The sequence below is a fragment of the Phyllostomus hastatus genome, unplaced genomic scaffold (genome assembly GCF_019186645.2).
Source record: "Phyllostomus hastatus isolate PE091 unplaced genomic scaffold, TTU_PhHast_1.1 phas_scaffold_78, whole genome shotgun sequence".
In the NCBI taxonomy this organism is placed as follows: Eukaryota; Metazoa; Chordata; class Mammalia; order Chiroptera; family Phyllostomidae; genus Phyllostomus; species Phyllostomus hastatus.
In genome coordinates, this window is record NW_025334041.1 from 98635099 (window position 1) to 98923456 (window position 288358).

General features: G+C 40.9%; 3 protein-coding genes across 6 annotated transcripts in view; 1 reads left to right on the plus strand and 2 right to left on the minus strand.

Annotated features, from left to right (window-relative positions):
• Nucleotides 1–22108: 22108 nt before the first annotated feature.
• On the plus strand, nt 22109–102201 carry RTN4 (reticulon 4). Of its 4 annotated transcripts, XM_045828178.1 has the most exons (9): nt 22109–22875; nt 46311–46367; nt 47040–49451; nt 85688–85895; nt 90870–91008; nt 99957–100026; nt 100509–100555; nt 100751–100809; nt 101198–102201. In XM_045828178.1, exons 1-9 carry the CDS (start codon nt 22329–22331, stop codon nt 101238–101240), a joined length of 3582 nt encoding a protein of 1193 aa, XP_045684134.1. In that variant the 5' UTR covers nt 22109–22328; the 3' UTR covers nt 101241–102201. The 4 variants fall into 4 exon arrangements, with proteins under 4 accessions (XP_045684134.1, XP_045684135.1, XP_045684136.1 ...); XM_045828179.1 differs by lacking the exon at nt 47040–49451 and having other exon boundaries at nt 22135–22875; XM_045828180.1 differs by lacking the exons at nt 46311–46367; nt 47040–49451 and having other exon boundaries at nt 22135–22875.
• A 210-nt stretch (nt 102202–102411) lies between these two features.
• EML6 (EMAP like 6) lies at nt 102412–199039 on the minus strand. The gene is made up of 33 exons (XM_045827295.1): nt 198787–199039; nt 196655–196867; nt 190847–191014; nt 189790–189896; nt 185917–186035; nt 183728–183914; nt 183152–183257; nt 176025–176118; nt 173455–173555; nt 171968–172170; nt 169102–169213; nt 168733–168860; nt 164567–164708; nt 161685–161837; nt 161386–161517; nt 154459–154547; nt 149799–149975; nt 142362–142563; nt 142136–142262; nt 124094–124172; nt 121538–121667; nt 119819–119917; nt 118643–118816; nt 114967–115175; nt 114067–114224; nt 113300–113414; nt 111176–111364; nt 109811–109983; nt 109221–109383; nt 107307–107410; nt 106491–106644; nt 105977–106077; nt 102412–104290 (listed from the first exon to the last, which is right to left on the minus strand). The coding sequence occupies exons 1-33, from the start codon at nt 199037–199039 to the stop codon at nt 104266–104268; spliced, it is 4686 nt and encodes a 1561-aa protein (XP_045683251.1). The 3' UTR covers nt 102412–104265.
• Nucleotides 199040–202061: 3022 nt separating this feature from the next.
• LOC123811340 (echinoderm microtubule-associated protein-like 6) overlaps nt 202062–288358 on the minus strand; it is a 126890-nt gene continuing 40593 nt past the window's right edge. The window contains exons 3-9 of the mRNA XM_045827296.1: nt 246059–246218; nt 242992–243090; nt 240304–240372; nt 235914–236099; nt 234217–234352; nt 204730–204931; nt 202062–202218 (exon numbers count right to left, since the gene is read on the minus strand). Coding sequence (XP_045683252.1) covers nt 202062–202218; nt 204730–204931; nt 234217–234352; nt 235914–236099; nt 240304–240372; nt 242992–243090; nt 246059–246218 — 1009 coding nt within the window. The remainder of the gene's footprint in view (nt 202219–204729; nt 204932–234216; nt 234353–235913; nt 236100–240303; nt 240373–242991; nt 243091–246058; nt 246219–288358) is intronic.

The window sequence follows — 288358 nt, forward strand, 5'->3', positions numbered from 1 at the left end:
ATATATAATCAAATTATAGTGGATTTGAGTTATGCTTTTTATGTAAACCTGAAAATTATTTCAAATTCTGAATTAGGAATATCTAAATGAATGTTTTTATATAACATCTTCATATCTGTTTATTGTATTAGAATGAATTATATAAAACTCAGTAATTGTCTCATTTTTTGAATTATAAAAATGACAGTTTTGTATGGCTCAACCCAATGCATTTTAAAAACACAGAAAAAACTAATGGAGCCCTTTAAATTAGGTTAACAATTTTATAAAATTGTGAGAAAGTATAAAGTGAAAACAGCCAGAGTATGTAAAAAGTACAAACACTTAGTCCCACTGCCCATTGGTATGACATTGGTTAATAAAATTATATAGGCTTCAAATGTACAATTCTATGATACATCATCTGCATATTGCATTGTGTACCCACCACCCAAAGTCACACCTTCTGTCACCATATATTTGACCCACTTCACCCTTTACTACCCCTACCCCCTTCCTTCTGGTAACCACCATACTGTCATACTGTTGTCTGTGTCTGCAGTTTTTGTTTGTTGTTTTGCTGCTTTCAGGTTTATATCCCACACATTAGTGGAATTATGTCATTCTTCACATTTTCTGTCTAACTTATTTCACTTAGCACAATATTCTCAGGATCCATCCGTGTTGTCCCAAATGGCAGAGTAGCACCCATTGTGTATATGTACCACATCTTCTTTATCCAATCATCTATCAAAGGACTGCAGATTTCTGTGTTTTGCTTAATGTGTTTGGATATCATTCCATTTGATTCATGTAGTTCTATTCTTTTAAAAAGTTCTATTAGTCTATTGGAAAATGTACTGTAAAATTTAGTACTAAATGAAAAAAATTATTGAGGGACAATATGCATAAAATGTACTAACTTTATTGTTCATTTTCTATATGTGCATACGCGTGTGCATGCACACTAATTTCTACTCAACACAAGGGCATGTGTACCTGCGTATAAACAGGATAGAACATTTCCAGCAGCCCAGAAGGCTCCTCCACCAAGTTACATCCCAGCCAGTAACACTTCCCAACCTAGTAACCATTCCTCTGATTATTATCATCATAGATTAGTTTTGCCTGTTCTTAAGCTTCATATAAACGGGAATCGTACTATAAGTTTTTGATGTGTGTGTGTGGGGGGGGTTGTTTGGTTTCTTTGGCTCAACATCATTTCCTGAGATTGATCCATACTATTGTGTGTTACAGCAATTTATTCTTTTTAAATGCTGCATAGTATTCCATTACATGAATTTATCCATTCTAATGTCGATGGACATTTGGTTCTTTACTTTACAATTTTTAGATACTACCCATAAAGCTTTCATGAACATTCTTTACATGCTTTGGTAGACATATCCATTTATTTTCCTTGGTATATTCTTACCCAATTTCATTTTGGTTTAAATGTGTGACTATGCCAATAAAGGCAGCCCTGAATGGAAGAAGTGAACACACTCACCACAATAGCAAATAGTGGTAGAAGGCAGATGGGGAAAATACAAAAAGAATATGTAAGATTTAAGAAAACCTTTATGTTGTAGGAATGTGAAGAAAATGTATCAATACAAATATATGTGCTAGTAAAATGCTGCATGTGTGAGCTGGATGTATGATGGTAGATTCTGTTATTAAGGACCTCTGCCAATAGAATGCTAGATAAAGAAGACATTCTATAAGAGTAGAATATACTAGCTAAACTTATCTCTGTGATTTCACTTGCATTCTTTCAGTCATACTTACTGGCATTTTTTGAGTACACTATTTAAAAACCCATGTAATATAATATATGTATTCTAAATGGAAAAACTAAAGTTGGTAATCTATAATATTAATCAAATTTGATACCAAATAACCATCGTATAAGTAACTCTACTTAAAGAACAAAAATTATATCAGGGAATAATTTATATATTTCGTTAAGCATGTAATTTACAATGAGAAAAGTTCATTTAACTGAAATTTTTCATTATAATTAATTTGACTTCTGGTTAACTAAAGATAAACCAGAAAACTCTTTTCTTTTCTCACTGATGAACATTTCTTAAATAAATCATTGTACTCACATTCAGATGACCCATAGACATATAAAAATGCTCAATGTCACTAATAATCAGAGAGATGCAAATTAAACCCAAAATATCACCTCACACCTGCCAGTGTGGCTACCATCCATAAATCAACAAAGAAGTGTTGGTGATGATGTGGAGAAAAGGGAACCTTAGTGCCCTGCTGGTGGGATTGCTGACTGGTGCAGCCACTGTGGAGAACAGTATGGAGTTTCCTCAAAAAATTAAAAATGGAACTGCCTTTTGACTCACTGATTCCACTTCTGGAACTATAGCCTAAGAATCTTGAAACACCAGCTCAAAAAAATATATGCACCCCTATGATCATAGCAGCATTATTTACAATAGCCCAGACCTAGCAACAGCCTAAATGCCCATCAGTAGATGACTAGATACAAAATCTGCAGTACACTTACACAATGGAATACTACACAGCAGTAAAAAAGAGAGCTTTTTACCTTTCATGACAGCATAGATGGACCTGGAGACTATTATGCTAAGTGCAATAAGCCAGTTAGTGAAAGACAAATACCACATGACCTCGCTTATATGTGGAATCTAATGAACAAAATAAACAGACAAGCCAAATAGAGTCAGAGGCATAGAAATATGGAACAGACTGATGGCTGTCAGAGGGGGGAGGGGAGGGAGGACTGCATGAAAGAAGGTGAAGGGATTAGCCAAAGAACATACATACCTGACCCATGGACATGGATAATGGTGTGGGTATTCCCTGATGGAGTGCAGGAGCGCTGGATGGAGGGGCACAAAGGAGAAAAAACTGGGAAAACTATAGTAGCATAAGCAAAATAAAATTAAAAATAAATTATTGTACTTTCTTTGTCTTCATATTTTGGTATAGGAATACAATTTATTCTTTGGTGCTTCAAGTATCTTTGTGTCGTCTTTTTAATTATTAGTGATTGCTATGAGAGTGCCATAGATGGCCTAAATCTGGGATGACTGTGGAAGTTTCTTTGAAAAATAAATTTTTGCTGTCATGAGTTTTCTTTCCATTTGAGAGTTCTAATGAATGGTTTATTTTTCATCAGTATTTTACCTAATTCAGATATTTTAAATCACATATTAATTAATATTTCATGCAGCATGTCATATAAAATTTGAAACTACTCTATCACTTTATTTTACCAAAATGACACTCAATAGTAACTATTAGCAATTTATTTATTTATTTTTTTGGTTTACATTTTTTCCTATACCTAATTTTTAAAAAAATTTATTGTTGATACTATTACAGAGGTCCCCATTCTCCCCCACCCTTTTGCCCACCTCCACCCAGTCCCTTCACCCCCTTCCCTCTGGCCTTCACCACATTGCTGTTTGTGTCTATGGTTTCTGCATATGTTCTTCTGCTAATATCTTCATCTTTTGGTTTAAGTTTTAAACAAACTACAGTAGAGCATGTTCTTAACATTTAGAACATTCTAACATTATCACCTGTTTCTAAACATAGACATGGTTCTGTTCATTCTTTGCTTGAAACCATTATTATTGATAAATTTAATATTACTAGAAGGAAGTTTATTAGTATGGTTTCTTTCTTTTGATTAAATACTGAGTGACCAACTCATATTTTTAAAATGAAGTATCAAGTGTGGTAATTTATGGATGGGGGATTTTTTGAAACACTAGAAACCATGCATTGCTCTCATGCTCTAGGTGTATATGTCAAAGTACCTACTGGACGCCGTCACTTCAACATCCTGAACTCAACGTGTCTGAAAGGAAATCCCGACTCCCCACCTGTTTCTGTCCTGCTGCTCTCCTCTCCCCACTCCCCATCCCTTCCTCTCCCCGCTCTCCTCACTTCAGTAAAAAGCATATCCACCCACCCAGTTGCTTAAGCCAGAATTCCAAGCTTTGCTACGGATTCCTCCCTCTTCCTACATCCCATCCATCAGCAAGTTCTGTCATTTCTCTCTCATAACCATCTCTCATTTGTCCCCTTCCTCAGTGCAATCACAGTAGCCCAAGCCATCGATTTATCTTGGCCAGACCTCCACAGCTGCCTTCTTTCTGGTGACTTTTGAAAAAATATTCAACTCATTACCATGGCCCGCTAACACAGAATGATGTGGCATCTGCTAGCCTGCTCCACTCCATCTGGTGCTAGCTAGTAAGCTTTAGCTGCATGGCCTTCTTTTAATTCCTTGAACATGTCAGATTGAGAAATTGGGACATTCCATAGGAAAACTGTCCCTGTCTCTGTCTCCATAGTCAAGGTAAATCTGGTGTCAGAACCTATGTTTTCTGACTCCTTGTTCCAAGTTCTTGACATATTACTTTATCTTCTGAAAACAAAAGCTTAAACCAATATTACAATCTGGACTCTATAATGTACCAAGGACAACTAACTGAGCTACCATATAATTGATTGCAGTGCACCCTGATTATAGAGATGATTCCTAACACTTCCTGTCATTTCTGTGACTTTCCCAATTTTTCTTTTTTTAAGTATATTTTATTAATTATGCTATTACAGTTGTCCCATTTTTCGCCTTCCCATTTTTCTTAGCAACTGGGAAACACCACTCTATTTTCCCTCTTCACTGCACTCCAGCCCCAGCAGACCCACGGTGATCAGAGAGAAAGAAAACCTCCAACTCTCATGAATCATGCTTCACACAATAAGACGTTTTGGATTCTACTACGAGAACTTTATTTAAAATTTCATCTACACAGCAGAAGCTGTGAAAAGTGTAGACAAGGCTGTAAGTGGCTGGTAGCTGGCATGTATACCATAGAAATTCCTAATGAGTATGAAAGGATCTGTGGTTTTCGGGAATATATTTAACATTATCACCACCTACGTGTTCAGTTAAAAGCTGTTCGCGGCTGAGGAGAAACCCTTGGCTCCCTCCTACGTCCCATCTCATCTTAGTTCTGGTGGGGGCTGTGGGCAGCTTCATTAAGAATGTTTGCATCCTTTATTTGGAATGAACATTCCAATACTGCAACACCTGTAGAATCTATGAAATAAAAGATTAATTTAGTAATATTTAATAAATAATCAATAATAATGCAATCACTTAAAAATATTTTCTATGAATTTTTCCTCCCCTTCATCCCCTGCATATCACTAATCAGTCCCTGAAGGCTCTCCATATTGAAGCCCCTCAAATATATCCTTTATTTCTATTCTACAACCCTTGTTTAAGTTCTCTTTACTAGTTCTGCTACAAAAACCAGATGAAATACTCTTACTACCCACCCTCTCTTCACTTTCTCCAAATGATTCTTAAGTGTTTTCAATGAATCAAGTTTTAGTTTTACTGAATCAAGTTCTCTTCCTGCTCAAAAACATTCAATAACTTACAAAGTCTTAACTGCTCTGACCTTTAAGGTCCTCTAGAATATGGTCTCATCCCACCTAGGTGACCTTATCTTGCTCTCCCAATGATAATAACAGCAATGACAATCGCCACCAATCGAGTGCTCAGGCCTCAGCCGCTGTGCAGTCCCCGTAGGACTTGCTAACAGACTCTTGCTCCAGCTAGATCTGTGTCCTAATGGTTCCCACACATGCTTTGCTCTTTTCTATACTATATCTAAGCTCCATTTTTAATTTGCATTTTTAGTTTTTGAATTTTTATGAGTTTATTTGAGCCAAACTGATGACATATGCCAGGGAACAAGATATTAAATTCTCTATTTTATCTTCTATGTCTCTAAATCCTATTAATAACTTCAGACAGGTTATTATTTCCCAGCTCCTCCAAAAATCCACTTAAATTATTCAAACCCATTATCTCTTCCATATCTACTTTTAACGTTCCTTTTCTATGCTACACACACTAACATGTAATGCCACTGCATGGCTACCTAGTCATTTCAGGTATGCGAATTTACCTCCAGTTGAGTTGTTATATATTGGCATCTGTAGATGAGCTTCAGAGGGTGCACAGACCACTTAAAATGATGTGTTTTGCATTTGTGCATGTTTTGTAGGTCAAGAGTGGTCATAGCATCCCAAAGGGGTCCATAAGGAGAGTTGAGCTAGTTTCTGGATACCGAGCCATACTTGTAAATCTAGCCTCCTGCCATAAACATAAAAATAAATATCTTATTCTGATTCAGAATAAGAATCAGAATAAAAACTTCTAACTAAGGTGCATGCACTGGAGTTTTAAAATTCTTATCTGTTGTTTTACTCCTTATTAAATGAGGTGTCCTGGATTTTGATGTAGAAAATGTAATCACTATGTACAGAACTTATTTCAACAATATTTTAAAAAATATCTTTTGAATAGGTAATACAGTTACATGATTTGAAGGTCAGAACTACATGAAAAGGTTAACCAAATAAATCTCACTCCCATCTGCCTTTTGTAGGTAACTATCAGCAAAAAACATTTTTTAAATACCATAATTAATACAATAATGACTGTATCTTCATTAGTGAAGACTCTTTTGGTTGCAAGTGACAGAAATTTATTTCTGACCAATGTAAGCAAAAAAAAAGTTTTGGGTTTGTTTATGTATGTATATATGTATGTATGTATGTATTTAAAGAATAGAGTATCTCAAGAAAGGCCAAGATTGCAGCCAGGTTTCAGGGAGGACTGGAAATGAGACTTGGAAATCCATCAAGAACACAAGCTGCTAATTTTTGCCTGACTTACTGTTTCTTGGCTTTAATCTTGTCCCTGCCCAACTCTCTTCTTCTCTCCTTCTCTCTCCTTCCCTCCCTCCCTCTGTGCAGGCTGACTTTTTTGTTTTGGTGTGCAAAAGGCCAAACACAGCTTTCTCTTACTCCAGACTATACTCACCCTCCGTTCAAGTAACCAGCTCAGTTTCTTAGCTCTCAGTGACAATTGTTACACAGAGAGAGACAGGGAGATTGAGGCTCTTAAACTTTTGACTTGGCTAGGGTCATGCATTCATCCTTGGATGATCAGCTCTGGACAGAGGTGCAAAGGAACAATACAAACATGGATTCCAGGAATTCAGTCCTGTCTAGGGAAGGTCTTAAAGCAAAGGGGTGTGGACCAGCCTAATATTCCCCACAGTGCCTACTAAAATGGTCTGGCTGACCAGAGTCAACTAGCTTTTAATTTGCATGGGCGTAAACCTGCCTTTGGCCCAGATAGATACCCAGTGCTGATGCTCTCTTTTACTATTGGCAGGAAATGACTCAGAAGAGCCACAGTTTTTCTTGAGTAGCATACTCTCTTGGGACGTGGAAAACTATTTATCCCTATTTTTTTTTAAAGTTTTTAAAAGTTCTCTTGGTCAATTCATGCTGGCTGCTATATGCTGTTCTCACACTAGCTGAAACTTATAGTCTCATCACCTCTGGTTATCTCCTGGTTATTGCCTGGTCAGAAACCAGGACCACGGCCTGATCACCAAGAATAACAGAGCAGAGTGTTATATCCTCCTTTCTTCCAACTCTGTTTTTAAGAAGGTGGGGGTGAATGGGGCTAACTAGGAAAAACAAGTATGCTTAAATAATATCTAATTTTAACACATGAAGAATACAGGATTTGCCCTGACTGGTGTGGCTCAGTTGGTTGAGTGTCATCCCACAAAGCAAAAGGTCGCCAGTTCAATCCTGGGTCCAGTCACATGCATGTTGACCTGACCATGGGTTGTGGGTTTGTCTCCAGTCTGGGGCACCTGCGAGAGGCAGCAGATTGATGTTTCTCTCCCTCTCTTTTTTCCTCTCTTCCCTTCTCTCTGAAAATAAATACATAAAATCTTTAAAAAAGAAAGAATTCGGCTCTAATGTATCTGCATGTCACAATGGTGCCACATGATCTTCATGAATGTTATATCTTAACAATTATTTTTATTTGTGTGCCAAACATAGTGTTAGTAGAAGCTATTTGAGAAAAGCAAAAGGGATATTGGGATATTGTCTCTTTGGGTGGATTTTCCAGACAGAACAAATAGCCTTCCTGCCTTCCTTCCTTCCTTCCTTCCTTCCTTCCTTCCTTCCTCCTTTTCTTCCTTCCTTTTTTGCTTATATAGCAGTACTTTCTCAGAACTCCCCAGGACTTATTGTCTGGGATTCTTACCTCACTGCATAAAATATCCTCTATAATGTTCATGAGTGAAAAATTTACCTGCATAGTACAGTTTCTGTATGCCAGGCACTCTTGTATCTTATGATTGTTCAACTAATCCTCGAAACTACCCCACAAAGTGACCACTATTATTATCCCCATTTGCGAGATGAGGAATGAGGAGCAGCGAAGATAATTGCTCAAAATCACACACCCAGAAAGTGGTGGTGTTGGGATTTAAACCTAAGGAGTTTGACTCTAGAATCCATACTTTTAACCCCAATCTGCACTCTCTCACAGTGAAATTATTCTTTAAAACAATTATAAAATTAATATGTTTTCGAATATATACTGCTGGCATACCGAGCAGGATTGACAGATCTACTGGTGCAGCTCATTTGTGAGGCTGCGGAGCTAAGTGGCATGGTTGTCATCTGCCTGTCCAGTCATTTCCTTAGGGCTTACCTTTGGTAAATGCCACCTTTTCCACAAGCTTTGTATTTGGAAGCTATTTGTGAATTAAAAAATTATTTAAGAGATTAGAGCTCCAAATCAACATAATATTTTATCTTCCAAGTTTTTACCAGTAGTGGTACCACTCCTTAGAACAATCCCGTCCTCCTAGGCAGTCACCCATGCTGGAGTGACAGCAGAACTCTGCTGGGAGGTGGCAAAAGAGATGGAAGTAAAATTAATCACTAAGCTTGGGTGAGATTTGAGAATAGAATAGAAGGTGGGTTGTTGCTTTGGAGAGGTTATGATCTAAATACGGGGAGTGATTATGAAATGTTTGTAGAGCTTGGAAGAATTGGTACGACCCTGTAAATCACAGGCAGCAATGCCATGCTCGCATCTTAATGTACAAGTTAAGCCCCTGCAGTGCTCATGACTCCCTAAAAATTTTCTCAGGGACATTTCCAATAAAATCATGTATGTATATACACAGTGTGATTGGCAGCATTAGGGTGCACTTGAGATTAGTGATGATGAATACAAAGCTAGACAGGTCAGCATAGTCGTGTGCTTTTCTCTAGCCACATTTGGCTGTGATGGTGCAAGGGGAGAGAGAACAGAGTTGCATTGAACTGGGGTTGTGGTTTCGCCAAGCTAGAGAGGAGAAGGGAGTTGAGGGCGTTTGTACTATTCTTAATTATTTCTTCTGTATAAATTTTAGAAGCACCTTGTCAACTTTCATGTAAAAATCTTGTGATTGTGATCTGAACTCCCTTAACCATACTTATCAGTTTGGGACTACACCTCCTTTATGATACTGAGTCTTCAATCTCTTTGTATCTTTAAGTCACTACAGTACCTTTCAATGAAGTTTTAAGTGTTTTTCCAAAAATGAAATCACATGTACTAAATCTAGTATCAATGGACATGAAAAAAATGTCTGTAACATCCTTGTTCAGTATTTTTATACTTAGAGTTGCCATATGAAAATTTTCTATTTGGATTTCATCATAAGATGATGAAATAAATTATTACTGCTATCAAAATCTTATTTTGAAACTCAGATGGTTTAGTAATAAATGCTGTAACTTGGCTGCCTATTTAGAAATAGTTCTTTTGTAGCTGTTTTCCTTTGGGTTTTTATCCTTTGAGAAGGCTGTCATGCATCTTTCAAAGATAATGTGTTATTTCTCCCTTGGAAAAATATGTCTTTTTTTCTTTTCAGCTTAGTTCTTTTATACTACAAAAAAATTAGAAATGCAATGTCTTAGATTGTATAAATGTTATAAGGCATATATTATTATAATAAATTACTCAAGTTCACACCCTCATATTTGATGATTTTTCAGATTTTTAGAAATCTACTAATTTGACTAAAATAAGGATTCTCTCTCCATGTGTGTGCCTGCATAACATTTGGTGATACATTTGTATTAATTTCCTACAGCTGCCATAACAAAATACCACAAACTGGATAGTTTACAACCACAGAAATTTATTCTCTCGCACATTTGGAGCCTAGAAATGGGAAGTCAAGGTGTTGACAGGGCCATGCTCCCTCCGAAGCCTCTGGGATCCTTCCGTGCCTCTTCCAGCTTCTGGAAGCCCTAGGTGTGCCTGGGCGGGTGGCAGTGTCACCCCAGTGCCTGCCTCTGTCTTCACATGGCTTTCCTCCCTACATGTGTCTCCATCTTCTACTCTTAGGTGGACACCAGCCATAATGGATTAAGGTCCACCCTCTTCCAGTATAACCTCATCTTCACTAACTACACCCACAAGTGACCCTACTTCCAAGTAAAGTCATTGTGAAGGACACAATGTTAGAACTCCAACATACCTGCTTGGGGGATTCAATTCAAATGATAATAATACCTAATTACCTACCAATAGATCTCATGGAAGCTTTTTAGAAACGTAGGTACATTCATTTTTAAATGCAACTTTGCCATCTGAAATAGAGAAAGGAAACACATGTAGTTAATATACTATGAAAATCTGTGGCAGTAAAATTTTGCATGTCAACCAGGCCTTTATGGGAACTCTTTTTTGTTTTTTTCCTCAACAAAAGCTCTTTAGGTAATATTTTTTAATATCTTTGATTAAGCTATTTGGCTGAATCACTGACTTTAATATAGTTTTCTTGAAGCCCCAAGAAAACTGTATTTATTTATATATATTTATATACTTCCAAGTCTATTCAGCTTTCTACAGTTTTCACATTTGCTTTGCTCCAATGAATCTTGCCACCTGTATAAAGCCTTCCAAATGCTGTAATAAGTCTGCTGGCTTTAATCTTTAATTCAGATCTCTGTCACAACTGTCCTGTTAAATACAATTTTTTGAACTTCTTATCCCAGTATCTGATGTTGGCAATAAAGAGAACTTAAAAGTTAAAAATAAATGACAATAAAAAATCTTGAAGGTAGATCAGAGTGAGGCCAATCACTTAGCTGAACCTCTTGATGACAGATGAGGTTGTGGGGCCCCGGGGTTCCTGAGAGTCAGTGCACCGGGGCACGGCAGAACTGGGTCTCGGCTTGCTCTGCTGAATCACATTATCTCTTCTTCCTCATTTTATTCAGACCTTTACAAAAGGTGAAGAATGGCTGGCGTAGAATCATACATTTCGAGCGGTATGTGAATTGTATCTCAATAAAGCTGTTTCTAAAAAAAGATAGGTGCCTGAGTTTCAGAGGTACGGCAGTGGAAGGATAATATGTTCAAGAAACATTCATTCAGTTTCTTTTTTAAAAGTTACACAGTACATAGTCACCTGAAAATGGTAAGTAGCCCAAATTCTACGATCTAAATAATAACTTAGGCCTGACTCAATTTTATTTACAGCACTATTAATTTCATAGAAGTAGAGGATAATTTAAGAAACAAAATTGCTTAAGAAATAGTCTTAAAATATTTCTTGACACTCAAAAACTCTGAACAAGTTTACAAGGTTAAGTTAAAATGTAAACTCTTAAATAATGCTCTGTCATGCAGCAGTAAGTACCATATTGCAAGTTCACCTTTCTAGAGGACAAGTTAGATTAATAGGAAACAGTGTTTTTTTCCAGTCTTTCTTTCTGGATCTCTTATTAGTGTTTCATAGGCCTCCCAAATTGATCTAATTTTCTTATCTTTCGCTTTCTATATTTTTATCTGTCTTTAAGAAGAAATCAGCTTTTCTGAGACATAATTTTTATTCAGTGAAGCTCACTCATTTTAATCGTACAGCTCAGCGAGTTACAACAATACATGTAGTCCTGTAACCATCAACACTTTCACTCCGAGGAACCCTCATCCCCCCCTGCAGTCTCCCAGCCTCCCCCGGGGTTGGCAGTGTTGCCCCTTTTACAAGGCCACACAGAATCACATGTAGGCTTTGTGTCTTGCTTCTTTCACTGAATGTAATCCTTTTGAGTTTCTTCCATGCTGTGTATATTGTTGGCTCCTTTTTATTGCTACGTGGGATTCCAAGGCCATGGTATGTTCATCCATTCATGAGTTGATGGATACTTAGGTTGTTTCCAGTTTTCATTTCTCTTGGGTACATGCCTAGGAATGAAATTGCTTGGTCATTGCTTGGTTTAGGTATGCCAATCTTAATAAAAAATTACCAAATGATTTTCCAGAGTGGTCATATCATCTTACACTTGCAACAACATTTATTATATATCCTTGCCAAGGTGTTATTCTAAATTTTCTTCAGGATATTTTATAGTTTTGGCTGTTAAGTTTAGGCCCATGATTCATTTTGAGTTAATTTTTTTAATAAGTTGTGATAAGGATTGAAGTTCTTTTTTGCACATGGATGGCCGATTGTTCAGCACAATTTGTTGAAAGGACTATCTTGTCCCTTTTGAAACACTTTGCACCTTCTTCAAAAACTAATGGACTGTGTAATACGTATGTGTGTGTGCATATGTCTATTAGCCTATTTCTGAACCTTTTGTGGTTTCACTGACCTTTATGCCAATATTACACTGTCTTAATCATCATCGCTGTATCATAAATCTTGAAATCAAGTTGAAGTCCTAGTTTTCCTAATTTTTCTCAGCAATATTTGCAAGTGCAGTGGTCTTGGGCATATTTTGTTAAGTCCATACTTGAGTATTTCATATTTTCTGATGCTATTGTAAGTTGTATTACATTTTAAGAAGAAAAACACTTCTCATTTCCACTTGTTTGTTGCTAATGTATCTTTCTGGCTTTTTTTTTCTATTTCCTGGGAGGTTTTTCAAATCTGTCTTTCAATATGTCTATGGACTTTTAAAAACTTTAATTCAGAATTTTTAGTGTGATAAAAAATACACACAACAAAATTTACCATTTTAGCCATTTTTAAGTACACAGTTCAGTGCACTTGAGTACATTCTCATTGTTTTGTGACCATCACCACTGTGCATGTCCACAATGTCTTCATCATCCCATACTGGAACTCTGCGCTCCTTAAATACTAATTCCCCATTCCCACCTCCTCCTGGCCCCCGCTTCTCACTATTCCATTTTCTGTCTCTATGCATTTGACTGTTCTAGGGATCTCATGTAAGTGGAATCACACAATATTTGTCTTTTGTGTCTGATTTATTTCACAGCATAATGTCTTCAGTTTAACCATGTTGTAACATGTATCAGAATTGCATTCCTTTTTTTTAATTTAGAGAGAGAGCAAGGGTGAGGGAAAGAGGTAGGGAGAGGGAAGGAGAGAGGGGTGAACATCAACTGGTTGCTCCCTCTGCCCCACACTTTATGTACCCCACCCAGGAATCTAACCCGAAACCTAGGCATTTAACCTGATGGTGGATCAAACCCGCAACCTTTTGGTATATGAGATGATGCTCTAACCAACTGAGCCACTCAATCAGAACTGCATCATTTTTAAAGGCTGAATAATACTGCACTGTATGTATAGAACACATTTTGTTTTTTCATTCATCCACTGATAGACATTTGGGTTGTTTCTTCCTTTTGACGGTTGTGAATAATGCTGCTATGAACATAAAATTAGTTTTAATTTATAAACTCTTTTATGTTCTCTGATAATTTCATTTTTATTTTTTTGTTTTGTAGAACGTTATTTTCTATCTCCCTCTAAATATTGTAGTTTCTTTGATGTTTTCTCCTTTTCTCTGTATGTCTCTGTTTCCTCGAGTTTCTTTTTCTGTTTTCATTTTTAGCTTTCATTCAGGGCTTTTGTCAAATGTCTAGTGGTTCTTATATTTTGTCTTATGCTTAAGAGTAAAGTATTTCATAAATGGATTGGAAGCTCTGTGGGGTGAAGGGACCAGGAGGGACCCATAGGTCTTCTCACTGGGTTGGTCCAAATGCCAATGTTCTGGAGAATTTTCACTGGCACCACCCATTTGTTTTTCCACAAATGGACCCTCCAACTTCCTGCCCAGGGGAGATGAGGGGCTGGGACGGCAGGGGTGTGAGGAGCAGTGACAGTGGGGCCACAGGGGTTTGTTCTGGCCTTGCCGCCGGCTTTCTGGGAGCAAGCTGGGACGTGAGGGCGGAGGGTTCACTGTTACTTAGTCCATTGTCTTCCGTCCTGGCACCTCCACAGGCGGAGCCTCTCAAGTGTTTTGTGACACAAAATGACTTTCTTCTATTTGCCATTGTCCCTGGAGAGGTATGTAGGTTGTAACTTCATACGGTCTTCTAAGCCAGTCACATGGCTCCTCTGTATGCTTTTTGTCTTCCAAAAATATGTTGAAATATTTTATCCACTGTTGTCCCTTCATTTCTTCTTTTTGGCCTTGTTGGCTAATACTCTGTTTACTGCTTTCCTGACATTTTACTAAGGTTTTGGGATGGAGAGGAAATGAACACATAATATACCAAATTTAACTCAAAAGAGTAAATAGCATTTATCATTGACAAAAGGTTTACAACATTTCTTTTACCACTGAGCAGGAGAAATTTGCACTCAGGACAATAAGTAAGACCTACAAAATGGGAATGCGAGATCACAGTAATTTGGTAGTAACAAGAGGAAAATGAGTTTTAAAAAAGACAATGGCAGCGCAATATTCTATAGTGTTTCTGATAGTGAATGTGCTTTTGGTTCTCTTGAAAGTATGGAACAAGTTGAAGATGAACTTGTTGATCTGTTGATTTTTTAAAAAATCCTATACCTGATAGATACAGAGGTAGTATATAAAAGAATCATTCTAGTTAACTTTGTTATTTAATGGAGCTTGTTTAATCTCTTACTGCTTTTCTTCCAGCTTTTTCCTGCTCTTTAGCATCTCCATTAACAGGTGGTTAGTCACAGGAAAAGGCAAAGTTCACTAGGCAATCCTGCTTGTCATTGGCTAAGAGGCTGGAGCTCCCAGCTTAATGAGAGTTTAAGGATTGTCTGTGGCTTAAGTTATTGGTGCCGTCCCTTTACTATAGATTACTTAGGCTAAATATAACTATACTGAGCACTTGCTGGAGTACTATTTTGAGTTCTGAGTTCACTATCTAAGGTGGATGGAAAAGAGAAAATGAGCACTTATTTAACAACTAAAGAACTGGACCTATGAAGAAAAACTAGAGGAAGTTATTTTGTTTTGGTTTTGCTTTATATTGAAAAGTAAGGGTTAGATGAAAATAACATTATTCTAGTATATCCAGAGATGTTTCACGCTGATGTTTCCCGGGGCTCCAAGCTAGGCCTTTTCCCTCCCATGGGTTGCCACAGTACCCATCAACCAACTTGTCCATCCCGTCCCCCAACCTCACCAATTCCCTCTGAACTTTACCCTTGAAACCTAACCAACAGGTTTAGGTACCTGCTCTCCAGACTAGATCTAAGCTCCTGCCCTAGCTTTCTACCTGCCTTGCTATTTCTACTCCAGTATTCTTCAGGCAATTCAAGTTCAATGTACCTAAAAACTTAGGTCATTATAGTCTCCCCAGCATTACTCACCAATTTTGTGCTCCTGTCCAGAAATTTCTTCATTATGGCAACACTAGTTTACCTTGTCACCTAAGCTTAAATCTTAGAATAAACTTTTCTTTCTTCTTTTCCTTCAACTCCTCTATCCTATTAGACACCAAATTCTATGAATTCAACTTAAAAGTTTTTCAAGTTTATTTTCTCCTATTTCCTATTCTACTAGTTTAGGTTCTTATCATCTTTTGCCTGAACTACAAGCAGTAATTATGTTTCACTTAAACCACAATAACTATAATAAAGTTATTGGATACAGATTACCCATGATACTGTAATTGCATTTTACACATTCTTAATTTTCCTTACTCTATGCCCTTAATTCTCTGTCAATGTATTTTGTAAATTAGCAATCAGGTCATCTCACCATCCTGCTTAAAGACCTTTAATAATTCTTTTTTTAAAAGATTTTATTTATTTACTTTTAGAGAGGGAAGAGAGGGAGAAAGAGAGAGAGGGAAACATCAGTGTATGGTTGCTGGGGGCCATGGCCTGCAACCCAGGCATGTGCCCTGACTGGGAATCGAACCTGCAATGCCTGGTTTAATAATTCTTTTTTTAATGGAATAATGCCTGTACTCTTTAGCATGGCATTTGAGACCCCTCACAGTCTATTTTTCTGGTTTTTATCCTCAGTCACTTGCTACCTCTCTAGCTACCCCAGATGTCTCTATGCCTTGAATCTGTGTTGATGGTTCACTCCTCCCTGCCTCTATAGATGCTATCCCTCCTTCCTTAAATGGATTTCCTTCTTTCTCTAACTTAAAAGATTAAGTATTCAATCAACTTAAGAAGATTTCCCCAAATCCTACTAGAATATGTCTATTGTATATACACATAATATGTATCCATGTAATACATATGTACATGCACACATATACAACATATATGAATATATACACATATGTATACACACCTGTGTATTCTTATGTAAACTAGACTATATGTTCATTGATGTAGGAAGTGTTTTATTTACTCTTTAGCATCAGAGCCTAGATGCTTCATAAATTTTGGTTGAATAAATTAATGTTTATTCTAAAGATAGTGACCACCTGGTTTCTATTTCCATTTATGATGAAAAAAATTGTATCCTTAAATCTTTAAGTATTAGGGCGAGTGGGTTATATACCAGAAGGAGTTATTTACAACTCAGATAATTTTATGAGCTCTTTTCTGTGGTTCTTTTTTCTTGTGAGGATAGACTTTCTATTTGTCTAAGATGATTTAAGAATTACTTTGGTTGGATTTGTACTGCTAGATCCAAATGAATTTTCTACTGGATCAAAAATAGTTTCTCTGATAGATCAAAATAAGTTTCATCAGAGAAATGACACATATTGAAGCAGACCCAGGAAATGCGGCATTAATGCAGGGGGCCTGGGCAGGTTAAAGGAGAAGGATCAGGTTCAATTTTAATTATGACTTTCACTTGCCTATTATGTGATTTCTGTTTGACACTTAAAATTTTAATTTCAGGTCTAACACTGTCAAGGCATAACTAGCATAGCTGAAGATGTTGATTTTATAATATCCATATTTCAATTCTTATTAGAGAATGAACTTAGAATAAGTCAAGATTTTAACCAGAAGTAGGAACTGCAGCATTTCACAAAAAGCTTCATTTCATGAAATCTAAAATCCTAGCAAAATGGTAGGGACAGTGACGGTAGCAAGCTGTTAATTTTCCCTTAAGATGCTGAAATGATGTTTCAGTCTTTTTTCAATATAAAGATTAAATGTAACTCAGTGGTTCTCTTTCACACAAGCATTTTCAGTAGGCAAAAAGGCTATATGATACATAGCTCTTGAAACACATTTGCTAGGAACTGCCTCTCATATTTCTCCTATGGTTGCTGAACCCACTCCTGGGTCTGTACCCTTCAATATATAGACTAGAGTATACTCATCCTATGCCTTTAACTCTTTCAGGGGGCATACATGATACAAGGACAATTAGCCTGTTCTGTGTATAACAGATGTGGTGTCAATTCAGCATTCTGCAATAAGCTATAATACTATAGAGTCGGAAAGGGCTATTCCCCTAAGCAGTAAGTCTCCCTTTACTGAAAATGCTCATGCACATTTGTGCCTGATTTGTTCGGTGCTGCATTCCCATGTCTTGAACAGTGCTAGGTGCAGAATAAGTAGCCAATAAATATTTCATGTACGAATGAATAAAACACAAAACAGACACACAAAACAGATGATGTTTCAATTAGCTTTTGCAGTGTAATGAATCATCCCAAAGGTAGTAGTTTAAAACAACAGTGATGCATTATCTTTCATGATTCTGTGGATTGGCTGGGCAGTCTCAGATGGTCTCACATTCCTGGGACATCAGCTCTATGGGCTGCCAGGTGTCTCTCCACGTGTCTATCATCTTGGGCCTTAGCACTCCAACAGCATGCGTGTGGAAGCTGTAATGTCTCTGCTGGTTAGGCTTGAAACTCATTTCCAGGGCATTCTCTTGGTCAAGAAATGTCACAAGCCCTGTTTAGTCAAGAGGTAGGAAATTGATCCAACTTTTTAATGGAAGTTGTTGCAAAGAGCAGAGCTTGTGGCCATTTTTAATCTACCACAAACAACCAAGTTTAAAAAAAAAAACAAACACTTCTGTAGGAATATGACTGAACCTGCAAATTCAGGCACATGCCCTCACCAGGAATCAAACTGGCAACCTTTCGCTTTGTGGGAAGACACCTAACAAACTGAGCCACCACACAAGTCAGGGCTGCAGGGAATTCTTATAATGGGAGGGAGATTGGTCAGGCTGACCTCCCAGAGTCCTCCCAACTCTGAAATTCTATGATTCTACCAGGCTGAGTGGATCTCTTACAGGGTTCTAAAAGAGAACAATTATTACCCATGGTATCTAGAAACTAATCTGCTACATCTGGTAAGAAAATTGCCAAGACAATTCATTGAATAATTATTCTCTAACTATTATTATGATCTAGAATTTATGTTTCTCTTTTTAACATTTCAAATACCCACCAGAATTTTCTTATTAGTGAGAGGGATATTTATACCTAGTTACACTAATTTGTAACTTACTCTACTTTTAATTCTGGTATAATAGCAACATTTTCCTTTCCTTATGTTTTTTGTTGGCCATTCTATGAACATTGGATAAATTCTTTGATCTTTTTTTTTACACTCTGTCTTTTTTTTAAAAAAAGATTTTATTTATTTATTTTTAGAGACAGAGTAAGGGAGGGAGAGAGAGAGGGTAAGGGAAGGAGAAGGAGAGGGAGAGAAACATTGGTGTGTGAGAGAAAGAGCAATGGTGTTTGCCTCTTGCATACGCCCGGTACTGGAAACCCAGGCCTGTGCCCTGACTGAGAATTGAACTGGCAACCCCTTGCTTTGCAGAACAATGTACACACCGGTCAGGAACTCTTTACTCTTATTCATCCATCAAACACTTAATTTTTTAGATATCACTGAGATCAATAATAGAAAATTCTTATATATTTTTTCTGCATCAGAGGAGAGTGCTTATATTACTGCCTCAATATTTACTGCTACTTACTGCTAAAGTTGCAGATCTGCCATTTTCTGTAATTTTTCTTTTATGACACTTTTAATAAAGATATTTCCTTGTGGCTATTTTAGTAATAGCCCATACACAGAAATATGAATGCAGAAATATCATATAAGCAACTTGCAAATAACATGAAAACCCTGTGTTCTATTAAGAAGCTTCAGCACAATCATAGTTAGAAAACCAGTCTGGGGAAGACTGAACTGCTGATAGCTAAACTGTGACAATAGAAAAAGTTCACACTATAACATCTTGCTAGTATATTTTTGTTTGTGTATGCACTTACACTTGAAAATCATGCATGTGTTTGACAATTTTTGACAAGTATTTGACAAATACTTGAAATACATGATTTATCATTTCAAGTATTTGAAAGTTTGGCATTTCAAAGTTATCATTGTAGTAATCTGTCTTATTTAAATTGTTTAGTTTGGCATTAATTCTCCTGCCTCTAAATTCTACACTGATACTTCTCTCTTGCTATACTCTTCCCAGCCCTTCAAACAAATCACAAACAAAAACTGACAGCAAGTCACAACCATTTTGTATAAATAAAGCAAATTCATCTTTGTGGGACTGATAAGCCAGTTGTTGACTGTATTGTTGATGATTAACCCGATCAGGTTATATTATCAGGAAATCTTATTGTACCTTTCCCTTTAAAAAATCAATAAACTTGATTTCTTGGTTTTGCATTTACAGAAAAATCAAACTGAACAGTTCTCATCTACTTCCATGCCATCCCCACATCCACAGTTTTCCCTATTACTAATATCTTTCATTCATGTAACACATTGATGTGTTACAACCTGTGAATCAAATTGATATGGCATCTGCTAAAGCCCACAGTTTACATTAGGGTTCATTCCTTGTGTTGTACAGTTCTGTGCGCTTTGTCAAATGCATAATGCCAAGTACCCTTCCTTCATCACTGTATCACACAGAATAATTTCACTGCCCTAAAAATCTCCTGTGTTCCACCTATTCATGCTTCTTCCCTCCCCCAGCCCCAGCCTTTCCTTTTTAACACTCTAATTAACTGTAGGGTAATATTAATTAGTTGGAGCTAAGAATTTGCTTAAATAACCTGTGATTCCCCATGGCAGTTTCTTAATCATTAATTTAGACTAGCACTATCCCACAAAAATACAGGGTCTGGCAGAAGTAATGCCTGCTTGAGTGTGGTTGGTAGAGTAATAACATGGGCCTAATAATTTATAGTTTTAATTTGAACATTTCAGCTAAAATGCCATATGGTGTGCTTGAGTATGATATTGTTATGATACAGAATTACATGTTTATGGTTTTGTAATAAAAGATTTTGTCATAAAAAAGGGGCATTATTTGTACTGGACCCTGTATAATGTGAGTCATATATGTATTTAAAATTTCCTAGAAGCTGAATTAAAAAAACTAAAAAGAGCACTGCCTGGTATGGCTCAATGGATTGAGTGCCAGCCTGTGAACCAAAGGGTCACCGGTTCAATTCCCAGTCAGGGTGTATACCTTGGTTGTGGGCCTGGTCCCCAGTTGGAGGCGTGTGAGAGGCAACCACATATCAATATTTTTCTCCCTCTCTTTCTCCCTCCCTTTCCTTCTGTCTAAAAATAAATAAATAAATATTAATAAAATTTTTTAAAAAGTAAAATGAAATTAGTTTAATAATAATCCCAATGTATACAGAATATTATCAATTCCAATATGTAACCAATATAAAAATTGAGATAATTTTTTGATACTAACAGCAAATCTAATATGCATTTTAAACTTAAAGCACACCTCATTTCAGACTAGTCACATTTCAAATGCTCAACAGCCACAAGTAGCCAGTGACTAAGATTGGACAGTGCAAGCCTAGACTGTGAGCAACTTGAAAGCAGGTTATCCTCTCCCGTCCAGGGCCTCCAGATTAGGCCTGCAGTAAAGACCTTTGGAAGGTATATGAGAAAGACAAAAAAGCTCTCTAAACCTCTGGGTGTCGATACTTGTGTGTCCTGCAACCACTACCTTTAAACTCTCCAGTTTTGGAAAAAGTGGAATGAGAATCATGCTCATTCTGGCATATCAAAGAAATACTGGGCTTCCTGAGTTCCAGAAAGCCTGAATCATCTGAAAGTTGACTCATGAGCCTAAGGTGACTGAAATGTAATAGGAATCAAATTTGCCTTCCAAGGCATCGTTCCGTTTCCATTTTCTGTCACCCCCCTTCCTCTCCCTTTGGGTGACTCATCCTCCCACCTTGTGAGAGTCCAGCATCCTGCAGATCTCAAAATTCTCCTGGAAGGAAATGAGCGGACTTTAAAAGGGTCCTGCCCGGGTCCCCAGATGGTCCAGCCCAGTTCTGTTTTGCCTACCTCATGCAGGGTGTGCAATTTAGACTGGGGTGACCTTAACCCTGTCAGAAAATTATTTTTTTCTTTTGGGGTGGTGATGGTAGTAGTGATGAGGTGTCCTGGGAATTTAAGCTTGAAAAAATATATAATCTTTTATTTCAAAATCTTAGAACGTTACGTATGTTGCAACCCTTAGGGCCTACTTTACAGTCCCAGTTAGTTAGTACCTTTGTCCACTCTGGGTTTTTTCCTTTCCTGGGAGGAAAGTTTCCACTCCTAGTCCCCAGGATAACAACGCCCTTCCGGTACCGCGCCATAAACGCCTCCTGCCCCTCAGTATAGGCAGTTGGCTCTCTTAGCAAAAGCTGAACTCTATCGACAGCCAGACCTCCAGCTGTGATCAAGGCCCAGACCCCAGCCCTTATCCTCAACTACCCACGGTAGAGCGTGGGATTGCCAGTTCCAAACTCCGCCCACCGAACCCAACCCAGCTAGTAAGAGAGAGAAAGTGTAAAGAACCCCACCCACTTTCCTACCTTTTCTTTTCCATTGGGCCGGTTCGTTGTCCTTCGTCTCTGACCCATAGCCAATTGGCTCCCTCCCTCCCGCACTGCTGCCTGCTCCCGCACTGCTCCCTGCCTGCTGGGGGCGGGGTGGCGGGGCGTGAATCACGCCAAACTGGGCGGAGAGTCTCCTGGCCTCTCTCCTTCGCTCGTTTGGGCGGCGGCGGCAACTGGGGACGGGGCGGGTGGCGCATCACGGGTGCGGAGGCAGGAGCAGCAGTCTCATTGTTCCAGGAGCCGTCGCCTCTGCAGGTCCCTCGGCTTGTTCTGCCCTGCCCCTTTCGGTCCTCCCCACCCCCCACAACTGCCCGTGGCTCTAAGGAAAAGCGTTCCGGGCGGCAGCGGTAGCTGCAGCATCATCTCCGACCTGCCAGCCATGGAAGACATGGACCAGTCGTCTCTGGTCTCTTCGTCCTCGGACAACCCGCCCCGGCCTCAGCCCACGTTCAAGTACCAGTTCGTACGCGAGCCCGAAGAGGAGGAGGAAGAGGAGGAGGAAGAGGAGGAAGAAGATGAGGACGAGGACCTGGAGGAGCTAGAGGTCCTGGAGAGGAAGCCCGCCGCCGGGCTGTCCGCGGCCCCAGTGCCCACAGCCCCCGCCGCGCCCCTGCTGGACTTCGGCAATGACTTTGTGCCCCCGGCGCCCCGGGGACCCCTGCCAGCCTCTCCCCCGGCCGTCCCGGAGAGGCAGCCGTCTTGGGACACGAGCCCCGCGTCGTCCGCGCCATCCATACCCTCTGCTGCCGCAGTCTTGTCCTCCAAGCTCTCCGAGGACGACGAGCCTCCGGTCCGGCCTCCCCCTCCTCCCCCGACCAACGTGAGCCCCCAAGCCGAGCCCGCGTGGACCCCGCCAGCCCCGGCCCCCGCCGCACCCCCCTCCACTCCGGCCGCGCCCAAGCGCAGGGGCTCCTTAGGCTCAGTGGGTGAGTGCCTATCTCTTCTGCCTCGTGCAGTCGCTCGCGCCCCTCCCTCTTTTGTGTGCAGCCCCAGCTGCTCCGGCGGAGCCCCCCTTTCTGCCCCGAGGAGGCTTTGTCTGCGGACCTTGGGGTGAAGGCGCCCTCCCCCACCCTGATGGGAACCACGGGGAGCTGGGTGGGGAGGTGGTGGAAGCCCGGGCTTGTTTTTTGTCTGTCGGGGTATCGGGGAACACGTGCACCCGCCCGCTCCCAGGTTCTTCCCTCTTGTCTCCATTCCACTGCGTCCCTGAAGTTAGGCACCCACCCACCCCTAGTAGGATCTGGGCGTGTATCGAGGAACTCGGGTTGTAGATTCATTGGGCGGGCTTGGTTCTGGTGTGAAGATGGAAAGGCCTTGGCGCCTTAATCTTTTGTCTACCCGTCTGGGTTGCTCTTAGGGAAAAGGCGCAGTTTCGCTGGTAGTCTACTTGCCTACATTTAGCCCTGGCCCTCATCCTCACCCCCTCCCTGGTCTGCGTGGCCCTCAAGCATATCTCTTCCCCTCCTCTTGCCCTGGTGTGGAGCTGGCCCACTGGAAAACGTCCACACTGACCTAACTGCAGTGAAGGGAGAGCGCCTCCAGTGGTGTGGCGCGTGGAGAATTGGGAAGGAGAGAGTTCTGGCGACGTCCTGACACCGCCCAGCTTATCCGCACCAGCTAAACCGAGCCGGGGAAATGGGATCTGGGCATTGTGTTCCGAGGGAGCGCCGTTTTGCCAGGGCCTCAGCTACAGAGCAAGAGGAATTGCTGTTAATGTGGACAGGTTTAGGCTATTAATGCATAATAATTGAGGCAAAATGATTGATATTCTTAAAGAAGAGAAACCTGTGGATTCCTTTCCGGGAATAGGCTAACTATACTTGAGGCAGACTTACCATGAGACTTAATGAAATATTTTGAGACAGGTTTTCATATATTGAGTAAAGTATTTCTTGAAAGTTAAGTTGTAGATCGACTGAGACAATCTGCATAATCTGTAAATAGTCTTCATTCACGAGTAACTGATGGTACATGATTAGTTTTTAAGAACATCTTCGGAAATTATTTTAGATGATAAAAAATTCAGAGTTTAACTTATTAGGCAAATTATTAACTTATTAGACAAATTATTAACTTACTAACAAGTAGCTTCTTACTTTTGGGACAGAAAGTGTCCTGGTAACAGTGTCCCTTTCTCTATAAAAGTTCAAGAATCAGGTAGTGATTCGGAGCCTTGTAAAATTTTAGAAATGGTTTGTTTTCTAGAAAATCAGTCTGAAGTCACAGTTTTTTTCCATTCACTCCTGCTTGACAATGAGAAAGGAATTGTGATGTTTCATTTTAACATTGACATCCCCCAAAGCATGACTCAAAACACTATTTACTACACTAAATATATTAGAAGATGAGGATGTCTCAATCTTCCCTTTTCTCTGAATCAAAATCACATTTGAGAGAAACTAAGTTGAGGTAGAAAAATACAAAGTAATAAGAAATTTGCAGAAGGAAAATTTAATGATTAACAGAAAGCATACTAATTTGTCATCTTACATGCCTGAATGGGAACAAAGAGAAGAGTTTTTTCTTTGAACATTAGAGGTTCAAGATGACAGCATTCTTTTGGAATTTTGACTTTTGGAATGGTAGTGTAGAAGACAAAGAAGAGACAGTATTGTATTGTCTTCCTAGGGACTCTGTGTGGTTCCCTATTTCTGTACTGATACCTATCTGGAAACTTCAGTTCCTTTAATTTGATTATGGTCATGGACGTGTAAACCATTTAAATGAGTCTGGATTTCTTTTAATTGTTCATTCAGCTGATTATTGCTTATCTGCCAAGAGATAGGCACTGCTGGGTCATGAGGGTATAGCAGTAAGATACATGTGCTCCCCATAGGGGTAGTTGTAAGTACTGGGTTGGCCAAAAAATCTGTCTGTTTTTTTCCATAAATGACACATTTTTTTATTTTCAATAACTTTATCCAATAACTTTATTGATTTGGATATTTTGAGTATGTTGGCTATCTTTCACGTGGTATAACATTGATTGTTCTCAGTAATGTCTTGATTGGATCTTTATCAACCTCACTTGGTCCACCCTACTGTAGAGCATTGCCCAGCAAGAAATCTCCAGAACGAAACTTCTCAAACCACTTTTGACCAGTTCAATGAGTCATAGCACCTTCTCCACACACTGCACAAATCTCTTTTTGTGTTTCAGTTGTGTTTTTACTTTTCTTGAAGTAATAAAGCATAATATGCAGAAAGTGTTGCATATTTTCTTCCATCTTCAATATTAAAATTGCTACACAAAAACTCACCAGTTTTGGTATTTTTTAAATGTGTGCTGATATGACAGCTCTCACAATATAATCTAGCAAAATTGTTTCAAATGAAGTAAAAGACAAGTACTACTGGAGCCATCTTACAGAAAAAACAAATGAACTTTTTGGCCAGTCCAACACTTAAGTGAGGAACTCAGAATAGTGGTATTATGACGAAAATAAACAGGATAATGGTGTGGAAAATGACTGGGATGTGTGGGGTCCTTTATAAGGCCTTTCTGAGGAGGTAAGATTTGAATTGCAATAAAAAAATTTCCAAGCAACTCTTAGGAGGCAAAAGCCCTGAGGTAGGAATGAACTTTGTCTGTTTGAGAATCTAGTTAGAAGCACTAGTGAGAAAAACGAGGAAGGGGAGAGAGGTAGGCTTCACTTAGATCTCTAACAGTCCAGGGTAAAAAAGATTGGCTTTAAAAAAATGTTGTTTATGTTAGAAATATGTTCCTTAAATAACTGATTTTGAAGCAAAAATAAAGTTTTGAAGATTTAGAGGAATTGAGAGGGCTGATGGCAGAGTGTAAAGGTGAGGTGAGAAATGTGTGGAGCTTGGTTAGAAACAGACCAGCCTGATTGGAAGAGGGTTGATCCGTGACACTCGTATATTTAACGTTGTCGTCCACACTCGTTTTGAGTAAACTCTGATTTGCTGTTGTGCTCAGAGCATCCTCCTGGTAAGGCAGTAACTGGAGTGAGACCAAAGCCTCTCACTTGGTGACCATTTTTCACTCTGAGAAGAGTTGGCTTCAGGTTGTGGAGGTGGTTGGTTGACCTAGGCTTTGAGGAAATATGAGGGAAACTGAGTAGAAATTAGGTTGAGAGAAATGCAAACATCATTAACAGTTGCACTGAACTGCTCTCTGGCCGTATGCTAAAGCAGTATTAATCAAGATTGAAATGTGTGCTAGATCTGCATTCTGAAGGGTGTTGAATGTCCAATTAAGGAATTAGGGTTTTATCATCCTGCCTTTATTCGCTACAGTTGCTCTTGCTTTTGAAATTTATATTAGGAAACCAAAAGTGTTTTTATTCTTGTTTTCAAAATGTAGTTAATATATTATTTTTCAACCCTCTTCCAATTTACTATGTTAGGCATTGGGAAGCCATAGAAGATTATTGAACTGAGGCATGGATGACATCATGAAAACTGTTAAAAAGAGGGAATTGGTGACCATATTCTAGATAGGTTGGAAAGAAAACACTCTTTAGAAAGCTTTAGCAATAGTTCTGAGACAGATGAGTAGAGCCTGAACTACTTCATCACTAGTTCAGTGACAATGGAATAGAAGGGAAGCATGATTTTCTTGGGTTGTGAATTAGTATTTTTATCATTAGGTTACAAAGGGGCTTTATGAAAGAAGAATTGATAGGGCTTTGAGGCCGTGAATGTAAATGCAAAGAAAAGAATGTTGGTGCTTATTAAATCAATTTTAGAGACTGTCCAAAGTTGTTAATTGCAGTGGAAATTTGTATAGAGTTGGATATTGCAGTAAGTATAGGGTATTTTACGTCTTGGAGATGAAAAACTATTAGTCTTCATAAAGTCATGTATTATATGATCATTTATATTGGTATAGAAGCACATATTAGAAATATTAAAAGGTTTTGAGTGATAATATATTTTATAAGCTGCTTCTAAAGAAAGAGATGTCATGCTCTATTCCCCATCTTCCTTCCATTTTATCTAACATGATAACAAGGAATAGAACTGATGAATTTAGAGATTCTGAATAATTTCTTTTGTTAAGCCATTTTTTATTTTCTAACTAGGAACAAGTGGCACACTCCTTATGGATAAGATAAATTATTGCATATATTTCAGATTGGTTCCTAAGCAGCACAGTATCAAACTTACATGCCTTTTAGTATCTAGCAAACTCTTTTAAATCCCTTTTAAAATGATGTAATAAATATATGGAGTCTTTGGTAAATATATAATTACAGGTTATGTGGAAAAGTATTTAGGAAATATGCTGTATAAATAAACTTTTGCTTATATTAAGTGAAAGGTTTGCTATATTATATAAAACATTTCTAAAAAGGCTCATGTTATCTATTGTCCAAAAATTAGGTCTGTTTTATGTGTAGTCATTCATAATATACCTAAAAACAATTTACTTGAAAACCTACTGATGCAAGGCCCCAATTTATTTTTTAAAATGTTTATTTACTTTTAGACAGAGGGGAAGGGAGGGAGAAAGAGGGAGAGAAACATGAATGTGTGATTGCCTCTTATGTGCCCCCTACTGGGGGCCTGGCCCACAATCCAGGCATTTGTCCTGACTGGGTATCAAACCTGCAGTCCTTTGGTTTGCAGACAAGCGCTCAGTCCACTGGACCACACCAGCCAGGGCTCAAGGTCCCAATTTAAATGATACCTTTTAAAGGTATTTTGCTAGCCCAAGATACAAGTACCAACCAAATGGATATATTTCTTGACTTTTCTTTGCAACCTCCGATTAAGGAGAAGTGTTGCAGATACACTGTTCTTATAGTGCATTCTCTGAGACTTTTTGTCCTTATTTCCAGACATGATCCTAGAAGGTCCCCCTGAAGGTGATGATAGCACCAGGAGTGGGAACTGTAAGGGCAGAATCATAGTTCATCAGCAGTGTTTAAATGGGTTAATGTGACCTTCGTGGACATAGGCATGCAAGATGGTGAGACCCAGCTTTATTGAAGCTAAGGTCTTCTCAGGATTGATGGACTCATCATTCTTTTAAACTATAGAGGGGGAGTTGATAATGTCTCATTCTCATTTAAGCTGATGGGTTTTGGTTTCTTGGTGTGGTTATTGTTAATTTTTAAATTGCTTTCCTCATGTGTTCCTGTAACATTCTGTTTTTTACCTCATATATTGGTAATGGTATGTTTACTTATCTGTAGTCTCTACCAGACTGTATACTCCTTGAGTAAAGGGGCTCTATTATGTTTTTCCTTGAGGAAAAGGACTATATGATATTATATCTGCATTGCTGAGCAGAGATATGATATAGGCACTCAGATATTTGTTGAATAAATATAAAATTATAGATGACTGTGGATCTTCATATTCTGTTTAGTTCCAGAATTACTACAATATTTTCTGACAATAAAAATCCTAAGTCTTGCCCTGGCTGGTGTGGCTCAGTGGGTTGAGTGCCAGCCTGTGAATTGAAGGGTCGCTGGTTCGATTCCCAGTCAGGGCACATGCCTGGATTGTGGTCCAGGTGTCCAGTTGGTGGCGTGTGAGAGGCAACCTATCAGTGTATCTCTTGCATGTTGCTCTCTCTCTCCTTCCTTTCCCCTTTCTCTTAAAAGTATATAAATAAAATCTTTAAAGACTCCCCGTAGTAATAAAACTCTTCTTTAAAAAAATCCTAAGTCTTATGAATTAAAGCATGTATTTATTTAGATATATAAGATGAATATTATATATTTTTAGTCAGCCTTTTATTGATGATTAATTAGATTGTTTCTCAGCCTTTTTTTTGTTATAAATAATGTTGCAGTGAATACTCTTATATAAACAACTTTGGGAATATGTGCTCTTCTCTATTTGTTGTAATATAAATTCATCCAAGTAGAATTGCTGGTTCAAAGGGTATGTGAATTTAAAATGTTGATAGATGATGCCAAATTGTACTATAAAGAGTTGTTACAACCTGTGTTCCTACCAATAATATGTTACAGTACCTTTTCCCTTTTGCATTTGCCAATACAGTAGATCGATAAACCAGTAAATGGTTTAGCAACTTCTTAAAAAACTTATATTTCCCAGTATTTTTCTAATGGTCTTAGGTGCCATATTTTTTAGGTGCCAGTGCATTTTTCTGATCATACATAGCCTTGACGATTGACAGCTACTGCTACTCCCTCTCCCCTGCCCCCTCTGCTGTTCTTATAGATGCAGGAGCACTTGCTCAATTATAAGGAAATAGCCTTTGTCATGCATATGTCTTAAAAAAATTTTTCCCATGTATTTTTCTGGTATTTTTCTGATTTTATTTTGGCATTTAATTCTTTCTCCTGTAGTTAATTTTGTCTTAGAGAAGTAGTGATATAATTTTTTAAATGTGATTTCCCATTTGTTTCAACACTGTTTTCTTTACTACATATTTTGAAATGCCACTTTTGTTACATACTTGTATGGGTGAAATATTTTCTTCATTTTTTTTTGTTTTAATTGCTGTAACTTTTATTTATTTTAATTAATCTTTAAAATTTTTTTCAATTCCAGTTGGCATTCAGTATTATATTATTTCAGGTATATGGCATAGTGGTTAGACATTTATATAACTTATGAGGTGATCCCCCTAATAAGTTTAGTTCCTCTCTGATGACCATACATAGACTATAACTTTCAAGTAAAATACTAGCTAATAGGGCTTTTCTGCAATTATTTTCTTTGCCTTGTGCATGTATAAATTTCTATCTGATCTTTAAAGTTTATCTAGTCTCCTGTCCCTCTGTTGGAAGTAGAATGGGTTACATTACATTTAGGGATTAAATTAGGGAAGAATTATATATTTTTAGTATTGATAGTATGTTTTTTTCTACCAAGACATTGTTTTTATTAACATGTACTTAAAATAACTAATGTATAATTATGTGAAATGTGGGCTTTAAAACATAAATATTAAGTATTCTAGGCTGCTTAGTAGGAAACACTTGAAATACTGGGTTTTTGTTCCCCTCTTTTCAAGTGATTAGAGACTTAAAGATAAGTCCTCCTGCTTTTTCCTTTCTAAAATATTTTTGTTGCAAGATGAGAAGTAACATTCTTTATAGTACTGTAGTAGGGGCTGTAGTTGCTAAATACTGGATTAACTTTTTAGCTCTCCCTGAATCTTTTACTTAGGTGGACCTCCAGTTTTATTAAAAAACAGTATTTCTTTAGTGTCTTGTTCTTATTGATGAAATTATTATTTATAGCTAAGGAAGGCTTACAAAGTTTTGTTGTTTGTACAGATTTGGTGGCTGTCTGATTCCTTGGAAGTTCAATATTAATTAAGAAAAAGTTAACATAGTCTTCTTTGTTGTTGTGTTTTGTTTTTTAATACCAGGCTCAGGGCTGAGTATGGGGACAGACAGATGAGCAGGGATGGTACTTAGGAGAGGTGCGGGTAGTGGACCGAGGGCAAAACACAGGTCCCTAGTTGTAAAGACTTTCTGCTGTCTTAAAATCAGAGGAGTCTTGTGCTTGTACTGTAAGAACAATCACCTATTTACCGACCTGTCAGCCGCTTTTGTGAAAAGAGAAAAAAAAACTTTACTTGGGTTCCAGGCCTGCCTGCACATTTTTACTCTTTAACTTTACAGATTGACTTGTGAAGTTGACTAACTGAAAGGTGCCATTATTAAATTTATTAAATTTATTTATCTGTTGCATTTTGACAGCCTTGGGTGAAGCCGACCTAAAACATGAAAAAAAAAATTTAAGCTACTGCAGTTACTGTAGAGAAAAAAGGGAATTTACTTTCTGAAAATTCTGTTTCTTCTTTGTTCTAAGGAGGTTATTAAACATAGTTAAACCTATCATATAAATCCCTTTTATAAATAGCCTTTGGAACTTCTCAGTCTCAACTAATCAACATTATTAAAATTATACAAAGTTTTATTATACCAAGTTCTAATATTTTAATTTCGTTTAAAAATCAATTTTTATACAAAACAACTTGATAAAAACTTCGTTAGATGCTTTTTTTTTGCATAGGTGCATTATGAAAATTAGAAGATCAAGTGTTTCGTTGTTATGTGTTATAGGTCATCTATGGTCTACACACCATAGGTCTTCTCTAAGGATTAGGTCTGTGAGATACCACTTTTGAACAGGACAGGAACTACCACCTCCCAACATGCTTTCTCATTTACCCACTGTATTCCACCACACTTTCCCTAGTCCCTCTCACCAAAATTTTGTTAATGAAACATGTTGCAGGAACTATAGTTAAGCTTGGCATTGGTAGAATCAAACGTGTATATTTTAATGGTCTGCTAAAAGAATTGTGGGTAAAACTGTGGTTAAAATAGCTTCAGTATAATAGAATTCTAATACGTTTACATTGCCTTATCTCTTTTTTGGAGGCATTTAAAAATTATTTTTACTTTTTATGGAAAATTTGAAACATAAAAACCATAGTGAATGAAATCTGAGCCCCAACAATGAGCGATCCATGGCCACTCTTGCCAGTCCCCCACCTCATAAATACTTTGTTATGTGTCTTGCAAACTGTAAGTCCTCTTTTCCAAACATAACCACGGTATGCACTCTTGATCAGATACTTTCCCAACGTATGTAGCAATAATTAATATCATTAAATATCCAGCCATTGTTTATATTTCCTATTATGTAGTGGATGTCCCAACTGGTTTTTTTTTTTTAATCGTGGTTTTTTTTTTAATCAGACTTCAAATAAGGTCCACACATTACAATGGATTGGTTTATTTTTCAATAAGTTTATGGGTTCTCCCTTGCTTACTTGTGCACTTTCTGAAATTTGTTGAAGAATGCAAATATACTTTTTTCATTGTGATGCTTTTATTTTTTAGCTGATAGTCATTTAAATGTTTTTATTAAGATGTAACTTACATACAACAAAATGCACAGATCTTAAGTTTTGGAAATTCTGTTTTGACAAGCGCATCTACTCACTTAACCCACTCCCCTATCAATATACAGAACATTTTCATCATCCCAGAAAGATCCCTTGGGCCCTTAGCCATCAAGTTAATTCCATTCTTGTTCCGTCCTTCCTGCAGCCCCCCAATCTCAAGCAACTACTGTTCAGGTTGTTTTCACCATGTTGTGCCTTTTACACAGCATCATATGAATGGAATCATATAGTGTGTACTCTTGTGTCTGGCTTTTGCACCCAGTTATTTTTTTCACATTTTTCAGTGATGTTGCAGGTATTAGTAATTTGTTTCTTTATACTGCTGAGTAGTGTTCCAAGATAAGAATATACCACAATTTAATAATTCCTTCATTGTTAATGGGCATTTGGATTACTTATAATTTTTGGCTATTATGAACAATAGGATGCTATGAACATTCTTGTATGGGCCTTTTTTGTGGACATTTGTTTTCATTTCTCTTGGATAAAGAGGGTAGAATTGAGTAAGAGTAGAATTGCTGGTTCATGGAGTAGATGCCTTTATAAAAAATTGCCGAAGTGTTCTCCAGAGGGGTTCCGCATCTGCCAGCACTGTGTGGAATTAAGGTGGCTTCACATTCTCACCACCTTTGGACATGATCAGTCTTTCTAATTTTAGTGGGTGTATAGTTGTTTCTCATTGTGGTTTTAATTCACATCTCCCTAATGACTAATGAATTAGAGGACTTTTACACGTCTGTTGGCTACTTACATGTTTTGTTTTGTGAAGTGTCCAGGTAATTTGCCCATTCTTCCCTTGGGGTATGTGTTATTTTCTTACTGATTCATAGGAGTCTTTTGTCAGATCTATGTATTGTGAATATATTATCCTAATCTGTAGCTTACTTGTTAATTTTATCGATGGTTTCTTTTGATGAGTATAATTTCTGCTTTTGAAGAAGTCTTAATTGCCCTGGCTGGAGTAGCTCAGTGGATTGAGTGTGGGCTGTGAACCAGGCATTGCAGGTTCGATTCCTAGTCAGGGCACATGCCTAGGTTGCAGGCCATGGCCCCCAGCAACCACACATTGATGTTTCTCTTGCTCTCGCTCTCTCTCTCCCCCATCTCTAAAAGTAAATAAATAAAATCTTTAAAAAAAGTCTTAATTTATCAAGTTTTCCTTTTATGGTTCATGTTTAGTGTGCTAGACACCTTTGCCTATTCCACAGTTGTGAAAACACTATATTTTCTTGTAGAAGTTTTATAGTTTTAGCTTTTATGTTTAAATCTGTGATCCATCTTGAATGAATTTTTGTCTATGGGAGAGTTACAGATTCAGATTTACGTATTTTTTCCATATAGATATTCTGTGTCCCAACAGAATTTTTGTGGAAGAAATTTGTCTTTTCTCTATTGATTTGCTTTGGTGCCTTTGATGAAAATCGACCATATTAGTGTGTCTATTTAAACACACAGATGCTCCTTAACTTACGATGGTGGTTATTTTCCATAAACCCATGGTAAGTTGAAAATATCCCAAGTCAAAAGTGCATTTTGACACTTAAAAATTGGTATGAACTTTCTCTGGCATTATTCCATGTCCGTTTGTGTGGAATAATGGACACATAAGTGTGTCCAGCATTCAGTGTGGGAGTGGGTGGAAGAGTGGGATAATGAGGAATAGGTGGAGAAGAAGGAGAACAAAGATTAGCTCATTAAATGTGATTTTTTAAAATGCATTTAATACACTTAACCTACCAAACATCATTGCTTAACCCAGCAGAGTTTGTGGCTGATCTGAGAGATACAGATTCTTCTTAGATATTGTTACGTATATTGGATGCATAAGTTAAAACTCATGACTAGCTGCGCATTTGTACATGACTAATGTTAAGCCACAATGTGTAAGCTGTCAGTTTGGTTGTAACATGTGTTTCCTAAGGGTGCATGACACTTGATAGTAAATTGTCTCTGAGAGATACCACCTTGAGCATAGCAGTATTGTTTGTAATGACTGTTACAAATGTCTTACAAAGTCAACTATTGAAGATTCTGATTAAATAATGTTAAAGATATTTTGGGGGTTGTATTTTTTTAGCAATATCCATGTTTCTGTTATTTGAAAAGTTTTATTTGTGTTTAGTAATTTCTAAATTGCAACTGTAAGTAAATAAAAAGTCTTGCATTTTATTATATAAATAATGCAAATTTGCAGTATTTTACTTTTTTTTTCACATTTCAGCACATACTGGTAATGTATGTCTCTCTCAAATACACGCAACCTATGTTGTAGTTTTTTTGACTGCAGCCTTGCAGGGTTGACCTAGCCTACTGTAAACACGCTGAGAACACATACTTTGCCTGCCTACAGTTGGGCAAAATCATCTAACAGTGAACATACTGTAGAGCATCAGTTGTTTACCCTCCTGACCTGGGAGCTGTGGCTCGCTGCGGTGTGCTGCCCCTGCCTGGAGTCACCAGAGAATTGTACTGCACATCGCTAGCCTGGGGAAAGACTTAAATTTCAAAGTATGGTTTCTACTGAATGCGTATTACTTTCTGTAATGTCGAACCATTGTGAGTTAAGGATGTCTGTATCTGTTTTGTTCTGTTAATCTATTTGTCTATCCTTATGCCAATGCCAGACTCTTTTAATTGCTATTACTTTACATAAGTCTTAAAATCAAGTAGCCTGAGTACACCAAGTTTTATATATATTTTTTTTTTCAAAATTATTTTGCTCTTTTTATGCCCTTTGTATTTCCATATACACTTTAGGACTAACTTGTTCATTTCCACAGACTGCTCACGGAATTTGATTGGGATTGTTATTGAGTCTAAAGATTAATATGGGGAGAATTGACATCTTAAGGTTTGAAATTTTACCCTACAACAAACTAACAAATTCGCCTTGCATAGTTTCATGGATATTGGCAGAAGACACAGATGCCTGAGTAAGAGCTCACAGCAGTGATCATAGCTAGAATATCAGCATTTTCTTGCACAGGTTCCCTGGGCCCCATTTCACATAGGGCAACACTGAGAGGGCCAAGTGATGCTTGCACTTGTGTGAGTGGTGTTACAGGAGAGCAGCCTTGGGCTTAGAGAAAAGCCACATTTCACTACCTAATAAGCATGTCTGCCTTATTATTGCTCAAGAGGAGGACACTGTCTCTGCCTCCAAGGCTGTTTGAAGTCTCCCAATCCATGAACATGAGATATATATTATATATATAAAATGCTTAGGTCTTTTTCAGTTTCTCTCAGCAGTGTTTTGTAGTTTTCAGTGTAGAGCTTTTGTATTTCTATTGTTAAATTTATTTCTAAGTATTTTATATTCTTTGTTGCTATTGTAGATGATAGTTAAAATATTTTATTTTTCATTTGTTAGTTGCTGGTAAATAAAAACACAATGGTTTTTGTATACTGTTCTTGTAACAACCCTGCATTTTTCCTAAACTCACTTAGTAGCTCTAGTAGGGTTAAGTAGGCTTTTTTTAACCATAGAATTTTTTTAACTACATAGTGCTATTGTTTGAAAGTTAACATTGTTTTACTTTCTCCCTTCTGATCGTTATGCTGTAAATGTGGTAAGAAGGCAAGTACAGTAAAATATGTAAAAAATTCTTTGCTTTATTCTGCCTTGCGAAGGAATGTGGCTAGGCTTTCATTATTATTTTTTTCTAGATATCCTGACCTATAGGTTGATAGTTTCCTTCTATTTTGTTTGTTGAGAATTCTTATGAAATAGTATTGAATTTTAACAGATGCCTTTGGTATCTATTGAGACAATTATATGACTTTTTCAGGCTGTTAATATGATAAATTTCATTGTTTGATGAAATTGTCATTTTGAATGTTGAACCAATCTCATATTCCTGGAATTAAACCCTTTTGGTAATGAATATGCTTTTTATGAATTGCTAGATTCAATTTGCTAATATATTGTAAAAGATTTTTACATGTATATGTAAGGGGTACTTTTCTGTAAATTAATTTTCTTGTAATATACTTTCCTGGTTTTGGTACTAATATATAAATTTGTAAAATGTTTTTGGAAGTGTTGGCTCTTCCTCTATTTTTGTTAATGAGTTTGTATAATCATCCTTAGATTTTATAGAATTTACTAGTGAAGCCATCTGGGCTTGGAGTTTTCTTTATGGAGATGGTTTTAGGTTACAAATATACTTTCTTTAAGTAATATAGGGCTATTTAGATTTTCTATTTCTTCTTTGCCAGTTTTGGAAATGTATGCCTTTCAAGGAATTTGTCTATTTCAAGTTGATGAGTAGACATCAAGGAATTTGTCCCTCACCTAAGGTGTCTAATTTATCAACATAAAGTTGTTCATAATATTCTCTTATGCTTTTAAGATCTGTAGTGATAGTCCCTCCCTTATTTCCATTACTTGTTTTTATCTCTTTTTTCTTGTTAATTTTATGGATTATCACTTCTACTGATTTCTTCATTTTTGGTTTCATTTATTTTTCTCTGTTGTTTGCTTAACATTGGTGGGTTTAACTTGCTTTTTTTTCTAGTTTCATAAGATATATGTTCTTTGAATTTCATCCTTCTAAAAGCATTTAGAGCTATAAATTTCTGTCTAAGCTTGCTTTGGCTGTATCCCACAAAGTTCCATTATCATTTAATTTAAAATATACTTTTCCCCGTGATATATATCCTGTGGCCCATGGATTATTTAAAATTTTATAGTTTAATTTCCAAACATTTGGGGGCTTTTCAGGTATTTTTGTTTTATGGACTTCAATTTAATTCATGTGGTCAAAGAACATACACTGATGTCAGGCTTTTTAAGTTTGAGACTTGTTTTACAGCCCAGGAAATGATTATCCTGGTGAAAGTTTCATGTGTACTCAAGAAGCATGTGTGTTCTGTTGTTTGTAGTGTTCTGTAAAAGTCAGCTTAGTTCATTGATAGTGCTATCTAAATCATCCGTGTCCTTCCTGATTACATGCATAGGTGTGTTGTCCATCAGTTCATTGAGACTTGAGTGTTAAGATTTTAAAATAAAAGTTACAGATTTGTCTGTCTCTCTTTAGTTGCTTCATGTGTTTCCTCTATGCCTTTCCCATACACCTTTAAGTGTCGCTATGTATGTATTTAGTATCATGTCTAGTTACTCCTTTGTTGTTACCAAATGCCCCTCTTTATCTCTGACAATCTCTAGGTAACACTCCTTGTCTTTGAAGCACTTGGCTTGACATTAATACAGCCACTCCAGATTTCGTAGGATAAGTGCTTGGATGATACATCCTTTTAGATTCTTTTTAACTTAGTTGTGTTCTTACATTTACTGTGTGTGTCCTGTAAATGGCACGTGGTAAGGTTTTTATCTAGTCTGAAAACCTCTGCCTTTTAATTGGGGTCATTTACATTCATTGTAATTATTAGTATGGTTCATTTAGGTCTTTCTCTTTGTCCCACCTGTTGTTTGTTTTATGCTTCCATGTATTTCTTCCATCTTTTGTGCTTTTATTGCCCAGATTTTTCAGGGAAAAGTAAGGGTGCACATTATACATAGGTATAATGGTTACATACCATGGGTATAAGATAACCCTGTGTATAACGTGCACAAAAACTTAGGTGTGTATTATACTCGGCAAAATACGGTACATTATTTTCTTTCTACAAATATTATTGTATGTTGTAATGATTTGAGCTTCAAAAATCTGTTATTCTTTTAAAGAAATTAAGAAATGAGAATATTTTGTCTACTAACATATTTACCTTTCTACCATTATCATTCCTTCGTGAAGACCTAGATTTTTATCTGATGTCATTTTCCTTCAGTCTAAAGAGCTTTATTTAAAGTTTCTTGTAGTGCAGGTCCCTTGGTGGTAATTTCTTTCAGGTTTTGTTTTCATAGTTTGTTTATCTGATAATACCATTGTTGTCTTTATTTTCAACAATACTTTTGATGAATACAGTCAGTCTTGTTATTTATGGAAGTTATGTTTTATAAAGTCACAGAAATCTCGGAGTTAGCAAATATTGAATCATTGCTTCTGGGGGAATTACAGGGTTAGGTTCATGATGACGTCTAGCCATGGCATTTTTGTTAACCAGTCTATATATAACTTTGTTTTACATGTGTTTAAGACATATCATTTACTGTACATTGTTGACTCATTAACATTGAACTTACAGCCAACAGCATTGTAACTCATGTCTGAATGAAGTCTGTCAAACACGTGTACTTTGTAAAGTGCATCACAACCTTTTTGTGGTTAAGGACACTAGACAGATCTTCAGCTCTGTGTTTAGAAGCCAATTTAAACAGCCAAATCACTAACAAAAGCCACAAAAATGTGAAAAGCTGTGGCACTAAATAAGCTGAGAGGAGAACCTCTGTTTATATTCTGAGAGCTGAAGCAAGGAGAGGCAGGGCTTCCATTTTTGACCTTACCTGGGAAATGCGCGTTGGGTGACTGGAGTATTTTGCTGCTCTGAGCATGTGTGCTGCTGTGAGTATTGATTTTGGGATTGCCATTTTAGCCGGGAACAAATTTGCAAATAGGGAATCAGTGCATCATAATGATTGTATATAATTTTAGGTCATTGATTTTTTTCATCATTTTAAAGATGTCAGTTATCTTTTGTATTACCATATTTTGCCATGTATTATGTGCACCTTTTTGCCCAGACTTTTCAGGGAAAAGTAAGGGTGCACATTATACATGGGTATAATGGTTACATACCATGGGTATAAGATAACCCTGTGTATAATGTGCACAAAAACTTAGGTGTGTATTATACGCAGCAAAATATGGTACATTATTTTCAATGAGAAGTCAGGTCATTCTTATTGCTGTCCCCTTGCCCTTTCCCTATTTCAAAGATTTTTCTTTATCTTTGGTTTTCAACAATTTGACCTCTACAGTGTATTTCTTTGTGGTTTATATTTATTCTGCGTCTGGGATCTGTAAGTTGGTATTTTCCATTACAATTGGCAAGTTTTAGTCCATTATATCTTTATTCCGTGTGTGTGTGTGTGTGTGTGTGTGTGTGTGTGTGTGTGTCACTGTTGCCTTTTGGGCGACTCCAATACATATACTTTAAATGCTTCGTTATCTCAGGCCACTGAGGCTCTGTCTTTCTTCCCCTCCCCGCTGCTGTGAGACAGTTTGGATAGTTGTTTTTGTTGCTTCTTTCAGCTTATTCATCCCTTTGCACTGTCCAATCTGCTCTTCAATCAATTTCATGAAGTTTTCTTTTACTTAATGTAATTTTCAGTTATAGAATCTCATTTGGTTCTTTTTTCTAGTCTATATTTCTCTATTAAGAATCTCTGTTCATTATGTCCATCTTTTACTGTACATCTTTAGGAATATCTCAATAGCTATTTTAATTTCCATTTTAATGTTTGCTAATCCAAAATCCACATTATATCTGTGTTTGTTTATATTGACTTTTTCTTATATATTTTGTATTTTCTTTTTATGTGCAGTAATTTTTATTTTATACTGATTGTCATGGGTATGGTGTTTTGTTCTGTCAGGCAGTAAATTTTCTGGTAAATCATCTTGATCTTTTCAAGTCTTGATTTTAATGTTAGGGTGGGTTGAGTAGTTAGGAGTCTGCTGACTTTTTCTGTAAGGGTTGAGCAGTAAATATTTTAGGCTTGTGGGTTATGTAGTTTCTGTCTTAACTACTCACCTTAGTGCATGAGTGAATGGACAGGCCTATCTTCCAACACAGCTTTATTAGCCCATGAGCTGTATCTTGTTGATTCTTGGTTTTAGAGTATTCCTTACTTCTGGGTTAAAGTAGTCCCATTCTTAAGGTGTTCCTTTTCTGGGACTTAACTTTTATATTGGGGTGTTCAGTAAGATCTCCCCACCCCAGCTGGTTAAAATTAGGTTAGGTCTTCCAGCACAGTCTGACCTTCAGAATATCCGTTCAGCTCAGAACTCTATTGTAGTTTTCTCTATTGTATTTCTCTCCTAGACCTTGCTGAGCCTTCTGGTGTATTTAAAGGGAAGAGCCAAATACTTAAATGGAACCTATATCCAGATTTATGGGGCTTCTTTCTTCAGCTGTTCTTTGAACATTACCCTGCCCACAAATTTCAGACAACCCAGCAGCCTCTCAGCTTAGCAAGAGCACAGTATTCTTGGGTTCTGTTCTTAGGTTCTTCTTCCTTATGCTGTTGACCAGAAAGTGCCTCCAGGCAGAAGGCCAGAGCACTCACCTGGTGTGCTTCCTTCTCCTCAGGAATTACGCTCCTTCCTGTACTGCCTGTTGTCCAGTGTTTCAAGACAGTCGCTTCATGTATTTTGCTCACTTCCATAGTTTATGTTGGATGGATTGGTCCCATATAATTACTCATAGCTAGAAGCAGAAGTTCTCTATGGTTTTAACGTGCAGTTTGTTTTCCTTGTTTTATAAATTAGATATGGTTTTACTGACCAGTTATACATTTGGTTGATAAAAAGCCTTTTTTGAAATGAATATGTCAAGGAAAATACTGTTATAAGACTGCGTAGGCAGCCCTGGCCAGGTGGCTCAGTTAGTTGGAGTGTCATCCTGTACAACAAAAGGTTGTGGGTTCAATCCTGATCAGGGCACATAAACTAGGTTTCGTGTTTGAACCCCAGTTGGGGTGTGGTATAAAGGAGGTAACCGATCAATGTTTTGTTTTCACATTGATCTTTCTCCCTCTCTTTCTCTCTCTCCCTCTCTCTCTTTCTCTCTCTCTCGGATTTAAAAGTGTGTGTGGACATTGGTGAGCTTGTAATAGTGTATGTGTATATATATATATTTTAATTGACAGTAATAAATTAAAAACTGCTGTACCTCTTTTACTTTTTTAAAAAGTGATTTACTTAACAAAAAGAGAAATCTCTTTAGTGAACTTTAATTTTGAAACCGATCCTTAAAAGGACTCATGGACATGGACAAAGGTATGGCGATTGCAGGGGTTAGGGAGTATAAAGGGACTGAATGGTAATGGGAAAAAATACAATAAAAAAATAAAGTGTATAAGGAAAAACAAGAAAGAAAAGAAACTGATCCTTGTGTGACGGAAGTAAATAGCCTTTAAAGTATGTAGCCCTGCTGCAGTTAATCTAAATTTACATTGTAGGTTTAGGCTTAAGCTAAGGTTAGGGCCTACACGAGCATGAGTAAGTAGATAATTTGGAAAAAGTTGATTTGTGAATGGTACTCACATTTCATACAGTCATTATAAGTAGTTTAGTGATTCTGTTCTTGTTACTGAGGGTGATGAGGAAATAAATGTGTATCTGATTATAGTGAAAAAGTTAAATTATAATTTCTTAATTTTGTCATGAACTAGGAATTATAATTTCCTCGCTTTGTGACTTGAATAAGCTACTTAATTCTCTGAGCTTAAATAATTGGAAATGTGGTAGAAGATTAACAAGAATAAGGTAAGGGTGAGCATGTTTTAGAAAGAAAGTTAGTAAGGCTGAATGTGGTGAACTTTAGCGTTACTGGATTTCAACATTCAGATGTGCAGGAAGAGGAAGCATGAGCTTGGTTAGGAAGAATCGGGTTTGATTGGCATAGGTGGCCTGGGAGGTGTTGTTGCGGTAAGTTTAGACAGTTAAGTTGGGGCCATATGGTGCAGGGCCTTATTTACCTGACTGAAGGTTTTACATATAATTCATTGAATAACTGAAAGTCTTTAAATGTTTTTTGAGCAAGAGAATGTATAGAATTGTGGTTTTTTTTTTTTTTTTAGAAATATAAATTGATGGCAGTAGACCAGAGAGACTTAATAGTAAAATTCTGGCTTTCCTTTTGCCTATTAGTGAAAACCTTATTTTTCTTTTTTTAAACATGCCACTATGTTTTTACTTAGTATTGGTATAATTAAGCCCTTAATATTTTTTACCTTTTTCTGGCTGCCCATTTTAATAGCACAACTGAGGTTAATGATCAAAGTTTTAATTGTATTCAATAATTAGAATTTGGCAAATGAGTAGATCATAAAAAGAGGGAGAGTTGTTATAGAAAGAGGGAGAATGTTATTCTTTTACTAATTATAGTAGCCCTGATTATAAGATACTTTTATTCACCTGTGAAAATCAGTATTTTTTCAAAAAATGTTCTAGCCTTAGAATTTGATAGCTACATATAAGTACTGATCAAAATTTTCTTTGAACACTTTTAATTTTATTAGTCACTTTTAATTTCTAAATTTATACAAAGTCTAAGAAAAGAAGTATTGCAGTGGTAAAGAAAAGAGTATGTATGGGAGGGAAGTGGGGAGGGCTGGCGGGGGGCTGGACTGGGAGTAAAAAGGAGAAAACTATATTTGAACAATGATTAGAACAAGGAGAAAACTATATTTGAACAAGAAAAGAGTATGTAAACTCTCTGGATTCAAATCTCAGATCCATCACTTTCAATTTTGTGACTCTGGGCAAGTTACTTAGCCTTTTTATGCCTCCCTCTCCTCATCTGTGAAAAGAGGATAACAGTAGTGCCTACTTGATAGGATGGTTTTGAGTATCATAAGACTGTCTGAATTACCTGTGCTTGGCCAGCATTAGTGTCTATATAAATGTATTATATTTGTGAAGTAGAAGCAATTAATCAGTAGAACATTTCAGATAATTACAGAATATTTGCTGGTTGACAATTATCTTGTTTCCGGAGGTCAAACTGGAGGAGCTGAGGAAATAAGAATTTGCAACAGTTGCAAAATCTTATTCAGAAAGCATATGACCCTTGGGAGTTAGAGCTGTTTAAATCCTGGCTGGCCCCGCCTCCTACCTCTATGACTCAGGGCAGGGCAAGTTGCTTCTTTTTCTTTCTCTTGCCCCTCCCACACAACATTTTGAGGTTTATACTGTTGTTATCTTTATTTTATAAATGAGGAAATGAGGCACAGAAAGGCTAAGTAATAAGTTTCTCATGATTGCACAGTTGTAAGTGCTTTGGACCCAAGCAATTTGCTTTCTGGATCAAGTGGTTGCTTTAGCAGTAGTCTGAGTAACTGTCCTCTTCTTGAAGGCCAAAAAGCAGTGACCTCTTCTGGATCTTTTTGGGAGTGCTTTTAGGAATGCAGCATTTGTTTTGTGGTTAATTTTGGATTGAATCTCACTTTTCAAAATGTGAAGATTTTTCCTCTTCTTTTTCTTCTTTTTTTAAAATTCAGTGAATATTGGAAATAACAATTTGTAAACTTTTTCACCTGGTCAGGTGCCAGGAATATTTTGAGTTGCCCAAAAAGTCCATTGTTTTTTCCATAAAATAAAAGACACATTTTTTATTTTCACCAATAACTTTAATGATTTGGATATTTTGAGTATGTAGGCTATCTTCCACATGATATAAACTTGATTGTTCTCCATATCTCGATTTGTTCGTTATCAACTTCAACTGATCCACCCAACCGTGGAGCATCATCCAGCGAGAAATCTTCACCACGAAACCTCACAAACCACTTTTGACACATTTGATCAGTCACAGAACCTTCTCCATACACTGCATGAATCTTTTTTGCATTTTAGTTGTGTTTTTACCTTTCTTGAAATAATAAAGCATAATATACTGAAAATGTGTGTTTTCTTCCATCTTCAATATTAGAATGTCTACACAAAAATTTACCAATTTCGATGTTTTTTTAAATATGTGCTGATATGACAGCTGTCACAATATAATCTAACAAAATGTGTTAAAGACAAAGAATGAAGTTAAAGACAACTAAGCAGTAGTAGAGCCATCTTACAGAAAAAACACAAATGAACTTTTTGGCCAACCCAATAGTTTTCACTGTTAGAGAGACTTTGTATTACATAGGAGTAAAGATACATTTAAAATTACATTAAATTTTTGATATGATTTTAGATTTAATTTGTTTTCCATTTAATTTTAACAGTAACATGTTTCTAGTTCACTTTCCAAGTAGACTGGCCTCTTAATTAGTGGCTTTAAGTCTAAGACAACCATTTCAGAATCTGTTGCCTTTATTTAGATGCGGCAGCTGTGTGATTATTTGGATCTGTTCTTTGACCCTCAAACCTCAGTTTTATACAATACAAGATTAGAATTCATTATAACTGAAAGGAATTTTTATATTTTCTCATTTTGTAAATAAGAAACTAAATTAACTAAGGTCACATAGCAAGTCATCTTTAAAAAGTGTACATACACATGTACATTTTACAAAATCTCATAAGGCATTATGTCTTATTGGTTTGGATGAGTATCCCATCCAGCCTATTGTTCTAGGTTATTGGAGACCCTTATAATATCTGGGGTTTCCTCTTACCACCTCATCTAAGAATCCTTTAGGTATGACATTATGCCTGGTATGGATTTATACAAAATTTGCAAGACGTTGTGAATTTAACTCTCCTCTTCATCAAGAGAACTAGAATACCCTTGGAAGTCAAGTCCATGTTCATGATAGCCACATCTCTTTGATTTTTTTTCTATTGATCAGCCGTGTCTAGCTTCTCCTTCCACATAGAAGTCTCCAAATTTATTATGTTTTCTCCACTAAAGGAATACCTTCCTGTCACCTCTCAGGCTATTTCAAATTACCTTTTTGCTAGAGGTCTTTCCCTAGTATAAACTGTAGAAGATCTTTAGCTCAGGATCTCCCAGCTGCAGGTACAAAATGACATTGTAAAGGTTGATATACCAATATACAGGGTGAGGCAGAAGTAGGCTTACAGTTTTACAGTTGTTTATGTGGAAAATAATACAGTAATTAATAATAATACAAGAATAAACTGTGTTGTGTACTCACAACTATGTAAACCTAGTTTTCCCCCACTCTGTATAGTGTGTTACTTGGCTTGGGCTGCCATACCAAAATACCAAGGATTCGGTTGCTTTAACAACAGAAATTTATTTTTCACAGTTGTTGAGGCTGAGGAGTCTAAGATCTAGGTGCCAGCTAGGTAGGCTTCATTCTGAGGCCTGTTCTCTTGGATTACAGGTGGCTGCCCTTTCACTGTGTGTGTACATGATGTTCGTACACATGAGTGTGCAGAAGAATGGGAGAGACACAAAGGGAAAGCGGGAAGGGTATTGTCACATAGGCATGAGAAAGCTCTCTGATGTCTTCTATAAGGCCACTAACCCCATCCTACCATGGCCCTGCCCTCATGACCTCATGTAACCCTAGTTACCTCCCAAAGGCCCTTTTTCCAGATACCATCACGTTGAGGTTACTTCAACAAAATTTGGGGGACACAAGTACTGAGTTCATAATGTGTTGCATATAGTATGGTTAAGAAAATGGGCACTGGAGTTGACTTGTGTGTGAGTCTCACTAGTTGTGTATTGAGTTCCTTAACTTGTGTCACTCTTTTTTTTTTTTAATCTGTTAAATGGGGCACATTAACAATAAACAACACTTGTAGCAGTAGGGTTCTAAGAAGTAAAAGGAGTCCTTGCATTGTAAAGCACTTAGAATGACAAGGAGCCCTCAATGTTAATTTTAAACAAAACAAGGCTGGTGGTGATAATGATCTTCGTAATGATAATTAGTATTTTCTTTGTAATTTGGACAGTGGTGTATGGGTTGATGTTTTCAAAGAATACCATACTTTTCGACCATAAGACACACCCAGATTTTAGAGGAGGAAAATGGGAAAAAAATTTTGAAACACAAAATGTGAAATATTTAATAACATAATATTATACCAATGTAAATGTAAAAAGAACTCAACAGCAGCATTAACAACCATTATTCCTCCCAAATTGGTCGGGGTCGGGTGCGTGGGCGCGTCTTATAGTCTGAAAAATACGGTAGTATACAATGACTCTTATAATCTTTTTTTTTTTTTTTTTTTAAGGGTAGACAGTCTGGAGTAAGAAAATGTATTATTCTCTGAAAGTTCTTTTGAACTGAACATATGCCAATAAAAAAAGGTTAAGCAAGTATAGTTATTAATTTTATTCAAATGCATCTTTAAAATTTTGGCTTAATTAGGACATGATAATTTAATTATATAACAATATGAGTAAAAGCTTTGGATGTGGTATGTTAAATGAGAAGAATGGTATCTCATATCCATTTTGATTCATGAAGTTTCTTTAACATAAACATGTTATTTATTGCCCCTTGAAAAATGATAAGTTCCATGGATGTCATTTAATCAGCTTTATAATATATATGGTAATTTAATCTGATTTTTAAAGATTTTATTTTTAGAAAGAGGGGAAGGGAGGTAGAGAAACATCAATGTGTGGTTGCCTCTTGCACGCCCCCAATACTGGGGGCCTGGCTCGCAACCCAGGCATGTGCCCTGACTGGGAATAGAATCAGTGACCCTTTGGTTCGCAGGTCAGTGCTCAATCCATTGGGCCACACCAGCCAGGGCATGAATTAATGGTATTACTAATGCTACTCCTTTTTCCTTTCCATCTTGGCTGTTTCTCTGTAGGCAAAGTTTTGTGTTAACTCATTACAAACTGAACCCTTGCTTGCTCCTCTATTCTTTAGTCTCCTTAGAACTCTGTCCTGATTTCTGCTGAGGTTATATTCTATTTGTTTTTCAGATGAGACACTTTTTGCTCTTCCTGCTGCATCTGAGCCTGTGATACAGTCCTCTGCAGGCAAGTTCTTTCTGCTAGCCTTTTATCCTCTGTGTATTCTAACTTGAACTCTTTAGTTTTTTTAACTCTGTACAGAGTAGTTTAAATTTACTAAAAAAGTAGCATGGTTCCAATAATGTCTATTGAAAAAGTTGAAATTGCACTTTATATGCTATGTCTAAGGGAGAAATGGGCAGAACTTGATTAATAATTGGAAATATGTAAGGAATTCTTGGACCCTTGACTGACATTTACATAGTGACTGTTCCATTTCTCCAAATAAAATTTATTCGCTCTTACAGCTGAAAGGCTTTTATGTGACTGAATGTCACTGTGTGGCCTTTAATTCTCCAATACCCTTTCTTTTCTATACTGTCAAACTGTCTTCTGGAATCCTCTTTTTTCCCCTTTAAAATGAGTTAAAAGTAGCTTTTTCAGTGATTATACTTGAGGTTTTTCTCAAAAACTTGATTTATGTCTTTGCATAGCATATAATTCTGTAGCCATACACAGGTTTTATTGACAATAGCTTTAATTTTTAGTAATGATTTCAGTCTAGTTGTTTTCTATTAAATATCACATTTAATTTTAGTTAATAGTCTTTACTAACACTATTTTGAATCTGCAATAAAACTTGCATTACCTCTGAGAACACTGGCATTCTCTAACTTTCCTTTCTGTCCATGGTCACAGAAAAAATTATGGACTTGAAGGAGCAGCCAGGTAACACTGTTTCCGCTGGTCAAGAGGATTTCCCATCTGTCCTGCTTGAATCTGCTGCTTCTCTTCCTTCTCTGTCTCCCCTCTCAGCTGCTTCTTTTAAAGAAAATGAATACCTTGGTAATTTATCAGCAGTATTATCCACCAAAAGAACAATTCAAGAAACTTCAAAGGAAGCTTCTAAAGAGTTCCTAGAAAAGGCAAAAAATCCACTTGTAGACAAAGATTTCACAGAGTTTTCAGAATTGGAATACTCAGTAATGGAATCATCGTTCACTGGCTCTCCAAAAGCAGAACTTGCCACCACAGTAGCAAACCCTAGGGAAGAAGTAATTGTGAAGAATAAAGATGAAGAGGAGGATTTAGTTGGTAGAAACATCCTCCGTAATCAACAAGAGTCACCTGTAGCCCTTACTAACTTGATTAAAGAAGAGAACAAAATTGTGTCTCCAGAAAAAACAAAGGACAGTTTTAATGAAAAGGGAGTTCTAGCAGGAGCTCTGTTGAGAGAGGAATATGCAGACTTCAAACCCTTTGAGCAGGCCTGGGAAGGGAAAGGTACTAATAAGCAGTATAGCGATGTGCTGGCTACTGCAGATAAGATAGAGAGCAAGTTGGAGAGTACAGTGGACAAGAAGTGTTTTGCCGATAGTGTTGACCAAACAAATCATGAAAAAGATAGTGAAAGCAGCAATGATGATACTTCTTTTCCCAGTACACCTGAAGCCATGAAAGATGGTTCAGGAGCATACATCACATGCACCCCCTTCAACCCAACAGCAACCGAAAACATTTCAACAAACATTTTTCCTATGTTGGAAGATCATACTTCAGAAAATAAGACAGATGAAAAAAAAATAGAAGAAAAAAAGGCCCAGATTGTAACAGAGAAGAATAGTGGCACCAAGTCATTAAACCCTTTCCTTGTAGCAACACAGGGTTCTGAGGTAGAGTATGTCACAACAGATGATTTATCGAAGGTGCCTGGGGAGCTGGTGGCAAACATGCCTGAAGGTCTAACCCCAGATTTAGTACAGGAAGCATGTGAAAGCAAATTGAATGAAGCTACAGGTACAAAGATCGCTTTTGAAACAAAAATGGACTTGGTTCAAACATCAGAAGCTATGCAGGAGTCACTGTACCCTGTAGCACAGCTTTGCCCAACATTTGAAGAATCCGAAGCTACTCCTTCACCAGTTTTGCCTGACATTGTAATGGAAGCACCAGTAAATTCCATAGTTCCTACTGCTGGTGCTTCTGTAGTGCAGCCCGGCTCCTCACCATTAGAAGCTCCTCTTTCAGTTAATTATGAAAGCATAAAACTTGAGCCTGAAAATCCGCCACCATATGAAGAGGCCATGAATGTGTCACTTAAAATTAAGAAAGTATCAGGAACAAAGGAAGAAGTTAAAGAACCTGAAAGTATTACTGTAGCTGTTCAAGAAACAGAAGCTCCTTATATATCGATTGCATGTGATTTAATTAAAGGAACAAAGGTCTCTACTGAACCAACTGCAGATTTCTCTAACCATTCAGAAATAGCAAAGGCTGCACAGCCAGTTCCTGACCATTCTGAGCTAGGTGAAGATTCCTCACCTGATTCTGAACCGGTTGACTTATTTAGTGATGATTCAATACCTGAAGTTCCACAAAAACAAGATGAAGCTGTGATACTTGTAAAAGAAAATCTCATTGAAACTGCACCTATGTTAGAACAGGAAAATAAGGAAAAACTCAGTGCTTCACCACCACCTAAGGGGGGAAAGCCATATTTGGAATCCTTTCAGCCTAATTTAGACACCACAAAAGGTACCTCATCACCTGGTGAAGTTCCAACATTGACCCAAAAGGAGAAAACTCCTTTGCAGATGGAGGAGCTCAGTACTGCAATTTCTTCAAATGATGGCTTATTTATTGCTCAGGAAGCAAAAATAAGAGAGAGTGAAACATTTTCGGATTCATCTCCAATTGAGATCATAGATGAGTTCCCCACATTTGTCAGTCCTAGAACTGATTCCTCTAAATTAGTGAGGGAATACACTGACCTAGACGTAGCCCACAGAGGTGAGATTGCTAACACCCAGGGGGGAGTGGGGCCGTTGCCTTGCTCAGAATTACCACATGACCTTTTTTCCAAGAATGTACAACGTAAAGGTGAAGATGAAGTCCACGTCCCAGATGAAGTCTCCAAAGATAGGTCTGATATCTCAAAGGTTCCCATACTGCCTCCTGCGGTTCCTGCTTTGGCCACTCAAACAGAGATAGGTGATGTAGTTAAACCCAAAGTTCTTGTGAAAGAAGCTGAGAAAAAACTTCCTTCAGGTACAGAAAAAGAGAACAGATCACCATCTGCCATATTTTCAGCAGAGCTGAGTAAAACTTCAGGTAATCTGCCCATACATTGTTTTGTGCTTTCTTTCCACCTTTTGACTTCCCATGGAACATTCCACCACATTATGTGTAGTATGTTACATTCATGATGTCCAGCACATCCTATTGATAAGAGTGTTTTTCTGTCTCATTAAAGGTTTTAGTGCTTTTCCTACCCCTCTTGCATTCATCATTCACCCTTGCTCTTAACTTTTCCACACAATTATTTGTTGTTCATTTCTATATTGCCAGGGAACCAGAAAAAAATTTTTGTTAGAATTGGCTTCAGTGTTTATTTCTTTTCCTTTGCTTCAGTGTTTCCTGATAGCATGAAGGGCAAGAGGTATTAAAACAAAGTATTTGCAGATGCATTTACTTTTGCTTTCCCAGAATTAACTCTTCTTAAATTTTTAATAAAAGAACATTTCTATAACTTTTCTAATATTTCAGTATAATGCAGTATTTTCCAGAAATAGGTATAAAGTTATGCATACTGAGTAGTACACATTTTGTTGAAATGTGATTTTATTTTTTATTTTTTCTATTTTTTTAAATTTTAATCATTGTTCAAGTACAGTTTTCTCCCTTTTACTCCCATTCCAGCCCACCCACCAAACCCTCCCCACTTCCTTCTCATTACCACCCTTCCCCTAGTTTTTGTCCATGTGTCCTTTAAATTTGTTCCTGTAAACCCTACCCATTCTCCCCTGAAATTCCCTCTTCTCTCCCCTCTGGTCACTGTCAGTCTGTCCTCTATTTCAGTGTCTGTTATATTTTGCTTGTTTCTTTGTTTTGTTGTTTAGGTTCCTGTTAAAGGTGAGATCATATGGTATTTGTCTTTCACTGCCTGGCTTGTTTCGCTTAGCATAATGCTTTCCAGCTCCATCCAACCTGTTGCAAAGGGTAGGAGCTCCTTCTTTCTTTCTGCTGCATAGAATTCCATTGTGTAAATGTACCATAGTTTTTTGATCCATTCATTTACTGATGGGCATTTAGGTTGCTTCCAGTACTTGGCTATTGTAAATTGTGCTGCTATGAACATCGGGGTGCAAAGGTTCTTTTGTATTGGTATTTTAGTGTTCTTAGGATATAGTCCCAGCAGTAGAATCGCAGGGTCAAAAGGCAGATCCATTTTTAGTTTTCTGAGGAAGTTCCATATTGCTTTCCATAGTGGTTGTACCAGTCTGCAGTCCCACCAACAGTGCACTAGGGACCCCTTTTCTCCACAGCCTCTCCAACACTTGTGTTTGTTGCTTTGCTTATGATGGCCATTCTGACTGGTGTGAAGTGGTATCTTATTGTGGTTTTAATCTGCATCTCTCTGATAGCTAGCGATATTGAACATCGTTTCATGTGTCTTTGGATCTTCAGTATGTCCTCCTTGGAGAAGTGTCTGTTCAAGTCTTTTGCCCATTTTTTAATTGAGTTGCTTGTCTTCTTAGAGTGGAGTCGTGTAAGTTCTTTATATATTTTGGAGATTAAACCCTTGTCTGAGGTATCATTGGCAAATATGTTTTCCCATACAGTTGGTTCTCTTTTTATTTTGATACTGTGTTCTTTAGCTGTGCAGAAGCTTTTTATTTTGATGAGATCCCATTTGTTTATTCTTTCCTTTATGTCCCTTGCTCTAGGAGACATGTCAGTAAAGTTTCTGCATGAAATTTCTGAGACTTTCCTACCTACATTCTCTTCTAGGACTTTAATGGTGTCACGGTTTATATTTAAGTCTTTTATCCACCTTGAATTTATTTTTGTATAAGGTGTAAGTTGGTGCTTGAGTTTCATTTTTTTGCATGTAGCTGTCCAGTTCTCCCAACACCATTTGTTGAAGAGGCTATTTTTATTCCATTTTATGTTGCTGCTTCCTTTGTCAAATATTAATTGACTATAGAGACTTGGGTTTATTTCTGGGCTCTCTCTTCTGTTCCATTGGTTCATGTGCCTGTTTTTATGCCAGTACCAGGCTGTTTTGATTACAGTGGCCTTGTAGTATAGTTTAGTGTCAGGTATTGTGATCCCTCCTACTTTACTCTTCTTTCTCAAAATTGCAGCAGGTATTCGGAGTTGTTTATGGTTCCATATAAATTTTTGAAATGTTTGTTCTGTCTGTGAAATAAGCCATTGGTACTTTAATAGGTATTGCATTGAATGTGTAAATTGCTTTGGGTAGTATGGACATTTTGATGATATTAATTCTTCCAATCCATGAACACGGTATATATTTCCATTTGTTTGTGTCTTCCTTGATTTCTTTCCTCAGTGTTATGTAGTTTTCTGAATACAGTGAAAAGTGATTTTAAATTGAGGTATGCTTTTATGAATTTTTCTGAAAAGTACTGATTCTCATGTTTTCCTTTGACTCTACATCTCCCATTACTTGAGTTGTGTAAAGTGACTTGCATGTGTCTTTTTTATTTAGCATTCTGATTTAGTTGTGTGAAATATGTAGTGATTATGAGTGTATTACTGAATATACGTATGTAATGGAGATGGGTAGCACTACTGGCAGAGTCCAGTTTAGAAATTGTGGCCACAGTCTAAGGAAGAGGAGATTATGGACATTAACGCAGTGGAATGAGCATGATGACCTAGGGCTTGGTGTTTGATTCGACTTGGACATGAAAGATAAGGGGAGGCGCTAAAGATGACTCCACACATGCAAACACAAGGGCGGCAGTGTGCGAAACTGAGTTAAGGAATGTGAGGGAATGAAGTGGGTTTTAGGGAGAGAAGATAAAAAATACATTTTAAATATGTTGGTGTTAAGGTATCTAGGGGAAATTCAAGAAGTGATAGATACACGTGGGAAGCTATTGAGAGCGACTTTGCTTGTATGTGTATATTTGCCATGGGCTCAGGAATAGTAATTAAAGCTACAGATCAACTAGGGGAAACCACAAGAAGAGGAAGATATAAAGGTGGAAAGATTGCTCAGCATTATCACATACTAGCTCACTTAAGATAAGGATTGATCATTTATCAGAAAGAAGGGAAGGTGTTGGCCTGGCAGATAGTGTGAGTGGGCAACACTAGATCTGAGGACCCAGTGGAATTTGAGAAAATAGATACTCAATGTTGACAACTTTAAGAAGTTTGAGAACATGGAGAGTGTTAGCAGTGCAAGGGGGTGGAGTTACGGGGCTGAGGAAGAGTGCCCCCCAATTTTTTAAAGAAATTGGAGTAGATGTCTAATTGAAGGTGCATGCAGAGAGTCAGGAGGGGAGGGAATGAGGTCAGGAACTCAGGTGGAGGAATTAGCTTATAGAGGAGGGAGAATTTTGAAGGGCTTTGATTCTAGTGAATAAAAGGAAAGTGATGGGTGTTGATACTGCTAGTGTTTTGTAGCTGGAAGTTGAGGGCTTGTTTACCTTTATTCTTTAAAGCCGTGTGGTAGGTCATTGCTGAGAAGGAACTGTGCCGTGCTTGGGTGGAAGAGGCCTGAAATACCTTCTGAGTAGGGACTCAAAGGTGCTGCAGGAAGAGCGCGGTCAGGTGGAAGGATGGTCTGAGCAGTAAGGTGGTGGCTTTGCTTTAACAGTGCCCAGTAGCCTCAGTTCAGGAAGGCAACTGCTGTCACTGACTCAAGGTTGTGTTCGCCCAATGGAAAGACAGCGTGAAAGGAGTTGAAGATAATAAAATAGCAAGAGAGTAATTTAAAGTGATGGGTTTTGTCTAAGTTGAAGAATGTAAAGAGGAGAGGATAAAGAGTCGGTAGATAAGAGAATAGAAGATCAAAGCAGGAGAGGTCCAAATTATATCTAAGAGCCAAGGGTAGTAGTAATAAATACGAATACCAGAATGAAAGGTGGCTTGCAGTCAAAGTAGGATTGTGTGTGTGTGTTAGAGGTTGAATTTATAATTCCAGGTTGTTAATGGCCAAGGTCTGGCCTCTCAAGGCAACGGCTAAACCTGAGTGGTGTGAAGGTTGCTAGAGGTAAAGTCAGGTGAACCATGAGACCAAGATGTTGGACTGCTCTTACACATGACACTGGAATCACCTGGGATGATAGCGGGACTTGGGGTGGACAGGAAGATTAGGAGCTAGGGACAAGAGACTTCAGTCAAGGACTATGAGGCAACCAGCAGGATGGTGGATGGAAGCAGTAAGGAAAGATAAAGAATGACATCGCTGAATGTCTGAGACTTGGGGCCGAGGCCTCAGAAGCAGGGGTCTAGAAGCAGTATTCGTGAGCAAGAAGGTACTGACTTCCCTTCCTCACCTTCCTGGTGGCAGGGTTTCAGAGAATAATCCATCTTCATTGGAGAGTTCCACAGGGAAGGCGGTATCCTCAAGGAAGAGCCAGGTTTCAGTGAAGGGAAATAATGGAAGGAAGTGTTCAATAAAGTTGAAGATTAAGGGGGGGGATGGTTCTCAGAGTAATGGAGGTTTCTAACAGCAAGATAAACTGGTTAGGGGAAAACAGTGAGAAGAATCTGAGCCGCCCATAGCAGTGTGGAGACGACAGTGCGGGCGAAGACCTGGGGTAAAAAGACGGAGACTGAGACAGAGTCCTGCCCTCATGCAACTTCCGGTTGGTGTAACATTTCAAAATATATGTTGATATTTTTTAATAAGATTTATCATGAAAAAATATCAATAAGGGATCAAATTCTGCATCATAATATTTTGCCCATCTCCTTTACAAAATCAGTCTTTGCTCCCAAAATTAAACTTGAAAAAAATAAAAATAGTACAAAGAATGTTGTACACTCTTCATCTAAATTTACCCTTTAACATTTTTCCCCATTTGCTTTAGCGTTTATGATCTGTCATTCTACAGATAACTAGATATGGGTACACAAATACATCTATATTTTTCCTGGACCATTTGAGAGTAAGTTATATGACATTGTTTTATCCTAACTACAGGATCCGGCACAAATAACGCCCCTATTTTATGACAAAATCTTTCATTACAAAATCATAAACTTGTAACTCTGTAACATAACAATATCACACTCAAGCACACCATACGACATTTTAGGTGAAATGTTCAAATCAAAACTATAAATTATTACACCTATATTATTACCCTACCAACCACACTCAAGCAGGCCTTACTTCTGCTGGACCCTGTATTTTAAAAGGGGATGGTACTCTCTTATATACCCTCAGTCCGGCTTTTAACTTCATAAGTTCACATTGACACAATACTTTTTTTAAATCTACCGTTCATATTCTGGTTGTGTTATGACCTCATAATGTCCTTTATTAGTGTCCTCTACTACAAAATCCAGTCCAGGGCTAACTTTTACATTTAGTGGTCATGTTGCTCTTGGCTCCTTTAATCCTGAACAATTCTAGTCGTTATCTCTTAGGACATTAACATTTTTGAAGAACAGAGGCTCTTCTCCCTTTCAATTTTTTTTTAGATTTTATTTATTTTTAGAGAGGGGAAGGGACAGAGAAAGAGGGAAACATCAATGTGTTGGTTGCCTCTCTCGCACCCCATGCTGGGGACCTGTCCTGCAACCCAGGCATATGCCCTGACTGGGAATCAAACCAGTGACCCTTTGGTTTGCAGACTGGTGCTCAATCCTCTGAGTCATACCAGCCAGGGCTCCTTCTCCCTTTTTACTAGAACATTTCTCATTTTGCATTTGTCAGATGTTTCTTAGTGATTAGATTGAGGTTATGGATTCATGGTGAAAATGAAGAGGATATGTAATGCCCTCATGTTATTATATTTGGAGATACCCACTATCCATCAGTCCCTCATTGATGTGGTTAATTTTGTTCTACTGGTCAAAGTGGTCCCTGATTTCCTTATTGTGTCATTAGACTTTCTTCCTCCCTTACAACTTACAGTCTGAGGGGTGACACTTGGAACACCATGTAAATATCCTGCTCCTCATCAAAATTTCCCCCCTAGATTTATATCCATAGGTGATTCTCACTGGAGTCAATCTTCATCAGTAAGTCTACAAAGTGATAATTTTTGAATTCTAACATTCCTGTACTTATCAGTCAGGCCTTGGCATTTTACTGTTATAAGAGCCCCCCTTTTTCCATGAATTAATTAATTAGTTAACTATCAGTATAGATCCATGGATTTCTATTTTATTCTCAGTGGTTTATGTCTCATTACTTATGTTGGTTGTAAATTGTCCCAGATTTGGAGGATCCCACTTCAAGTTGGCGCAAGGACATGCAGCTCTCCTGTTTTGAGGGGGGATAGTGGAGCACTTCTTTCTTTTGTAAAATGACAAAATGTAGGCTTACCTTATGCCTACACAGAATCATGCCACGTCTTCAATGATCCCTCCCTGATTTCTCTTAGTGGGGAATAGTATTAGAGATCAAGAGCAGGACCTAGTTGTGCTCCTCACTACTGTGGGGTCTCCCCATTTTAGCCCTTGCAGTGGACAGAGCTAGAAAATGCTTATATACGTCCATACATACAAGTAAACATAAGCACATACATGTATTTATGAAATCATGAATTCTCCCGGATACCTTCAGTCCCTTCCCAGAGAATTCTTTCTTCCCTCATTTCACATTGGTATGTTCCTTCTACAGTGAAAACTCTGTTCCTAACACTGCCAAAACACTGAGTCATTTGCTTAATACTTTAATGCATCTAAAACAGTTTTAGACCACTTTCAAATATCATTATAATAAACATAATAAAAGAATTCAGGATCGTTTTGCAAACCTCCTTCTCCCAGCCTTGCCCAAGACTGAATGCACATTGTTGAATAGAAGTTACTTGGATTAGTGCCCCCTTCTTCCTTTTTCCACCTTTAGTGTGGTTATAATATTTATTTGAAATACAGCTAGATAATTTGTTTCCAAGAAAAGAACCTGGATTTTCATTTTACCTGGGAAGGGGAGACTGCCATTTATGGGAAATCTAAGCACCAAGCACGTTCACGTATTCATTGCATTTAGTCTTCACCGAAATCTGAAAGAAGGAACCAATTTATTGATGTCAAAACCTTAGTCTAGGGATGTTAAGTAACTTACCCAAGGTTTTACATAGTAAATATTATAGTAAGCACAATACTTTGGAGCTTTACAGTGTTGCAGACATTGGGCTTTCTTACATATATTCGTTCTTATACAATTCCACAAAGATCCTTTTTCCAACAGGTGAAGAACAGGGACTCCAACATAGGTTTTGGTCCCCTCTCAGGTGTTTCCCCATTTTGGAATGAGCAGTTACTGTTCTAATTTTGGTAGATAACCAAGGTGCTATTTTTATTACCTACCTGTTGTGGTAGGGGTATTAATAAATGCAAGACATTTTTTAAAAGTCCAGAAAGTTGGTTACCATGTACTTTTTTCTAACGTGGTCTTCCATAGGCAGGGGTGTCCGAGCGAGGGTCACATTCTGTGGCTCCCTGTGGAGACTGAGTAACCCTGTAGTGAGGGACAGCCGCTATGTGTTTGGTGGTTCCCTGGGAAAGAAAGGTGCTAACGTCTCCTGTCCAAACCGCAGAGAGCTAGACTTCCAGATAGTGATTGCTTAATGTGTGTGTGTTGATTGCTTCGTTTGCCACTAAAGCATACCATATTTTCAATTCATAATCAGGATATAGATTGTTCTGCTGGTCTGTTAGAACTATTGGTGAGTGAAGTGTAAATCAACTACAAAATGATTATTTATTATATGTAAACTATGTGATATATAAGAATAATCAAGTAGTATTGCCATAAAAAAGAACTCACTTTGAAAGGGCCCATTTATCTAGGTAAAGAATTAAAATTTATCCTTTGCAAATTTATATATATATATACATACACACATATGTTTTATGTTTATATTTAAATGTGTTCACAAATAAGCTTTTTTGATGGTGTTTGTGGCTAAAAACTTTTTTTATATTTTAAGAACTTATAAAATATTTACTATATTGCCTTTGAGCTTTCTTACTAAAGAATTGTAGATGCAGTGGTACCTCAGGTACTCACCAGCTTCAGAACTTGTCAAACCTGGTACTCGTCCCATTTTGATGAGAAAAAATGTTTCAGTGCTTGGTGCTTGCTTGTTACCCATCACACTTGCTAGAATTTGTATGAGTCGGGACGCCATCCCGCAAGAGAAAATGCTTCATCTATCAGAACAAAATAACGATGAGTACCGAGATACCACTGTATTAAGGTTTGGTATTTTCATTAAAAATATTTTTAGTGAGCATATTTAGGACATTTTAAAAAAAAAAATCCTGATTCGAGGGTTTTTGTTTTTTTTTAGAGGAGAGAGGAAGGGAGAGGGAGAGAGCAAGAGAGACTGAGGGAGTGGAGGGGGGAGAGAAACATGGATGTGAGAGAGGAACATGGATCAGTTGCCTCTCATCTGCATCACAACCTACATATGTGCCCTGACCAGGAATCAAACCCCCAACTTTTGGTGTAGGGGACGATGCTCCAGCTAACTGAGCCACCCATCCAGGACTTTGGGACACTTTTAAATAATTATTAGTTGGACTTTGTTGAAAACGGTGAGCAGTTTATATAGTAAAAGTAAGAAATTTAAGTATTCAGAAGAAATTGTTTCATAAATTGAATAGAGATACCTTCAACTGGAAGGCTTTTAGTAAATGCACAATGTAGCTAAATTAACAACTGACTGTTATTAAAGGAATCATCATATTTACTTAACATGCGGCATTGTCATTAGTGAGGATTCATTTAGTGCTTACAAATTGAAAATAAATATGAAATACTTATTTTTAGTTTACCATAAAATATAGATACTGCTAAATGTATGATTGAAAGAACTATATCTGGGACATTTTACAGACCTGAGTTTTAATCTGGGCATTATCACTTGTTAGCTGTATGACCTTGAGCAGATATGTTGATCATTCTGAGCTTCAGGAATTTTGGTAGTTCGAATTTCTGTCAAGGATCCGGTGACGCTCAGTGAAGTCAGGGTGGCAGTACATGAAGCATCTGAAGTAATACGTGCTCATTGTAAAATCTGAGAAATAGAAAAAACACTGAGATGAATGTAATTTGTAATTGTATTGTCCAGACATAATCATTATTAATATTTTAGAATATATTCTAGTTTATTTTCTGTGCCTGTGGGTACTTTACAAATGCAGTGAAAAATACGTTTTACCAAATTGGGATTATATTTTACATATTGTTTATAACTTTAAAAAAATTAGTAATATATAATGCCAACATTTCTATTGTCTTTATTCTTCTGCCATATGATTTTTTAATGCTTAGTGTTCCTTGGTTATTGGATATATAGTGGAACCTTGATTCTCGGCTTAATTCATTCTGGAAAACTGTTTGAGAAGTGATTTGTTTGAAAATCAAATCTCCTTTGTCACCTGAGAGATGCATGGCAGGTAGGACAGGTATCAGCGTGAAAGGGTTGTTGGGTAGAGGATCAAGACCTGAAGTTTTGTCAAACAACTGCGGCATTTTTTTTTTCCATGAACAGCTTGGTTGAGAACAGAATTGTTCAAGAACCAAGATATTCAAGAATTAAGATTTGACTGCAGTTTAATCAGTTTGCTGTTGTCAGACCCTTAAATTGTCTCCCAATTTTTAAATTTATAAATAATTCTATTACTAACCTGTTTACATTTAAATATGTTTTACATATCTCTGAATTATTCTTTCCTACAAATTACTACAAATAAAACTCTAGGTACATAGTTATGGGCATTTTTAAGAGTTTTGAAAAAATTGACTATCAGAAAAGTACTACCCTTTTAACAGTAAGAAAACATCCTTTTCTCTATTATCACCAGTTGATTTTTTTGGGGATAGATAATACTTTCTTTTACATTATACAAAATTCAAAAAGTACAGTAATAGTAGGTCTGCCTGTTCTAAGTAGACACTTAGCGCTCCTTCCTAGAGTCACTTACATGACTTACTTGTTAATGGATTCTTCCAGACATTCTGTACTTGCCATTAAAAAAAAAAAGCGTTTATGAGTTTGATAGGTTAAAGTGGTATGTTGCTGTTTTGAGTTTTGGTTACTAGTGAAGGTGAGCATGTTCCATATATTTACTGGCTGTTTGTATTTGGTGTGTGTGTATGAATTGCCTGTTCATATACTTTGCCCATTTTAAAATTAGATGTTCATTTCTAATTCTGAGAGTGTTTTATATACAAAGAATGGAAACCCTTGTCGTGTTACATTTGCCCTCAGTTTTCTAAAGAATTTTTATTTTGCTTTACATTTCAGTGGACATTTTAAGTTTGCAAATAGGAAAAACTATAACTTATTTATAGGTTCATTTTTACATTTAATTCTGATTTATTTAAAATTGATTTTGAATTCCAGTCAGAGATCGTTTTATCTTAATGCTTTTTGGTGGTGAAATTGTCTTCCTATTCCCATCATACTGTAATCTAGTTCCTGAGTACCTGGAAGCAATCCTAGGGAAGACAGGAGCGCTGGGAATACCGGAAACTGAGGGGGGGCGGGGCGCCCCTCCCCCCTGTGCACACCCTGAGTTGGACCATCAACTGTATTCTGGGCGTTGGCGCCATCTAGTGTTGTAGATGGAACATGAAGACTGCGGAATGCTCTATAATTGACCATATGGAATATATTCAGTTGGGTAGAGAAATTGAGTTGTGGATATTTGATTCACACTACAAGTGACTTTATAAAAGGATTTTGAATCTCAACACATTGCACTGAATCAAACAAATGCTTGAATCATGCTGTTACCAATGTTATGAAACGACCTTAAGGATTCCCCCAGACCTGTGTTCTTTAATGAGAACTTAAAGGTTTGAAGGTTTCAGAGCCTAATGGCTATTAGTTTTAAATCCAAATTTAAAGACGTTTTGGCTCTTTTGCAATATCTGTATATGTATTTTAGATTATAATACAAGAAGTCAGCATTTTTGTAGTTTTTATTGAATAGTATCACTTTCAACTTCTTTACAGGTTTTAGTATTCATTTTTTAGCAACTTATGTGAAATTGTTTACAGACTCTAAAATGCTTATTTTTTTGACATTTTAACTTGTATTGTCATTCATTTTCTAGACTAAAGTATTACTCCATTTCTTAAGATTCAATTCAGAATTAATGTTGAAGTGCTATAATTTAGTCCATAGAGGGCATTATATTACAGCATATTAACAGTGCTGTTTGTACCTTCAGTAATGAGACGTGTAGTTTCATAGCTCAGAATAATAAAATTTTGAAGTTCAAAACTGTATAGCTATAAATGTTTATTTTTTAAAAAAGAGGGCTGTTTTCTATTACCATAAGTGGAAATAATTATTTTAGCTATCAAGAATTATATACAAGCAATCCTCAGTTTAGAGTGGTACTTTCAATCCAAGTGACTGTCTCTTTCCCACTTTATTTCTTTTTATCTCTGAACATCGTAAAGAAAACAAAGCAAAATAAAGCCTGGATTTTTCTGGGGTTCAGAAGAAGAGAAAGGAAAGAAATGGAAAAGGAAGAATCTTGGGAGGACTGGCTAGGGCAGACCTACAGCTTACATATCGCTGCCTATTCCAAACTACAGCCTTGTGATGTCTGAAATCCTGCCACTTGGATACGATCACACACACACACACACACACACACACACCACCACCACCACCACCACCACCACCACCACCACCACCACCACCACCACCACCACCCCCCCCCCTAGGATCGTAGAGAGAGGAGTTTTTAAATTCTTCAGTAGGAATCAATATAATTGTGTCATGTTCCTACTAATGAGAGCTGTGTACTAAGAGAAGGAGAGTTTTCATTGGAGACAGGAGAAGAGAAAGACTGCAGGCAGTTTTAGAGCATGGTTAGAAGGCAGGGATGTGTTTGAGGAAGTTCTCCCTATTGGTTTTTGTCGTGCTTGGAGGCAGTATTTGGGGATATGGAGATCGAGGAGTGGAAAGTTGCTGAACATGAACTTTGAACATTTTGTTTCAAAAGTTTTGCGTAAGGCTGATTTTGAATTTAGGAAAAGGAAACTATCTCCTCCCCTCCCCCTTCTCAGCAATACAAAGTAGGACTTACAATTTAGACACACTGTTATTTACTTGCATTATAAATAAAGCTCTCTTCTGTTGTCATCTCCTTCGAAATCCTTCCTTTTAAGAGGAGATAGGTTCCTATCCTAAATAATCAAAGTGCTGTTTTGCAAGTTGGGATTATCTGCTCTATTTGAAAATTGTCATTGAAAATTTTTCCTTTGTTAAATATTTGAAGGAAAGCAAAATCAATGATAAGTTTTTTAAAAAAACAGATTTATGTCCTTTATTTGTCTGTGAAGTTGGGATTTAATGTGGAATAAGACCTATATATATAAACTATCCATATATAAATAAATTTATCTCAGCTGGAGAATAATAGAGCTTATATAGCAAAGGACAATAATTTGTGTATATATAGGCACTTCTAGTTTGAAGGGTATTGGGTTATTGCCTAGAATTAGATAGTTCAATATGTGTGCTTTCTTAGATGTGGTTTAAAGGTGTAGTTTGAGTGTTATTTTTAGCATGACACAAATGGTAAATAGGTGGGGCTTACACAGGGCCTACTTTTTGTCAGGCACTGTCCTAAGTAAGGGCTTTTGCAAACAAACACTAATTCATTTGATCTTTACAATAAGCATAGCCCATATGGCTTTATATTTTTAATAAATCTGTCTCATCAAAATTTAAAATTTAAGCACTTTTTTTTGCTTAGCTTACCAAACTTAAAACAACTCTAGTTTTAAAGCTTTTCTAAGAAAGAAATGAGCAAAATTTCAGTTGATTTATATGAGCTAGTTTTCCCCGTGAGCTTAATAATAGCCTGAATTGCAAAGCCCATATAAGTTAAAGAATTAGATATTCCTGTGTAAAGTTAAACTTCCAGGGCTCCTACTTTGACTTTTTAATCTGCCAGGGGAGCTATTAAGTACAGTTAATGTTTAGATGAATGGGTATAACTAGACATTCTTGCCTTCTCAGACTGTTTTTTAAAATTGTTGAACCAAGTTAAGTACCAGAAGATGTGAATGGTATGGAAATCTTTTTTTCCCCTCCCTCCTGTTTGTGTAGTAATCTCTGACTTGAAAACTGTTCGGGTGTTGTTTTTGAATGCTTTACTCTAACACTAAAGTATTTATTGGCCTTCAGTTTTATGGGGTTCATTACTAGGAAATGTTTTGCACTTACTGAATAGCTGGGGATTTCAGACTGTTTTACTGTGAGGCCAGGCATTTTCAGCTGTGACCTGACTTGGTGGCAGGGTTCTGAAATCGCACATTACACAAGGGTTCAGGGAATAAAGTTTAATGTTAAATATTAGCTTGAGCTGAGAATATGGACATTTTTAAAAAAATTATTTTGCTTTATGTTTGGAGTTAGAGAAGCAGTTAGATAAATAACTGAATCATTGATATTCAGGCTACTTCTGTTATTGACGATTTTGTAGGATTTTGCAGCCCACGTAGTTTCATCTATTTCCAGAAAATATATCTATTTTAGTGTAGCTGTCTTGTCTTGAGAAGTATGTACTTTTGTACATAGGCTATATATATATTTATTTTATATGCCGTCATATCACACATCTTAAAATATTTTAGCTGATTTGTCATTATGTATTGCCTCTTCTGCTTAGTCAGATGGTAGCCTCTGTTAACACAGTTGTGGAATATTAGTAAAGACTAATGTTCTGCACTGGAATTAACGCCAGTTTTATGAAGTCAAACAATTTTAGAAATTCTGTACATAGATTTGTTTTTGTGTGTTTATCAGTAAAATTTGAGTTTGGTCTTATATCATTTTCCCAGGGCAGATAATGGTAATTAGTACACAAATATTTCTCAAGCTAAAAGTCTTATCAATAGTTTGTGCAGCAGTGTCTAATAGATAATTATTAAATGATTAAGTTGGAGCAGGTGATGATTCAGAATAAGTTCAACTCTCTGAATTTCCATAATTGTTAGAAGAAGGAAAAATAGCATTGCATTAGAAAGATGAGACTGTTGAAACTGAATTAAAACTTTTTTTATTGAAGTTGCATATATTAAATGATTTGGCTTTGTGATTCTCTGCACACACACACGCGCGCGCGCACACACATACACACACACACACACACAATGCTGAATGCTTTAAGCATTTATAAACTTAGGAGAACGTAAAAAGAGACTCAGCATTTCCCAGGCTTGAAATGTAAGCTGTCAGTTACCCTTGAAACAAAAGCTGTTGCAGCTTTTCTGTAGTGCATCTGGAGGGCAGATCATGACAACATGGGCGATCAGAAGAAATATTTAAATGACTAGGGTATATCTGCTTTTTAATCTTCTGAATATTGAGCCTCTGAAATTCCTATGTGGTGAGTAATAATATTTCTATGCATAAACTTTGTAATCAGTCCATTTTTATCTTAACAGGCAACCATTGATTTTAGAGTTTTAAATGAAACTGAAAACCAGCAGTATAATTCACCCATTTCTCAAAATGAAACAAGACCAAGAACTGTACATGGTCTTAAGCTTACTTCAAATACATTCATTGGTTAACTGCCCAAAACACCCTCTTTCCTTTCTTTCGGTAGGCTGCCCCTCCCCCCTGCAAAAGTAGCTTCATTTGCTATGAGCAGCAAGCAAAAGACTAGAACAATAAACAGAAAGAAGGCAATAGTGCCTGAGTATTAGTAGCCTAGTTACAGATTGCACTGCGTCAGACTTGCTCCACACCCAGAAGACGTCAGGTGACTCCAGTCCTGCTGCAGTTGTGCAGCAGAGGATCTGCAGGCTCGTGTTGAGGAAACAGATATTTCATGTCTCAGAGGGTGGATTTTTGCAGCTGCGGCCTCTCTGTTGGTATGCATAATTGATCCTTGCATCTGGAGGGCAGATCGTGACAAGACATGGACGGTCAGAAGAAGAATTGGAAGGACAAGGGTATATCTGCTTTTTAATCTTCTGTTCAGTTTTTTTGTGCGTGTGACCAGTAATATATTTCTATGAATAAGCTTTGCAATGTAGATATATGTTGAACTGAAAGTGAAACCTATGAAAGGTTTAAGAGTAAAGGATTAAAACAGCTATTTCAAGTGTTTTTACATTTGGTTGTGTGAGAAAATGTCATGCTGTTCTTTTTCTCTGGCATTCGATCTCGTCTTTGCAGTCCTATCGTTGATTTGGTTCTGTGCAATCTTGCACATTTTAAACAGTGTAGTTCTAACACATTTCATCTGATGCTTACTTCAGTGTGATAAATCTACATAGCTGTCTTTGTATTTCATAACGACGTATTTTCTGTGTCTAAATATTTTTTTAAGAAGCTGACTTGGTGTAGTTGAAATTCTATCCAAAGGTTTGTAGGTAGCAGGACACTGCGTTTGCAATAAGCCTGTTTTCTTCTTTGGGAATCTTATTGAGCCTGTAAAATTACTACCAGCCTCCTTTTAACTAGATTACATTTTTTGTATATCTTGAAATAGTTAAAATATATACATAGTAGTTTGTAATACATGTCTATATTTAAGACACTAACCTTCATCCTTATAATAACCAATCATTGATCTCGAGCCTCTTTCCTCCCCTCTTGAAAGCCTAGATCCTTTCAAGTCTCAGTGGATCGTTGTGTAAGAATTTAAGCTATAAGTGGTAAAATGTTGACTGTAATGAATATTTTAAAATTAATCTGTAGGTGGTTAAAGGTGCCATTTTAAAAAAATAGAAGGTGGTAGGCTGGGTATATCTTGATTACTTATAATAAATTATCTTTAAAATCATTAGAGCTATTAAGTGGTCCAACTAGGTATTCCACACACAAGCAAGTTTTATAATTTTTTAAAAAATATATCCTTTACAACAGGATTGGTAATAATGTTTCTAAAAGCAATGTGTGGAGCTAATTTCAGTAATCTTCACAATATCCTTTAAATAATTTGTTTAATAAAGAAATGTGGGGGAAAGGTGAGTTTAAGATTGAGTTCATATTGAGATATACAACTTAATAGAAGAAAACAGTAAAAACTTTGAATTTTTATCTTTATGGTTTCTTTACATGTGAATTCAATAAAGGGTTTTTCTTCATCCTTCTGACCATTGGCATTACAAAGTAAATTGATACACTAGTTTTTGATAAGGAAAAATAATGAAAACGCATTAAACACAGGCTTTAAACATAGGTGAAATGTCATATTAGGGCCTACTCTGAAACTATTAAGGTTCTATATTAATTATTTAAATCTTACTCCATTTAATAACACCATAAGTTCTTTATTTGCTGAACTACTCTAGGGATATTTTGTGACATGAAAAGTTAAGCCATATTATATTAGATATTTGTTTTCTTTTTAGGCACTAAATATAAAATCAAATTTACCCTTAAATGTTTCTGGGGATCCTCACTTTGTATGTAAATATAATGGCCTAATATTTTTTAGTTCTGTTCTTTGGGTTTTTTACTTGGTAAGACTAACTTTACCTATTTTTCTGATTCATTGTTAAAGTTATAATTTAGTATTTTCTTCAGCAGCAGCTAGTTTTAATGTTGTAGGTTATATGTTATGACTTAAATGAAAATCGGCGAGAAGCTGAAACTGACATGGAATGAGGTTTTCCTCATTTTATGAAGAGCGTGTGATAGAGAAAAGAATCTCACCTAGGCTGTAGTTATATTTTTAAAAATATGTTTAGGTCCATATTTTTTTTACTGTGCCTCCTAGCACCCCCTCCCCCCGCCCTCGTAAGCACCGTGATTGGAACATACCCAGTCTCCTAGTGGTGGTGAAGTGTATCTCGTATGAGTAAGTATAATGATACAATAGGAGTGAGAGGTACTCTCATTTCAGTGCTTAAAGTCATTTGACATTTTTGTTTTGGTTTTTGGTTTTTACACTGATTAACTGGTTTTTAAGATATGGTAGGTATCCTTTGGGCTAAGACCAGTACTGATAATTTGTGTTCTTTACATATTTTTCATCTTGGATTGTCTATTCTTAGCAGGACACTTAAAAAAGTGAAAGCTGCACAGTACTTGGTTATTGGTTGTATGGAAAGTGTTGATTAAGACAAACAAAAGATTTTGCAGAGCTTAAAATAAGAAGGAACGGGTAGGTAGGTGTAGGGGGGCGAGAATGATGTAACCACTAAACAGTGTATTAACTGAGACACCAAATGGAGCTTTCTGGGTAGGACAGAATATTTATAGGACAGTAGTTGAAAGATAAGATTGGTATGATTAAAAAAGATTACAAGATCTAGGTCAGGTTTCCTCAAACTTCCCTGAAGAGGAGAATCACCTGGTGATTCTTAAAAATACAGGTTCCTGTGACCATACACTCAGACACACCAAATCGGAACTTAGAGTTGAAGGGCCTGCAATCTGTATGCTACACATGCTGGTATAATTCATGTTAAAATCAGGCAAATTTAGACCCTGAGTCTAGGTGTTAAGTTTCTGTTCTGGCATGTTTTGATTTGGGCCAGAGTAAGACCCTTAGTTTTCTTATTTGCATGATTTGTAGGCTCCCAGTGCTGATGTTCTCTGGTTTTATAAAGATACTTTGGGACAGACTGTGGAAGACACGGGGTTTCGGACTTTATCATGAAGGAGATAAAAAGCCTTTGGAAGTTTTAAAGAAGATAATAAAATGATGCAGGTTTGAAAAACTGGTTTGGTACTGTGTAAAGTCAGTTGGAAAAGAACTCAGAGACAAAACAGGATGACTGTGTGCCCAGATTTAAAGCAAATAAGTGCCTCGACTTGGCCTGAAATAGGAATGAAGAGGAAGTGACAGATTTGAGAAAGAAGGAATACTTGGCATAGATTTGTGGGACTAGGGTGAGGGAGGGACTCAAAAGGACAAAATGAAATTTCAGTCAGACATTGAATTTTGACTAAAACATTGGCAATGCTGGCACATTAGTATGTGTAGAAATAGAACTAAAGGAGGTAGAAATGACGTCAGGTTCAGTTTTAGAAACTTCCAACATGAAGGGAGGATAGAACATTTCTGAAGCTCAGAGAAAGGACAGGGTTAATGGTAAAGAACTGGGAATCGAATCTAAAGTGAGGCAAATGAATACTGTGAGGATACAGCAGTCCCTGTTTGTCTGTGGGAGGACATTCCAAGACCCCCAGTGGATGCCTGAAACCAGGGATAGCACCAAACTCTACATAGTACTGTTTTTTTCTTATGCATACCTACACTAAAATTTTATTTATAAACTAGGCACAGTGAGAGATTAACAGCAATATCTGATAATAAAATGGAATAATTATAACAATATACAGAAATGAAAGGTATGTGAATGCGACCACTCATTTTAGGGGACCCCTTGCTGAAGTCTGTGTACAGGCCCAGTGCTTTCTGGCACAACACGTGGCTGTCGGTCGGAACGTATTTTCTGTTCCTGCCTTCCACACACATATTTAATGCCTTTTCCATTTCAGCTAAGGCCTTACCACACACTCTGGTCGTAACTTTTGCAGTTTGAGGTGTGATAATAAAACCAGCACAAATTTGTTTTTCCTTCACAATTTCACAGATGGAAGAAGATTTGGTCTTATCAGAGATCCCAACAACCTCAGCATACTTTTTTTTTTCCTTAATAAGCCAAGAATTTTTGCCTTTTCACTTAAGGAAGGCGCTTTGAGGCTTTGGCACATCCAAATTGCTAGCATTGCTCAAGCTCTTGTGCTTTCAGGCCATTATTAAGTAAAGTGAAGGTTACTTGAGTGGAGACCCCTCAGTGGCTCTGTTAACCAACATGGCTACTGAGTGACTAAAAGGCAGGTGGCGTAGGCAACGTGGATATGCTGGACCAGGGGATGGTTCGTGTCCTGGGCAGGATGGGGAGGAGGTGGAGCAGGATGCACGCGATTTCATCGTGCTACTCAAATTGGTGTTCAGTTTAAAACTTAGCATTTATGTGTGGAATTTTCCATTTAATATTTTCAGACTGCAATTGATGTTGGGTAACAAACCACGGATAAGGCCAGACCACTGTATTTGCATAGAAAGAACTGAAGATTAGCGAAGGAAAGCCTAAAACCAACTTTGTGAGGATGCACACGAAGCACCAGGAAAGACCAGAAGTTATAGTCAGGTTAGGGCAGTACAATTTCACCGATACTAAGCGGGGAGAGAATTTTCAAGAAGGAATGAGTGGTTAAATACTAGGGAAACTGTTTGATATGAAGATTGAGAAGTGTTTGTGGACCCTGTTGAATATCAGGAATATGTGCACCTCTGTCCATTATTACTAGCACCTTTTGGATTTGGCAGTTAACATGCTACAGGTGTGACCTTTGAGAGACGTTTCTGTAGGATGGGCATAGAAATGTTTCTAGAATTGGAATTAATTTTGACTATGCTTTAAGGTACAGTAGCTTTGGGCCACTTCTGGAGTATACTTCCTCACAGAGGTTCTTGTCGGGCTCCCTGATTTTCACTTTGATAAGCCACCCACCATTTCTTCGACAGCTGAAGGGTACTTGTGTGCATGGGTGTAGGTGTGTGTGCACTGACATCAGGCAGAGAGGGGCCAGGGTCTTGCTGATTGAAATAAATGCTTTCTTAACCCTTGGGAATGCCTTCCCCCCACAACACACTTCCCCACAAAAAAGCCTGAGAAGGGAACTTCAGCCTTAGCCAATTGACAGACCTGTTGAGTAGAGAAAGGCCCCTGCTTTCAATTCGAAACTAAGTTGAAACCCTGTCGTCAGGCCTTCATCGCTTCATGGACAGTGGTTTTGGTGTTCATGTTTAACATTGTGTATGTGTTGGGGGGAATAGGGTCCATTTTGTTCCATTTCCCCAATGGGGAAATACCTTTCATTTAAAAAATACTCCACATTGTTTTAGTGTTTTTAGTATTCTATGTACTACTAATCCCACACAATTAAATACTCAAGTTTTTCCTAAAGTTTTGCAAGTATAAACAATGCTAAAATGAATATAGTGGAGTGTAAATTTTGTTTTTCACCCGTGCTTATTCCTAACTTGCCGGGTTACAAAATTTAGCCTTTTGTTGCAGAACTGCCGTCCAGAAAGGTTGTGCAGAGAACTCTGGGAGTGCCTGTCCTGAAACCTTGGCCAAGCAAGATTCAATACTATGTATGCATTTCTGATGGTTTCAGCTCTTTCCGAGGTAGCTGTTGGTCAGTTTTTAAGTGAATTACTTGATGAGAACCAGGTTTACCTTAAAAAGAGGGAATTGCAAATGTTCTCTCCTAAATGGCTTCAAGTCCTCTGTGGGGAAGTGGTGAGAGCAATGGTGGAAGCAGCCTCTCGCTTCTGCTTACCCGAGTCTGGGTACTCCCGTTTCCTCCCCGGGACTCCCAGCCGGTTTGTCCACTGAACCCTGTGTTTCACAACCAAGTTAATCTTCCGGGAATGTTCCTCTAATGATAGCACTTAAGGAGCTTTTCTTTACTTCTCAAATAAAGTTTATTTTACACCGTCTAACCTGGACTTTTCAAAGGCATTCCAGGTTGGGTCTCAAACCTCATGATCCCATCTCCCATTACTTGGGCTGCAGCCACACCGAAGGGCTGGTCCTCTAACTTGCCTGTCCTTTCGCCCTGTCGCCCCACTTCACTTTGTCCAAGTCGTACTTCTCAGAGGCCCAGGCCTGCCTCCGTGGTGACTTGGCCTCTCAGCGGAGGTGATCCAGGTTCCTCAGAACTCCCATGTCTTGGTTTTCATTTTGTGGTGTTTATTACAGTTACTTGTATGTGTATCTTGGCTCTTTTCCTAGTCTGTAAATTCTTTGAGGGCAAGAACAGTGGGCTCATGGCCTCATCACTAGGTCTCCTTGTTGACTTTGTACAGCTTCTTCATAAAGGAAGAGGCTGAAAGCTCTGATGTTCTGCTAGGGTTAGTTCTGCCTTCGAACCCTGTACATACATTCTTGGAGATTTTTAAAAATGTTTTTTCAAGTGGAAGAAATAAGAAAAGGGATTTCCTACCTTACCCCTTCCTAGAGGAGGAGTTAAATCTCTTAAGCAACCTTTTATAAGTCCAGAACTTCAGATGATAACTTGGAGACAAGTCATTTTTTCCAACTTTCTCACTTTATAGGAACCCAAGAAAACTAAAGGGATTATTTGTTCAGGACCAAATAGCTTCTGGCCTGTTCAAAGGGCCTTTGTTTTTATTTTACAATTTATATTTGCACTTGAACACTGAAGCATGATAAAAGCCAATGACTGATGGTTTAATATTTTATTCATCAATAATCTAACTGTGGTATTTAATTGAACGTGGAATATATTTATTTTTGTATGGTTCTCACGCTACAATAAAAGAGGCAGTAGGCTGCACACTGGCCATAAAAGAAGGTAGGTGGTGGTGGTTGTTTAGTATTGTCAAAAGATTAAGCCTTGTGGGAACTCTGTGGGCCAGGAGTATAATTTCTCTTTGTCCTTAGGGATTGGATTACATGCTCGAATGTAGGGATAATATTTAAGCAGTGAATAGAATTCTTATTTTGGTCTGTAGGTATCCCCTAGATTACCTTTTTATTTATTCAGTTAATTCCATCTCTTGCTAGAATGTAAGCTAAAGGATGTTACTAAATTTAATTTAGCCAGTGCTCCTTGTTGCATCTTTGGAGCAGTATTTGGAGACCACATTTTGTGTGTTTCTCTGCTTTATCACAGATAATGCTGACTTCTGTTACTTGGTGTGTGTTTCTGGGGGGGGGGTCAGGAAGGGGGATTGGTATTTATAAAATGGATACATATATTTAAATCTGCTTCATGGCTTTCACATCTCAATCCAGTCACCTCTGCAGCATTTATGTGAGGTATAGACAGACACTAAAATACGGTTGTCTCTTTTTAAATACTCAGTCACCACTATCTTATACTATGTAGCATTTACTTAAGGAGCTCAGAGTAACTTAAAGATTAAAAAATATAAAATATTAATGATATCCCTGCAAATCTATTGTGAGTGTGCATTGAGATAAATTTAGGAACCTCTACTCAAAGACTGTAGATTTTCTAAAATTCTGATTTTCCATGAGAATGAGGAATTATAGTTGTTTTTTGTTGTATACATTCATTTGTGTATTTTTTCCACCTAAATCTAGAATAATTTAGATTATTCTGGTCAATTATATGAATACTTTACCTCATTTCTTTATCGTATTATTAACCATTTATTCAATGAACATTTGTATTGAGTGTGTACAATAGGTGTATGAGGTTATAGAAGTATAAATATAACTAGTTCATCTGCTAGTAAAGTTCATGTTTTTGTACTCGTAATTTGCTTTGAGTTTTACCCCCATTCCATTTCATTAAGCTTTGCAAGTTTCCAGAGTTTCAGAACAGTGTTTTCGTTTTTTATTAGTAGAAAAACAGAATTGTGAGCAGCAGCTTCCCATTTTTAAGGTTTGGTGCGGGTACCTTGTCATGTTTGGAGGCCAGCGAGCAGTATAATTTAAACCACGGTGTGCTACACGTTGAACCAGGGGGCACTCTAATTTTAGTCTCTCATTTGTCAGTCTTGGCTCAATTTCTGTAATTTAAAATAAATAACTACCTGCTTACCAAAATGTATCACAAATACAGACCTTTTGCAGGAAGATTCCTTATTTTGACATCCTTCACAACCGAAGATTGTTAAACTTTAGTCAGGTAGGGAGAATCATTGGCTTGGAATGTGTATATGTAGCATGCTTAGAGAGAAGATATTTATTTAGCTTTACCTTAGAGAAAATGGAATTAGCTACATATGTGAATTTTCCTCTGGGAAGTTTCATATAAAATGGGTACATATATTTTCCTCTGGGAAATATCATATTTCAAATTTCATAGTCTTTCCTCAGGGAAATTTACGGTTTGAGTTTGGAAGTGGGAGTTAAAATTATTTTTTGCTGTGTTTTTTGTCCTCTTGTAATAAAGCTAGACATAGAACTAGTGCGATTAAAGGAAATGTTAAAAACTACATGAACTAATTTAGTATATTGGTGAGTTTAATTAACTTATAAATGAGGCACATGTGGTGGTTATTGAATCTTACTGTTCTCCTTCTCAGAGGAATCTGGTTATCTCTGAAAGGCCACAAACAGCCGTAGGTGGTTCTTACCTTCTTTCTGCAGTATATTGAAACGTTTTCTACCTAAAGCTGCTTAATGTACGAAAAAAGACTACTTGAAGTGAACTTCACATTTTTAATAATGGATTTGATGAAGACTTTATCTTGAAACAAAACCAACACTTACAAAAGCAAATTTTAGTTCATTCTTAATGAAACGTATGTTGTAATTACAGATGTGTATTAAGTTCTTAGAACGAACAGAGGGTGAATCAAGCTTTGGGCTTTTAGAGAGTGTAATTTTTACCACAATTACTTGGTGGTACAAAATGGCATCTTTTACTTCATGGTTAAATTTCACAGTGGCTCATACATAGATGTCCCTTTACCAAAAAACGTTCAAGAGTTTTATTAACTTTCCTAGTGGATTCTCGTAATCTTTTGAGGTCAGATGTTCTGTTTTAAGTGCCTTATGGATCTTCTTGGGGGTTTTTTTAGAATGATTCTCCAATATCACTCATAATAGTAAATTTATAAAATCCTGCATTATTAGGAAGATTTGCAATTTTGCATTGCAGTTGATTTGTGTTTTATGTGGATATATCTATATCTATTTAGATAGTTTTAAATTGTTATTTTCAGAGTGAGACAATTTAGATGGCTTCTAGGAAACAATTGGCAATTTAAATAGAATGTGATTTATTCATACTGAATCTATATTACTGGAATTATTAGTGTGCCCGTATAACTGCTTATCGTGTTAAGTAAATTGCTTCTCCTCAGTTACTTGAGATGGAAATACTATTTGGCATCCTCAAGTAGGATAAAAAGGCAAACTTGAACACTGGAATATTTAAATATGAAATGTGATATGATGGAAAGGGTGAGGCCTTCATGGTCAGACTGGGTTTCAGTATGTGACTGCACAATTTATTTAATAATACTTCTAAGCCTCGGTTGCCTCATTCATGTGTAGCGGATAATAAATACTTTATAGAATTATTGTGATTAGTGGTAACGTATACAAAGTACTTGCATAATACCTTGCTCGGAATAGGGGATTACTAAATTACTATGGGAAAGTCAAGTATAGAATTTATCCTAGTCTTACATAAAATGTTTTTCCTTAAACGTGTGGTGGTTGAAATGGACAGCACACTGGGATGTTGTCCAAAGTCTGGCAGGAAAGATTCAGTGGTGAAAGAGACACGGACCTGAAATGGCGTGTCTTTCAAAAAATCCAGTTACAGGAAGAGGAGATGACCAGCAGATATGCTGGTTTGTCAGTCATCTTAACTTGTATCTTAACTTGATTAAGATACTTTGTAGCAATATTAGATATCCATCCATCTGAAACTTGCTAACTGAAACCTAGTCCAGCAGTGCTTTCAGAGAAAGTTGAATTCATCTTTTAAAAAAATACAGCTAGAGCTTAGTTAAGCATTGCATTTAATATTTGCTTGCCCTGCTTGACTTTATCTCTTGAGGTATTACCTTTATTTACTGTGTTTATTTCCATATGCGACATCTCCTTTAAGATTAAACTAACTTGTTAGGTGGTTATCATTTTCCTAATATTACGTGTGGGGGAACTAAAGTTCAGTGATCTAATCAGGGTCACACTGATGGGAACAGGAGAAAGGGATTGAATTCTTCTTACCGTCCTCGTGGACAGACTTTGGCTCCCACTCTGCACAGACCTTTTTCTGGGCTGTCACCCATCCCTTTAGCCAAGTGATCAGGATTGCTCACTGTGCGGAAGTGAAAGTCTACTGTGTGGTGCTAAAGGGTCAGCTCCAAATTCTCATCACTTTTCCTGCCAATTGAGAGGAATTTGATTTAAGAATTGTGATTCCTAATAAATACATAATTATTTATTAATACAAAAGTCATGCATGTGAAAAACAGCAACTAAAACTTTAGTCTAATTTTTATATATTTTTTGTTTATTAATTTCCTATTTATTTAGCTGAATTACTCATTGTTCACCTGACTTTGTTAAAGAGAACTTAGTATTCGCTTTTGCTTAGGAGGTAAATATTTTCTTGCAGTTATTCCTTCCCAGTATTTTTAGGACCAAGTAGTTCACCTTTTTTTCCCCTCCAGACAAAAGATTTTAAAGTTGAAACCTGACTTCAGGCTATTCAAGGAAGAGATTCAGTGAGAATTTGATTTGAAGCAAAATGTAATTGGATGACTTACATGTAAGGCGCACATGCTGGCACTATTTTTAGCTGGGACAGATGACAGTTTATGATTACTAGATGTAGGCAACTTTTCTTAACTCTTCACTGGGCCAGAAGTTTTTATTTTTTTGAAGAAAAGATTGTAGTGTACTGAATTATTTTAAGTTGAAATTTTAGTTGATAAAGATGCTATAGTTGTGTGCACGACACGTCACAAATATCTTCCACATTTTTATTTTGAAAAGTGGGCATCGCTTTTTTCTAAGTGACAAAAATTGGTCAGCATTATTTTAGTAATCCACAAGCATTTCCCACAACTGTGAGCAGGAAGACTTCTGTTAAATTAATCTCGGATCTTTAAAAGGGTATTTCATGAACGTTTTATGTAGGAGTACAGATGAGGCCACGGTGGGTTGCCATGCATGAGCTACAGGAGACTTGAGGAACCGGGAAAAGTTAAGCTTTTCATGTACCAGCCCTGTGTCTTCGCTTTGGTTTCTCAAGAGTAAAGAGGCCGTTAAACTATACTCACAAACAGAACTAATAAAGTGACTATAAAAGATTCCAAAGCCAGCATTTTAGTGACCCAACAGTTCTTATTTAAAGATTTCCTTTATTTTATTTTTATTTTTTAAAAAATATATTTTATTGATTATGCTATTACAGTTGTCCCATTTTTTCCCCTTCCCTCTACCCTGCACACCCCCTCCCACCCACATTCCCCCCTTTAGTTCATATCCATAAATCATACTTGTAAGTTCTTTACCTTCTACATTTCCCATACTATTCTTACCCTGCCCCTGTCTATTTTCTTCCTACCATCTATGCTACTTATTCTCTGTACCTTTTCCCCCTCTTTCCTCCTCCCACTCCTCTGTTGCTAACCCTCCATGTGATCTCCATTTCTGTGGTTCTGTTTCTGTTCTAGTTGTTTGCTTAGTTTGTTTTTGTTTTTGTCTTTGGTGTGCTTGTTAACAATTGTGAGTTTGCTGTCATTTTACTGTACATGTTTTTTCTTTTTCTTAGATACGTCCCTTTAACATTTCATATAATAGGGGCTTGGTGATGATGAACTCCTTTAACTTGACCTGTTCTGGGAAGCACTTTATCTGCCCTTCCATTCTAAATGAAAGTTTTGCTGGATAGAGTAATCTTGGATGTAGGTCCTTGCCTTTCATGACTTGGAATACTTCTTTCCAGCCCCTTCTTGCCTGTAAGGTCTCTTTTGAGAAATCAGCTGACAGTCTTATGGGAACTCCTTTGTAGGTGACTGTCTCCTTTTCTCTTGCTGGGTCTAGGATTCTCTCCTTCATTTTTACCTTGGCTAATGTAATTATGATATGACTTGGTGTGTTTCTCCTTGGGTCCAACTTCTTTGGGACTCTCTGAGCTTCCTAGACTTCCTGGAAGTCCATTTCCTTTGCCAGAGTGGGGAAGTTCTCCTTTATTATTTGTTCAAATAACTTTTCCACTTGTTCTTTCTCTTATTTTGGAACGTTTAAAGATGTCCTGGACGTTCCTAAGCCTCTCTTCATTTTTTTGAATTCTTGTTTCTTCATTTTTTTGTTTGGTTATTTCTTCCTTCTGGTTCCCTCCATTGATCTTAGTCCCAGTTTCCTTCCCATCACTGTTGGTTCCCTGTACATTTTCCTTTATTTCACTTAGTGTAGCCTTCATTTTTTTCATCTATTTTGCAACCAAATTCAACCAGTTCTGTGAGCATCCTGATCACCAGTGCTTTGAACTGTGCATCTGATTGGTTGGCTATCTCTTTATTGCTTACTTGTTGTATTTGTTTTGGCGCTTTGATCTGTTCTTTCATTTGAGCCATTTTTTTCATCTTGGAGTGTGTTATGTATGAGGGGCGGAGCCTTAGGTGTTCACCAGGGTGGGGCAACCCAATCACTGGGTTGTGATGCTGTATATGGGGGCAGGGTCAGAGAGGGAACAATGGCGGTTGCTCCACTCTCTGTCAGATTTCAGGCACTTCTCCCAGCTTCTCACAAGCAAAGTGGGCCCTTCTGGTACTGATTCCCGGGTGCATGAGTTTGTGTATGTTCCAGGACCCTGTGGGTCTCCATCGAATTCTCCTGTGAGGCTGGGAGCCTCTCCCGGCACCTCAACCCCCACAGGTGTTTTCAATCAATGTTTTGAAGCTTTATTTCCCCGGCGCTGGGACCCTGGGTTGTGCGGTCTGTCTCACTCCCTAGTTTCGCCTGGTTTATCTGTGTGTAAATGTGGTACTGCCCCATTCTGCAAGCCACCTTGTGTGCCAAGCCCCTCCACAATCCGCTGACTCACTGGGACCACTCACTACCTGCCACCTTGTGTGCCCACTGGGGTCCACCAGCTGCTGCTTTGCACGCCCAGTGTCCGCCAGCCACCACTCCCCCCCCCCCCGCTGCATCCCCTATCCACTGCTCCTACCGGTCTGGATGAATTGTGTCAACTCCTTGGTTGTCGGACTTCCATACAGTTCAATTTTCTGTCAGAACTGGTTGTTATTTTGTTTCTAAATTGTTGTCCTTCTTTTGGTTGTGCGAGGAGGCACAGTGTATCTGCTTTTGCCTCCATCTTGGCCGGAAGTCAGATGTCCTTTGTTTTAAATTAAAAGTGTCGATTTATTTTAAATGGAAAATATTATAGTCTTTAATTAAAATGTTTGTATTATTAATAATAATCTGGCCAGTATTCACACACTGTTCTGACAGCAAATGTTGACTGAAGTAGATTATGAGAGTATAAAGATGCAAGGTACTCATCAGTCTTTCACAATGTACAAGGAGATACAAGCCTGTAAAACAATATTTGCTGTTTTATAAGTTATCTGAAAGCATAGCTATTTGCTATTTAATAAGTGTAGCTATCTGAAAATGATTTAAATAAAATGTGTTAAATCCAAAGCATAGAAGCATTTTTAATAAGTTAATTAAAATTAGTGAATGCCTTAAACTGGCATAGCGTATGCACCCATTCTAATCAGTCAGTCAGTAACATTTATTGAAAGATTAGTAGATCCAGGCTTTGTGCTCAGCTCTGCGGATATGGTAGATAACAGGACAGCACGCTCTCTTATGGAGCTTACAACCTAGCAGAGAAGTAGGTGTTAAAATGAGTAATTTTTAAAGTTTATTTTTAATTTTTTAAGTGTATAATTCTTTGGTTTTTAGTATAGTCACAAAATTGTGCAACCATCCCCGTAATCAATTCCAGAACATTTTCATTCTGTGCTCCCCTTCCCCCCAGAAACATTCCCATTAGCAGTCGGTCGCCATCTCCACTCCCCCAGCCCTTGGCAACCACGCATCTGCTTTCTGTCTCTATAGAATTGGCAACCCTAGACATTTCATATGAACACAGTCATACAACTGTGACCTTTTGTGTCTGTCTGGCTGTTCTCACCTAGCAGAATGTTTTCAGGGTTCAGCCATGTTGTAGCATGTCTCGGTGCTTCATTCCTTTTTCTGGCCCAGTTATATTCTCATGTGTGGATATTCCATAGTGTATTTATCTGTTCATCAGTTGATGGACATTCAGGTTGTTTCTTCCTTTTGGTTGTTCTGCATAGTGCTGCTGTAAACATTTGTGTACAGGTTTTTGTGTGAACATAGGTTTTCTAGTCTTTTGGGTAGAAATTCCTAGAATTAGAATTGCTGGGTCATATTGTAACTCTGTGTTTAACCTTTTGAACAATTGCCAAACTGGTTTTCACGGCAGAATTTCACTCTCCCAACAGCAGTGTACGAAGGTTCCAGTCATCATCACTTCTTGCCAACATTTGTTGTTCTATTTTTGGGAGGGACGCACATGGATCGGTGAGGGAGGAAGGGGACACCCGCCTAGCCAGCCAGATCAGCCGAATCAACCCTGGCGATCAATGGGGTGACAGATGTCGCAGCCAGATCGCCCTCACATCCTGTTGTTCTATTTTTTATTTTAGTCATTCTAGCAGGTCTGAAGTGGTATCTGGTTGTGGTTTGGTTTGCAAAGACTAATGATGAACATCTTTTCATTGTTTATTAGTCATTTGTATATATTCTTTGGAGAAATTTCTATTCAGATCCTTTGAACATTTTTAACTGCTTTGTCTTTTTATCGTTAAATTATTAAGAGTTTTTAAAAATATATACATACGTATTCTGAATCCAACTCCCGTACTGATGTTTGATTTGTAAATATTTTCTCCATTGCATGGGTCGTCTTTTTACTTTCTTGATAGTGTCCGTCGAAGCACAAAAGTTTTTAGTCTTGAGGTCAAATGTATCTGTTTTTATATTCGGCTGGTACTTGTGTCATATCTAAGAAACCATTGCCAGATCCAAAGTTATGAAGATTTGTGTCTATTTTTTTTTCTTCTAAGAGTTTTATAGTTTAAGTTCTTTAGGTCTTTGATCTATTTTGAGTTAATTTTTGTATGTGTAGTAAGGTAAGGGTCTAACTTTTTTCTCTCAGTACCATTTGTTGAGAAAGCTATTTTTTCCTCATTGAACTGTCTTGACACCTTGTTGAAATCAGTTGACCATAATTGTAAGTGTTTGTATGGGGTTTTAAATTTTTCCACTGTCCTCTGTCCATCCTGAGCAACTACCACACTGTCTTCATTACTGAAGGTTTGCAGGAAGCTTTGAAAAAGGGAAGTATGAGTTCTCTGACTTTGTTCTTTTTCGGGATTGTTATGGCTGTTCTGGATGCCATTCATTTCTGTGTGACTCCTACAAGTGGCTTGTCAATTTCTGCCAAAAAGCTGCTAGGATTTTGATAGAGATTACAGTGTAGATCAGTTTCGGTAGTATTACCATCTTAATAATAATGCCTTTAATCTGTAAATATAAGTTATCTTTTATTTGTCTTTGATTTTGTTCAACACTATTCTGCAGTTTTCAGTTTCTAAGTCTGGCACTTCTTCATAACTTTGTTCCTTAGGTATTTTATTCTTTTTTATGCCATTGTAAATGGGATTTTCTTAATTCATTTTCAGATTGTTCATTCCTAGCATATAGAACTGTAATTGATTTTTGTGTGTTGGTGTTATATCCTGAAACTTTTCTGGACTTGTTTATTCTAGTAGCTTCTTTGTGGATTCCTTAGGATTTTCCATATATAAGATCAAGTTATTTGCAAGTTGAAACAGTTTAATTTCTTTCCTTATAATCTGGATGTCTTATTTCCTTTTCTTGGTTTAGTGCTATGCCTTACAGGATCGTGTTGACCAACAGCAGAAAGAATAGTGTGTCTGTTTCTGGTCTTAGGAGAAGAGCTTTGTTTCACCATTAAGTATGTTAGCTGTGGGTTTTGTTTTTGTTTTGGTTCGGTTTTTTAAATCAGCTTTAGGACATTGCTTCTATTCCTGGCTTAAGTTTTTATAATAAAAAGGGTGCTGGATTTTGTCAGATGCATTTTCTGTGTCTGTTGTGATGATCATGTAGTTTTTGTTCTTAATTCTGTTACTATGATATGCTATATTAACTGGTTTTCATATGTTGTACCAACTTTGTATTCCTGGGGTAAGTACCACTTGACCATGGTGTATAATCCTTTTGCTGTTTTGCTAGATTCAGTTTGCTAATGTTTTGTTGAAGGTTATTGTTTCTATATTCATAAGAAATACTGGTCTGTAGTTTTCTTGTGATATTTTTGCCTGGTTTTGGTATTAGGATTGCACAAACATCTAAATTAACTAATGGATAGAAATTTCTTGATGAATATTAGAAACAACAGTATTTGAATGTGTTTCTCAGAAAAGGTGTTAATAAAACTTTATGATCCCCATGTTCTGCATTGAGAATCAATGCTCTTGGATAAACTTAATCTTACAAAATTTTTTTTCATTGAAATCAACTTAAGGACTCTGAGACTAGAAATATTGGCAAATGTCAATTTTATTTGCAATTTTTATTTGCTACAAACTAGTATTTTTCATCCTTTCAGCTTCACTAATAACCTCTTGAATTCCTTCGCAAAAAAAGCCCAGATTGCTATCCTTCTATACTTTGCACAATGGTTTTGTAACAGCATAGATTGCCTCCCAGACCTTTCTAGTCTAGGTAATGTTAATTTTGTGTGATGTGTAACTCACTCTTGGAGCCTGGCTATCTTGACTCTCTTGGCTGTTTTTCCCCCTCAGTGCTCCAAGGTCTGCTGCTCCCCCTGCTCCCCCGGGGCTTGTATCAACAAGGCTCTCAGGGCATTTGCTTTGATTAACATAGCTGTTTGCACATTTTCACACTGTATGTGCGGACTTGCATATGTGTTTTTCAGAACTCTTTCATTTATTGAAAAGACCTTATTTCTGGGAACCATATGATAGGTAGAAAGGAAGTAATAAGTTAGGGTTTGCTGTACTTTCATGCAATTAAATTTATTTTAGGCCTTAATCACTGAATAATGCTGGACTATATACATGTCTATTCCTATATCAGCAACTTTGGGGAAATTGACTTGATTCAGCCCAAAGCACCAGAATAATCAACTTAATTATGAACTGTTAGAATTTTAACTATTAGCTAGATCTAAGTACAGATATTTATCAAACTAGCAGGTAGCGTATTCTCTTCCCAATAGGAAAGCCTGCTGAGAAAACCACACTTAGGTTATCAGATTCTTTAGTATCAGACGGGAATAGAAAGGGGTACATTTTAAAGTACTGCACTAGTAATTCATGGTGGCCATTGGAGGGGAACAATTTAAGATGGGAATGAAGAATCAAGTTAAATTCATCCATAACCCTGCTAACTATCCAGAGATAAAAACTATTTATTAGATATCCTTTCATACTTAATAGCTATGCATCTATAATTTTTAAGTGGGATTGTACTATATGATTCTTTTGTAACATTCTGTTTTCATTTATTATTATGGGCATGTTTGTGTGGTAATAGCTCCGTCACTGTCTTCTAATGGCTACATAATACTCCTTTGCATAGATATATCTTAATTTAACTGGAGTCAGAGAGCTTTTAACAGATGTTTTCAACAACTTCATTATAGTTTTCTACTATGGGAAAATACCTGTGAGGTATATTGGAATAGAGCTTTTTTTCCCCTCATTTTTGGATTTAACTGTAGGTGAAGTATTCACATTAAAATTTACATATCCCTTATTAATTAACCTATCCTGTTAAATTATTTATAGTGACTTTCTTCTTGCCATTGTGATTCATCTCACATGTATAATTGTGTGCCTATACCCTTCCTATCATTATGTGTACAAGTGTGTAACATTTTTAAGAATTTTAATGTACTGAGCCTTCAGTTTGCATCATACATGGAGAGTATGAGTTTTATCAATAGGAAGCCTGTGTTAAAATCCATGTTCTTCCATTTATTAATTGATTCTGTCGTGTAAGAGTTACATCTGTTTTTGTCAGAAAGCCTGTCTCATAGGATTTTAATAAATGAAAGAGATAATGTGCAGTATACAAAGAGTATTTAGGATAATGTAAGGGCACAGAAAAGACTGACTGGGGAAATAAAGGGAGGTGTGGAGAATGTAGATGACAATCTGGAAAACATTTCTGAAACATCTGTCAGGCTTAAAAAGTATGTAGCTTTTCGATCCTTTCATGTTTTAGTTTCTCTCATATTGTTCCTATATGATATAGTTCATAATTTAGGGATGTGAATTTATTTTTCTAAAATTTTAATAGTATTTGACACAGTGTTTCTAGGAAGATTCATTTCAAAAGACTTTAATTTAAAATTAATTTAATTTTAATTTTATTTACACATTTTTAATTTTATTATTTATTAATTTATTAATTTAAAATATGTCTCCCCTAAAAACCAAAATCTAAAAAAAGGAGCCATTTTAAAGTTACATTAGGCACAGATAATAAAGCAATAAAATCTCATTGATTTGGACCTACTGATTGAGAATTTGAATGCACAACTGGTGTGTATCTTTGTGGTAACTGTGAATTGTGATATTTTCTGAAGGAAAAAGAAAAATTATTTATCTAACGCCCTGTTTACTGATGGTAAAGCTGAGGTCTGGAGATACTGGAATCTTGACCAGAGATAGACAAGTGCAGAGTGGGTCCTGATGTGGGTCTCTTTAATCCCAGTCACAGACACTGCTTTTCACCATATCCACCAATATGGAAGTCATAGACTAATTATAAATTATTCTTACCTAGTCAGCTGAAACTGTTGGGACAGTAACTCTTACCGTATTTGGCAATTTGATTAGATAATAATTGATGTGCATTCCTCTCAAGTCTAAAGTCACTGAATTTCACGAGTAGTTTTTAATGATGGTAAGGAATAATGAGGATATCTACATTTATTTTAACTTAACCCCAATAGTAGTGATTTTGAATGTTAAATGTTTTGGAGCACTTTGATAACCAGGTATTTTTATGAAGGGGCATTTGCTCATATAAAAATAGATTTGAAATGTACCTTACTTACTGATTCTTACAGGTTCTCAACTTTCATTTGCCCTATAATACTGAAAACTCAGATAAATTTTAAAATCCTTATAAAGTAACATGTTTGTGACATAACAGCAATACAGTTTATTAACTTAACAATTTAAATTATAAAGTTGAAATTTTCTTTAATTTTTCTTTGTATACTTACTATTTGAATACCTGGACTAGAAAGGTGATAGTGATTGCGGTGGTATTCCTAATAATAACAACAAGTAATGATAACCCTGATATTTACTATGAATTTACTATGTGCTATGAACTATATTAAGCACATTGTGTTCATTATTTTATTAATGAAAATTCTGTTAATTCATTATCTCACTTAGTCCTCACCACATCTAAGTGAGATAATTTTTATTTTGTATACACGTTTTAAAGACGAGGAAACTGAAGTGTGGAGGGAGTTACCCACTTGCCCTAGGTCACACTGCGGGTAAATTACAGAGCTGGTGTCTGAGCACAGGTGGTCCAGCTGCAGAACCCGAGTGCTGGCTATGCCTAATGCAAGTCACTGGGGCAGGGTGCAGAGAGGGAGCCTCTCAGGAAAGACTTACGTTATTAAGGGCTATCTTTATCATTGCATTTCCTCCCCTATCACTGCACCCTGTTTTAAAAAAACTACATTAATTATTAGAACCATTGCTAGCAGAAACTTACAGTTAGGCCTGCACCTTCAGGTTTTCGGGAGCCAGCCCCTTCTTTAAAATCCAGCTCAATTTCTCTTTCATGAAGTCTTAAAACTTCCTCCAGTTCTTTCCCTTTAACATTATTTTTATCTGTCTTACCATCTTCCTAGAATTGTAGTGCTTTAGAGCTGAACAGGGCCTTAAGGAAAAATCCATGTACGCATTCTGAGGCTAATTTATTCTACTAGGTTGCGTTTCTTGACCAGGATTATTTCAGTGTTTTCTGAATGTCAGAAAACTATTAGCATTGCTGTTTTCTCCTTATTCAATATGACATTATTCATGATGCTATTTTAACAGCACAGATACACTATTTCAAGTTCTGGTCAGTCTGCAGTGGTGCTAGTGTATTGGTATAATAGTAGAAACTATTTGAATAGACAAAACTGATGTAGATGTTTTACGCAGGGTTGGAATGAACTTGGGGTAGGGAAAACTTGAATAAATAGTGGAAATCAGAGTTTGAAAAGAAAGGGTTAAATCGTGTATAGAAAGTTAAATTAATAGCATTCGAATCAAATGTATAGGAGAATGGGGTAAAATGTTCTGGAAACATGATAAATGTGGTTGAGCTACATGGCAGACACTGTTACAGGCACTGAAAATACCTTAGTCAGCACTCACATGGTCTGTACTGACAGGAGTTCAGGGCTCCGTCAGAGTATCTGACATTCTAGAGTTCACACATAGCTTGCCCCACAGAAGTACCCCTCACAGTAAAGCAAAGTCAGATACCTTAGATGAGTGAGACCGAAGCTGCCCCTAGAAATGTGATTTTTATTACCTCCTTTGTCTTAAACATTCACAGGTATTTAAAATGGTACTCAAGATGATATCCATATTTATTCTACTAAGAATGTTCTTCCCTGTCCCCAATTGTTTCCAATCCAGAGGGAGATGAGCTGTGTCTTGTTTGTGAATTCAGGAGCCCTTTGGCGCTCTGCAGAGCAGTCCCTGGGCTGCGCCTGACCAACCTTGAGACCACAGGCCTGCAGTTATTTGACCCCTGTAGTGGCCCCGCAGCCGCTTGTCTGACTCCTACTATTAATAAACATTATATAACTGTGTAGCACACTTAGTTTTTCTTTTTTTCTTTTACACCTACATTTTTATGGCATTATATTTATCTACTCCTAGAGGGAAGTAGCTTTTCAAGTAGTCTGAAGTCTATTTTTTTCTTTTACTTTGTAGGAAATACTTGTTTCTGTGATAGCCAGGTTAGGTTACAATTTTGTTAAGTTTCCTAAAGAGTGATCTCTTAAAAGCAGAGCTGTAAAACTTATAGTTTTTAGTAGTTTTACTTTCTCAACACTTTTTAAATTAGTGATTTGTTTTTGCAGATAAATTTTTGTGTCACTGAAGTATGTCATTTTAGTGATTGTATGCTAACATTTTTTTTTCTATTATTTGAATATATGCCATGCAATGTATGACAATGAAAACCTCAAGATGACTTTCAAGAAAAGTTGTTTTGGATTATTAGAAGTCTGCTATGGTGGGCTTGAGATTTCATACACTTTTTTTTTTTAATCCTCACCCAAGGAATGTTTATTGATTTGTGGAGTGGGGAGAAAAACATTGATGTGAGAGAGAAATATCAGTCAGTTGCCTCCTGTACACCCCTGACTGGGGAATGTGCAAACTAGGTAGGTGCCCTGACCAGGAACAGAACCCATAACCTTATGGTGTACAGGGTGATGCTCCAGCCAGCTGAGCCACCCAGCCAGGGCTGATTTGATAAACCTTATAGCCAGAATGATTTGGACATACAGGACATAGATTTGCATGAAAAACATTTTACAGTAAACAGATGCAGGTATTATTCTAATATACAACTTAGAGCGGGTTTAAAATAGTGTCTAAGGTTAATCTTTACGTAGGTTTTGGTTTTACTTCATCTAGAGACCTTTTTTATGGTGCGGGTGGAACAAATATAAATGTGCCAAATTCAGATGGTTAAAATAATGTCCTAATGTCAGGTTTCTTTGTTTTACATTTTCAGTTGTTGACCTCCTCTACTGGAGAGACATTAAGAAGACTGGAGTGGTGTTTGGTGCCAGCTTGTTCCTGCTGCTTTCGTTGACAGTGTTCAGCATTGTGAGTGTAACGGCCTACATTGCCCTGGCCCTGCTCTCGGTGACTATCAGCTTTAGGGTATATAAGGGTGTGATCCAGGCTATCCAGAAGTCAGATGAAGGCCACCCGTTCAGGTGAGATGTCTGCAAAACAAAGCACACTTTGGCAAAATTGTGAACTCGATTTATATTAAGACTTCATTCTACTCTCTGTAGTTACAGGCATGCATTTTTTTACTGCTTAAAGATAATTGCACATTTTTGCTAAAAAGCTATACCAAAATCATCTGCTTTCAAGATTTCCTAAAGGTCATTTCACAGGTTCATGGTATAAAAAACTGGGTTTCTATATCATTAGTTTAACTCTACTACTTAGTAGTAATACTTATTGAAGTAGGTGTTGGTTGCTAATTTTACTATAATGGAAGTATAGCTTTTTAACATGGGGGGGACCCTCAAAAAATGGAATTATCTTCTGGAGGGCGGGCCCTTTGTAGTACAGGTTTCACTGCTAGGTGAGCATTCTAGGAACCCATGTATCAGTGTACCAGCTGGTGGTGTTGTGAGAGGCTGCGTTCAGCTTCAGTGAATTAATTTTTTTTGATGACTCTTTGAACACGTTTGCCCATTTCATGATGGGTGATTTAGGAGCGTACCTGCCCACACCCTGCTGAGTGTTCAGCAGTTTCTGACCAAAACAGCATGACCCCTGTGCCACACCCTGTTTATTCATCTGATCTTGCCCCATTGACTTTTTTTGGTTTCCCTGGATGAAAAAGGTCTACAAAGGGAAACATTTTGCCAATGTGGAAGAGGTGAAACAAAAAACGGCAGCAGCACTAAAAGGCATCAAAATTGATGAGTTTAAAAACTGTTTTGAGAGGTGGAAAAAAGTTTTAATAGGTGTATTGCATCAAATAGAGAGTACTTTGAAGTTGACTGAAGTTTAAACGTGGAAGAATAAATACACAATTGTTTTTATAAATAAATTGTTTTTGGGGGTCCCCCCTCCTAGTTATGATTGGTGAGAGTTATATTTTCTTTATTGCTTACATTTTATACTATCTAAATATTAGAAGTATCTTTCTTTCCAATAGTATGTTTATATTTTTCTGTTAGCTTTTTCGGCATGCTTGTGTCTTTTCTTGCCACTCCTTCTCTATCTCGTTTCTTTTTCTCATTCCTTAAGGCATTACTTTGGTGTTTTCCTTAGGAGAGCTCCTTTCTTTCAGCATCTCCTTGACTCTAAACCTTCATCTGCTGCCTTTGTTTTCACAAGTACACATACTGGCATTATGTATCTCATTGCTGAATGGTACAAACCTTAGCTTGGGTCTTCTGCCTCACTCACTTCATGCTTAGCGTGTTTTTCCACCCCTTTTAAAAATTGGATATAATTCACATAAAACTCGGAGGGGGGAGTTCCAGTATGCTCACAGAATTGTACAACATCACCATATAATTGCATACATTTTCTTCACACCAAAAACACTTCATAGTCATTAGCAGTCACTGCCCTTCCTGCCCCTGACGACCACTAATTCATTGTATCTTTAAGTGAACCTTTTTTCCTTAAACTTTCAGTAGCACCACTGTTATCCTGATACCAGGGTCCCAGTTTTAATGTTATCTTCGTTTGTTCCAATTCCTAGTAAATGAAAAACTAAATTTTGTGGCTTCCCCTCTCCTTCAGTCCAGACCAGGAGTCCACACACAGCAGCCCTGGGCCAATCCCAGCTGCTGCCAGCTTTTGTAAATGAAATTTTATTGAACACAACCATACTTAGTCATTCAGCGGCTTTCACGCTGTAATAGCAGAGTTAAGTGGTTGTGACAGAGACCATGTGGAATTCAAAGCCTAAAATGCTGTACTTACTGCCTGGCCCTTTACAGAAATAGTTTGCCCTCCCTGGGCTGAGCCTCACTTGTCACCAAGCTGGTGTCTGGGCACCTCAGATTACTTTATTAACTCTGTAGATGTTGTCAGCTTAATTCTCCTCAAACAGCACTTCTGTGGCATTTTTAGGGATGGGGGCTTTCTGTTCATTACAGGATGAAATCCAGATGTCTTTGTCTTGTCTCTCATTTGCCCTTTCTAGGGTTTTGTGCCCATTTTCATGCTGCTGCTGCCTTTTTAAAAAGCTCCCCAGATGCCCCAGTCTGTCGTGTGTTTTATTTGGTTCTACGTTTGGTTCCAAGACCTAGCTGACGCTGGTTCACAGTGATCTGAGAGTTAACTCCCTATTGCGCTGAGTGTGGCTGTGAAATGTTCTGTAATTGTTCCACATATGGGCCATTTTTAAAAATAGGTTGGAAACATTTAAAAATGTATTTTGACATGATAAGTATCATGAATGTGACTACCTAGAACATTATCCAGTTGATGTTAGTAGGTAGGCCCAATTGGTTTTCACAGCTTACAGGAAGAGACCTACATTATTTTACTTATTGTAAAGACGGGTGATTTGTTTCTCTCTAGCGTTCTCTACATATTGATGAAGTAATAATGTTACATAAGTTCAGGGGAGAACCCAACATTTACTGAATGGCTCTTATGTGTCTGGCCTTTTATGTACAGGCAACTTGAAGATAAATGGGTGGTATTACTCCATTTTGCAGAGGGGGAAACAAACTTGAAGTTAGGAACTTGAAATCGCAGCTTTAACATGGCAGAGCTGTATCATTGCATAAGTCATAAAAGGAATATGGTTTTTAATTAGTTATATTGAAATGTATAAAAGCATTGTCATGGCAAAACTTCTAAATTATCTACAATATAAATTGTATACATCATTGGATTTTAAAAGAAGACTTTTGGAGAAAATTACTAATATTTACCTATATATTTTAAAGATTTTATTTATTTTTTAGAGAGTGGGAAGGGAAGGAGGAAGAGAAACATTGATCAGTTGCCTCTCACACGCCCCCACCTGGGGACTGAGCCATAACCCAGGCACATGCCCTAACTGGGAATCAAACCAGTGGCCTTTCGGATCTCAGGCCAGTGCTTACTCCACTGAGCCACACCAGCCAGGGCTCTATACTCTTTATTTCCTTAGAAACGCCTTATTCTTAGCTCTAAGCATAGGTCATTATATGTCCTCCTAGTCATCATAAAGTGAATTTAGCCGATATGCCAGTGTAAGCGTGTTGGACAGTTTTTCCAACTTCTCTGGTCACGTTAGGGAAGACGATGTGCAGCTCGTATGTGTCCTGCGGTCGTTGGAAAAGAGTGACGGCAGCGCCAGCCGTGCACTAACAACAGAAGTGCCAGCCGGGCGAATGCGAAGGGCCACAGAACGGCCCTGGTGGAGAGGGCTGCCCCTGCACCTGCGCGCCAGTCATCGCGTCTCCAGCGAGAAAAGCATCGGTGGCACAAAGAAGCAGGGTGCCAGCCACAGTTCTGTCAGCCACTTCTCTGTATTTCTCAAAGCTGCATAAATTCATTATTGCTGATTTAAAGGGAGTTGCACATCTTAGACTGTTTTTAACCTGATATTAATAGCTTAATATTTGTTCATTAATAATAAGTGTGCTAGACCATTGTATTAGTAAAGATATATTTCTGGTACTTAACAGTTTATATTCTAGTAGGAAAAATATACGAGTATACACATGTCCATGTTAAGGTCTGGATTTTGTAAATACTGTAAGAACAATGCAAAACAAAGCATTGTTAGAGTTACATAACAGGGTTGGGAGAAGAGAGAGCAAAAGAAGCTTCAGGTATGGCTAGGATTCAAGATGGAGCCAATTGACCGCGTACGATGCCACCAAGTGTGTGGAGAGCATTGTGGATTGGGAAAGCTGTGATCAACAGAGGCATTAAGATTAAGAATGTTGGATGAATGGTTCATTTTGGCTGCAATATAGTCAGTAGTGGAAAATAAGATTGGAAAGATTTAGGAGGGCTCTGGTGGGAAGAAAGTTGGAACCATAGAATCACAATGTTTGAGCCTGAAGGGACTTTGGAAGGTCTCTTTCTCTAATTTGTATACAGACTTGGAACTCTGACCTGGGGCACTTACATGCGGCCTTAGGAGCACGATCTAGTAAAACTAACACACCATTGGCTGAAGGGAAGGGAGTAGGATGTTAACAGATTAGGGGTTCATTTGGAGACTGATAAGAGTATTTCAGTTTGTAAACAATGAGCACTTGAACTACCATGATGCATAGTGAGTACAGAAATGAGACATATTGGGGGCATATTGCAGAGGTAAAACTGTGGAGAAAAGGAGTTATCAAACAGGAATGTCATTTTTGATACAAATAATGTCTACTGTCGTGGGGAAGTCACGAGGAGCATCTGAATTAGGAGCTACTTCCAACAGATTGGGGAGAATGCCTAGCACTTCCAATTTGGTTCTACTTTGCCAAGATAAAATGGGTTCTTTGAAATATAACTAATGAAGCAATTCCTTGCATTAATGCAGACTCGACTACCCCCCACCCCTGAATTAGAGTTGTTGTCTTCTTAAATTGAACAATTCCAGCTATCCCAGTATAGATTAGGGTATCTAAATATTATGTTTTACTGGGGTTGCCACTGTACTGTTGACACCATTTCTCAGCCTGGGGCTTAACATTTTGGGCAGGTTCCCCTATAAATAAGCCTGGGAGACTGTAGTATTTGAAATGAATGGGAATTTTGCTAGGAAAACTCAGTGAAACAACATAATGTCCACTTGAAGAAAAAAACAAATCCATAATAATGACTACCATTTATTGATACTTCTTTGTGTCTGATTGTGGTAAGCACTTTACTAATGGGATCCTTGTGATAATCTCCATTTTATAAATGAGGAAACTGAGGGTTAGAGGGGAGACTAAATAACTTTCCAAAGTTACACTGCCAAGTAGGTGGCAGACCTTAAGATTCAAGGTCAGGTCAGTTTGGCTTCAAAACACCTTTTTTCTGTGCTTGTCAGCTGACAGCATGTGTCAGTGAGATAGCCCTTCCTTGGTGAATTTTTACATTGTGCTTAATTTGACAACCGAAGGCTTTTATGGTAAAACACCTTATGTTACAGACATGTAACTGCTGAATGCAGATACCCAGGGAAGGCTCGCTCCGAGCAGTGATGGTTACGGTGGTGTGTTTTCTAGGGCCTACCTGGAGGCCGACGTGGCCGTGTCGGAGGAGCTGGTTCAGAAGTACAGCAGCTCCGCTCTGGGCCATGTGAACTACACGATAAAGGAACTCAGGCGCCTCTTCTTAGTTGATGACTTAGTTGATTCTCTGAAGGTAAGTCTATTTGCTTTTCATTTTGACATACCCAGAGTTTCATATTAAAAGAGTTTGGAGTGTCATTCTTTTTTTCTATATCCAGGTAAATGATTAAGACGTAGTGAAATCACATTACAGTGAACTTGGGTCTCAAAATTCAGAATCCACTCAGATAATTAACACGGAGGAAAGTACTTTTCTTTTTAAAGGAAGATAAGTCATAAATTCATACTTTTGGAAATCATAAAGAGGGAAAGTGAGAAAATTAAAGGGACTTTTGACAATAAGAATGAAGATGAACAGATTTAATGCCAGGTGCGATTGAATCTGTTAGTGTGGTAGGTGATGGCGGGCTGTGAAAGAATTCACAAAGAGGAGAAAGTACAGAGTCAAGATTTTGTTTTCCTTTCCTAAGAGAGGGAAAGGGCTAGGTGCGGAGAGACGTACCAGCACTGAGGGGTGCAGCCCTTAACTTTTATTGGATTATAATTGGATTATAAGAGGGTGGGGGTTGCTGTTGTGTGGCCCCTGGGCTGCTGGGGCCGTTGCAGCCTGGAGGTTTTAGGTGGTTTTGCGGAAGCTGCAGTTTCCTCCACTGTCATCTTTGCCTGCAGCTGTGGGGGGTGGTAGTCATGGTCTGTTCTTGCTTTCGAGCACTAGTGTTTTTCGGTCCTGGGGACATAAGCTCGTAAGAGTAAAAGGGCAGTCCTGTTGAACAGGACTGGCGCAGATGGCGCAGGCTTTGTCCTTTCAATTGGTTTGATTTTGTTTTAGAGTCTAGCATTTACCATAACTTCTTCTTACCTCGTATGTGATTCCTATACACATATGAGGTATTTGATATCTCGGACCCTTTCTTAGCGTGTTTATTCTGGAAGAGCTTTAATATTCTGAAACACCTCAGCTAATCTTTAATTGGTAATTGTTGGAAGTTTTTCTTGAGATTTTGGATCTTGCTGCATAGCAGCTGTTAGTCTCTCTCACCTTGCATTACAAACTCTCCCAAAGTTCAGACTGATTCAAACCAGTATACAGTCATGTAACATGAGCCCCCCGGCAGTGGGGCTTTAGGGACCTAAGTGCTTTTCCTTTACGTAGAACTTGAGTTTTTTGTATTATTGCCCATGACTCTGCTTAAGGCAGACTTGTTTCCAATCTAAGCCTGTATGTAAACGTACTGTAGTAGTAATTATCCTGTTTCTTTCCAAGAGTAATGCACTGGTTTGCAATTTATCATGCAAGCAAGGATATCACAGCTATAGGATGAGTGGGCCTTTAGACCCAGTGAAACAATTTCTGGGCTGGTCAGAATAGATTTAAATGCCCAAATTGCTTTTAACAGACATGTTAGCTTTAGTAAGCTAATAGATGGACTTGATTTTCAGCTGTGTGCCTCTGTCAGTTTAAGATTTAGAACTCTAGTTAGTTACTAATAACATTAATGGTAATAATGTAGTTTCCTTTTCTTATCTTTTTTGTATAGAGTGTTTGCATATGGTAATTTACTTTAGTAGTGCTTCGATGTCAGTGTATGAGTAAACAGGATCATGGCTATATTATTTGGGGTGTTTGATCAGTTCATTTCAAAAGGAAACAAACATTTTGGAGTAGATGAATTAGTGTCCTCTACGTGTGGGTCCCAGAAGAAACCTGTTCCTGTTCACCTAGGTGATGGTTGCTTTGTAAAGCCTGAGGGTTGGGGAGAGCATGTACGAACAGTTATTCAAGAGGAGGTACTAGTACATTTAAGATGAAGGGTTTGTGGGTGGAAATTGAGAAGAGATGCTATAAATAGTGACACAGCTTCAGACAGCAAAGAACTGTCTCTGAATGGTGGGGGTGACTCCAAGCAAGGGCAGCGGGACACTGGATAGAGGGCGGTGTCATTGTTTTTGTAGACGTGATAAAAATCACAGCAGATACAAACCAAAAGTCATCCTTCATGTTTGTGTAGTATGGCTATGAAGGCAGTTTTATGTTTGTAATTTAATTTAACATTTTTCTTGAGAGAAGAGGTATTCTTGAAGAAATCTGTTTAAAAACAGAACAGATTGATCTGAGAATGATTCATTATGTTCCAGTTTTTATAAGTTCGAGTTTAAGGTTTCCACTTTTCTTTAGTCAGAAGAATGCTGTTCTTGCGGAGCTTACTGTTACCCGTGTGCAGTCTCATGTGCAGGCATGACGTGGGGTGGGCATTATGTGCACAGGCTGGGGAGTGAGAGATGTTAGACGAGGTCTGATTGAATACTTTAAAAACCTTTAAAACTGTTTTGCACAGATGTTTGAAAGTAGGATATGAGGAAATTATGAATAAATAACCTTTATGAGATGAAGAATTTCTTTTTACTGTTAAATCTCATTTTAAAATTTCTTTTGAAAATTACCTTAGTTTTTTTTTTCACTTTTTAAGCAATTATGCTTTTCATGAGGAAGCTAGCACAAATGGGAGAAACTAAACTCGATAGATTCTTGCCTTGGGTGACTTTGCTGACTTGAAGGAAACAGGAAAATGGCACATAATGAGACAGATTTACTTTCTGGAACATTTTATTTTTATGATGCTTTCTTATATTTTTAAGACATTCTTTGTTAATATTGGGGGGAAGGACTTGCATTAAAAATATAGTTTATTACTTTTCCTTTTTAAGGATTAGCAGTACTTTTGAAAGGAAAAAGTAAAAGAAGAAAATATATATGAATGGTTTTCCTCAGTAGTGTTTTTTGGCAAGTCCAGAGCTCAAGGAAAGCTGCTTGGTGACTTCCTTCTGAAGGCAATTCTTTTCAGTTTTTCAGCGCTCCAAATAAGTAACAGTTGTTTCAACATATTAGCCCATAGGATGAATTTTGCATTGAAGTCTCAAAACCTATCAAGGCAAAAGAATAAGGCCATGGATCTTTTTCTCTGGATGCAAAGGTGATGAGTACGTGTGCTGACACTGATGATACCCGCACAGGGTCTTCCTGATAAACTCTGGTTCTTCTACGCTGGGCGATGCTTTCTCACTGCCCTTGTGCAGTGTGTGTGTGAGGAGTGCACTGCCCTTGTGTGTGAGGGGTGCACATTGCGTCCGTTTCCACTGAATAAGGCGCTTAGAACACAGGACGCTTTGCTCAGAATGTCCCTTAATGACAAAAAGCTGATACTGATGCTCTTGGACTCTTCATAAAAAGGACTTAATTCTCTTTCTAGAAAGAGTTCCTTGAGTGATTGTCACTCTTACCCTTTACTTTTTGTTTCTATACAGAGCATTTTTAAAAAGAGAGTGACTTTTTTTCTGACTCTATTACTATTTGCCTTTTAGCCATAGTAGTTGGTAGGAGAATCATAGTGTGTCTCCCTAAAGCAAGCAAAAAATGGTTTTTTAAATTATCATTTCTTAAACCCTGTTCAATGTCAAGGAAAAATCTATTTGTCCTTATTTATTTATTTCCTTATATTCAAATATTAAATTTGTGGAGAGTTTACATTAACTGCCCCCAGTCTCTCTTGCTACCAGATGAATTTGTGGAACACGGAGTTTTAGAAAATTTTATAGGAACCAGCTTTTGACTGGAATTACTTTGATTTTATATGATTCATTGCTGGAAAATGGAAACTATCCTAATTTCAAAAAGATGTAATGGGAATTATGATTTTTTTCAGTTAGAAAATAAACATCGTATCCATCTCTATGGCTTTTTTAAAATAATAGCTTTCCAACAAAAATTTAAAAGACAGTTCTCTATAGCTGTCTTCAAAGAGGTTTGGCACCCTCAAATTTACATAATCTACATTTCTAGATTGAGTCACAATTACCACTACTTCTATTTGAAACATTCTTCTTCAGAAATTAAAAATTTTAGAGCCACAAGTGTTAGCATGCTAAGCAACTGCTTCTGCTTGTTCATTGCCTCTTTGGGGGCAGTGTGAGGGAGCAGCCTGTTCCTTCAGGTGTGCCTGGAGAAGTAACCCGGCTCCAGGGCTCACTAGGCCTTATGAAGAGACCTGGCGGGAGGCAGCGGCTACCTGCGCCTGGTCCGGGTCTCCTGGTGGGCGATTTAGACCAGGAAAAATGGGTTCTGCAGACCTCCCCTTTTAAATTCTGTGTAATCGTTCCACTTGTTTTGCTCCTTTGCAATTGAGTATAAGCTTCTCAGTCCTAGAAAAGATTTCAAGTGTCCATGGATTGAGCAACAATCCATTTCTGAAAGGATTAATTCTAGGCAAGTATTAAGGGCAAAATCACTGAAAAAATATTCCTCATTCCAGTCAGTAGAACTTATTTCAGACATTATTATAAAATTTAACCACAGCTCAACGTTTTGACGAGACTTTGTTTTAAAAGTTATTATTTTGTAAAGTGGGTTTGTTCAATCGAGTACCAGACATAGGTGGTGGGGGAGGCGAATGAATGAGAGGGGAAGTAAAGAAGGAATGTTCTCTAGTAAAATTAAGTTGTGAAAGCTGGGTGTGGATCCCTGTCTTAAGACTTAGAGGGTCTAATGGATGTTAGTTCATTAGTGCCTGACAAGTCAGAAAGAGGCTGGAGAACTTGATTTAACCTAGTATTTGTTAACCTTGTTTAACTAATACCCGTTACCACCGGAAAACTGGTAAGATACTTGAACAAACTTAAACCATCTGGTTAAGGTTTAATTTTATATCTGTGATAGGCCCTCTGTGTGAGGGGTCTTTGGTAGGGCCTCCTGTTGTAAAACGTGGTTCTCAGTGTTGGCTGTGTATTGGAACCACCTGGGGAGCTGTAAAATTTACTGATACCTGGGAAGCGGGGAGGGGGGTCCCATCCCATGAAATTGTGATTTCATTTTTTAGGGAATACTGTATGGAGGATCACCATCTTAAAAGCTGTGGCATTAAGAGGTCCAGGGGTGGATGCCTTTTGGTATCTCCGGGCCACACTGGAAGGAGAAGAGTAGGCTTGGGCCACACATTAAATGCACAAACACTAATGAACACTGGTGAGCAAAAAAATGTTCTAAGTGAATTTACGATTTTGTGTTGGGCCACATTCACAACCATCCTGGACATGGGTTGGACACCCCTGCACCCTGGGCTCTGGTTTCTCCCCACTGCCCTCCCACTCCCTACTATAAAGGAAAAGCATATGACCATCCCTTCGGGGCTCAGCTTTAGAGCATCTTGAGTAAGGCTCTGAACTTTATTAGAAGGTTCCTGACTTTTGAAACGTCAAATCCCAAGAAAAAGTCTAATTTACTTAATAGTTACTAAGACCAGGTATTTTAGCCTTGGCTGGTGCGGCTCTGTGGATTGAGTGCCAGCTTGCAAACTGAAAGGTTGCAGGTTCAATTCCCAGTCAGGGTACATGCCTGGGTTGCGGACCAGGCCCCAGCTGGGGGTGTGTGAGAATCTGGTGTTTCTCTCCCTCCCTTCCTCACTCAAAAATAAATAAATAAAATCTTTAAAAATAAATAAAGAGACCCACTATTTTAGGCAAAGGTTCTTACTTTTCTGTTACATGGCTTTGAGTGATAGAGACTAGGTTTTATATGATGGCAGTTCTGTGACTTTCAGTGAAAATATATGTTAACATTGTAAGAAAATTTCTAGCTATGGCAACCATGATGTTCCAGAATACAATCTTAAATCCGAAACTGAGCAAAAAAGGCCTCACTCCAGAAATAGCTGACCCAAAACAACATTAAAATCTAGCCCTCGGGCTCTTATGGAGTTATTAACATACACACTTTGACAGTTTCCTTTCTGGTTTCTTTGGCTCACAGAAAAATTAGAATGGAAATGGGCTGGAGAGAATGTAGAGGCAGTCAAAGTGACATTAACGGGCGAAGCTGAAGATGTCAAAAAAGGTCAAATACTTCCCAGTGTTTAAAAATGCAGAAAAAGTTTGAAAATGTCAGAATTGCCATAGCAGTTTCTGAAATTCTGTTAAGTACCCTCTCTTCATTTTCTTTAAAAGTGCTCCTCCCCCCCCATGGAGGTATCATCTAGGAAAGGCCTGCAGGACTTTCTGGTGAGGTCTGTGATACACAGGCAAATGTCCTCTCCCCTTCAGGGAAAGACAAACAAGACATGGCCCTTGCCCCCTTTCAGCATTTGTCAGACCTTCGCTGGACTTCGTCCCTCTTTCCTCCAGTTCATTTCTGCCTGGGGAGAGATCAGCTTGGACTTGCACAGTTTATTTGCATTGGCTGTAATATTGAAAAGCATTTGCCATGGAATAGCATAGAATTCATAGGTCTAAAATAAGAGCAGCTTTTTAAAAGTGTTTATCGACCTTTTTCCTGTCTCTTTATGATAGCTGCGTATTCACAGGAAATTCCCATTGTAGGTGGTTTTACAGTGTAGATCCTGGAGTCAGATCAACCTGAGATCACTGTGACCTCTGGTCTGCCAACATCCCTAATCTTTGTGTCTTGGTTTCTTCCACCATAGGGATAATAACAGTACTAAATTTTGGGGTTGTGAACTGACCTAATTAATATAAGTTCCCAAAAAAGGTGGTTGCTGCTTTATTATATAACAGTTACAGTCATTGTGCATTTGCTGGATGCTTGTTCTTACCACACTCCTTTCTCTCCTGATGGAGTGTGCTCTGGAAACCCTCACCCAGTATTTTTGTTTTTGGTGTCTGAAGTGTTAAATTCTCCCAACTTAGCTGTAACATTTAAAATTCTGTGATATCGTTAAAATGTGAGTTTCTGGTTTCTCCCTTGAGATGAGAAAGCGGGGTATCGGGCCTGCAGCAGTCGCTGGCAGCAGTGGGGAGTCGGCTGGGCACCTCTTTGAGGAGGAGAAGGCCGTGTTTGCTGCCCCGGGCCTCCTCCCTCCCACCCGCCTCTCCCCGAGTTTATGTCACCTGCCTGGCCCCACATGCACTTGAGGCCTCTCTCCGCTCTCTTCTCTGCCTGTGGAGAGCCTGGTCTTTAGGAGTGTCCTCCAAGGGGCAAGTACAGGACACTTGAGCTCCTGGACAGACTAGGTGTTGGCGACTTGGGCTTCTCTCCACGTGGGTTTGGAGCGGGCCCTGGCAGTGACTTAGTGACCCAACTAGGACTTACTTTTGCTTGTGTGTGTTCGTATCTGAATTCGGTTACATAGGGTGTCTTTATTGCTAAAGCAGTTTCTTCTAAAATGGGAGAGGTGGACTCGTGTTCCCTTCAGATGTTAGATGGGGATGGATGAAAATAGCTCTGTTGCTCTGTAGCACACTTGCTCCAGCGCAGAAGTTATACTTAGTTCTGCAATGAGAGTCCGCAGAGCTGCGTGAGAGGGAAAGGCTTGCTGACTGGGGTTGGATTTCAGACCTTTACTAGTAGCCCCACAGCAGTTGCTAAGACAGGGGCAGCATTTAATTTTTGATTTTCAATGGACAGGTGTTAAAAATGCTTGAGTATGTTTGCTTAAACATTAATTAAACTCAGCTTTAGAGGTAGCTGGACTGTTGCTATTTGTTGAGCTGACAGTCGGTGGAGGAATCCAAAGTGTCTTCCTAACCTGTAGGAAGTAGGCTTACTCTCTGATGTGGACGAATGAAGAAAGACAGGGAGAAAGATACGCTTTAGATCAAAAGGGTGAGCAAACTGGCCCATGGCCTGTTTCGTAGAACTTGGGAACTAAGAATGGTTTCTACCCTTTTAAAGGATGATATTCAAAGCACACGTGACAGCCCTTGTGGCCCACACTCACGACCTTACTTGACAGAAGAAGCTCAGCAGTCCCTGCTTTGGGTCGTGGAGGTGCTGGCGCCTCTCTCCTTTCCATTCCCACCATGCTCCACGTACCTAAATAATCCCTGTAGATGGTGGCGTCGTGCTGCTGTGTTTGTTACCTACTAGTGAATAGTGCAGAGCGATTGCCAGGCACAGGAAGGCTTTTAATAAGAATAAGAAGCAAAGGAATTGCTGGTATGAGTATTTAATAAAATCCAGACTGACGGTGGTTATAAGTCTTCAAGAACTGCTTTGAAGTGTCATTGAGTCTTTGTACTATACGATGTCAACAAGTTTTAGAACTGGAAGAAAACATCAAAGTTCTCTTGCCCAGCCATTCATAAAGTATGGAGAGGAAATAAAGGACTTCTCCAAAGGAAATCACTCTTTGGAAGCACAGCCTTTCCCAGACAGCCGCACTCGACGAACAGGGGACAGTGAGATCTTCCCTCGGGCAGGTGACTGACCTCTCGTTTCTTCAGCGTCCACGTCTGCCGTAGTTGTAATGGTGCCTGCCTCCTAAAGTTGCCAGGAAAAGTGAGTGAGCTTCTGTTTGTAAAGCATCGAGAACAGTGCCTGGCACTAATATATAAGAACTATATTAGTGTTTGTTAAATAAATAAAGAAGGCAGCGGCTAAAGAAGCGTAATGGTCAATTTTAGTAACTGGTATAAAAGTGTGAGTCCTCATTCCCAGGGTTAACTGTGGCTGTGAAAACATTTGTCCCTGGGCAGACAGTGCCTCTGATCCTCACTAAAGTGCCAGGGGTGATATTTTTGGTACCTGAAACCTAGTCTCCTTGATAACAAGTACTCCCTGCCCCTTTGTTTACTGTTCACATGTCTACGATTTTAATGTCTGACTTACTCAGCTCCGGTAGACCTTCACTTAATTTGTTAGTACTTTAAAATCAGATTTAATGTGAATTCTCACAGCGCCTTTTCAGTCTTGCCATTTAAGCGCTAAATGCTGTATTAGAACTGGAGTTATTAAGTTGTACCTTTGGCATATTTTCTGATCTCAGAGAAAACAGAATCAACTATTTGCTTGAGAGTGAACTCCGGAGAAAATGAATCAAGTCTGTTGTTCTAATTAGGATTCTGAAATCCTAAATTGAGAGTGGTGACTTAGAAACGAAATATCTGTATTTTACCAAGTCCCCAAAGAATAATGCCTCTACCAGCTTGGCATTTAGGTGGGATGCTTTTATTTGAAAGCTTAATTAAGAAGCTTTACTTGAATTTTTTTAATAGGCTAACATTATTTTCTTACAGTTTGCAGTGTTGATGTGGGTATTTACCTACGTCGGTGCCTTGTTCAATGGCCTGACACTACTGATTTTGGGTAAGTCCACAAACACATTGGGATGGAGAATTGTGTGCAAGGAGCTTAGAGATTTTATTGGGGAATGTGTTTATATATTGTAGGAAAAATAGAGACGTATTTAAGGTTGTGATCTCTTTAAATAAATTGCTGATGCTGTTTATTGAAGTGCTACTTTATGTTCCTGAAGACTGCTCCAACTAACAGTGATAAACTGGAGTGAGGGTTGCCTTATATGACAGTACGATCATAAATCTACCTAACCAGGTAGTACCCGTGTTTTAGAAGCCAGGAATGGTTCTTGCAGCCTCCCTTGGTCACTTCTTTGCTCTGGAGTGGCTCCCCACCACACCAGCAGGTGCATCCAGGAGACCCTGTGTATTTTTCCGTCATTAGGAACACTGCCTGACTAGCTTAAGAGTGTTTCTAGTTTGAGGACTTTGTAGTGTTTGTTCCCTCAGTCACACCAGTCTGTTGTAAAGGTTGTGTGTTTCCTTTTTCAGCTCTGATTTCACTCTTCAGCGTTCCTGTTATTTATGAACGGCATCAGGTAATTCCTTAACTGCAGATTTCAGAATACAGAGCTCACTTTATTATGTGGAACTTGGACATGTATCAATGCCAGTTCCAAAGTCTTAAAAAGTGGTGGTTTCTTTCACCTTTCATTTATTGGGTCATAGTGATGGCCAATGAGATTCTTTAGCAATGTTAATTTTCTAATAACTTCTTTATACTTCTCTTTCAGGCACAGATAGATTATTATCTAGGACTTGCAAATAAGAATGTCAAAGATGCTATGGCTAAGTAAGTATTTAAAATCTGCAACTTTTTTTTAACTCAGAATAAGGCGTACTAGACTTTGAGAACAGTGCAGTATTTTCATCTTTCAGGCATAGCAACTATAGCAAATCAGACCTAAAGCGTGATACGATTGCCAGAAGATTTTTTTTCTAACATTTGGGTAATTTATTTCTATGTTTACTGTTTTTAAGGCTTTGTTTAAAACTAACTCATGAGGCCACGGTAGCAAAATTATAGCTTGTAACTTGATGTTTAGGATTTCATTTCTTACATACGCTGAGTGCCATACAAGTAGTTCTTGAAGGATAGCATTTTAAGAAGCAGAAAACAAGATACTTCAGATTTAAAATTCTTTACATTGACCTTTTCCTCCCCCTCTTTCCATTTGCAGAATCCAAGCAAAAATCCCTGGATTGAAGCGCAAAAATGAGTGAAAAAAAGTCTGAAATAATTAACAGTAGGAGTTTATCTTTAAAGGGGGTCTTCATGTGATTTCATGGGGGAGGGTCAGGGAAGAATGACACCTGGACAATGCAGTGCAGCTTCGCAGATCTTCATTTTTAGGGCACGGTGTCCGAGGGGGACGTGCCTGTCCGGACTGCCGTGTGCTCTTCACCTTAAGTATTGTAAGCTGCTATGTGTGGATTTGAACCATAATCATACTTGTTTTTCCTATAAGAGGCACTGGTGAATAAAACAAGATCTGAGAAAGCTGTGTATCATACTTTGTTTCAGGTAGTCTTGCTGTATTTTGGGAATTACAGAGACAGTGGGGATGAAAAAAAAAATAACCCTTTTCACAGTTTGTGCGCTGTGTATGGTCTGTGTAGAGTGATTCAGATTTTCTGAAATGAAATGTTTAGACGAGATCATACCACTAAAGCAGGAGTGAAAAGGCCTGCCTTTCTGGTATGTTCTAGGTGTATTGTGAATTTTACTGTTATATTAATTGCCAATATAAGTAAATATAGATTATATATATATCTATATATAGTGTTTTACAAAGCTTAGACCTTTACTTTCCAGCTTCCCCACAGTGCTTGAGCGTTCAGAGTCATTGGTTATATGTGTGTAGTTTCAAATACATGAGCAGAAAAAAAATATATTTCTAGGAGCACTACCATCTGTTTCCAACATGAAATGATGCCATGCATATAGGACTCACCATTTAAACTTCATGCACAGACTCACCGTAGTTAATTTTGTCACAAACTCTGAATCTGTGGACTGAATCTAATGCTTCCAAAAATGTTGTTTGCAAATATCAAACATTGTTATGCAAGAAATTATAAAATGAAGATTTATACAATTGTGGTTTAAGCTGTACTGAACTAAATCTGTGGAATGCATTGTGAACTGTAAAAGCAAAGTATCAATAAAGCTTATAGACTTAAACTATGCTTGGTATTTTGGTTTCATGGGACTGTAGCAGATTAAAAGTACATACAAAGCAGGTATAGACTTTGCTTCAACCAGTGAATGATTTTTAGAAAGGTTTTCAGCTCCTGTGCAGCTGTGTTTACTTTGAAAACAAACGAATGTTTACATAAATTTACTTGACGCATACCAAAATGTTTAAATTATGTATTTTTATACTTTGATCATTGAAAATAAATTCATGCACCAATATTTTAACATAGAATACAGTGCAGGATTTATGAACATACATAAAATCATACCATATAAATATTTACTAAGATTTAAGAAGTTTTCTTGACACAGACACTATTGCTCTTTAAATACAGTTGTACATATCATTGATCAATTTATTGTTCTTCCACATGGTTAGTTCAATGCAAGATTCAGTCAGTATGGAAGGTCAGTGGTACAATATAGGCAGATGTGGTTATCACTCGGCGTCACCAGTCACGTGGTTACAGAAAACAAGTAGGACTGCGAAAGGACTAACTGTGGGCCCAACAACCTATCAGTGGGTTAATGTAAGGCATTAATAAACCAGCATATAAAAAGAGCTTAATGAATGATCTAATCCCGTTAGAATGCTGAAGCACTTCTGTGGTAAATGTTAATCTAATTGAAAATGCTTCACTTCACCTTTTCCCTAAACTGACAGCTAGCCAGTAAGTCAAGATCCAAAATCAGTCCGCCGACGGAAGGACTCGGTGGCGCGCCTGTGCGCGCATGGTCCCCAGGCCCGCCTGCAGAGAGCGCCGTTGGCCCCGCCTGCCCGTGGCTGGCCGAGTGGAAAGTGCCATTGCGGTGGTTTGACGCTGTCTTCTGGTTAATGCTGTCCAAGTCACATCTGCTACCAACCAACTCTGAGGAGCTCCAAGTTAGACTATTCTGTTTTGTAATCTTGATTTATCAAATATTGCTTGGGTTTAGGAATTTGTTCTGCAGAGAATTTTTTTTTAATCCACACTTGACCATATAGTTAGTTCAGAAGCAAATCAGTGGTGTGTCCAGTCAATCTCACTCTGGGAGGGTGAAAACCCAGTCAGCCTCAGGTTACCTCATTCATTACTGTGTTAGATTTAACAAGATAAATCAGCTTGTCTTCCTGGAACTGGTTTTTTTCCTTCTGTGGTAGAGATTTGTTTTTATTTGAATTCTATTTTGGATTTTGTGGGTTTGGCACTAAACATAATGAAAACTCATTCTATTCCTTCCCTACCTCCTGAGTGTCTTTGTTGCTCACCTTCCTACAGCCACTATTTCCCAAGCAGGTAACTGATGTCCTTCCTTTGGGAAGCCTTGACATAAACACACGACACAGGTGACAGACCGGGAATCTGCTAAGGGTCCTGTAGCCCTCCTCGGTTTCGAAGTTTTAGCACCTTATGTAGAAAGGAGATAATTTGTGGGAGGTGAGACGGCAGCCCACACAACTGGAAACTTTCAAAGGCACTTAATGGATATAAAACTCTGCAAACAAAACGTTAAAAAATTAAGTTTCTCAACTTGTTTATACATGGCTCATTTGGTTTTGAAAGCTAAACGTGGAAAACAGAGGCTATCAGTAGTTCTAGGACTTGGGTGCTTCTAACTCAAGCTGTTTTGTTCAACTTATTTGTAAAAATGAACAGTTTGAAAGTATATAGAAACATAATAGCAAAACATCTTTTGTAAAAGTTTTGATGCAAATTAAAAGCTACATATTGGTTAGGGTAAATGAGGCTTTAAATTTTGTCAGTGGGCTACATTATCAGGATTTTTTTTTCTTTTTTGTCAGTGTTGTTAGTACGTATAGTTTTTAGTCTCAGGAACAGAGGCAAGCAGTCTTAACATCTGAGAACTGACCTTCCTTCTTGGCATCACAGTTTTGGAGATCCCCAAGTCTGGGCGCAGTCTTACCGCTTTGCTAGCACGCGGAGCTTGTGCGGCCTGCAGCATTGGAGGCGTTTCCAGCAGCTGGTGGCGAGGAGGTGGCTCACACCGCCTCTGCAGTTGCCGGGTGGGAGCAGCAGCAGCAGCAATAAAGTGAGAGGTTTCTGGCATTTATAGACATCGCCACACAAACACACTGGAAAGGCAGATCAAACGGTCCTTTTACAGGGCTGGACTCTTATTTCTATCACGTGACAAAGCACAATCCTGCAAGTGCTCCAGTCAAGCTCTGGTGATGCAGTGAACATGTCCATGTCAATTAAAAAAAAAAAGGCAAACCAGAAATCTTGCTACCAATTAAAGATCTACTGTTTTTTTATCTTTAAAGGTTTATTGTTTTTTGTTTTGTTTGGCTCTTTCAGCAGCCGGAGTCTCTATGCTCAGTGTGAGGACTTTTGGCAAATTGACTTCACACTATCTCTCTTGTTAGCACTGAAAAGGTTTTATCAGCTCCACTTGAGCAGCAGAGCCCTTCCTAGTGAAGGGATCAGAGCCAGGGATCACAGTGTGCTCCCAGGGCCACAAAGGCCTGGGGGCCCAGCATGTTAAAGGCCACTTCTAAGCCTTTTGTTGCAATCAAAAGTCACCTGCATCTGCTGCACCAAGGTGACTGGTTTACTCTCATCTCTCATTGCTGGCTTGTGTACAGTTTGGCTGGTGCTGTCCTGAATGGATGTTCACACTCCACGGGGAGCTGCTCTCGGTCCTATCTCAAGGGCTCTAAGTGCTGGCAGCAGCTGGCACTGGAGATGGGTGCTCACAGGCAGGCCATCAGGCATCCTCTGGGGCCACCTTCTACACAATGCTTTTCGGTAGGAAGTGGGTTGACATTCTCTGCAGTGCCTTTTCCACAGCCTCACATAGACCACATAAACATCTGGAATGCATGCATTTCTTCTCCACCCTCTGCCCCCAAGAGTATTGGTTGGACTGAACAGAAACCAGTGTTCACGTTGCATTAAAGCTCTTCAACTACATGTGGAGAAGCCGAGTGACTTAGAATGAGCTTGTCCTGTCCCCCCACACCCTACACAGGCGGAGTGTGGGGGAACAGAAGAAAGCTGCCTTGGAAATGCTGAAGGGGCCAATGTCACCTCTAGAGCTAGTAGGGGGCTTCCAAAATCACTCTGAGACCAGTTGCACCTCGCAAAGCAATGCACCCATTTTGCACTGAACAGTGGTTAAGGTCAAAAGCAGCCCTGGCTTAGGAGTCCAAGTAAACTGGTTGAGGTTCTGCTCCTAACTTGCACTGGGCCTAATGGCCTCTCCCCTCAACTGGTCTCTTAGGTAAAATTGGGCAACACTTGCCATGCTTGTTTCCCAGGAGGCTGAGGCTCAATACTACTATTTTTTAAACCTCTTTTGGTTGTGGATTAATCACCGATCTTAAGAATTCTGGTGATCAGTTGGAAGTTAAGAGGATCAAGGACATTGTAACCTGATGGTCCGGAATGGCACTATGGCTTGTCCAGGAGCTCCTACTGAAGTGGGCCGTCTTGGGTCTCCCCCACCTGTCCCTCCACCCAACAAGGCTTGGAGTGGCTATCGCATGCCCTGGGCTTCTCACCAATCCCAAGACAGTCCTCGTGGAGACACAGTCCTGTCAAAACGTGGGTTGGAAGTCACCAGACACTAAATACCTTAAACTGGGAAGGACCTTGTCTTCCTTAGGACTCATGGGATTTCCTGTTCACTGTCCTCCTCACCACCTCCCCATACCCCTGGGAGAGCCTGACCCACCAGACTCTTGGGGGGTGGTCAGTGTGGAGGGGCAGTGGAGACCAGGCCTGGGGCGGAACAGCCAGACTAATCAGGTCAGTACCTGCAGTCGTCTCCTCCGGTGCTGACCACATACTTGTCATCGTGCGAGAAACGGATGTTCGTCACGTGAGCCGAGTGCCCGAAGTAACGTTTGTGTTTGGCCTGTGAGCAAAAGTGAACGGAGACAGCTGAGAGACCCTGCTCCTCCCAGGAACCGCGGGCCCCTTTCCCTGAAGGACACAGGTCCCCGCTTGCCAGAACCTCCTTCACTCAAGATTCCCACTTGGTCTGAAATCTCCTTTAGCCAGCCTTTCACTGGCTGTCCTCTCCGACTTGCCCCAGTTACAGCCACTTTGTCCACCCCGCATCGTCCCTTCTCCCGGCTTCCAGGACTCCCCCTCCAGAGGGAGGGAGATGAAAAGGTTAGGGGCTGCCAAATTTCCAGAGGGCTGGAACAAGATTCCTCATGTTCTAGGTTCTAGATGGCTGTCCAGGTGTGGCCGCCATCTCTGGCACAGTGCCGAAAACCCAGAGCGTGGGGGCAGTGTGGGGAGGTTCCTCTAAGGAAGACTCACAAATTTTTCTGTGCATGGAAAATCAAAGAGCTTCACCAGCCCAAAGTCATCTCCCGTGACAATGTTCAGGCCAGCGTGGGTCACACACGCGCAGTTAACATCAGCCTTGTCTGCATTTCTCGGCCAGATGCCAATGACCTCGTCTCCCAGAATGCTGTTCCAACAGGAAGAGGTGTTAGGAGGAGATCTGTGAGAACCTTCTTGCAGTCAGACGTCCTCTCTCAGGGGTACGTCCTCTCTCAGGAGTACGAGGGTTATTTTACGCCACGACAGTATGGCTGTGTGGCCCTTCTGGCCCCTCTACATTTGCCCCAGCTCTTCTTGTCCTCTGCCCGGGTCCCTTTCACCCTCAAAAGAAAAGCTACCTCCACCTCTGATTCTCCCCCACCTCCCTAGAGTCCTGAGTATGTGTGAGAGGAGTGGGGCTCCTTCAGGCTCACAGGACGACGGTCTCTTCCCTCACGTTGGCAAGGCACTGTTCCTTATCCGGCTAACTGGTAGTCCCAGCCCTCCCACGCCTCCCGGTGATCACGAGGGCTTGGTCAGGGGCTGGGAGATGGTTTCCCTTTGCTGGCTGGATGGGTGTGGGGACTTGTAGGGTTGATTACACAAAAAGAGGGACTTTGCATCTCAAGGCCCAGGTCAGATGGAATCCAGTGGCCCAAACTGGTACCAAGAAGCCTTCTGCCCCCACCTCCAAAGAACACAGCTCTATCTCGCTTCTTCAGACCCAGCTACCCACAGACGTGCAGGCTGAGCCTGGGACAAGAGACTCCCTTGGGGCCTTTTCCTCAGAAAGGGTTTTCCTCCAGTCACCTTGTCCAGGAGGCCCAGGTGATCTTCTCAATGACCATGGCTTCGGTTACCTGCTTCCCCAGGGGCACCTCATGCACCTGGCGCTTGTAGGCTCCCGTCGACACCTGCACAGTGGAAGGAAACCATGTCCGTCCACCCTTTCCCCCGGCCCGCCGGGCTCCCTTTTCGGGGGCTGTTCCCCAGAACGCTGGCCCAGCCTATGCAGCCGCAGGGCTTTTCTCTAAAACCCAAGTTCAACTGCAGGCTACAAGCTTGTGGTCAGCCCACTTGAAGTCCACATGAGCAGGGCGTTTTTCCACCCATTTTCTCACTATTTTGCAAAGGCCTGCGGCAGTGTTTCAGGGCTGGCTCCTGACTAGCAGCATCAGAATCATCTGGAAACCTGTTAGAAACACACTGCCGGGCCCGCCCAGACCTACCAAGTCAAACCCTCTGAGGGTGGGGCCTGGCAGCCTGCTTGTAACACAGCCCCCAGGTCCCGCTGCTGCTCACTCGGCTTTGGGATCCCGGTTCTCAGAGAACCGAGGTCCTCTGGTCAGAAGTCAGGCCGGTTTCCTCAGGGACAGCAGCTGCTGCAGAGGACTGCTGAAGTCCCTGGGGCCTGAGCCTTGCTTCTCTGGGATCTTCGTTGGCAGTGGTCCCCAACCTTTTTGGCACCAGGGACCAGTTTCGTGGAAGACAATTTTTCCATGGACGGGGGTGGGGTGGAGTGGATGGGGAAGATGGGAGGCGGAGCTCGGGCAGTAATGTGAGTGAGCAGCCACTGCTCACCTCCTGCTCCGAGGCCGGTTCCTAATGGGCCACAGACTGATACTGGTCTGCGGCTTGGGGGTTGGGGACCCCTGTTCTAGGAGGACCTGGCCATTTTCCAGAAAATGGCTGCCACCTACATCTCAGCGCCCCCGGCCCTGCAGGTGCCTGTAGCCCAGCCTCCTGACATGTTCCTGCTGCTGGTGGAATGCGTGGAGATCTGTCTCACCTCAGGGCCTTCCCACAGATGGCGTGGACCCGTGTTCCCAGCCCGCTGTTTGGCTGACTCCTACACATCTACAGACCTCAGCTTAAATACCACTTAGGCAGAAGGGAAGGGAAGGGAATCTAAATTCAGCCCCTGCCGAATGCTCCCACAGCACCCTGCACCGGTCCTTCTCAGCGCGTGATCACATTTGTACTTCCATGTATATTTTGTGATTATCTGGTTATTGCTTGTCTTCTCCGTGACAAGGCAAACTCCAGGAGAGCAGACAGCGGGACCCTTTTGTCCATCCAAAAGCCTGCCACAGTGCTGGGTTTTGAAATATCTGATGAATGAACATGTCCTCTCTCCCTTCACATGAATATCCAAAGCCAGGTCAGCTCACAAATGCATTATATTTGTTCAGAGTGCTCGAGAAACTGTCCTGTCTTCAGCTATAACTTCCAAGGGTGGGACCCCTCTCTGCCCCACCCCACTCATCAGTTCCCCTGGGATCCACTGCAGAGCTCTCCCTCCAGGCGCACTAGCTGGAGTCCAGGTCCCTGGTGTGGAGGGGCCAACCAAGGAGGGTTTGGGATGAACACGAATGAGTGTGCGAAGTGACACTGGTTTACAGGTGCAGCCCCTGAGAACTAGGAAGTGGGAAGCTTTGGAGGCGAGGTGAGAGCAGAATTACGGACAGTTAGGGCTTGTGTTTCCTGCTTCTCTTACTGGAGAAAAACTCTACTAGTTTAGATTCTATTTCTTCAACCTGCTGAAATTCGGTAAGCCTCTGTTTCTTCATTTATAAAACAGGAAAGGCAAGAGTACCCAAAGGGGTTCCTGTGCAGAGTAAATTAGCATCCTGGTGGGAACACAAGGAAGCACTCGATTAATACGAACCATTGTTATTATTACTATTACTGGTTGCCCCAGATACCGGTGAAGCTGACGCATACCTGAATGTATCTGCCATCCGCAGAAAAATCCATCTGAATGACAAAGCTGGGGATGTCTTTGCAGTAGCCGATGCGATTCAGGCTCGTGCCCTGAGTGAGGTCATAGAAGTCAACTGCATGCTCGGAAGAACCAACGGCTAAGAGTCTGCTGTCCGGGCTGATTCTAGAGAAAGCAACCCAAGAGCACGGTCACTGGAGGGCTGGCCAGGCCCGAGGGTGGCTCAGGGACGGGCCGCCCAGGCTCAGAGGCCGTGAGACCTCACTTCTAACTCCCATGTGGTTAGCTTCTCCTACATTCTACGGGACTCGACAATTTCTCTGGATCAAATCCCAAGGAAGTGAGAAAACACATGTACACAGCCTTTTGTAGAAGGGCATTTTACAAGAACTTTTCGCCACACTGCTGTGGAAACCTGTATAGGCGTGTCTGAGAATTGATGTGTGAGAGGGTCTCCTTTCTTAGTTGGCTCACTGAAAGGGGCCTTCTTACAACTGAGTTTCTCGTCCCAGCTGTGGCCCTTCTGAAATGGGAACCCCCAGGAAGGGGAACGCCCACCTCTCTTCTCCTGCCTGGACCACCTGCTGTGTACCTGATATCTTGGAGAGCAGATTTCCGATCTCGTTTCTTCCCCCAAACTTTCAGGCTGTTCACCAGCAAGATGACAAACTCTCCATTCTTCATGCCGATGGCTACCATCTCCCCGTCAGGGCTGTAGGCCGCACACCTGGCTGCATGGCCCAGGTTCACCTTGTTGAGCAGCTTCTACGTTGATACAAAATAGTACCACCTGAGCCCTGGCTACCTCGGCCGGTCTCCAGGGGAACTCCTGCCCCCAGGCCAGAGCAGCCACGCGGTTGGCCTCCAAAAGTGCTGGCTTCTAGCTACTATCTCTGAGTAGCAGGGGGCAGTAGGTTTTAATTAGAGCAGCTTGAGAGACTACATGTTTTAGGGCAGGAGTTCAAAGTCTTCGGTAAATGGTTTGGAAGTACATATTTTAGGCTTTGGCGTCCATATGGTCTCTTGCAATAGGCAGCAGGCCCACCTCGACCCTCCAGCCATAGGTTGCTGATCTATTATTTATTGTGCAGGTGAAAGAGTTTGCGTTTCAGCAACTGTTAGATCAAATCCTGGCTCTCGCTGCATGTGTCTGGGTAAGTTATGAAATACTTCCTCACCTTCCCATTTGAGAAACAAGCCATAGTAATATTGGCCTTGCCAGGCTGCCGAAAGCATTAACACGAGCGTACACGACGCATCTGGCGTGTGGTAGGGATTCAGGGAAGGACAGCCGCCGGGAACAACCACCACCACCGTCGGTGGGAACTGGCGTGAGTGTAATAACCACACTCAGGCTGTTGCCTCTCCGTTCTCTGATGTGCACTGAAAACGGGACTCAAACATTTACTAGTCATTCGGGGATGAAACCGAGTATCTTAATTCTTAGGAACTTAAGTACTTGTTTTAATATTAGACAAGGTTTGGAAATAATCTTTTTCTTTCCCCTAGAATGGTCCTTGCTATTTTAGATTTTTACTCCAGATGAGTTTTTAAAGTTATTTTTTGATATTTTAAATTGCTTTTCCAAATTCTACGAGAAGCTTTGTTGGGATTTTGATTGCTATGTTCCATTTGGGGACATCTGACATTTTAAATCATTTTTAGTCTTCCTGTACAGAGAAGATGATTTCTCTCTCTTTAGGTTTTGGGTTTTTTGGGGTTTTTTTTTGACGATTGAATAATCATTCTCACATACAGTATTCCAGCTATAAATATTTGTAGACAGATAGACTGGGGGTGTGTAAATGCTTCTTCTTTCCTTAGGCTAACTTAATTACTGACCTGTGCTGATCTCTTGTTCAGCTCCCCCCATGCATCGTCGCCCAACCTGATCTCTCCTCACTGCTCTGTGAGGCCCACACGTGGGCCCAGGAGCCTGGCAGAGAGGGCCGCTCACCTTGTCGGCCAGGTCCCAGATGCGGGCTGTGCCGTCGTTGCTGGCAGAGATAAAGATGTCCTTGGTGGGGTGTGTGGCCAGACCCCAGATCTCTCCTTCCATGTGTCCATCAATCAGGATGTTGGAAGCGGCATTTTTTTCACCAACTTCAATTATTTCTCCATCTTTGGTCCCCACTAAAATTTTTCCCTGTTTCAATCAAAATACTGTTAGACAAAGGACAAGCACTGTGTCATCCCACCCACGTGAACTGCCTGGTGTAGTCAGGCGCATGGGCCTGGCAGGGTGGTGGCTGCCTCGGCTGGCGGGCAGGCGGACTCACTGTTTCATGGGTAGCGTTTGGGTTCTGCACCATGAAACAAGTTCTGTGAGGTGACGGGGACACAAGAAGGTGACTGTGCGTGACGCCATGAAATTGTACTTAAATATGATTAAAATGGTAAATTCTACGTTACCTATGTTTTGCCACAGTCTAAAATAATTTAAAACAAAGCACTATTAGAACAGCCTGGGAACGTGTCCTCACTGGCCCTGGTGTTACAACAGGAAGAGCAGAGAGGTGCTTTGTCTTTAACCACTGAGCCGCTTTTCCTGGAGCAGCCTCCTTCCACTTTCTCACTTCGCCTCTGCTCCATCGGCCACCCTGGGTGAGAGCTTTGCACTGAATTCTCCATCACCAGTCCCTGCTAGAACATTCCAGGGACTGCAGGCTCACGACCGAGCAGGGCAGCCAGTTTCTGCTCTGGGACAGCTCACACTCCTCCTGAGTCCTTCCTGATACTGAACAAAAGTCTGTCTCGGGATGCCTTCCAGGCCCCGGGGCCAGTCCTGCCTCCACATCGCACATACCTAACTCCCCTTCCAGATGATTGACAGTTACCTCTTTTATCACAAAACCCCCAGTTGCAACTTGTGTGGACTACAAAGTTTGCCTTTTTCTTATGGAGACCATCTAGAAAGCAATTCTTTGACTCATATCAATTAAAAAATGTAAATGCAAGGCGCTTATATTATTAAATAGGGATTTGTTTTCAAGTGCATTAGAATCTCCTGGGCCGGGGAGAGGTTAAAAAAAGAAGAGAAGGGAAAAACAGAGAACATGTCCTGTAGATTCTGATCTGCCAGCTGTGGGTGGGAGCCTGGGCAGCCACATTTTCTAAAAAGAGTCCACAGTTGTTTCTGATATTCAGCCAAGGTACGCCTTGAAAACCAGTGACTCTCAATCATTTTGGTGGCCCTTACTCTCCCCCTCACTGACTGTATAACTTTGAGCATGGGGAAGTTATTTAATATCTCTGTGCCAGTAATAATATTATCTGTAATAACAGGAGCTTCCCTCTGAACGTGGCTGTGTGCCAGGCATGACGAAAGGTGCTGTGCATGTATAATGCATGCGATCCTCATAATAACCGTAGGCTGGACACAGAAGGTTTTAGTAGCACACAAGTCACAGGCGCAGTTCTGCTGAGCAAGTCACTGCTTGCACCCAGGTCTGCCTGACTCTGCTACGCTACCTCCCCAGCACAGTACACATCACTCCCAGGAGCCTTGTGTTAAGGGCTCAGGACCCCAGCACAGGGAAGTGCCTAGCTGGCGTGGAAAATGGCATCAATGGAGCCATTTCACAGTGGAGTTGGAGCTGCCATGCCAGAGCAACGACCTTGCTTGTCCTGTTCTTTGGTTGCACTTTGCTTGGGCAAGACCTTTGGACTAAACTAAATAAAACCAACATTGTTTTATAAACAATTGCTTGTAAAGCCAGCAGGAAAGTGAATATTCTCACCACAAGGACGTGATTCTGGACTTGCAACCTGATGACAGAATCAGTTACGAATCATGAATAGCCAAGAGTAGCTCACCAGTAGGAATTCTTTCTTCTTTTCATGTAATTATTCCTTCTCTTTTCTCATAAAACACCTTGCTTTTGCCCTGTAATCAGGACACTATTTGGGTTTTGCCTCAATGAGTGCTCCCCAAATTGCAATTTCTTTGATCCCAAATAAACATTGGTTGCTTTTCATTGCAACTTTTTGACTTTAGGTTGACACTTGGGAGGGTCTGGACTAAGTCCCACGGGGACCCCTCCCCCGCCCGGCCTGGCCGAGGGCAGACGGCCGCACTCACTTTGCCGCGGCACACGGAGCGCACGCACTCCACCAGCTGCCCCGTCTCCAGCTGGAAGGCCCGGCAGCGCTTCATCTCCTGGTCCCACAGCTTCACGGCACCTCCCTCTTTGGTCCTGGAACAGATCAAGAGGAACGTGGCATGCCAGCCCTCGTCCTCAGACCCCCACGGCCTCCACTGCCCTCTCTCCCTGTCATCTCACTGAGGTCCCAGGCGCCAGGGCCCAGCAGGACTGACCCTCCAGGCTGGCCCCTTTCAAAGAGCCTGCCAATGTGCCGTCACAACCCCTTGAACTTGCAGATGTCCTAGAATGCCTTGAAATACCATTACATGGAAGGAAAGAGAATTGTAATCTAGAAAATCAAGTTTTTTATTAGGTCCAACACAAAGAGAAATGTTTCTCCTGTTTCTCTGCTTCGTTTTCACAACTTCCCCATCCCCAGGGGAACTTCTCTATCCTGCTCTCACTTCTCCCTCGCCTCTTCCCCCACAGAGCTGTGGGGGGCAATGCTTCACGAACAGCAGAGTCGCTCATGTCTGTTCACGGTACCACTCCGGTTTCTGAACTGCCATCAAATGCCCTCTCTCCTCTGACTCCTACTTCTGAAGGCTTTACCTTAGGGTCCTCTAGGAGAAATGGCAGACTGATCTCCCTGGTGCAGAAAAAGATCATGAAAATCTGCATGTTCTCCAAGTTGTAAATGTTTCTGTCAGTTTCACCCCAAACAAAACAGAAAGACACTTGTTTCCAGAGGAGCTGCACTTACGGCCGCTCCTTCCCTCCGGTCACGATGAGTCCGTCCCGCAGGGTCGTGTACATGGTGAAGACGGGGCCCGTGTGGGCCTTGGCCACCAGCCGGATGAGGAAGTGGTCCTTCCACACATAGACGTCCCCGTTGATGGCACCCGTGAAAGTGAGGTTGTTCTGTAAACAAAGGGACACCTTCCCAGACACTCGCTCCCCTGTTGAGGACCCCGCACTGGAGAAGTGGAAATGTGCACTCATGCTGACCTGTGCTAAGCAAAGGCGAAAGAATTTGCAAAGAGCCACAAACGGTATATGATAGATCACCTGGTTTTGAAATTCAGTCTGTTGAATTACTTTGTGGCTTTTCACTACCCCACTGAACAGAGCTCTGTCTCAAGCGAACTTCCATTCTGAGATCGAGCCCCAGGGGGCTGGATGGGAGGGGAGGGACTCCATCTCAGGGACATCTGAGGGACACTTCCTGGGGCTCATCTAGGAGGTGGGCACCTCACAGCTGGAGGGCCATGAAGAGTGGACTGTGTTCCAAAATGTCCCTGGGGGATCTTGCCAGTTGGCTGAGGGCCCCTGCAGCCCATTTGCAGATGTCGGTTGGGGGGAATTTGTGGCACACAGGGCGGAAGAGAAGAGGGAAGCTATGTCACAGTGGGAATGATCCCCACCTCTGTGGCTCACTCAGGCCTTCCAAGTCAGCTGGCCTCCAGCATAGTGAACCTTCTGCCCTGAGTGGGAACTACCTTTTCTAACATTTTGGGAACAGTGATTGCAAAACAGCCAATAAAGCTGACAATGTGAAAATGGCTTTCTTGTTTGCAGCTTCTCAGCCATCCCCCCACCACCCGCCTCCCCCAGCGCCCAGGGGCTCCGGACCCCCTCTCAGGAAGCCTCTGCTGGCACTCACAGCACCGAAGGCCACGGACAGCATCGTCTGCATCTTGGCAGCCTCCATGGACCCGATGACCCCTTTCTTGTAAAGGAGGGCACTGCCCGCCAGGGTCCAGAATTTCATATGTTTGACTCCAACAGACACAAACTGTGTGTCTGAATCAGGGCGAAATTCCACCACAAATATGCGCTCCAGGTGACCCCCTCGGCTGGCAACCTTGGCACCTGTGTGGATGACAGAGTCCAGTGAGGTGGCCCTCGGGAGCCCCTGGGGCCAGGCACACAGCTCCATCCCAGCAAGCCCAGGGCACGCTCCGGAGTTCTCTCCTGTGACAGCACCCTGCTCCCCCAGGCTGCTGCCGAGGTGGGAAAGAGGGTCTGTGTCCGGGAAAATTTCCAGGACTGCAGGTGCTGCCAACACAATCCGACTCCACTGCACCCCACCCCTCAAGCTGCACCTAGGCACCGGTGGACACAACAGGAAAGGAGAGCCTGGGAGAAGAAAGCTTCCAGATTAGAGAAAAGGGCAAAATGACCAAGGGCATCCCCACCCCCCACGTCACACAAGACCCACCCACACGGGATGATGAACGCCCCCCATGTCACTGGGGACTCATTCTCTGTGTTTACTTTCTTCTTAAATAAAGGTTCTCAAACCCCCTTTTCTTTTATGGTTTTGAGGTTTAAATTCCTTACCTTTTACATTTAATTACTAGTTTTTTCCTCAGCTCAGTTACAGTTTTTACTTGTCTCTTGAGTTCTTTTTTCTCCTGAGTTTTACTGAACCTTTGTCTCAATCAAATCCCAATTCCGCCATTTATTTGTAGCACAGCTTTGCACAAGCTGTTTAACCTCTCTGTGCCTCAGTTTCCTCATCTGTACACTGAGGCTCATCATCGTTCCTGTTTTTGAAAGTGTGGAGAGGACGAGAGGAACTGACAGAGGCGAGGCCGTGCAGACGGCGGCGCCCGACGCAGTGGGCGTCCTGTGAGTGAGAACTGAGATGACGACCGTGCTCTCGGCTCCTTTTTAAATCTCTTGGCTTCCAGTCTTTTAGCCCTTATTTTAAACCTCGCCTATTTTTGTCTCATTAGCCCTTGATTTTTTATTTTTATTTTAAAGAAAAATAAAGAAAAGATACTAGTAGTTTAACTCTCTTAATGTTTTAGTTCTAGTTTCATATCTTTTCTCCATTATTCACTCACATATAACTCTTCTTCCCCTCTTTCTCATCACTCACATTCACCTGTCTTTATAATGAATGGCTCTCCAGCAGAGCGGGACGGGTAGACCACAGCCAGCCTGCAGGTACTCCCTACTGGAACCGCCCCCCAGGGACACGGAGGCTGGGGAGGCCACTGGTTGCCTCTCACCACCAGCAGTAACTCTCTCTGTGGATGGAATGTTTGACTTCCTGTAACAGATCCTGACTACCTTGGGCTCATGGTCCCCAAGGACACCATAAATGAAGTTAAAAGAGTGGGAGAAAACATTTGCAAAACTTATATGAGACAAAGAATTAACATTAAGATTCAGTAAAGAACTACAGATCATAAGACAAACAACCCTCCCACCTCCAGCAGAAAAAGGATTTGAACAGCTGAACTACAGAAGCAGCAATATACAAGCTGTCATTAAACTGATGGAAAGAGGATCAATCTCAGAAGTCCTAGGGGAAATGCAAAATAAAACAGTAAGATGCACCCGTCTCCTGAGCCGCTGTTTGTTTTTCCTTTGCAAGCCCTTGAGCACTTCTCCCTGTGAGATGCCTGTCTCCCTCTGTGCAGCGTACTGGCCTCTCGGTTGCTCAGGACAAATTCCAGACAAGTATCTAGGACCTGACAACATGCAGTTTCTATAATAAGCTCATTTTCTTACTCCATTTTATTTTGTATATTCTTACCTAAAAATGTACATAAACGTCCCTGAAAACACACCTTATTTATTTGTAAGCAGGACAATCAGCTCAGGAGAGCTGGTGGCTAGGGAGAGGCCACTAAACCCCGTCACTGGCTCAGAACCCTTCTGGGCTGTTCTGACAAAGCGCTCGTTCCGACAAAGACTGTGGGAGAGCGCCAGCAAAGAGAAGGCTTCTCTTTCTCCTGGGAGCTTGTTTAATAGACCTGGCTCCCCCAGTGCTCCCTCAGGAGGTCAGAAGGGTCCCCAAGTGAGCAGCAATCTGTGCCAGGCCAGGGCCAGGCCAGAGCGGGTGCTGCCCAGAGGGACAGGCGAGGGGAGTGAGCGGGGAGAGCCTGAGCTGCAGAAGTCAGGACTGTGCATCGGGCCGATGTGCCTTTCTTCCAAGGAAGCCAGAATAGACTTCTCCTTGGCAACCGCAGAGAGTAGAGTCAGTGGTACTGCAGAAGAAAGGCATTATGAGGTAATTGTGACCTCAAAGAAGAAAGGGCTTTATACGAGCTTTCCAAGACAGGGTGGGGTGCCTTGTGAAACGACAAGGGCCACATCCTGGAGAGTGTCCCAGCCGAGAATGGAAGTCAGCCCATCTGAAGTGCGATTGGAGGAATTTCTCCATGGGATGCATGCTGTCTGGGCAGGAAGACTTATCCAATCCTTGCAACTCAGTGACACTACAAGGCTATGGTTTAAGAAGCTCGGTTTCTCATCTGGGGATGAGTTTACTTAATCAGCTAGCCGCGACATTCTGAGGAAAGAACCTGCATCCCCAATATGCAGGTTATGGGGCCATCTGTACACAATATTAAGAAAATGAGAAGTGGATGGACTATGACGAGTGAGCCTCATCATACAAATCTGCCGGTCCCCAACCTGTTTTTCTCATGTGGGGGCTCAAGAGGGACTGGGGCTCTCCACCCACTGTGCTCAGCTCTTCACGGCTCCCTCTCACAAACCCTCCCAGGGGAAGAGGCTGAGATAATGGGATTCTAGAAGCCCTGGGTTGGAGATGTGCCACCTCTGTGCGTGCCAGGCTTAGCGTGCCCCAGATACGGGCTGCCCGGCTGGAGGCAGACCTCATTAATATCCTAACTAATTGGATCTGCTTTTGCCAGCCTGAGCATACGCTTGGAAGATCGTACATCTTTGAGTCTAAGATGACCATAAATTTAATAGCAGCCCCAGAAATTTAATAGGGTCTTTGTATCTGTGCGTGTGTGTGCTTGTGTGTGTCAGGGAAGGGGAAGAAAGAAGGAAAACTTGATAAATTAAATGTAAACCTTGATTATAAAATGAATCCCCATTTCTAAAAAGTTAAAATGTAAAGAAACCAATATGCTTCTGAGACTGAGGGGGTGAAACCCTGTCCCCAGTTCCTGTAATAAGACAACCAAGGTGCAAGGCTGCAGCAGAACCCAGGCGTTGCCAGAGGGAGCGCTGAGGAGAAGGAAGTCTGGGTCAGAGGGCAGTCAGGACAGAAATGGAAGAGGTTGCTCTGCTTCCTGCTGGAGGAAGAAGGCTGTCGGCGTTGGGGCACTTTGTGCCCAAAGACCCTTCACTGGCCAGCACAGGCCTGCCATGGGTGACCCCCTCCTGACCGAGGGGTCCAGGGATGCAGTGGCGTCCAGTGAGCAGCTTCCCTAGGACCCCTAGAGCCTTGATATCTGCTGATCCCACAGCAGTGCCTCAGTGGGCTTTGCAGGAGGCAGATCTAGGTTGGAGTCCAGCCCATGCCGCAAGCAAGCCTCCCAGACGGACAGAGGTCCAGCTTCGCTTACCTTCCTGCCAGCGCCAGACGGTGATGGTGTGCTCAGGGTCCACGCCCACTGACACCAGCAGCTTTCCCGTTGCACTGAAGTTGACGTAATTCACCCCCTTCGAGTGGAAGCACCGCAGCATGGAGAGGGTGTGCTTGGTCATGGCGTCCCAGACGTGGATGGAAGGTGTTGTTCCTGAATGTGGAGGTGTGACAAAGAGTTCAGGCTGGGGAACGGTGGAGCCACGGCAATGCTGTGTTCATCTACGAGTCAAGCGTTCGGGGGCCTTACGGTCACTGGGCCTAAGGGACCTACAGCCTGACCTGGCCAGAGGTGAAAGGCCATAGAAAACACATGCTGTGCTTTTAGAGACAGAGACAGAGACTAAGGGCACATACGCCCAACAAGTTCACTTGTGGAGGTGGTTACACAAAGGAGACTGATGAGGTCAATGGTTTGTATCCGCGCTTCAGCCGGATACAATCAGCAAACATGACACATCGACATGATTTTGCTGTGCAGATTCAAACTACTCACGATGGAACAGCCTTACCTGGGGTCTCCGCAACATCACCTGCATTAGGTGGGCAATGGCAATGAGGAAGCGTCAAGGGAAAACAACAGCTAAATTAAGTCATGTTTCGAATAGTGAAGCACTCAACACCAGCATCAGAAAGTTCCAAATGAAATTTAAAAAATGGACATGGGGTCAATGAAAACAAGCAGGAAGATATGTTTGTAAAAACTGCCTTTGAAATGGCCAAGTGAAAAAAACCAACAACACTTTTCACAAATGTGAATCAGGTCACATTTGTCACTGACAGTTGCCTAGGATACAGAAGACCGTGGCGCACACACCGCAGTCTACCAGGCTGAGCACAACCGCCAGGCTTCAGACACGGGGCTCTTCACTTGATACCTGGGGTCTGAAAAATTATTCTCACAAGCCCAGAGTGATGGGGGCATCTACTTATTTGGAATACGAGGCTATGGCCTGACTCTATGGGTCCTCAGAATCAATCACTCGATGTGTCAACTCAAGCAACACAGACACCTTCTGGGCTCAAAAAGTCACACAAACAGCAACGTCAATGAGAAAGTGTGGATGTCGGTGGCCCGCCCCTCCCTCCCCCGTAACTGCTAAGTCAACGCTCCTGCTCAGCGGGGAGAGCCACGGCTGCAGCAAGGCGCTCCTACCTATCTGGCTGGTGGCCACCACGTTTCTGTACTTGGGGTGCTGGTTCACCGTGAGGCAGAGGATGTCGTCCGTGTGCTCCAAGTAGAAACTCTGGCTCCCTGGGAGACAGACGTGGAGGGTGAGTGGGGGAGCCTGAAGATCTCGGGGCAACCCCAAGGCTTTGTGTGGAGTCTTTGGAAGCGCCCTGTAGAATGACAGCTTACACCCCAAATTCTCACTTCAGGATCATTCTTGGGGAGACAGGAGGTTGTTTTGTACATCCTCCCCTCAGCCTGGGACTGACAGCTTCTCCATGTCTACCTCTGAGCAGGGGCCTGGAGGTAATGCTTCCTGAACAAGTAATGCTTACTGGTATGCATTCAGTAGACACCATACTTTGAATTTTAAACTTTGTTTCCCAGGCTAGCAAGCGACGCGCAGTACAAATCTCCGATGATGCTGGGCAGCGGCAGCACAGCACAGTGAGCCCTAGCTCCCTGGCTGGCCCGTGGTCAGGAGGGTAAACAGCAGACGCTCTGCAGTGTATATGCTGTGTTAGCTGATCCTGCCCAGCTGTAGGGAGGCCAGACATGAGCTTTCTGAGCATGTTTAAGGTAGGCTAGGCTAAGCTACAATGTTCAGAAGGTTAGGGGTATTAAATGAATTTTTAGCTTATGATATTTTTAATTTACAATGAGTTTGTCAGGACGTACCCTCATCATAAGTCAAAGAGCATCTATACTTAGAGAATCCCTTTTAAGTATCTTTGTTTGTCAAAGTGCCAACCCACTTGGGTGCCCGAGTGGCACGCACAGGTGGTGGTTCACCCCCAAAAGCCCCAACTTGACATCACAGGAAGTGGAAGGAAAACTAAGAAATACTTGATCATCTATCGTGGCAAATGGGTTTGCCGACTGTCAAAGGGGCCACTGTGAACTCACGAAGAGGTGAAGGATGGTGCTGACGAACGAGGAAATAGCACACTGCTGTTGAAGTGAGAGTATTACGTAGAAAATGTCAAGGCCCTCCTCCTCCAAAAGACAAGTCACTGTGCGCCCAATGGTTTCACTATCTAAAAACCTATGCATGAGCAACTAGACAAATTGGGAAGGAAATGACTATTGGAAAAGAAAAAAAAACATCTGCTTTAAGATATGAAGCAAATAAGGCAAAATATTAACATTTAAATCTGATGATAAAGATATGGGTGTCTGTTAAATTTCTGAATGCTTCTTTTCATTTGAGCTGTGTAGCATTTTAAACTCTTTTGAGAGTCAGCGTAGAGTGAAGGGACATTTTTGGGAAATTTGTTTTTTTGTTTGTGTTCTCATCCTCATGTAAATCTAGCAAAATAGTCAACACAAGTAAAACTTGGAAATCTGAGCTGCTAAAAATTTGGTCACTGTTAAAAATGAATGAGACAGGTTCCCCTATGTCTTGTTCTTTGTTACTGTTTGCAAGGAATTTCTCTGTTCCCCACACCCTCCTTCCGCCTCCTCCCCACCCAATCAGTCTCCTGGCAGTGGGTGGAAACATCGACACCTCTCTGACCTTGACCCCTTGGACTCTCCAATACTGGGCCTGAGCACTTTCTAGGACTAAGTGATACCAGTCTGGAAAGGGGAGGAATGGCTTTCAAGGGAAGAGAAAGCTTAAGCTTTGGGGCATCTAGAAGGAAGTGCACACGACGGCTGAAGGAGAGCCCATGTTTAGGCGGTGCCTTCTCCCGGCCCAGTCACCTGTAGAGAGGTTCTGCACGACGCCGGCGGCTGCGGTGTGGAAGATGATGTCTGCACCGTCGTTCAGGTAGTGCAGGTTGTTGCGACAGTCAAACCCTCGGTAGCCAAACACGTGGTCGAGAGCCAGCTCCTGCGTGCCCACACAGAAACGACAGCGGCCTGAGAGGAGCGAGCCCGCACTGCAGGAAGAGCCACACATCCCACGGGAACTGCGTGGCCCGTGAAACAGCCAACCGCTCACTGAAAACGCTTTACTTCTTGACTAGCTGAGGGTCAAGTGCAGCCCTTTTGTTCTTTTACGCTGCCTGGAATGCGAGGGGGGCAGGCTAACGCACAGAATCACAGTGAGTTTTCTAAACACACTGGATTTGCTTCGCTGCCCCTCTGGAGAGCCAAAGTCTACGGGTTTCATGCTCTCTGTATAAAGGTTGCCAAGGAGTCTCGCGTCTGCGCCTTGGCAGGCACCCTTAGGTGAGCTGAATGGTGGCTTGGAGATCTGCTCTGATTCCCACAGATGCAGTGGGGCCTGGCGGGGCAGAATGTGGAGGCAAATGCCACGCTCATTCTGCTGCTGGGTGCTTGCCCTACTGAGTGTCTACACCATTTGCATTTTTTTCAACAACTATATACTGTTCTGGGTTTACAGTCTTTCTCTTCTTCCTGGCTTGTCTTCCAAGACAAAGAGCAGCAGCTGATTCAGATCAGATGGGCCCCTGATTCTATCTGACGCACATGTGTGGTTGGCAGTACTTCTGCGCCAGGCACTGTGCTGGTGGGCGGGACCCAAGATGAGGGATCCCTTTCTCCAGGTTCCCTGATTCTGGCCCTTTCTTTCTCCAGTGCTCAACAACCGCGAACACTAGATTAATTCTCCTAACGCACCACACCACTCCTTACTCGACAGCATTTGCTGACTCTCACTGCCCCTGGGAAAAGCCGGCACTCCTCAGGTTGGCACAACTGGCCCCTACACAAATCCCCTGCACCCCTTGGTCAGGCTGACTTGTCTGTTTAGCTCCCATATCTCAGCTTTCCTATCTTTATAATTTAACTTTTTAAAATAACTCTCACCTGGAAAACCCTCCTCCTTTCAATGTACTCAGTGTCTGCCTAGCCCTCGGTCTCCCCGCACCCCCACCCCTCACTTCCAGGTGTTCTTCAGAAACTGTGTGTGTAATAATCTGACCCCCAGGCTTCATGGACAACGGACTCAAGCTGGGCCAGTCAGATGGTTTCCCCCAGGAATTTAGGACTGGGGACACTGGTAGGCTTTGCTGTTTCATTAACTGAGGAGATGTGAACTCAGGCACTGGGTAGGACTCGTAGTCCACCAAAGTAGTTACCAGACTGCATCAGATACACACAAGATCCTGTGGGGCAGAAAAAGGTACCGTCTTGGCTTATAATGGCTTTTCAGCTCTGAGATCTTATCTTTCCTGAAGCTCAGCTGCATTTCCTGACCTGTGCTGTGCTCTGTGATAAGCGCCCCCAGTGAACCCCCCTTTCCCAGTAAAGGCCTCAGTGGGGTCACAGTCTAGTAGGGGAGACCAATGAGTGAGAAAGAAAGGCAACAGAGTATGTGACAGGGCTGGGGGTGGGGCGGGCATGCAGGAGGGTGTAGGGTGAAGAGCATCAGGAACAGAGAAGATGCCAAAAAGGACTCGGAAGGATCAGGGTGTGGGGCAGAAAGAGGAGCTTCCGAGTAGAATGGAGCTTGAGAAGTTCTCATCAGGAGCCAGCAAGCCCAGGGCAGCTCCAGGGACCACTAAGGAGTTGGTTTGGGTTGGAGATCTGAGTTATGGTGAAGAATCACAAGAGAGGAGCTTAAAGGGAGCTCCTGGGCAAAGTTCTGGAACCACTCATCTGATCCCCAGTCAGCAACGCAGGAATTCCTTGGGTCTCGATGGCGGGGTGAAGCATGAATAACTCTATTTTAAAGAGCTGACTCTGAAGGCAGCAGGGAGGGGTCCGAGCAGGAAGAACAGTCTGGAGACCTCTCCCAGAAAACAGCAGGTTCACCGACAGCAGGACCCTCAAGTCTCAACAACCGAGTTCACATCCCTCACCACTTGCTGCCGTGGCCATCTTGGGCAGGGGGCCTAACAAGTCACTGAACGTCCTTGAACTAGTGTCCTCATTTGCAAAATGGAAACAATAGAAGTACCTACTTCATAGATGTGAGGCATGTATAAAATACTCCACAGGAAGTTTGCAGCCTAGTACCTGGCACAGGGTAAGTGCTCAAACAGCAGAGACAGCGAATAGGCTCATAGTCTCCCCACCTCTCCCTCCCCGTCCCCGACTGGTTCCGGGTTTAGGAAAAAGGAGCCAGGGCTGAAGGACATGCGACATTTAGTGTTAGTACTGACAGGACCCAGTGGGCACGATTCCGGTCACCGGGATGGGGACACAACGCCATGCAGAAGGGAGGGGGGACGGGAGCCACCAGATCCACCAGGTCCACTTGAAGGCCTCGGTGGGACAGGCAGATGGTGATGCCCGCCAGGTCTTACAACACTGACTCCAGATTAAAAGCAACATATCTGACTTCCTTACCTCAACCAGTTTCTTTTTTTTGGTGATATTGTTCTTCTGGAGTTTCTCAGGCTGGGGAACAGCTCTGCTCACAGGTGGCCTGGAACAGAGAGTGGCCAGAGAAACTGTTGAACAAAAGACAGCGAGGCCAGGCTCCCCTCTCCCCCACTCAGAGGACCCTCCTCCTGGGTTTGCTCTGTGCTGCCCCCCTTGCCTGCCTCCACCCCCTCTTCTGAAAAGTGGCTTCTGACGTGAAGGGTCCTGCACGACGAGGCCTTGATTCACGGGCGCTGAGGCGGCTTCCCCACACCTAAACTGTGGTGGCCCAGGGTTGGTCCCTCTCTCTTGGGAGCCAGGAAGGACAGCTGAACCAGAGGGCTGACTTTACGACCAAAGAGGAGCTTAAGCATGAGAAGGTAGAGGCTGTGCTTCCTGAACTCACCAGCATTTTGCAATCAGGGATGTGTCAAACTTGCTCTGAATTGGGCAGTGAAAGAATCACGGCATGCCGTGAAGTGGGACTTCCAAGCCAGGCTTGGGAAGGGCCTGACTGCCCTGTACTCAGGTCACTCCCACTACACAAAAGGGCCGGTAACAGAACTCCCACTCTGCCCCACACCTCAGGGTTATGGTCTATGTTCACCTGCTACCCTCATAGCAGAGCTTGCTTTTCCATTCTCAGTTTTGGAGATCTGGGCCTTTATACTGAATTAGGAGAGTTTGTAATGGGTAAGCCCTCATGGATTCTTATATGAGTCAGACAATTTTGGATAACCAGGGGTTCCCTTAAATCAACTTGTTGGAGTTTAGGAAACCAGGGACAGGTAGGGGAGACCTGAACCAGCCCCCACCACACATTCCAAATCCATTAGTTACTGCTCTCCAGCTAGACGAAGAGAAAGGATTACCTTGATCCCCTTGTAAGCAGCAAACAAAGCCAAGTGAGAAACTTAGTACAGTTTAGAGCCACGTGAGCAAGCACCTCATTCATGCACAAGCATTTTCCAAGAGAACAGACATTCCTGTGTGGCACAAACCATGCTTCCCGAGCATGCCAGCAAGGAACTAAAACAGAAATGAAAGAGTGCACCAGTCTACAAATTCAGAAAGCTCATACCCTGGCATCTCTGGGCAAACTCTGCACTAATGCGCCTACAGAATGGGGAGAAAAAAGGAAGCCTTGTCAATGCTTCCCACACACTCTCCGTGACTTTGCAAATGCGCCTGGGGACTCTGCTTATTTTAGAGCGTGCTGGGGACAAACTTGTTGTCAGAAAAACAATCACATCCTCCTGAATGTCGCTGGGACTTATGCACAATGGGTGCTTTGTTTTTTAATCAAGTTCAGCTCATAATTTAGCCTAATAATTTCCAGTGTTTCTCGGGAGGGCAGCTGGCCTGCTGGAACAGCTTGCATTTTTGTGCTGGGGTTAAACAAGCTATCTGTATTTTCTCAGAAACTCTTCAATCAAAACAAGTTATGTAATCATAAGTGATCACTGGACCAAATGGTATTATAATCAGCACCGAAGAATGGGTAGGGAGCACAGCTCTGCAAAATGACACCCCCGGCTGACATCATCGCTGCCAAATTAGCAAAGCCGGGAAGCGGGGGCCGTGCCAGTTCTCGCAATGAGACACTTCCTTCACATTAATTATCGATTCCCAGGACATCCGCTCTTTCTTCTGTTTTAGTGGGACTTTCAAATGAAATCCGTGGGTTTCTTCTTTCACCAAGAATGTTTCGGTGTATGACAAAAGCAAGCCAAGGTCTGAGACAGGAGCGAGGAGACACTAGGACCGCAGCCTGGCTCACTCACTGGCAAACGTTGGGACTGAACGCAGGGCTTGTTTTCGGGGTACACACAGGTTGTATAATACGCCACATATTATACAGTGTAGATAGAGTATGCATACAGGCACAAACACTGTGTATTAATATATACACGGCACTGTATATATATACACGCAGAGGCAATCTGATGCTTTTTTCACCTTGTTTTTCAGTTAAAAACTGAAAAGTAAAGCAGTGTCAGAATGTTTCTTTCCTATTTCACAAGCATACGTTCACAGCTGTATTGCTCCCAAACTGAAGATGAGAGGCGCAAAGGGAAGAAACCTGCACAGTGGCAAACTCAGCGGGTTTTAGGGACAGGCCCTTCGCGGCTGTGGTGGATTCTGCATGAACGCTTAGTACCGGATGCTCATCGAACACTTGGGCTTTTGCAGAGTGCTGTGAATACTTACTTGACAATTCCCTGCCTCCAAAGGAAAGCAAGTTAAAACACAATACAAGCATTAAAGGCTTCTTTCCAGGCATCTATAAACAGTGCTCGTAACATCAGACACGGGAGGGGCTGCCAAAAATTTCAAACACGGTCAAACGCTGGAGGTTTAGCATTTTTCAGCGGATCTAAATCCTTCCAGATTTAGTGGATTTAATCCTTCCAGATTCAGAGTTCACTGGAAATGTGACTCTGAAAAGCTTGGCTGAGGTGGGAAAGAGGAGAGTGCATGAGACCATTCACTCCCTTTTCAGTCCAATAAACTCTTTACAGCTGGTTGTTTCCAGCTGGCACGCAGGCTGGGAGAGCGGGGAAGGCAGCGAGCCCCGTTGGGAGTTGCAAGAGAGACTCAGAAAGGTTAAGAGCTGGACGGTGAGGGGCTGGGGGTTGGAGGTGGAAGGAATAGAGACACAAAGGGGCCTCCTGGGAGTAAGTGGGGCTTTGAGGACAAACAAAGGCGCAGAGAGCTTCCATTGGGCATGAAATTTAAGGAGGGAGCCTGGCAAGAGAGCAAACAAGTTGGATAATCAGGAGAGAGGAAGATGCACAGGCTTGAATTTGGAGAGAGCAGGAGAGAAGCTTTGCCAAGGAAGAGAGTGTGGGGCCAGGAACCCCAAGGAGAGGCTGTGAACTCAAGCACGTGACTGGGTGTTAAGTAAGGAGGCAGCCCTGTTCCTGCCCAGTGCAGAGGGTGTGGGCTGCTGAAGACCCGCCCCACACCTGTGGGTGCAGTCACTGCCTTCTGCACTCCTGTGCCCTGTGGAAACGGCACATTCCACGGGCAGCGAAGGTCAATCCCTGCTGCAAGCTCATTGCCCAGCAGCCAGGCTGCTGAGGAGAAAGCTGAGACTCATTTGGAGAGGTGTGCAGTGCTCCCCGACACACACCCTCACCCGGCCGAAGGCCCCCAAGGGTGGCCAGAGCCTAGGTGTGCCCCCTCCTTGGGGTGCAGGGCTGGCAGACCGCACGATGACCCAAGTTGTGCAGCAGAGCCTTCAGCGCCAAGGGTCTTAGAGGGGGCTTCTGAAATGACCGAGGATGACGTGGAAACCAGTGTCAGCGTGACGGCTGACGGGCGGCAGCCTCAGAAACCCAGTGAGAAACAAAGCAGTTCCAAGCAGCTTCCATAAAAAGAGGTGTTGGTGTGAAGAAACTGGGCTACATTTAGCCAAGTAAAGCAAGTTTGGAAATGTGTTTAGTGTTGTTAGTCAGATCGTGTTCAAAGTGCCTTTGGAGGAAATTGTAGCTATATTCCAAAATGTGCTATGAAATGCTCTGAGAGTTTTCAAAATGTCTTAGGAAACCAAGCTACTCTTGATCTGGTTTTGGGCAGAAACCAGTAGATGATCTGGAGACTGTTTCAGAGCTGTCCTCAAACAAGGTCTATCACCCCCTGGGTGGGCCTCAGGGACTCAGTGAACCCGATACTCACGCCGAATCATGTTTGCACACGTGCATTTTTCTGGGGGAGTGGGAAGGGGTGTGTTGTAACCAGATTTTCAGAGATATCTGTGGGGAGGGAGAGAGAGAGAGACCAGTGCTCTAGGGTACATGCAGGTTTAGGAAAAGTGTCCAAAGCCACGGAGACTATCATCAAAACAAATAAAATGAATTCTGTTTAATGCATTCCTGTGTCTTCCAGAACCATCTACACAGCTGCTCAGTGGTGAAGTGCAGTGGAAGGGAGTCGGGCAGGAGAACTACGGGTGACCTGAGAGCCTGCCATCTTAAAAATGCTCTTGACCTAAGCCTATAACACAGCCCTTAAAAAATGGGTATATAGCTCTGGCTGGTGGGGCTCAGCAGGCTGAGCAGTGACCTGTAAACCTAAAGGTCACTGGTTCGATTTCCAGTCAGAGCACATGCCTCCGTTGGGGGCCAGGCCCCGGTTGGGAGTATGCAAGAGGCAAGTGATTGATGTTTCTCTCCCTCTTTCTCCCTCCCTTCCCCTTTCTTGAAGAAAACTAATATTTTTAAAAATAGGGATATAGTCCCAGACATGGCCCCTGTAGGTGAATATCAATTTATTCAGGTGAAAAATTGAGGGCATCAAGGATGGAACAGAAGGAACTACAAGTAAGGTAGACAGACTATTGAAGAGGCCACTACAATAGTCTACGGGAGGGATGGTGAAAATCTGACAGATGCTGAGGGTGTGGAGAAGGAAACAAGTGCATATTTAAAGAATATTGGTGAAGCCAACTTTGAGGACTTGGTAACTGGTTAGCTTTAGCAGATAAAGGAGGAAGGACAATTCAACCGGACAATACCAGTTTTCTGCTGGGCATCTCAGTGGATGGTGGCACCACTGAGACAGGAGAAGATCTATGAGGAAAAGTGGGGGGTTCAAGTTTGGTGTGTCAAATTCTGGACATCTGTGGGTTGGCTGTACCAGTTGGGAGTTTAACTGAGAGGTGGGACTTAGATTTAGCACCCTGGGAATCACCCCCCAGCGGGTGAAATAGATGAGATTAATCAGGGAGAGGGTACAGGGTACAAAGAGAGGCTGGTGGGAGGTGAGGTCCTGAGGATCAATAGCAGGTGAGGGCCTGGGAGAGGAGGTAGAGATGGGACACTGAGAAGGAATGCTGGAGAGGCAGGAGGAGGCAAGGAGACATTGCTTCCAGAGGCAAGTGGAGAAGAGTGTCTGTAACTTCACTGTCCAGTCAGGTAGCCACTGAGCACTTGAACTGTGGCCAGTCTAATGAAGAGGTGCTACAATGGGAAAGTGCGCTCCAGATTTTGAAGTCCTAGTAAAAATAATTTTAAAAATAATATAAAACAACTCACTAATAATATTGATTACCTGTTGAAATAACTTATTAGATATTGGATTAAGTAAAGTATATCATTAAAATTAATTTCACCATCTCTTTTAACTTTTTTTAATGTGGCTACTCAAAAAAGCACATCCACAGCTTGTACTATTATTTCAACTGGAGAACACTACCTCAGGAGAAAACAGTCCTTCCTTTAATAAGACAAAGAGGAGAGTGGACTGGATTTGGGGATTAGGACGTCCCCATGTCAACAGAATGACATGGATGGAAGACAGATGGAATGGGCTAAGAGTGAAGGAGAGACTCTCTAAGGCCTGGATAAGAAGGGAAAAGGGCAGAAAGGTGAAGGTGGGACATACATCCAAGTGTACAAAATAAGTCAAAGGGTTTGTTGTTTTCCTTGAACAGAGCTGGGGGGAATGGGAAAGATAGAACGTGATTCTGGCCTGAGGACACGGATCTAGCTAAGGAGAGTGACATAGGAGAGATGATGAGGGAGCAGAGACGATGGGAGGCCGAGGTCCCATCCCAGCATCAGCCGAGGGGCCAGACTTGAAGAGGAGGAGGGACTCACTTCCCCTGAAAAAGAGAAGAAAGGAGGTGAATGGTTTATGTGGGGTGGAGGATGGGAAGCAAGATGGGGGAGAGAAAACAAGGACCAAGGTGCAGTTCACACCCAATGGCTTCTGTTTTCTCCGTGAAGAAGGTTAGAAAAGCCAGAAATGGAAGGGGTTTGGGCAGAAGGTTGAGAAGGAGGCAAAAATGTGTCTGACTGCTGAGAGGATGGCAAAGGGAACCAACCAAAGATGAGAATGAAAATGAACGAGCAGCGAAGAGGGCTGAAGTGCCTCTGGCAACACCGACTCAGGTGAGGGCACTGTGCGCCAATGTCACTTTCTAGTCTGAAGAGTGAGGGGGTGGGTTGTAGGCGAAATGTAGGGGTGAAGAGTCTTACACTCTTAGACAACTGTAAAAGTGACGTTTAGGTAGACAAAAAAAAAAAGTGAGGCCAGGAGGGAGCTGATGAACCTAGAGAAAAATGGAAGTGTCTAGGTACTGGATGTCATAACGAGGATGAAGATTGGGTGTACTGAGAATGAGAAATCTAAAGGAGAAAGGAGATGTCACTGAGGGAGAGAGGCACTATGGGTAAGAATGTAACTCAGGACATGGAGGGAGCTGAGGTTGACCAGTTGGCTATTAGCTGAACTCAGAGGCAGGAAGTTAATAAATGACAGGAAGGGAGAGGCAGGAGATGGCAGAGCATGACATGAACTTCAAAGGAGTGGGTGGATCTGGTTAAAAAGCATGCCGATATACTCTAAACACACCTGCAGCCCTGGCTGGTGTAGCTCAGTGGATTGAGCATGGGCTGCAAACCAAAGGGTTGCCAGTTCAATTCCCAGTCAGGTCACATGCCTGGGTTGCAGGCCAGGTCCCCAGTGGGGGGCATGTGAGAGGCAACCACATATTGATGTTTCTCTCCCTCTCATTCTCCCTCCCTTCCCCTCTCTCTAAAAATAAATAAATGAAATATTTAAAATAATAATAATTTAAAAAATAAACACATCTGTGAAAGAGATCCACAACTTATAGCTCACCTACATCATTTCAAGGGGCACAAATCAAGCACCTTTGAAATGCTTCTGCAAATACCTCCTCAGTTACCACATCATGACCACACAACAGCAGAAAGAGGCAGAGAGAATGACCCCGTAGCCTCCATTCCCTCCAAGTGGAAATCTGAGAGATTTTTGGAGGCTGGATTAAAACAATCAGACCCAACTCTGCCACTGTCTCCTAAGAGACATTCCCTTTCCACAGAACAGAACAGCGCTTACCGTGGGTGATGCCATCTCCGTGAGTGGGTGTGAGTCTACTGATTACACTGCAGGACTAGGGTTTCCTAGGTGCAGTAATCTTTTTTAGACAACATTTTAAAGCATTTTCCTCTGGATTTTTATGGCCTGGCACATCCTTTGTGATAAAAAGCAAACAAACTATCCCCTTCGTTAGGGGATAGTTTGGCAGGGTTAATTATCTGTTATATAGATATCATTACTTTGCTTCAACACTACAGAAAATCAAGAGATTTGAATAAAAAATCATTTATGATGGTAGCATTAAATTCTCTTTAAAAGAATCAACTATTCAGCTTTCAGTGGAGCTGCAGAGCTAAACAGCAGGCCTTAAAAATGATGAATTTCAGCATTTTATGGTTTAATAGATATTATAGCTTCAGTTCCTTAGGACAGGAAACTAGCTCTCTTCTACCTGCTCGGAGCAGCGGGGCGTGGAACTCTCACTGAACCAAGGAGCGAAGGGAAGAAGGAGAATTTGGCCGAGAGAGAAACACTCCAGAGGAGCAGGGACTCTCCTTGCCCTGTTTGCTTTGGGGACTGAGGTTGGAGCTTCGCTTACACACAACACATGCAACTGCAGGTCTCTGTGCCAACTCGTAGGCTATTTAAAGCCACTCTGTCAGCGCAAATGGGACTGAAAGGCAGAATCAGAGATTCCCATTTGCTGGACCAAGCAGCAAGATAGGATGTTGCGGTCTTGACAGATCTGTCTGGTAAATTTGGTAGCACCTGCTATGCTAGCAAGATTGTCAGTTCTTAGCAACTCAAACGATACAAGCTCACAAAGCAGCTATTGATCAACAGCAACAAAGGACCTCTGTCAGGCCTGCCCAGCCCAGGAAAGGGCCAGGAGAGCTGGGCTGTTCATTTGTGGATTTCACGCTGCTGGGAGCATGGTCTGCTTCCTCATTTTGCCTCAGGAAAATTTGAAATGTGAATTTACTGATTAAATAAAGCATCTTGTTTTTGAAATTGGGAGCGGTTTTCCCCAGCAGATTTCTGTCCCTAAACACAGCACAGATGTTTAGGGAACAACAACAACAACTGATATTACCTATAGATGGTGGTTTGTTTCAATTCAGGGAAGTTATTTAAATCTGTCCCATTTTTTTAAACCTTGCCAACTATGAGAATGTTCTTCGTTTCATTGTAACTCTGCCGACAAAGAAGCTTTGTATGCAAAAATAGGTGTGATGGTTACAATAACACAGAATTTTCTTTTCAGTACTTTTGGCCTCAGGTTAGCTAGATTTAAACCAAATAATCCTTTTAATTTCTAACAGACAGATGGGATGAAGATTAAAAAACTCATTTAACCAAGAGCAGCCCCATGGCCAGTTGGGACACCGCCGGATCCCACATGGGGTCACACAATTCCCCACAAAGAGAAGACCACCTAAAGATGCTAACAAAATGAAGGCAAAGGCCATTGACAAAGAGTGGCTTTGTAGACCATTTTAAGGACAGATTAATTTATTTCAGTATTAAGAGAAGCAAGCCAAGTAAGTTCACCCATTCATCTACTCATTTAAGAAATATTTGTTTGCTAGGTATTCTGTCTAAGATGCAGTGTTGGGCACGTGGTGGTGGCCATGATGGACACAGGGTTGACCCTACAGGGTCTGAGTCTCATGAAGTTTGCAATCCAGTGGAACTTTAAATATCTTGATGCTATGAATCCCTACATTAAGGAACCAATATTAAACCTTTCCCACATTTTTAATGAGAACAGTCTGAGGATTAAACCTTAAGGATTAAAGAAGAAAGCTCTTTCTTAATTTGGGGGCTGAAACAAACAACACCCCCATAACATTTCTTTATAAACCTATGGTGGACAACTTTGTTTTTTGTTTTTTTTTTTTGACAACTTTCTTAATAGGACTTTCTTTTTGCTTATGTTTACAAATCTGTACAAATCAGTTTGGAAAGGATATGAGATAATAGGAGAAGATCACTCTTAGGGCCTTCCTGCTTCAGCTATAAACACGGTTTGAGGAGAAGTCTGGAACCCTCAGACTGGAGCAGAATCAGAGGCCCTTTGGTGCTGGAACCCACTAATGCACACGGGAAGGGCTGGCACTGTCTCATTGGGGCAAGCTGGGGATTTGGGAAATGAGCACCGCCTGAGGAAACGTGGAGGGCTCCTGCCTTGTGTGACTCTATCTGCAGCTTCCCATACTCTACAAGAAATGGCGCAATGTCTCACTGTGGTCCTGTCACCTTGCCCATATTCACAGCCCTGTCCTCTTGTGATGACCAAGCAGACTGGCGTCAGAAGTGAGATCAAGGCCCGGGACTCCATCGGACCCTTGCCAGAAGCAGCCAGACATTCTCTAGGCAAACCCTGGATATCTACTGAGATTTTAGGTGTAAGAGCTAACCCCAGGGACCTGAGTTGTTTTTTTTTTTTTCACTCACTGAGCTAACGTTTTTGTAAATGTCAGTTTCAGAACTAAAACACAAGGAGGACAGAAGATGTCAAAGGTTTCACATGTTGGAAAGGTAATGGTAATAATAACAAAGTTGTTACAAAATGCTGTCACTAACTAACCTCTGCTTTAAAAAATGGCCAAGATGGAGACTGATTTCAAATTTTAAAAATTAACTGAGAATTTCTACTTTAAAATATGTGCACTAAATATTTCTTTTTACAGTCAGCTGGACTTGTGACTGTCATTTAGAAAAAAAATTAAAGATGATATTCAGAGGACAGAAATTAAAAAAGGATTTTTAATTGTATCAGGGACACTCTTTTTGGAAAAGCAAATATTATTTAATTAATGCATGAAGCTTGATTGATACAAGTGTATAAAAATAATCATTTCTTGAAACTTCTTTTTAGAAAATGATTGTATACATATTACATAGCCAGGTAAAACAGCTGACTATCTAGAGTAAATATGTCCAATAAATTGATAGCTAAAACTATAAATATCACAATTTCAAAAGCAAACTACATTAAACTTGAGTCAAGACAATATAATTTAAGGATTAAAAAATAACTTTTCTAATTCAGACTTTCCCTCTCTCTCTCTCTTAATAGAAAAATGACCTTCCTTATCTAAGATAAACAGGAGAGGCAAGAAGCAAGCCCAAGGCCTTCCTGAGGAAAGAAAAAAGTACGCATCTGCTCAGTTTGGAGTTTTAAGTTGTGGCCATAAGGTATGCAGCTTCTGTAGTGAGAAGATGGTGGGACGGGGATAGGGTTTGAACCTCTCCTTTTAGTAAAAGGTAGAAAATGCTACAATAAGTAAAATAATGTTTTAAAGAAGGTATAGGAACAGAAAGGGTTAAATCCTACACTGTTTTATTCATCCCTAGATAGCCAGCCAAAAGCTGCAAATCTTTTTATTAAGCACTTGTTAGTAAGAGACCTCGAAAAAATATTGGACTGCCAACTCTGGTGCCCTGAGAAAACAATCTCTGAGCTAACCAATGCATTGCGTCCACTTAGAAAAATAGAAGTGAGTATTTATGTGCCAATTTCCATAAAGTTCAATTTGTATTAATTCTGCATTTTATCATTATAAATGTAGGGTTTTTTTTTCCCCAAACACAAGTTCCAGGTTTTGACTGAACATATCAAATAAAAATCTCAATTATCACCATTTCCCCACGTAGATGATTAATCAGAGCAGCTTGGTGAGGAGGAGATGGGGACCATGTGTCAAACAACAGATATTTGAACAAAATTACAATGCGTGGCCCCACCAGGGCCAACGAGAAAGACTAATGGCTGGCCAGCTCATTTGGATTTTAATAAAAGACCACCATCCACACTTGCAGATACTATTTGACCTGTCTATAAGTTATTACTTTTTTCGGATTTTATTTATTTATTTTTAGAGAGAGGGGAAGGGAGGGAGAGAGACAGAAACATCAGTGTGTGGTTGCCTCTAATGTGGCCCCCACTGGGGACCTGGCCCGCAACCCAGGCATGTGCCCTCACTGGGAATCGAACTGGCAACCCTTTGGTTTGCAGTCCGCGCTCAATCCACCAAGCCACACCAGCCAGGGCTACAAGTTATTTTTAAAATGCAGTGTGATTCACTTCTGTGGTGATCGTGCAGTTACCACAGAATGTAAAGTGGGGCTGCATGATCCTTCATCCACACAAAACACTGCGTATTGCCAATAGATGTGTCTATAGCTCTACGTTTCTAATTTGTGGTGGTGGTTTTCCTCTAATGTGAAAATAAAAATATCAGGAGATGGGCCAAAGATATTACACACTATTTCTAAGAATATTTGGGACTTTCGACATGGAGTGGGAAAATAAGATCTCAAGGACGCAAGTCAGACTTCCTGGTGCGCCAGGCAGTGTTTCTTCTAACGTGGCGCTGGGGGCTCGCCCCGCTGTGGCAGAGAAGCCACGGCCCCTCCTAACTGCCCACCTACACTGGGTGAGGTTCCAAACGGCTCTAATGATTCTTGATATTGGTTTGGCTGTATCTACTGGCATCTTTAATTGACTGCATATGCACTGTTGTAATACTAATTAATGAATACTCGTGTATATCCAAAGGCATTTACAAATGATAGTAATTACTCTGTAACATTAAATGGCCTCAGGTTCTTCTCTGTGATGAAAACACCTGTTCCCATTGGGAAAACAAATTCAAGGACAATGAGCTGGCTACTTTCCACGTGACCTCCCGTATCTACTCTGCACCCTTCCGCTGCCTTCCAAGGCTGCCTTGTGGACTGCAGCAATGGATTCGCCCTTCAGCTGCCACCTGCACTCAGCTCCAGAGAGGAACCAGAGGCCAGCACGGAAGGAGAAAGCCGATTATTCCCCTGATGCCTCCCCGCTGGGGCTCAGGATGGTTACCTGCAAGCCTCTCCCTCAGGGCTCAGCTCTCACAAGGCGGTCCACCCCCTCAGCTCTATTCTCCACATCTGGCAACAGCATCCTCCTCTGCTCCTTCAGGCCTAGGGGTGGTAATGGCTTCCAGCCATTGCTCTCCCCAAGACGCTGCCCATCCCTGTTGCTCCTCTTAACCTTGCTCAAACCTTTGTTAGTGGTTCCTTCATTAAGCTCTCCCCAGGCTCCTTCCTATTCCGAGTTATCTCTCTTTTTCTTACTAGGATCACAGCCAACACAGAGAATTTAACCCAAACTTGAAAGACTTAAGGTTATTCCTTTCACTGTCTACCAATTTTATGAAATTCTGTCTAAGATACGAGGTGTCCTATATTTTGTATTCTTTGAAGCCAGCGTTAGGGAACCTGAGTCAGGAGCCAGAATCAGAGCAGAGAAAGGTTTCGGAAGCCTCAGACGACACTACCCGATGTAATCCTCAGAAACACAACACACGACATGGCCCATAAAACACAGCAAAAAACAAAACTTGAACTCTCCTAATGAAATAAGCTGTCCCTCGAAAGGGTTACATTTAAAAACCAACATAACCTCACAACCATAAAAAAGAGTGTGTGTTTTTTTTTCAATTTTAGGTCTACAGAAATTTAAGCAACCTGTAGTAGTTGTGGGGGACAGAGCAATGTACGCTCGATAGAGACCAGATTCTCTGCTTGGGACAGGAAAGCCAGAGGCAAGTGTGGGACCTCTTGTCAAAACACAAGGACAATTGTGGAAATACATGGTGCTATTATAACAAAGTCACACACACCAAAGAATGGTCTGTTCCAAACTAAACAGTGACAGTGGAAACATGAAACATGGCAATAGGAAGCCATTCATTATAACCAGGTGAACCTATAAAAAATTATACTATTACCTCAAGAATCAAATAATACAAACTATGCTTTAAAAAAGAAATTTATATCAATAGTCATTAATTAACTCATGCTCAGTTTATCATAAAAAGATGAGGTTAGAAAGGGTGAAAAATGACTTCCTAATTTTTAAAAATAAAATCCCATTTCTCTTAAATTAATATACCTTCTCTTCCTTGAGAATTCAAGTGGTTATCAGTCTGAGATATAAAAAATATTTTTCCTCCTAAGTAGATGCTAATGAAATGCCAAATCTTAGGCCAGAGGATAAATCATAAAAATGGAATTCAGACTGACCTGAAGCATGGGCTTCAGGGGGCAGCTGTCCCTGCAAGTTGACCCTGCCCTGTCATACCAAGCACACTGGTCACGGCCCCTGGGCAGCATCCAAGCACAGAGCCAGAGCATCTCTGAGTCCAGGAGGTCCTCGCAGGAAGATGAGAGGCTGCAAATGCTCTTGTGAGAACGACAGTGAGTTTCTGGTGCCTGGCGGATTGCTTACTCCACAGGAGCATCGCTCACGTCCCAGGAGGAATTTGTAAGGCTTGGGAGGCAGGGTCCTCTAAGAGGGCAGCAACATTTTCACTTCCGTACGTGTCTGTGTCTCTTCTCATAGCAGCAAACAGAACCTTTACATGCTCTGACTGTTGGCATCTTCCAATATCCCTGTCACTGTCCAGTTATGCAAAGATGCACATGACAAGGACAAGAATCCCTGACTGTGCTGTTTGGCTGAGGACAATACAGGTGTGGACCAGTGGCCACTGCATATTTGTCTCTCTCCCTTCTTCCAAGTGGCAGTTTAAGACAACTGTCCTCGTCTATCCTCTCGTCACCACTGTCTCTTTGGCATGCTGTGGTGGTTAACATTGTCATTAGCCCCAGGACTGTGAGGAGCCTTATCAGGCCCCTCGTCCGGGGCCGAGAAGACTTCGCAACTCCCTGAGACCTGGATGTGGGGCTGGCTGCAAGAACTGGTTAAGACTCTGAGATGTCTCTCTCTCTGGGGAGAGGATAACTGCATTTCTAATCATATGTGGGACAGTTTAATTTGGGGCATTTTAAATATGTGTATGTGACAAGAAAGGGGTGGAGTATAGTAGACATTTGCTATTTTGGGTCCATCCAGAAATCATCCCTCTAATTTTGACAACAGCCCTGGATTTTTACTTCTTGGGAAGGTGACTATATGGCTAGTCCATGGGTGGCATGTGACTACTTATGAACTGTCAAGGGTTCATATTTCCCAGGTCACCGTGATTTATTTAAGGGTGGTCATGTGACCCAGCAGGGCCAATAACACATCATGAGGCATTTGTGGGGACTTGAGACTCAGAGGCAGTTCTTTCCTGCTGGTTTTGACACCAGAGGCGGTAAGGTCCAAGTACTGCCACCATGTTCCTGCTTGAAAAGCTCCAGTAACCCAGAGGAAAGAGAGCTGCAATGTGCAGAAAGAGCAAAGACCTAGCAGCTTGGTTTTAGTTCCCATATCAATCGACACCTGAGGTTGCCCTATCCCTGGATTTTCATGTGTGTGAGCCCACGGGTTCCTCTTCCTTAGACCAGTTTGGGTTGAGGGTCCCCTTTGAAACTACCTACCTCATAAATTTAAAAAATGATATGTAAACAAGGTGTGACCTTGCTAACGTATTGAAAGGAACTTTGTAATTTTATAGGCAACTCTAATAATCTGGTACTGAGCAAACTTTAGGGATTTTGTCCCCTGGTGAGTCTGAGGGACTTTTTTTTTTTTTTTACCAGTGAATGACAGGATTTTGGTGCCATTCCTTGTGCGGTGATGATGGTCAGCATTTTGTACCTTAAATTGCTCTGAAAAACCATGCTTTCCCCCTTCCTGTCTTTTTCTCAAAAGGAACTTCCTGACATTTAAAATATGTATAAAGTAATAAATTTCAGTCTGCAGATAGACAAAACAGCTATTAAGTTATGAGAAAACATTATAAAGTAGGAGATGGAGCCAACAGCCCAGAGCAAGAGGGTGGTGTCAGGTTGGAGCTGGGAGCTGGAGAGGAGGAGGAGGCCTGGACAGGTTGCTCCAGACCCGCATGGACCGAGTCAGCGGGGATGAAGGAGAGTGCTGGGGGCAGCCCTGAGGCCTCGATGAGGTCTGAAAGCCCGGATTCTCAGAACTAGAAAGATGTCAGTGACTTTCCTCAACACAGGCCACTCGCAGCAGCTGAGTGGCTGGGATGCCCAAGGGCTCGCCCAGGGCTGAGGATGGGCTGGCCAAGTGTGCCAGGGTCCTGGGGGCAAGGTCCCCCAGCGAGTCAGGGCAAAGTTCAAGTGGGTGACCAGGACACTCGATAAACACCTGGAAGGGATTGCATGTTGGTGAGATTAGTCCAGTACGTTTTTGAGAGCAATTAACAAATTTCTCTCAGCTTTCTGACTTCTCAGAAAGATTAGAACTGCAGATCACATGACTTCTGAAGAAGAAGAACTCACAATGTGTTAGAAATTGTACAAGGAAACACAATCTAAAGCCTCACAGCTATTTTAAAATCAAATAATGGAGTTGAATTTGAAATATTGTGTGACTATCTTAAATTTTAGGAATTAAGAATTGAGTTGCTTAAAAAAACAATGGGTATGTACATGCAACTGCCTTCAAGGCACCGTTTTCAGTGTGACAGATGCCACACTCCTCTCCCGGTTTGCAAGGGGGGTTTAAACCAGAGGTAGAACTTCCCCAGACTTTGGTGAGAGGCAAAATAGGTCCTGGTACTGAATGGGGGTTCCTGAGTCTTTGTCTCCCATTAGCCTTATTGGCACATGTCATGGCCTGGCTATTTACAAAAGGCACCCAGGTATAGGCAGGTATCTAGAGCGATACACAGAAAGGAACAATGCAGGGAAGGTCAAGAAAAGCCTCTGCTCCTGGAATCGGCAGGGCTGGAAGAAGTGGAAGGGGGCAGCGTCACAGATGACTGCCCTGAACGTGCCGTGGAGAACCCAGGCACTGCCCAGCCTGGGCCCTGCTGTCTGATGCCCCAGCATTTCTCTGTCTCTGCCTCTCTTGTGTCTGGGGCACTGGAACCCATTCTGTACGGTAGGTGAGGACTCAGATGAGCTGTCAGCTGACTCACTGTTAGGTGTTCTCCCTGCCCCCAGGGCTGCTACCCCGCCTTCCCTTTCTCATCCTGCTTTCTCACAAATTCTCAGAAGGACCTGCCTTGCATGACACCCATTTGTCTCTTCTGCAGTTCAGAAGCTGCCTACAGTCCTGTCTCCGAGGTTCAAGTGCCCCTAAAACTACTGACAACAACTGGTGAAGACTTGTTCTTGGTTCTGATCAGGATTCGCCCCCATGGAGGCTGTTAATCAGACCCATTTACTGCTCCTTCTCCACTCCCCCTCACAGGGTGCCCCGCTCTGCTCCCAGCATGCTATGCAGCTGGCATCCTGCACTCTGGTTTCAGGCCCTGTGGGATCTGATGCTGTCAAGGCTTTTTAAGTTATCAGAGACACTGCTATGTAGAGAAAAGGCCTGTTATTCCTCCAGACCCTATATTTATCTTAAAATTGTTTTCTTCACTACATGTTTTCTTCACTACACCCTGGTGTGAATTATTTTTTAAAATGCCAGTAAAGTACCAAAATAACTCCCTCTTTATCTATGAAGCATTCTTTTCTTTTGTATTAAAAAAAAAAACAAACCAATCCTGTGTATGCTATTGGAAGAGTTCCTAATCTGGCACACTGAAGAAAATGAGGTAGCTTCAAAATTCTAGAAATTAAGGTTGAAAATTGTTCTTAGGGTCATCTCCACCTTCAGCTCACCCACCTCCTCCAACATTGAGCAGGTATGAGACTTTTGTAGACCTGTACAAAGAGACACCAAGCCCAAGAGAGGTTCGGACGAGCCTCACTTAAGGCTAGGAATCAGCTGCAGTGTTTGGAAGCAGGACTTTGATTCGATTTCCACATCTCAGTGGCCAGTCTCACCCATGGCATGATGAAGCACTGGTTGCAGAAGTCAGCCACAACCAACCTTGGATCAGTAGCCAAGTCAACTCATTACGTAATGTTATGTGAAACTGGAAAGGTTGGGCAATTTTCTTTCAAAACAATGTTTAACTCCTGCCAAGTGTTCTTTAGAGAAGATTATTTAAGTGGAAGGTTTATTCATGAACATATGTGCCTACGGTCCTTTTTTCTTTATTCTTAGAATTAGGTCCTTCAAATTATTTTCTCTTTGTGGCCACTAGAAAACCATGTTGCAAGCAGAATAAACTATAATTTATAGACTATTACAGAAAATCTCTATCATTTTTTAAAAAATCGAAACAGAAATTGGAACCTTTATAGTGACATCTAACAAAAAATGCTGGGAAATAATTAGGGTTGTTTTTCCCCCACATCAGATGCGATCTTCTTGCCTTTAGCACACCTACGATTTATCAAGCTTATTTTAACTTCTGGCACTGAACTGGAACAGGAGGGGGAAATGACATTTTATTTCTTTGTATCTGAATTCCTACCCAAGAGTAGAAAGTGCTAGATCAGATTTGTTACATGCTTTTCATTAGGCAGCAGGCCATGCTGAATGCCAAAAACCACTTCTCAATGACACACACCACAGATCCAGGGTGCTGTGGCCACTGAACCCACGTCAGTGTGAGGATCCCACGGAGAATTCTTAAACATCTTTGAGATCCATGAAATTCTCTTGAGATGTTAAATGTTTTTACTCAATATTTATCCTCCCTTCTATGAATATGATAAATAGTAATTATGAGCTTTCTTTTTTTTACAAACATTAAAGTACTTGACGTACTTTATAGTACATCAAAATAGTACATCAAAAAGGCCTAAAATATCACCAGCAGCTTTCCTTCTCTGCACAAGATCCAAGACACACAAGTCAAATGGGCCTGGAATTGTCAAACACACCTGCACAAATGTGGTAGGTGACAATGCAGTAAGAAAAGGTACACGAAGTGACACGGAGTAATGCAGGGACTCTGGTGAGAAGGGAGGATTGCTTTTCACAACCCACAAACACTCTCTCATAGCGAAGGCTGCCTCCTTCCTGCCTGTCAGCATGCTGTCCTCGCAGCCACCACATTCAAGACAGCTTTTTGGCTATCCCAGCATCCTCTCTGGGCAAGGGGAGCCCAGTCCAACCAAATCCCATGTCTAGTCAAGTCATATTCCATGAACAGCTTTGGCAAAGTCTAACCCACCCTTTGCCATATATGGAGGGCTGTGGGCAACCTCCCCCAAATTAAGCCTGTGTGCACGTGAAGACTCTGTGCATACATATAAAAAACTGGCTTAAGAAGCATCTTTGAGGGCAAAGAAAGTGCACTGTGGTTTAAATGAGTTTCTTGTCATCAGGTACAATAAATGCAAACAAACCTGGCGACACCATACCTTTCTTCCATGGAAACTTCTTTCATCTGCTGGTGTGGTTTCGTGCCTTCCATTTCCCTGATGCTGACAGCATAGATCTTGGTGGTGTAATCAATGGCCTTTTCTCTAGCAACGTCACTGTCGTAGCCTCAAACAACAGGAGGAGGAGAGGAGTGGAGTTGGCTTGCTGTGGCTCAGGAGGGGATGGGGAGGAAGGTGCGACTGATGCGTGGCAGATGCGACTCACCTCCATCCTCTTCGGCGTCCGTGTCCGACTCCTCGCTGTCCACCAGCTTGCTCTCCTGGGTCCCCACAAACTCCCTGGTCCAGATCATCAGGGCTGTGTCGGCGCCACCGACCGTGAGCAGCACGGAGTCGTTGTGCAGCCATCGCACGTTGGTGACGTGGGCACTGTGCCCCACGTACTTCTTGAACCTCGCGTGCTGGCCCTGTGAAGCCAGAAACTGGCAATTACCCTACCCAGGTCTCTATTCTCGTGTCTGGATTATTTCATCCACTTTATTTCCTGGAGTGGTTTCTACTGGACACAAATGAAACATTTAAGCAGCAAGTTTCTTACATTTTCTACAATGTGAGCTCCAAAAGGGCAGGGACTAGGTGTTTTTTTTCCCTAAAACATTGCCTGGCTCATCGTAGGTCTTCAAAAAACAGTTTGCAAGGGAATGAATTAAATGTTAGGCTACAGGACCTGTTTCTGGGAGCGTAAGAATATAAAAAGCTTGTTTCTGCTTCTCTCGGATATCGAATGTGCATTCTCCACAGGTCTCCAGTGTAAACTTCTGATTGAGAGTCTGGCTGACATTTGAGATCAGAAGTGTCCTCCCAGGTCATCCCCACAGTGGTTTTTGTGCCACAGCCCAGACTAGCGCAGATCAGCAAGGGACTCCTTCTAATCCTGGGGCCTCGGTAACACTTAAAATATGCACAACAGTTTCGGCCATGGACACTGGAAACAATCTCTAACACAGAAACACTCAACTAGTTGATTAAAAAAAAGTAAGCTGCTTTTCAACAAACACAATTAAGTAAATAGAACCCAGTTTATTAGTAATTACCGAGAGCTCTTCCGAGCAGCACACTCGGTGGGAAGGGCAAGTGACTGTGAGGCGGAGGCTCACCCGGGGTGGCCTGGACAAGGAGCGGGGAGGTGCAGCTGCCACCAGAAGCCAGCTTCCATTTCTGGCTCATGCACCATGGTCTGGCAAAAACAGCTCCGGTGGGAGCCATTTGAAAAGGGGGAGTTTTTCCATCCTCTCAGCGACTCCCAGGGAATACCTTACACAATGTGGGAAGCTGCATGTACTTTCTGAAGTCATGAGAGGGCCATCAGCGTCCCAAATAAAAACTATTCAGTAGTAGACAAGAGGCCCCCAGAGGGTTTTGGACTGGCATGCTGGGGAACCTGAAACCGCCACAGACATGCAGGAGACAGGTGCAGGAGAGTGAGAGACTTGAAAATACTCTTGGTCGAGATCTCTCTGGATTTGGCTGACCCCCACCTGACAGCGGAGTGGGACTGCCTGCTCCTCAGCAGAGTACTGAGTCTAGAGAGTCTAGGGAGCAGACAGGTCAGCAGCGTTTCCAGGAAGCCCTCCAGAGCCACCAGTTTGCTAAGCAAATAGACAGAACCATGTAAGGATTCCCAGTGGAACCCGCTGTGTGGCCCTGTGAGATCCAGAAGGCGAGGACACAAAGACAACATTCATGTGGCTGCAGCCAGGTGTCCTGCTGGTCTTCCTGCTGGAAGCAAGAACCGACCCATTTTGTAAGTCGGTGTTTGAGAGAAGGAGAAGAAAGTGAAAGAGTTTGAGAAATGCCTCTTCATACTCCCACTTATATGAAGGAACACAGGGTTTCTAGAGAGGATGGGAAAAAGGATCCAAAAAGAAAGATTCGGGGGAAAATATTCTAAGGTGATCAGAATCTTTGCAGAGGGAAGGAAAGTGATGAAAGGACTGAGAAAATTTCTGAGTCAATTCCAGCAAAGGCTGATTCAAGATTCTCAGAACGGGAAGCATGATTACTGCTCCATGAAACAATAAAAGGGATTCACAGTTACTAGAAGGTTCCAGGAACCCAGCTGCTCCCGTGGGAGGCGGCGGCTGGCAGGCATGTTCGGTGGCTCTCTTAGGGCCTATGGAAGGAGGCTCCTGAAGACCTGGCTGGTCCTTCTGGGCCATCACGGCAAATCCTGCATTTCCGTCAGCACCACCAGAACTCGCTCCCACAACTCTCCCAGAGAGCACTGAAGCTCAAAGAAGCCAAAGCCCGTCCCTGGAGCGCTGGCTGTTATCTGTTTTTAGGGGAGAAATCCCTGAGGACCTGGTGAAAGCTACCTGCTCTCTCCCTGCACTCATGACAGTTCACACACAGCGCCTCCACATGAAAAACGCTACGTATGAGGCTCCTCTTTGGAGAACCAGTCTCTTGAGCCTTTGATGGCCTGAGGAAGAAACTTAAGAACCTAAGGGTGGGTTTTAAAAACATAAATGACATGGTGATGTACATTGTTTATCCTTAAGTTTGCTTCGTGACACTTTTCTAATGGAGGATATAAGGTTGCTAAATTACTGGTGATTTTACAACTTCACAAGAGATAAAAGAAATATATCAATAAAGGGTCATCAATAGACAAGTTCTAGATATTATATGCTGAATTATAGCTAATTTCTAGATGACCTAGAGTGTGGGTAGCATCTTCAGGGATGCCAAAGTCCACAGTAGCTTTAAAGAAAGGGGAGAATTAAAAACATGGGGTAACAATAATTACAGTAAAAACTAAAAGTTTGGGACATTTCCCACATAGGAGGCATTACTCTCAATGTTTCATAACTAATTCGTATAATGACATAACATCCCATTAGAGAGAGATTTGTTCCTGTCCTGTAGGAGACCCAACTCTGTCAGAGATTCTAAGAAACTCCCTTAGGTCAAACAGTTCATGCCAGAGCCAGCACCTGAACCAGGGGGTTTGGCTTTAGAATGGGGGGTGGTGATATTTTATTTTTTAAAAGATTTTATTTATTTTTAGAGAGAGGGCTAGGGAGGGAGAAAGAGAAGGAGAGAAACCCCAATGTGTGAGAGAAATCAGCTGCCCCTCACACACACTCCAGCCAGGAAGGGGCTGCAAACCAGCATGTATGCTGCCTGGGAATCAAACCTGCGACCTTTTGCTTTGCAGGATGATGCTCAACCAACTAAGCCATGCCAGTCAGGGCAACCGTGATATTTTAACCTCTCCAGTGTAGGGGCAGGGCACCGTTTTGGAAAAGAAGGGGCAAGATGGGAAGCAATCAGCTAGCTATACAGAATTGGTGTCAAAGGACAGAATCGCACGTGGTTTAATGTACTGGAAAAATGGGTGGGCTCCAGCAAAGGAGAGTCGATCTCACTGAGGCTAGAATGAGATTTTCAGGGGACTAACAACTCATCACAAAGATTTTAAACTATGAAACTGAATATGTAAGGATTCATCATTGCCATGGAAGCAAAAATGCCTGGAAGAGATGTCTGTGAACTCACAGGAAGGTGGAACAAGGAAAAGGGCCAAGGAGATGACATGATCTTAGAATCTAATAAGCGGAACTTAAATTTTGGACATAGAGAGAGCTGCGCAGTGGTAAGATCTCATAGGTACCAATGAGCCTTGACGACATGGAGCTCAACGCTGGAATATTGCAGTGGGACGCTGTCTTAGTCTGGTCGGGCTGCCATCACAAAACATGACATGCTGGGTGGCTTAAGCAACAGAAATTTATTTCTCACAGCTCTGGGGGCTGGGAGATCTGAGAGCAAGGTGCCAGTCAGTCTGGTCCCTAGTGAGAGCTCTCCTCTTGGCTATGGACACCACTGTCTCACTGTGGGGCTCCATGGCCTTCCCTGGGTGTGTTTGCGCATTGAGAGAAAGTGTGCTCTTTGGTATCTGTTATAAGGGCACTAATCTTATTGGATCTGGGCTCCATCCTTATGACTTTGTTTAGCCTTAATTATTTTCATAAAGGCCCTATTTCCAAATATAATCACACTGGGAGTTAGGGCTTCAACATATGAATTTTGATGGGAACACATTCAGTCTGTAACAGGTGGTGAACTCTGTCCAGCATACCTAGGGCAGTGGAAGAGTGTAACTACACAGCTGGAAATACTCATCAGATTGGGTACATGTATTTGGAAGGAAAAGTGTGTCAGAAAAATGAGATTAAAAAAAGAAAAAGCAGAGAAAGAGAAGTAATACTATTAAAGAAGTTTATATTGGCCAGTGGTTTTAAGTTATGAAACTATTGCTTCAATCAAATCTTACAACATAGAATCCAAGAATAGAAAGATAAACAATCCAATTTAAACTCATGGACAAAAGGTTTGTACAAACACTTCGCAAATGGCCAATAAGCAGAGAGCCCTCAATGTCATCAGTCAGCAGGGCAATGTAGATTACAAACACAATGAGTTCATGCTCCTGATTCCCCAGCACGGCTAAATTTTACTAGTCTGCCGACACTGAATGTTGGCAGCTAAAACTATTACATTTTTTTTTTGGTGGGAAAGGAAAATGGAAAAAGGTCTGGCAGTTTCTTAAAAAGTTAAACATACATTTTCTCCTATGACCTAGAAATTCTAGTCCTACGTATTTACTTAAGAGAAGGAAAACATATGCCCACAAGTATTTGTCCAAAAATGTTCACGGCAACTTTATTATAACCAAACACTGGAAAAACATGTCATCCTCATTAGCCAGGTAAATAAAAAAAAAACTCTGTTATATCTATACAATGGAATTCCATTCAGCTATAAACAAAAGTAACATACTATTATACCCACAACAACATGGAGAAATCTCAGAAACCTCACCTGAGTGAAGGAAGCCCGACACAGAACAGTACCTACTTGGTTATTGCATTTGCATGAAGTTCTGGCGCAGGTCAAACTAATCCATGATGAAAATCATAGGAATATTTTTTTCATCTGAGGGTGAGTGGTAGGTAGAGATTGATTGGGAAGGAGCATGAGGAACCTCCTGGGGTGATGATAATGTTTTATAACTTGATAGGTGTTTGGATTACACAGGTGAATCACTTAGGGGTAAGTATCCTGATGTCTCTACATTTATGCTGAAGTAGTCTCTATGTGGTGGGGTTCTAGGAGTTCACGGCATCCTTCTTCCACCTTCCCTGTATGTTTGAAATTTTTTCTAACAAGCTGTCATAAAAACAATCTTCTGTGCAGAAGATCAGTAGATGGCATACAAAACACAGAGTGACCCCAGCTGAAGCAGAGGTGGGGCCCCAGAGCCCTCCCCCCGATTGGCCCTCCTTTGTTTCCTGGGGTGGTCCCTGAGGAACCTCCCTGGAACTCTGGGAGTCTGAGGAACCCAAGGTTCCGTGACCGCTACAGACAGTACAGCTGGGAGGGGTGTGGGTGATGAATTCCAGGACCAACAATAAACCCAGCACACGCACACGATGCAGTGGCATCCGGGACCTCGGCCACCTGCATACAGGCCCAACCTTAGTCTACTAATACCAGGGTATCCCCAACTTGTCCAGCTAGCAATCTCATTCCAAAAAAAAAAACAGTAGTAGCCAGGAAATTTGCTACATGAAACTTAATTCTGATCAAATAAGAAAAGCTGGTAACTGGCAGGGAAGGAAGGGATCACTGTGTTAATTTGAAATTTGGGATGAACAATGAAGAGAACACTGGACATCATCAGAAGTGAGTCTTGGAAAAAAATGACCAGAGATTATTCTCTAACCAAACATTGACAAATGTAGAGGGAGACAAGAAAGCATCTGAAGATACCGAAATGGCTGTGGAGGAAACTGCTGTGTTCAGGTCAATGAGCGCATGATGGAGGCGGGCAGGGGGTTGGGGGGCGGACAACCAAGGATGAATACAAAAGTTTTGCACGGACAACTTTAATGTAGTTTCAGAATGTTAAAGAAACTAAGAACATTGAAAAGGATTTTATATGTGTAGGGCTAAAACAAAAATAGAGACATGTTAGGAACACTTCTTAAACTGTATAGTTTAATATGAACAGAAAGTAGACTTACTCATTTCCTCTGTTAAAGAGAATGCTCTTTAAACCAGAAAGGGCAAAACGGAGCTCATGTACCCAAGTACAGGTGCCTTCAAATGTGGCTGCAGAAGTAAAGTCAGTAACAGCCTAGCAGTTTAGAAATCAGGGGAGGTGACATCAAACATAAAAAGATTCCTGTATCTTAAAGGGAAAGCAAGTAGACTTTGGCAAATATTGATTCATGAGTTGATGCAATCCCTGGAAAATTCTAGGGTGAATTATTACACAGAAGGTCTATTAGCACTTGGAAAAGGAAATGGTGATTACTAGGCAGCAAGAGGGGTTCACTGTGAACTCCCCCACATTTTCTGTTGGTTGGTCTGTCAGAAGGGGAGATTAAGGATACCAGAGACACAGTCCATCTGGGTGTTAGCAAGATAAGTGCCAAGTCTTTAATGATGTCTTGTTGGACTGGAGGGGGAAACGTGAGGTCCCTGACAGCATAATCAGATGGATGTAAATGTGTTCCTGAGAACCACAGTGAAATGTGTGCATTAATACTGGAATGTCAGATTGAATGGGGGCTCCCAGTGGTGGTGCTTGGTTGTTCTAGTCTATGTTTTTTCTTTCCACAATTTAGAGCCCACACTTGTGAAATCAGAGGAGGACATGATGCTGAAAGAGAAAGTAGGTACTCAGAAGAAGTATTTAAAAAAATATTGGCAGTTTGGAACAAGGAGATCAAATAAACAAGAGAAGTCTTATTTGGTACAAAGACAAAGTTCTGTACTCAGAGTTTAGAATTTAGAAAGTCAGTTGTGTAAGTACAAGAAGGGGGAGAGAACCCAGACATTTTTGGCAATGATACCTATGATTCAGTTGTGTAGTGTGGCAGCCAAAAGAGCTGATGCCATTTTAGTTTAATTTAAAATAAATATAAAATCAAGACAAGAAGATAAAAGTCCCACTATACCCTGCGCTGGTCAGATTACATCTGAAGCACTGAATTCAGTCTCCGATCAGACAGTTTAAAATGGGAGAAAAAGGAGTGTGCTCAGAGGGAGGGGCAGCTGGAAACCATGTCCAGTGGGAAATGGCTGAAGAGCGGGGGAGTTTAGGCTGGAGGGAATAAGACTTCGGGGAGTCAAAGAGGTCCTCCTGTAGACGAGGCTGTAAGAGGACTAGAGTTAATCAGTGATGATTCTGTAGGCAGAACTTTGGCTAAAGAGAAGCCATTTTCAGTTTGACACAAGACAAAAAACATTTTAACAATGGGAGCTATCTTAAAATGAATCAGGCTGCTTTGTGAGGTAGTAAGCTCTCCATCTCAGGAAGTATGCTAGTGTCTGTTAGAAAGACACAGGTCCAGGAGGTTCTAAAGAAAAGTCTTACTTTGCAGTTTGTGAGATGTTGGATTTGGTGACCAGTGAAGGCCTTTCAAAGAGAAATTATATGCCATAGATTCTGACTCAAATTAGCAAACATAATGCCATGGAGGTATTTATACAGTATAGGGACCACACTGTAGATAACATCATTGATTGCTTATGCCTTCGATATTTAAAAATCCACCTAGACACACTAGATAGATTTGGGGTTATTAACGAATCTGAGCAAGTATATGTAACAAACATGCAACGTTACCTTGACAGGATAGGAAAAAAGCTTGACGAAACCAAAGTCATCCCCAGTGGCTAAGAGGGAGCAGTCTTTGGTGAGGCTGGCAGCATTTACATCGGTCACATCGCTGTGTGCGGGCCATATCCCCTCACAGGTGGGCCCCAGGACACAGGTCCACGTGTCCCACTCTATCTTCTCGATCTTAAAAAGAAAAAGAAAATTAATATATTTTGCACAACCTAGAGAGCTTTTTGTTGTATATGAAAGGATCAATTTGAGGCTGAGTAGCTCTCAATGACAACTTTGCCCACATCAGGCATTTGTGTTGGGTACGGAGGTGCACAGTTCTGAGTTGCATGCATGTATGTATGTATGTATGTATGCATTTTTACCTTCACCTGAGGACATTCTTACTGATTTTAGAGAGAGGGGGAGGGAGGCAGAGAAACACTGATCAGCTGCCTCTTGTACATGCCCTCACCAGGGACCAAACCCACAACCCAGGCACATGCCCTGACTGGGAATCGAATCTGATCTTTCTGTTTATGGGACAGCGCTCAACCACCTGGCCAGGGCCTACGTTGCTTTGTAAACTGGTATATGCATTGTCTTGATAAACCAACACTGCAGTAAAATATCCATATATTCTTCTCCAGATCAGATGAACATTTTGGAAGTGTGGAAATGCAACAATGATATTTTTTAGTGCTTACCCGGACATTTATCACTGCATGAGCCGTAAACTAGATCAGGGTTTCTCAGTGTCAGCACTGTAAGCGTTTTAGGCTGAGTAACTCTCTGTTGCCAGGGCCATCCTGTGCATGGTGACACGCTTAGAAGCACCCTTGTCCTCCACCCACTGGATGCCAGTAGCCCCCTTCCCCAGCTTGTTCCCAGACACCCCAAATGTCCCTGGGGCATTTGTTCCCAGATGACACTACTGAGCTACATTCATCAGTGAGGCTGATCATTCAGTAAACTATTTTAAAAAGTTAGAAGACATAACTTTTTAAAGGAATGTTTCTTTGGAGGAAAGAATAATGAGATTCTGTAGCCAGTTTAATATTCTCTATGCTGTTCAGGGACTATCTTAGAAATCCAAAGAGCTGTTCATATTGCTGTGAATATACATTTTATCCTTTAAAACTGTTTTGTCTAAAATTCATGGAGAGGATTTAGCATTTGTACACCTTAAATCCTGATGAAAGTGAGGCTTTCCTCCCTGGCTGGTGTAGCTCAGTGGATTGAGCACGGGCTGCAAACCAAAGCATCACAGGTTCGATTCCCAGTCAGGTCACATGCCTGGGTTGCAGGCCAGGTCCCCAGTGGGGGGCATGTGAGAGGCAACCACACATTGATGTTTCTCTCTCTCTCTCCTTCTCCCTCCCTTCCCTCTCTAAAAATAAATAAATAAAATCATTCTCTTTAAAAAAAGAAAGTGAGGCTTTTCTTTCTTTAAAAATAAAAAAAAAATAATAAACGAGAACTACAGCACTGTGTATTGGACTCTCCTAGGGGATTCCATCTCATTTACTCTCATTCGGGTCTGTTATAATAGAATGAAGTAGAGAGACAATTAAACTCTGCATTGATTTTCTTAGTTTCTTTGGATAAGCACTTCAAGTGACTGTTTAAAAGAGTATAAATATCATTAGAAATTGTAGCTAAAATTAAAGGCCAGACCACTCCTTTGGATCTGGAAACTGCCGTGCAGGTTGCTAAAGCGCCTCGCTTCCAATTCTGTATTTTCTGCCTGCTGTCACTGCTTAGAAAAGAAACTACAAGATAAAGATACAGCCGGTATTTTAGTTGTGAGAGGAGGTGCTATTCATATTTTCATCACTCAAATTGGTCCTGATTTAATGCTCTGTGTTTCTTCTGGACACACACAGGAATGGAACCCAAAACCTGCACTGGCCCAGGGACTCGGGGTGCCTCAGGCAGAGCCAGACTGAGGGGTTGTGGAGTTCCCTCATCTCTTACCACGCCCTAAACTGGCCTCCACAGGAAGAGAAGCAGGGACCCACCCTGGGCCACCGACTCCCTTCCAGTTTCCGATTCTGTTTCCGAGACCCCGCCCTGGGTGGCCCCTTTCCCGGCCTCATTATCTGGGCAGGAAAGAGGGGTGAGCTGGTATTGCCCACCATGCAGCCACCCTAACAGAACGCCCGTGGTCAGAACTGGACACTGCACTCTCAGGGGAAGCAAACGTTTAATTCGTGGGAAGCTACATTTAACATAGAACATTAAGATCCCTCTAACCCACAAAACCCAAAGGGGGTAAATAAACTTGTTCCAACCCTGGAACTTCGACAGAAGGAGAGTTCTCAAAAGGTCTTAGCACCCTGTCTCAGGCAGGTGTGTCATTATTTTCTCCATCATCATCTTCTGGAGGAGGAGGAGGCAACTGTGCGAGCCCACAGGGAAGCTAGTCACAAAGTCACCCCACGCTCAGGAAGTGGAAGGGCAGTCGAGTCCCAGAGACTCAGCCTCCTGGGACACAGCTGCTTCCACTGCACCACACTGCCTCAGGTGGATTTAAATATTTGGTCGTTTATTTGCTCAGGTGGACGTTTTCATATTTGTCATATTAAGCAATTTGCTGAGTAAGCTTTATATTAGTTGCACTGTGGCTGTTTCTTTTAAAAGATGTTTTTTAAAGGAAATTTTCAAAATCCTTCAGACTTAGTTGAAGGGCCTGACAATATTGGTGAGGCACACTATGAGGTGCCCCTTGGGTGCTCTTAGGAACAGCAGTGCCAGGGAGCCAGGCTGAGGGCACATCAGCTGGAGGTACCCCCCCCCGCCCCGCCCCCGGCTCCCACTGCACCCCCAGCAGCACCAGAGATCAGCCTCTGAAATAACAAGTGTGCAGCAAGAGTGACAGTGAACTCTTCAGAGCTAGAGCCTGGCATTTCAGGATGGCTCATAACATGAACTTCTCTTTTATGTGCATTCTTTTATGTGGTAATTTCTCATCTGTCTCAAGTTGCCCCCCATAGTTTGGTTAAACTGCACCTTATTTTAGTGTACTTTACTCTGGGGCTCTAGAACAGGGTGGGGAAATACTGGCGAAGTGATGTAAAAATGATGCTTAAATACACAGGAGAAATCCAGGTAGAGACACACATAGGGCCCTCTGGGTTGGGATGACAGCTCCATGGTCCTCCTACTTACTCTCTCGGGATCTTTATCTCCCTGTATGCAAAATGAGACTGACAACTATCACACATGGCTGTTGTGAAAATTAAGACACAGGTGTGTGAAGTGCCCGGCACATTCAACAGATGGTCAGTGAATGAATGACATAATTAAAAACATCCCTTAACTCAAGGCTATAAATGTTTCTCCATATGGGACAACGCAAATAGAAGTGGAGAGTATCATGCTAAGTGAAATAAGTCAGACAGAAAAGGACAAGAACCACATGATTTCACTCACATGCAGTATATAAAACAAAAAGCAACAAACAAATGAACAAAACAAACTCACCGACACAGAAAACAGTATGGTGGTTACCAGAGGGAAAGGGGGTGAAATATATGACGACAGAGGAAGACTAACTAGCCTTTGGGTAGTGAACCCACAATGCAATATATAGATGATGTATTATAGAGTTGTACACCTGAAACCCATATAATGATATTAACTAATGTTACCCCAATACATTTTTTTAATTAAAATGGGGACTGACCAAAGATAAATAAACTGGAACTGGGGGGGATCAGTAAACAATTTCCATAATACAATGCCATTCTCCACGACAACGGTGTTCCCTAAATACTGAACATGTAGCTCCTCCAGAAACAGTGCAAACACAAGTGCAAGGTGTGCCCAAACATCCCTGGGAATACTTTACAACACTGTGATGGTTTATGTTACTGGCAAATGAGGAGAGAGGCACATGCTTATCCCTCAGTGTACTTTTACCCACTTTCCCTCAAAGGAAGGGAATATTTCCTGGTCTTTCATCGAAGGTTACATTGTAAATAAATGAGTGATGTTGGCTCCTGGGACTAAGAGGACATTCTTAGACCTCGGTCAGGCAGTGACTTTTGGCCACCAGAGTCATTATATGGAAGTACTGTGCAGCTGAGCTCTCAGGAAGGAGGTAGTTCGTTTGTGGATTCAAAATTTTTATCTAGGCTTTGATTTTAACAGTTAAAAAATGTTATGTGGCTAAGGACATGAAGAAAACAGGAAGAAGAAGGTGTGATAGATTAGGACGGTCAGGTTGTGGATAGTTTTTGCTCTGAAAGATCATTTATCTTATTGTTGCAGAAAATATTCTTATTATTACAAATAGTAAACACTGAGAAAGCATATTTCAAAAATTTATGTTCATAAGAAGCTTTGCACAAAGCAACATGTTGAATGAAATAAAAGCATGTAAATTGTTAGCTCATTGTCATCAGGCACGGAATGCAGCGGAATGTGAACTGCACATGGCTCCGTCACTGACACGGGAAACCCGTAAGTCCTCAGACAGCAGAAAACTAGAAACCAGATTTCAGAAATGATGAAGCTTAAAGGTTCACTATATGTACCTTTAGTGGATGAGAACTGATAGATTTTACTAAAAATATTACCTGTATATTAGTGAACAAGAATTGATAGGTTTTTTTAAATGCACATGTTAAGTCTTCATGAAATGCATTTTTAAAGCTTTGTGTATGACTGTTACCTCTGAAGGTCTTATTATATGCCGCTTGCCTCTTGGAGCTTCAAAAAAGAGCTGTTCTTTGGCACCCGTATTAACTTGTAATAATTTTCCTGTTATGACAGAATGAAGTAGAGAGACAATTAAACTCTGCATTTTTTAATTATAAAGTGATAAGCATGGCTACAACTATTTTGATTCATTTTAGTCAAAGTTTCATAAACTGAGTAAATAAATGGTGAATTAATCAGAAGTACATGTAAAGGCAATTACATGACCTGGTATAAATCCCGAAGCTATGATTTTTTTTAATATGGACCTCATAAAGTCTGTCCTTGACCATCCTTCAACAGAAGAATCACATTTGACTCCGCTGCATAGAAAGTGGCTATTTTTCCAAGGCCTGACAAAATCTGTCTGTTGCTCTTTTCCCCCGTTGCTGCATTGAAAGTGGCTATTTTTCCAAAGCCTGACAAAATCTGTCTGTTGCTCTTTTCCCCTGTTGCCTCCTAGCACGCAGCAAAGGCAGACTGCTCTGGCAAGGACTATGGCATCAGAAACGAGAGCCCTGTTGCAAACATTCACATTCCTCAGGTCTAAATTTTAAATTTGCCCTTTAAACTTAGAGACAGGAAGATAACACACAAAACAAACTATAAATGCTTATTTCTCACCCTTCTCCCACCTTACTTGCAAATACATAGAGAAATCCAAGACTTTCCCAAAACAAGATGCTGAGCAAAAATAGTCTTTCAGTGTGACATAAAATTATAATCTTGGGTTCATTTTGATTAATGTTGAAAAGGATAAGATTTCCCAATTCTCTTCCAACCATGTCAATAATCCTTTATGGCTTGACATTTAAATGACTTAAAAGAAATACTTTCTAGTATTTTTTCAGCATTTTTTAATTATGAAAAATTGCAAACATATGTGGAAGAGCAGTATGGAGCACCTCTGTGTGCCCAGCGTTCTGCGTCAATGGTCTCCAGTGCACTGCCAACCCCGCTTCCCAAACCCCACTCCCTCCCTCGCCCCGGACTGACGCGGATCTCAGGCATCCTAATACTTCACCTGCACACACTCACATATTTTATCTCGTCCCATTTTTTCCATCACTATTTACATCTAGTAGTCTTGAAATGTCCTCCTTGGAAAACTAGTATTAAAGCAAGAACTGCGTATGGTTTATAGCATGCTCTCTATGATTAAATGGATCCACCCAGGTCTGAAATCTAGCTTGGCTAACCTTCAGAGTTGGAGGTCTATTTCTAAGTGACTAATTAAAAAAAAAGGTTCTCTTGTTTGATTATTGAAAACCATTAATCATCTGTCCTTTGCTGAGTTATAACATAGTGAAGAGGGGGTTTTGTCTTGGTTGTACGGATCAAGTGAGTTTAAAAATGTTTCCAATGAAATGGGCACATTTTCCTGACCTTATGGCTGAGCATACATAAACAAATGAGAAAAGAAAAAAGGGAATTAAATTAGCTTTGGCTACTGAGCATTATAAGAAAATGAGTAACTGATATTTTTTTCAATGAACTAAATAGATCTCGAGAGTGATTGCAAATAAAAGATGTGGAAAAGGATTGGAGTATTCAATAAAAAACGTTCTTTGAATATGACTAATTTTAGAAGATTTTTGGCCATGGGTTACTAACAGAACTCACAGGATTCTAATTCTCAGATAATCCTAACAACTGCATTTATACCAGTTTCAAAGGTCATACTTAGAAAAACAAACCAAAAGCTTTTAAAATAGCTCAGTGAAGTACTGTATGATTGCAAGACTATTACAGAGTCTAAACGCAAGAGAGCAGTATCAGAAGGGCTTTGCAGAGCCATAGGCACCTGCGGGGACTTCCTGAGCTAACGTGTCTCCCCCAAGAACTGCCCTCCACATGACCCAGAGACAGGGCTGCACAGTCAAATGCTCTCTCCAGGGAAACTGGGATTGGGAAGGTGAAGCAGCGGTGAGATTAGATGTGCTGAGATTAGATGTGAATTTTGGGACGGAGGGTGGCATTTTGTGGCAACAGAGAGCGGGTGCGTGCAGATGAGGAGGAAAGCCTGCCTGTGCAGACTGAGGGGCCAAAAGCAGACCCCAGCGAGCAGGGGCGCTGGAACCAGCTGCCACAGAACAGAAAGGGAGGGGAGAGGAGCTGCCTGCTCAGTTTCTGGGCGTTTTCCAGTTCACTCCTGAAGCCAGTTCCTCGGAGATGTTGCTTCCTGTTTCCAGTGGAGTCTATGAGATGTCCCTACGTCTTTTCATAAACTCATCCTGTATTGTTATTATTTTCTAATTTACACTGGATTGAATTGGTTTCTGTTCCTTGCAACCAAGGGTGTGAAGAAATTTTTTAAAAAACCAAATATTCTTGTGTTAAGAAAGTGGAATTATGTATGGGTGTGTGTCCTCCCCAACCCCTCCCAACTTTTCTTTACTGCTGTTATTGCAGGGTTTTTTTAAGGCATAGAGAAAATATTTAGGTCACCACTTTTCCCCTGCTGCCTGCTGCTGTGTAATATATAACTACTGAAATATTCTGAGGACAGGAGTGGAGACAAAGAGTAAAACAAATGTCTGTATAATCTAGGTATATATAATTCACCCCTGAATAATAGTAACCCTAGTCTTTCAGAATCCTCACATTTTTATTCACTAGAAATGTCTGCTCACAGAGAACAAGGAAACTAACAGAGACAGACTCCCTCGTTTCTGAGCAGGTACAGTAGTAAATCACGCAGCTTGCAGGTGCATAGAGCTTTATAGCCCACAGGACAATTCACACATCATCCCAGCTGCTATATAATTTACAAGCTAAAACAATTCTGAAATTGGTACTAAATGTACCAAACACATCAGGCCATTGGCAATGAAAATGGGAATGAGATGTCCTATTACGGCTTAAAATGTTACTTGTTAAATGATCTTATAGTCCTGATATTTCTAGAAATGAACTAATAACAGACAGAAAACATCCTTCCATAATTTATTTCTCTCCATATATAGTTTTCTTTCTCACACATTCTGAGCAGGAGCCTTCGTTCAGGGATAGCTGTTGCTTCTGTAAAGGCCTGATGCACTTTCTGGTTTTCCTAGGACCTGTGGTTGCCATGGACACGAAAGGCTGCCAAGGCTCAGAGCTGGGCCACTCCCAGTCCCTGAGGAGCCAGCTGGCTCCTGCAAATGCGTTCACTATGTTTGAGTAGGTCAGGAAATGAAGCAGATCCCTGCTCCTAAATCCTGCCCTCCACCCTTTGCAGACCTCCGAGGCTCTGCTGTGAAAAGCTAGGCTGCTCTTGAGGCAGCCTGGCTCATTCTCAAGGTCTGGTGTTTGTGGAACTCCAGGATCAGAAACTTCGGAATATCTACATGACACACCTCAGGGCAGTAAAACTGGAGACAAACTAGGGAAGCCCTGCGGGCGGGCGGGCACACTGCTGTTATTCTCCAGATGGTGTGACTGCTGCCCCCAAATCAAAAGTATTCTGTTCTCTCAGTCCTAGAGACCATTCGGTCTAATCCTCTCATCTGACAAAGGGACCACTTAGGAGGAGAGGCAAGGTGGCTTTTCCAAGACCTCGACATCCTAACTCTCAGTGCCATTTCTGTCATCCCTAATGGAAGCTGGACAAGACACTGGCTTTGGGCAGACTTGGAAACAGTGAGGTTTGCCTCTCTCTCTGCAAAAGTGATGGCTCCACGTTGAGGGCCTTCACACAGAACTTCGCCCAGGCCCCGTGGTGACAACCATGGATCTCGGCCAAGATCTCACTCTCTCTATCTGGGATTTACTCTTTACATCTTGAGCATTCAACACAGGGCTTATACATTCACAGAATAAAAAATAATCCTCTCAAAATGTGAATCAAACTACAATGAGATACCACCTCACACCCATTAGGATGGCTGCTGTCAAAAACAAAATAAAACGAAGCCAAAAAGGAACTCCAGAAAATAACCAGGAGTTGGCAAGGATGTGGACAAGTTGGAACCCTGTACACCGTTGGTGGGAAGGTAAAATGGTGCAGCCACTGTGGAAGACAGTATGGTGGTAACTCAAACACTGAAAAATGGTTTTATCATTTGGTCCAGAAATCCCGAGTCTGGGTATATACTCAAAACAACTTTATACTCGTGCTCGTAGCAGTGCTATTCACAATGGCCAAAAGGGGGAAGCAGTCCAAGCATCCACTGATGGACGACTTAATAAACAAAATGTGGTAAATATATACAATGGAATATTACTCAGCCTTAAAAATAAAGGAAATCCTGACACACATTACAACATGGATGAACCTGGAGGATATTATTCAAAGTGAAATAAGGCGCTCACAAACAGACACACACTGTGTGATTCCACCTGTGTGAAGTACCTAGAATCATCAAACTCTTAGTGTCAGGAAGTGGAATGGTGGTTGCCAGAGGCTCAGGAAGGGAGAAAGAGAAATGCTTGTTTGAGGGGTATAGTCTCAGTTTCACAAGATGGAAAGAGTTCTAGAGATGGATGGTGGTGATGGTTGCACAGTAATGTGGATTTATGCAAGTCCATTGAACTGTACACTTAAAAATGGTAAGGGGGAGGGGTTGGGGGCTAAGTGAAAAAGGGGAAGGGATTAAGAAGTACATATTGGTAGTTATAAAACAGCCATGGGGATATATAATACAGCATCGGGAATATAGGCAATAATATTGTAATAACTATGGTGCCAGGTGGGTACTGGAAATATCAGGAAATAACTTTGTAAAGTATGTGATTTCCTAACACTATGCTGTACACCTAAAACTAAAACAAAATAATGGTGAATACAAACTATAACTGAAAAATAAAATGAAAAAAAATGTTAAGATGGGAACTTTTACATTATGCATATTTTATCACAATTAAAAATAATTTTAAAGAAATCTTCCTGATCAAAACTATTCCCCCTATGTTCCATCTTCTCTTTGCTCTTCATTCCCTAACATGCAAATAATAAATTGGTTTTAATCTCCCGATGGTCATCAGAGTGGTGGGATTTTACATGCTGTGTCAGGTATTGTGTGTGGGTGTAGTGAATGTTAAATAAAATTCACCATACTCTAGTTTATGTACACTAAGACTGGCGCTGACTACTCTAAATCTTTCTTACAAGAAGGCATAACTAGGCACACTAGCCAGAGAGAGAGAGTAAACAGAAAGAAATCACAGCCTTTCCCCTCACCCTCCAGACAACCAAGCCGAGAATATCAAAGAAGGGGGTTGAGAAGTGGCTGCTCCCATCTTCCTGCTTGGGCTCACTGGTTCTTAGATGACTGTCAGGTGGCCAGTGTCCTCAGGCGGCCAGTGTCCTGCCCCGTCACAAATGCCAGCTTAAGCCCTCAGCACCATGTCCAGCATGGCCCTGACACGTGAGAGGGACTTATCTGATCTCCTTTTGCCCTGTTGGGACTTGCACCTCTTACAATAAATGGCACTCTTTCCTCCTCTGTGCTGCACTGTACAAAATGCCTACAGGTTGTAGAGCTTACATAAAGTCCACCTTCCAGTGCAGCAAGTACAGTTACAGCTAAATGCCTGTCTTGGCAGAAGTTTATGGTTACTGCTTCAAGAAATACTTGAAATAAAATATTCTGGCATCTCTGGAATAACCTCTTTTTGGTCGAGGCCCTTATCACCTCTTTCTTCTGGTTTATTTTACTTCCCACCTCCGGGTTCACTCACCCTCCACAAGATGGTAGGAAATGCCCCCACCTAGGCCTCTTAGGGTTACTTAATGACTATAGGATAAAGTTCAATGTCCAACTCCCTCTACATCCGGTTTCGGTCTGTCTCTCCACATTCGCCTCCCGTCCTGCCCTCAGCCACTCAGCATTACCCGTTATGTCTTGATCACCCTTGTTTTTCCCACCCCCATGTCTTGGGACACCATGTTCCTTCTGAGCCTGGAAAGCTTGTCCTAGACTTTGCCTTCTGGGTGAATTTCTGCTCATCCCTCAAGTTCTGTCCCAAAGGCCACTCCTTCTATGGAGACTCCATGGATTCTCCTGGGAGCTCTTCCTCACAGCACACCACTGGGCTTGGTGCTATTCCACCGCAGTGGACTCAACCTCCTCTGAAAGGTGGGACCCTGCCCTTTCCACCAGCTACCTTTTCCCAGGAGAGGATTCAAAGGTGCCCTAGCCTGCAGCACAGATGCTTCCCCTTCGCTGCTTGCTGCTCACCTGCCCGTTCCCGGCCCGGCTCACCACTTCCTCTGTGACTCACCATGTCTTACTCCCATGCCTTAGTCAGTTTGTGCTCTTGTATTATTCAGGCACTAGTATGTCTCCCTCCTCACTAAATTATAAACTCTGAGGAGAGGAGGAACCATGTATCACACTTCTGGATCCTCCACATTTTCTGGCTTAAGCCTTTACATATGGTAGAAGCTAGACTTGTTAAATAAATAAACAGACATATTCCCATGGTGTCTGTGGGCATGACTTAGAGGAGGCAGGGAGTAGGCTGGGAGTTTTGGAGAGCAGAGAAACCTGAAGTAAGCTGAATATAACTTCCCACTTCTGCTGGAGGATGAAAATTGCATGAGACTTTTTGGGCAGTTCTCCCAGGGATGGAGCATCAGTGGGAAAAGGGAACAGGGAAAGGGAGGAGGCCAAGGCAAGGACACAGCGCGCCAAACTCAGAGGGGCGGTGGTGGCTTGCTAGGGCAACAGAAAGTATTGTATGTCTTCGGCTGTCTTAAAACTCAATGGCTTGAATTAATAATACTCATAATAATGAAAAATACTCAAAATGTTAACAGCAGCTACTTTTGGGTTATAAAATTAGTCTTCTATATTGTGGGGTGCCCCCCTCTGCTTTTCTCTAAAACTCATTTGCCATCCTCTCTAGAAACAATATATGGATGAACATCGACTTTTAAGAACAAGAATCATATTTTAAAAGCCACAACATACTTTACCTCGAGAGTCCCAGTCGATATGTGTAATGTAACTGGACGCACCTTTACAGATGCCAACCCTTTTGCTTGTAAGTACATTATAAATATCCACAAAGTTATCGTGGGATGCCACAGCAAGGTATTTCCCAGTATCTGTACAGAAAAAGGTGCAGTTAATATCAAAGCATTTCATAGAAGATTTGACTTCCAGGAACTTAGCATGTTAAAGTGGGGAAAAGGTCAAGGAAATAATGAAAACAGTCCACTATTGTAACTTTTTGTCCCAATACATTTTTTTAAGTTTTTGCTGTTATCTTTACCTTTGGAAAATTTAATATCAGAGATCATTTCTTTTCTGTGATGGAAGGAGACCATGTCTTCAACAGTGTCAGCATTTACAACCAGGAAACTCCCATCATTCAAGCCGACTGCTAAGGCTTTCCCGTCAGGGGAGAAGGCACAGCATCTTCCACCTGCAAGAGAATCCACAGAAAGCACTCCTTACCCATGGCTTTCCTGTCAAGCAAACCAGCGAAGAGCTGGAGACATCTGTGTCTGTGCTTGCGCATGCACATGCGACTGCCTTTAACACTACTCGTGAGAAGGACTAAAACGCCATGACTTAAGACATCTCTTCCCTCCAAACTCAAGGACAATGAGCATAATGTTAAAAACACATTTTCAATTTTTTCAAGGGTATCCATTCATTTCTTGGTATCTGCATGCCTGGGGTTTTCAAAGGATTACTATAACCTGTATATTTGCTCCCAAGAAAAGAGATAATACTTAAAAACAGAGGTTCTATAGCAGAATTTTTAGAACCTATTTTTTTATATCATGCCTTACATGTGAAAGTTGCTCTAGAGAACCTTATTGTTCCATTCTCTGATCCATGGGTCACAATGCATAATTCTAGAGGTGAAGGATTTTGTTCCTGCCTCTTCTGTCGTGAGAAAGACAGGATACAGACAGCATTCTTTCACAAGATGTCTGTAAAACTAATCATGGGCTGATGCTGCTATGTGAGCAATGTTTTCCACTGCTTTGTAGGCTCACAGGGAGACACTTCTAATGAGGAGTGTGGGCTCTGTGGGGGCAGGTTCAATAGGAATCCTAAGAGCATTGCCCCCCACTTATTTCAGAGACTTTGTAAGCACAGTGTCGGGGATGGGACAGCCATGCCGCCTGGCGTTAAGGGCTCTCTGCTGAGCTTCCACACACACTCCTCAGTCACCATTCACCGTGTGCTGAAAACCATGCTCACACCAATAGCTTCACACTGGCTCCCCTAACTATATCTTCTTCCTTCACTTAAACAGCTATGTAGCTAGTGCTGAAAGAGCAGAAAGTGAGCCTGCCCTTGAGATCATCTAGATTAGCTTAACCACATAACATATTGTACAAACCAGATCACTTCTGGGAGTGAAAGAGGGAGCTATTAATAATTACACCAGGAGAACGGCTGTAAACTGGGGTGAAGGGTCATCTTATCTAACATAATTTAGTAGTTGTTCTTTTGAACGAATTTCCAACTAGTGAATAAAGTCCACTTGTCTGATACTCGAAACACTCACCATGAGGACAATATGGTCTAATCTATCATGTCCCCACTATCAGTTAGTGGCCAAATGATTTGATCTGTGGCAGTTAAGAACATGGGCTTTGGACTTGGACCTGGGCTTGAGTTTCCACTTACAAAGGCCCAGAAGTCCAGTGTAAAGAGAGGCAATATGGTAGAAGGTGACGGTGTCACGCAGTGGCCACAGGTGTGCTCTTTTTGAATTCAGTACCATTGCTTACAAGCTGTGAGACTTTCAGCAAGTGATGTATGTTCTCCATGCCTCAGTTTCCTCATTTGTAAATGGTAACAATAATGGCCTTATTCACTGGGTTCCCATGAAGACCATATGCCAAGTGCTAGCATCACTGGCTCAGCAATGTTAGCCACTGTCATTATTGTTACTACTCTCCTGATGCCTTTATTTTATCCCAGAATGCACGCCTCATGCCTCTCGGCTTATAGAACTACCCAATACAAATACTTCAGCGCTAGACCTCAATGTCATCCTTTCCTGACTTACGAACTTTCACAAATCCCTTGGGCCTCAGCTCTCATGGTTCTTTGATGATGAAGCCGACCCTGGCAGCAGGCCTTCCTCTGAGCCTCCGAGGTACCCTGTTTGTGCCAGATATCTTTGGTTTGTCTCTGCACATCCACTCCGCACCCTGTTCAGCGCCTGGAGCTGGCCGGTGTGGAGGATGGCATCAATAGGTCTCCCTGCCCTCTGGCTTCTGATTGAGTTTGGCCAAGCAGGTACCTAGGCAGGAGAGAGGGAGGATTCCCCAGCTGCCTCACTGTGGGGTCACTGCATGTGGGCGAGTCTCCAGGCTGATGGTCACAGCTGCTGTCAGGCGGCCATCTCACACCACTCTCATTTTAAGTGCCCTGCAGTCACTCCCTCCTCTTGCCCCTGCAGGCCCAGGGCTGGTACTGGTACCCAGGTGCAAACAGCTAATGGTGCTGCACAATCCCTGGTCATTTCTCAACTCTCCCCCACACCTTTATGAACAGTCTTGTTTTTAGATGCTCCTCAAATTACCCAGTTTGAATGGACCATCTGTTGCTGGGACTCTGTTCAAATCTTGTCCATCTCCGACACCCGTTCATCTTGGGATCCCCAGCACCTGACATGTAGAAGCTACTCAGTAAATGTTTGCTGAATGTGTACTTGTTATACCTCTTAGTTCCAGTCCATATGTGTGTTCAGTACACATTCACTCATTTCTTGATATTAAGGATTATTTTTTGCATAACTGATTTTTGTTTTTCAGTAATAAAATCAGCCCTGGAGACTATGAGACATATAGTTAAATAGCATTCTTTACAGCAAGCTCATGTATTTCAACTGATGCACACAGCCCTTGATGAGAAGAGGAAGGACATATTGCCCCCAGGTGGCAAATGTCTGTGAAGTGCAAGGAAAAGCAAGTGAGTAACAGAGCTGGCACCCACAGATCAGGCCAGCCTCCTGGAGTAATTCTGCCTGTGCTGCAGTGTAACTGCAGAGAACCCCCACTGTCTGACACATGTGGGGCCATGCAAGTGGTGCTGTCAGTAACTATCAGTTGAACGAATGAATGAATCCAACCCATTCTGCTGTTTGGAAGTACTTTTACAGATGTATAAGGTGATGTCATGTACCTTTTTTGAGTTTCCGTACTGCCAGCATACGGTGCTGGGAAGATAATTCCCAGATGCGAAGGGTTTTATCATCGCTCACTGTTGCACAGATGGGCAGGAGAGGGTGAGCTGCCAACCCCCACACTTCTCCCTCCATGTGTCCCTGTGGGGCGAAAACGGGACACCATCAACACAGTCCATGCTTCCTGGTTCGCTCTTCGGCAGCCTAGTACTACTTATTCAGCCTGAGAGTATCCCAAACAGGTTCAAATATGAAAGAGCACAGTTACAGCTTCATTGGGCCAAAATGATTGCAGTGAAAAAGTTTTTCATTTGAACTTGAATCTAAAGCTGGCTGTGATGTGATGCTAAAGCAATCATTTGGGAAGCAAAATATGGACTTACTGCTTATAATTTTTGTTTTATAGGATGTCAAACTTGTTCTCATTTAGAAACATCCGGGTGAATAACAAAGTGCCTTCATTTTATCTGTCATTTGACATCATATAAACACAGCACACATGGACCTCCTTGTAAAACAGACTGATACAAAGACACAAACCACTTCCTTCAATAAAACCATATTCTAAAAGTGTCCTGCGTGCAGCATTTGTTTGCAAATTGGTCTATCCAATGAACACTGGGAAACTGAAAGGTGCTCAATAGTCAGTGGACCAATTCCACACACCTATCTGTATCTTAATCGCAAACACACTTAACTGCCTTAGAATAATAACTGAGATAAAACAGTATTTGAGAATGAACAACTACAGAGAAAACAAATCCGATCCCTATAATTTATCACTCAATAAAGCTATGGAAAGAGCAGATCAGTGTACAGAGCAATAAAAAGGACCAGATTGTTTGCCGAGTTTCTACTTTTAGTGGCTAATTATAAGAAGGCTTTGCTCAGTGAAGTGAAAAGGAAGACCGTGCACCGGCATTTGAACGGTATCTGCAGTTGGAATGCTTCGGGGAACAGGTGGCTTTCCAAAGAGAAATTGGATGATTGCGGTTTAACTGGGAAGCTGTTTGAGCAAAACAGTAATTTGGCAGAAGACACAAAGTTCCAAGTGCAGGTGACATTCGAATATCTGAGAAGGGCTGCAGGCCTTCAACGTTGCTTTTGAATTAACTGGATTTGGAGCACCAGTATCCCTAGTTCTCTTCCCTTCAGAAGCCTCCCACCCCCAACCCTCAGACCACAGTCAGAGGGTGGGTCAGGCATCAGCCCCCACTGCCCCTGAGATCCAGGCCACTCAGAGCTCTTCTACCAACCAAGTCCCTCTGCTCATTTTGCTGTAGGACAGGGTTGTGGGGCTCTGAGGCCCTTTCAAACCACTGCCTAGTTTATTGATTTAAAAATTGTATTTCCTTAATCTGATTGTAGCAGTTCCCCTATAACACAGGATGAGACAGTGTGTGAGGCAGGCTGGGAGTATCTTGAGAGGCACAAGGAAATGAATTTGGGATCTTGCTTTCCTACTCTAACCCCCATAAAGCTGATGATAATAGACAGCTGCACAACTGAGCTGACTGTATTCAAAGCACACATGATGGAAACGATCAGAAATCACTTCCTGTCTCTTCCCTTTCCCCACTCTAGCTTTCTTCTCTTAAAAAATAAGCAATGTATTCTAGGTTATATTGGAGGGCCATGCTGCTGAGCCTGGAAAAGTCATCCTGGTATCTTCCCACAGCAGGACAGCTGATGGTCTTAATCACATGCCTCTGCTGCCCCACAGTTTCCCTCAGGGCCCATTTTCTCTCCGAACAGGGCGGTGAGCCCACGAACAGGAGACCCTGTCCACGGTGCACAGCAGGAGCCCAACACACACTGACTGCCTCCAACTACTGAGTTCTACCTAGGAGGGAACGGCAAGTGTGCCACAGACCAGAAGAGGGAAGGGATGCTGAGGAAAAGGAAAATGGTGCACATGTAAGGAGAGAAGATGGTCCACCAGCCACGCAGCTCAGGAGGCCGCGCCTTCTGCTCTGTGCCCCTGCATCTGTCTCCATGCTGAGGCGTTTAGAGAATAGGCAGGTGTGAGGAAAGAGAAAGGACTCTGGTGTCTGACAAACCTTGGTTTGAATTCTGGCTCTGAGGTTCTTAGCATGAGGCGGAGGCCAATTTACTGGGCTTTGGGTCCCTCATCAAAAACAAAACAAACAAACAAAAAAACAATTTCAACGGAGCATGTCCGCTATGGAGATGAGAGAGATTCTTTACAACAGTACTGCTTGACACATAGTAGGTGCTCAGTAAATGGTACCTGTGGTTATTTGTACTGTTAGAAAGGAATATAAGAAAGAACAGAACTATACTGCTTGTATAGAGAACAAGAGTAAAAAGACTTTATTGTCCAGTCTTTATGTTTAAACACATATTTAAATAACTATAACATAATACTTAGAGTTTAAAGTTAGAAATCTTAGAGTTTAAATCTTATAGTACTGTTTAAATCACATTATGGTATAAATCTTACAAAATATTTAGCAATATAGCATGTATGAAAACAATTTAAAGTCTCAAATAGGTGGACATTAAAAAATCAATTATGAATTAAAAAGACTTTAAGTTGTTTAAGTTGAAACAAACACTTGCTTTTCAATAAAATTGAATAAGATGTCATGGCCAGAAAGAAAGGGAAATCAGTCTGGCAGGAAATAATGCAAGCACAAGCAGCTGGAGAAGAGAAAAGTGCCGCCTCGGGGACACCTCTCAGCATGGTCCTTGGTCCTGACTGCCTAGTGCCGTCAGCGGCACAGCTTCTGAGGTTTGTTTTTACCACAGAATTTTTTTTAAACTAAGGTTCTCCAGGATATCCAGAGTGGGACTTGGGCACAGGCACTTCTGAACCCTACTGAGTTTAGACTGTTCCCAGGGTGCAGTCAGTCAGAGGACCCCTCCCACTGGGATTTGGGGAGGGGTCCCTAGTAAAGCGGGCCCACGGGCGCGAGCCAAGTCGGGGAAGGAGAAGTCCTTTTATTGGACCCACGGAAGTCCCGAAGCTCATGTAATCAGTGCTCATTCTTTCACTGCACCCTCTGAACACACACCCTCACCGTCCTGTGCTTTGTCCATATATAAATAAGGTCTGTTCCTCACCAAATTGGACAGGACTACTTACCCACTCACCTCCACAAACCACCACCCCCTCGGGTGAGGCTGTATCATTTCTTCGATCTTTGAGGATTTACTGATATTTATTTTAATCTTATTTGTAACTGAACGTTATTCTTGAGGGCAGAGGGAGGGTCAGGAGAATATATTGCGTTTCTGTGAATCAAGGCCGAGGCTAAAGTGAGGCACAAAATCTAAAGAGGTGCTTGTATGTTTGGGGTGTGCAGAGCAGAGAACTCGTTAGTTTTACAGATGGACAGACTGAGAGAAAATACACCTAAGGGGCCTTAGGCACACCTGGACTTGACTTTGATAATCAGATTATGGATTTCGAGCAGATATAGTCATGGGATAAGGCCCTTGGAGCCCTTGGGAAGAGGGAATGAATTTTGAACATGAATAGGCAGCAACATGAATAATGGGTGGCCTGTGATGGGAAGACTCTTGAGGCGACCCTTGTGATGCCCCTGATTTTCACACTCTGGTGTGCTCACCTCCCTTTGAGTACGGCATGACTTGTGGCTTGTTTTCAATCAAAGAAATAAGGTAAAGGTGATGAATGTTCACGATTACATGCATGTGATGATATGATTATGTTACATATGACTCCAGTGCCTATTTTCTCTCCCTTGCTGGCTTTGAGGAAGTGAGGGGCTGTGGTGGGGAACCCCATGGTGCAAGGGCCTATCCGCAGCATCTGAAAGCTGAAGGTGGCCTCTGGCCAATGGCTAACAGTCCTACAGCCACAGGAGCTGAACACTGCCAACAACCTGAGTGACCCTGCAGGAAGATGCTTCCTCAGCTGAGCCTCAGCGGAGACTGCAGCCCTGACTCTGACTGCAGCCTTGCGGAACCTTAAGTAGAGACCCAGTTTAAGCCATGCTCAAACTCCTGACCCACGGAAATTATAATAAACGTGTGATGTCTTAAAAGCTACTGTTTGTGGCAATTTGCTACATAGCAAGAGGTAATTAGTACTTGTATAAGCAGAGAATGAATGCTTCCTCAGCCCAGGCCTGGCCCTGCGGTGAGCGGTGGTTTAGGACATACACAAGCACAGTACCTGAACGAGCAGTGTCATTGGGCCGCTTTTGTCAATTTCCAGGATCTCTCCATTTTTGGTGCCCACCAGGATATGGCCATGCCCCAGAGTGATGGCACGAATCGAAGGGTTATCCTCCAAAAGCAAGCCTGAGGGGGGAAAATGTATTTAATAAACACTAAATAAAAAGACTGACTATTATATAAACTGTTTTTATAGTTCCAAAACACTAGGTATTAGTCCTCCTGGACATTTCTACCAGGGACCTAGGGCTCCGAATGTGAACGAAAGAGAATTGGTTTGATCATGTTTTTCCCAGTACATTAGTACTGTTGTCTCCATCCCTGTAAACATAAACATCTCTACTGCGTATTTGGGAGTGGTAGGTACCTTTAGAGCTGGTGGACAATGCTGCTCTTTTAATGGCATAAGTCTTCAGGCATCTTTCAAACATATCGTCCCAGAGCTCCACGATTCCGTCCTTTCCCCCAGTCACAAAGCCCTGTGAAGACACACATGGGAACGATGATACACACGCTAAAGTGACCAGCTACCCACCCTGCCCCAACCGGAGTCCTGTGTAGGTAAAGCAGCTTTCTTTGTGTGTGTGTTCTTCCTAAGTACAGGAGACTGAAAAATCTGACAACACATAATAATAATATGGTATTTTCTGGAAGCATCTCTCCCCTACTTCTCAAGCGGGATCAAGTACGTTCTCATTGTGTGCACTGCACTTTCTCCAGACAACCAGCTCTCGGTGCTCGGGGTCATGGCTGTTTCTGTGTCCAGTGCCCTGACTAGAGAGTGGCTTCCTGCAGAACAGGACCAGCCTCAAGGTCTGGCCGTTTTTGGGATCTCATATTCTCCTCCAGAATGAATCAGTATTAACATCAAAATGAAAATGACTATTAAATGTTTTTAAATTAAATACTTACTTCTCAAAGAAAACATCATTATTTTAATAGAGTAAATTAGGCACTTCATATAGCAAAACCATCCTGCTAAATTGTTCAATAGACATCAACTTCCACAATAATTAAAAGCCACATTAATGTTCACAAAACCTGGAAAGTAAGAAGCTTAACATATTGCATATATTTTCCTGAATAGTGATATTTATTCTTGTTCTAAGTTTATGATTTCTTGGCCTTACTAGTTTTCCTTTCTGGCAACTTCTCACATATACCAACTGTTCTTAGAAAAGTCTTTTTTTTTTTTTAAGAAAAATATTGAGTAATTCCTTCTGTTTTCTCAGAAACTTTTAATTTACTGCATTTGAATGATGCGTACAAGGAAATAATATTTTGAAGTTTATTACATTAAGTATTCTTATTCTTACTATAGATGTTGCACCCAGGAAAATTCAATCCCCAAATTAAATTTAAATGCAATGTATTATACTGTGATATCCTTGTCTTTTCCCATAATTTCTTAAGTTACCAAGCAATAAAAAAAGTTTATACACATTATATCACATCAACTTCTGAGCCTACAAAAATGTTGCATTCTGCTTTAATCTTTTCTAACATTTTCAGTTTCACCAAAAGCAAATTTGCTAGTTAAAGAAAAGAACAACAGAGCTTAACAACTAAAACGACCACACAGTTATACATATAACAAGGAGCTACTGCTGTAGTGGGATCGGCATATTTACCTAGGAACAGGTAAATGCAAAATGAGCCTTGCCTTACATATATTAAGTGACTTTAACTATCTGGAGGTCAAAGAGCACAGGTGAATCAGTACCCCCAGCAGGTGAGCAGAAAATGAAAAATTGATATTTTCTGACAAATTCACTGAAGAAAGTATTTTAAAAGCCCTGAAGGTAGGTGTGACCTTTATAAAGAAAGACTGTAAGGCAGATGGGTAGCTGGACAGATGAGGACAAAGATGAGCTTGAGTGGAAGTATGGGCAGTGTGAGGGCTAATTTTGTGTCAGCCTGACTGGCCACAGGTGCTCAGATTGAATATTACTGCTGCGTCTGTCTGTAAGGGTGTTTCTGGAGATCAGTATCTGAATTGGTAGATGCAGTAAAGGAGATCGCCCTCTGCAGTCAGGAAGCCGGACTAGAACATACATCAGAAAAAGGAAGAATTCATCCCTTTCTTTCCCATCTCCCTGAGCTGGGACACCTCATCACTTTTCCCATCCTCGGATGGGCATTTACACCATCAGCTCCCCTGGTTCTCGGGCCATTGGACTGGGACTGAAATACACCACCGGCTTCCTTGGCTCTCCAGCTTGCAGATAGCACAGTGGGCCTTCTCAGCCTCCATAATGACATGAGCCAATTCCTCATAATAAATCTCTGTTTTATATGGTCATGTTCTGTCTAATGGCATTTCGTTCAATGACAGTCCACATATACAATGGTGGTTCCATAAGATTATAACAGAGCTGAAAAACTCCTACTGCCTAGTTAACGTCGTGATGTAGAAGCACAATGTGTGGCTCACGTGTTTGTGGTGATGCTGGTGTAAATGAACTTACTGTGCTGCCCGTCGTATAAAAGTGCAGCAGACAGAACCACAGCAGTCTCTGAACCCTCTGGGTTTGAGTAAGTGCACGCGATGTTAGCACAACTCTGAACAGTGACAAAACCACCTAGTGACTCGTTTCTCAGGATGAATCCCCCTCATTAATGACTGTATATATCATGACTGTATGATATCATGACATATATCATGACTGTATGATATATGTGTATGTACATGTGCATGTGTGAGTATATTCTGCTGGTTCTGTTTCTGTGGAGAATCCAAACACAGCTAGCAAAAAGACCTCACGTGAACACTCTTGTTAAAGCCAAAACTGTCTACGTGGGAACAAACTGGTTATCAACATGATTTTTGGTCACTTTGATGGGAGGAACAATTGGTACTTCTGGGTCTCCGCTTATTGTGCCACGAAGGAGGGAGATGATGCTGAGATAGTTCTCAGGTCTCTTCTGCTACTGTGTGTCTACACTTATCCCAAAGCTAATCCTTAAGGAGTTCTTAGGAGTGAAAGTCAGGAAGAACTAGTGTGGAAAGAAGTGGAGAGAAATTGCATATAAAGAAATAATTATATGTGAAAGAGAAAATTGAAAATATTGATTATCCCTCTCTTCTCTTGACTGGAGTTCCTTACAACTCCTCCCCAATTCAGAGGCCACTGTGTTTAGACAGAGGATTCTCTTGGTGTGGCCCTCCCTACGACTAACATACAACTTTAGAGAATTATTGAGGAAAATGAATTCTGGAAAATGGACCTTACCTTATCCAGGGCATACATAGCAAACACAGGCCCGTCGTGAGCCTTCACTGTCTTCAGCAGTAGAATATCTTTCCAAATAAAAATATCTCCAGTGGCTGCCCCTGAGAACACTAGGTCTTCCATTCGCCCATAAGAAACACACATCATTGTTTCCAATTTTCCAACACTGCCAAAAGTCCCTCTTTTGGAGGTGAAGCCCCCACCTAGAGTGGACCAAGCGTATTTATTACATTTTTTTTACAAGTGACACCCTTCTATAAACATGTAGAATGACTATCTTCTTCAAGGAAAAACTCAGCATGTCAGCATTATGTGTATACACAGAGATGTATAAAAACAGCAAAAAATATCATAGACAAAAATATAAGGGGTTTTCTCATTCGCTCCTGCATTGACTCAGTGTTGACTGAGTCCCTGCTTTGCGGAAGGCATGGTGGTCAACAGTAGCATGTAAAGATGAAGAGAGTCCCTGCCTTCAAGGAGCATAGGGTCTGCTTGGAGGGGGGACTCAACATGCATCTCTTATGCATCTCAGTCCAATGGGCCATGCATCTAACCGCAGTGCAGTGCAAGTTCTGAGACAGCCAGGGGAGGGCGTGACTAAGTGCCTGGGGGAGCTAGGACCATCTTCACGAATTCTGAGCAAAAAGAACAGAAACAGCGCCGGCTGTGAATGGAAAATGTAAACATGTTATATATGTTTTGCCTCAACTTTTGTCACAGCAACTCCGAGGTGAGAAAAATGAATCACTGTGTAGGAGAAGGTGCATCAGATGTGTGCCTTAGATGTTCTCATTTCCCCACACTTCCTGACTAGCACTGAGAAACCAGACTCGCTCCACATAGCTCCGCGCCGGCTGGCTCCCCAAACGCACTGGGCACCGTTATCCTTTCTTGAAAAGCAGAAAGCACAGAACAGTAGCTTACTTGTGTTTTGACCAGTATAAAATTGGGCTTGGTGTTACAGCTGCTGCTAGGAGTCCAGAAATAATTTTAATAACAGGGATGGCTTATTAGTGAGAAGAATAAGATATCAGCCCATGTTTTGTCATGCTTATTTACTCATCGTTATTACCAATGTTGTAATCCACAAATGTTTAACTGACCACCTACTGTGTGTAGTGTCAGGATTTAATTCATTTCCTAAAGTCAGTGATAAAGAAACCCTCACTGAAAACAGTATTTGCCCAGCCAGCATGATTACTTTCTGCTCAGTAGCCCGACATCATTCCTGCTTTCAGAACAGAGGACTAAAGATATTTTCACAGAAGAACATTGTCCACAACTTTCTAGACATCGACGAATACGCATAGCATCATACACAGTGGTCTAAGATTCACAGCTTAGACATTAAGCAGTCCAAAGTGAATTTGGGAGAGAACATCTTTTAGGAGCATTTTAATTCTAGATTGCAGAGACAGGACAGGGGGCAGTCACAGTTTTCCTAGGCTCTCAACCGCATAAATGATAAAGCCAAACAACCGTACCTGCTTGTTGCCAGAATTTGATGTGCTTTATCCCAACCGTAACCAGTTTGTCAATGTGGTGTGGGTTACACTTTACCACAAATATTTTATCTTTATGTCCTCTGTAAAAGACAAGTAAGAAAAAATTTCTAGTTTTGATGGAAGCAAGGATGGAGAGCTTTAAAAAAGCATGCATTTGGTCTAATTTTCATTAAGCACATGTAAAAGGGCAACAAAATTAGATCATTTAAAATACACATGGGGTTTATATTAAAATAATAAGCATTGGCTTTTCTCTGCATGTCTCAGCCCTTTTTTCTGACCCTGATATTGCCAGCAAAGTCTACTTACTTATGCTTTAAACAAATTAATGAAGTATCTGAAATTCATCAGAATGTCTCTGTAAGATAAAATTAATATCACCACCATAGGATCATAAATAATTCTTGGGATATAGAGATCTGATACAGGAGGGGGGAGAAGACACTGTGATCGCATTAATGAGAAGCTTTAAGTGTAATATTTCTACTGTGGAAGTCATAACTTTGGGCTAAACAGAGTTTCAGCTAGAAATGTAGTCACCAGAAACTGGAGCCCCTGGCTCACGTCCACGGAGAGAGAAAGGATATTGTCTATTGATTCAAGGAACTTTCAGGCGCTGTGCATTCAGAAATGTGGGTTCGTGACCCAAGAGGCGGATGCAACAGTGAGGACCGATTCTAGGCCTGGAGCTATCGGCCTGGCTTCCCATGGGGACAGGAATGTCTGCGGGAGCCCAGAGCCCCCTCCTGAGAGTCCCAGCCAGTCCCACCATCAGCGGGGCAGTGCTTCTCCTCTGTCACTTCTGTCATGCCTCTGGTGTTTAACATTTTATCTGTTTAAGCACCCTCACTTAAAGCCAGAAATAGAATTTTTACTTTTTCTGGTTACTTCCTATATGTAATTTATTACTGTTAATAATATATAAATAAGCACTTATGTAAATATTTGTTATTTATTTATTATTTTAAAACCTAATAGTCTTCCAAAGAACATTAGCAATCCTGGAAAGTCCTTCTTGGAAAGAGCACGGGTTAATACTACAAATGCAAAAATGTTCTCTGACGGCAATTCTGCGGGTGTCCTGTTTGGGAGTGCGACATAAGGCTTGGGAGCAATTCCAGAAATAAATTATATTATTCGCATAATTCTGCTAAGTCGCTTTGTGTTAATTAAATTAAATAGAGGCACCATAATCTACCATGGATACCAAGTACATACTTCTTTATATTACTAAACATCACTTTCTTCCATTCCTATTAATGCTTCTGGCACACAGGTGGCGAGCCCCCGCAGTGGCTCAGGGCGTTCTAGCAGGAAAACTGCATTTCTGTTGCTTCTGAAATGCAGGCATGTGCTTCGCCTGCAATTACCTGCTAATGCAGGTGGTGTGTTATCAGAAATATTAGTCTAAAATTCAGTTTATTCGTCTAGGATGAAAGCAGAGTCCTGACTGGGACCCGAATCTGATACGAGAGGGGAGTGATACACCAGTGAGGAGGGCTGGAAGGAGAGACCGAAAGAAAAGCCACTTGGACAGGTGGATTTATGAGCTGCCATTCACTGCCAAGAATTCCATCTCAACAGCAGCAATCAGGGAAGTTTCTCTTCTCCCAAGACGGTCAGCTGGAGTCTTCAAGGCCCCATCTGCTCCTCCTCTGAATCTCCAGCAATTGAGAGATCTTCATTCACTAAGTCAAAATGCCAAAAAACCTTTTCCCCCACTTACTATGGTGCAGGGGAATATTAATTTAAAAAGTGAGTACAACACTGGGGTTCAAAGCTCTTCACTTAAAAATGACTTCATATTCTGGAATCAAAAGTTGGTTACTGCGGGGAAGAGCTAGTGGAGAGGTAAACTGATAACCACCTAGGGCAACGTATGGCGCTGCGGGCCGGGCTGCCAGCTCGTCTGACCTGTGACCACGGCTGGCAAAGCGCTACCCCCGGTGTCAGGACCAGTGGAAAGCACTGTTCAGACACTGAGCTGACTCAGCAGGGAAGGAGGCTGGGGTGAGGACAGGTGGTCTATAAACAGCAGTCCAGAAAAGTCTATTTATAAGGTGGGGAGATTAGGGAGACCATTTGCCTGCTCTGAGAGCGGATGGCAGATGCACACGTCGGGGGCCTCCTTCCCAGCAGGCCACGGCCTCGTGACAAATGGCACTCCCGACTCCAGTGACATTGACAATCCTTCATGGGATGCGAAGACGGAGGGAAACAAGGGGCAAGGCACAAGCCTGAGCACAGCTGCTTTTCTGCTGCTTGTAAAAAGCTCTGATGGAGATAATGCATACATTTCTAAAAGCGGAGTGATGAATAACTCTCTGGAAAGGATTTCAGAATGTTCCAATTCCCCGAAACAAACATTAGCTGCTCCAGGTCAGGTCTGGCACCGTGAAATATTGCAATGTGTTTTCACTTGGATGTTAAGCTTTCTGAGCAAATTTCATCTGAGCTTGAAAATGAAATCTTACCAGATAATGAAAACGATGACCTATACTGAGGCGTGATAATCAGCAGGATGCCGGCAGACCTCGGCAGCTCCTTACCTTGTGGTGGCGATCTTTTCTCCCTTTTTCCAGTCCCAAAACACAATACTGTGAAAATCGTCTAAACCAACTGACACCAGGCATTTTCCATCGGCTGCATGAAAACAACACAAACGTCATATGACTCATTTCTTCAATGAAAATCCAAAACATTTTATATACTGTAAAGAGGAACAAGAAATTGACCTTAGGAATATGATACTGGAAGTGTCATATATTAAAGGGACCTCACTCAAATTAAATGCATAACTAGTAACATCTGACCTTCTTAAAGCATGGTAATGGGTTGCTGACTGAAATCACGGACCCCACAGTTTCATCTCAGACACAGGTGTAGGGGGGGCCTCTCAGGTAAGTCACCACCCCTCCCCTGTTTTGTGACAGACAAGTATTACGACAGTTACTGGAAGAGCCATTTGGCTCTGTGACTCGGTCTATTTTCAGCTCTAAAGAACTGGGTTCTGTTTAACCTTCCAAGAGCATTTAGAAACTAAACATAACTTCAGAATTCTTTCAAAAGGTGATATTGATAATTTTTAAAAAATCTTAATTTCTTAGTTTTCCTATTTCAAATGTTGTGTGATTGCTACAGGACATTTAGAAAATATGAAGAGAGGAAATGTTAAAATCATCCAAATTTCTGGGCATACATTTGGTGTATAGCCCGTCGGTGTTTTTCTCTACATAAACATGCTTTAAAAAAAACAAAACCAAGATTATACTGAACATACTATTAATCTTTTTTTATTTGTTTTATGATGAGCATTTTCCTTTAGTATTAAATATTATTTATAATATCAATGGTTACTATAATCTGATGAGGTTGTTTTCTTAAAATTAAAAAAATATGTAAAATTAAATTTGAAATCAAAACAGCTACTTTGCTTTTTCTCTTCGAGGAAGAAGAAGAGTATGGTCAGTAAGTCTCTCCTTCGCTGCCCCCTCACAAAGCTGGCTTCACAGAACAACGTCTCTGGGTCAAATGCGACCACACTCACTGCACGCCAGCTCAGCCTGCTGTCTTCTCTGACCACAGAGGACCAACGTTAGTGTAAGAAACACAGGAATGTAATAGACTGCTTCTCCCCAGTCTATTCAAGGTCTCACATGGCACAGTTTCAAAGGCAGGCCTGGGGCAGATGCAAATTTGGGTTGCCAGGAAAAATGAGGGAAGCCTAGTTAAATTGGAATTTCAAATAAGTGAGGAATAATTTCTTAGTGTCTCTCCCGTATAATATTTATATTTCCATTGCAAATTTATACTTTCATGGGACATATTTATACTGAAAAAAATATCTGTTTACATGAAATTCAAATTTAATTGGACCTCCTGTTTTTTATTAGCTAACTGTGGCAACACCCCTCCACACACTGACCAGTGAGTGCCCTCACCTGTACCAGAGACCCCTCCTCCAACCACCAGGAACAGTGGTCTGCTTCTTTTCTGGAGGACGAAGAGTAAGAGAAAAGAAGAGCCTGCTTTAACCGACCAAATCCTCCCCAATCCTTGACTATTACTAAGTATGAGGCAAGGAAAGTCACATTAATCCTTTCAAGCTACTAGGCTACAGTAGTATTAGATGAAGACAGTAACACTTTCTTCAAGGGCTAACTCACCACTAGCTGATTATTATAAACAAACGTGTCTTCTAAATCAAAACAAATGCTATGTCCTTATGCATAGATCTTGCTGGGCTGTAAACTGCACAAGGTCTCCTCTCAGGCATTGGGGAGGGACTGACAACCACGTGCTGCTCGTTACCAGCAACCCTGCTTTTCGCGCACCTCTAGGCCTGGCTATGTCTCTATGTTAGCACGCCTTTGTGTTCGGTGACTTTATTTTTATTTGAGTCTTCTGTCTCCCTTTCTAGATTATAAGCTCCTTCATGGCTCAGAGTAATCATGTCACGTTTCCTTTGTGATCCTCACACCGAGCTGGTTTTCAAGGGGCGCCGATGACCCCGGTGGCGCTGGGGAGGACGGTCAGGGGAGGACGTGCGTGGGGCAGGTATGAAGGGGAAGGAAACGGACTATGTTCCATGGCTGTAATTTGTGAAACTGTTTCGATTATGCTACCATGCCTTTCAAAAACACCGCACACATATTCAAGGCCTCTTTTTTTAATGTAATGAATATTAATCCTATATATTGTATTCCTTTTAAATCTGCATAGCTATTTTAATATGTCCTTCTGAGGATACGAGCACCCACCCATTTAAGACGACAGCCTTCAAAGTTTTATCTCTTTTGTAGGAGGCCTCAGGGTAAGCTCATTCTCACAGCTTGTTTCCATTAACATTTCTGCATGTGGGGTCAGCTTGTCCTCACAGCACCCTACCTTCCTGCCCCTAGAAGAGCATCGTGACCATAGGCAGCAGTGGGAGAAACAGTACAAGCCCCGGGTGCACCGGCACCATCCCGCTTCACCTGGATAGCGACTTTCCCTTTTCTAAAAAATGTTTTCAATGAAAGTTTACATTCAATATTATTTTGTGTTAGTTTCTGGTATGCAGCATAGTGGTCAGACAATTATAGATGCCCCACCCCAATATTTCCGGCACCCACCTGGCACCGTACACCGTCATTTTAATACTATTGACATTATTCCCCATGCTGCACTTTACATCCCCACGAGCAGTGACTTTTCTGGAATTCTGAAGGTTTACTCTGTGTCTGCACGCCACATAGTTTGGAAGTATAATTTGGCTACCTTTCAGTTTCTTCCCAGCTTTCATTCTCTCCCACAGAGGCTTGACCTTAGCTTTGAAAGTCCATTGTTTCTTGGCCTGTAGGTTTGAGTCTTTTTATTTCCAGCCATATTTTTGGAGTCTAGGTAATATTCTTTCAAATCTTTCCAGTTAAAGTATTCAAAGTATATATTAATTATGGATATATGTACAAAGTCCAGAAAGAATTCTAAAGCACTTAATGTCAACAGTAAAGGGCAAATCAGAAATAGAAAATTTTTATTTAGACAATTACAACTTGGTCCCTCTATTTGGGGCTCATAAAAAATGCATAGGTTTTTTTCCCTAGGATTAAACACAATGAAATCGAATTAGTCTTAGAGGTGCCCTTGTGGAAATGAGTATTATTCAATGAAGGTTTTAAAAAAATGAGGATGATATTTAGGTTAGAAAGTATTTACATGACTGACATGTTCTCTTTCCAGTCTGGTTTTCTATTCGTGTGGAAGCACCTTCCTGCCTGCAAACACAAAACCAAAGACGGCTGCTTCCCTGGTCCATGGAGATAAACTGACAACATTAAAGAGTTGCTCAAACAATTGAGATAAGATAAATTTATTCTTTGTTTACATAATTTAGAGTTATGGATTATGTTGTAAGAAATGTTTTTGACTAAAAATGTTTTCTTTTTGTTTGCTTTGGAACAGTGGCAAGAATAGATTAACCTTATGCATAACCGCTGATTTTTTTTGGTCTAGCTTTCACACCATTTGCCTGCTTTGTATTTCCATGACAATTTTTTCTCTAAAAGGAGACAAACGTACCATCAGTACATTTCCACTGCACCTCCCAAAATGAGCTGACCTGTAAGAGACGGATGGGTACGGGGTGCTGAGGCACAGGGATGGGGCCACCAGCTACACGGTAACCAAAGTTGGTGCCCTTGTGTAATGGTTAAACAAGGGAATCTAATTGCCTCTCTGGGATTTTGACTTACTTTTCTATTAGTTTGCAAAAGTAAGGTATACAGTTGCCCCTTTTCAGGTAAAGGTGTGGTTCAGGCTGTTGCCGGATGGGGGCTCTGTTCAGGGGAGGCAGGTTCCACGTGGCAGCGTCTCTGCACCACCCTGCTCACTCCTTGTTTATACTGGAGGATGGCAGGGGCAACGGGAGGCACTTGGAGTGCTCTGGGCATGACTCTCAGGCCAGAAGTTCACTGGCGTCCTCCCTGGCGGAGGACAGGGGCAGGAGAAGGCAAGAGGACTGAAGGAGCACTCCCTACCCAGCCGACCCCCAGCCAGGAGACCTGGGTGCTAGTCTGGGTCTGCTGCTGCTTGACCTTGCCCTGGGCCATGTACCGACCCCTCCGGATCTCATTCTTGGCCTGTAAAGTGGTACAGGGGCCTGCACAAGACTAGAGTTGTGTTGTTACAGAAAGTACTGTCAATAAAGTTAAACCAGCGGGGCCTTAGCTCCCACCTTCCGCAGGTGCCACAGAGACCATGAAGGCCAAGCAGGCCCCACAATTCATCTGCATGTAACTATTCAAGAGATACTAGTGAAAGTTCTTCCTGAATGATCCTGAATATTAGTGCAATTTAAAACTACCTTAGAGAGTATACTGTTAAAACTGAAAGTATTTACATGACTGACTTTTACATGAAACTGTACTTTTAATGCAGAATACATTTCATGTCTAGGGATTTCTTTATTTGCCCAGGAGGAGAATGAGGAGCAGTGACAGAATCAGCTCTTCAGCCTCTTCCTAGAGGATCTGCTTTCTCTGCCCTGGCAATGACCTGCAGGGCTGCCTTCCGAGGGAACGACTTCCAAGTCCACTTCATTTCTTGATCTTTCTTTTATGAAACTACTAAGCCCAGGAGATATGTGAGCACTCAGAAATTCAGAAATCAAGTTTCTGGGTACCAGCTTACTAAGCTGTCTCATAGTTAATGTTTTCAATCAACATTCCACTAATTCCTTTCTCTAAAGGTATTTAAGTAACATGAATTATTTCTTTTAATTCTTCTAAATTAAAAAAAATCAATTCTATGAAAAAACCTAATGATTATTAAATTGTTTATATTATTCTAAATTTCTTGCCACTCTGTTTATGTGCTAAAACACATACTTTTTTCAGATGAAATCAGTGAATAGATGCTATTTTGAGTTCCATTTTTCTTTTACTTAACTTGATACATAGAAATGTGCATGAAATATACATAATCCACATACTTGTTGTTTTGAATTATAGCTTTTATTATATGGTGCCAAATTGTTTGCTAGAATTATTGAGTCAATTTTCAATGCTGTCAAAAACATAAATATATTAGATTCTTTATAATCTAGTACACATTTAGGTTTTATTACTTTCATTTTTGTATTTTAATGGGTGTCTTACAACTCTTCTGGAGCGTACTTATTATTTTCACGCTAAGTATACACGTATGTATCTGCCAGCACACTTAATTTTAGGAAAAGGGCGGTTTCGCTCTTGAGGAGTAGAACTAGGTAAAAATGCAGAAGAAATGTATTTACATATATGGAATAGAGCCATATTTGACCTCGAATTAGGGCTTCTGTTTAGATGCCCTGCTTTATCAAGGACGCACAGCACGCTCACTATAAAACGCACGTCCGTCAAAGTTGTGGAAGTTTAGCATGTTGTACTCACTGATTATTGGGTGTGTTATCTGACCTTTGGACCAGCAGGTGGTATGCCTGGTAGTTCCCTTTCCAGTGGCACTCATGCCTTCTGTACCTCACATGCCCACCAGTGCGCATATACACTGCTTAGCTTGATTATTACTAATTCCAATAACCTTGGAAAGTATAAATGATAGTGACTTAACATCTCAGATGTGTAGTTTAGAGTATGTGAGAATGTGTATGCCATTAAAAAAGACCAAACTACACCATGTTATTGGTTAGAGAATAAAGATAACTGTCACTCAAACATGGTGAAAATGTGAAGTTCTAATAATAATCAAGGAAATCAAGGAAAAGTACACTAAGTGAAACTTTGTTAGTTCACTCATTCATTCACAACATTTTATGAGTAGCTTCTGTGTCCACAGCTCTATATGTGCAGAGGCAAATAGAGGAGCTCTGGCCCCAGTGGCTTACTGCCTGTGACAGGCATGGCGGTTATTGATGCACATGACCACTGCACTGCGGGGCTGTGAGCGGTCCCGCAGAGCAGTGATGACAATGGGTAAAGGGATGTAGGAAAAGGGACACATTGTCTCTCCCTGAGAGAATGGAGGAGAACACTTTCAGCTGGGTCTTATAGGATTGGAGGATTTGAACAGACACATGGCGACAGCATGAGCAAAGGACACAGGCAAAAAGGACAGGAGTGCATTCAGTGCCACTGACAGGTGCACAGAGCAGGGCACGAATGGGTCGGTGGGTGAAAACACTGCAGAGGAAGGCCGGCCAGGTCATGAGAGGCCAAGAATGTGCGGCCACATGAGCAGCCCTGACTCAGACAGCCAGGGGAGTCCCTGTGGTGGGAGGTACCTGTGCTTCCAGGAGACCCCGGAAGTGTGTGGGATGGACTGGAGGAAGTACAGACGGAATCAGAGACCAGCAGCTCAGATGAGAAAGAGCAAGGGTTTGAACAAGGAGAGCAGAGAGGAGGGGCACATGAGAGAGACTGGGCTGTACAGTCGTGGAACTTAATGACCAATATTATATGTATTGTACACGATGAACATTTCATGGAATTTGGCAGAAGGAAATTATAGAATCAGTTTTCTATAGAAAAGTTAAGAAGTTTTTTCTACTGATCTAACTTCTACTATTGGGTTTATGAAACATTTCTAAATAAAAACACCTTTTGTGATAGGTATTTAGTCTCCAATTCTAGCTTAAAGAAATGGCCTCACTCTAAAGAAAATTATATCCATCAGTCAATATTTTTATAGTACTGTGTTCAACTTTTAAATAAAAAAAAATGGAACCTTCAGTTCTAGTTTTCAGTACGAAATTTATGTTCAAAACCCCAGTGTTGTAAAGTGGCCCTTTGCAGAGAACTCGCAGCCCTCACTCTAGTTCTTCGTCATTTAAACCGCAAGTGCTGGTCTCCCACTTATTTGGAGAGTGAAAATTGATGGTCTGAATCACTGCCAGACATTTGCAACTAAGTCTTGCAACAGCAACAGCTGCTCTGGATTTCAAATCACTCGGGCAAACGCGGAACACAGTGCGAGCTCAGGGTAATGACTTGGGAGAGGGGAAATGAGGCAGACAAGGAGAGGATGTGCCATCTAAAGGTGACACTTCTTTGTGAGGTATTAACATATCTGATTTCCAGTCAAAGACTGTGGAGCTGACACACAAACAAATCTCAACTAAATAGGAGGAAGTTAGAAAGAAGGAAAAAACCGCAAGTAAACGCAGAACTGTCTGTCAATGACGAGTGGAGAACAGGCTCACCTGAAAAATCGAGCGTGCACACTCCTCTCTGATGCTGTCCTTTCAGTAGTGACAGGCATTTCAGAGTCTGCGTGTCCCACACATGAATGGCAGCATCTCTTCCGATCTTAAATAACAGGATGAGTGTATTAATTACTTGCATGTTACAGTAAGAATAATTTTGTTCTTTAGAGTCAAATACTGCTCAGCAATAAAAAAACACACATTTCAGGAGTAGGAAGACCCTCGGAAGTCATCTGGGCCAATGCCACTATTTTCCACATAAGGAAACTGAGGCATGAAGCGTCCAAGAAGATTGTTATGGCATCGAGTTAGGTGGGTGCATGGCTCCTAGTCAAGGGACTTTTCAAACCCTAATTCTACTGTCCACTGTCATTCGTTTCTGTCAGTTAGTTCTACCTTTCTCTTCTCAACTCCAGGCAAAATTCCACTTCTTGGTCACAAGGAAGTCTTTTTATGTTGTCATGTACTATCATCTGAGTTCTTTAACCATATCAGTTACTTTTGTAAAGTGGATTCAAAATTAAACTGTCCCTCTCTTTGGCCAGGCCCCCATCTTACAGGAGAGATGCACACCTGCCCAGTGGCCACATAGTCCTTCACCGGATGGATGGTCAGGCTGAGGATGTCGTCATCATGCCCCAGGTACAGCCTCTGGGAGTGCTGCTGCCTGTTGTACACGACAGCAACTGCAGCGATGTGGTAGACCACTTCTCCGGCTTGCGTGTAGAACAGATTGTTCCTACAGTCGTAGCCTCTGTAACTGAAGCACAGGTCCAAGAAATGCACAGCATTTGAATCAACCATGAATGAACAGAGCAGGAGCTGTCAGAAGGCAATGCTAGCATATGGACATGTGCAAGTAGAAACCCCCATATCTTCAGAGCTGCCTAACTTCAGTGAAGGAGTGAAGACTTCTGAGGGCCTGTGACAACTTTCTGAGGGGAAAATGGGTACTGATCATTTTAACGGAATCTGTTTCTAGATCCTCAGCTGCTGTATGTGCTCCTTCTTTAAAGTCTGAGAATACCCCTGTGGTAAGGTGCAGGTTTTCCTCTGCCACCTCTCCTGTCACAATCACCTTCCTTCCACTTTACAAAGTCACTCCTCTCATCCATCTGGAATCTTACCACGGTCTGGAATGTCAAACCTTCCAGGGACACCAAAGCAAAGGGGCAATTCATGATACAACAGTGGATGTTGAAAGTGAACAGCGCCAATGACTGGGTGAGAAGTGCTTCTGCAAGTCAAGTGATTTCTAATTTTTGGCTTTTAACAAAATTAAGAGAGATTTAATCAGATCACTAGACTACATTTTGTGTGATATATCAAAATCATGCTATGTATTTTTGGCCTACAACTCAAGAGGAATATAAAAAAATTGAGTAATGTAGCTATGATTAAACTGCTTCCATTCTCACTGACTTATTTAGGCAAACAAGCTTTCTCAATGCTTATATATCTTAAAAAGTAAAAAATGGGAATAGACTTAATGCTAAACTCTGTCATACTTTACCACTAAGTATGCATATATATGACTATATATCTGAAGTTACTGAAAAATTTCATCTCATCAAAAGAGTGTTTTCCAATAAAATTTTTATGTTTAATAACTGTCTATTAGAATCTGTACTATATTTAGATTGATTTGGTCAGCTGTGTACTACTAATAGTTGTTATAATAATTCAATCTAGAAAAAAATTGTTAACATTTAGAGCAGTACTGTGCAATAGAAATATTATGTGAGCCACATAAGTAATTTAAAATTTCTAATGGCCATGGTAAAAGGTAAAAATAGATGGAATTTATTTTGCGAACATTTAACCTAATGTTTCTAAACATTGTCATGTCTACATGTAATGATATAAAACATTTTAATGAGATGCAGTACATTTTTTTCATGTTAAATCTTTGAAACCTGGTGCGTGTTTTACACACACAGCACATCTTACTCCAAACCAGCCACATTTCAAGTGGGCAGTGGACAGATACCACCCTGGACAGTGGAGAGAAGCACAAGGTTACAGGGAATGCAATTTAAATTGAACCTGTAGACATTTCTGAACCTACAGCAGAAGGTATGATAGAGTAATCAATAAAAGACTTTCAATCATAAAAAAATACTACACCAGGGTAAAATTCTGTGGGAGAAGTAAAATAAAAATGAGTTCAAGAAGAAATGTGAGTGATGTAAAATTTCCTACTTTTACAGAAGCACTGGTTCACATATTTCTTAAATCGATGATGGTGGGATTCGAATGTCTGTGGCATTTATGTTGCACTGCTTCCATTTAAATCAGTGATGTATTTATAAAACACTAGATAATATATTCTTCATAACCATTTATACTTTTGCTGAGTACTTTCAGATTTCAACTTAAAGTTTGGAAGGCCATATGTAATTCTCAACATCTGAAATGATTTAAGGCACATGCTATTTGAAGAAAACCTCGTCTTGTTGGAGCCCCACACAACAGAGCAGCAGCTGCAGGGGTAAAGGAAGCAGTGGTGGTGGACAGAGTACGGTGAAGTAACAATGAGCTGCGGTAGCACACACATCACCCAAGTACAGAAAGCATGAAAACATCGAGGTGCACACACTGTGATGGCCACAGACCACCGGCTGAGAAAACTGGGCACAGCATAATGGCGAAGATACTAATCACAGGTACGTGCGAACAGGAGAGAGGAGCCAGCTGAGTGGGAAAGCACAGGGAAGGGCACGTCCTCAGCCCAGCAATAAGGCTGGGGACAGGCCACCCACCCGTGTATGAACTGGAGTTTCAAGCTGTCCTCAGGAGCCTTTTCTCGTTTGAGGAAGGGCACTGCATGGTTTTTCTCTTTACTTTGTTGCTTTAGCTGAGGTAGATCTTCTTTGTAAACCTAAAAGTGTAACAGATATATTTAATTGAGACTCTTTTCTACAGGTTTTAGAAACAGTATCTTGACATTGTCAGGGAACCTTTAATTATAAGAAATCATGTTTTGAAAACATGAGGCTAAAAAAAGGTCACAAGACACAAAGAAGGTCATCATGTAATGACAAAGGGGTCATTTCTACAAGATATAACAATTATAAATATTTATGCCCCCAACACCAGAGCACCTAAATATATAAAGCACATACTAAAGAGAACTAAAAGGAGAAATAAACATTAATACAGTAATAGTTGGGGCTATAATATCCCACTCTCAACAGCCAGGCAGAGAATCAATAATGAAACAGGAGATTTGAACAGCAGAAATCAAATGATCTAACAGACATATATGAGGGGGGAACCAAAATTCTAGAATTATCTTCTGGAAGGTGGCCGCCCCCTCTGTATTACAGGCTTCTCCCACAAGGTGAGTGTTCTAGGAACCCATCTGTACCAGCCGGCATTATTGTGAGAGACTGCATTTGGATTCAGATAATTTTTTTCAAGACTTTCAGCACATTTGCACATTTCATGATGGGTGATTTAGGAGCACACCTGCCGGCACCAGGCTGAGTGTTCAGCAGTTTTTGACCAAAAACAGCATGACCCCTGTGCTCCACACCCCCTCCACCTGATCTCACCCCAAGCAACTTGTTTTTGTTTCCCCAGATGAAAAAAGTCCTTAAACAGAAACATTTTGCTGATGTAGAAGAGAAGAAACGAAAAACGGCAGAAGCACAAAAAGACATCAAAATTGACAAGTTCAAAACTGTTTTGAGCAGTGGAAAAAAAAGTCTCAATAGGTGTACTGCACCAAATGGAGAGTACTTTGAAGGTGACTGAAGTTTAAACATGTAAGAATAAATACACAATTTTTTATAAATAAACTCTGGGTTTTTTGGTCCCCTCTTATAGAGAATATTCCATACAACAGCTGCAGAATACATGTCTTCTCAAGTGCACATGAAACATTTTCCAGGATAGCTCATATGTCAGAGAAAAAAACCATTCTCAACAAATTCAAGTAGAAATTATATCAGGTATCTTTTCCAACCATTATGGTATGAAAGCTGGGAAATAACACATAGGTGGAAATTAAACAACTTATTTGAACAACCAATGGATCAGAGAAGAAATCAAAAGGGAAATCAAAAATATCTTGAGACAAATAAAAATTGAAACAACACTCTAAAATTTATGAGATATTGGAAAATCGGTTCTAAAAGGAAAGAAAGTTTATAGACATAAATGTATATATTAAAATAAGGAAAAGATCTCAAATAAAAACAACCTAACGTTATACCTTCAGGAACTAGAAAAAGAAGAATAAACTAAGCCCAAAATTAGTAGAGGAAAGGAAACAATAAAGATTAGAACAGAAGTAAATGAAATAGAGATCAGGAAAACAATAGAAAAGATTAACAAAACTAAAAGTTGGTTCTTCAAAAAGATAAACAAAATTTAGAACACCAGACCTGATGTCAAATTTTACTCTCTTTTAATGAACAAAATGAACAAAAGGTATCTTTTAAATTATTGGGGGCTAAAATAATTCTTTTTTTCTTAATTTGCTATTATGTTTTATAAGTAATTTATATCCAGAAAAATATGGCATTAGTTTTCTAGTAAGTAATAAATTATCAAAGATATCAATAAAATAGAAATAACATTATTTTTCTTTTAAAGCAAAAATAATCTCTTGATGATTCTGACATTTGCAAAAGTTGGACCTCAAGTGTCCACATTTGGAACTGTTTTCTTTTCATGGACTCATGCATCTTGACAGTCAGACTCTGAGCTGTAGAGCGAAAGGTCCCAGTCTAACTCAGGACCTAAAATATGTTGCTGACTGAGAGAACACTTCCTACACTTTAAAATTAAAGGTACAAAAATCAATCTTTCACTTACCATGTACTTAAGCCCTACTACCAAGTATATCAATTTAACACATTGAAAATTAAATATAATCTATTAATAATTTCTCATCTTCATAAAAGGAAAGTGTTCATTTGATGAAACCACATTACTAAAAATATGAAATATTATTTAAAAAGTCCCTGTTTAGCATTTGACTGAAAACCTCTTTTGAAAAAGGAAGTCAGAAAATATCTCAAAAATGTTCTATGACAGGTACAATGAACTAAGCTTTTAAAATCTAAAGATAACTACTCATCTCAATTCATGATGTGTTTGTCAGCTCACCAACTGCTCTAGAGCACTGAGTTCTAGTCTTGGAATTTCTACTGCTTATTTGAACAGTCACAACGTCTGTGGGCCTCAAATCCCCACCTGGTGGAGAGAATAAAAATCCCTGCTGAGGGATACCTCAGGAAAATTGTGAATGTAAATCGAATAACATAGGTGAAAGCTTTGGAAAACAAGATGTCAGGGAGAATATATGAACCCTAGGCACAGGTTTCAATACAATTATGACTTTGCATTCTTTTACTAGCATCATTTTCTTAAATACAAACTTCCCAACCAAAGAAAAACATTTCTTTCCTCCCAGATCTTTTGTTCATTTTGCTTAAATTCCATTTCTCCCCGATATTAAGGCACAATACTGTACAGTGTTTGTGTGGTATTTCCACCTTAATAATATCTTTTCAAAGCCTTATCTTTAGTTTTATTGCATTGCACCAATACACAAACTGATGTAGTCTTGTAGTTCAACCAAGGCATCAGTTGAGTGGCATTTTTACTGATAAAATTTTTCAAACACTGAATCAATGAGTGATATTTATGGGCTGAAAAAAATATCATCTGAAAATCAGTAAATTCAGTGCCTATATGGAGGCAAAGCCCAGCAGTTAAAATGTGTGCTTTGGAGAGAAGCCCAGATCTGCATTCTTAGGCAGCTGATGAGGAAGTAGGCAAATCAGTTACCCTCCCAGGGTTATCGTGGGATTGAATTGGGTGTATGTAAATCACAGGATCTGGCCCCATGGAGACCCTCCATGGGTGGCAGCTGTCACAGGCCTATCTGGTAGGTCTCCTCGGGCAATACTGACAGCTGCTGTGTCTGAAACCAGAAATCTTACTCACTCAACGTTCATGTACAGGATCTGCTGCACGTACCTTTGTTAAACGACAAGGAAAAAAACAGAATTCCTGTAGTTATTGTGATACAAGGAGACATGTGTTCAGATTCCCCTAAGGATTGATCTGTTTAATGTTAAATAAAATGTCTACTTTCAAAATATTAGGACCCAATTTGGATATAATTGCCCAACTTTTATACTAGAGATAATTTCTGACTGGAGAGAGAATGTGCACTATATTTGGGCTTTTACTTTAATCATATGGATAATCGTCTCCATCGGTTAAGAAACAACCATGGCTCCAGGATGACCTATTCTGTAAAGAAAATACATGATTCAATGATCTTCTAAGAGAATATAAAATCTAGTAGCTTACATGCACATTTTTTCCTCAAAAAAATATCTTAAAGTTTTAGGTGCTAGGGAGGCAAAAACCCCCAAATGTCATTCAGTTTCAAAACCTTTAATGTTACTCCTTTCCACTTAAAAATATTTTAAAGAATATAATTAGGTAAATGCCATATTTTTAACCTGTATTTAAAGACAAGAAGTATGCAATTGTCCTTATATTTGTCCTGATTATGCTCTGCCTAAGTGCCGGCCATTTTTTGTCCGTGTCCAACTCCAGTGAGATTCTGGGTTATGAGACCTTTGCTCTGAGGCTGCCTGCTTACTGACCTGGCGATCATAATTGATTTGAGTTTCTTGTTCAATATCGGAGTCCAACTCCGGCACGTCGGATAAATCTGAATCAGATTCTTCACTGTAGGAATCAGTGCCTCCTTCTGTAGAAACACAACCCACAAGAATTGAGCAAACATTCTGAGACTCTAAAGAACTAAACATTTTATTTTTAATATTTCCTTTTTTCTGTCCTTCAAAGTAAATAAAAATAACCACCCCAGTTATCATTCAACGTAAATCCTTAAAACATCTCTTTTTTTTCTTTTATCATTTGGTTAAGTTTAGCATACCCCTCCCCCCTCCAGGGGCACTGATGCACTAGAACAATTTCCCCCCCGGAACCATTTCCACAATTCTATTACATCACAGATTTTTGAGTTTTAAATCTTGTCTTGGAAGGGGGAGAAAAGGCAGGTTTTACCAAGGACAGGGCTGGTACAAAAGAAAATTCAACCACTTATTTCAATAGAGACCCTCTTTAGCCTGTTAACATGCCCACTGAGTGTCAGTAATTGTCATGGTCACGGTTGCTGCAGAACCCCTCCCAATAAAAACCTTTTGCACTTAGGGTTTCATTTTATTGCCTGATCATTCCTGCTGATATCCCAATAAATAAAAAGATTACACACCCATTGGACTGGAATACATTGGCCCACATTGTGGACCATTCTTTGAAACCCATTCTGGAGGCAACTTCTATTCCAGCAGTTACCCTGTCACCCCACATCCTGACCGAGCAGACCTTCTGTCCATCACAATCATTCTAAGGAGGCTGAAACGTATGCATTAAAGTATCTTCAGTGGTTAATTCACATAAACCTTAGACTTTCAACTTGAATTTGGTATAAGCAAGATCCTTCAAAGGAAATTAACTAATGGACCCATATTCATCTTCAAAGCTTCCCTTGCTCTTTTTAACTTGAAAATGTACTATAGGAATGACCTTTTCAAAATTGCTTTAACTTTTTACCTCCAGAAGAGATGTTAGAACATTGTTTGAAACTTTCATTGAAAAATAAACAGATGTTGGAAAAATCATTACTGGCTTTACCCTGGGGTGCGGTTTCCAGCAGGCCATTGCTGACACCTTCTGGAATGAACCTCCACTGGAACACGGAGTGGTCAGCCCCTCCGGTGCTCACCACCCACTGGCAGTCATGAGACCAGCGGACATTCGTGACGTGTGCAGAGTGGCCCACGTACTTTCTAAATTTGGCTCCTGAAGATATTTTTTTAAGAAGATTAGTTACACAAAAAATAAAATTTATTGCTTAGAAAATTACATTCCTATTCATGTGGAGGAGAAAAATCTTTAAATATATCACAAAATAATCTACAGTATTACATATCATAACAAATAAGCAAATGCTCCAAAAATATTGCAATTATCCCAGTATGGATTAAGCTAAAAATGAGCCGTAAACCCTGACACATGTGGCTCAATTGGTTGGGCATCGTCCTACAAAGAGAAAGGCCACTGGTTCAATTCCTGGTCAGGGCACATGCCTGGGTTGCGGGTTCAGTCCCCAACTGGGTACTGTACAAGAGGTAACCAATCAATGTTTCTCTCTCACATTGATGTTTCTCTCTTCTCTCTCTCTCTCCCTTCCCCCCTTTCTAAAAGTAAGTGAATAAATAAAATCTTTAAAAATGGGTCTTAAGCCCTGTAGCTAAAGACACATCCAAACCTATTCCAAATAATGCCTACTGCTTCATGATTCTGAAAATAAATGCTAAAGAATGAATACCTTATACATTCTTATTTAAATACTAGATAAAATGGGCAGTCCTCACAACTGGGAAACAGAAAATAATTCTGTTGGAAAAAGTCAAATTACTGTTTGGGGTCATGTAGATGTACATTTGGAAGAATGACATTTTTTTTTTCTCTGAAATTGATTGCTTTACTCAGTAAACATCATCCCCAGGTAGTGAATTCAACAGAAAAACTAATTTGAACTTATACCTGTGGTTGAACTACTGCAGTAAAGTCTTCAGGGCACTGTTGGTAGCCAACAGCATAAAGGCACTCATGAAAACAAGAGGGTCCACCTTGTCCAGTGGAGATTGGATACTCCGAAGACTATGGGAGATTTCAGGGGGCCAGCAAGCACCCATCTCTCCTTCAGAAATACTTCTACCTTTAATAGTCACTCTTTGGGGAAAAAGGCTTTCAGTTCCAAGTATCACATTTAAATATTAAACACCCACTAGGGCCCCAGATGGTCTGCGAACCAAAGGGTCACGGGTTCGATTCCCAGTCAGGGCACATGCCTGGGTGGTGGGGCAGATCCCTAGCTGGGGGTGCACAAGAGGCAACCACACATTGATGTTTCTCTCCCTCTGTTTCTTTCTCCCTTCCCCTTACTTTAAAACTAAATAAATAAAATCTTAAAAAAAAATAAATAACTACCCACTAGAGAGGTAAGGATTTAGATTTAAATGAAGGTGAAAATGATGGCTACATGTCCCTTTCCTGAGAGCAGGTTCTAACCAGGTGAGGTCCTATTACATTAGGGCCTCCGAAAAAAAGTCTGGGGGGTGCTGCCTTAGAGGGACAGGAAGGCTTTGGAGCTCAAAAGCAACCTTGCCTATTTCAAAGAGTTGCCTAAACCAGTTTTGGTAATTTCATAACGTCAAACAGGTTCCAACTAAGCTCAGTTGGAAATGCTGGCTGATGATAATTCAATAATTAGGAAGCAAAGTCTATTCTTTCCTTATCTCTATAGATCTTGTTGGGGTATCCTTTCTTGCCCTGACCTTTATACCTTCCTCAGAGATCATTTAACCTGTCTCTTTGCAGTGGTTCAAAAATATGCTCACAATTAAAAAAGCAAAAGCCAAACTCATAAAAACAGTAGGTCTGTAGTTAACTAGAGGCTTGGAGGTGGGAGAAATGAGGAGACCTTGGTCAAAGGGTACACTTTCAGTTATAAAATGAATAAATTTGGGGAATCTAATGTCCAGCATTGGGACTATAGTTAACAACACTGTATTGTACACTTGGCAGTTGCTAAGAGAGTAGATCTTGAATGCTCTTGCCATACATACAAAGACAAGGTAACTAAGTACAGTGATAGATGGGTTAACTAACCTTAAAGGAGTAACCATTTCACAATACATTCATGCAGGAAATCACTGTACACCTTAAACATCCACAATGTCATTTGTTAATTATATCTCAAAGAATCGAGAAAAAAGAAATATGTCCACAAATTCTTTAATACAAATCCATATGAACAGACTATGGCACAAGTGAAGATTTGTGACAAACAAGAGGAGGTCAGACAACAAAGAGCACTGCAGACTCCTCCTGGCTCTTTCTTGGGTCTCTTGATATCATGTGCTAAGGCCATTCAAGCACCCCATGGAGAGGCTCACGTGGGAAGGAACCGAGGCCTCCAGCCAACAGCCACGTGGGTGAGCTGTCTTGGAAGTGGACCCCCGCCTCAGTCTAGCCTTTGGTTGAGAGGCCTCATGACAGACCTCAAGCTAGAATCATGCAGCTAAGCTGGTCCTGAATCCCTGAGCCCCGGAAACTGTGAGTTAATAAATGTGGGTTGATTTAAGCTGTTGAATTTGGTGGGGAGAGGAGTCTGTTATGCAGCAGCAGGTAATGAATATACACTTGGTAGGCTGGAACTAAAACCTGCAAAGGCACTGGTGTCATTCATATTTAGGTCTCTCTCTGATCTTTTTTCTTCTCCTTTCTTTCTCTTTCCTTTTTCCTCTTTCTTTCTCTCTCTCCTTTTCTCCCCTCTCCAGGCACACTGGCTTCTTCACCATTTCTTAAATATGCCAGGCACTCTTTTCTGTCTTTAAGCCTTTGCACTTGCTGTTCCCTGTCTGGGATGCTCTTTCCCTGAAAACTTGAATGGCTGGTCCCCTCACCTCCTTCAGGTTTCTAGTCAGATGGAACCTTATCAGTGACCTTGTTGACTGCCCTATTTAGAGCAGCAACACTAGACCCTGACTGGGTAGCTCAGTTGATTCGAGTGTCGTCCTGATATGCCAAGTTTGCAGGTTCAATCCCTAGTCAAGGCTCAAACAAGAAACAACTAATGAATGCATAAATAAGTAGAACAACAAACTGATGTCTCTATGTATCTCTAAAATCAATAAATAATTTTTTTAAATATTTAAAGTAGCAACATTATGCAGCCTGACTTGAGTACTCTAATCCCATTGCTTGCTTTATTTTTCTTCATAGCACGTCTCACCATCAGACATGTTCCTATTTTATTTATCAACTGTCCCCTGAGAAGAACCAAAAGCTCAGCGAGGGCATGGATTTGTGCTGATTTTATTGACTGATGTACCTCCAGCCTCTAAAACAGCACTTAACACATATTTATTGAACAAATGAAGGCCATGTCCATCTCCTCCAAGGCTTTCTTGGAACACTGAGTGACTTTACAAGGCCTCTCTTTTTCCTCCAAACCGCCAGGAATGCTCATGCCTCAGCCCTCATCAAGGGAACTTGAACTTACCATGGACAAAACAGACTGATGAACTCCCCTTCATCACCTACTCTTATACTCCCCCAAATGACATACGCAGAGACAAAACCTGTCCCTTTCTCGTTCTCTCATCTCTATAAAAATGGTGCCACTATCCACACCTTTGCTCCAGCCCAAAACTTAGGGGTCACGCTCGGTTCCTCTCTTTCCTTCCACCCTAACCCTAACCCTAACCCTAACCCCACACCCAACCCATCAGCAAGACCCTCAGCTCTACCATGATACTGTTTCCTAGTCTCAGCCACCTCTCTTTGCACCTGTTCCTAACACCTTTGTCTAGGCTACATCATCTCTTACCTGGACTCTCACAATAATCTTCCCACTCAAAGCCTCCTCTACCCTAATCTATCCCACGCAATATCAAAGCCGGCTTTTAAAAACTGAAATAAGGTCACATTATGCCTCCATTTTAAACACTCAGTAGTGTTCCACTGCACTTGGACTAAGACCCAAGTCTCAAACAGAGGTGACAAGCATGGTCCCCACCGCTGTCCCCAGCCTCCCAGCACACCACTCTCTCCTCACTCATCATACTCTCGCCACACTGGCCCGCCTGTGCCTGCGCTGAGCGACAGAAACGATCCTGTCTGTGCTGTCTGCACACCTTGTCATGGCCATCAGCCTCTGCTCCTGTCTTGCTGTTCACAGGTTCAAAAGTGAACGCTGTCACTGGTGCCAGAGGTGACAGGGAGACAGGTTCCACCAACTTATTATTTCCACCAAGAAGTCTTGTACAAACATGCCTGGCAATAGTTTTAGCATAAAAAGGCCACAAAAGCCTGAATGTCCCTGAGGCAAATTGCAAGATTTATAAACCACAAGTCATGAAAAGTAGAACAAGTCAATTTGCTATGAGGACATGGAAACTCCTGCGGATCCCTGGGGTAGATTTTATGACTCTCACCATTGTTGTCACTGGCTGTCCACCTCTCTTCATTCATCCAGACATCCCTGTGTGCCTTCAGCCTCAGGGCTGTTCTACACAGTGTCTCACTTTGACTGACGGCATTACTCACAACCTTCTCCCACCTCCCCCGACCCTCCTATTCTAATTACCTAACCCAAGATCTACCTTTTCATTGCTGTTGTCCTGACCCAAGTTCACCCTACAAGGTTTGGTGATGTAAAGGAGAGATCAACTGTCATTGAGTTAACTCCCTTCCCAAGTCCTAACAGTTGTGAGCTATAGTGTTGCTTCTGACTCCAGTGACATTTCTTCTGAATCCCCAGATGGCTTCTGGTTGCCCAACTTGCCTTCTGTAAGTACATTACTCAATCTAACAAGATACGCTCTCATACTCAAAAGACCCATCAGGCAGAGAGAGTATGAATTTGGCACAGTGAGGTCATTTCATGCAAGTATTTTAAAACTGATAGCCCTTTTGTTAAGTGTAAGGGATGGTGGTTTTGCTGTGTATTTTCTGTTCAATTTTATATACTGTAACTGCCATTGCTTCAAAACTGCCACTTAGCTCAAAATGACTTTCTGATTACATTTTCAATCCCTGTTTCCTTGCTTAATCTAAAAATCGCTCAAGTGAACGAGTTTTCAGGCAGCAGCATGTCCCTACTGATTACTTTCCCGAGATCAGATTTTTAGGCCGAAGTCTGGGAGTCTCTGAAAGCCTGTGTATGGGCTTTGCCTAAACTTGCAAAGGAAGAAGATGAGGTCATAACAATTGGTTAATTCAGTTACATTCTGCAAAGCCTGAAAGTGCCACAAAAATTGATTTAACACAATTTAACAATAAAAGTAATAAAACAACAAAATGCAAAGGCAGAGATGGTTGTTTAGAAACAACTTCTCTCTAAAAAATATACCACTTATATAAATCTGGTTTGCAAAATCAGCGTTATGACAAAGGGTCCATCAACTGTATTATCTGAAAGAGCAACCTCTTTCTGATTCTATTTTAAATGTGGCTAAACAAATTTGCTTTGCTTTTCCATGTATAATCACAATCAGCTATGGAGCATACAAATTTTAATTATAATATTTTGATGTAATATATAATTAAATTATGTAATTTATACATTAAATTACATCAATATAAATAAAATAGGACTTGTTTAAAATGTGAAACATGAGGCTTATGAATCACAAAATGGTGAGTATAAACTCTGTTAACAAATTCTGACTTAAATTTGCAAAACCTCACATTTTAGAATGTCAAAAATATACATCGAGAATACATTCTATTTAAAAGTGTTCAAGAGCAGTAGAAATACAAAGATAAAATTAATAGTGTGCAGGAATAGACACCAAGAAAATAAGCCTTAGTTACACTGCATATGCATGCTGAGATAAGTCTAAATGAAACATCCGTTTGGGGCCTTACCTTTCTTGAGACAAGGAAACTTAAACAATTTAACCAGTCCAAAATCATCTCCAGACACCAGCACTGAGCTGCTGTAGTTCGCATCCACTGAGTTGATGTCATTGATATCAGTGTATTTTGGCCAGATTCCACTCACTTCTGGGCCTTTCACACAGGTCCAGGAGGCCCAGGGGACCCCCTTGATTTCTTCTTTACTTGTTGAAGGCTTCCCAGCTGAAAATAACCAATAAACATTAACACATTGTTAATAAAAGGAATATTCTAATTTGCTGCATTTACTTTTCTTATAAAGGCCTAAAACCTTTGTTTGTTAAAAAAAAAAACTTCTGTAAAACAAGGAAACTATAGATTCCATGTCTTTACCTAAATGATTTTTATTTACCAGCAAGGTTTAAGGGAAGTACATACTCAAAACTCAGACATAAGGAGAAGAAAAAGAAAAGTATCATTGTACCAAATGGAATAACTCAAACTATTAATAGTCACTTGAGCTTAATTAACTACACATGATATTATCTTTCATATAATTATGAAATGACTTATATCCTATTTAGTCACCATCATTTTGCCAGATTTTGTAAAAGTTTATGCTTAAACTTTTCATAATTTCAGGAACTGCAGAAGTGATTTTTTAAAAAGTTCAGGCTCAATAAATTGGTGGAAAAAATGAATATATTTTCATTATTTAAATTGAAAAGTGCTAGATTAGAATATACCAAATTTTGATAAAACATATGTAGTTCATTGGGGAAAATAGCACTGACAGTTGTGTTAGGGGTGTTCTTTCATGTACAGCAGGGTGCCCAGGCTCCAGCAGTGGTGGGTGTCTCCAGGGAACAAAGGAGGAAGAGTACAGAGAAAGAAATGCTTGGGGAAATGCTTAGCCATATACTATTTTAAAACAAGTAAGTGTATTACCTTATATTCTCCCCCTCAAAATAAAGAAATTATTTTTAAACAACGAATCTGTGATAATGATGCTCTTATATATTACTGGTGCATTATCAAATTGGCACCCAGATGTCCTGAACTCTACCAGTGTTACATAAAATTCATTCATAAAATTCACAGAATCAGAGAGTTTATGGTTGGATCACAGTGTTTGATCCACTGTTCCTGCTTCGGAGAACACAGGGCAAGGAGCTCAGAAGAGAAAATCTGACCTGTACGAAGATATGTGCAGCTGCACTGTCTACACCAGCAAAGAAAGTAGAAATAAGCCCAAATGTTCAACAATAGGAGAATGAGAAAGCAAATTATTATATTACTACTCTGCAGGATATTATTTTGTTATTGTAAATGGCAAAATGTGTTCCATATTTTTTACATATGGGCAAGATGCATGAAATAATATCATGCAAAAAAAGTAGACACAAAAAAATTTGTACCTAGTAATGGTGCATAAATCAAATAGGGCAGAGACTTTAAAAAGTTAAAGTTATATGTTACACATTATTTTATGTTAAGATTAATTGTTCAATGAATTTCAAAAATTTCAGATAAACTGTTATTTGAGGTCAAGATTCATGTTAAATATTAAAGTTTTCCACTTACATTAAAAAATCATAAAGATTATAATACAGAAATCTGTCTTTTATTTATGACAGTTTAGTATCATCAACTGAATGTTACTGATGAGTTTTAGATAAGTCAGATGAATTTCTTAAAAAGTTACAGTGAGGGGTTACAAATGAAATGTATTTGTAAAATTCCATTAGTATATTTCACCAAATAATCAATTACTACGGGCCTCCACTTATGAAGAACACAGATTTGAGACTAAAGCAATCACAGTAAATAAAAAAATGTGTCTCAAATCTTTAATAATTTTAGTATTTTTTCCTTTTTCTTATCTTTAAGCATTCTTTGTGTATATCCTTTTTCATTATAATGACTGCAAGTATTCATACCCAGTTGATGCCTTTTCATTATATTCAAGGTCTCTCTTATGGTGCAGTAATTTTTTATTTGAATGTGTTCCAATTCATTAACCTCTTCTTTGAGAGTCTGTGATTTGAGGGTCTTTTTTCAGAAAACATTCCTTGCCCTGCAGCGATGACAACATTCTCATATTTTCTTCATGTGGTTCAGAGTTTTGCTCTCCCCAAACATCTGATGCCTGCATAACTTACATGGCATTTTGTAGAAAAGTCGCTCTCCTGCACCATCATTCGTCTGCAAGTATTTGCTATCCAGAGACCAGTCAATGTGCGTGATAAAGCTAAGGGACTTGTTGCATTCTCCGATTTTCTTATACCTCTGGGCGACCGCGTAGATGTCTACGGGGCCATCATTAGATCCCACTGCGAGATAAGAGCCGTCTGGAGAAAATTTCATTTCATGAATGACTTCTTTTCGGTCTTTGATATGAACCACTTCTGTCATATCTCTGTAAGAATAAAAATGAAAGTGATAAGCAGCAAATCTAGAAACAGAAACCCCAAGTCAGGTATGAAAGCATATGTACCAGAGAAAAAATTGTTTTTAGAGGGAGAAAATACTTGTGAGAATTAGAGAATTCACTTTAAATATAAAATATTACCATATTTTGTCTTGTATAATACACACATTTTTGCCTAAGATTTTTATGAAAAATAAGGATGCACATTATACATGGGTAATGCTAATCTGGTATCTATATAAATTTTTTTTTGTTGTTGTTCAAGTATAGTTGTCTCCATTTCCCCACCACCACCCTCCCCTGACCCACCCACCCTGACCTCCCACCATCAATCCTTCCCCTTTTTGGCTTTGTCCATGGGTCCTTTATACATGTTCCTTGATGACCCTTTTCCTTCTTTTCCCCATTATCCCCCTTCCCCTCCCTATATAAATGTGTATTTTTTAGATTTTATTTATTTATTTTTAGAGAGAGGGGAAGGGAGGGAAAAAGAGAGAGAAACATCAATGTATGCCTGCGTCTCTCGCACCCCCTACCAGGGACCCAGTTTGCAACCCAGGCATGTGCCCTGACTGGGAATCCAACCCACAACCCTTTGTTTGGCAGGCTGGTACTCAATCCACTGAGCCACACTAACCACGGCCCTATATAAATGTTCTGAATTCTTTTATTCATATTTATGTGCTAAAATTGTAACTCTAGAAAGCAATAACAATATCTGTATGCAAAATAATATCCTGGAATACAATAATTGGTTTTGTTTCTAAATATAAATAAATAAATAAATAAACAAATAAATAAATAATTGAATTGAAAAAAATAAAGTGAAAGATTTTTGTTCCTGAAAGTTTGAGCCAAAAACATGGGTGTGCATTATATACAGTAAAATATAATATTAAAAGTTTATGACCAATTTAGGAAAAATTTATACTATTTAAAATAATGCTTTAGGCTCCCAAAGTAAAAACCAAAACATTTTAATGAAATGCATATTTGCTTTCATGTTCAATTATATATTATTTTTCTAAAAATTTTTTGTTAAAAAAATTGGGGTTTGTAAAATTGTTTTAAAATATGTCACGGAAAAACAGCTATATCAAGGTTACTATACACCTTTTCATATTTTAAGGACAAAAAAACTGCTTACCACTTATTGCTATAAGAGGAGCAAGTCCAAAAACCAGAAGAGGAAAATTACTTTTTTTCATGCTAAATTGTTATGGGATTATTTAACTTTCACTATGAAAGGTCAATAATGTATATATCGAATCACCAGAATATCCTATATCCTTTCTGGTCAGATTCTGGTAAGAATTTCTGCCTTCATTTGAAAGCTCGCTGAGGGTTTTTCTACAACTATGAGACAAGATGATGATTGACAGGTCCCCTGAGCTAGTAGTGATGCCTCCATCAACTCCAAAACAAACTGAATGCATAAATAATGCCAAATATTTGCTCCACATAATTCCTCACACCTGCTATCATTTATCAATAGCACGACAGTTTACTACAATGTAATAAAATAGGTATGAGGGCATTTTTTCTTTTTGGCTTGGAAAATCCATTAAAAAGAAAAGAAAATCTGGTCATCAGCCATCTTTCCACCCATCACTAAGCAGAGAAAGAAAACCTTGCCCACCAATTTGGTAATAAGTTATGTGTGGCTGGTAATGAGAATCCAGTGTAATAAACTGTGCCAAAAGCATTTTTCAAAGCTATACAGAATTTCTCTGGGCAAAACCTTCCATATCTAATTTCTGGCTGCATTTCCTTTCTGTAATCACAAAATGGATGAGCCAAATGAACATCTAATGAGTTCAGAGGAATAATAAGGATGGATCATAATTTTTATCTTTAGAAATTGCATAGGACATTAAAAAGTATGAAATGTTCTATTTTACTGTCAATTGTGGGTGGAAGAAATCTTTTACTCAAGTTCACCTCTAAAAATCTGGTGCTGTTGGAGGCTGCTTTATTCTCTCTTCCTCTTTTCTTGGTTTTCCACAAGCATAGAACCCCTTATCTGAACCCTTGGGACCCGATGAGCTTGGGAATTCATTATTCATTAGATTTTTTTTAAAGTTCACATACTATATGTTATGTAATATCACCAGTAGGGGCTGGGGCAGCACCCTGTATTAAACACATTAATATTTTTGCAGCAAATCCCATGATACATGATTATTCCCGCCTAAGAGATTAATCAACTATATCCAGTCTCACATCAGTCTACTAGGGCAGGCTGTGCTGGCAAAGAAGTCACCGAAGAAGTTTGGGTTTTCAGAGCATTTGGAATTTGTCATGATGGACAGGGAGTGGTGAATGTGCAGTGTTCCTATCTGAAAGAGTAAGTGCATTTTTCCTAGGGTCTCGCCATACATTATGACCAGAAGAACATTAATTCTAACAGAAAATCGTTTTTTACTTCTTTTTAAATTTTATTTTTCAATTAGTTTATTTAAAAAATTTTTTAAAATATGTTTATTGAGTTTAGGGAAGGAGGGAGGGAAGGAGGGAGGGAGGCAGGGAAACATTGACTGGTTGCCTCCCACACGTGCCCTGACCAAAGATGGAACCCGCAACCTAGGTATGTGTCCTGACCAGGGATCAAATCTGCAACCTTCTCTTCTAGTGTACAGAACAATGCTCCAGCCAGCTGAGTCACACCGGCCCGGGCTTCAGTTACAGTTTACATTCAGCATTATTTTGTATTAGTGTCAGGTGTACAGCATAGTGTCAGGTTACACAATCATGCCCCCCCCATTTCCAGCACCCACCTGACACTGTACACAGTTATTACAATATTACTGACTACATTCCCTATGCTGTACTTCACATCCCTGTGACTATTTTGTAACTACCAATTTGTACTTCTTAATCCCTTCTTTTTCACCCAGCCCCCGCAAGACCCTCACATCAGGAAGTGTCAGTCTGATCTCTGTATCTATGGGTCTGTTTCTATTTTGTTTGTTCATCTTTTACAACGGAGCATTTTTAATACCATTTTCAATACCAGGATACATGCCTGACTCGGAGAACAATGAAAGAGCCGTCCTTCATGCCCAGAGCCAGCTGCGATCCATCGGGGCTGAAAGCCACGCTGCGCACAGCTTCTTCCATGTTGCAGCGGGCGATCAAGGCGTGGTCAGCCAGGCTCCACAGCCTGAGCACAAGGACACAGGGAGAAAGAAAAACAAACCACCACTCATCACCATCAGGCAGCCCAAGGCAGGAAGGCCTGCTCACTACAATGTGATAACAACAAGAAAAGATGCTGTGTCCTTCCTCCCAGCATGAGACAGTGTTTACTTGTCTTGGTCGTTTCCCCCATTAGAAATACCCAGAAAGAAATATAAAATAAGATAATACTTCCAAAGGTTTTGATATTCATAGAGAAAGGTAACTTTAAACACTACCTTTATATGAAATCTCACTTTTCTCTTTGGAGATTAAAAATTACTCTTTACTTATACCAGTGGTTATTAATAACTCTCATAGGATAAGAAGTACTCCTAGATGCTATTCTTGTTAGTTTTTTTAAAAATATGAGTACCCTTTTACTAAGTATATTATGTAAACACATATAGATTGAAATTCACATTCCATCTGTTGGCCTCCCTAGAAAGAAAACAGCAGAGATGGAGAAGAGCCAATGATACCCCTGCCCAAGGCGGTTCCAAAATCAGCTGTCTAGTCATATGCTGTCTTTCCTCATAAGCTCCCTGGATAGCCCACTGCTGATAGGCCCACTCATGGTTGGGGCAGACATCCCACAGTGCCCCTCGCTGAGAAGCACAGCTACTGCTAGAGAAATGTGAGTCAAGGGTCAAATGCATCTAACAGTTTTCTGCTGCTCCGGGAACAACTATTCCAGGCACCTCAACCTGAGTAAACATGAACTAAATTTTTGAAGCTATAAATGAGGGTTTACATGTGAGTTGCCATTGTGGTATCTGACTTCTATCTGTTAGTACTTTGCAGACAATCTTCTCTTAACACACAACAGTATGTGCTAGGCAGACCAACAGTCTAGAGTTCTACCATAGCGCCAAGAGTAAGGCACATGCGGTTGAGTTTCTCTAATGCATTCTGACGTCAGGAAGGATGGGGCCAGCTCCTCACAGTACAGAGTTGCAGAGTGAATGGCTTACTGATCCCTTAGGCAGCTCGCACTGTTCAGTCTAAAGCTTATATTATTCTTTCAATACCTCGTCCATTATTCATAATCTCATGCTGTTTTTAGCTATGTACTATTTTCAACAATGTAAGCTTTCCTTTACCATCACCCCTCAGTCAACTGCCCTCTCCCTATAAAGTCACTCAGCTAATCTTTCTCAAGAAATTACGATTTATACCCTTTCTAAATTTCCATATTCAGTGTAAAAGTACATTTAAAATGTTAGCCCAATTAATGGTTGAGAAAAAGACAAATTCTGGCCATCAGGGCTCCTCGGGGAAGTTTGCAATTCTGAGACACAATACAGTTATCAAAATACAAAGGCCAAAGACGTTCTTGAAATCATTTCCATCTGGATGGGTATGAATTGATTTTCTCGGGTGTTTGAACAACTCAGTGGCATTATTTTGGCTGTTGGGGGAAGGCTCAGTGTAATGGAAAGAAAAGAAAGACAAGAGGAAAAAGTGAGTGAAGACAAGTATAAGCCAAATACGCATTTCTGTCCCATGAGGAGACAACTGGAGTCGTCTTCACTGATCTTTAGACTGATGAGACTTGGTGCTTGGTACAGACTAAAGAGTGGATTTATTTTGAGATTATACTTTACTATAAGTATACCAACTGCATTTTGATGAGATATAAGGGCAAGGGGGAAGTGGGAACCTTCAGTGTAGTTTACAATGTTCTATTTTAACTATTAAAATCCAGAGGCAGTACTCAGCGGATCGATGAATCAGTCTCTTCCTTTCCTGATTGCTCAGTCTTTTTCTGGTCTGTTTGTTGTGAAGCACATTTAAAGCTTAATAATAAATACAAAACCACTGAAATCAGTGTAATGGTTTTCATCTCACACTTTCAAATCGCATGGACAGTGCTTCAACAGCCACAATAGTATTGGAAAGCATCCTCACATTGCTCCTTTTATGCAACATCATGCTCTCAAAGACTAACATGTGATCCATTGCAAGAACATTTGAGTCCCTAATAAAACTGCATATTTTCTCAGGCACCAGCACTTCCCTTTGATTTGAGGACAATGTTAAAATTCATCTGAGAATCTATAAAGAAATAATTACATACTCATGTGCCAAAGATAACTTTGCAACCAGAATGTAAGTTCTAATGGTGATGACGTGTGTCTGAACTCAACTGTGAAACTGCCATGTAGCCCGTGGCTGGGCCGAAGGGAAGTGGGGAGATGTGTTCTTACCACAGAGGAGTGTGCTTAGCTCTCAGGACTGGAAGCCCATCTCACCAGCAGCATTTTCACTTCTAAGGACATTTCCTTTCCATGACTTAAGACGGAGCCAAAGAAAGATAACGAAATGCCAAGAAGTTAACTGCTGCAGAACTAAGTGTCTTCACATTCCAGGTGGAAACTGTGTGATTCTGCCCTGTGATTGATCCTTCTCTTAAGTAACAAGTAAATTTGGCCCAAATCAACCTGTTATCCCAAGGAAGTCAGTGAGGTGATCACAGCCACGGCTGGGGCCTCACCTGACAGAGCGGTCATCGCTGCCTGTCACTGCCAGAGGCTTCTTAGGGTGCAGGGCCAGAGCCCAGAGCTCCCCCTCGCAGTGGCCTTGCAGGATCAGCATGGGCTTGTCTCGTTCTCGCACGATCACTTCGAATATCTCGCTGTCCTGCGTCCCCGCTAGGAGGCGGTCTGCTTTCCAGCACACGCTCCGGATAGAGAGGCCTGACAAAAATATAGAAGTCAAATAAAAGCATACCTTCACGTCATTTACAATAAGACACCTAAAGTAAATACCCTTTCACTAAGAAAGCATCTAATGCAACCCATCTTAAAAATTCCTGGGGGTGGAGGACAAAGTCCACATACCATTCTGTGTTACTTACCATTGCCTCACACATGCTGGTCTGCTGGTCGTTTTTCCCACCCCCTCGTAATCTATTTTGCAAAAGAGTGACTGCTCTTTCCTGTCTGACTTGGGACAGTTATCTATGTTTACAGCTGGATATATTTTTAAAACCACATCTTAAAATGAATGTAAGAGTAATCAGTCTTTGTGAACATCTAGCCCTTTTTGAAATTATTTCCTTCTGACTTGCTATAGAAAAGTCAGTAATCACTTCAATCTTCAGGATGTTAACATTGCATTAAAAATTCCATGTGGCTGCCCTGACTGATGTGGCTCAGTGGGTTGGGCATCATCCTGCAAACCAGAACATTTCCAGTTCAATTCCTGATTGGGGCACATGCCTGGGTTGCAGGCCAGGCCCTGGTTGGGGGTGTGTATGAGAGGCAACCAATCAATGTTTCTCTCACATATTGATGTTTCTCTCCCTTTCTCCCTCATCTTCTCTAAAAAAATAATTAAATATTTTTTAAAAATTATATGTGGCTGATACTACAGAATGGCTAATTATCATATTAGGCAAGTTTAATATGCATTTGCTCAGAACTCAGACTCATTCTGTGGGAGAACAGATGTACCATGTCCCAGATATATGCAAATGAAACTCTAATTTCAGTCACAAAATACCATCAAACATCAAACAATTCACGGAATCTTCTCCAAAAGCACAGTCCCCCTTTTAATTCCGAACTTCCGCCTCTGTAGAATTTTACCCACTTGGCAGGTCTTCTTGCCCTGTCGGAGCTGTGATGTCTCAGGCTCCTCGCAGTCTGTTCTGCTCCTTAACTAGGTTCATTACTTACTTACTTATATCATGAATCTTCTCATGACTGAATTAGAAGTATAGGAGCAATCCTACTTTCGTGACTTTCAAAAAGGTAAGGATGTGAAATCTCAGTGGCCTCACCAGTGAGCTCTGTGAGCTTTTGGCATAGAAGCACCAGAAGTCAGAGTGTCTGGGCTTTAGTCCTGCTCTGTAATGGAGTGGCCACACACAGGGAGAAGAACTTTGGTTTTCTCCCCATAAAATGTAGACTATAACTATGGAGGCCATGTAACTTATCATCAAAATTGGGACCCACTGATAGCAAAAGGAGCTTCTAAAATAATTTACATAATTTTTGAAGTATTTTTTAAATAAGAAGGTAGTTTTGTCATGTTGAAAGATGAATCTGTAAACTAAGCCTCTCAAAAATATTTTTAGTATAACCCTGGCCAGTGTGGCTCTGTTAATTGGAGCACTGTCCTGTAAATGTAAAGGTTGTGGGTTTTATTCTCAGTCAGGACACATACTCAGGTTGCAGGTTCAGATCCCCAGTTGGTGGTGTGCAAGAGGCAACCAATTGATGTTTCTCTCTCACATTGATGTTTCTCTCTCTCCCTCTTTCTCCCTCCTTTTCCCTTTCTCTAGAAATCAATATGCATGGTTTTGGGTGAGGATTTTAAAGATTTAAAAATATTTTTATTTTATTTTATTTATTTACTTTTAGAAAGGGAAGGGAGGGAGAAACATCAATGTGCGGTTGCTGGGGGCCATGACCTGCAGCCCAGGCATGTGCCCTGACTGGGAAGATTTAAAAATATTTTTAACATAAAATTCTAATAACACTTAATTACAAAATAAAATAGTCTAAGACAGAGGGATGAATGGGCAAAGCACAGAGGATTTTTAAAAAAGATTTTATTTATTTATTTTTAGAGAGGGAAGTGAGGGAGAAAGAGAGAGAGAGAGAGAGAGAAACATCAATGTGCAGTTGCTGGGGGCCGTGGCCTGCAACCCAGGCATGTGCCCTGACTGGGAATTGAACCTGTGATGCTTTGGTTCGCAGTCCGCGCTCAATCCACTGAGCTACGCCAGCCAGGAGCACAGAGGATTTTTAGGTCCATGAAACTATTCTATAGAAATAATGCTAGACACATGTTAGGTGCATGTTATTATGTGTGTGTGTCAAAAAGCATAGAATATGTAACACCAAGAGTAAGCCACAATATTGGATACACGTTACTACACATGTGTCAACACCCATACAAACGCACACCCCACTGTCAGCTGTGGGCACCGGAAGACAACGACATGTCAGTGCAGGTTTGCCCCCAGGAACCAATGCATCACTCCGGTGGGAGACGCTGAGAGCCAGGGAGGCTATGTGAGTATGCGGTCGGGGGAATATGAAAAACCTCTGTAAATGTCACACATTTTAGCCATGAACCTACCTGCTCTAAAACAAAATTAAGTCTATTTTAAAAATCCAGGGTAATGCTAAGCCAGGGACGGGATGCTGAGACAACAGAAGGGTTAATTGGGGATACATTAATCCTCTAACTAGAATCCTCATCCTAATTCACTGTGGTCTTGAAAGGATCAAATGAAATAATTCATTTAATTACAAAAAAAAGTAGTTTTTTGCCTTGGCTGGTGTAGCTCAGTGGATTGAGAGTCAGCCTGTGAACCAAAGCGTCACCAGTTTGATTCCCAGTCAGGGCACATCCCTGGGTTGCGGGCCAAGTCCCCAGTAGGGGCCATGTGAGAGGCAACCACACATTGATGTGTCTCTCCCTCTCTTTCTCCCTCCCTTCCCTTCTCTCTAAAAATAAATAAATAAAATCATTTTTAAAAATGTAGTTCTTAAGGCACAAGACTATTTTTACATGTGATAACTCTTTTCACTTCTTGCTCTGATTTCATTGTTATGTGTCTTAAAGTGGAAGGAGACAACACACAGGCAGATTACTATTCCCACTGTGAGGAGAAAGCAGAGATATCTTGGCAACAGCTAGTTCAGGGTCAATTGCTCAAAATCCTCCACTGTAAACATCATGATGGGCTTTCAGGGTTGTAAAGGACAGCTGCGTGGTACAAGCAGCCAGGATCGATGGCAGGCTGACAGAGCTGGCAGCTCAGCTGTGAAGAAACTCTGCCTTGTGGCAACACTATTTTGCCACTCTTCTTTTCTTGTCCTTATCTCTCTCCTACCCCTTTCCAAAGGTTCAGTTACTATTTACTGATCAACGTATCCCTGTTTCCTCCCAGAGGGGCGGTGAGTTTGTTGTCTCCCCAGCAGGCCTTGCATCATCTAAAATTTTGTTACAGAAAAGATATAACACTTTGTTCTTGAGAAACAGGAAGTAAAGAGAGATATTAATTATATTTCAACACCAGTAAAAAGCATCAAATAATTTACTTTTTATTTACTGTTCACTATCTCTCTCTAATGTCTGTGGAGACAAGTGTTCTCAGCTTCACCCACTGCTGGACTCTCAGGACCTAGCATGGTGGCTGGGATGTAACAGATGCTCAGTACAAATTGTTGAATGAATAAGATAAAAGTTCAAAAAACAAACATTTCTTGAGTCCTTGGAGATACCAACAAATAAACAATATCCTTATTCTCAATAAGGGTATTCAAAGATGGAAAAATGTATTCATTTATTCAAAAATTTTTGATTGAGCACCTACTACATGCCCAAGATTGATGCTGGCACCATGAACGAGCCAGACTCATGCCCTAATGGAATTCACATTCTAAGGAGAAGCCAGACATTTCTAAGCAGTATCTGCACACCAAAACCAACTAAACGATATTGAAATTCCAGTTCAAGTTGGTGACAAAGGAGGATCTTGAACTTACTCCCATGGACACACCTAATCTACAGATACATATAGAACAATTTCCTGTAAAAGAAACCCCAGAACTAGCTGAACAATTGCTATACATTGAATGAACAAGAAAAAATCTGTATCAAAATGGGTAGGAGAGGCTGAGACACAATCTCACCACAAACCCCACCCCCGGCACATCAACCAACAATCAGGAGGGAACTCAGAACTCTGAGTAAAGGATTTGCACCCTATATGTGACAACCCACCTTTCAAAACCTGTACGTGAGAGATGAGCTCCCAAAACAAGTAGCTTTGAAAGCCAACAGGGCTCATGCCCATGAAACCTACAAGGCTATAGCACACTGAGAAATAGCTCTAAAAGAACCCACACACATAGACTCACCATAGCTATACTCCAAGGTCCAGTGCACAGGATGAGTGAAATGCCTGGTCTTTCTGTGAAAAATGCCTATTTGCCTAACTTGAAGCTTCAGCCTGAAGAGAAGGCATTCAACCTAACAACTAGCAGCAAACTGATATACTCTCCAAAGACCAAGGAGGCAGGAGGCTGCCTCCTTGAGCTCTCCCTCCGCCTTACTCCAGTTCACCAGTATCTCCTGGAAAGGAGCCTGTGTACATATGCGGCACCCTAGCTATTATGGCTACGGCCCAGGGGTCACCTCTTGACCGCCTGGCTCTGAAGGCCAGAGATGCCCATGTTCCCAGGTCCCACAGGATTGCAATAAACAGAGAAATAGTTCCTAACAGGCTTCCCTGCTCCCCTGAACACCCACCCAGGGCACAGTGGAGAGGCCGCAGACAGATACCCAGTCTTTCTGTGAAAGAGGCTTATTAACTTAGCTTCATAGCTGTGCCCTGAGGGGTAAACTTGTAATTAAACACATATCTAGGGGCCAACTGCAATCCCCTCCAGAGAAGAGGGAGGCTGGAGAGTGCTATCTTTGCGCTCTCCCTCTGCCCTGCCCCTGGTTGCTGTATCTAAAGGAAAAAAGCTGTGCACATACCTGGCACCCAGCTCCTGTGCCTGCCACAAAGATGACATGTCCCTCGGTAGCCTGGCTCTGGTGGCCGGTGGGGCTTGTGTTCACTGGGGTGATAGCAAACAAAGCAACAGTCCTTAGCTGGTCTTCGCCCCAGGGCTCAGTGCAGAGGCACCAGAAAGAAAGGCCCATCTCCCACTCTTCCCATGAAAGGAATACATTTGCAAACTTTAAAAGCTGCTGCCTAAGGGTCTAGATTCTAATCAGTATGAATCTAGGTGATGACTGAGAGCCTTCCCTTTGGGACATTGAAGGTCTTGGCACACCCTCAATATTTGGAGCCACTAAGAACAAAGCAGGCTGCTTAGACAACCACAAAGGTTTGGGAGACAAGCAAAAGTAGGGCAGAGTTGAACAGCAAGATTCGTCTCCTACATGAGGTCACCTCTTCAAGGCTGGGAGACATGCTTGTTTTATCTAATGCATGGAAACCAACACACAGAGTCAAGGAAAATGAAGAAATAAAGGAACATATTCTGAAAAAAAAAGAATAAGAATAAAATCTAAGATAAAGACCTCAATGAAATGGAGACGTCACTTACCTGATAAGGAGTTCAAAATAATAGTCACAAAGACACTCACTGAGCTCAGGAGGACAATCCATGAACAAAATGAGATTTCCAACAAAGTGATAAAATATATAAGAAGTAGCCCTGATTGGTGTGGCCCAGTGGGTTGAGTGCTGGCCTGTGAACCAAAGGGTCACTGGTTCAATTACCAGTTGGGGCACATGCCTGGGTTGCTGGCCAGGTCCCCGTTGGGGGTAGGGGGATGTGAGAGGCAACCACACACATATTTCTCTCCTTCTCCCTCCTTTCCCCTCTCTCTAAAAATAAATAAAATCTTTTAAAAATACATAAGAAGTAGCAAACAGAAATCACAGAGCTGAAGAATACATGAGCTGAACTGAGTAATACACTAAAAAGTTTCAAAATCAGACTAGATGAAGCAGAAGAAAGAATCGGTGAACTCAAAGACAAGGCAATGAAACTAACCAATCAAAGAAGCAAACATAAAGAATTTAAAAAGTGGAGATAGTTTAAGAGATATTATAAGAATCCCAGGGTGGGGAGGAGGAGGAAGAAGAGGAGGAAGAGAAGAGAGAGAAAGAAGTAGAAAACTTATTTGAAGAAATAATGGTCAAAAATTTCCCTAACCTGAGAGAAAAGACAGACACCCAGATCCAGAAAGCCCAGAAAGGTCCGAATAAGATGATCCAAAAACCCACACCAACACATACACATACTATAATTAAGGTTTCAAAAGTTGAAGACAGGAGAGAATCTTAAAAGCAGCAAGAGAAAAACAATTTGTTATATACTAGTAAACTAAGTGTACCAGCAGACTTTTCAGCAGAAACTTTTCAGGCCAGAAGGGAGTGGCACAATATATTCTAAGTGCTTAAGAAAATAACTCCCAACCAAGAATGCTCTACCTAAAAAAGTTGATTGTCAGAATTGAATGAGAGAGAAAGAGAGTTTTGCAGACAAGTAAAATCTAAAGGAGTTCATCTCCACAAGACTGGGCTTACAAGAAACATTAAAGGGACTTCTTTAAGCAGAAACAAATGGGTGTTAATTAGCAACAGGAAAACATAAGAAAGTATAAATCTCACCAGTAAAGACAAATGTTAAGTAAAATTTAAAATAACCTAGATGCTGTAAAAGTGGTCCATAAATTATTTAGGAAGCCAGTATGAAGGTTAACAGAAAAAAACTGTAAAAACAATGATAACTACAATAATTTGCTAATGAACACAAAAGATAAAAAGGTGTAAGTTGTGACATCAGAAACAAAATACTGGAAAGAGTAAAAATATAGAGCTTTAGAATGCATTCAAATTTAAACTGTTATCAACTTAAAATAATCTGTTATAAATACAAATTGTTTCATGTAAGCATCCTGGTAACTACAAAGGAAAAACCTATAGTAGATACAGGAAAGATAGAAAGGAATCTAATATACTAGTACAGAAAGTTATCAAATCACAAGGGAAGAGAGCAAGAAAAGAAGAAAGGAATTTAAAAATAGCCAGAAAACAATGAAGAAAATGGCAGTAAGTTCACCCCTATCAATAATCACCTTAAATATAAAAAACACATTCACCAGTCAAAAGACAGAATAGCTGATAGATTAAAAACACAAGATCCATCTATATGCTGCCTACAACAGATTCACTTCAGATGTAAGGATGCCCAGAGACTAAAAGTAAAGGGATAGAAAGGATATTCCACGCAAATGGAAACCAAAAGTAAGTAAGTCAGGGTAGCTATATTTATATAAGATGAAATAGGCTTTAAGACAAAAACTGTAATAAGAGACAAAGGTCATTACATAATGATAAAGGGATCAATCCATCAAGAGGATATAACATTTATAAATATTTATGCACCCAACATAGGAGCACCAAAATATATAAATAAAATATTAACAGACCTAAACGGAAAAATAGATACTATACAGTATAGGGACTTTAATACTCCACTTCTACCAATGGATAAATCATCCACACAGAAAATCAGTAAGGAAACATTAGCCTTAAGGACACATAAACACCATATGGACTTAACAGGCATTTACAGAACATTCCATTCAAAAGCAAAGGAATACACATTCTTCTCAAGCTCACATGGAATATTCTTCAGAACAGATCATATGTTAGGCAAAAAACACATCTTAACAAATTTAAGAAGAATGAAATATCAAGCATCTTTTCTGACCACAATGGTATGAAACTAGGAATCAATTATAAGAAAAAATTGGAAAATTCACATATATGTGGAGATAAACAACATTCTTCTACTTAATGAACAATGAATCAAAAAATAAATCAAAAATACTTTGAGAAAATGAAAATGTAACATGCCAAAACTTATGCAACACAGCAAAAGAAGTTCTAAGAAGGAAGTTAGAGTGATAAAACCCTACATTAACAAATAAGGTCTCAAACAACTAAATTTATGGCTCAAAGAACAAGAAAAAGAAAAGCAAACTAAGCCCAAAATTAGCAGAAGGAAGGAAATAACACAGATCAAAGCTGAAATAAATGAGAAACAATAGAAATGATTAATGAAAGAAAGTGCTGTTTTTTTTAAAGATAAGCTAAAAGGACAAACCTTCAGTTAGACTAACCAAAAAAGAGAGAGAGAGAGAGAGGACTCAAATAACATCAGAAAAGGAAGATGTTACTACTGATCCCACAGAAATACAAAGGATTATGAAGACTGCTATGAACAGTTATATGCCCACAAATTGGATGATATAGAAGAAATGAATACATTCCTAGAAACATAGCACACTTCTTTTTTAAAAAGTTTATTTTTATTATATTTTCCCATTACCAGATATCCCCCTTATACCCCTTCCACCTCCACCCACCCACTCCCTACTGCAATCACCACACTGTTGTCCATGTCTTTGAGTTCTTTTTCCTTCTTGCTCGATCCCTCCACTCCCCCAAATCCCCCAGAGCTGTCTGCCTATTCTCTATCTATGGCTCTGTTTCTATTTTGCTTGTTAGTTCAGTTTGTTCACTAGATTCCACATATGAGTGAAATCATATGGTGTTTGTCTTTCTCCAACTGGCTGATTTCACTTAGTATAATGTTCACCAGTTCCACTCAGGTTGCCACAAAGCACATCAGACTTCTAAGACTTAATCCTGAAGAAACAGAAAATAAGAACAGATAAATAAAAAAGTAAGGAAATTGAATCAGTAACCAAAAACCTCCCAAAAAAGAAAAGTCCCATACCAGATGACCTCACCAGTCTTCCTACTAAACATTTAAAGAAGAATTAGGATTTCCCGCCCAGAGGAGGCATCAACAGACACACTCTGCCTCCTTGCACAACCAAAAGAAGGACAACAAATTTAAAAACAAAACACAACCAGAACTGACAGAAAATCAAACTGTATGGAAGTCTGAGAACTGAGGAGTTAAAGAAGAAACATTCATCCAGACCAGTACGAGGGGTGGAGATTGGCAGCCGGGTGGAGAGGACTCGAGGCAAGGTGGTGGCTGGAGGGCCCAGAAAGGCAGTGGATTGAAGACTGAGAGGTCCCACATTCATGTGCAGATAAACAGGGAGGAACAACTGGGAAGCGAGAGAGACCAAACAACCCAGGGTCCCAGCACAGGGAAATAAAGTCTCAAAGCCTCTGACTGAAAACTCCAGTGGGGGTTGATGTGGCAGCAGGAGAAACTCCCAGCCTCACAGGAGAGTTTGGAGAGACCCACAGAGTCCTAGAATGTACACAAACCACCCACCTGGGAATTAGCACCAGAAGGGCCCAGTTTTCTTGTGGGTAGCTGGGGAAGTGACTGAAAACCAGCAGAGAGAGAAGCAAGTGGCACTGTTCCCTCTGGAACCCCTCCCCCACATACAGAGTCACAACACAGCCGCATGGTTGCCCCGCCCTGGTGAATACCTAAGGCTCCACCCCTTACTACATAACAGGTGGGCGGAGATAAAAAAAAATGGCCCAAATGAAAGAACAGATATAGGCTTCAGAAAAAATACAGCTAAGTGAGAAAAAGATAGCCAACCCATCAGATGCACTCTTCAAAACACTGGTTATCAAGATGCTTCAGGAACTAACTCACAGGGTACTTCAACAGCATAAAAAAAGACCCAGACAGCAATGAAGGTTGCACTATGTGAAATAAAGAAAAATCTACAGGAAACCAACAGTGAAACCAGGGAAGGAAACCAGGACTCAAATCAACAGTTTAGAGCAGAAGGAAGAAACAAACATTTAACCAGAACAGAATGAAGGAACAAGAATTCAAAAAAATGAGGAGAGGCTTAGGAACTCCAGGACATCTTTAAACATTCCAATATCCAAATCATAGGCGTGCCAGAAGGAGAAGAGGAAGACCAAGAAATTGAAAACTTATTTGAAAAAATAATGGAGAACTTTCCCAATCTGGCAAAGGAAACAGACTTTTAGGAAGTCCAGGAAGCTCAGGGAATCTCAAGGAAGTTGGACCCAAGGAGGAACACACCAAGGCACATCTTAATTACACTAGCCAAGATTAAAGATAAGAAAAGAATCTTAGAAGCAGCAAGAGAAAAGGAGAGAGTTGCCTACAAAGGAGTTCCCATTAGACTATCAGCTGATTTCTCAAAAGAAATCTTGCAGGCAAGAAGGAGCTGGAAAGAAGTATTCCAAGTCAAGAAAGGCAAGGACCTACATCCAAGATGACTCTATTCAGTAAAGCTATCATTTAGAATGGAAGGGCAGATAAAGTGCTTTCCAGATAAGATAAACTTAAAAGAGTTCATCACCAACTGGCCCTTATTATGTGAAATGTTAAAGGGACTTATCTAAGAAAAAGAAGGTCAAAAATATGAACAGTAAAATAACAAACTCACAGCTATTAACAACTGAACAAAAAAAAAAAAAAGAAACTAAGCAACCAACTAGAATAGGAACAGAATCAGAGAAACGGAGATCACATGGAGAGTTATCAGTGTGGGAGTGGGGAGGGAGAATGGGGGGGAAAAGTACAGAGAATAAGTAGCATAGATGGTAGGTAGAAAATAGACAGGGGGAAGTTAAGAACAGTATAGGAAACATAGAAGCCAAAGAACTTATAACACATGGACATGAACTAAAGCGGGGGAATGCAGGTGGGAGAGGGTGTGCAGGGCAAAGGGGAATAAAGGGGGTGAGGAATGAGACAACTGAATAGCATAACCAATAAAATATATTTTAAAAAAAGAAAGAAAAAAAAATAAAGAAGAATTAATAGCAATCCTTCTTAGCCTCTTCTAAAAATTCAAAAGGAAGAAACTCTTCCAAACTCATTTTATGAGGCCAGGATTAACCTAATACCAAAACCAGACAAAGACACTACAAGAAAATAATAGGCCAATATCCCTGATGAACATAAATGCAAAAAAATCCTCAGCTAAATATTAGCAAACCAAACTCAACAACACATTAAATGGACCTTACACTGTCCTGACTAGTGTGGCTCAGCTGGTTGGGTATTGTCCCACTAAGCAAAAGGTCGCTGGTTCAGTTCCCAGCTGGGGCATGTGCCTGGGTGTGGGAGGCAACAAATTGATGATGTTTGTCTCACACACTGATGCTTCTCTTATATATCAATATTTCTCTCCTTCTCTTTTTCCATCCCTTTCCCTCTAAGAGTAAATAAATAAAAATCTTTTTTTTTAAAGTGTCTTACACCATGATCCAGTGGCATTAATTCCAGGGATACAAGATGGTTGAACATTTGCAAATTAATCAATGTGACCCACCACATTAACCAAATGAAAGGAAGGATAGAAATCATTATGATAATCTCAGTAAATGCAGAAAAAGCATTTATCTAAGTTCAACATTCATTCATGATAAAAACTCTCAAAAAGTGGGTATAGAGGAAATTACCTCTACACAATCAAGGCCATACATGACAAGCCCACAGCTAACATCATACTCAGGGGTAAAATGCTGAAAGCCTTCCCTCAAGATCAGGAATAAAACAAGGATGCCCATTGTTGCCACTTTTATTCAATATAGTGTTGGAAACCTGAAAGCAGTTAGGCAAGAAAAAGAAAAAAATGCATGCAAATCAGAATGGAAGAAGTAAAACTGTCTGTCTTCACTGATAACATGATATCATCAGTAGAAAATCCTAAAGACTCTACCCATAAACTATTAGAACTCATCACTGAATGTAGTGAAGTTGCAGAAAAAAAATCGATGTACACAATTGAACTGCATTTCTATACACTAATAATTATGAGAAAAAATTTAAGAAAACAATCCCATTACAATTGCATCAAAAAGAATAAAATATCTAGGGAAAAAAACCTAACCAAGGATGTGAAAGATATATATGTTGAAAACGATAAGATATTGATGAAAGAAACTGAAGATAACACAGGTAAATGGAATGATATTCTGTGCTTATGGATTGAAAGAATTAGCATTGTTAAAATGCCCATACTATCCAAATCAGTCTACAGATACCATACAATCCCTATCAAAATTCCACCAGCATTTTTCACAGAAATCAAAACAATTAACCTTGTTAAAATGTCCATGCTATCCAAATCAGTCTACAGATACAGTACAATCCCTATCAAAATTCCAATAGCATTTTTCACAGAAATGGAACAAACAATCCTAAAATTTGTATCAAATCATAGAAGACCCCGAATAGCCAATACAGTCTTGAGAAGGAAGAACAAAGCTGAAGGCATCAAACTATTACAAAATTATCATTATCAAAATAGAATGCTACTGGCATAAAAACGGACACATAATTCAGTAGAACAGAAAAAACCCCACACATATGTGGTCAAGTAATTTATGACAAAGAAGCCAAGAGTATACAATAGTGTTAGGAAAACTGGACAGCCGCATGCAAAAGAATAAAATTAGATCACTATCTTATACCAAACACAAAAATTAATTCAAAATGGATTAAAGGCTTGAACATAATACCTGATATCATAAATCTCCTAGAAGAAAACAAAGGTGGTAAGCTCTTTGACATCAGCCTTGGTGGTGATGTTTTTGAAGCTGACACAAAAAGCAAAAATAAACAATGAAATACATCAAACTAAAAAGCTTCTGCACAACAAAAGAAACCATCAACAAAATGCAAAGGCAATCTATAGAATGGGAGAAAATATTTGCAAATCATGTATTTAATAAAAGATTAATACCCAAAATATATAAAGAAATCATACAACTCAATAGCAAAAGAACAATCTAGATTAAAAAGTAAGCAGAGGATCTAAATAGAAGTTTTTCCAAAGAAGACACACAGATGACCAAAAGGCCCATGTAAAGGTGCTCAACATCACTGATCATCAGAGAAATGCAAGTCAGAACCACAGTGAGCTATCACCTCACTGTTAGTACAATGGTTATTAGGAGAAAGATAACAGAGAAGCGTGGGTGAGGGTGTGGACAAGGGGAACCCTTGTGTGTTGTTGGTGAGAATGTAAATTGGTGCAGCCAATGTGGAGAGCACTGTGGAGGTGCCTCATAAATTAAAAATAGAACTACCATATGATCCAGTAATTCCACATCTGGATATTTACCCAAAGAAAACAAAAACGCTAACTTAAAAAGATATCTGCATTCATTGCAGCATAATTTACAACAGCCAAGGCATAGAAACAACCTAAGTGACCATCAGTAGGTGAGTGGATTTTTAAAATGTGGCATATAAACACACATATGTTCATATACATGCATACAATGAGTTTTATTCAGCCATAAAAAAAGAAATCCTGCCATTTGGAACAACATGGGTGGACCTTAGCATTATGCTAAGTGAAATAAGTCTGTCAGAGAAAGGCAAATGTCATATAATCTCACTTGTATGTGGAATCTAAAAATAAAATTAAAACACCTGAACTCATAGGTACAGAGAACAGTCTGGCAGTTGCCAGAAGTGGGGTGGGGTGGGGGTGAAGGTAAGCAAAAAGGTAGCCAAAAGTACAAACTGCTGGTTATAACTAAATTAAGTTAAGGGCATGTATTGTATAGCATAGTGACTACAGTTAAAAATACTGTAGTGGATATGTGGAAGTTATTAAAAGAGTACATCTTAAAAGTTCTCATCACAAGAAAAAAAAGTATGAATGGATGTTCATGGTGATGGATGTTACTAGATGTACTGTGGTGACCACTTCACATACTGTGTATCAAATTATCATGTTATAGATCAATTATATCTCAGTAAGATAATAGATATACATATATACAGATATATACATGTTATATATCTCAGCACCGTGTTATATATTGTAACTGTTATCGAAATTCTCAAGCCACAATCCTTTTATAATTCATTGCGGGCCTGGCACCCATAGCTGCTGGGCAAGAATGAGCATGCACTGCCCCCGTGGCCTCACGCAATGTGTCCACTCACTTAGGCTAAGTGGCTTAAAAATCAAAATTCTTCCCTAAGTTCTGGCATTGTGTCTGATCCAGTGTACAAGCATTTAATTTCCTTATCACACTACTTTTTACCATCTTGTTTTCAGAATCCAATTCAGAAAGAAATAAGATTATCATAAACAACCTACCACCTGGAATTGACAAGTGCTAAGTAATTAACATTTTAAAAATAGCTGCTTCATCTTTCTTTTTTTTTTTTTTTAAAAAGAGGTTTAGGAACAAAAAGGAACCTTCCATCTCAGCCAAGACCAATGAGCCAGTCAAGGCACCCAAAGCCCAGCAGTGTTTCCAGACCGACGGATAGCGGCCAGGGGGCTCCTGGGCTCCTCGGAAGAGCCCCACGGGCCAGGCCAGGAAATGAGGACTCAGGATGCAGAGTTTGAGGGCCCCACCCCTGCTTTTCCCTCAGCACCTCATAATCTGTCTGCATAGGAAATTTCACTGGAAAAAAAGGGTTCCACTGAAGGCAGGAGCTTTACACACGGCACAGGCAACAAAGCTAGACTGCTGCCGACCTTTTCTGGCTAAATACAGGCGGGGAGAGGGGGCAATGAGAGGAGCTGCTCCATTTTCATTGTTTACAACATAAACTTAATGAGCTGTGAGCATTTTCTCTCAGAAAGCAACCCCAGCTCTTCACAAACACTCAGTTCTTCAAACAGATAAATTGTATTTTGTCACTTCCCACAAGTCACCACAGGGGTCTACCTGTGAAGATAGGACACAGCCATTCCCACTTTCAGAATAACCGCTGACAGCAGGAATTACTTCCTGAGGACCCCGTGGTGGGTAGAGCTGCATTCAAGTTTCCTAATAGCGTTGTTTTCATCATTTCCGAACCTCACTGCTGCTCTGCACACAAGAGTGATGACGAGAACAGCATGGTCTCCTCTGGGCACATTCTGGAGAGACCCTGGCGTGTGGCAGGCCCCGGACCAGGTTCTGACAGTGTTTCCCTTCTCCGTCTGTCCATCCAGCTTGATTTTAATGTCTCTGGCACTGACGCAGAGAACATTAATGTAACCATGCTTTCCTCGCTGGCCAAGGCGGCCACTGCACTGGGAAATAATCCCACCATCTGCTTCTTTATCTTGTGTTCTGGGAGTCAGAAAAATATAAGGCAATATCTGGAATATGGTTAGAAATCCAACAGCAGTGAAAAGAGAGCCAGGAAGAACTATTCTCATTATTTAAAACCACAGAAATACCCTTTTGTTCTGAAAAAGTTCATATTTCAGAGACTTTTGTCAGTACAAACTGAAGGCATTTCACTGATTTGTAAGGTGTCCCCATCCTGGACACGGTGGCCATCTCCGCTACTCTGCTATGAGAAATGTGGAGCCCTGGCCTGAGCTTGGTCCAGATTGCCAGCAGGGGGCAGTAGACAGCAACCACCCACTTAAATCCTCTGAGACCAAATTCTCACCAGCCCTTTGCCCGGGTTTTACATTTAGACCAGAAAGTGGGAAATAATAGCACCCTTCTAATCTTCTGTATGACAGCCCTGAAACCTGACAGGGGAGATCTGGTCTATGGGTACCACGAATATTAACACAGACCTAAAGGACACTGCTTAGTTTCCACTAGCTCATTGAATGGTTAAGTACACAGACTAGATTTATATCCCAGCCCAGACTAGTAGATTCCCTCCCAGCTGTGTGATATGGAAAGCTATTTAATCTTTCAAATCTTTGGTCTCCTCATCTGTAAAGTTGAGAGAATATTAGCACTCACATGTCACAGCATTGTTATAAGGATTCAATGCAATGTATTCAAAAACTTGAGCCTGTATTGGGCACTTAGGAAGTTAACCAATAACTATAAGTTGTTGTTACTTAAACTAGGTTACTGTGCTTTTTTATTGGAGTCTTTTCATTAGGCGCACAACTCAATGGGAACACTTGCTATACATGTGTTCAGATTCTGGCCCCGGGAAAGGCTGGCACCTGGAGCTATGAAGAAGTTGCTGCATGTGCCTTCCTTGTGTTACTACTTATTTGTTACCATTTGATATGCTAGCACTGTAGACTCTCAGAAGGAAAGGTTATGGTCCGTCACACATAGAGAGAACAAACTATTTGGGGAATAAAATAGTCTTTCCTCCCAATTACTTGGCCCAAGAAGGGAAGCCTGGCAGCAGGGAGAGAGTTGGTGCTCACTGGTGATTCGAGATCTGGTGCTGTTAGGCCTGACATACTCAAAGACCAGAGGCAGCTGCTCCACCCTTTTTACTGTGCCTCAGATCCTATGTGGAAAGTGTTTTAAAAATACAGATGTCCGGACCCCACCCAGCGAATCTTCTCAGTGGGTCTGGAGGAGTCGTGGTTCCCAGGGCTGAGGACCACTTGTTGAGAACCACTATCAAGCTGTTCCCCAGCTAGAATGCTCTCAGACTACAGTCAGATTGTTGGAAATTCGGCTTGCCAGGCTGCACCACCAGGTGCTTCTAATTCAGTGATTCTTCAGCCACACATTGGAAAACTCCACCCTGGTGCACTAGAAAGCCCAAAGCCTGATGGGCAGATGGCAAAGTGCAACTTCGAGAAGTTGATTATGAGTCAAACAAGCAAGCCCTGCAAATGGGCACGAACATCCTCACTGACATTACTCAGCCCTGTGCCCCGAGCTCTATGTGTGTGCCTGGAATGCTAATAACAACTCAGGGGGAGGCCCATGGATGGGGCCAGTAAACACCTGTTTTATAAATGAGAAAACTGCAGCATAGAAACTTACATTATTTGCCCATTGGCCCAGAGCGGAAACGGTATACTGAAAATCCATAAAGAAGAGACAGGAGGATGACAGATAACCTGCAGAAGATTCCTATGAGGAAGAACCTGTAATTCTAGAAAGTAAAGTGAAATCTGCCCTGAACACACTGGGAAGAAATAAATCATCAGGGGTAGACAGGAAACCATTAGAATTATTTCAGACCACAGAGTCTGCATCTGTCAAAACCTAATAAGAATGTGTCAGCAAACGTGGAAAACAGAACAATGGCCTGCAGCCTGGAAATGTTCAACGTGCATCCCAATCTTCACGAAGGAGATGCCAAGGAGTGTGGTACATAAAATGAATATTAGGCCATCACTCTAATTTCCCACACAAATAGCGTGATGCTCAGGTGATGCAACAAAACCAACATCTTATACGGAGCTAGAAATGCAGGATGTTCAAGCAGACTCTGCAAAGGAAGAGGCACTCGAGACCCAACTGTGAACATCTGTTGGATACTCGAGTTCTCCAGAGAATCTCAGAAGAGGATTAGTCTATGTTTTATAGACTATAAAGCCTTGGACTGCGTGGAGCACGAAAAGCTATGGGCTGCTCTGAAAGAAGTGGGTGCCCCTCAGCACTTGGGTGTCCTGATGCATAACCTGTGCTGTGGACAGGAAGCCACTGTCAGGACAGAATATGGACAGGATGGTTTCCTGCAGGCAATGGCATCGGACAAGGGTACATTTTATAGCCCTTTTATTTAATCTGTACACGGACATACTGTTCAAAAAACTTAGACAAAGGGGGAGTGAAAATTCATGAAAGAACTATCAATAGCTTGAGACATGCCAAGGACATCATCTTACTGAAAGAAACGATGATTTGAAATGACTTTTGATGAAACTGAAAGAAAAACGTGCCAAAGCAGGATTGAATCAGAAGATCAAGACAACAAAAAATCATAACTACAAACAAAATATACAGTTTTAACATAGACTATGAAGACACCGAAATTATTTAAGACTTTGCTTACCCTGGTTCAGCCATCAAATGGAGACTGCAGCCACTAAATCAAGGGAAGGCTGAGACAGAAGGGCAGCAATGGGAGAATTAGGGAAGATCAACCAGAGCCAAGATGTGTCATTAGAGGCCAAGGCTAAGATCACTCATACCCTCCCACTCCCAATTACTATGTACAGATGCAAAAGTTGGATAACGAAGACAGCTGATAGGGAAAAAAAAAGATACATACATCTGAAACAAAGTGTTGGAGGAGAGCCCTGTGGACACGCTGGACTGCCAGAAAGATGAACAAGTGGGCCCTACAGCAAATTAATCCTGAAGCATCTCAGGAGGCACAAATGACAAAACTGAAGCTGTTCTACTTCAGGCACATCATGAGAATACAGAGTTCTTTAGCAAAGACAATAATGTGGGGGAAAACAGAAAGCAGCAGACCAAGTACGAGATGGAGTGACTCCATGAAAGCAGCCACGGGCATGGGTCTCCAGCAGCCGAGCGGGGCTGTGGAGGGCAGGACGTGTGGACACCACTCATTCACGGGGTGGCCAGGAGCTGGGGCTGAACAATGGCACCAAACACACATAAACGAGGAAATCACAGCACAGGATGTTTAGCTCATTTGCCCCAAGTCCCAGAATGAGCGAGCGATAGAGAGAGAATGAGAATTCAAGCAGTGCAAGTCGGGAACAAACTCTCTTTCCCCGCTGAGCTATTTCCTTTCTCTGTGGATGTGCAGCCAGGACAAGGTACCGAAAAGTAAACAGGATGAGGTGATGGCTTTCTCCTGTAAACTCAACCTTGTTAAAGGTGTAATACTGAGGAGCCCCTTGGTAAAGAGCTAATAGTGAGAGGGATAGAGGTTTCACTCCAAGAGGGAGAGGGTGTGGGAAGAGCAGCAGGGACCTCTGAACCCCCTTCCCCCTGCCCCCTTCCTCATGAGAGGGGAGGCTGAAGCCACATAGGGGCTCTGAGGTGGGCCAGGGGCTCCTGGCCCTGCTTGTGCTTCCTGTCCCCTGGGAGTAATGTTAAAGACTTTGGGAACCTGAAGGAAACAAGACTTCCCAGAGATTCCTGAGCACAGACGACTGGGGGCCAGGACCGGCCTTATGATGTGTGGGGCCCAATATAAAATGAAAATGTGGGACCTCTTGCTTAAAAGTGATTAAGAATTTCAAGGTGGCAACAGCAAAGCACTAAACCAGATCCTCCTGGGAGCCAGCCCTGCCCAGAGCTGTCTAAGGATTATGTTGGATCCTGAGTGCAGATGCTTAGTTAACACAGAGGTCATTGCAGAGCCGACATCGAGCACTGGAGCTGCTGTAGGAGGGGCAGGGTTCTCCAGAGGCTGGGTGGGGGCTGGTCCTGAACAGGTCTGTCTGTGAGCTGCCTGCAGCACGAACTGCCCACCACCTGCTGATCCTGTTTACAGGGAGTCTCTGCCCAGGAATTCCTAGCAGAACTTGTAGTGAAAGGTACTCTCCACAAAATCTGGGCTATTTCAGAGTCCAGAGGATCCCAAATCCTGTAGTCACAGGAACGCTGAAGGGTCCACATAGCCCAACAGAACGCCAGAAGGTAGAAACACACATTGACCTGTGGCGTCCCACCCCAGGGAGGGAACGCCCAGGCTGCTTTTTATATGGGGTCAGCTTGGGAAGGGGAATTACTACCAGAATGTACCAGACAGTCAGCCTCTGCTCTCCTCACAGCACGTTCCACACCTCTACGTACGAACAAACACCACCACGCCCACCCCCTCCAGGCACTCCTTGCCATCTCCAGCACCCATGCACACTCCTCTGATGCACCTCCGCTTCTGTGGAACAACGGTGAGGTGGGGGGCATGGCCCAAAGGACAATGGTGAACAGACGGGGAGACAGGTGAGAGAAGCAATGGCAGTAGAGGCAAGTCATGAAGGGACCAGAGGAACAATCGGATGTGCTCGCTGTCTCTGTTGGAAACAAGGCTATTTTCAGGTTTGAGAGTGGCGCCTCCAACTATTGTACATCACAGTGTCTCAAGCACAGAAAGAGGTGGCGATCTGACCATAACACTCACCTTCCCAGAACCTTCCACAAACTCTTATTGCTGGTTCTTGGGGGTCAAGCTTGAACACAGCAGTTTGACACAAAGGAGGAGGGGACACTAGGCCATCCTAAAAACTGACTCTGTCTTAGGAAAGTAGGAACCATCGCAGGGTTTTGAGAAAAGGAGTAATGTGATCTGGCTCATGTACATCTCGAACGATCCCTGTGGCTGCCATTCTGAGCATCATGGTCAAAGCAGGGACACAAGCTATAGAGCAGCTGCAGTAACCTATGGGAAAGGGGGTGGTTTGGACCAGTGGGTGGAACACAAAGATGGTGAGAAGTCTAAGAAGGGGCATCTTGTATTCTGCTGAACACTGAGGGAATGCTGCTTGACCTACTGCAAGACGTCTCCAAATATGGATTTATAGTCTTTACGTACAGCAACAATTCAACAAATATGTGTTGGAAATTAAAATAAACACACAAAAGACTCCAATAAAATGCCTGAAGCATCCTTGTTAGAAGAGCCTATTCAGTTCATAGGTACGTGTCTGACACAAGTAGATGCTTGAATGTATATTGAATAAATGAATGAATAATATATCTTATACTGTGTGAATAATTACTGTATTCCTTTAGACATAATCATTTACAGACATTAATTCAAAGTATTTTATCACCACAGATGTAACTTACTTTAGTTGACTTGCTTTAAGAATTATTTTGGCTTCTCTTGCCACCACTGTAAGTCATTTAAGCTTCATTATTTTACCCAAATCATAAATTTGATTTTAAAATGCCCAGACTCAGAATGCACTGTAAATACCGTGTGACATTTGAGTTGGGTCCCTACTCCCACATTAGCTTGACATCAATGACCCTGAGCCTCATACTACTGTACTGATCTATAAGGTGAGAGAGTTCTGCACACTAATATCCAACGTCTCTCCCAGTTTGAAAATTCCAGAATTTGACAGTCTCTAAAAAATGTACTGAAGGTCCACCATCCCATGTATTTGAAATTCTTTGGGATCAGGTGCATTTTGAAGTTAAAAAAAATTGGATTTTGGGTTCATGTAACACACCCAATGGAGCCTGGGGCAACGTGGAAACTGCCAGATTCATTTTACATTTCTTCTGGAAGTCTCCAGGAGGAGCAATGGAAGCCTTTACAGGTAGCACACGAAGCACAGGCATACCTCAGAAATATTGCGGATTCAGTTCCAAAGCACCGCAATAAAGCAAGTGTTACATAAAGTGAGTCATGATCTTTTTGCTGGTGGAGGGTCTTGCCTTTAATTTGTAAAAAAAAAAAAGGTGCAACATCTGTGAAGCTCAATAAAGTGAAGGGCAATAAAACAAGGTATGCCTCTACCTGGGATCTTATACATAGATTTGGATTCCCAAATTCTAGTAAGGAGCAGTTTCTGAATTTTAATTAATATAAGGAAGAACAATGGACAGGGCTGACTTAAAATCTTTCACTAAAGAAGTTACAGGCCTGGGATTCTGGTCAAGAGGGCATTGTAAGTAAACATGGCTCACCTACTCATAAAACCACATCAAAATTACAACTAAACCATAGAACAACTGATATTCAGAACCATCAGAAATCAAGCTGAATGAAGTCCTATAACTATGCAATTAAGGAAACCACATCAAGACTGGTAGGAGGGGCGGAGATGTGGAACAGGCTGGTCCCACAGCCATGTGTGGTAAATAAAAATCAAGAGGGCTAGCTAAGGAGCAACATATACCAGCCTTCCACACCAGGCCCCCCAACCCAGGTTTCCAGTGCCTGGAAAATAAGTCTCTATAACTTCCAGCTGTAAAAACAAGTGGGAATTTAGGCTGGGGAAGGCAGAAACTTCTGGAGTCCCAGACAGTTCCTCCTAAAGGGCCCATGCACAGATGTCACGGGACTCACTCTTTCTGAGCTCCAGCAGCATGGGGGCAGCAGACTGAAAGGCAACAGAGTCATACGGGGAGGAACTGCATTGCCCAGCATCCGGGGAGGAGCTGGGGAGCAACTTTCTCCCAGACAGAAGTACTGGAAGAAGACATTATTCCTTTTCTGAGTCCTTCTCCCACAGAGCCACAGAGCCACAGAGCCACAGAGCCACAGAGCCAGCAGGCAGCCGCTGTATCTGAGTCTCCATCAACCTGAGTTACACTGTTGGCCCCAGCCTGACGATTCCCTGAGTCCATGCCCCACCCAACTGTCAGGCCCACCCAAGCTGTTTCCAGTAAATTTTACATACAAATGACTTGTTTTGGCCTATGTTTCAAATTTTCCTAAATTCTCTCAAACAAGCAGCATCTGGCTTCAGTGAGCCCCATACCTTTTGCTAACTTGCCACAGGACCAGCACTATCAGCAGCGGGTGGTGGTTCACAGCTTGGCCTCACCTGGGCACATCCAAGCCCAGCACAAATAGCAGCCATCTGCAGATCACTTTGTAGCTTAGGCTGTGTGACCCCAGAAAGAACACAGGTGGTGGCTGACCTTGCATGTGCTAACAGCAGTCAAGACTCAACTACAACAGGAGGGTGTACACACCCCACGTAGTTGGTGCACCTTGAGTACCCAGCTTGGGTAATAGGAGAGGCTGTGCCACTGGACCCTACAGGACACTGACTACATTAGGCCACTCTACCATGTCTGGGAGACATAGCAGCTCAACCTAATATAGAAACAAACACAGGGAGGCTAACAAAGTGAGGAGACAAAGAAACATGGCCCAAATTAAAGAACAGATCAAAACTCCAGAAAAAGAAAACAGAATGGAGACAAGCAAGCTACTAGATGCAGAGTTCAAAAGGTCATAAGGATGCTCAATGAACTTAGTGAGGACCTCAACAGCATAAAAAAGATCCAGTCAGAAATGAAGGATACATTAAATGAAATAAATAACAATTTACAGGGAAACAACAGTGAAGTAGATGAAGCTGAGAATCAAATTAGTGATCTGTAATATAAGGAAGCAAAAAGCAACCAAACAGAATAGCAAGAAGAAAAAAGAATCCAAAAAAATGAGGAATCTCTGGAACAACTTCAAGTATACCAACAGTCACATCATGGGGGTGCTGGAAGGAGAAAACAGCTAGCAAGAAATGGGAAACCTACAGGGTCCAGCAGAAGAAAGGCCTGCTTGAGTGTGGTTGGTAAGGTAATAATATGGGTGTAATAATTTATAGTTGTAATTTGAATATTTCACCTAAAATGCCACATGGTGTGCTTGAGTATGATATTGCTATGTTACAGAATTGTATGCATATGATTTTGTAATAACAAAGGGACATTATTTGTGCTGGACCCTGTATTTGGGAAAATAATGAAATAGGGAAAAAAAATGTCCCTAACTTGGTGAAAGAAATAGACATACAAATCCAGGAAGTGTAGAGAGTCCCAAGCAACAAGAACCCAAAGAGGCCCACGACAAGACACATTATAATTAAAATGCAAAGGTTAAAGACAGAGAATCTTAAAAACAGCAAGAGAAAAGCAGTTAGTTACCTACAAGGGAGTTCCCATAGGACTGACAACTGATTTTTCAAAAGAAACTTTGCAAGCAAGAGGGGACTGGCAAGAAATATTCAAAATGATGAAAAGCAAGGACATACAACCAAGATTACTCTTCCCAGAAAAGCTATCATTTAGAATCAAAGGACAGATGAAGAGCTTCCCAGATGGGAACAAGCTAAGAAGTTCATCATCACCAAACCAGTATTATATGAAATGTTAATAGTAGTTCTTTAAGAAGATCAAAAATATGAGCAATAAAATGGCACTAAACACATATTTATCAACAATTGAATCTAAAAAAAGCGAAATAAACAAATAAGCAGAACAGAAACAGAATCATAGATACAGAGAACATTTTGATGGCTGCCAGATAAGATGGAGGTCAGGTGGATTGATTGAAAAAAAGTAAAGGGATTAAGAAGTAAAAATTGGTAGTTACAGAACGGTCATGGGGATGTAAAGTACAGCATAGGAAATAGAGTAGCCAAAGAATATATACACATGACCCATGGACATGAACAAAGGTGTGGGGATTGCTTGAGGGAGTCGGGGGAAAGAGGGTAAGGAGGAAAAAATGGGACAACTGTTATAGCATTAACAATAAAATATAATTTTTAAAAAATTTAAGGAGTAAGAACATCAGTATAGTGTCACAGGAATTGGGATGTGGCCATGATTAATACTCCTGCGAAATTTGTATAGAAAGCTATTTGACTGAGTAAAACAAGAAATCACTGTATTTCCATGGAAATGAATTCATGAGTCATTGCTACACAATGAAAATATGGAAGGCAGCTCATTTATGTCAAGAAATTCTTACAAGAATAAAACCATTCAAGCATGTAGCTTCATGTCCAAATCAAGAGCAAGGAAGTTCTAGCATTGATTTGCTTGAATCCACTCCTTTCAAATGCACTTTGTTTCCAATTTTGAGGCAGAGAGCCTGAGTAAGGTGGAGGAGAAAGCCAAGGCTTCTTTCGAGGTGGGATGGGGCAGGATGAAGTTCACCCGAACTTCTGTCTACCTGGCCTTCTTCCTCTTGTTCCATCCCTGTCCTCCCCTCTTTCTCTCCCTTCCCTTCACTCTTCTTTGCCCCATATGCTGCAAATAAATCTCAGAGAACCAAGGCTACGGTATTGGCTGGCTGAAGGGGAAGCTGGACCAGAAAACTATTTACATTTAAATTGCTTTTAATTTACCCAAGAGACTTCTGGCCAAGATGGAGGTGTAGGTAGACACACTGTGCCTCTTTGCACAACCAAAAGAAGGACAACAACAAATTTAAAAACAAAAAAATAACCAGAACTGACAGAAAATTGAACTGTATGGAAGTCCGACAACCAAGGAGTTAAAGAAGAAACATTCACCCAGACCCATAGGAGGGATGAAGACAGGCAGCTGGGTGGAGAAGACTCTTGTCAAGGCGGAGGCTGGAGGACTGGATGAGGCAGTGGTTGGTGGAGTGGGTGGTTCCACATTTGTGTGCAGATAAACTGGGAGGAACAACTGGGCAGCAAGATAGATCACACAGCCCACAGTTCCAGTGCAGGGAAATAAAGCCTCAAAGCCTCTGACTGAAAACACCTGTGGGGGTTAAGGCGGCAGTGGGAGAAACTCCCAGCCTCACAGAAGAGTTCAGTAGAGAGACCCACAGGGTCCTAGAATGTACACAAACCCACCCACATGGGAATCAGCACCAGAAGGGCCCAATTTGCTTGTGGGTAGCAGGGGAAATGACTGAAAACCAGCATAGAGCAGAGCAAGCACCATTGTTCCCTCTCAGACCCCTCCCCAACATACAGCGTCACAACCCAGCAACTGGGTTGCCCCGCCCTAGTGAACACCTAAGGCTCCGCCCCTTACATGTAACAGGCCTGCTGAGTCAAAAAAAAAAATGGCGAAATGAAAGAACAGTTCAAAGCTCCAGAAAAAAGACAACTAAGCGACAGAGATAGCCAACCCATCAGATGCACACTTCAAAACACTGGTTATCAGGATGCTCCAGGAACTCACTGGGTGCTTCAACAGCATAAAAAAGTCCCAGGCAGCAATAAAGGTTGCATTATGTGAAGTAAAGAAAAATCTACAAGAAATCAACAGTGTCAGGAAGGAAACCAGGACTCAAATCAACGGTTTGGAGCAGAAGGAAGAAAGAAACATTCAACCAGAACAGAATGAAGGAACAAGAATTCAAAAAAATGAGGAGAGGCTTAGGAACCCCCAGGACATCTTTAAACATTCCAATATCCATATCATAAGGGTGCCAGAAGGAGAAGAGGTAGACCAAGAATTTGAAAACTTATTTAAACAAATAGTGAAGGAGAACTTTCCCAATCTAGCCAAGGAAATAGACTTCCAGGAAGTCCAGGAAGCTCAGGGAATCCCAAAGAAGTTGGACCCAAGGAGAAACACACCAAGGCACATCATAATTACATTAGCCAAGGTTAAAAATAAGGAGAGAATCTTAGAAGCAGCAAGAGAAAAGGAGAGAGTTACCTATAAAGGAGTTCCCATTAGGCTATCAGCTGATTTCTCAAAAGAAATCTTGCAGGCAAGAAGGGGCTGGAAAGAAGTATTCCAAGTTAAGAAAGGCAAGGACCTACATCCAAGATGACTCTATTCAGTAAAGCTATCATTTAGAATGGAAGGGCAGATAAAGTGCTTCCCAGATAAGTTCAAGTTAAAGGAGTTCATTGCCAACTGGCCCTTATTATATGAAATGTTAAAGGGACCTATCTAAGAAAAAGAAGGTCAAAAATATGAACAGTAAAATGACAACAAACTCACAACTATTAACAACCAAACCTAAAAAAAAAAGCCAACAAAAAAACAAAAATAAACTAAGCAACCAACTAGAACAGGAACAAAACCACAGAAATGGAGATCACATGGAGGGTTATCAGTGGGGCAGTGGGAGGGGGAGAGGGGGGAAAGGTTCAGAGAATAAGTAGCATAGATGGTAGGTAGAAAATAGACAGGGGAAGGGTAAGAATAGTTGGGAAATGTAGAAGCCAAAGAACTTATATGTATGACCCATGGACATGAACTAAAGCTGGGGATGCGGGCAAGAGGGGTATGCAGGGCGGAGGGGAATAATGGGGGGGGGGGGAATGGGACAACTGTAATAGCATAATGAATAAAATATATTTTTAAAAATTACTTTTAATTCTCCCCTCAAATCCTACTCTTTTAACCCCTTTATTTGTGCTGGGTCTCCTTTCTCACTCAGACCTCAGTCCTACCTTCTCATGCCCCAGAGGGCGGCCCGACACAGGGTGGCCCCAGCAGCGGGCCTCAGAGGTCACCTCACAGAAGCTGATATGACTGCGCAAAGTGGCTTTGAACTCAGGCTCCTCCCCTGCTGCACTGGGACACTGGGGGCAGGGGAAAGCATCTCTGAGGGTGATGCAGGATCACAGCAGGTTCCCTCTGCATGGTCCTGTCCCCACAAGCTCAGGAACTTTGGCCCAGTTTGGGGTTGTTACCAACATTTCAACCAAAAGCCTTTAGTTCCTTTGACATTAGACATTTATCCCAATTTTCCACTGAGGGTTGGAATAAACTTCAGCATTTCTCTGAGAGTTTGACAGTACCTAATGGACTTCTGTCAGTGCTGCCAAAAGTGTGACAGGCAAAGGCACTGCTCAGGGGGTGCACATGGACAAAATTTATTATTTCAATAGTTAGAACTTACTTTAATCAGTAAATATATATGTGTGTGTATGTATACAAATACATACAATAGGATATTAAAGCCATAATTTTAAAGATATTGCTTATGAGGTATAAAAACAGAGAAAGACCTATTAACATCAATTTAAGTAACATATTAAGTAAATAAGAGTATTGGTAATGAGTAGCAATTGCAAAAATGACGGAGCTGGCAAGAAACAGGCTGCCATTTGAGGAGCAGTGCCCCTGCTTACGTGTCCCTTGAGCTCAAACTGCAGCATGATCTGGTTCATTAAAACCAGGGGTTCAATGTGAACCCCTGGTCATGAGAATGCTCATCCTGAACCAGTTCCTGAACTCTCCTTTAAGAGCCCCAGGTCAGGGAGAAAAGTATAGCAGGGTAAATGTGGCTTTTTCCCTGATTCCCACATGTTAAAATCTATACATTAATTACGTGATATGATTTTTGCATGAGCTGGATAAAGTCACTGCCAAAAAGGAGTCATCATTTCTGGGTGCTACTCCCCAACATCTAGCCAGGTACGGTCCATCATCCCATCTACTGAGTTATCTAAGTTTTGTTTCCAGTTTACCTTCAAGTTTCATAGTTCAAGGTCAAACATTTTGACAGCTTTTTCTAACAATTTTTACATTTCTTTGGGTTCGTGATTGCTTCTATCTGCTTGAGTATTTTTCTGGATAAAGGTGCACTGGCTCACACTCTGCAGCAGACAACTTAAGGGCCTTCACTGTCTCCTGGTCAATGCGCTGAAGTGGACACTAAATTTGGTAACTTTCCACATTATCCCCTGTGCCTGGTATTCAGACACATATCCACGCTAGGATCCTAAGCTTCCATAAGAAAATAACAACCCAATGTCTAGATTAGTAGACTATAAATATACTTTTAAAAAAACTTAAAAAATACAAAGTATTCAAGGCAGCTGGATTCTGGGTATACAGGAAGTACAATAGCCTGCTCACTTTTCTGTTGCTCACTTTTTAAGAAACATTTGGTTGCCTGGCTGGTGTGGCTCAGTGGACTGAGTACTAGCCTGCGAACTAAAAGGCTGCTGGTTGGATTCCCAGTCAGGGCACAAGCCTGTGTTGTGGGTCAGGTCCCCAGTGGGGGGCATGCAAGAGGCAACCACACATTGATGTTTCTCTCCCTCTCTTTATCCCTTTTTTCCTCTCTCTCTAAAAATAAATAAATAAAATCTTTTTAAAAAAAGATTATTTGCATCTATTAAAAAAAGAAAGAAAGATTAGGTTGAAGACAACATTATTTAAGGAGGATGGCCCAAAGGACAGGTAGTCTGTGCATTCTTCTCTTAGTTCTCTGGACTCTCCCCAGGCCAGCGGAGAGCAGGCCACACAGGGTGGCCTGTGGAAGAACTGCTGTGGCCACACAGCCCGCAGCCCACATGGAGGGGCTTCAGGAAAAACCACCCAATGAATAACAGCTCACGTCAGGCCGTTTAAGGACTCTGGGTCTCATGTCACAAAATCTTGTCTAGGAAGATTCTCAGGAAATTTCTCTATCCTTTCAGCTATGGGAGTAATTTCCCTTCACCTGAGCAGTGGGTAAGTTTTTACCTGTGGACGCCATGACTCATGTACTGAGCACCCCTCCCTCAGCGCTGGCTGCTGGAGCCACGGCCAGATCTGAGGCCCACCTGCCGCAAATGAACAGCGCTTCCCACACATGCTTAGTGTATTAACATCACATGTGACTTCAGCTTATCTTTCCTATTTACATTCTCCTCTTTACTCTCAGCCCCAACTTCCTTATCTGTAAAAGTGAGATAATAAGCCTATCATGAGAATTTAAAAACATATAAACTGTTGTGTATTTTTTGGTACACATATACCCAATATATTCTAGTAATAGCCCACATTTATTGAATGCTGATTGTGCACGATGACGTAGCACTTTGAGAGTATATTTAATCCTCATACAATTCCATGAAGTTGGTGCTAGTATTACCCCTATTTTACAGAGGAGGAAAAGGAAGCCCAGAGGATGTAAAGAAATCTGACCGAGATCTCAAATCTTCCACAGGTAAAATTTGGAACTGAATGCAGGCCTCCTGACTCTGAGCCAATGCTCTTAACCGTCTACTAATATGGCAGCTATTACTTAAAAGCTATTTAAAAAAAATAATTTGTCTTGTTTTTCCAATCACTTATTTATTTATTTGCTTATTTATTTTCAGAGGCTGGGTGTGGTCACATTTAGGGTCCAGAGCATTCCCATTTTTATAAGTGAAAGTACCACTTCCCAGGATAACACTCGGTAGTTTTACCACTGTGTCTGCCTTCGAGCAGGACCACTGCTCGTACATACAGATACCTTCGTGCAGTTTAGAAAAAAGGGGCACCCATTTATTTTTAACTTACTTTTGATCTTGTATTAGATATAGTTATGTAAACTGTCTTAAGTCCTCTGTGGAATTGATGGTTATAGGAAAATAAATATAAATATAGAACGTCATCTGGCATTTAACACTTACAGTTATGGGTAAGCATTAATACACATATTACCTTTATATCCTTGTTCTGTCTCCCTGAGATCAATTTTGGTTATTGGTTTGAAATCAGTATCCCACAGTCGTATACACCCATCACGTCCGCCGGTGGCAAAGCCTTCTTCACAAGCATACATGCTGAAGATCCCAGCCTGTCAATTAAGGCAGATAACACTCAGTGCTGCCACCATTCTGGACAGCGATGGAGAGTGAGTCTTGATGATTGAAAATCAAAACAAATCCCTGTTCTCTGCTGAAATCCTGACAATAAAACAAGCAGCCATTTAGAGTGCCCTTTATTTTAGCTGGATTAAAAATTAATGATAATCACCGCCATAGCCAATTGATTCAAGACATCCTTTGCCATTACTAAACTGATGGCAGGTTGTTAAAAAATCATTCAGAATTCCTTGGTTAAATCAGACAAGTGATCGTTATGAAGAAAAGATGTGACAACTGATCACTATAAAGAAAAGTAAAACACTGGAGGGGTTTCATGTAAATTGCTGCCCAAATAATCAAGTAAAGATGTTCTGGCCAGGAGCATAAGCACTTCCACATCTCCATGAACTCCAGAAGGCACCACCTGAGCCTGACCGAAAGCATCAGTTTTAGTGGTGGTAGCTGATGCATCCTTGAAGACGCTTTTTCACATCTGAAATAGTTTCCTAATTTAAAGGAAACTTTAATTCAGAAAAACATCCTAATTTAAAGATGTTTTTCTGCAGAAAAATATTTTATTTGGTCTGTTTAAAAGTGCTACAAGTGAACAGTGTTGACCTAAGATCCAGAGTAAAGAGAAATTAGGTTACTAAGGCAGCTGCTTTTATGAATGAGGACAAACACTTCTTGTTTTAAAAGCTGTTTCATAATTATCAAAGCCAAGAAAATTGGTCTTGAACATACAAGACAATGAAAGGTCTACAATTTCATAGTTCTTTTGCTAAGAGTTCCTTAAACTTTTCTCCCTATTATAAGTAATAGGGGATCAATTTGGAGGCAATAAGCAAAAGGGATATCAAGCCTCCTGTAACATTTTACCACACTTCTATTCACTGCAATAGGCTTTACGTTTCATGTCACCTCCATTCACCTGTAGATAGAGCAATGGAACCTTTTTCATATGTGTCAAAATTGAGCAGAGAGTCAGAAGTAAAGTTTGCCCTGTTCTCACAGAGCAGACCATCAAAAGAGAGTTTGTCCATGGTTTCTGTTTGAATTTTAACAGCTTGTGATGTGGACCTAGAGGGGAGGAAAATGTATCTTACTAATGGATGTAGTACAGTTATCCCCACCCTTGCTATTCAATGGGTGAGCCACAGGCCAGCAGCAGTGAGATCACTCCAGACACACTGAGTCAGAATCTGCACATGAACACGATCTCCAGGAGACTTGCAGGCACATTCCAGTATGAGAAGTGCTGGTCAGTGAGAGGGAACTAACAATGAAATAGTTCCAGTCTTCTGCTGAGCTACTGTTGATGAATAGCAACACTAATCGGCCAATTAGTAATTGAGGTAAAGGCTAATTAAATTACAGTGTTTTTGAAATATTTCTTCTGGGTGAACAAAAAAATTTGGGAAATCTTTCAGGCATGTTTAGAGAGTGTTCAGCAGAGTTGGATGATCCTCAAGTGATGGGGAAAAGATAGAGAGACTTGTGGCCTTAACTTATTAAGTAAATCTTACCAAATTTCCACTTGGGAATACTCACACTATGTGCTCCTTGAATGGTGCGGACTAAGTTGAGCCCTTTCCAGACATAGATGTCCCCATTTAAAGCACCGGAGTAGGTGATGTCTTCTTTGGCACACGCAAGGCAAAGGATGGTCTGAAGATCCCCTGTTTTGCCAAATACCCCTCTTTTTGCAGTCAGGGCATTTCCACATAGTGTCCAAAACTAGGAAGTAAGTGATAAAATAAACAGATCCAAAAATAGAGTCTTCCGATGCATGTCATTATTAGTGTTTATTTGCTTATGTTTCAATACATGTTACATAATTTGCTATGGCTGAACTAGGTACACGTAATTTAACTTGTTTTGCTGTGACAGCAGAGAACCGCAGAACATTTTAGCCAACTAGCAGATTACAATATTTCAAAATCTTCAAAGTTCCAAAATTTCAAAACTTTACTGTTTAATGGTAATTTAATATAAAATGTCAATGTTCCCAGAGTTGGAGTACAGTGGATGAATCATCACGCTTTTGTTTGATGAACTTCTTGTCAAATTACAGAACTAGTATAGGTTCACTGTAGAGAAGTTTAGAAACACAGAAAAGATAAATAGGAAAATTAAAACTATCTACAACCTCCTGTTAACATTTTAGGCATTTTTTGATGAATGTAAATATATTTGGAAATAATTTGTTTCTAACTAAAAATACCATAAATCTTCACTGTAAAAATGTTACATAGAAATATGTATTTAAATATAAGCTTAGCTCCATATAGACAAATAATTGATGAGACTTTTCAGTTTTGGTGGTATAATTTCTCAGGTGGAAAATCATAAGCATAAAGCTTGAACTACTTTCTAGAAGGCAGCAGGGAGACTCCCATTGTTACATAAAAATTAAATATTTTGCTTTGCCATACTTTTTTTTTTTCAAATAATGAAATGGTCCAACTTTAGTGCCATGTACATAGTCCCTCACAGTTTATAATGGCTCTTTACATATGTCTAGTTACTTAATCTTCGAAATACCCTTGAAAAGCAGCTAAGGCAGATATTATTACCCCTGTTGGGTGGGGAGAAAAGAGAGCCTTTGCACCTCACAGAGGGTAAAGAAGGGTTCAAGGGGGTTATACATGACACAATATTGACATCTTGATCTTTGCCTCAGGAACTTTAAATCTAATGAAGATACACATAAAACAACAAGAGAGCATTTTAAGGTAGCCTATTCAGACCGACTACAAGTGGCAGGAGAATTCAAAGACAGAAAACACGTTGAATTAATTGGGATGAGTGAGAGCAGGATTGGGAGCCATGGTGAGGAAGAAATTGCACTGGGGTTCAGGAGAGCAGGATTAGGCAAATCTAGGTGACAGGAAGTGTGAGGAAAATCAGTGGCAACACTAATACTCTGTGCCTGCAAGAGAGGGAAAATGGCAGTCCTCTAGATTCAGGGTTGGGGGCGGGGGCAGCAAGGGAGGTGGTGTGGTCCTGGGGGAAGCAGCTCTGGGATGGCTGCGCCACCAGGAGGGCCGGGGCTCAGGCAGCTGTGGAGAAGGTGGCCCTTAGGGAGCAGGACAGACAGAGGTGCACCCTTGTGAGACAATACAAGATTCTTGTCTCATTCAAGAAGATTCTTGTCTCATTCAAGAGTCACCACTCTGGTGACTCAATCTTTGTGTACTGTTTTTATGAAAAGGCATGCAAGTCTACATAGAAAGAATAAAAAGATCTGGGAAAAGACAGGTAAAAGCTTTGGCAAGATGTTTAATACTTAAGGATTAACTTTGAACCTGAACAAACTGTTAGACCTAACTACATGCCAAAGAACTTGATGTTCGTGGTGACCCTTGAGGCAGGCATTTCTTTCTCACTGTGTCTCCCCAAGCATGAAGGTAAAAAAGAGAGAAATTATTTTGTAATTATTATCCCTTTAATTTGGGGTGTGCACTTCTGACCTCAGTTACTGAATTATTTCTAGATAGACAACCGAAGAAAGCAGAGACCATTATCCTCAGACATAAAGGGTTTCTGATAAAACCACCCAGTCAGATGGTATTAATGTCAACATGAAATATTCTAAATAATCAAGTGATTCTCTAAAAAGGCAGATATACATGTAATGCCAGGATAGGTATGAGGTTTTCTCCGAAAAATGGCAAGTCTTTGACCTATGATCACTTCTTGAGAAGCACTTTCTGTTTGGAAAACAGTGACAGTTGAGGGTAACAACACATCACTAAACCCGCATCGAATGGAGAGTCATTGTCTGTCTTCTCCAATCCCCATTCACAGATTGTAACGCAAGTTTTGCAAGAACTGTCAGTCACCTGGAGTCCATCTGGCCCGGGGAATCGCCAAGGTCCCTTCGGTCTCTGACTAGAGACTGGAGAAGGATCAGTACCCACAACCCTGGTGCACTCATTTGCTGTAAAACCAACCAAGCAAGTGAAGCTCAACTGCTACTGTTTTTCAAGCGCTCATTTCAGATCACTGATTTATTCACCTGTTTGCAACACCAGAAAGGATTTCACCCTAGCTATAAAAATTTCACATGGAAATATTTTCTTGGGGTGCATCAAAGATTTTGTGTTCACCACGTGACTGGAATCCTTCACAGGATGTTAGGCACCTGTGGGGAGAAAGGGTGGGGATCCTAGAATTGAGTGAAGAAAATATAGATAGTGAAAATAATTTGTTGAAGTTTGTTGAAATTTGATGTGGAGTTCTTTCTAAACAAATTAATAAAGAATGGCTGAGCTGTGAGGAGGGCTTTATAAGGGGACTAACTGGTAAAGGGAAAAACACAATAAAGATTAAATTTTTAAAAAAAGAATGGCTAAGCAGGCATTTACAGATTCTTCAATTTGAGGTAAAAATCCTTATATTTGCCTAGGAAAAAAAATGCCTAAGTCTGCTAAAACACAATTAACAAATTTATCAGGATAAGTAGATCTTAGTGTTTTCAAATGAAGTTCCAAGGTTTTCTCTTCCTCTGCTCTTAGATTTAACTGTCTGAAAGTTAGCATTAACCAAGGATAGAAAGAAACAGGAAGAAGCTAAGAGTTCTGTTAATTAAGCAGCTAATCCATTATTTTTAAAAATCTAGTTTTGGGGAAAAGGGAGTTAGGCCAAGTTAGATCATTAAAGAAATAATTTCTAAGTGGGAAGAGCTATACAGGGAGTCAGAGACCGCATTTAAATCCTCTCTGCACCACCATTTCTGTGGTCCTAGGAAATGGGAAAAGCAGTTAACATTATTGGCCCCCTACTGGTTCCATCTACTGGTCAGTGTAACTCTTAATAAATTCAGGACGTAGTTTTTCCTAGAGGAAGATTAAGTAGCTCCCCCAAAGTCAGGTGGAGGGAGATAAAACGAATGTTCAATACAACTTCCTAGGCCCTGGCTTCCTCACTGTAGAATGTGTGGGTTGGACGATGGGTCTCTGGGTCCCAGACTCCCAGACAGCCAACCGGCCTCATGGAAGTCGGGCTCAGCATGAGCTCATGTATTTCTTTACTTGTGGCTCGAAGTACAACTCAGTGCTCTTGCCATGTTTTAGACAGATCAGAAACTCATGCTGGCAGACACATATCTTTGATTAATAAAAGTTATTAAGCTGATTAATATTTAATAACTACAGTGTATTTTGTGGCCAAAGTCTTTCCAAATATCGGTTCTCATAGAAAGTTTTACAAAAAGGTCCTTTGGTGATGATAACACTGATAATCTTTGAACATGTCATGGGCCAAGGTCCTTTCTGTTCCCCAGTCCCACGATTCATTCCATGGGTGACTAATGACTCCTATCAACTCCTGACTGAAGTGCCAGCCCTCCCCTGGGTTCTGCTGCCTTCCAAGCTCTCCCTACCAAACTCGCCCGCCCACCAAGGCTCAGCTCAAAGCGCACCCTTTCCGGAAACACCCACCATTCCCTGACCACTTGGGATCATCCCTATAGAATTTCAGTTTCGCCTCTCTTACAGAATGTTCTGTTTTCATGTTTTTAGTTGCTCCACTTGAAGCAGACTGAAAAGAGGGTCAGCTTTTAATCCTTCACACAGTACAAACTCAGCTGTTTATCAAATTTAATGAGTGTTCTAGACTTTCGTGTGGGCTGTGTGAAACATAAGGAAGGATCCTCCAACTGCTCCTGAAGCAACAAGTACCCATATTTCAGCAAACATATTCTCAGGTTAGAATCAGATCTTTGCACAAAGGCTACAGAATGTTTAGGAAGCCGCAAGGTGTTGGCAGGATGCCTGATGTTAGCTTCCTTCAAGATCGGAGAAGCAGGTACGAGGGTTCTAAATTTAAGAAAAACAATATAAAATCGAGCAGTTTCTCAACACCAAATTACGTATATAAACACCTAAAATACTTTTCATTCAAGGTACCAAAAATTTGAAAAAGATAACTACTTTACCTTTATATGTTTTACTCCACAGCTAACCACTCTGTTTGGCTGATACGGATCCCAGGAAATATCAAAAATCTGTTTAAAAAATATTAAAAGTTGCTATGTTGGTCACTTACATGTTTTTGCCTTCTTTCAGATACCAGTCCGACTGCCCGTGCTCCGCCCTGACTCTAGAACAGTGTTGCCTGCACAGGCTGCAAGGTGGAGGGTTAGACTCTGAGGATGAGTCAGGAATTGCTAACACGTGTTTTACTGTCTCATCTCCACTTACCTTAGGCCTGGATAGAGAGGTAATAATTAAGCACAATCACTGAGAACAAACTGATGTCATATTTTTAACTTTGTCCATGCAAGGTAAATAAATTGTGATGATGTAGGATAATTTTTTGGTTGAATTTTCAATAGCTCTCCACAAGGCTAATTAAACACTTTTGAGAGAGTTTTTTTAAATGAAAAGTAAAAAGAATTATAAAATGCTTCATTTTGAGTAGGAAAATGTGGCCAACAGTTTCTGGTATCACAGAAGTTAATATTCCTGAACATAAGGCAGAGTCATTTACCTGGCACTAAGCCCACCAAGGCCGGCATTTTGATCTGATCCATAATGCTATCATATTTTCAGTTTTCCAAGGAACTGCAAACATACCTGCTAACATTACTTATCATTCTTTAAGAAAAGCTACCAGGCAGACTGCAGGTAGTCCTATTTCTATTGGGGGATAGGGGAGAGAAGACTATGATCCTTCAGGGTCAAATCACCTGTGGCAGTTGTTTAACATGCACGTTTCCCTGGCAGAAAGAACCTGAGTTAGTGGGTCTGAAATTGAGTCCAGGCGCCTGCATTTGTAAACAGACCGTGGGAGATTCTGATGCAGGTGGCCCACAGACCACATTCTCTGAAGCTCTAACAGAAAAAAGAATCAACTGCCAGGGCCAGCATCTAGACCACAGGGCCCTGAGGCCACTAACTTCTCATCACATAGGAAGGAGTAATACGAGCCAATCATCAGAGAAAGAAGGAAGACCTATAACCTTTGGTCAGGTAGAAAGGAACAATTATGGACCACAGAAAGAGAACTAACGAAAGAGCACCTGGTCCAAGTACCCATCTTAGCTTTGCAAGCTCAGGCAATATTTAGCATCTCTAACCTTAACCTTGCCTTCCTTAAAATGAGGAACACCAACTCAGTTTTGTTATGAGGTTAATTAAGATAAGGTAAATATGATCATTTTGCAGGTTGTAAAGCACTCATTATACAAATGAGTACTGGGGATTAAGTATTTTAGTCACTAAAATAACTGTGAACATAATCATTTGCCCATAAGCATTCAGTAATCATTCATATTAGCATCAATAGTAAAGAACAAAACTAGGTGTGATAGAAATTACAGGTTCTGGGAGAACAATGTTATAAAAGAACATTATTTCATTAAAATATTCTAGGCTATTAAAATTAGCATTCGCACTAGCATAGCACTGCACTTCCTACAAGCTACCCCTAACTGGAAAGTGTACAATACAGTAACAAAACAACAGGAAATTCATCTATTGATCCAGTCCAATCGGTTTACTTTACAAGATATGATGGGCTCACAGCATAAACAGAAGCAGTACCATCCAAAATATAAGAATTGCAAATATTTTCAGCTTGTTCAGTAAGAGCTAACTTGTTACCAATTACATACCAATAAGTTAATACCAATACCTGGGGGTAGAACCCAAGACTCACGATGCTGTAAAATCCCCTTAGAGTATATTTATGTGTTGTTAGGGCTGGGAACCACTGTGCCAGGCCGCTTCCAACACGGAAGTTCCACTGCTGGTCACTCCTGGGCTTTCTGAGAACTTAATCCCCAAGCACAATTTGCCCCAATGTGTAGGAACAACTATGGGATCCCCTTGATATCACAATTATCTATGGAAGGCTACACTGTTCATATAAAAAGGTTTTTTGAGACTTCAGACAAAATTTAGTATTTAATTAATATTTCATTAAGACCTCCTTCTGCATGGGCACATATTCAGCAAAAATACAAAACAACTAGGAATCAACGTAAGACAATCATACATAGTCATTATTTTTTAATTAGAAAATCAAGGCAGTCAAGTAGTCAAGTTATTTACATTACACAAGATGTTAGAGAAATCAATTTCTCACCAGTTGATGCATATGCTGGCTTTGCATCCCACCGTGCCAGCCATGGCAACATGGAACTAGCACTCACTTCTCACACTCACTTCTGTGTGAGTGACAAGCGGCCACAACCTACACGCAAGGTGCCCAGTGCAGCAAAGAACCACAGAGTTGTCTTTATGCTCATTTGAGATGCAAAGGTACATGCTTGTAAACATATTTTGTGAATATAAATTTATAACAACTACTTCCATTTCTAAATGAATACATACATCTAAACTTTGCATATAATTTCAAATATAGTTCTATTTTGATTTTATGAGGAAGCCATGAAAAGCAGTAACAACTTAAAGCATTCAGTCTCCAAAAGAGATGCCAACATAGCTATTAATCCTAAATTAATTTTTTAAAAACACTAAGTTTTTAAGCTAAACATGTAGACAAAACATACACGTGGAAAACTGACTTTAAAAAAGTATTACGAACTTCGAGAAACTCTATCACAGTCCCCTCCCCAGTTATACAATCTGTAGGGCTTGATCTAGCAAGGTTTTCTTACCCGGTCGGAGTGGCCGGTGGCTGAGGCCAGAAGCTTTCCCTTCCTCCAGTCCCAAATGCAGACTGTGTTTTTGGCATCTAATCCCACAGAGGCTAAACGCTGAGAATAAGAACAGTAACTTAATACCTAAAAATGATGGCAAGATTTCCCATTATCCATGCTCCCTTTCAACAAATGGTAACTGATTACCTATTATGGGCCAAGCTTTGTGCTTATGATGAAAAAAATAATTTCTCAAGATCCATCTTAAATCCAAAAAAGCTATCACAGATGACTTCCATGCATATATACTGAAATTTCAAAAGCCTATCAGTTACAACTCAATTATCCTTCTTAAACACAGAAACATATGTGCAAAAATCTCATGAATCTCTGATTAGACATTGGAAACCATAGAAACAGAACTTGAAGGCAGGGTTTAAATTTATTTTTTAAATTTAAGATCTTAATGTGAGATTTAAGACAGTTTAGGATTTTATAGTGTGGGAGCCTCAACGAACTGCTAGAATTAAAGGGTCTGACCAACAAATAAAGGAGAAATCCCATACATTAATATTATTTTCATTCTCCTTAATTTCCATAATTTCACAAACATCCCAAATGACTCAAGAAGAATACATAATTTTAGTAAAAGGAAACTGGCACTTCATCTTCCAGTCCACATTCTTTGGGTTCATATCAGAATTTGTCCTCAAGAGAAAGGAAAATTTAACTTACCTTTCACTAAAGTAAAGCCCACATTATTGAGACACAGCCAAAAGGAATCTATTTTATTCATTTGTAGTGACAGACCCCACAGCTACCTGAGGAGCATTTATATTCCCTTTGTTGCTTGAGAGGGGATGGGCCACTTGTCATTTTCTAAATATCACTTGGTCCCAGTGAACTCTGTCTAGGGAATGAGGCAGACCTGAAGAAACAGGCTCAGCAAGCCAGGACGTCCGTCATGGTAAGCACATAGGAGGTTATTTTCCTCAACTGACTGAAGCACCCTGACTCCACCCGACCCCGACACTGCAAAAGGAAGACTAAAGGTTAAAGCTGACTTCCCTCAGTCACTTTATATTTTTGTTGTCATGCTTTAAAACAGCAATTTTCAACCAGCGTGCTGTGGCACACTGGTGTGCTACAAGAATTTTTAAAATGTGCAATACCTACCTATTTAGTCAAGGGCACTTCTCTTCCCTTAGACTGTCAAACAAAATGACAACAGCCAGCCGATATGAATGAATCAAAATCATACCTATTTTTTGTCAGACTGGCAAAAATTATGGTGTGCTCCCGAATTGCAGCAATTAGTTTGTGTGCCATGAGATGGAAAAGGTCGAATATTATTGCTTTAGAACCGATTCTGATAAAGAATGTTTGCTAGAAAAACGCAACCAAAATCAGATTGAGAATGTGAATTTAAGAATGCATCCAAGCACACATTTACACCTGTATGTGCATGTGCGTCCTGACACATTCATTCAGTTTAGTCAGGAAGTCCATAACTTCAAACAAAAGTCACTAACCAGCTTTTTGTCTTTAGATGTAGATATGCAATGGAATGTAGGCATTATCCTCACTAAATTAGATGAGATTACAATGTAGTAAAATCAAAAACAGATATGCCAGAGGTCTACATTGTAGTGAATCTGGTTCTGGAAAGAAAAATGAATAATGATCACTACTCCCTCAAAGTAGAATGCCGGTACGCCAATGTTAATTTTAAAAAGTGACTCAAACCAGGTCAAGTCTTACAATCCACTGGACTTCATACAAAACTTCAAGTTTGGTCAAGCATCTGTGAATAATTTGACAGGTCTTTCCACAGCACAGGCTTACAGAATTCTGAACTTTGACAAAAATTGGATTGAAGACATTACCTGACAGAAATGCAGAAGGTTTAAAAAAAAAGAGTAAAAGTGGCCTAGGAACACGGACAAGGCCGGGGGGGGGAGGCAAGGCAGTGGGAGCCAGGAATGACCCCTCGATATCTCCACTCCTTTCCCCAACATAGTTTTAAAATTGAGATACAATCGACCTCTGTGACATATAACCAAACCTTTTCTGCCAAGTGTTGCTGGAAGTCAAGGAAAAGACAGAAACCTTGTTGGGGCCACTGGGAAGGCTTCATGAAGACCTATGAAGTTTGTGGAAGAATGAGTTACTTTAAGGGGCAAAGAGGCTAGACAGGACAGCCTGAGGGGGCCCACAGGTGCGAAGAGCAAGGGCTGGTGGAGGACCCCTGCTCACCTGTCCAGTTCGACCACAAGGGGATAGTGAAGGCAAGGCTGGAGAAGCTGGTGAGCCTGGAATGCCCAGCTACAAAATGTGGACTTGGTTCAATGGGTACCCTAAGGTTTCTTGTTTTTAAACAATTCTCTGACACTTCTTTTTCCAGTTCGTGAGATGTATTATCAAGAAATTTACTGTGTTGAGACCAGTTACGAGGTTGTTTAAGCTGTCAGGTAAGACACGGAGTTGGAACTTACAGGATGGTGGCAGAGAGGAAGGGATGGAGAGGATGAACGTCAGAGCTACTGTAAAACTAACACACACGCAGCAGCGACTGCCTGAATTCTGGGGGAGTGGGTAAGGAGACTTTGTTAGAAGTGACCTCAAGGGAAACAGTCCAAGAGAACCTTCTCAGTGGATTATTAGGAGATGAGGTAATCTTCTGAAAGCAAGGGGAACCAAGGTGATGCTCAGGGTGTGAGGTCTGTGGAACAGGTTTGGTCCAACCCTTATTCCAAATAGGAAGCTAACAATGGAAGACAAAGCGGAATTGCTGAGCAGAATTGCTGAGTCATGATGGACGTGGTCAGCATGAGTTCAGGACTTCCTCCCTGAGGCTTTTTAACCAGATGCTGAGAGTGGGGACAGACCTCAATGGGCTTATTCAGGGCTGGGTGTCAGTGCCACAAGCTCGGAAAAGGCTCAAACAGATGAAGACCCTCAGAGGCTGCCAAGGGGCGACAGCAAGGGCTGATAGACCTTCTAAGTCTATAGGCTACGGGAATCATAATTCTAAGCAACCTATGAGAAATCATTAAAGAAAATGAAAATAGAAAAAGATACACACCTGTCCATCTGAGTCAAAAGCCAGGCAGGCGACTCCATGCGTATGGACATCTTTAAGGATAGACACGGTCTGGACATTATAGGAATCCCATATACATATATATGGCTCCTTCCCAACTTGGCCAGTTGCAACGAGAGTTTTATCTGGGTGTAAGGCAAGGCTGGAAAAGAAAAAGGGCTCTTTTCGCATCCTCTGCTGAACACAGTCAAGAAAAACACCGATCATCTTTTATCTACATTTATTTCCCATTTTAATCATCTAACAGGAAAATCTGAACTATACCCCCCACAAATAACTAATTACTCAATTGGTCTAAATATATATGTTCAACTTTCACAAGGAGGCTTGGCACAATTTAACAATGGTTTCATCTGATTTTACCCACTTGCTTACCTTGAAAATGGGACACTGTCAGGATTATAATTCTATGATTCTGTGATTAGAGAATCTTCTGTATGGTTCTGCTTTATGACATGATGTTTACTCACTGATTTTGAAAATATCATTCAGCTTTCAAGCTAGCTTTTGACTTTAGTTTAGGGGAACTGCTGTTGTTAGGACAAAGTGCACTTCTCAGGGTTAACTAAACCTGCTGGAGATGCCACGCACCACGCTCATTAGGGGTTCAAAGCACGGAGGGGTCCAGAGTCAAGTGCTGCTTCTGTGGCCATAGATCATGTATTTGAAATGAAATTGTCTATTTTACATCAATTACTGTGACACCAAGAGAACCGCTAATTACTACGCTTGTGTTTTTGTGCAGCATTTTCCCTCTGCAGTCCAATCAAAATAAAACTCTGTCAAACACCAACCAGAATTTCTAGGAGTCTGTAGCAGCCAAGAGGGAGAAATGTTATCATTACTACTTCCAGCTGAGAAATCACTCTCATGTTTTAAATTCACTGTATAAAGAAGTTGTGCCTTTCTAAAAATAGGTATTGGGAATTGAAAACAGAACAAAAAAGAGCACATTACCTATATTTGAAAAAACTAGCAGATGACTGTTTACCTAGTAACAAAAGTCGGATTTTCCCCCTTTCTAATTTCAGCATGGCTTTAGTAAGAGTACACGCTCTGGAATCAGACACCTGGATTTGCACATTGGCTGCCCTTTACTACCTCTGGTTGCTTGAACGTATTGCTTTAACTCTTTTGCCTCGGGTTCCTCGGCTATAAAATGAAGATACTATATTAAAATAGGTAACTTAATGACTGTAGAGCATTTAGCACAGGACCCAGCACAAAGTGAGCCCTTGATGCAAGCTCTTTATCACCACCACTCGTGTAACTGGAGTCAGATAGGTAACAACCGACATCACTAAGTCTCTGTGGACACGGTGTGCCTTTGAAACACAAACTGCTTCCTGGTTCTCTCCTGGCTCCGTGCGTGGTCCCCACAATTCTGCAGCTACCAAGCACCATAGCATGTCACAGTGGTCCCTTCCTGGGCCACCCACCAAACCTAGTGCCATCTACTGCAGAAGACCCCTGAGTACCACCCAGCCCCTCACCGACAGGCCTCCCCAGGCAGTGTACCCTGGAGCCGAGTACAGCTTGTCTTCCCAGGGGCTCCCCTCGCCCCACCCCACATGTCTGCAGTCCAGGCACTGCCTCGAAGCTGGAAGTCTGCCCCACTTGCACCCTCCTGTCAGGGCTGGGTGCCGCACCGGGTTTACGTTTTATTTTTTTAGGCAAACAAGGTGCAGTGAGAACGCACAGGGGCGCACTGTGGCTCCAGCTGTGCTGGGTAGTGAGTGCAGGTCCCAAAGGAGTGTCGGAGAGGTTCGAAGAACAGTAAAATCAGGCCCCAGGTGCTGTGGCCACGACCTCTCTCCCCAGAGGAACCCAGACCTCACGGGATCTCACGAGTTCCACGGGGCCAGCAGAGGAATCCTGAGATGAGAAACACCTGGGTGCCCCAGGTACCGGAGTCTCTTCCTTACTGACTTGTCAGTAAGGTGCCTGGCTCACATGGCCTGTTAAGCCAACCCCAATCCTCCTTGATGCGTCACCTTTCCCCTGAACCCCACAGCCGAATCACAGCGCAGGGCACCTGGCCCCACCTGCTGCCAGGTGTTGGGGACCAGGCTCTGGCTTAAAAGCTGTGCAGAGGCAGACTGGGCAATCACTAACTGTGTGAAGGCCGCAAGTCTATCTCCTCCCAGGACGAAGGCTTTGGGGCATCGACGTGGGCTTCTGGTTCGGCCACTGGGGCCCCATCCAACATTTCCCGAGGTCCAGGGCTGCAGCAACCCAAGCACACTGCTTCATTGCACATCCTTGCAGCCGGTTATTTCCCAGGCAGCAGCAGCAGCGAGGTGTCTAGAATTTGTTCCGGGAGTCCATCACTGCCTGTTTCTGGAGACTTTTCCCAGAAGAACAGTCTCTACACATTGCTCTCTCCTTCTGACAGTGAGCCTCTTCACTCAAGCCCTTTCTTCAGGAAATGTTCTCCTCTGGCAAACACCCCGGCAGGGATGCCCATGGGTTTAGGTGGGGCCTAGGCAGAGGGTGTGGGGTTTCCCAGGAAGGCAAGGCTTTGCAGCTTCAGCTGAGTAGCAGGGAGTGCGGGAGGGTCCTGAGGGAGGGGCAGGAGAGGATAGGCCAGGATGCACTGAGCATCAGGGGAGGCTCAGGGAATAACTCACGCCCCAGGTGTGGCTGCTGAGACCACTCTTCCCAGAGGAAGCCCCATCTCTCAGAATCTAGGGAGTTCTAAGCGCTGGCAGAGGAGTCCTGGCAAGAGAAACACCTGGGAGCCCGTATCTGAGCTGTGTAACAAGTGCTTGCTGGAAAGCGTATCCTTAGGAATCTTCATAAGGAGTGATATGAAAAGATAACACATACAGAGGCAGAGCTTTGTCACAATAGATGAATGCAAGAAGCTTTTATGCTTGTAGAGCACTTCGGCCTTCAGACTTGATGAGCAGTGACCAAAAAGGTATAAAATGACCCTCCCAATCTTACTTTTGTTGAGGCATCTTTTATCTTTGGCATTTGATGGTATCTAGATGTCCTAGAAAATCACAAGATAAGTGGATGGAAGAAGTCTGTAAACACCTAATGACAAACTGGTATATGTATTTTAGCTCGTTCATTCAACAAACCCTTATTTAAGTATCGAAGAAATATCAGGGGTACCATTATAAATACATAAACGGAAAATGCACTGCCCAAGAAGTTCAGCCTATGCAGAAGGACAGACATGTGAATAAATAATGAAATGTCAATACATACACACAAGGACATAAAAAGATGGAGGACAGAGGACGGGGTGACCAGCTGCCCAAGACTTTTACGAAAATATGAGTCCATATGACAGACAAGGTGCCAAGGGCGTCCGTGTGGAAAGACAAAGTCCACAGTTAAAGCCTTGCTGAGAGCAGCAGGAAACGAGATGGGCAGATGAGCGGGGGTGGTCACGAAAGCCCTCAGAGGCTGGCCAGGAAGTTCGGGCGCCACTGACAATTACTAGCAGGACACAGCGCAAACAGGTTCACATGTTAGGAAGGTAACCCTGGCAGCAGGGAGGCACAGCGGGAAGCACAGATAGGGAGGGGTGTGAGGAGAGGAGGCAGGGAGGCCAGATAGGACTCGGTGAGAGACAGCAAGGCAACACGGGGGTAGAGGGGATGGAAAGGATGAGTTTGGGCAGTGGCCCCCAACCTTTTTGGCATCCGGGACCGGCTTTGTGGAAGACCACTTTTCCACAGACACGGGGTGGGGATTGTTTCAGGACGATTCAAGCGCAATACATTCAAGCTCACCTCCTGCTGTGCGGCCCAGTTCCTAACAGGCCCGGACTGGTGCTGGTCCTAGCCCCAGAGGTTGGGGACCCCTGTGTCAATGGGTATTTAAGAGAAAGAGAGGGGGAAAGGTTGAGAATGTTTGAGGCTAAGCAAAACCTTAAGCATGTCCAAGTTGCCAGAATTTTTTTGCTTCGGTAACTGGGTGGATAAGGCCCAGAGCTTGGCAGCATTTGAGTTGGAAGACTACGAACCTGATCCTGGGGAAATGGCCTTAACTCCATCTGATTTTTAGTGGGGACACCGAGGAGACTCCTCAGGTCTGCAGTCCTGTGGGGTATGGGGAAGGGGGTTTGACTAGACTGTACGCTCCAGGAGGGCAGGGCAGTTTCTATCGCTCTGTACACAGTTCCCGAAACATCCTACAGCAGAGGCGGCATTAACTAAGCGCTTGCTGGCCCTGGCTGGGGGTCTCGGATGGTTGGAGCACCCACCTGTATACGAAAGGTTGTGGGCACGTATAGGAGGAAACCGGTGGGTGTTTCTCTCTCTCTCTAAATCTGTTAATATATCCTCGGATGAGGATTAAGAAAAATAATAAAAAACAGACACACACAATGCTTGCTGAGGAAGAAGTGAATGATCCCATTTCTGGGCCGGCTTACCTCTCCCCTCACTGCCCACAGCAGGTCCTGCCTCGGGGCTGGGAAATGAAGGGCAGTGGGCACACTGCCCCTAAACGGTCAGAGGCACTTTCAAGAGACATAAAGGAAACTGTTTGGCCGTGATCAAAGCTTCTAGTTAAAAATGCTTAGAATGCTGGGTAGATCCCCGAGGTTCAGAATCACCCAGAATTAAAAAGAAAAAAGTCCTAGGTCATCATCTTAATATGATTTCACGATCATATTCCGTGAATGAAGGGGGAAATGAATGAAGGGGGAAATGAAATAGACAGTTTTCAACAAATCCTTAAAGAGGCCTTCAAAATAATTTATCGTAAGTTATTCAATTAGCAGTGTGACCTAAAATTATCCCATTGTGGATTTGAAGTATTTTTACTCTGGTTATTATCATTTTTTTCATTCATAGTAAAGCTCACAAATTTATCACGGTTATGGAAAAGTTCACCTTGGAATTTTTCTTGTTTTGTTATTTGCTGTTTGCGGGGTGGGGTTTTTTTCTTTTCTTTTCTTTTCCTGCCAGAAGCTCCTTTACACTGTCCTTTAAATCACCTCTTCCCAGCACATGATACATTGACCATCCCTCCTTTGCCATTTGAATACATTAACAAAATTATCAATTTCTCTTCTTCTAAGCCAAGAGTCTTTGACCTCATTTCTCTGGCTTGCATGCGACATGATTGCTTAAAATGACTCATAATGTGCCTATTTATCCATGTCCATGTCAAGCAAAGCGGGTGCAGAAAATCACTTTGTTACTTGGCCAACAGTTAACTTTCCCATCAGCTTCCCAGAAACTTCACTCCTTTCATCTGTCCGGGTAACACAGTGACAGCATCCATGTGTCTTCCAGAGCACAGCCCAGCGGCATTTACTTTTGTTTTAAATTTGTCATCTCATTTCACCGGCATTTTTTATATCTCATAAGAGAGAGAGAGAGAATGAAGCATGACCAACTTTCATCTCTGGACTTGCAGGAGCGTAATATAAGGGACCAGTCATGGCGCAGCTGCTGAGGCACTTCTTTTAAAAGCAGGTTTGAAGCATCTCTTCCCTTTACCCAATGTCTCTTCGTTTAGGAATTCAGGAAGTTCATAAAAAGTCACTTTGGCCCTGGCCGGGTTGGTTGGAGGGAGAGTTGTCCTGTGAACTGAGGAGTTGCAGGTTTGATTCCTGGTCAGGGTGTGTTTACGGGTTTGGTCCTGCGGTCCAGGCGTGTATGATAGGCGACCAATACATGTTTCTCTCCTTTTCTCTCAAATCAGTGAGCATGTCCTCAGGCAAGGATTAAAAAATAAATCATTTTGAGCAGGATCTGTTTTCATCTACTCTCAAAACATCTTTTGAAACTTTAGTTCAGAAGCATCTAAATTACAGATATGAAAATACACTGATATATATATATATTCCTTTGCCATTTGATATATATATATATCAAATTTGATATATATATATATTTGATATATATATATATATATATATATATTCCTCATATAAAACCAAATCCACCCCTCCTGCATACTTTGAAACTTTTCTTTGCTCCTTCCACAGGGTGCCCTGAGCCTAAGAAGCTAACCTACAGTAATGCCTTTAGGCCAGACAACAGATTAAGAGAGGGTGGGTCCCCTTATCCCATTAAGGGTCCCCATGCAAAGAATCACGACCCCTGAATTCCTTCTGATGAGATTTCATGAGAAATGACCGACTACTGTGTCCTTCCTGGGAGGAAATCACAGAAGTGGAAAGTACCACTACTACACAAAATACCCGTTTTGCTCTGGGCTTCCCTTCATCTCCTTTTCCACATCATAACGCCATGGACCTTTCTGCGACGGACTGGAAGCACTGATACTACTTATTTATATTTTAAGTCTGTCTGCCATTTGAGACTCCTCTGCTTTTCTAAGAAAAGTTGCACTTGGCAAATTTTGAAAATTATCACAGTCACAACAGCAATGTCTTAATATGGAAACTTTAAAAATTGACTCCCTTTCACTGAGTGTCTGAGTACAAGGCAGGTCTCATTCCAGACCCACGTGAGAGGGTTTGGTGTCATTCTAGTTCTTGGTTCATTGTGGTGATCCCATCTTACACTCGGCTACAAAAAGGGATCAAGCTTTTAGAGAACTACTTTCCTCCGTGTACATATAAATCTAGTTCCATTGGGAAATCCCATTATTCTGTTACCATAGCAATAGAAAGCACTGCGGAGAAGGATTTTCATCACCCTGTCTAGGAGAGGGAATTGATTTGTTTCTCCAGGATGCCAAGAGGGCAAAAACATGTCTTTCTGGTGTCAGATAAGATCAGGAAGATTTCTAAATATGTTGTGTGGGAAGCATATGAGAATGAACAGGGTCATGGAAAGAGGCAGCCTTGTTTATGAGGTTAAACAAAAAACACCAATCAACACCCATCATTCTTGATTCCTGAAGGCAAAAAATTATATGTGCGTGCTTGTTCCAAATGCAGCATTTAAAAATGTTCATGATTCTGACTTCACCTTTTAAAGCCTCATTTCACTTTTGCCCAGGTTGCTTCACTGATTCTGTAATAATTTTGTATGTTAGCATATATACAAGGTCCGGCACAAATAACATCCCTCTTTACTACAAAATCTTTTATTACAAAATCATAAGCATGTAATTCTGTAACATAACAATATCACACTCAAGCACACCATATGGAATTTTAGGTGAAATGTTCAAATTAAAACTATAAATTATTACACCCATATTATGACACCCATATTATTACCCTACAACCACACTCAAGCAGGCATTACTTCTGCTGGACCCTGTATTTAATTGCCTCGCCAGGAAAGTATGAGAAAGTCTTCTCCCTCTTCCCTGAAGATAACCCTGAGAGAACTTTTCCAGCATTGGAGCTATAAGTATTGCACATTGAGGTGATGAGGCTGAACTGTGCGGGGGCAGTGGGGAAGGCCGTTTCTTCCCAAGCTGAGGAGGAAATGGCCCAACCTCAGTGGATGCTCACCTGTGAGGTGAACAAAGGCACAGGAAGGCTTTATTTGAACACAGTGGCCTGGAGGTACTGCAGCCTCAGGTGGGATGCCTGTACTCCAGTCCTGCTTGGTCCCTAGGGTTGCACTTGGCCCTGGAGTACCACTGCTGGGACCATGATCTCATCTGACATCACAGAGAGGGCCCCACCTTCCTGGTGGGCTGAATGGGGATGAGCAGAAGGGTTAGCCATGTGGATGGACCACCATGTTCCTGAACTGTATAAGCCCCTGTAAATCCATGGTTAGGTAGTGGTCCCTCACTGACAACTTTGATGAATGGTACATCTAACAAGAATGAATGTCATTTATAAAAATAAAGACATGCTACATATCTTGCATGCTGAGTGTTTCCAAACCCATGTTGGAATGAAGCTATTAAATATATTCTAGCAATACCTTAATATCACATAAAAAAATGTGGCTGGGCTGCCTGGGACGGAAGCAGGTGGCAGCATGCTGCAGCCAGCCTGGACGGACCAGCAGGAACAGTTAAATTTTAGCAATTTTGTGAATCAATTGTTAATTATGGCCACTGTTAAAAATTAAATTATATAAACTTCAAACTAAACAAATCATATTAAAAACAATGTTTATATATAGTAAATCTTATCACTTCTTAATTATCTTACTACATTTTTACTAACCAGAATCTTGAGGTTATTTATCGCTATCTTCCCTGTGTGGCAGAAACAGTGGAGTGATGTGCTACTGAACACCTCTTTCCAACTCTGTTTTCGGCAATGCCACATTAGTGGTTTGGAACCAGCCACAGTGGGAGTATTCACTGTATTTTGCTGTGTATAACAAGTACTTTTTTGCTCAAATGCTTGAGGGAAAAATAAGGGTGCACATTATATATGGGGTAGTACCTGAAATACCTTGTATTCGTTCTTGCGTTTTGTAATTATTTGTTACATAAAGTTTCTTGTACCATAATATGTTAAAAACTAAATACTAAAATTCCTTTATGATATGAAAAAGTACCTAAGTATAAATAAATAAATAAACAAATAATTGAATTTAAAAATTAAAACAAAAGATGTTTTCCCTAAAAGTTTGGGCCAAAAATGTGGGTGTGCATTACACACAGGAGCTCATTATACATGGCGGAAATTATACAATACAGAACATCACAGAAATCGACAAATGCTACAGATCAGGGCTTGGTTCATTGTTTTGTTGATTGTCTAGACTTAAGACATAGAAGAATAAAATGTTAATAGTGCAGTAGAAATTTAAAAGTGTGTCACGTCTAGCTGTTATATTGTAAAAAAAAATTAAAAATTTAGAGGATGGTCTTCCAATATTCAAAAAGTATCATCCAGTTCAGCAAAGAAGTCACATCACTGATAAGTGATTCAAGTTCTGACATATGTCTTTGTTGTTCCACGTTTGTCTAATTGACATAAATGAAAATGTGAACGAGCACTCAGACTGGGACTACACTCGTCTGTCATTGATGTGAGGGACTTCCTTTCTGACCCAGATGCAGTCCAGCTTTTAGTCCTCATCTCCAGTCACCAAATCACAGCCGTGCAGCAGCCACAGGCGGGCCAAACAGGAGTCCGGCAAAGATCAACAACGGCATTCTATGAGAACTGATTGGCTATGCGGAATTTACAATACAGACTATTATATAATTTATTATTTGTAAATTGTGTACTACGTGTCATTTACAACAGTAAAATTTGTAACAAACTATGGGTGTCTCCTCTTGGAGAGCTGGTTGTTAAACAGTTACCATTACATCACAGAAGCATATCTCCTCTATTTATTAGCATTTAATAGTTTCTCATAATTCACCTTCAAGAAATGACTCAACCTCTCTATGCCTCAGTTTCTCATTCATAAAGTGGGAATAAAAAATGGTACCTACCTGAAAGAAGGTAGGTATTATTTAGGATTTAATAAATCCTAAAGCAGTAGTTAATATTGCTTAAAACACACTGATCACTAGTAGGCGGTATTATTAAGTAAGTGCCATGTGATAGAATCTGCTCGAAACAAACACACGTGGAAGCTAACCCCAGAAGACTGACATTCTAAGCCAGGAAAACTCATGCACATAGAGAGCTGCTGTGAACTAACCTCCAAACTTTAAAAATAAGAGGTAGGGGGATAACAGGGGAAAGAAGGGGAAGGTTCACGTCAAGGAACATGTAAAAAGGACCCAAGGACAACGCTGGGAGGAGGGAGGGGGGAGGACTGGATGTGGGAGGTGAGGGGGTAGAGCAGGGGAGCGTAATGGGAGAAAAATGGGAAACATTGTAATTGAACAACAATAAAAAGAAAGCACTATCATCTGAGAATTGAACTGGTCATCCTAAGGAGAAAGTATCCTAGGCAAGAAGAGCGTTTGGAAATCTTGTTAATTGTGACGACAGTAAGAGCATCTGGATTTAACTACTGAAATCAATCAGTCTGAGTAAAGGCATGATGCCTTTGCAAAAAGGAGTCAGAATTAAAACAGCAGAGCATTGGCATAGGGACCGACACAGGCACCGGCTGGACAGAGCTGAGTCCAGATCCTGACCACACCTCATGGCCGACTGTTTTCCCAAAAAGTTGTTAAGGTAACTCAAAGCAGGAAGGACAGTTTTTCAACAAACAGTTCTGGAACAATCGGACATCCACATGGAAAAGAAATGAACCTCAACACTTACATCTTGTCATTCATGAAAATTACCTCAAATGACTTGAAGTCTAAATTTAGGAGCTAAAACTATACAATTGATAGGAAAAATAACGCATGAGGAAGTCTTTGTGACCTTTGAAAGATGATGGTTTCTTTGAGAAGAAACAAAAAAAGCATGAACCATAAGAGAAAAAACATGATAAACTGGACTTCAAAATTAAAACCTCTCTTTGAAAGACACCTCCAGGAAAACGAAAGGGCAGAACACATAAGGAATGTTTTCACTTAAACAGTACGAAGGCAACCCAACTTAAAGCGCGGCCCGAAGGCTGGAACACCGTCCAGGACACCGACAGGAGGAAGACCCGCAGCACCGAGCGCTGCTGAGGCCGTGGGGCGGCTGGGGCGCAGGCGCACTGCTGTCGGGAAGGTGAGACGAGGAACCGCTTCCGGAAAGTGGCTTGGCAGTTTCTTATAAGCTTAAACATACACTTACTATGTGACTAAGCAATTCCACTTCTATTTACCCAAGGGAAATAAAAAATATATCTAAACAAGGACTTACATGCAGATGTTCACAGGAGCTTTATTTATAATAGCCAAAAACTGGAAACGCCTGAAATGTCCATTCACAAGTAAATAGATACGTGAATTATTTCATAATCATGCCATGGAATTGTTTTCAGCAATGAGAGCGAAAGAGCACAACAACACGGATGAATCTCGGAAATACTCTACTGAGTGAAAGAGTTCTGGAGCGTTCATAAGGACGTTCATGTCACTAATATCGTGATCATCCAAAGCTGGGAGCCAAGAGACACTGCTCATAGTTGATAGTATATACCAGAAGCAAAGGAATAAAAATATAACTTAAAGCTACTGAGATAAAATGTTAAGGGAATAAAAAATAATAAAGCAACCCTTTAAGGAGAAGAAGGGAAGGGATGTAAGGATGGTATCTGCAAGCTACATCCTCACGCATCTTAAAAGGAAGTTAGTCATGTCTGAGATGGGTAAGTCAAGAAATACCAACTAGTTGTATCATATTGCTTTGAGATGTGGAAGTAACCACCAGAAGGAACAGTCAGAAGAACTAAAAGTGTTTCTTTGGCAAGTGAATTAGGGATGGGAAAGGATAGGGGTGGGGGCAGTTCTTCATTATATGGCTTGTAATTTTTGATTAATATATTAATATTGCTTTGATACAAACATAAAAGTTAAAACAAATTAAAGCAAAAAAGTTACAGAAAAATACAATTAACTTATGTAAAAAAAAAAGTGGTTTAAAAACCTTCCACAGGCAGAAAAGAGGAAGGGATGTCTGATAACTACACGGATTGGATTTCTCACCCCCAGATGTTCTCACCAAGTATAATTGTTACTGATAAAGGGAGTTTGATCAACATGACTAGTCTTACAATCCATTCTCTGAAAAAGGAGAAGTACTGCCTTAAGACTGTAACACAACAATTTGATAATGAGAAGCTTCAGTAATGAAAGGGATCTCTGTGAAACCCAGCTTTTTGGAGCTATTCATGCCTTTTCTCCTCTTTAAGCAAGGGGCATGACTCAAGCATCGAGGCCTATATTTGGCAGAAGTCCTGTTAATTTAGGATAATTAAATGTGCCAGTCATGTGTTTCGGTAAGGTCTGACTAAATACTTTAGAAAAGTCATTAGCGAGTCCATCTGGTCTAGTGGTTTGCCAGATGGCAAAATGTTACTACCTCTATTCCTTCTGCTCTCGGAATATTCTACCTCTGTTGCAGAATAACGTGCAGTTATTTTCAGGGTAAGTCTTAATTTGCTGGTTTACATTATCGAGGGAAGTGGAAGGCAAGCCCGACAACTGTGTTACACTATGCCAACTGAGCCACGAGATTTCAAGGCCTATTGTTCTATTGTTGAATTCAAAATTATTTTATCATGTCCATTTCTTCAGAATGTTTTACATTGAACATTTTAGACAGTGCTCCATTTGTGATGAGACAGTCAAAAGGACAGGGAGAAGTAACCAGCCATGTTTCCCACCCATGACATGATAATGCTGCAAGATGAGGACCCTGGAAGTACTTTCTGCATCTGAATGGTCACCTAAGTGGAAAGGTAGCCAGTTTTGAATCGTTTTACATTACACAGTTGCATAGTTTTGTGAGGATGCTTTAAAACGATGATCTTAAAATTGTTTTGGTTCTTTGACCACGCAGAGTTAACCTTTAACACTTACCAATTCCCTAACCAGCTGGGCCAACATCCAAAGCATGGACGATGACAACTTTAGTACAATCACTTCACTAATCGATGTCTAAGGTAAATGCTTAAATCCAGGTGGTAACCGGAGGTTGCAGCTGCCGGAGGAGGGTCTGGGATGGCTGGGTGAAGGTGCAAAGCAAAGACAGAGCCCAGGAAAGAGCCCAACATTTTACTGCCACTGTGCACCTCCAACCCCTCAAATATATTCTAGGGCTATGCATTAGGTTGAGCAGAAGCCCCACTCTTTCCTAGTAAGGCCAGATTTGCATACATAATTAGCTGACTTCAGTGACCAATCACTGATGGAACTGATGGACCTGGGAGCAAGACTACCACAGCACTGCAACTTCCACACTTGGGGCTTCAGTTTTTATTTTGCTCTCTTCTTCCTTTGTTTTTACTTTATCCTTCTTCCTTTCCTGCTTACCTTTCCCTTCAAGGTTTTCCCTGTCTTTACATTGCCTTTGTATTTTATCCAGCCTTCGTCTGTGTGTTTGGAGAGGAGCAGGGAGGGTGGGAAGGCATGTGTCTGTCACCCCAGGCCCCCAAGTTGCCTGATCTGGAAGCCCATGCTTGACTCTTGACCGCCACCCTCAATTCTAAGCAGCTGTGCTTCTATCACCCTGGAACTACCACTGTGAACTTGGCATCAGTGACTAATTAAAATTTCTTTTAAGTTTCCATATGTGTAAGAACAGCTGTGTTTCCACTGAGAAGAGACAGTTGCACAGGGATCCTCCTCCCACTCTGCCCCCAGCCACTATTGCTCATCACTGCAGACACCTTCAGTGCAGTTGTGGGCAATGGCTGGAAAAATAGAACGGAACTCAGGATCACCTATCTGCGCATCATCTATGTCCCTCGGTAAAGCAAGAATCTGTGGTCCCAGAGGCCCAGCATCAGCACATTGGCTTCTTCATGTGGGTCTGAATTAAGGTGAGAAAGAGGTGATTTCCATAAGAAAGTGCTGAGCAAGGGCTGAACAAGAGCCTTGCACCTCTGCCCTCAGGAAACCAGCTACCTAAGGGTACTCACTATCAAACCTCCTGGCTCTCAGGGCAAGGACTCCCTGAAGCTTGGACTCTGCCCTGCCAGAAGAGATGAGAAGAGGAACACCCTCCCCATGACTGGGCTCTCAAAAGACTGGCATGGAACCTCTAAAACGTTTCTCAAGATGTCCCTCACTTCACTTATTTTTTTGACTGCTTGATCTATCAACCACAGAAAGGAGTGCCAATATCTCCCACTGACTGCGAATGTACCATTTTCTCCAAGTAGTTCTGCCGAGTCTTGCTTTACATTTTTTAGGCTACATTATTAGGTACATACAGTAAGCTTAGGCCTTTTAATTTCCTGCTAAAAAGCTTTGTCATCATGCAGTTACTCTCTTTATCTCTTAGCATTTGATCAGGCTTTGAATTCTATTTTATGAGATATTAATTGAGCCACATCAGCTTCCTTTTGGCTAGAACTTGTCTGGTATATCTATCCTAAATGTTACTTTCCACTTTTCTGTGTCCTTAACTTTTAGGGGCATCTTTTGCAAAAGGATACTGCTGGATTTTTTCATCCCAAGTGAAAGTCTGCATCTATTAACTGGAGAGTTCCATCTATTTGTAGTTAGTGTAATCATTGAAATGTTGAAATTTATTTTTACCACTTATTTTATGCACTATTCATCCTATTTGTTCTTTTCTAGTGTTTCTTCCCTTTTTAAAAATCTTTTAAAATTTATTTTTCTCATTCTTTTTTTCTGTTCTCCTAGTTTATAAAGTTGTTGGTTCTTTTTCTGTTTTTTTTTTTAGTGATTACCTAGAATGTTAGCATGCACTCCTATAAAAATCTAAAGTTAAGAGTTACTTGTCCTTTCCTCTTTAACCATGTAAGGGCTTGAGAACACTTTAACCCCTGTCTTTCTTGAATTATATTATAATTCTACCATTACTTTAGCTGTTTTAACTGTACAAATTACACATTATTATTATTTCATGCAATCAATGTTTAGGTAGACTAGTTATATACACATTTACCAATTACTCTGCTCACATTTCTCTTGCGTCTGAGACATTTTATCTGGGATCATTTTCTTTCCACCTGAAGTATGTCCTTTCATTCCTTTAGTAGAAGTCTGGAAAAATCCTCGTTTCCCTGAAAAAGTGATTACTTGTTCCTGGTCTTGAAATATAGTCTCACCAGATACAAAATTCTAATATCCCTCCTCATTCTGTCCTCCATATTTTTAAACCTGTGTCTCAGATAATTTATTCAGATATATCTTCTACTTCACTGTCTTTCTTCAATTGCATTTAATCTGCTGTTTATTTTGAAACTCTAGTGTGTTCTTTTTCAATTTTAGTTATTTCAAATAGTGTCTTCTTCAGGCTCACAGACAGAGAAATCAGACTGCTGATTGCCAGAGGGGAGGGGGGTGGTAGACTGGATGAAAAGGTGGAGGGATTAAAATGTACACGTTGGTGGTTACAGAATAGTCGCAGGGATGTAAAGTGCAGCATAGGGAATACAGTCAATAAGACTGTAATAACTGTTTGTGGTGGCAGGAGAGTATTGGAAATACCAAGGGGAAGACTTCATAAAGTGTATGACTGTCCAATCACTATGCTGTACACTGAAACCAACACAGAATAATACAAAAGTAAACTGTCATTGAAAAATGAACAAATAAGTAAATAGCGTCTTGTCCCTAATTTATAGTTGAATTCCTTCTTTTATTTCTTTAAACATATTAATCATACTCATTTCCAATATCTAAAGTCTTTGTGGACCTGATTCAGTTGCCTACTTTTCTGCTGCCTCCATTTATTTTTAAATATGTATTATAATTTTTTTTCCGAATGCTCATGCTTCTTGGGATTTTGCCTGGGGGACCTCGTGTGGACTCGAGGTAAAAAGATGTTTCTCCAGAGGGCTCACGTCTGCTTCTCAGGGCACCGGGGGCACCTGTCCTGGGATCACTCTGTGAGGTTTCGTCAGACCACAGAGGCAGCATAAATTTGCATTCCAAGCCTAAATGAGCTATCTTATGGTTATGAATTTTCAAAATTTTACTTCCCTCTTCCTCACTGATCCCTTGTGCAAGGGAGTTGTTTGTTGTTTATTCGTTTTTCCTAGTTCACTGCTACAATGTGGGCCCAGGTCTGTGGGTTTCTATCTATACCAGCATCTACCATTAGATGCCTGGTTTTATCTCTTGCCATCTACTACCCACATGTCCATCCAAATGGAAGTTCAAGAACACCAGAGTTCAGCAAATGCCCCAGAGCAAAGAGTGTCTTGAATAGGACTGATCTTTCTGGTTTTCAACCTTCACTGTATTGTTGGCTTCGAAACATTCCTTGAGTTATCAACTCAGATATAAATATAACAATATTTTTTAATTACTGTATCCAGCATTTTTAATTGTTCTCAGGGGATGGCTGTTCAGGTTATTTGACCTTGCACACTACTAAATTTATAAAGTGTATGCCTTCTTTTGCAGGCCCACTACTGCTGCTGTGGCATAGGCTCCTTCCCAGAGTTTAGAACTCATTTTGGAATCCTTCTCTGCACTTACCACAGTCTACCTGGAATCATAATTAGGCTTGTTCTGAACACATATCTCTCAGGTTGTGAGTCTATAAGGACAAATAGTGTGATTTATTGATCATTTCACAATGCCACTGTCCACCACACACACACTCACATACACTCACACATGCACATTCACCCACATTCACCCACCTACCCCCACACCCACCGGCTAATATGCTGTTGTCATCCACAGGCCACATACTGCAGAGCCCTGCACCGTGTGCAGGGAACACTCAATACAGGCTTAGTTTAGTCCAGTTTTATTTTCATCTTTTACTTCTGGTGCCTAACATAGCTAGATCCCTGTTTTTGCAAACTCTGTGATTTCTGGATTTGGCCATCATCTGGGATCTTGTTCTGAGGTCATGTTGTAATTTCATTGTTTCCTGCCCCTGATCTGTGACCCTGGTTGGAGAGAGTCTGTGTGACCGGTAAGAACTCTGACTTTGGAGTCCTACAGAGCGGCATTTGGTTCGAATCTCATCTCTCCCATCACTGACTGCAGAAGGTCAAAAGCTAAGTTATGTCTCTGGGCCTCAATCTTCTCATCGGCCGAATGGGTCCACAGGAACATAGGGTCTGGGACTCAGTGAGCACCATGAAAATCGCAGCTATAAGTGACAAGGCCCTTCAGCATGATAGCTAGAACTATCTATCTATCTAGAACTAACTACCAAGTGCACTAAATTGAAAACCTTAAATACCAGAGAAGTTACTTGTTTTAATTTCTAGATGCAGAAAATAACTGAAATAATTACCTTTTTCTCATTCTTTATCTTCTTGGAGTCATTGGTTGTAATTCTACAAGTATTTTTAAAGAATGTTAGCTACAAGATGGCAGAGGTTTTAATGTGTTTTTTTCCCATTAGTGTCGCTGACACAGCACAGTGCCTGGCATCTATGGGTGCTATATAAAGGCCTGTTGAGTGAACACACAGAGCCCCAGACACGTGCCCAGTGCTGAGATGGATGGAAGAACGCAGGAAAGGATATAGGAGCCCTTTAGGTATATAGTTCCTGTCACAAACTCTGCAGACAGGAAAGATCATGAATAATGCCATTTTGTACTCAGTATTAATAGTTCCCAGAAAATACTTACTTAAAGTTATCCAAAAGTTCAAAATACAACTTTTTAAAATGTCATTCTGAGAATGATGGCATAACATGTAAATTCACAGGGCTTCACATCCGACTAAATTTTGAAACACTGCCTATTTTATTCATTGTGATAGTTTGTACAGCAAAAATGTGGAATAACAATGAAGAGTCTTTGAAAGCCAAGAATACTGCCAACAAGCTTAATTCAAGGTCACTGATTTTCCTTTGTATTTTTTGTGCTTTCCTCAGCACAAAAGGTTCAAAGGGGTGGGGGAGAACTTTATCTAGATTATGTTATTCCACAAAAAAGAGCAGGGATGTGGAGGCAGGTCCTCTTCAATCCTGGCATCACCCTGGGGGTCAGGCACGAATAAGCTCCCACTTTAAAACTAGTGTCCCCCAGTGGGAATTCACATAGGCAGCACTTCGGTGCCCTGGCTGACCCAGCCCACTAGCATTACTCCATATTCCCAGACATGCCACAGAAAATGCAGGGCTAAGGAAAGGGGAGGAAACCGGGTACATGAATGACAACTCTATTCTAGGTCCTCAACGATTAGTGCAATGATGCTTCTTTGTTCGCCGGCTCCTGTTCCAGAGGATTCACATGTGTGGTCAAACTCAGTCCCCAAAAGGGGTTTAGCTGGGCTGGTGCTGAGGACCCTACACATCCACTGTGTAGAGAGTTAAGTAACACCCCGTCCTCCCCTCTCACCCCCCACATCTGTTTCATCAACTAAAGGCAAAAGAAAACACACTGCTTGGGGACCAAAGTACTGGACTCAGTACAGAACGCTGGCTCATCCATCCACCCATCCAAAGACCTGATTGATATGCCAGAGGCTGGCGTGGGAGTGCTGGGAGTACAGGCGGTGGCCAGGGTCGGTGGATCCGAGAGAACTTACCGTCTTGGAGGCCACACAGGTGTCCTTGAGCCAGCCTCCATGACAATTCATGCTAGTTTGAAGAAAAGTAATGGAAGCATCCACAGGGTGGGGGGTTTCTGAAGATAGTGATTCTAGAACAGGTTTAATAATGAAAGATATCTGTATTGTTTAAATGGGTACTCAAAAACATCTGGCAAAAGTGTACTCCTTAGTTCAAGCCTTATTTTCATGAAATAGTGTGTGATACATTTAACACCTAACTTCTAAGTTATTTGATCATTTCTAGGAAGCTATCTCATCCTTCTTCAAATATGAAAAAAATAAGGCATAGGGTAGTTAAGTGCCCAGAATTGTCCAGTGTAGGAGATAGTTCTGTGTGGCGTGGGCCCAGCTCCCACTCGAAGATGCACAGGACCCAAGCCCACGGATAGGTTCTTCCATGGGGAATCAGGCTTGCAATGTGCCTAGGCCACTTTGAGACTTGCTTTTTGCTAAAAACTCCCTCACCCTGAATTGAGGACATTTACTGTAAAGTAACTTCCTAAAATCCATGCTAAACCTTCCAAGGATGAGTGTAACCGGTTCAACCATTTTTGCCTTTTCATTTGCAAATATCCCTCTGCTGTGATGTGATAAGCAGCATTGGCTCCTTTGTTTTCTGTAAAAGGTAACTACCTAAAGCGAACCTGTGCATGGTAAATGAGGATCATCATGTAATGGGTGGAGAAACCCAATAAAGGCCTGTCACGATAAAGGCCATGACTTTTGCTCCCCTTGAGAGAAAAGCCGTGCTGTCCCTTTTCCTCCACCAGACTCAGTAGTCCATGTGAATGTCTCATTTCATCCATAATGACTCAGACACTGTGGGCCAGTGTCTGCATCAGTCCAGTTAGTAGTAGAGCTAATAAAACCCAGGTCTCCTGACCTCCAGAACAGCTCTGTTGCTAGCTTAAATGATTGGATTTCAAATAAGCAGCATGCCCTCTGTAGGAAGGCACCACACTAATGACTGGACTGTGAGCGAGGGATCTGAGCCGATAACAGTAACAACCATTGTCATCATTGCTAATCCTCAATATAACCTTGGAAGGTAGTTATTATTCTCACTTCATAGAGAGGGAAAGCAAGGCTCCGAATGTCTAAGCTCAGTCCACAGACTCAAGTTACCCAAACATGACTAACATAAACTTGCAAGAACATAGAGAAGCTTTCTTCAGATTTTTGGGCTAATGTAAGATAGAATTTCTTACCTCAAAAGGAAAGAAACAACTAAGTCCCCAATGTATACCAGTTGGTCTGCTACCATTTTCGCATTCACTGTTCTTTTAAGCAGTTTCTCCTGAAGAGCAGAGAGCTCCATTTAGTTAGGAGTTGAGAAAAAATTCAAACTCAGGCTTGCCTCATTCTGAAAATTTAGAGATGATTCATTTTACCTCTCTAACATCAGTTTGTTTTCCATTACACTGAGGTCAGTAAACGTTTTCTGGGAAGGGTCAGATGGTCAACCTTCCAGTCTTCGAAGGCCACAGAGCGCTGCAGTGGCCGGCATCGCTGTGGGAAAGCGGCCGTGGTCCCAGCACACCAGCGAGCACACCTGGGTTCCGATCAGAAACTTTACTTGGGGACCCCGAATATCACTTATCATTTTCACATGTCGTAAAATAGCATTCTTCTTTGTATTTTTTCATTAACAATGAAACGTAAAATGTAAAACCGTTCTTAGTTTGTGGGATCGGGCCTGTGGGCTGCTGTGTGTTGACCTACATTATAACATCCTTCTTTTGGTATCGGCCAAATGCCAACAGCCAATTAGAAAGTCCCCTTAAAAATCTAGTTTGTCAAAGGGTTATTTTACCTCTCAGCACCAAAATCCATGATTTTGACATTGGGCACTTGACTTATAAGAGAAATAACTTTCCCTTTTTATTACAATGTTTCAAACATATAAATACAAATATATATTCACATATACACATAATGTGCATATATATGACATGAAGGAAAATAAAATGAAGAATCATAGCTCATCAATGAGTTTAAGAAACACACTCGCAATGATGCTCCTGCGAGCCCCTCCCTGGTCCCTTCCTCCTCCCACCCCATGGAAACACTATCCTGAATTTTGTCCCAATTATTACCCAATATTTTTAATATTTAGTTTTATTATACATGTATGGAGTTTTGTGCTTGGACTTTATTTAAATGGTGTATTTATATGGATTCTTCTAGAACTTGCTTTCTTTCACACTTGATGTAGATGTACTGAAAGAAAGAAAAAAGAGGAGAAAAAAGAAAAAGAAAACAAATAAACAATATATTTATCCACAAGAGAATGACATATGGTACATTAAATACTGTACAGCAGTGGGTTTAAATGAAATAAAGATATATTTCTAACTAAAAATGTAAATTGGATTTCTAACACAAAACTATTGGTGCTTAAAAATAAATGCCCAAATCCTTTAAGAAACATATCATCTGGGGAGTTATCAATAACACATATAATCTGTATACATAGGGTTCCTTGATGGGGGGGGAGAGAGAGAGAGAACTCGAACATATTTTCACACCCTGAAAGTCTTTCCTCCTGTGGAAAAATGGTCTCACAGAGCCATGCCCCGGAAGCCCAAATCCAGCTGCTGGGAAGGTACGTCAGTGAATCACAGACATGACTGATGGAGACAGTCAAGTGCTATATACTATTAGTCTTCTTTTCAAGTCAGTAAAATACACAGTTCTACTAGTGCTATTGAAACTGTACATTTCTCTAATTAGAATGACTCAGGTCCTTTGCCTTCCTTTATTTAGAAAATTACCTCTATAAATTAATGTCAAAACAGACACCTCACTAATAAATCTAGAAAAATGTATTACTACAACAGTGCTGCATTAATTCACACTAATGACTTTAAAATTCACAGCAAATCACTGATTGACTTATAAATGAAAATGCCCTTAGAAATTAAAAAAAATGAAAATATAATGATATGTGTATCTTACAACTTAACGAAAAATAATATGGAGTAAAGGTAAAGCTTCAAGGATCTTTCTAGAACTTGTCTGTCAATGTCAAAAAGCACAAAGTCCACACTGCCCAGTGACACAGCCAGCAAGATGGCACAACTCCATGGCAGTAACCTACATCTGTGGCCGCACCCTGTGGCTCTTCCTCTCTTCCCCAAATTTCTTTCCATCTAAGGTTCTAAAACAGACTGTTGACTCCCACATGTATTTTGTAGTCGATCTCAAATATTATTCACTTCTGGCTCTCTCAAGTCAGTCTCTTTCTCCAGTGTTCCAGAAAGATCCAAGTAAAATTATTCTGAGCACCCACTAGCTGCAGGGGGTGTAGACGTGAGTGTGGGTGCAAAGTGAGTTAGGTACACACTTAACTTAAGGCATTTACAATCCAGAGAGGAAGACACACAAAGACAACACAAACAACCGTGTAACATCGGGCAGTTTATGCCACAGGAAACAAGAACTCCACAATCCCAGTAGCTTATTCCTCCTGCATGCTACAGGGCCACCATTAGCAGAGGGGCCTCAGGGACCGAGGCTGCTAGAGTGCTCACTAACTTGGACATACCAGAGGAAAAACCATGGTGAAGTGTGCATTGGCTTTTAAGGCTTACGCAACATGCATCACGTCTACTCATACTTCATTGGCTAACCCAAGTCACGTAGCCACACCTAACACAAATTAGGTGGGTTGTATAATCCTACCATGTTGCAGGAAGGGGAGAGCTCTGGAATATCTGTAAGGAGCCATAATGACAACCCAAGACTGAATTACTATAGAAGTAAAAGACAAAATAAGCAAGGTGCTGAATGGTGCTGGAGAATAAAACAATGATTAAATCTGACTGGGACACAGCGGTCTTCGAGATGATCAGCACCACCTGAACTGGACCTAGAAGGATTTCATTAACTGAAGTTTGTGGGGTAGAAAGACAATCTAGGCTGGAGAACAAGGCATATATCTGCAGAGGGGTGGATGCGGGGAGTGGGGACATTGTCCAGAGTGCCCAGGAAATGGAAACCAAGAAGTATGTAGAAAGTCCAGAAGGATGTTAGACAGAAAGGAAGTGAAGTGGTCAAAACCATGCTGAGTATAAATGTCAATACTACACTGACCAACTTCAATTTAGAAAGTAGGAGGCCACTGAAAAAACGTGTTGTGCATCAGTGGCATTAAAGCAGCTCAGTAATTTTTTGAGTGATGTTGTCTATGTTTAAGCCTTGTACTAACTCTTAAAGGTATATAGTCTTGATACACTCACTGTAAATAGTATGAAGAAATGAAGTCCAAGGTTATAGCACAAGGTAGGTGGGAGTGTGAATAATGCTAATGGCAAGGATTACTCATTTATTACACTGATTCACAGAATTTTCATGACATATGAAGTCTAATATTGGGCCAAGTTTCTGATTCACTGCATTTCTCCAAAAGCTGTATTTTCTTTAATGATTCCATCTGTAGAAAAAGATACCAGTAAGAGTCCTAAATACTTATAAACTGAATTTTTTCATTCACTTGTGTTTTATCTAAATTGCTACTTTAAATAGAGGAAAAATGCCTACTTTTTCTTATCTAAGAAGTGTCCAGGGAGCAGATGAATACCCTTAAACCATGAATGGACAAACCTATCAGAAAACCAAAAAGCTCTCAAAAGTTATAAATTTTCAGAACTACCTAAATATTAAATCTTGGCAAGCAAAAAAGAATTAAAAATATAGGAATATGTTACCCCTAAAATGGCTTCTGTAAATTATACCAAAAATAAGGAGAAAGTAATAAAGATAAGAGCAGAAATTAGTGAAATTGAAAAATTATGCAGAAAATTAACAGGGACAAGAGTTAGTTCTTTGAAAGGATTGATAAAAATTATAAACCACCAGAAATACAGATGCAAGAGAGAGAGAACAGAAATTATAAATATTAAGAAAGAAAGCGGGGTATAATTGCAGATCCTACAGACATACAAAAAGAATAAGGGAATACTAAAAACAACATTATGCCAATAAATCTAATTACTTAGATGAACTGGACACATTTCTTGAAAAACACGAAATTTCTTGTGATTGTCATCACAATTCTGAGGCAGGGGGAGAAATCTGGATAGCCCTATTTATACTAAATTAAAGTCACAATCCAAAACTTTCCCGCAAAGGAAAACACTAGGCCCTGGTAGTTTCACTGGTGAACTGTATTTGACACTGGCCCACTCAAAGCAATGCCAATCGAAATTCCAACAGGTCATTTTATAGAATTAACAATCTGATTCAAACTTTCATGTGGAAATGTAAAGATACTAGAACAACCAAAACAATCTCGAAATAATCGCAGTCTTACACAAATCTTGTGGAAAATGAAAGAGGACATGCTTCCCAACTTAGACACCAAACCTTGACAAACACAATCTAAGACAATAAAGTCATAAACTAATGTCCCTTATACACATAGATGCAAAAATGTCTAACAAATAATTAGCAAATTAATCCAGAAACGTATAACCAAGTAGGATTTGTCCCAAAGTGCAAGTTTACTTAACAGTAAAAAATCAATGTAAATCTTCATATTAACACAATAAAGTGGAAAAACCACAGTGATCATCATAACAGATGCTGAAAAAGAATTTAACAAAATTTAAAACCCATTCATGATTTTAAAAACCTCTCAGCAAGTTAAAGATGGAATGGAAATTCCCAACCTGATAAATGGCTATGAAGCACCTGCAGTGAAAATATTTAATGTTGAAATACTGAGCACATTCCTTTGTGCTCAGGATGAAGAACAAGGCAAGGATGTGTTCCATCACTTGTGTTTACTTTTGAACTGAGGATCCTACCAGTGCTATAAGGAAGAATAAAGAAAGAAAGGCATAAAGATTAAAAAAGAAGTAAAAGTATCTCCATCCATGGAAGATACTTTTATTTATGTAGAAAATCCTACAGAATCTTAGTTTGTAGGAATATGTGTGTGTGTGTGTGTGTGTGTGTGTGTGTGTGTACACACATATATATGTATATACACATCCTTAATGTGTTTGCGGATTCTAAGCAGAAAAGTTAAGACTCGACTATTCACATCGCTAAGTAAAAGACGGTCAGAGGGAAGTCTCCACGCTGGACTATGCTGGTTCTCTTGTCTTTGAACTCATGCTTGCTATTGCTCCACACTAGCCCCCTGCTATTCAGTGTGGTCCTCAGACCAGTAACATTCACTTCTGGCGAGACTTATAAATGCAGAGTCTCAGGCCCCACTTCAGACCTATAAGATCAAAGCTTACCTTTTACAAAGATTCCTCCTTTAATGTAACAAACAAACAACTTAATTAAAATATAAACATCTCCCCATGACTGCAGCTTCAGGGTGAGAAGCATTACAGGAAAGGAACTCAGGTCTGAATCACTGACCCCTGCATTCAGTCCTGTGTGGCCTGGTGGTGCTCACAAATGGTTGTTCCACAAAGTCACTTCGTGCCACTACAACTGAACAGAAGTTTTCTTCTACACGGGGCCCGTGCTGTCCCCCGAAAACCTTTACTGGAGGCCTAGTGCGCTTAAATCCCTGTTTCACTAAGTCTTTTGGTTCCGAGCCAATGGTAGACACTTAAATATGTCTGTATATGTGTGTGCATGTTTAATTTATTCAGTTCTTATTATACAAGGATTAAGGCTTCCTTTAAAATAGTGAACACTTCAAGCATATTTAAAGTAGGATTTAATTTAACCTAAAACCCACCAAAATCAAAATAAAACCCTCAACTTGTTCAATGCTCTTCAAAAAGACACAAATTACATAAATGTGAATTCCACCTGAAGTAAGAATATTTTATTTCTCCTTTAAGAAATAGATTCTCTGAAGAAATAGGTCATTTAGCTTCTTTATGCTCCTATTGTGTTATTTTGAGTGTAATAAGTACAGACTGAATAGAAGAGGGAAATTCAGAAGGAGATATTTTCTCTCTCATCAGTCATTTTTAGAATCCATTAATCAGACTGATTCCCAAAGGGATTTCTTGAGGATAAAATTAGACAGAGATAGAGAGATACAGTGGTGTCACATACAGATGGATGCTGCACACAGAGATTCTGTTTCCACGCTAGATGGGTTTTATATCATCCTTGCCTTCTCTTTTTCAGACTCTTGAAATCTTGATCTCCTTCAACTTTCTCACATAAAAAGATTATGGTTTCGTTTACTTATATAGTTTTATCTTGTACTCAATGTTTTTAATAAATTTACATAATGAGAGCATCTCATCTAGATTTTGGAGCTGGCTGTTTAGCGCTAACAATTGTAACCTGCTGATAAGTATGTTAATGAAACAAAAATTATGCAAATTCCACAGAAGCAGCTTCTTCTCTGAAGCCAAATGAGTAACAACATTCATCTCCTTATTCCCATCCCCTCTCTCTCACCCTGGGAAACATGAGGTAAATGTGCGTTTGATGAGACTCACTCTACTAATCTTGTACCTGTGAGAAGCTTACCACCTAGTTAGAGCAGGAAAAGCAACCCAGAGAAATCAGCGGCAAACTACGCTGAACAGCAGCATGGCAAGGTAAAGCTCCGGGTAAAGGCTGTAAATAAGAAAGGGGCTGAGGTCGGTGAAAGCTGATGAGGTCAAGGAAGAATTAACGAATAAATCGGCACCCTGAAATGTCGAGTTGCTGTCTTACAGACAGGCCAGTCCTGGTACCACAACCTGCAGAAATTGCAAATTCATCTCCAATGACCCTCCTTCAGGCATTTACTAAACGTGACAACTAGGACACTTGTCATATAAAAATGCTTAGAACCCTTTTATTACTGAAGTTAATGCCTGAGCTCACTAAACTTTGATAGATGATCAAGGCTTCACTCCACTCAAAGGAAAGAGAGCGTTATGCAGGGGCTGTTGGACACTAAGAAGCTTTTATGGGGAAAACATCAGGCAGACAGAATCCTTAATGGGGCATCTGGACGAGTCAGTTTAAGGAGCCCAGAGGGGTGAAGAGACAGGGACCTGAAACAGGGGGAACTGAGCTGACACTTGCCCTCCTCTCCTTCCCCTCCTCTCTTTCCTCAAGCACACACTCCAGAGAAGGGGACTGAAAACTGATGTCTTCATAATGAAATCACGTGGTCGGCAAGCGGTCCAATCAAGACTTTTGTTATGAAAATTGTGTAGGATATAGGTTACTAATATTCAGGAACAGAAAAGAGGCGATGGATAGGACTCCACGACACTGAGGGCTGAAGAATGGGCAGCACGGTCTGAAGCAGAGAGGCCTGGGCTGAAATCCTGCCCCGCCCCCACATTTCACCAAGCAGCGATGCCAGCCAGCTATGTAACCTATCCTGGCCCTTCCATTTCTTTATCTGTCAAATGAGGGCACTACCAGGCCTTAATTCCTGGGGACAAGAGATTTATATGAGACGATATATGGAATATACTTAGTGCACGGCCAGGAAAGTGGAACATGCTCAGTATGGGCATGGAAACCAGTGACGAGGACCGCTTGTTACTGGTAAAGACTTCTCTCTGCAGAGGAGAAGAGCCATGTCCTAGAGGGTTATGGTGTGGGGTGGCGGGGTGCGGGGGGATTGGGGAGAACTATTGAGGGGAAAGAACTGGACCGAGGCTGCCTTTCCGGCCATCACATCTGTATTCCAGACAGCAGAAGCCAGTGGGGAGGGTGACAGAGGTCCCACTGCCCCCACTACCATAGCTGAGTCAGCCCCCCTCCTAAGTGCCCTCCTGGAAGTCCACAAAACATGTAAGCAGTCACCAAGCCACACCCGACTCCAATTAGGGCTGGGAAAAGTCTTTTTTTAGGGACACACTCTTCACTGGAAAAAAAAAAAGCTGGATTCTGTTGCTAAGGAAGGGGAGAATAGACATTTGGTAGACAACCCGCAGTCTCTTCCACTGCCCTTGAAACAGTCATTGTCTGGGGTGGGTGTGTGTGAGGACGCTCAACAGGGTTCAGTGTTCTCGGTGATCATCTGTCTCCATTGCATCGCCCAGAACCATTAAACATACTGAGATATGCTCTCACCATGGAAATGTTCCTTGAAATGGAGATTGTTGAAAGTAATTTTGATTTTATGCTAGGACCAAAAATCAATTCATGAATACTTATTCTGTAGCTTTTCAAGGTTACAAGGTTAATCTGTGTTTTGTTACTAGTTTTATGGCTTGGTTCTCCTCCACTCTCCTGTTCCCAAATGTTGAAAGATAAAAAATTTTAAAGCAACCTTTTAAAATAACCAGATGCCACACTTTAAAACTGTTGTTATCCTAAGTGATTTTTTTTTCTGTTTCCAACTTCTATAGTTAGTTCAGTTGTCTGGCAACAAAAGAAATGACTGTTTCCAATAATCTTTGTGTCCTAATACCATGTCTTTTGAAAATATCCTAAATTTTGAGCTCCTTAAATAAAGTATAAGTCCTTGTGAACAAAATGTCTTATATTTTATAATGTCTCCATTTCTATTTTATCCCAAAGTGCCCAATAGAGTATTGGGTGTAAAAAATACTTTGATAAATATTTGAAAAATTCTTTTCTTTCCAGATACTTTTAACAGTATTTTTTTTTCATTTTCTTTAAATTGAACTATAATTTACATAAAGAAACACTCAGGCTTTTCGCACTTCTGTGAGTTCTGATGACCCCTGTGGTCACGTAACCACCATCACTGCAATCAAGACAACGCCACTTCCGCCACCCCTCCCAGTTCTATCGGCGCCCCCTTCAGTTAGCCTCTCCCCTTGAATTTGGCAATGACCAATGCAGCTGCCATCAGCATTGGTGTATAGGCTTTTGTGTGAACATAAGTTTTTATTTCACTTGCATAAATATCTAGGAGTAGTATTGCCAGGTCACCAGATAGTTAGTCAAAGCCCCAAATGAAGAGTTAGCTTAGATAGCAAGTTTTTATGAGGCATTTTGACAGTCATCCCCAAAGATCTGCATAATAACTTACTAAAAAGAGAAATTGGCACCAATACTACAAGAGACAGCCCAAGGGATATTAATAAAGTAGGCTAGAAGTGAAGGGACAAAATGTATCAAGACCCATTTTTCATTGTGCCCAACACAACAGAAATAAGGGGGAATATTAGATGTTGAAAAGGAATGGGAAATATATGGTTTTCAGATTAATGTTTTCCCCTGCGGCTACAACTTATACTTCCTTCTATTTCTCCTCCTACAAATCACATTTCTGAACTTTAAAAAGATTGGTTTTTTAAGTATATTTTATTATATTACAGTTGTCCTGTTTTTTCTCCCTTTTATCCCCCTCTGCCCAGTACCCCCATTACCTCCAGCATTCCCCCACGCTGTAGTTCATGTCCATGGGTCATATATATAAGTTCTTTGGCTTCTCTATTTCCTATACTATTCTTAAACTCCCCCTGTCTATATTGTGCCTACCAATTATTCTTCTTATTCCCTGTACCTTTTCTCCCATTCTCCCTGATCCCCCTCTCCACTGATAACTCCCCATGTGATCTCCATTTCTCTGATTCTGTTCCTGTTCTAGTTGTTTGCTTTTGTTTCTGTTTTTTTTTTTTAGGTTCAGTTGTTGATAGTTGTGAGCTTGTTGTCATTTTACTGTTCATAGTTTTAATCTTCTTTTCCTTAGATAAGTTTCTTTAACATTTCATACAATAAGGGCTTGGTGATGGTGAACAACTTTAACTTGACCTTATCTGGGAAGCACTTTATCTGCCCTTCCATTCTAAATGATAGCTTTACTGGATTACTGGATAGAGTAATCTTGATTGTAGGTCCTTGCTTTTTATGACTTTGAATACTTCTTTCCAGCCCCTTCTTACCTACCAGGTTTCTTTTGAGAAATCAGCTGCTAAGTCTTATGGGAACTCCTTTGTAAGTAACTCTCTTCTCTTGCTGCTTTTAAGATTCTCTCCTTATTTCTCATCTTGGGTAATGTAATTATGATGTGTCTTGGTGTACCCCTCTTTGGGTCTAACTTATTTGGGATTCTCTGACCTTCCTGGACTTGTATGTCTATTCCCTTCAACAGATTGGGGAAGTTTTCTTTCAGTATTTTTTCAAATAAGTTTTCAATTTCTTCATCTTCCTCTTCTACTTCTGGCAGCCCTATGATTCAGATGTTGGAGCATTTAAAGTTGTCCCAGAGGTTCCTAAGACTCTACTCATTTTTTTGAATTCTTATTTCTTCATTCTGTTTCAACTGATGTTTATTTCTTCCTTTTATTCCAAATCATTGATTTGAGTCCAGTTTCCTTCCCTTCACTGTTGGCTCCCTGTATATTTTCTTTTATTTCATTTTGCATAGCCTTCACTTCTTCCTTTATTTTGCAGCCACACTCAGTCATTTCTGTGAGCATCCTGATTACCAGTGTTTTGAACTCTGCATCTGATAGGCTGGCTATTTCCCTATTACTTAGTTCTTTTTCTGGAATTTTGATCTGTTCTTTCATTTGGACCATATTTCTTTGTCTTGGCACACCTATTACATTGTAAGGGGCAGGGCCTTAGGTATTCACCAGGGTGGGGCAACCCTCTTTGCTGCTATATGTGGGGGAGGTGTCAGGGAGAGAACAATGCCGCTTGCTCAGCTCTTGCCCCACTTTCTATCACTTCCCCTACTTCCCATAACTCAACTGCTCCCTTTCAGGTGCTGCCCCGGTGCTGATTCCCAGGTGGGTTGCCTTGTGCACATTCTAGGACCCCGAGGATATCTCCAATAGACTCTCCTGTGAGACTGGAAGTTTTACCCGAACCCCCATAGGTTTTCACAACCAGAGGTTTTTAGGCTTTATTTTCCCGCTCTGGAACCCTGGGCTGCTCGGTCTGCCTCACTCCCCAGTGGTTCCTCCTGGTTTAGGTGCATGTGGGATGTCCTGGTCCACCAGCAGCTGCCTTGCCACAAGTCTTCTCTGCCCTAGCTGCCCATCTCTGCCCCTCCTACTGGTCCGGATGAATGCTTCTTCCTTAACTCCTTGGTTGTTGGACTTCCATACAGCTCGATTTTCTGGCAGTTCTGGTTGTTTTTGTTTTTAAATTGGTTGTTATCCTTCGTTTGGTTGTGTGAGGAAGTGAAACATATCTATCTATGGCTCCATCTTGGTCAGAAGCCAAGAAAGAAGTAAAAAGATTGTTGAAGAGGGTGAGGATGACTGGCAGATCCTGGTGCATTCTGATGTCTGCCTGCAGGGAATCTTCTAAAGAAAACACTGGAATAAATGCTATGATAAACCTTAAAGAGCTCTGTTGGGATTCTTTCAGTCAGACAAGACATACTAGTCCTTCATAGAATCAGAACTAAAAGAAAACTCAAATATAATCTCACCCCACCTTCTCAACTCACAGATTAGAAGAAAGCCAAAACTAGAAAGGAGAAATGACTTGCCCAAGGGCAGAAACTAGAATCCAGGGCTGGACTTCACTAGGACAAAGCAAAAAGCAGGGTGGACATTACTGAATTTCTAATAGAATTCTGTTACATAATCCTTCAATTCTTAATGGCTTAATTCTTCAAACCTCTAGCACAGAGGTTTACATCACAGGTATAACATTTGCTTTGCCCGGGTACATTAACGAGAGGAACAAAACAGGTATCAGTGTGGCTTTTTGTTTGTTTAAGGTAAATATTTTATCACAGTACCTCCCCAATTCTTCCATCTGATTAAGAATGCACTGACTGGAACTAGACATGGAGACAAATTGATCAACTGAAGGTTTTATGTTGTTAGAGATCTCTAGCATGATGAATGGCCTTGTATCAGAGGTGCAAAAGGGGGCTGCTGCTGAAGTTGTTTAATTTTGGAAATGCACAGATTTCCATTTTAAAAAAATGAGGACTCATTCTCATAGCAAAGCACTGATGAAATCCCTTCCTGGACAGAACGTGGGTACCTCCCAATGAACTATCTTGAGAGGAGATGAGAAAAGGGTCCACTTGAATGAGCGTGCTGGTGGGGCTGCAGGTGAGACTTCAACTTCTTGTCTTAGTCTGTTCAGGCTGGTATAACAGAACACCGTAGTCTGGGTAGCTTATAAACAACAATTTATTCTCACAGTTATGGAGGCTGGGAAATCAAGAGCAGGGTGCCAGTAACTTCAGTGTCTGGAAAGGGCCATTTCCTGCTTCATAGACAGCTTTCTCTCTCTCTGCGGCTCCACATGGCAGAAGAGGTAAGGGACCTGTGTGGGGACTCACTCATACAGAAGCACTAATCCCATTCCTGATGTCCCAGAAAGCCAATCCAGAGAGCAAAAGGCTTGCACACCAGAAGAGTGGCAATATTTTGCTAACTTATCAACTTATCTGAGTGTAACAAGGTTCACTTGTCCATTGTAAACTTAGAGAACTGGTATGGGAATGGATTTTTTTAAATACAGCAGAATAAGAAGAAAATCAAAATTAAAAGAACAAACACTAGTGAAAATAAATATTTGCATTAGCTTTAACCAATGTCAAAATCTATACTATATGGAGGAAACGTTTAGAGTTTTAATCTAAGAATCCTATACCCACATAATTACTATTTGCTAGCTGGGTAACGTTGAACAAGTTGCTTTTCCTTTTGAGGCCTCAATTTCCTCACCTGTAAAATAAGGACGTAAGAATTAGCTCGTGGGGCTGCTGCAAGCATTATCGCAATGCCTGACACATCACAAAGGAGTCAAGAAATGACAGCTCTGAAGGTGACAGTGCTGCTCAACAAACAATTCACCAGAGGAGAGGTCAGAAAACTAAAAGCATTTTTATTCCCTAGCAACAAAATTAGAATGCCTTTAAATGCCATTTTATACTCCTATGTTGCAAAAAATATAACACCCAATGCTGGTAAAGCAGGGCTATACATATTCACTACTGGTGGTACAGTAAAGCATTTCAACACTTTCAGATACATGGTGATATGTAGCAAAAGCTTTATTAGTATTAATCCTCTTTTATCTAGTAATTCTACTTATAAGTATTTATCCTAATTCAACTAAAAGAGATAAATACAATAGAATAGATTGCTTGCTAACTGATATAAAAGTTTATAACTACATAAAGATGAAACACTAAGGAAATAGTTTAATAAATTATAAAGAATGAACATGATATGCTAGAATGCAGATATATAAAATAATAATTATGTCCTGGCTGGTGTAGCTCAGTGGATTGAGCTCGGGCTGCGAACCAGGCATCACAGGTTCGATTCCCAGTCAGGGCACATGTCTGGGTTGCAGGCCACGGCCCCCAGCAACCGCACATTGATGTCTCTCTCTCTCTCTCTCCTTCCCTCTCCTTCCCTTCTCTCTCTAAAAATAAATAAATAAAATCTTTAAAAATAATAATAATAAAATAAAATAAAATAATAATTATGGGGCAGGGTGAATTTACTTATATTAACATTAAATGAAAATAGCACAGTACAAAATAGCATGTACAGTCTCATTACAACTATATTATGATACATACCAATATAGATAGTACTATGCAAAAAGAAAAGTACTTAAGCCCTAGCCAGGTTGCTCAGTGGGTTGGAGCATCATCCTGTGCACCAAAAAGGTTGCAGGTTCGATCCCCAGTGATGCGCATACAGGAGGCAGCTAATCAATGTTTCTCTCATATTCAGGTTTCTTTCTCTCTCCCCCTTTTTCTCTCTCTCTCCCCACCCCTTCCTCTCTCTCTCTAAAATCAATAAATATATCTTTGGGTGAGGATTAGAAATAAATGAATGAATGAATAATAAATAAATAATTAACTTTCTTAACATATTGGGAAAATGAGTGATTTTAATTTCACATTTATTTACAAGCCTTGTGTCCCAAAAATTTATTTTTCTTAAAAAATTGAGCTTCAAAATTTCTCAGTGTATATAATCTGTCATAGCTGGGTCAAGCTAGCCTCAATTCATTATAAACTGCAGTTAATTTATGGGTATTTTTCCATGCAACACCACATACTCACATTCAACTATGTTTTAAAAATTAGATTGAGAAGAGGCATATATCTCTACTTCATTTCCTTATCTAGTTAGATAAGCTCTTAAAATCAAATATAATTTTGTTCCAGATGTGGAAAAGGCTTTTCTACACTGAGTACGAACTGACCATATGGTAATACCAAAAAGTATTTGTGATGTTCTGAGGGTTATTTAAAATACTAACTAGTTAAAAAGAAGACTTTAAAGTACAAATTAAAAAGAGACATAAGCTTTGCTTGCACAGTGTTTCATTACATTGCTATAAAATATGCATCTACATCAATTGCCACACAATAGGAATGATTTGTTGTTTCATGTGACAAAATATGAGGTCAGTGAGTGGCATTTCCAGACATTGTAATAAACCTTTTTCCATGTAAACATGGCATAGTATAACATGACTTTTATTACTTGTTTTTTACTGATTGACTAAATGCATGCATGCATACACACATATGATAACTTCCCGATTGTGTAGGAGAATCCAGAGGGACAAAGCTAATAGTCACAGACATCATAAAACACCTCTTATTCACTGAGCCTTTACTAGCACTAGGCAGGATGCTGAGCCCTGAACATGGCGCATTTGATTTGATTGTCCCGACAGCCCTAAACCAGGTGCTGCCCTCACCTTCTCCTTACTGGTGAGACACCGGGGCTCAGCACACAGGGCACACAACAGACAGGTGATGGCGCCATCCAAAACACCATTCTGTCTGACCCCACAGTCCTTAGCTTCCATTCTTATACTCATGACATAGACTTCCTGGGGAGGAATGTGAAAACGCAGTTTAGAACAACTTCAAATCTGCGTTGAAGTAGGATATTTTTTATTAGCTCTCTAACTGAAAAGTTCAATTAATCAAAATATACTAATATTCCCAGAAAACAATATCGATAGTGGACGTTATGGCCTTCAATCAAGAAGCAAGAAGTTTAAAACTGAAGCCTCGAGGGAGCGGAACGAACAGTGAGTGAAGAAGGCAGGAGCACTGACACCTCTTGGACAAGAAGACAGAACTCAGTTAAAAAATAATTCAGGTTGGTCCAGTAGTATTATTTATAACTCTTTATAATTTGATTAGACACGTTCATTAACTTGTTACAAAGAGAGCTGAGAAGCCAAAAGAGCGTCCTGAAGACCGAAGTAATTAACAGAGATAATCACTGCATATATCCAACTTGAACTCTAGAAGCAAGAACTGGGCCTTTCAAATTAAAAGCAAGGCTTGAAATTGATCAAGAAAAATAAAATAACACCAATTTAGGGAAATCATGTCTTTTCCAATTTCTCTAAGAAATCTTCCTAATATTTCAAAATATTATGTCAATTACTCTAAAATTTAATTTTATCATGCTTCCCAATATATACATTTGACTTTTAAAACACAAAATAATATTTCATAAGAAATAAAGTGGTATTTTGTAAATATCTTTATAGGTTTTATTCACCAAAGGAAAGGAACTAACCACCAATTAAGATTAACAATGAAGAAAAATTTAATATTTGAGGTAAAATTTAATATAAGTACAGAAAGATACTATATTTTGCCTTGTATAATGAGCACATTTTTGCCCAACTTTTTGAGGGAAAAAGTAAGGATGTGCATTATAGATGGGTAGTGCTAATTCCATATCCACATAAATGTTTTTAATTCTTATGTATGTTTATGTATTAAAAGTATAACTCTAGGCAGTAATAATGATATCCACATGCAAAATAATACCCTTTATAATATAATAAACAAGAATCTAAATGTAAATAAATAAATAATTGAATTTAAAAATTAAAATGAAAGATTTTTTTCTTGAAAGTTTGGGCCAAAAACGTGGGTGCACATTATGCATGGCAAAATATGGTACTTACTAGGTGATGAAGAAATTTAGAATACAACTTAGTGGAAGTGTAGTCTTATTTCAAATGTTTAGCATTATGCCCAATTCTATATACTACAGAATGAAACTTGGTCAGCACGAAATTCATAATACTTTGTGGTTCCACACAGGACAGGGCAAAAGTGGGTTTACAGTGGTGAGTACACAAAGCACAGTGTATTCTTACATTATTATTTATTAATTGTTGTGTTAATTTCCATGTAAACAACCTTAAACCTATTTTTGCTCCATCCCTGTAATTGTAACATGAATATGGATAACTCAATATTAACCAATTTTTCAAATTTCGAAATGTATTTGTAAGTTTATACATGTACTTTAACACTTGAAAGCTTTTTAATATTATATCTAATAAAATATTAGATATATTATAAGCTTCAAAACATATTTAGGATTCTCTAACTTCAATAATTTATCAGTACTGTCTAGATAACACTATATTTCAAATTTTATACCAGTAGAAGAAAAGTGCCATTATTTGGGCAAATATCTCAGATTTTGGTTTAAACACAGTAGTAATTTTTTAATTTCTGTGTGAGTCAATTATATGAAAACAAAAACATTTCCCATCCCATAGCCATAAGCTGCATCTTCTTACCTAAAGCATATTTTTCAAAATCCCCTGCATTTCATTGGCCACAGAAGTGTCCTGTCAAGAATGTGAATGGACACATTTGCTGTCACATTTGCAATGTCAGTGCAAATCTGTTGTCACTACCAGAAAAATCTCAACAGATAGGCCAGCCCTACCACTCACTAGCTATGTGTCCTTGACCATGGTACTTAACCTTTCTGTGTCTCATGTGTAAACTGGGGATAATAATAGGTATATGTAGTAGGGTTAGTGGGATTATTTGCAGGCACATAGTAAGCATTCCATAAAGGTACACTGTTATTTTTATTACTCAGTCATATATCCTCATGTAGAGAAAACCATACACTGCCCTGGCTGGGTGGCTCAGTTGGTTGGAGCATGGTCCCATACACCAAAAGGTTGTGGGCTCAATTTCTGGTCAGGGCACATAACTAGGTGGTGGGTTCGATCCCTGGTTGGGGCACATGCAGAAGGCATCTGATAGATGTTTCTCTCTTGCATTAATGTTTTTCTCTCTCTCTTTCTCCCTTCCTTCCTCTCTCTAAAAGTCAATAATAAAACATCCTCGGGTGAGGATTAAAAAAAAAGAAAATCATATATCAGTATTACCTTTTAAAATTTCACATTCAAACCCATAATACCAGAGCTAATAATTCCTTTCCTATTGCCGAGAGAAAAAGTATAAATAAGTGTAGGGTTTCAACCTTTTTAATTAGGTAGCATGTCAAATGCTTAGAAGTAAGAATGGACCCATCCATCATACTCCTGCAATTCACAAAATCAATATTATTATTCAAGTGACACAAGCATAATGCAGTGTATTCTTAAGCACTATCCTTCAACCATGTTTCTGCAAAAACACCTTGTTCACTTTGCCATTCAGTATTTATAGCCAAGTTAAAATGATTCCTTTAGGATATTTAAGGTATTTCCCTAAAGAATTATGATTATTATGCCTCATCTGGGAGAATGACATAAACGTTGTATATTTGTTTTTTAAGCCTTGAATTCCCCTCCAGATATCCAATATTACAGTTTCCTTAATTGTTGAGAAAAATAAATAGAGAATAAAGGAAGAAACAAAAGCCTTTTTAAAACATTCACCCCGGGGCAGCCCTCTTTGGAAAACAACCACACAGAAGATCTCTGCATTGAAAGTCAATTATTTTCCCATTTTTGCCAATTCATTCTAAATGCTAAGGAATATTAAATCATTCTAGTTTTGAAACTTTCTAAGTAGCTTTAGCTTTTGAACTACCATTTTAAAAAACACAGTCTAGTAAGTTGTTTCGATTTATGGAAGACTATAGACTTAAATAATTTCTATCATTTGTAATTATTCATTTCTAGTCGCATTTCAATAGATATTATACTATTTGGGTTAAAAGGCACTTAGTTGTGTGAGTTGAAATAGTGGAAAATTGCAGACAACTAAGTGTCTCTCAGTCAGATAAATGCATATATGTTGGTATCTACATGGATTAACATACGTGAAGACATACACCCAACTGTAAATAACCATGACCTTTGGAAAGCGGGACTAGGAGGTGGAGGATGTGGAGGAGTCTCATTCTGCATTGCACATTTCTGTATCATTTGAGGGTTTTATAATCGTGGTTCACTTTTTCAACTTCTATATTTATTTTTAAAGAGTATTCTAAAAGAATGAGTTAGTGCCATGTTAGATAGGACTGAGAGAAACAGATGTCAAAAATCTTGGATTTTCATCTCCAATTCTACCACTGACAAGTTCATGAGATTGTGACCAAAATGCCCTTCCCCCGACTCCTGCAATGTTGGCTCTGTCATTCAAAATACCTAGTCAGATTTCATTAAAACTGTACTTAAAGAAATCAAATTCAGTCCTGGTTGGTGTGGCTCAGTGGATTGACTGCCAGCCTGTGGCGAACCAAAGGATCCCTGGTATAATTCCCAGTTGGGGTACATGCCTGGCTCGCAGGCCAGGTCCCCAGTTGGGGGTGCATGAGAGGCAACCACACATTGATGTTTCTCTCTCTCTTTCTTCCTTCCCCTCTCTCTAAAAATGAATATATAAAATCTTTAAAGAAAAATAAATCAAATTCAGAAGCTCTATCGTTTCTCAGGTGAAAGTATGAAGTATTAGTCCATTCTTACTATCACAATATAGAGTATAAAGTAGGATCTTTTATATGTTTGATATATATTAACTGTACTCTTTATAATGCCCTTCTAATTATATCTCTGTTCATTCTCTTCTATCTTACCATAATAAAAGGAAATATGTGACAGCTGACCTAGTGCATAGCTTCAACACCTCAAGCAGAATTAGAAAACGCACTGTGACCATAGCCATCATTTCAAATCACAGCACTCTCGGGGGGGTCAGTATGATGGCTAGGCCTCAGTGTGGCAGAGGGTGTAGAATTTTCTCATCATCCAAGGCAAGAAGCTCTTGCCTCTCCCTCTCTCTCTTCTCTCACCCCTCTTCTTCTCTCTATATATATATTTAGCACAGAGCTCAGAGCCTTCTTTAGCAATAAATTTTAGCACTTAATAAGATTTACTGGAATCTAGTAGAAATCCTTCACCTATCATTTTAACTGATGTCATCTCATTTTCTTTTAAGAATTAACTCTAGATTTGCACACTCTAACATAATTCCAAATCAGACATTTAGAGACTCACAGGTACATATAAACAGAAAAGAACTCTCACCCTAACATGTCTGTGGACCCCAAACAGTGGGGAGAAAACAGATAATCAAGTCAAGCGGACATTTCCTACCTCTGACTGTTTAGGTGATAAACATCTAGATTATCTTTTCATTTAAACATTTTTCTTTATCTTTCTTCTCTCCTCAAGCTTAGATTTGAAGATAGAACCACTAGTATTTGTTCACATATAAATATTTCCCAATAATTTTATCAAATTTACTTTAGAAAGTCTACTTTGAAGGCCACAGTCTACTTTGAAAGCCTACTTTTAAATCTGCTATAAATAAATCATATTATCAAATAATTCACTTACTGAGTTTTAGAATCATTTCTCTACCAAAGAACATGTAAGTACTTCAAGCAAATCATCATTAGTGTGACATTTTAAGCCAATTTCAAATGCCTGAGCATGGGCAGAGCTCCTCCTGCCACTGGGATCACCATCCTGAGGTGGACAGTCATTCTCAGGGCGAGAAAAGGATTCAGCATTGGATGGAGTTCAGGACTCCGTCCCTCCCAAGTGGGAGATTACGACATGCAGAAGTTAAATGAGGCCCCTTAAGTACACAACACAGTAAGCATCATGTTTCTGCTCTCCAGAGCTTTTCCTGTACTGTAGGGATGACCCTAGAGTCCTGTTTTGCCAAAAATTAAATACTGAGAAAGCGTGCTAATAGGAGATTGACACTTTCGATGTGCATCTGAAATATAGAAAGCAAGGGGCTCAAATTTACATAAAACCCAGAGCAAAACCTACAACGTATAATTGGGCAGGAACGTCCAAGCCCAGGGACAAACAAATATAAGAAGGAGTGGTCCTGAGTCACCAGGATACTCAATCAAATGGCCTCCTGCAGAACGGCTGGACCAGCTACAGACTCCTCCCCATCACTCCAGCATCACAACTACCCTCACCCCAGGCCCTAGATAACTAGCTGACAGTGGAAAGGCATTTGGCGGTATACTAAAACCTCAAAGATGTGCATGAAAGAAGTATCTTCAGGGCTGCGTGACTTCCCTCTGTAAGTGTCAAGGTCAAAAGGAAGTGGGCTGGGGTCTGTGGTAACTCCAGGTCCTCATGGCGGGGGGGGCGGGCAATAAAGCTATGTGCAGAAACACAGCTGTCCTGACTTTGACACTTGTGGTAGGATAAAAAGAAACCTTAATGAAATAGAGAATAAAACAACCACAACAATAATAATAGTGCATAGTGACTTAATTAACACAATAAAAGTGTTGTTTTTTTATCCTCACCTGAGGACATTTTTTCATTGTTTTTTAAAGAAAGAGGGAAGGAGAAAGAGAGAGAAGCATCACTGTGAGAGACACACTGATCAGTTGCTTCCCATGTGCGCCCAGATCCAGGATCGTACACACCCGGACCAAGGACAGAACCTGCAGCCCAGGCATGTGCCCTGACTGGGAGTTGAACCAGAGACCCACTGGACACAGGATGACATTCCTACTAACTGAGCCACACTGGACAGAACTAAAGGTAGTTTTTGAAACAACAATAAAGTAGATAAAACTTTTTAAAGCTTGATTAAGCACTTTCTGTAGTTCCACCTTGGTGAAAACCAAAGGCAAAAGCAATGTCAGTACTATCTTCCCTAATGCAACTCATTAGTCAAGGCCTAAGCATCAACCTACATGGAGTAGAAATTAGAGATTTTGCAATACAACTTTTTATTTTATAAATTTGATCATTAGACTACAGGTTGCCAACTCTTTTAATTCCACAGGGTGCTCTGCAAGAAAAATGGCCCCATTAAAATAGCTTTGGGAAATGCTAATACCAGAGCTAAGGCTGATTGGGTATTCACCATAATTCAGGCCCTTTGCAAAAGCCCTCTACCTTTTATGTTATTTGAGCTTCGCAAGCAATCTGCGATGCAGTGGGGCAGATATGCCAGCTCTTCCTTCCTCCTGTGATGGACGCCCAAAAGAGTCACCTGGAATCCCCCTCCATGAAGGACTCTTGGCCCATTTGCTGGTGTTGATGTCTACAGACAGCCTGCAGCTGTGAGGCTTCTCAGGGGTCACCTCAACTGCCAAGAGCTGTCTTGGGCAAGGTCACACCTATTCCCAGGCCAGCCCAGCCCATCCCTAATGACTGATCACTACAGGAGCACTTAGGCCTGGCCATCTCAGCTCCAGAGCAGCCTGCCGGGCCTACTGAGGCTGTCAGGGAGCCTGCATTGTGGCCTGACTTTTCCTCTGTCCTCCCTCTCATCACTTCTGACCCACAGAGCGCTGCTTAGTAAACATACTGCAAGCTAAACGTTGTCTCAGAGTCTGCTTCCTGGGGAATTCATCCTACAATACTCCCCTTCCCTCAAAAATAGAACTTCCAAATGTCAGCAGGGAGCAGGAATAAATGCCAGAATAAAGACGCCATTTCCTACTCTCCTTTAAAGCCAGGTGTCGCCATGCAACCAATCTCTAGCCAATAGGATGAAAATGGAAACCGTGCAATTTCCAGGAAGTGTTCTTAGTGGGCAGAGAAGGGCTCTTCCCTGGGCTTCCTTCCTCTATCCTGCTGGCTGGAATGCAGATGAAGAGGCTGGAGTGAGAGTAGTCAGCTTCTTGGGGACAGCCAAGCAACAAGATAAAAGGAAGCTCTGTGTCAGCCATAGAGGCAGAGTGGGAACAGCATTTCATACTTGGTCCCCTGAGCTAGGTCGTAGTGCCCCACTTACAAATGGAGAAGCAGACTCAGAGTTAAACAGTGTGCCCACAGGCAACCTGATGGTAAGCGGCAGAACTCCATTTCAATCCAGATCTGACTCCAAAGTTTATGCTCTTACACCACACAGAGCTGCCTCCAGGAGAAAATTTAGTGATGATTTTGCTTAGGAGAAGTGAAAATGTTTGATTATCCATCTCTTCAGAGCACAGAATAGAGACATATGGATGTTCGAATAAACATTTAAGTTAGCTGCAAGAAAGAAGCGCCCAGCTGTAAATATTGTAGGAGATTAAAGGACAGGACAAAGAGATATAGCTTCCTTGTGGGGAGATCTGAGAGATTAGACCATGTAAATGGGGAGCAATTATCTAGTGATGCTTTGCCTAGAGATATAGATGTCAGCTCCTAAATCTCCTTCTAGGCCTGCAACATTTTTCTAAATATGAGCAATGCCTTTTTCTGTCCTGAGCAATGACAGGTGGAAGAAAGCTCAGCTCCTCCTGCGTGATCCGCTGGGCTGGGGGAGGGAGTAATGGTCATCCCCAGCTCCACCGGCCAGATATTGGCACAGGAGAGGAAGACCAGGCTCCGTCATGGGTCTGAGGTCAGCAGTTGACAGCCCGGCTGAGAGCACTGACACAGGGAGCTGGGCACACAGGAAGCACCGGGGAGGCAGTTTTGCAGCCCATCTGAAGGGGCTTGTCCTCCCAGGTTTGGGCTACAGATGGGGGGCCTCACTGCTACTGGTGCCTTCTTGTCCTTGAGGACTATGGTCACTCACTGAAGCTCTGGTTCCCCTTGAGAAAAAAGCTATCTCTTAGCACAGCCAGAGCCCTGCAGCATCAGCGCCTCAGGAGATAGCCCCTGCCCCCAGCCGGACAGGTAGCTCGTGAAGGCCACCTGCAGGTGGACCCCTCCGCAGGCAGCCTGGCTGAGGTCACGGAGTGGTTTTACTCTCTGGGGCATTTGGGCCTCTTCCTCCATGAGTCAGTTACCTTGTGACAAGGGGACAGTGGAACAGTTGCCCCCTGTTGTCCTATCATGGGCCTGTCAGTGCCTAAGCTCACAAAATATTGAAAAGTGCCTGGTTCCAAGACTTGCCCAAATGCAATATTTGGTTAAATTAACCCAAACGAATACCTGGATTTTGCCAATGCTATCGCCTTTATCACCCAGTAGGCACAGCTGTCACAGTGAAAGAGACAGTATTCTGCGGTAGGGGTCGGGGGTGAAAAAAGGGAAGCATGGTTTCTCTAGTCAAACACACCTGAGAGTGAAGCCCAGCTCTTGCGTTCACCAGTATGGAGCCATGGGCCAGTCTCCGGCCCGCTCCCACACAATTTGTATTGATAACAGCACCTTCACTGCAGAGCTGCTGTTGAACAGTATGGGGGAATATGCACAAGGTATCCAGCACAGTAGGTAGGCAAAAAATGTTTGCCATGCTCATGAACACAATGGTAGCCTTGGGCAGGGAAAATTTTATCTTGGGAAGAAGTTATCAAATATCCTTAAAGGTAAACCACAAAGTTAAAATTAATATT

Excerpts from the sequence above, each read along its gene's own strand:
- RTN4 (XM_045828178.1), top strand. The coding sequence starts at position 22,329 with ATGGAAGACATGGACCAGTCGTCTCTGGTCTCTTCGTCCTCGGACAAC. Across the intron at positions 46,368-47,039 it reads TGTGATACAGTCCTCTGCAG|AAAAAATTATGGACTTGAAG; the intron begins GCAAGTTCTTTC and ends CCATGGTCACAG. Across the intron at positions 49,452-85,687 it reads AGAGCTGAGTAAAACTTCAG|TTGTTGACCTCCTCTACTGG; the intron begins GTAATCTGCCCA and ends TTACATTTTCAG.
- EML6 (XM_045827295.1), bottom strand. The coding sequence starts at position 199,039 with ATGACAGAAGTGGTTCATATCAAAGACCGAAAAGAAGTCATTCATGAA. Across the intron at positions 168,861-169,101 it reads ATTGTCCACCAGCTCTAAAG|GCTTGCTTTTGGAGGATAAC; the intron begins GTACCTACCACT and ends TTCCCCCCTCAG. Across the intron at positions 115,176-118,642 it reads CGTCTGGCGCTGGCAGGAAG|GTGCCAAGGTTGCCAGCCGA; the intron begins GTAAGCGAAGCT and ends TCATCCACACAG.